General features: G+C 46.2%; 4 protein-coding genes across 4 annotated transcripts; 2 read left to right on the top strand and 2 right to left on the bottom strand.

The window, feature by feature from the left end:
- Positions 1-4,170: 4,170 nt before the first annotated feature.
- LOC142312991 (uncharacterized) lies at positions 4,171-222,082 on the top strand. The gene is given in 5 exon segments (XM_075351979.1): positions 4,171-4,177; positions 4,259-5,520; positions 24,194-24,206; positions 117,662-118,129; positions 221,088-222,082. Coding segments are annotated over 5 exon segments (2,745 nt in total).
- LOC142310568 (uncharacterized) lies at positions 60,326-110,332 on the bottom strand. Its single transcript, XM_075348088.1, has 8 exons — positions 110,141-110,332; positions 109,595-109,737; positions 109,427-109,504; positions 109,285-109,338; positions 102,290-102,819; positions 76,069-76,166; positions 75,781-75,871; positions 60,326-62,382 (listed from the first exon to the last, which is right to left on the bottom strand). The coding sequence occupies exons 1-8, from the start codon at positions 110,330-110,332 to the stop codon at positions 60,842-60,844; spliced, it is 2,727 nt and encodes a 908-aa protein (XP_075204203.1). The 3' UTR covers positions 60,326-60,841.
- On the bottom strand, positions 149,747-168,599 carry LOC142312301 (uncharacterized). The gene is made up of 2 exons (XM_075351234.1): positions 168,511-168,599; positions 149,747-151,474 (listed from the first exon to the last, which is right to left on the bottom strand). The coding sequence occupies exon 2, from the start codon at positions 151,404-151,406 to the stop codon at positions 150,606-150,608; it is 801 nt and encodes a 266-aa protein (XP_075207349.1). The 5' UTR covers positions 151,407-151,474; positions 168,511-168,599; the 3' UTR covers positions 149,747-150,605.
- Positions 197,784-202,713, top strand: LOC142312305 (oocyte zinc finger protein XlCOF29-like). The gene is made up of 3 exons (XM_075351237.1): positions 197,784-197,833; positions 202,180-202,329; positions 202,459-202,713. Exons 2-3 carry the CDS (start codon positions 202,252-202,254, stop codon positions 202,678-202,680), a joined length of 300 nt encoding a protein of 99 aa, XP_075207352.1. The 5' UTR covers positions 197,784-197,833; positions 202,180-202,251; the 3' UTR covers positions 202,681-202,713.
- Positions 222,083-227,463: the final 5,381 nt, after the last annotated feature.

Below are 227,463 nucleotides of genomic sequence, written 5' to 3'. Positions count from 1 at the left end.
GGTTGAACCAGAACCAAGGCAGACACGAGACGCTTTTTCAACTCAGAAAAGGCCTGCACAGCTGCTGGTGAACATTCTTTCAAATCCGCCCCCTTACATGTAAGATCAGTAAACTGTTTGACGATTTGTGTGAACCCTTTAATGTATTTTCTATAATAGCGAATCCCAAAAACATTGCAATGCTTTGAGATCCCTGGGTTGTATCCAGTCGACAATGGCCTGTACCTTACCGGGATCCATCTTGAACCCAACACTTGACAAAATGAACCACAGAAATGAGATTTCCTGCACAGAAAAAAATGCATTTTTCAAACTTAACAAACAACGAATTATCCCGTAGTCTACGAAGCAGAGAATGAACATGTTCAATATGAGATTCCTTATCAGTAGAAAAAAATCAGGATATCATCGAGAAGATGACCACAATTGTCCAATAAAATCAGAAACAACGTCATTTATGAAATTTAGAATAATGGCTGGCGCGTTCGTCACCCCAAAAGGCATAACCAAATTGTTAAGCCTTGGGACGTGAGAGAGGCCGTCTTCCACTCATCCCCTTCTCGGATACGGATTAGATTATATGCTCCCCCAAGATCAAGTTTAGTAAACCAACTAGCCCCAGAAAGTTGGTTAATCAGATCATGGATGAGTGGAAGCGGATAAAAATTCTTAATAGTAATCCTATTCAATTCTCAGAAATCAAGACAGGGCACAGACCAGCATCTTTCTTTTTAACAAAAAAAAGGCAAGGCCGCCCAGTCACAATGCAGTTAAGACCACCAATCAGCAGAGGGGGCACGGAAAAGGCAATGTAGATGCACGCCTATGTTACTAATCAAGATTTGAATTGTGCTATGTGACATAGTCCCAGCGACTGCCGATATCGTTGTACAGGTCGTTGCACAGCCGAGAATATCAGCCGCAGCTGCCCCGGGACTGTCGCATGCATTATGCGGCAGCACCGGCGTGTCCCCGGCTCTTCCTGCCGCCGTGTAGCAGTGGCGGTCAGGGTAATACAAGGGGTTAATGGTGGTGGATCACCGCCATTAACTCCAGACTTGATCATGGCAGCGTCTGAGACAGCTGACATGATTAACCCGTAAGTAAAGTGAATAAAACACAGACACCGAAAAATCCTTTATTTTAAAATAAAACAAACAAGCCTCGTTCACCATTTTATTAACCCCTCCCGCACCAAAGCTCCGACGTAATCCACAGCTCCGACATCCTGCGCTGCTTACATCCAGCCGCGACTGTCACAGACACAGCGCTGAATGAATGCAGCAGACAGCAGAGGTAATTACCGGTCATTTCCCACGGCCGGTAATGTGAACTCACTGCCGACCGTGGGAAATGTAGCGATCTGTCATCTATCTATCTATCTATCTATCTACTATCTCAGAATTAAATGACTTTTTTTTTTTTTTTTTCCAATGTGCTTTATTGCATTGAATGCAATAAAGCACATCCCAACCCGCACGCGGCAAAACCGCGGCAAACCGCATGCAGTTGCGGGTGCGGTAATCTTTAAGAGCATGCGGAATTTTCTCAAGAAAATTCCATTTCCCAGTGCGCACATAGCCTAATGGTTATAGAAATAAAGATTATTATTGTAATATAACGCCAACATATTTATATTTACAATTCAAAGGTTCATATACAAACAATCATAAGTAGTTAAGCCCCCCCCTCTAAAGGGTAAGCACAGGTCCCCCCTGTGGTCCAGTGTGTCCACTACTCCCATTTGCTGCCTCTATATTGGCCCCAAGCGTTACAGCAATGACTGGCACAGAGCAAAAGCATCTGAGTAGTGATTAGCTAGTAGTAACTATGACCCTGGCTGCAGCATTAAGGATTTATTGAAGAAGGGAAAGTCTAGTGAGGGGAGGCCAATTAATAGGGAATTAAAGTAAACATGGCGGGAGTGGGTCAGGGCCACCGTAAGGGTTTTTTAGTTTACATAGTGAGAAAGCGGCGGATTGTAGAGATTTTTTTCAGGTGCAAGCTGTCACAGGTTGATGGGGCCAGTATAGGCTTCCCTTTGTTCCCCTAACACCTGGAGGTACCCTTGTTAGTAGGGAGGTCCAGGCTCCCAACCTAGGCCATATCTCCTGTCCTTGTCCCTGATGTTAAGACTCCCCCCTCCACAACCCACCATCCGGGGGAAAGGGACAAGAACCAAAGTAAACACCCCACTAGCAAATATGATAAATAGGGGTAACAACTACTTGTACACATGGGAACCACACACAAAGGAGCCACTAAAAGTGCAGGAGGGGAAATAAACAGGAAGGGGGGTGACTGAAACACACTACTGGGGAACATCCATACCATTTAACCACCACACCTAGAACTGTTGCAGCAAGCACTAATGCTTCAGACCACAACACACGTTTCAGAGAGGGGAAAATACCAGCTCCTTCCACCTCCTGGCCAAGCTTCCAAATGATGAAAATAACCTGCACCCTCTGGTGGAAGTTGAGGGTATTTATAGGGCCTGGGCTTGGTCCCAACCGGAAACACCTGACCAGGAGTTAGGATCTGCTGGAGGGAAACTGACATTAACCCTCTCCTCCCCAAAGGAAAGGGAATCCATTTAATAAACTGAGTCCCACAAGAAAAAGTGAGAATCAGACTCAGAACCTGTCACCAAAAACCAAAATCTGCAACAGAGGAAAGTTCGTGACACAAGCGACAAGAGTGACCGAGAAATTGTGTATAGGAGGTGAAGGGAAAATCTGTGTCAAACATAACACCTAGACAGCGAGCCTGCGGTCTAGGCATTATCATGGTGCTGCACACAGAGAGGGAGATGTTCGGTTTAGGGAGGTTAGTAGATGAAGGGAGTTGAATATGTTCAGTTTTGGAGAGGTTAAGTTTCAGACAGAGAGCAGACATGATGTAGGAGACTGCGGACGAACAGTCACTGGTGTTCTGTAGTACAGCGGGGTTGAGGTCAGGGAATGAGGTGTATAGCTGTGTATATTCATTTATCGCATTCTTCCACTTTTTTAACAACATAAGACTCCTTTACAAATTTACTTTTCCAGTTTTATACTTTCTGCAAAGTCAGAGCTTCTTCATATATAATCGCACTGCTCCTCCATTCTGCAGTAAAATGCATGTGGCTGTCAGGGATTGTGACACAGACCCATCTAATAGTATAGACTGACAGGCTCATTTATGATTCTCCACTGAGAGTCAGTACAAAATACTGGTGACCAACACTCTTGAGACATGAACCTAGGAAGATGCTGAATTAAACACTGTATTGGGAAACTGCTAGAGCCAATCCTGGTGGCCTGATATCATTCTCTAGTGGTCCTTGCTCTGTGATCTTCGTTAGAAAGTGAACTATTTATCACCAATATTTTACATGTTAAGGCCCCGTCACACTAAGCAACATCGCTAGCAACATCGCTGGTAACGAACAACTTTTGTGACGTTGCTAGCGATGTTGCTGTGTGTGACATCCAGCAACAACCTGGCCCCTGCTGTGAGGTCGTTGGTTGTTGCTGAATGTCCTGGGCCATTTTTTAGTTGTTGCTGTCCTGCTGTGAAGCACAGATCGCTGTGTGTGACAGCGAGACAGCAACAACTAATGTGCAGTGAGCAGGAACCGGCTTCTGCTGAGGCTGGTAACTAATGTAAACATCGGGTAACCAAGAAGCCCTGTCCTTGGTTACCCGATATTTACCTTTGATACCAGACTCCTCCGCTCTCACTGCCTGTGCTGCCGGCTCCTGCTCTGTGCACAGATAGCTGCAGCACACATCAGGCAATTAACCCGATGTGTGCTGTAACTAGGAGAGCAAGGAGCCAGCACTAAGCAGTGTGCGCTGCTCCCTGCTCTGTGCACATTTAGCTGCAGCACACATCGGGTTAATTAACCTGATGTGTGCTGTAACTAGGAGACTGGGGGCTGGTCACTGGTTGCTGGTGAGCTCACCAGCAACTCGTGTAGCCACGCTCCAGCGATCCCTGCCAGGTCAGGTTGCTGGTGGGATCGCTGGAGCGTCGCAGTGTGACAGCTCACCAGCAACCTCCTAGCAACTTACCAGCGATCCCTATCGTTGTTGGGATCGCTGGTAAGTTGCTTAGTGTGACTGGACCTTAAGCATGTGAACTGTTTTGTCACCATTACCTTAGTGAATAATGACATTTTGCAACATGACTTGCAATTTTAATGGACTTTGGATATAGTTAAAAAATAAACTATACATAATACTTTTTCAATAAACGGTGTTATTCTTGACAGGTGACTGTATTAGGAGATCAGAGGGGCTTCTGACTTCTTCAGACATTCAATTATATGATCTTGGTGTGCCACAAGACACACATGAAGAACAGTGCGTTATCCCAGTTGTATCCTCAACGCTTCAGAGCAAAGATCTACCATCTGATCCTATTAAACAGGTCCTATCTTCTGATTCATCACAGGCTATTAAGGAAAATAAAAGTCACAGAAGAGATGTTAGAACTAATATAGGAACGAAGATATTTTCATGTTCAGAGTGTGAGAAGTGTTTTAATTGTGAATCAAACCTTGCTGTACACAAGAGAACTCACACAGGGGAGAAGCCATATCAATGTGCAGAATGTGGGAAATGTTTGCGGAAAAAATCAAATCTTGTTACACATCAGAGAACTCACACAGGGGAGAAGCCATATCCATGTGCAGAATGTGGGAAATGTTTTGGAAAAAAATCAAATCTTGTTACACATCAGATAACTCACACAGGGGTAAAGCCATTTTCATGTCCAGAATGTGGGAAATATTTTACAACTAAATCAACTCTTGTTACACATCAGAGAATTCACACAGGGGAAAAGCCATATTCATGTTCAGTGTGTGGGAAAGATTTTACTCGGCTATCAGGTCTTCGTTTCCACCAGAGCTTTCACACAGATCTGAAGCCATATTCATGTTCAGAATGTGGGAAATGTTTTGGAGAAAAATCAGCTCTTGTTACACATCAGAGAACTCACACAGGGGAGAAGCCATTTTCATGTCCAGAATGTGGGAAATGTTTTGGAGAAAAATCAGCTCTTGTTACTCATCAGAGAACTCACACAGGGGAGAAGCCATTTTCATGTCCAGAATGTGGGAAATGTTTTACAACTAAATCAATTCTTGTTACACATCAGAGAATTCACACAGGGGAAAAGCCATATTCATGTTCAGTGTGTGGGAAAGATTTTACTCGGCTATCAGGTCTTCGTTTCCACCAGAGACTTCACACAGATGTGAAGCCATATTCATGTTCAGAATGTGGGAAATGTTTTAGAAAAAAATCAGCTCTTGTTACACATCAGAGAACTCACACAGGGGAGAAGCCATTTTCATGTCCAGAATGTGGGAAATGTTTTGGAGAAAAATCAGCCCTTGTTACACATCAGAGAACTCACACAGGGGAGAAGCCATTTTCATGTCCAGAATGTGGGAAATGTTTTACAACTAAATCAACTCTTGTTACACATCAGAGAATTCACACAGGGGAAAAGCCATATTCATGTTCAGTGTGTGGGAAAGATTTTACTCTGCTATCAGGTCTTCGTTTCCACCAGAGACTTCACACAGATGTGAAGCCATATTCATGTTCAGAATGTGGGAAATGTTTTGCAGATAAATCAGCTCTTGTTACACATCAGAGAATTCACACAGGGGAGAAGCCTTTTTCATGTGCAAAATGTGGGAAATGTTTTGTGTGTAAATCACATTTGATTAAACATCAAAAAAATCACATCGGGAAGAAGCCATATCTTTGTTGAGAATGTGAGAAATTCTTTTCTTTCAAAACATCTCATGTTAAATATTAAAGAGCTCACATAGGCGAGAAGCCATTTTCATACCCAGAAAATGGGAAATGTTTAATTTTATTAAATGTTTATCCTTTTTATCAAAAATTAAGAATTTAAGAACTTTTTTTTTTCTCCACAAAAAAAGTAAAAGCCAATAAACTTACGAAATAGCATTTTTTTTGTGTATTACAGTAATTTTTATTACGATTTTCAGAAGTTTTTAACAGTGAAGAATAAAGTAAAAATCAAAATAATAGATTACATAGCATGGGGGAGGTAGGGAGGAAAAGAGTGAAAGAGGGATGCTAAAAAGTAATAAGTTTTAATAGAAAGAGGAAACGTAAAGTTCAGGAAATCCCTTCACCCCAGGTGATTTTCCGTTTTTTCATTTTTGTTTTTTCCTCCCCTTCTTCTGAGAGCCTTAACTTTATTTTTCCGGCAATTTTGCCATATGAGGGCTTATTTTTTTGTGGGACGACTTTACGTACCAGTACGTCCTTGGTCGTAAAGGGGTTAAGAAAAAAGGGAGGATATGACAAGCCCTATATATACTTGCATTGTCTTTTATTATTTATTTTTTAGTCCATGATAAACCCAATGCTTAGTCCAAGTTTAATCTCATTTTCCAGCAAGCCTTAGCATCTGTTCCTACTGCCAAAAGTACAAACACCTGGTTTTACACCGTCCCACAGGGCCATTTTCCATTTTGTTGTTGGAGAATGTTGTTTGGAGAATGCTAGGTACGGATTCCCCACTAGATGGTACTAGACTTAACAAACCAGCAGGGGCAGCCAAAGCACCAGGCGAGTGCTGACAGCAATCCTCCACTAGAGGGCACAAGTCTCCCCAGTGGAAGGTCGTACGGGTCCAAGTCAGAACCAGGAGGTCAACGAGGTACCAGGGGTCAAATATAAACAGTCTAGGAAGCCAAGAGAAAACGTCAAAGAGTGGGGGAGCGTGGAAACAGAGTCCATAGACAAGCCGAAGTCGGGAGCTGGGAGAGCAGGTAGTAGCAAGAAGGGCAGAACAACAGGGGAGGTAGGAAGGAGTCTGAGAGGAACACAGGCGGTCAGGATGGAAAGCATAGGGGACAAAGTCTGGACGGGATGCAGGGAGAACGTACACAGTCAGAACAAGAGGCGTAGGGAGCACACACAGGGTATGGGAAGCAGGGAGAACGAATGTAGTCAGGACGGGAGGCAGGATCAGAACTTACAGGGACCAGCGATACAATGAAGAGTAGAATTATAACTGGCACTGCATAAACGGAAGTGCCCTGAAGATAAAGGCACCTGGATTCCAGGAACGAGGCATGGAGGAGGGGCCCCTCCCCCCAGACACATTTCAAGAAACACTGACAGCCGGGGTCATGACAGTACCCTCTTCCCAAGGGGGGGGGCCACCGGACTCCCAGGAAACCCCCGATGAAAAGCCCTGATCAGTCGGTCGGCTCGCACAGAGCGCGTCGGCACCCAAGACCTATCTTCGGGTCCATAACCCCTCCAATGAATCAAATACTGGAAGGAAATACGAACCCTCTGGGACTCGAGAATGCGTTGAACTTCATACTCCGTCTCACCATCCACCAGAACAGGAGGAGGTGGAGACGGTAAGTCCAAAACCGAACGGACAAACAGTTTGAGCAACGACTTGTGAAAAACAATGGGAATGCGTAGAGACTGAGGAAGATGCAACCGAAAAGCAATTGGGTTAACCACCTCAATACTCTCATAAGGGCCAATAAACATAAAGTACCATGTGCCAAACTGGGTCCTAAGCTCGATGATCCTGGTGGACAACCACACCTTAACCCCTACCTGAAAGACTGGCCCCACCGAATGTCTCCTATCCACATATCGCTTCTGACTACCCTGAGCCCAATTTTCCACTGGACCTCCCTCCAAACTTCCCCAGATGCTGAATGACAGAATCAACCCCCAGACATCTAGAATCTAACCTGGAAAATTCCCTAAAATGAGGGTGAAAGCCATAATTACAAAAAGAAGGGGACTGGTTGATACGGCTATTAAAAGTGAATTTTGCAAGAGGCAAAGATTGGCACCAATCATCCTGGTGGGCGCTCACCAAACAACGCAGGATCTCTTCCAGGGTTTGATTTGGTCCTTTCCGTCTGCCTATTGGACTCCTGATGATAGGCCGAATAAAAAGCCAAATCAATCCCCAACCGTTTGCAGAAGGCCCTCAGAATCGGGAAATAAACTACTCTCTAGCGGACCCGATATTCTGAGGCACCCTGTGCAACCTAACCACTTGCTCGATGAAGAGTCTGGAAAGTGTCATAGCATTGGGCAAACCTGATAGGGGAACAAAATGTGCCTGCTTGCTAAAACGATCAACTACCACCCAAATGACAGTCATACCGTTAGAAACAGGGAGATCTGTAATGAACTCCATGGACAGATGGGTCCATGGTCTTTCAGGAACTGGCAATGAGACCAGTTCCCTGGCCGGCCAATTACGACAAACCTTGGTATGCGCACAAGTGACACAGGTAGACACGAAATCAGCCACATCCGAGTACATAGAAGGCCCCCAAAAGAGATGAGCAACGGCCTGAAGAGTGGCCGAGATACCGGGCTTTCCACTAAGTACCAACTCATGGAATCCCTGTAGCACCCGCAAGCGGAGGTGCCCCGAGACAAACAGTTTTGGGTTCGGTACTGCAGAGGGTGCTGACGACAGCCTCCCGGATCTCAGGCTCCAGCTCAGAGGACAAAACCGCGACCATTACCACCTGAGGAAGAATGGAGTAGGGAGGCTTAGGAAGAGACACAGTGTCCAAACTACGGGACAGAGCAACCGCCTTAATATTCTTGGACCCAGGTCGAAAGGTAAATTAAAAATCAAATCTGGAGAAAAACAATGATCACCTAGCTTGCCGCGGGGTCCACCGCTTGGCTGACTCAATATACGCCAGGTTTTTGTGATCGGTGACCACAGTAATACGATGAACTGCACCCTCCAAAAAGTGCCTCCATTCTTCAAAAGCCAACTTGACTGCCTCCAGTTACCCACATCATGGTTTCTCTCAGCCGGAAAAAACTTCCTGGAAAAAAAAGCACAGGGCCACAGATGAGTCAGGGTGCTAGGCTCCTGAGACAAAACTGCCCCCACCCCGACATCAGAAGCATCCACCTCAATGATAAATGGCCTCGAGAGATCAGGTTGAACCAGAACCAAGGCAGACACGAGACGCTTTTTCAACTCAGAAAAGGCCTGCACAGCTGCTGGTGAACATTCTTTCAAATCCGCCCCCTTACATGTAAGATCAGTAAACTGTTTGACGATTTGTGTGAACCCTTTAATGTATTTTCTATAATAGCGAATCCCAAAAACATTGCAATGCTTTGAGATCCCTGGGTTGTATCCAGTCGACAATGGCCTGTACCTTACCGGGATCCATCTTGAACCCAACACTTGACAAAATGAACCACAGAAATGAGATTTCCTGCACAGAAAAAAATGCATTTTTCAAACTTAACAAACAACGAATTATCCCGTAGTCTACGAAGCAGAGAATGAACATGTTCAATATGAGATTCCTTATCAGTAGAAAAAAATCAGGATATCATCGAGAAGATGACCACAATTGTCCAATAAAATCAGAAACAACGTCATTTATGAAATTTAGAATAATGGCTGGCGCGTTCGTCACCCCAAAAGGCATAACCAAATTGTTAAGCCTTGGGACGTGAGAGAGGCCGTCTTCCACTCATCCCCTTCTCGGATACGGATTAGATTATATGCTCCCCCAAGATCAAGTTTAGTAAACCAACTAGCCCCAGAAAGTTGGTTAATCAGATCATGGATGAGTGGAAGCGGATAAAAATTCTTAATAGTAATCCTATTCAATTCTCAGAAATCAAGACAGGGCACAGACCAGCATCTTTCTTTTTAACAAAAAAAAGGCAAGGCCGCCCAGTCACAATGCAGTTAAGACCACCAATCAGCAGAGGGGGCACGGAAAAGGCAATGTAGATGCACGCCTATGTTACTAATCAAGATTTGAATTGTGCTATGTGACATAGTCCCAGCGACTGCCGATATCGTTGTACAGGTCGTTTTGGGTCGCCGTATTGTTGCTACGGCGTTGGGAAGATCTGACTGTTTGACCAGATCCTGATCAGGTCGTATCGTGGTCGGAATCACTGGTACATCGTTTAGTGTGACAGTAGCCTAACGTACGGACCAATTCAGTCATTAACTTCATAGAGGATCCGCCAATCAATAAAGGCATATGAAAGCCAGACCATGTCCTTGACCTGCAGTTCAACATTCAGAAGGATCTTTTTAGAGGAGAGAAACAGTACCTGAGAGTCTGGGTGGCCTCCTCGATCATCACCCAGACTTGGTTGTTTACTAACGGCTTGTTAGCAGATGGACAAACCGGACAGTCCTTCTTCCAGTGTCCAGGATCGCCACAATAAAAACAAAGCTTGTAGTCCCGGCGCCATTTCCTCTCTTTTCACCCAAACTGGCTGCTCCTACTGCCATAGGTTCAGCAGCAGATGAAAAATCAGTCTTATGCGAAAAAAATGACATATCCCGCAGGGTCTCCGTCTTTCATGAAGTCTTTGGTCCATGCGGACGGCCTGTTTCATAACCTTATCCAAAGAACTGGGAGGAGGATGAAGGGCCAAAGCATCCTTGAGGGAATCTGACAGTCCATTCCAGAACTGACACCTAAGCGCAGAATCGTTCCACTGCACCTCAGCGGACCATTGCCTAAATTCTGAGCAATACAGCTCAGCAGTGCGGGTACCCTGAAGAAGACTCATGATCCTGTACACGGTTCGGTTCGTCATAAATTACCCCCAGGGAGTCAAAGAAACGGTCCACAGAAAACCTTTCAGGAGCAGTGGGTGGTAACGAGAATGCCCATGTCGGGGGGCCCCATCTAAGCAAGGACATGATGATCCCCACCCGCTGAGCCTCATTCCCAGAAGAATGGGGATGAAGTGTAAAAAGGAACCTACTTCACAACTTTTTCTAAGCGTCCGAAACTGGTTTTTTTATCCCCAGAAAAATTATCGGAAAGCATGACTGTGGGTTCCGGAGTACTAAATGAAACATCAATGGTGTTAGACTGTCCCATAGCCTGCTGTGCAGAGGCTCCCTGAAAGGACTTGACAATGAACGAGACTTCTCAATGTAACTGATTATGAGAGGCCGCCAGGGTACGGTGCTCAGCAGCCAAATCCTGAACCAACTGGGTAAGATTGGTTACTTGTTCACACAGGGTACTGATCATGTCCATAATGGGGAAAAAAAATGTTAACGGCCAGTTATACTGTAATGAACAAGCAGGGGGAGTTGGAACACCAGGAGAATGCTAGGTAGGGATTCCCCACCACTAGATGGCACTATACTTAACAAATCAGCAGGGGGAGCCGAAGCACCAGGAGAGTGCTGAGAGCAATCCTCCACTAGAGGGCACAAGTCTCCCCAGTGGAAGATGTGGAAGGTCGTACGGACCCGAGTCAAAACCAGGAGGTCTACGAGGTACCAGGGGTCAAACAGAGTCTAGGGAGAGCCGAGTCAGTAAGCCGAGAAAGGTCGTCAAAGACCGGGGCAACGCGGAAACACAGTTAATAGACAAGCCGAAGTCGGGAGCCGAGAGAGCAGGTAGTAGCAGGGAGTACAGGAGGACAGAGCAACAGGGGAAGTAGGAAGGAGTCAGAGAGGAACGGAGACTGTCAGGATAGAAAGCAGTGGAGATGAAAAGTCAGGATGGGAGGCAAGGAGAACGTATACAGTCAGGACAAAAGACGGAGGGGCAGACGCAGTTGACACGTGAGGCAGGGAGGACCAATGTAGTCAGGATGGTTGACAGGATCATAACCTACAGGGACCAGCGGTACACTGTAGAGCAGAATTATAACTAGCATCGCATAACCGGAAGTACCCTGAAGATAAAGGTGCCATGATCATGGGAACGAGGCACGAAAGGGGGCCCCTCCCCACGGCCACACTCCAGGAAACACTGACAGCCGGGGTCATGACATGTGTACTGGAAAATGGCAAAAAAATTCCAAGTAAGAAAATAATTGCAAAAAAAGTTTGACTGCCTGACTGTTTTGGGATATTTTGTTCAGTGTGTTCACTATATGGTAAAACTGATGGCTTTATTTTTTTTTCTTGAGCTGGCATTTTTAACAGTACCATTTTTGCGTAGATGCTACTTTTTGATTGCCTGTTATCGCATGTAGCGCAAAATATGCAGCGACCAAAAAAACTTAATTTTGGCGTTTGGATTTTTTTTTTTGCTACGCCCTTTACCGATCAGATTAATTGATTTTAGATTTTGATAGATCAGGCATTTCTGAACGCGGCAATACAAAACGTGTATATTTTTCTTTTTTAACCCTTTGATATTCAATGGGGCAAATGGTGGGGTGATTTGAACTTTTAGGGGTTTTTTTTATTTATTTTTTTTTTCACTTTTTTTGTTTATTTTACTAGTTCCCCTAGGGGACTATAAGAAACAGCTGTGTAATCGCTCATTCTTTTCTGTAGACTAGAGCAGCATTGCTCTGATTTGCAGAAAAGCTGCTCTTCTCTCACCCCTGGTGCTCTGCACTAATGGTAGCACAAGGTCATGTGATGACTCCTACCATGATAATCATCGAATCCACGTGATCATATCACGTGACTTCCGATGACGCCGGGTAAGTGAATATTTACCGCGGCCGGCATGTACAGCGCGCTCTGACATTTTCACAGCGCGCTGTAAGGGGTTAACAGGCATGAGTCGCTAGCGAATCCACTCGTGCCTGATAGCACATGTCAGCTGTTCAAATCAGCTGACATGTGCAGAGATCGAAGCTGGCAGGGATTAACCTGACACGATCCATGACGTACCAAGTACGTCATGTGTTGTGAAGAGGTTACGAACCACAGTATAACTGCTTGATTGGCCAGCAAACTCGCCTAACTTAAACCCCATAGAGAATCTATGGGGTAATGTCAAGAGGAAGATGAGAGACACCAGACCCAACAATACTGATGAGCTGAAGGCTGCTATCAAAGCAACCTGGACTTCCATAACACCTCAGCAGTGCTACAGGCTGATCGCCTCCATGCCACGCCGCGTTGATGCTGCATTTCATGCAAAAGGAGTCCCGACCAAGTATTGAGTGCATTTACTGCACAGCCTTTTCAGTAGGTGCCAACATGAGTTTAAAATCATTTTTTCAGTTTGTCTTATAAAATATTCTATTTTTCTGAGATAATGACTTTTAGGTTTTCATTGGCTGTAAGCCATAATCTTCAGCATTAAATGAAATAAACACTTGAAATAGATAAATCTGTTTATAACTACTCTATATAATATACTAGAATATAATATACTAGAAATAGGCCCGATGCTATTGCATCGGGAGTGCGGTGAAATGAACATCTGTCTATGCTTAGTGGTGCTGACAGGAGCAGTGGACATGTGTCTCACTGTTACAAAAGTAAACACTTGGGTGTGGGAGGGCACCAGATATAAATAACATGTGGGAATCAAAAAAAAAGGGATCAAAAAACCACTAGCACATTTTAAGAAACTGGGACAATAAAGAGGGGGAGAAAATGTGCAAAAAGTGGGATCACCAGTATAGCAAATAATATCATTTATTGGACACAAAACAAAACCATGGACAACATTTAAAAACAATTAAAAAAGCATAAGCTCATATAGTAACACATATTTGGTGTCAATGGTATGTGGCACAAACACACCCCACACCCTCAGCAGGCCAAACCACCCAATATATAATGTTAGAAAAGACGTAACCTTGCAAAATGGTACAATAAAAATAGAACAAAACAGGTGACTGGGACAGAATGTAGAGGGTGCCCAGACATAGAAACCAGCTAACAATACATGGCAATAAAACACATAAGTGAACTGGGCCACAGCAATCACCTGGAAAAGGAAAAAAGTTTGTTGAACCAAAAAAGCAAGGACAGACGCCAGTAAGGATGAGGGCTGGAGGCCAGAGAAATGTAGAAGAGGGGGTGGGGTGGTGACCCCACGCGTATCGCTACAGCAAAGTGTAGCTTCCTCAGGGGAAAGTGAGGAAAGCCATGATTAGCGTGTCTTAAATACAAACAATAATTAGATAATAGATTGCTTACCAGCATGTAGTTAGAGGACAAAGAAGATTTATCATGCAGGCCAAAGCACGCCGATGGACACCGCCATATTCGCCACCTGATCTAGTCAGGTGGACTCATGACGTGAGGGTACCCTCCACCGCGCATGCGCCGGAACCATGGCACCCATAAACAAAGAGCCTCACATGCGCATGCGCAACGCTACAAGCCGAAGGAGCGTACATCATAAGTCACATGACCGTAGGCTGTGTATGTGTCATTTCAACAGACGCGCTGCGCTAGCACGGTCGCATTATCCGCAGTGCAAATATCTATAGAGTGTCAGACGCCAATACACAGAAAGAGATACGCATGCGGACGCATGATATTCAGCGATTCCAGGTTAGGTTTACACTGTATGGGGGCTCTACACTCACTGCTATGTACTTCCATGTGACATTCTTGAACGCCTGTATTTTGGGGTCCATACCCCTTATATGGTTGTATTTTTCACTTATGTTATCTACCTGTGACCTGATGGGTTCTATCTTTGATATTGCTATCATGTTTGCATTTATTACTGTCCTTATGTGAATTATGCCGTATATAATGTTACATGTCGCTTCCAGAGTCTACATCTTCGGTCACTTTAATGACTGCTTATATTTATCTTTGATGTGATGGGTGCTATTGCCTCTGCGCATGCGTTGCATAAGGATTTATATGCATGATGTCTGTGACATCATGGCATAGATAGCGCTGAATATCATGCGTCCGCATGCGTATCTCTTTCTGTGTATTGGCGTCTGACACTCTATAGATATTTGCACTGCGGATAATGCGACCGTGCTAGCACAGCGCGTCTGTTGAAATGACACATACACAGCCTACGGTCATGTGACTTATGTCGTACGCTCCCTCGGCTTGTAGCGGTGCGCATGCACATGTGAGGCTCTTTGTTTATGGGTGCCATGGTTCCGGCGCATGCGCGGTGGAGGGTACCCTCACGTCATGAGTCCACCTGACTACATCAGGTGGCGAATATGGCGGTGTCCATCGGCGTGCTTTGGCCTGCATGATAAATCTTCTTTATCCTCTAACTACATGCTGGTAAGCAATCTATTATCTAATTATTGTTTGTATTTAAGACACGCTAATCATGGCTTTCCTCACTTTCCCCTGAGGAAGCTACACTTTGCTGTAACGATACGCGTGGGGTCACCACCCCACCCCCTCTTCTACATTTCTCTGGCCTCCAGCCCTCATCCTTACTGGCGTCCGTCCTTGCTTTTTTGGTTCAACAAACTTTTTTCCTTTTCCAGGTGATTGCTGTGGCCCAGTTCACTTATGTGTTTTATTGCCATGTATTGTTAGCTGGTTTCTATGTCTGGGCACCCTCTACATTGTGTCCCAGTCACCTGTTTTGTTCTATTTTTATTGTACCATTTTGCAAGGTTACGTCTTTTCCAACATTATATATTGGGTGGTTTGGCCTGCTGAGGGTGTGGGGTGTGTTTGGTGCCACATACCATTGACACCAAATATGTGTTACTATATGAGCTTATGCTTTTTTAATTGTTTTTAAATGTTGTCCATGGTTTTGTTTTGTGTCCAATAAATGATATTATTTGCTATACTGGTGATCCCACTTTTTGCACATTTTCTCCCCCTCTTTATTGTCCCATGTGTCTCACTGTTTGCGCTTTCCAACATACCGTGTTTCCCCGATAGTAAGACACCCCCGATAGTAAGACGTAGTGGGGGTTTTAGGGGGGTCGGCTAATGTAAGACGTACCCCGAAAGTAAGACGTAGTAAAAATTTATTTATTTATTTATTTTCTTCTTTACAGTACAGTTACAGCAGCCGAGCGCTCAGCTGAGCGCCCTGACATGCCGGCGGCCGAGCGCTCAGCTGAGAGCCCTGACATGCCGGCGGCCGAGCGCTCAGCTGAGAGCCCTGACATGCCGGCGGCCGAGCGCTCAGCTGAACGCCCTGACATGCCGGCGGCCGAGCGCTCAGCTGAGAGCCCTGACATGCCGGCGGCCGAGCGCTCAGCTGAACGCCCTGACATGCCGGCGGCCGAGCGCTCAGCTGAGCACCCTGACTTGCCGGCGGCAAAGCACTCAGCTGAGCGCCCTAACATGCCGGCGGCCGAGCGCTCAGCTGAGAGCTGTCACATGTCGGCGGTCGGGCGCTCAGCTGAGCGCCCTGACATGCCGGCGGCTTAGCACTCAGCTGAGAGCTGACACATGCCGGCGGTCTGGTGCTCAGCTGAACGCCCTGACATGCCGGCGGCTGAGCGCTCAGCTGAGAGCTGACACATGCCGGAGGTCTGGCGCTCAGCTGAACGCCCTGACATGCCGGCGGCTGAGCGCTCAGCTGAGAGCTGACACATGCCGGCGGTCGGGCGCTCAGCTGAACGCTCGGCTACCGAGAAATGTTGAAATGTTGCAGTAATGTTGTCCGTGGTCCATCAGGACCATGGACAACATTCAAAATCACGCAGCCTCAGTGCCCTCATGTGCAGCCGCTGGTGGTTAAGTTTCCTTAACTTGCAGTACACTTAGGGCGCAATCGCGGCAAGTTCCCATACGGTACATTGCATGGAGACTTGCTGCGATTGCTGTGGGATTTTTTCCAATATAAGACATACCCCGAAAGTAAGTCATAGTGGCACTATTGGGGGTAAAAAGAATGTAAGACACTGTCTTACTTTCGGGGAAACACGGTATCTGTTGTATATCCGCATTTTTGTATTGTATATGTGGCATCATTTTACCCTGTGCACTGTCTCTTTCTTATTGTGCTGTATATTGGTATCTGGTGTTGTGTTTCTTGAGCTGTGTTCACTGTGTGGTGTCCCCTCTGTGTGCTGTGTGTGTTTCCACTATATAATCTCTTGTAAGCTGATTATTCACGGATATTTTTTGGGGGCTAATTAGATGTATTTAAGGCTGTGTGTATTTTTATTGTTAATAGCCATAATGTATTTTTTTCCCGTCATCACGACAGCGCCACCAGAGAGATAGCTCCGCCCCTCATTCTGGACAGGAAACCCACTTACATAAAAGGGCGGCACCTCTCCCATGCATCAGTTCAGTTTCCTGTCCCAGGATGGGAGACCCAGAAGTGCTGTGGCGCTGCCACAGTGAAGGACGGCTTTCGGTTGGGGTCCTTGGTGTTCAAATCAGGGGCCTCAGCTTCCTTTTTTCCTTTAGCCATTATTTTTGTTTTTTTGAGGCCGGGTCTGTGTCCTGCTGGGGTGTATATCCCTGGCGGTTGTATACGCCGGTCACAAGCCAGGTCTGTGTCCTGCTTGGGCTCTGCCTCGGCGGTGGTATACACGGGCCTCTGGATCTGTGTCTTGCCGTGGTGGAGGTTCCAACAGTTGCATACGCTGGTACTTTATGCCGGGTCTGTGTCCTGTGGGGGTGAGCATACCTACAGTAGTATACGCCGGTCACATGCCAGGTCTGTGTCCTCGGGCGTATGCCCCTGCAGTTGTATACGCTGGCCTCCGAAAAGCTGGCTGCCAGGTGTGTGTCCTGCCTGGCTCTGGCAGCGGTTGTACACGCCGGATTGTTGACCGGGTCTGTGTCCTGCATGCAATCTGCGGTTCTACACGCTGGTGTCCCACAGCATACGAGGCTGCGGATGTACACGCCAGTCACTTACCATGTGGGATGATGGAGGACGTGCGGGCTCTGGCGAGGTATCTGAGGTCTCGGAGCATCCAGGATGTGACGTCGGACGGAAGTATTGTAACGCAACTTCCGGTAAGATAGCGCTGCCGTTCGCTGATGGATATGAGAACCCCAGGACGGTATCAGCCGTTTCTTCTGGCGGTTTCACTGTGGAGGTGCTGACCATGGATAAGGAGCCTTCGCAGCAGCAGCGGTAGCAACAGTTGTCGTTGCCGTCACCCTCGTCACCCAGACGGAGAGACAGTGGAGGGAGTCGCTTGGGCAGTACTCGGTGCTCAAAGGGATCCCGCAGGAGTTCTCCAGCTTCACGAACAAGGAAGAAGAAGAAAAACCCAGATAGACGTTAAAAAAACCCCAACGGATCTATATGGTATACGGTCACATACCAGGTCTGTGTCTTGCAGGGGTGAGCACCCCTACAGTATTATACGCCGGTCACATGCCAGGTCTGTGTCCTGCTTGGGCGTATGCCACTGCAGTTGTATACGTTGGCCTCCGAGTCTGTGTCCTGTCAGGGTAAAGATCCCGCCAGTTGCATATGCCGGTACTATGTGGTCTACACCGGTACTATATGGTATACAGTCACATGCCAGATCTGTGTCCGGCTTGGGCGTATGTCCCTGCAGTTGTATACGCTGACCTCCAGGTCTGTGTCCTGCCAGGGTGGAGATCCCGGCAGTTGTATAAAAAAAAAACGGTACTGTGTGGTATACACCGGTTCTATCTGGTATACGGTCACATGTTAGGCTGTGTCCTGCTAGGGCGTATGCCCCTGCAGTTGTATTCGCTGGCCTCTGGGTATGTGTACTGACTGGGATTTCAGAATTCCAGCAGTTGTACACATCGGTTTCACTTTTTTTGCCGGGTCTGTGTCCTATAGGCTGGGGCTGCTGCGATTGTTCACGCCGGTCGCTTACCGAGTCAAGGGTTTCCAGGTTAGGATGCAGGAGGATGCTGCTATCTCTGGCCACGATACAGATTTCTGGGTCCTGACAGGGAGTATCGTCGGACCGGAAGCCATCTCTGCACATGCGCAGGGACGGCCAATATGGCGCTGTCCACCGCTACTGCATGGGGGTAGCGTTTCCTTCCTTGTACTGACTCTGGCCTTACTTGTTGGATACTCAGGTCCGCGGATTCACGCAGGTGCTCTCAGCCATACCTCCCGCCTCAACCCGGTGCAACGATGGCTCCTCCAGCTTCGGTTTTAGATCTGGCGGCATCCCAGACTCAGGCTATTTGTCTGCCTGCTTCTGGGGTAGGGCATGTGTTTGGGATTTTTTCATTCTTTCAGAATGGAACCTGCCCTTCAGCGGAGCCTCCTCATGGGACTATTCTGGCTTTTTGAAGTGGATTCTTCTGAGCCCATGGTTGCATGGCTCTCACGGGCACTCTGAGGCTTTTTCACTCCTCCAGCCTCACGGCCCTCACAATAGGGCTCAGACTGCTCGCCTCCCGGCTCTGTCCACTAGGCTCGGCTTCCCTGCACCGCTTGCCTCTGGTGTTTCAGACAAGCCATACCATAAAGAATACAAAGAATACAGACTCCTCCCTTAGAGGTTTTGTTTTTTCCCCTTACCTCTGATGGGCCTGGGGGGCTTTCTTATTCGGGGTGGATTGGTCTGTTTGCTTCTCGGCTTGACCTCCCTGCTCACCCCGGCTTCGAAGCCTCCGGAGCGGGCTGGTTCCTCCAAGCTTGGGCCTAGTGCTGCAGTGTGGTGTCCTAGTGCCTATAATGTGCCTGGTGCCTATAATGTGCCTAGTGCCACTGCTGTGCCTAGAGCCTCTGCTGTGCCTAGTGCCTAGGCTGTGCCTAACGCACAAGAGGTGCCTAGTGTCTCTGATGGGCCTAGTGCCTATAATGGGCCTAGTGCTTCTGATGGGCCTAGTGCCTCTGCTGTGCCTAGGTGCCTATGCTGTGCCTAGTGCCTAGGGTCTGTGATGCACCTTGTGCCTATGATGTTCCTATCGCCTATCTTGTGCCTAGTACCTTTGATGTGCCTTGTGCCTCTGCCCTCGTGCCTGGGCTAGTACCTCTGTGACTGGCCTCGGTGTTGTGGCCTCCGTACCGGAGTCTAGTGCCTCTGTTGCTTGTGCCGCTGTGTTGTTTCTGGCACCCTTGTACCGGTGTCTAGCACCTCTGAGCCTGTGCCCCCTATCTCTACACCTGTGCCTGTCGCCTCTGGGCCTGTGCCTGGCACATCTGGGCCTGTACCAGACTCCTCTGAGCCCGTGCGTAGGGCCTCTGAGCCGGTGCCTAGGAACTCTGGGGCTCATGTCTAGCGCTCTGAGGTTGGTTTCTAGTGCCTCCTGAACTTGTTTCCGGGTGCCTACTGTGTGTGTTGCCTGGTGCCTCGTGGGCTTGTTGTTTGGTGCCTCCTGAGCTTTTTGCCTGGCGCCTCCTGGGTTTATTGCCGGGTGCCTCCTGGCCTTGTACCTGGCACCTTGTGCTTGTACTCAGTCCCTCTATTTTGGAGCCTAGTGTCGCAATACTTGCTTGACGACTCCCAGCCGGTGCCTTTGGTGAGCCTTGCGTCTTTGGTATCTTTATGCCTTACCCATTAGTGGTTTACGTGTCCAGGCAAAATTAAAATACATACTAGTTGGTTCTGGGTGACTCTTGGGGAGGCCTATGTGGTCCATGGTACATTGGTGCCTCGGGGTATTACGGGACGCTCTGATGGTTCTGTCGCCCTCCTGGGCTGCCCTTGCAGATATGCCTCGGCTCACTTACATGGAACTTGGTCTCTCTGACCGCCTTTATTTTACACACTGCCGGCTGGCTCTTCTGCCATGTCTTCTATGTTTCGGTGGCAGGGTTCTGCAGGCTCTGGCCTCTCCCTAAAGGTGTTTTCTTTCAAATCTCTCTGGTGGCGCTGTCATGGCGACAGAAAAAAATCTAGATTACTTACCGGTAATGGTTTTTTCCAGAGTCACAACAGTGCCACTACTTCCCACCCCTTTTTTTTGCCTTTTCACTTTCGGTTTTTGCCTTTCACAATAGTGGGTGTGACCGTGGAGGTTGGATTACCCTTGCCTTTTCTAGTATTCCTCTCTGTGCTCTGTAACCTAACTGATGCATGGGAGAGGTGCCGTCCTTTTAGTTTACTAGGTTTCCTGTCCAGAATGAGGGGGCGGACCTATCTCTCTGGTGGCGCTGTCGTGGCTCTGGAAAAAAACATTACCGGTAAGTAATCTAGATTTTTTTTATTTCTCTCTCTCTCTCTCTCCCCCTCCCTCTCTCTCTCTCTCTCTCTCGTCAGTGCCATGTCTCATCAGTGCCACCATGTCTCGTCGCTCACCGCAACATCGCTCAAGGCATGGCGATGTCAGACAAGGGCAGACATACCCGGCCACGTCTCCTTACTGCTCCGTGACATAGCAAACACCAATACCTCATTATACCTAGATGTGTATTGGGTAGCACAATGTTAGGCTGGGAACAGAATTGTGCTTACTTAGCCCACAATTTGGGTTCTGCCTGCACTGTTGTCCCTGGTTACCATGGCTATGATGTGGAATTTGGGTTCTGCCTGCACTGTTGTCCCTGGTTACCATGGCTATGATGTGGGCGCAAACTGCGGCTGCGCAACTGACAGTGCTGCAGTGCATTGTGGGATACGGTTACATCCGCAACTGGCAATTATGTATGTGGATAAGTTTCCCTTTTTGTATTGAATTACTGAAAAAAATGAACTTTTTGATGATATGCTAATTTATTGAGATGCACCTGTACCTCCTCTCTCTTTACTCCAGGCATATTTAAAAAGTCTTCAGCATGGTTTATGTGAAATATACAGTCACCTTATGATGCACTAGTTGCTGACTTTTGAAGATAGAGCAGAAGTCTCAGAGAGACACAGCTGCTCCGATCTGCAGCACGTCCCTTCATGCCAAAGTCTGTTTTCACCTTCCTGACCCGGCCAAACTTTTTATTCTTACCAGCGTCACTTTATGTGGTAATAACTCCTGGAGCTTCAATGGATCTAAGAATGTTTTTCCGGGACACGGATAAGTAGCCAAAGTAACATCTGGTGGGTGCAGGAAGGGATTTCCACATTGGGAGAATTCACATATAACACTTTCCACCTCAGGCCTGATGGGGGAGCTCTACTAACTGATGACAGGCGTATTGGCTGACGTCATTTGAGGTCTCCTATAAAATTAAAATGCAGAGGGCGGGGCAAAGGAGTTGAGTTAGTTGAGTTGAGTCAGTTGATTGCAGGACAGGACTGAGGAAGAAACCTGGTGAACGGTGCTGCGTTAGACCGATACCAGAGGAAAGCTTAGCCAGTGTGTGAGATCCAGAGTGAGCGTCGGAGGCGAGACAGAAAGGGGGCAGAGGGACCAGTTTGATTCACCCCAGAAGAAGCAACCCGGACACCGGAGTCCGAGTCTGTACGGGTTCAGTCAGCCCCAACAGAAAAGACTAGATGGCAAAGGGGACTTCAGTCTCCTGGCACAGGAGCATTTGTGGCACAGGAACACTTGTAGCACTGCCATCAATAGAGCCAGGGACCACAGCGGAGTTAGTGGTGCCCAGGAGAAAGGTTCTCATTGCCTGCTATACAAGTGAGAGATACAGGAGAGGTCAGGGCCAGGTTTTAGACAGCCCAGGACTTAGGGTATGTACACACATCAGGTTTTTGCTGTGCGGCACAATCCGGCGCTTTTCTGAAAAATTGGATGCGGCGACAGCTGTCGCCTCATCCGTTTTTCCCCCATAGACTTTCATTAGCGCTGGATTGTGCCACATGGCCGTGCGTTCTCTCCGTTTTTTGCCGGATCCGGCGTAATTGTCTGATCCGGCGGCCGGGAAAATCGCAGACCTAGACATTTTTTTTTCTCATGAGAAAATCGCGTCCTGCCGGATCCGGCGCCGTACAGCTTTTTTTTTATAATGGAAGCCTATGGGCGCCGGATTCGTCGTCATATGCCGGAAACCGGCGCCGGTTTCCGTTTTTTGTTTCTGGGCATGCCCAGATGGTGTGTAAATAGGCTCTCTCTCTCTGTCAGTCAGTCCGTCGGTCTCTCGCTCTGTCGGTCAGTCAGTCCCTCCTTTATACTCACCAATCACGGGCGTGGCGCTGCACAGCTGTCACACTCCTCTGTCGGCTTCTCTTTTGAAAATGCCGGCCGCTCATTATTCCATCTAGTATTCACTCCTTTCCCCACCCACCAGCGCCTATGATTGGTTGCAGTCAGACACGCCCCCACGCTGAGTGACAGCTGTCTCACTGCAACCAATCGCAGCCGCCGGTGGGCGGGTCTATATCATGCAGTACAATAAATAATTAAAAAACAATGTGTGGTCCCCCCCAATTTTGATACCAGCCAAGGTAAAGCCACACGGCTGAAGGCTGGTATTCTCAGGATGGGGAGCCCCACGTTATGGGGAGCCCCCCAGCCTAAAAATATCAGCCAGCAGCCGCCCGGAATTGCCGCATCCATTAGATGTGACAGTCCCGGGACTCTACCCGGCTCATCCCGAATTGCCCTGGTGCGGTGACAATCGAGGTAATAAGGAGTTAATGGCAGCAGCCCATACCTGCCACTAAGTCCTAGGTTAATCATGGCAGGCGTCTATGAGACACCCGCAATGATTAATCTATAGTGAAAGTAAATAAACACAAACAACGAAAAATCCTTTATTTGAAATAAAAGACCAAAAACACCCTCATTCACCACTTTATTAACCCCCAAATACCCCTCCAGGTCCAGAAGTAATCCACTCGAGGTCCCACGACGCTTTCAGCTCTGCTACATCGGAAGCTGACAGGAGCGGCCATAGTACATCGCCGCTCCAGTGAGTTCCACACAGCAACTGAAGTGAGTCACGCTATCAGCGGGGACGTCACTCAGGTACTGCCGGTGTGTGTGTGTGGTGATGATAAGGGTTGTAGTGCTTGCATGTGTGCGGTGATATGGGCGGTAGTGACTGGGTGTGTGCTGTGATGATGGGGGCGGTAGTGCCGGGATCTGTGCGGGGATGATGGGGGCAGAAGTGCCGCGGTGTGTGCAGTAATGATGGGTGCAGTAGTGCCGGGGTGTGTGCGGTGATGATGGGGGCAGTAGTACCGGTGTGTGCGGTGATGATGGTCTTTGTCTCGCGCTCTCTCTCGGCATGAAAAAGAAGAAAAAAAAAACGGATCAGTTTTTTGCTGGATCAGTCGCATCAGTTTTTACACAATCTGCGACGGATCCGTTGCATCAGGCACACGCCAGAATGTGCCTGATGCCAAAAAACTGATGTGTGCACTTAGCCTTAAAGGGAACCTGTCAGCAGAATTTTCGCATTTAAACTATAGATTCCCGTTCTGCAGCTCCTGGGCTGCATTCTAGTAAGGTTCCTCTTGCTACTGTGCCCCCTTTGAGCCCTAAATGAACACTTTTTAAATTCTTACCTTTTTGTATGCAAATGTGGTTTTATGGTCACGAGGGCGGGCTGTATTTCGTTTATTATTCGCACCCCTGCCGCTGTTCGCCGTCCCTTATTGCTCATTTACATACATGAGGACACCCTCATGTAACTGTGTGCTCTCGAGGTCTCGCGCATGCCCAGTGGCACTCTCGTGGGAATGAGCACTGTGCAAAGCGTGAACACTGGTGAGGTGATTGCGCAGGCGTGATCTCGTGCCCGCGCTTTTCCCTCTGCCTCCACCATTATGTGCAAGCGCTGGCCATATGAACCATGTTACCTATTACCTATCGGTGGTGTGCTGCTCCTCCCATCTATTTCCTGCTCCAGGGAAAGATGGGTAATAGGTAACGTGGTTCATATGGCCAGTGCTTGCGCATAACAGTGAAGGCAGAGGGAAAAGCGCGGGCACGAGATTATGGGCGGGTACTTGGATGACGCTGCTGATGACAATCACAGCGCTGCCCATAATCTCGTGCCTGCGCAATCACCTCACCAGCGTTCACACTTTGCACAGCGACGAAATACAGCCCGCCCCCATGACCATAAAACCACATTTACACACAAAAATTTATAAAGTGTTTTTTTAGGTCTCAAAGGGGGCACAGTAGCAAGAGGAACCTTACTAGAATGCAGCCCAGGAGCTGCAGAACGGGAATCTTTTAGTTTAAATGCGAAAATTCTGCTGACAGGTTCCCTTTAAGCAAACATACAACAATAAGGAGGCCTCATATCTCATGGATGTGGAAATCCTAACTGCCACCTGACCACCCGAATTGTACCCTGTACTTAACCCTGCTAACAACATCAGTAAAGGTACAGAAAGAAAGACCCGGTGTGTGTGTGTGTGTGTGTGTGACAGGCTACTTTCACACTGCATTTTGTCTTACGTTTAGTGGTCCCGTCGGGGCATCCGTCCGAACTGCCCCTCCCCCACCCCGCAAAGTGTGTTTCGGACGCATGCGCCGACAGGGCCATTGACTGTAATGGAGCAGACTACATTAGCGTGTGCTCTGTTTTGTACTATTTTCGGACACATACGTTTTCTGCAGGTGGACACCCGAACGTAGTCGACTACGTTTTGGTGAACACCTGCAGAAAACGTATATGCCCGAAAATGGTACAAAACAGAGCACACGCTAACGTAGTCTGCTCTATTACAGTCAATGGCCATGTTGGCGCATGTGTCTGAAACACGCTTTGCGGGATGGGGGAGGGGCGGATCGGACGGATGCCCTGACGGGACCACTAAGGCACAGCGCAGTGCAATGTAAGGCAAAGCGCAGTGTGAAAGGGGCCTTATTGTTATCAAACGTCCTGCTCTCACTATTGACTTTGTTTGCCTGAACATGGGGAGCCACATCTCAGTGGCTTTGAAGAGACCGGTATCAAGACTCGTGTGGTAAGCTGTCTTACTGTGTGTAAAATCTCGATCCTTCTCAACGGCCCCGGGGACATCGCAAATTAGCTGCTTCATCATCACCCCGGAGGTCTGCAAGCAGCGCCGGTAACATTACCGAGAACTGTAGGTGGTGTCACAAGAAACTTTTATTTATTTTACTATTTTTTTTACCAGACTTCTTTTAACTAACACCAGGGCCACGGGACCGTGCACAGCCACCTGTGACAATCCCCTGAGAACTAAAAGCCCGGGACCGGGTACCCTATGGCCCAGGGCCAGGCATTTCTTCGCGTCACGGACAGGATCTACTAGGCCCGGTAACCCTGGGTAAGGTGTGCCTTGTATTCACTTTATTAAACTTTGAATCGGGCCACCATTACTGTGCCACAGAAATTGATTGCATCACACGCAGTTTAAAAAAAAAAATCCAAAAACAAAACGCGAAGATAAGCCCCGTCCTGTGCTCTGCCGAGGACTGACGAAGCACAGCGGCGTGACTTAGAAATTCCCGAAGTGCTAAATTCCCGTCTGAGGGACCGACGATTGTTTTTCTTTTCTTTTTGAGAGACAGGCTAGAGTTAACTGGGGGGGGGGGCAAGGATGGATGCGCAAGGTGACGTTGATGCAGTAATTCTTAACCCAAATCTTCCCCGCCATGAAACATCAGCCAGGTCTTCAGCTGGCGGAGAAGTCGCAACACCCGGAGCCGTGGTACCGATCATGCCGATCACCCTGCCGTATGTTCCGGGAGGGGCAGGGAAGAGGATCTGATAATTTCGAGGTAGGAACAACGATCGCTACGCCTCATCTGGACAATCCATGTGCCGTCATTGCAACAGCTCAGGACACATCGCCAGGGCATGTACTTTAAACCAGCAACCCCTGGGGCCAAGGGCCAACCCCAGGAATAAAGCGACCATGCCCGTCTGGTCTGATAGATATGTGGGAGGATGGCCAATCCTGTCTATCACGCTGGACGGTATTCCCACATCTGCATTACTGTACACCGGTTCGCAGGTGACAACCATCCCGCATAACCTTTATAAGAGATTTTGGGCCGAAACTGAGCTCAATCGTCCGGATTCAGACCTCACTATATATGCTGTTAATGGGTTACCAGTTATTGAAATAGGGTTCAGAGAAGTAACAATAAAAGTGGGGAGGGTGGAGTTAAAGGCTCAAGGATTGATTGTGGTTGAAACTGATCCTAATGAAAAAAATCCATAGATGATTTTGGGTACTAATGTAATTGAACATTGCCTAGGAGAAGTGCTGTTTTTACGTCAACAGATTGCTGAAACTACCGGCATCAGGCAGCAGAGGGTCCTGCAGGAAGAGATCAGAGCCCTCCTGCGGAGGTAACAGGTAAACCTGTCCGGTGGGGAAATTGGCAGTGTACAGGTGACAGACCCGATCCCTATTGTGTTACCCCTAAGAAGTGAGATGATGATTTGGTGTCGGGCTGCAATCCTTCCTTAAAGGGCAGGATTACCAGGCAGTGGTTGAGCCAGTTTACTCAGAGTAGGCCTACAATCCTGACAGCCAGGGGGGTGGTTGATGTACACAAGGGAAGGGTACCCGTACGAGTGCTAAACTGTGGAGAGGAGGAATCCAAACTGCCCAGATATGCTACCGTTGCCAAGCTGTTCACTATAAACAACAACGCCATCTAGGCAGTGGAACCTTTGACCCCGCCAAACCTGGCGGAACATAACAGTTCCAAGGAACAGTTAGAGGACTGGTGTCATAAGCTGCATGTAGGCACTAATTCCACTCCTTCTCACCAAAAGCACAGAGTTTATCGGGTAGTACAGGAATATGAATAGGTCTTCAGTATGCATCCATTAGATTTTGGGAGGATAAAGGGGGTACATCAACATATACTCACAGGAAATCATCTACCCATTAAGTAGAGATATAGGCCTGTACCACCAGCTCACTATCAGTGTGCCAAGGAAATGTTGCGGGACATGAAAGAGGCTAGGGTTATTAGAGACATTTGTAGCTCCTGGGCAGCTCCACTGGTTCTGGTTTGAAAAAATAATGGCACAATGAGGTTGTGTGTGGATTCTAGGCAAATAAATCGCATAACACATAAGGATGCTTACCCGTTACCCCGCATAGAGGAGACACTTGCTGCACTGAAAGCTACTAATGACTTTTGCACTTTAGATCTTACTAGTGGGTATTGGCAGGTCTCCATAGCAGAAGAAGGCCGCATTTACAACACCAATGGGCCTGTGTGAGTTTAACAGCATGCCATTCGGACTCTGCAATGCACCCGAAACGTTCCAAAGACTGATGGAGTGTTGCCTGGGGCACCAAAACTTAGAGACCTTGCTACTATACCTGGATGATGTTATAGTGTATTCTAAGACATATGAAGAACATCTGACACATCTAGCTGAGGTATTTGAAGCATTGTTAAAGTTCGGAATGAAGCTAAAGCCATCGAAATGCCATTTGCTGAAGCCAAGGGTTCAGTATCTTGGGCATGTGGTCAGCGCAGACCCTGAAAAGATCACCGTCATTAATGACTGGCCGAGACAGACCACTGTCAAAGAGGTATGTCAGTTCTGGGGGCTGGTAGGATACTACAGAAGATTCATAAAGGGCTATACGAATATGGCGGCACCTTTGCAAGATCTCCTGATAGGCCAGGCAAAGAAGGGTAAGACCTCTGGTCCTCCATTTGAATGGGGTGAAAAGAGAACTCCTTCAAGCAGATGAGGTGGGCACTAACTGGTGAGTAAATCCTGGCCTATCCTGATTACAACTTACCGTTCGTGTTATGTACCATTGCCAGCAACGTGGGATTGGGAGCAGTATTATTGCAGGTGCAGAAGGGCAAAGAACGCGTGATTGCTTATTCAAGCAGGAAGCGCCATCCTACTGAGAGGAACCCAGAAAACTACAGCTCGTTCAAGCTAGAGTTCCTAGCCTTAGTCTGGGATATCACTGAATGATTCAAGCACTACCTGGCGCTGCAAAGTTCACTGTCTTTACGGATAATAATCCCCTCACCCAACCATGGATGCCTGGAGGGCCCTGGAGCATCATAGAGAGGCATGTAAATATAAAAGTATTTGAGAAAATGTATGTAGTTCACCTGTTTGAATGTGATAATTTGCAAGGATTTATAGGAATAGCATTTATTAAAAGAACTGCTCATTTATTTTTTCTTCGGTTTAACAAAAAGGACATCTCGGCCACTAGGATATACGTGGCCAAGGACTCCCTTTGTACATAACTAGGACTGCCTTTGTAAAATAATTAGCACCGGTTGACCACAGGTCCCAAAACCTGTCGCGCGTGCCCAAGCAATAAAGCGTGGTCAGGAATGCTCTGCCGCATGCCCAGAGCCTACATTGGGGGTGGCAGGTCCCTTAGTTCCTGTTGGAATTCTATTTTACACATAACGGGAGTGGTGCACCTGTCTTCGCACCATGGACTCTGTCGAGTAATGTATATAATGTCATATGAAACATTTTAATATGTGACTTTATATGCTTGATGTGAAAAATGTACAAAGTTTAATAGGAATGCTAAGAGTTATTATGTTTGAAACATTTCAAGTGATAATGCCTCCCATAAAGATTGTTTTACTTGTTTTATTTGCATAACAAAAATTGCGGTATACCATGTATATTTTGTTGCAGCCCGGGAGTGCTGCGATTCGCTGTGGGGGAATGTGGTGCCTCTGAGGCTCAGTTGTCACAGGGTATTGCATCTCACTTAAGGTGCTTTACTTATCCCGGGTAAGGAAGAGGTTAACCACTGGTGTATTCACATTTCAACTTACACAACACAGTCAGGAAGTGAGCCAGCAGGTACACAACACTGGAACTGGGCTAAAGGTGGTTACTATAACAACAGGTTTTCCCCAGCCACTAGTGAGTCATCGGGAAGGTGGGGGCAGCATGATTGGAGTGAGAGGACACAGAGATTTTACTTCGGAATAGTCTGTGTCATAGAAGAACACAGTTGCTGGGGAGCGTGCTTCAGAGCTTCCACAGATAGAAGCGGCCCGACTGGAAGAAGTAGGAGATGACCTGTAGAGTTGGTAAGACAAAGGAGCAATATGGTAGCAGGGGGTTGAGCTCAATAGTTTTCTCAGTACCAGTGCAGTTCAAGGTGCAGAGCCCTAGAGTCGTGTACAATTCAAGTTGCATCACCAGAATCTGCAGGACAGGGGGGTTTCATGTCCCTCTGGCCACCAAAGTTCCTGAGGCACAGCAGCATATAGAGTCAGGAGTCAGGCCCACGGTAATGCCCACATTTGATTGACGCTGCCTACGAACGGGACAGGAACTTAATTACCAAATGCAGCTGTCCCCAAATAGCTTCACGCCACGGGGATCCATACTAGAAGCGCAAGGAAGGTCTCACACTCGACAACACTGGTGGTGGCCTCTGAAACATCTGGAATCAACTGGGGCCCATCATGGCAAAAACCAGCACTCCGAGGGTGACGACAGTACTGTGAGTAAAATGAACTTTGACCGCAGCCCAATGTATTGGCCCGTTATTGCCTCCGTCCACTACCTCCACTATCATCCTCCCTGGGGCCCGCTCCACCTGTGGGGAGCCGAACCATCCAGGCTGCGACACCATCCACCCCAGAGGACAGCGACGGCTAATCCCTGGCTGCATACCGCAGGTGGCATCACGAGACAACTACTACTCCCAACATCCTACATCCCCAGCATCTTCTCTTCATTTCCCTTTCGTGGACACCTTGGCAACAAGTATTCCCCAAGACCCCGTGGGGGGGGTACAGAGACATAATGTACAGAAATATTAGGGCTACAGCAACATTCCATATTGGATACAAAAGAATAGAGCTATCTCCATAGTTCTTTATACAATGACTTATAGGTCAGACAAGCTCCTCATATTTAGACAGTTTCTATGTTACTCAGACGCTTTTTATATGAATAAGGTCAGTGAGTCTCATTATACTGAGTAGAGAAGCTCCAGGGACAAAGACCCCGTCTCGTACTAACACGCTGGAAGCCCGAAGTCTCCAGCCCCGGGGCCCAGATTCTCTCATTCTTGGCTCCATTAATTTCTTTTAGAATAAATCCCCTTCTCATACTATCCTGTAGTAATAACTTTGCTAAGCATTTCCCACCTTTGTACAGTGGAACTTTGGATTACGAGTAACCCAGTTTGTGAGCACTTCGCAAGACGAGCAAAGCTTTTTACAAATTTGTAACTTGCATCACGAGCAAGAATTCGCAATACGAGCAAATACCGCGTATACTTTTGGTTCTGTCTTTTCACCGCGCTCAGGCTGCTTCTTGTGGCCCGCAGGTACTTAGACCTGGTCACAATCGCATTTTGTGCTCTGGCCATCGCCATCAGCTTTTTATCTGAGATTCACATGAACGGTTTGTCGGTGATGCGCAGTCAAGTTCTCTCTGCACAACTATTCCCAATGGCAGCCACCGGCCAATCAGAAGCAAGCAGCGGACATGTATGACGGGTGCAACAGCACTTTTCAAACATCGCTCTTGCTGACAAACACTTGAAACAGGGCAAAAAGATCTCCACAGTTGCGATGCACTTTTTCCAGCATCATAAATGCAAAATTGGGGATACATCTGTAGTGGGTTTAGAGCGGATTTATTTGGGGATTTTAATAAAATCGTGAAAGAGGGTGTTATTTTTGTCTTTTATTCCAAATAAAGTATTTTTTTGGGTGTATGTGTTTATTTACTTTCACTTACAGGTTAATCATTGGGGGTATGAAAAATAAAGCAGAGTTGGGCACTGCAGAGTGAATCTGCCAATCAGTGGAGCCGTACTCACAGTTTTGTTAAGTCAGCTGTTCCTGGATTTCACATGCGCCTGTGTAGAAGGTGCCTTGCAGGGTGGAGCTCAGCAAGCAATATGAAGAAAAATCCAAAGATCCAGCATAAGGAAGAACGAGGCGGCAGCTCACTCCGTCAGTTGCACAAAACTTTATTCTGCAATTGCAGACATGCAGGAGCAGTGAGGAGAGAGAGGTTTGCGGGGGCGAGGAACGGACGACAGCCTGTTTCGCGCTGAGTAGCGCTTTGACGAGTCAGGACTCGTCAAAGCGCTACTCAGCGCGAAACAGGCTGTCGTCCGTTCCTCGCCCCCGCACCCCTCTCTCTCCTCACTGCTCCTGCATATGTCTGCAATTGCAATTAAAGTTTTGTGCAACTGACGGAGTGAGCTGCCACCTCGTTCTTCCTTATGCTTAATCATTGGGGGTGTCTCATAGACGCCTGCCATGATTAATCCCTTATTACCCCGATTGCCACCGCACCAGGGCAATTCGGGATGAGCCGGGTAGAGTTCCAGATCCCCATCCTGAGAATAGCAGCCTTCAGCCGTGTGGCATTATCTTGGCTGGTATCAAAATTGGGGGGGACTGCACGTCGATTTTTTTTAATTATTTATTTTACTGCACAATATAGACCCGCCCACCGGTGGCTGTGATTGGTTGCAGTGAGACAGCTGTCACTCAGCATGGGGGCGTGTCTGACTGCAACCAATCATAGGCGCCGGTGGGCGGGGAAAGCAGTGAATACGAGATTGAATAATGGGCGGCCGGCATTTTCAAATCAGGAGAAGCCGCCGGCAGTGTGACAGCTGTGCAGCGCCGCACCGGTGATCGGTGAGTGGGTGAGAGTGAGTGAATGAGTCAGTGAGTGAGAGAGTTTGAGAGAGAATGAGTGAGTGATTGATTGATTTTCTGTCAAGCAATGAATTTATATAACTTCTGGGCATGCTCAGAAGTAAAAACCGGATACGGTACATGCTTCCGGTGTTTGAAGCATGCCACCATATCCAGCTTGCATAGACTTTCATAATGCACCATGCCGCACAGTGCCGCAGCCGGCGCTATACAGTTTTTTGCTGCTGGCAAAAAACGTTCCTCTCTGTGTCCTGTTCGGCCGCCGGAGTGACTATTTTTGCAAAAACCGGATCAAACACAAGTACATGCGGCACAATCCGGCGCTAATAAAAGTCTATGAGGAAAACCGCACCCGGCGGCAAAAAAAACGGATGCGTTTTTCCTGCAAAGCGCTGGATTGTGCCGCACAGCAAAAACCTGATGTGTGAACATACCCTCAGCTATTTACTGCGCATCTATACACAGCCGCACTTCGGCTCTCTGGTATGCGGCATGCGTTCCAGGATGGCCCCTTATTGCATGGTCACCTGCGGGGCTTTAATCTCCATCATCAATGTATGCAGCTGACTACACTGAACCACCATTGTGATATGAAAATTCCACAGCTGTAGCTTATGATTTCTCCATCTGACCATTTATATACTCCCCTCCCTGGCACATGTATTATACCCCTGAGGAAGCCACATAGCGTGGCGTAACGCGTGCGGCCTTTGTAACCCACTCATTATGTCCCCCATCATTACCTCTCACACCAGATCTTTTTACTGGACCTTATGCCTTATCCTTTTTAATTAGGCGGCTTTATCAACGGTTGGCAGGTATTTTCTCATACTGTGCATGTAATAGTGTTGGCTTAATTACTTTACATTTATTGACTGCAGATGGGAATTTGTTATTTATGACTGTACCATGGGTCAATTTAGGAGTTGGGTCTTTTGGGGTCCAGTCTGTTACTGGTTTAAATGTTTTTAATATGTACACACAAGTGAGTGGACGTGTTATAATAAAATGTTTTTCTGCACCTTAATTCTTGATGCTGTTGCCATATATTTTTAGATATCTTAGATTACTCGGTGCCCTAGATATACTTGTTTTTTGTTTTAATTTGTCCCTTTGGTATATGGCATAGGCTAACTAAGTTACATTTGGGGTGTGCTGGGTGTTCTTTTTTAACTGAAGCATTAACCCCTTTCACGTCCGGCCGATTTTACGCGTTCCGGGGGGGAGGTTTTTGTACTGGAAAACGGCAAAAAATTTCCAGTGCAGAAAAATAGCAAAAAAAGTGCGATTGCACAATTGTTTTTGAGATATTTTATTCACTGTGTTTACTATATGGTAAAATTGATGTGTGGGTGTAATGCCTCCGGTCGGTGCGAGTTCGTAGATACCAAACATGAGTAGGTTTACTTTTATTTAAGGTAGAGGTGGGGTACCTATGGCCCGTAGACCTTTTATGTGGCCCCCGGGCAGATTCCTGGGGGCGGAAGTGCTGGGGCCGCCGTTTCGGTCTTGTAGGCTGCTGGCACTTTAAATCACCATATGCGCTGCTTGTACGTATCAATGCAATGTGCTCTCCCGCTGGCCAGTGCCAGCGTGCACAGGACTTACTTTGTGGGTGGGTTTAGCGCTCTGCGCTTCTGTCCTAGAGTAGCGTCACAGTTTCTAGCGGTGTGTGCCTGCCCCTCTGCACTCTGGAGCTGTGTGCCTACCCCACTGCCCTCCAGAGCTGTGTGCCCGCCCCTCTGACCTCCTGGCATGAAGCTGTGTGCCCACCCCTCTGCCCTCCGGTGCTGTGAATCCGTCTCCTGCCCTCCGGCACTTTGGGTCTGTTGCCTGCCCACCAGCGCTCTGTGCCCCTTCCAGTGCTTTGTGGCCCTCCAGTTCTGTGTACCACACCCGCCACAGTTGTGTACAACCCTCAGTGCTGTGTCCCCCCCATGCTGTGTATCACCCCAGGTTTGTGTCCCCCTAGTGATATCAGGGCTCTGCACGTGCTGTGTGCAACCCCCCCAGTGCTGTGTGCAGTCCCCCCAGTGATGTCCGTGCCAACCAGTGAGGTCTTTGCTCTGCAAGTGCTGTCTGTGCTCTCCCCCAGTGATGTCTGTCCCCTCCCCCAGTGATGTGTGTTCCCCCTCTCCAGTGATGTATTCCCCTCTCCCCAGTGATGTGTGTGCCACCAGCCCCCCTTGTGATGTGTGTGCCCCCAGCCCCTCTTGTGATGTGTGTGCGCCCAGCCCCCCTTGTGATGTGTGTGCCCCCAGCCCCTCTTGTGATGTGTGTGTGCCCCCAGCCCCCCTTGTGATGTGTGTGCCCCCAGCCCCTCTTGTGATGTGTATGCCCTTAGCCCCTCTAGTGATGTGTACGCTCCGCCAGCAAAAGTTTGGCCAAAAAAAGTCGCGTACATTTTGCGCCATTTTCCGCGACCCGTAGAGTTCTCATTTTTCGGGATCTATGGCTCAGTGACGGCTTATTTTTTGTGTCTCCATCTGACTTTTTAACTACCATTTTTGCACAGATGTTATGTTTTGTTGGCTGTATTACATATTGCGCAAAATTTGTGGCGACCAAAAACTGTAATTTTGGCATTTGGAATTATATTGCTGCTATGCCGGTTACTGATCAGAATAATTGACTTTATTTTTTGATCGGGCATTTCTGAACGCGGCGATACCAAATGTGTATATATTTTTTTGTTTTTTTTAACCCTTTAATTTTCAATGGGGAAAAGGGGGGTGATTTGAACATTTAGGTTTTTTTATTTTTTTTAATTTTTGAATTTTTTTAATTTAATTTTATTTTACTAGTTCCCCTAGGGGGCTATAAGAATTAGCAATCTGATAGCTCTTCCATATCTGTTGATCACAGCTACACAGCTGCAAATGTGCCGCCCCTGTAGCAGTCGGACTGCTCGGATTCGGGGGTTTTGCTGTGGCTGGAGGGTCCCCGGACCCAGGGCTCCACCTCCGCAGCCACTTCGATGTAAAGGGGGAATATTTACAAGGAGAGTTTGTGACGCCACCTGCGGGTTGCGGTAAAGGGGAGTACCGCCGCTGCTGGATGGAGGACCGGGGCAGATGGTGTGGAGCAGCTGGATGGCATGTCCCTCTGCAGGTAGGGAGGCCCCGGTGCTTGGGTGTAGTGGATGGAATGGCAGGCTGGGTACAGGGGCAGGTTTTTACTCACTGTTGGATCCACAGTACTGCAGAATAAAATAGGCACACATGCTGCTGAACCAAGTCTCTGTGAGTCACTGCTGCTCTTAGGGAACACGTCCAGGTCCCGTGTCCCAGGTGTCATTAGTGATCCAGTGCCTGCTTCCATGCAGTGTTTCTGTCTGGAGTCCCTATAGTCTGGAACTATCAGGAACAGCTCTTCTGTTATTTAGGCAAAGTCCTTGCCCTTGGGAGCTGGCACGCGGGACCTTAGCGGGCTGTCTGTATGGGAGACCTTGTCCCCCTCAGTGTGCTGTCGCCCCCAACCTCTGGGCTCATAGGGAAGGTCCCTGAAGGCCCCCTTCCACCGCAGGTCAATAATTGGCTCGCATAGAGCTTCTCCCCAATCTAGGGTCCGGGCACCCTGTCGTGATCGGTACCAGTCAGTCGTTGTCACTAGCTGAGGCTGGCTACCGTCTCCTCTGGCCCTGGGTCACTGCTTGCGACCCAACACAAGTCACTTCAGGGTGCTCCAACTCCCTCCAGCTCCTCACACTTCGGGAGCTCTCTCTACACTGTCTGCTGACTTGGTTCCTCCCACTAGTCTGCCTGACAGTCTTGGTGTGAGGTGCATGTTGGGATTTGTAGTGCAGATGGTATAATACCTGTGTGGCGCCCTGGACAAGCCAGGGGCCACAGAGAACAACACAACACACCCCACACTCCCGGCAGGCAGACCGAGGTCAGACATAAAACCCTTGTTGCCTTCCTCCAGGGTCTGATGTTCACACCAGGGGGTGGACCAGGCGGTTGGCCCCACCCACCGAGGAGTTCACAGTCCTGGAGGTGGGAAAACAGACAGTTTAGTTTAGTTTTGGAGGTGAAAGTGGAAGGAGGAGAAGTAGTAGTGGAGCAACTAACTGACAGCATCCGGGTGTGTGGCCCGGGCGAGACAGCAAGGTTGGCAGACGGTGATGACCGTCTGCAGGAGTGGCCTATCGGAGTCTACTGTAAGGACCGTGGACGGGCAGTGGCCCGGCGGTACCGGACCGGTACGCGAGGAGAAGCCAGCACCATCTGGCAGGGGCTTGCGGACCCCGGCAAGGCTAGGAGTCGCCGTGAATTTGCCAAATTCGTTAGTGAAGGGAACCTCCTGGGTTTCCAAACAGCCAAGTCCCGACAGAAAGCAACAGTCCAACCAAGTGAGAGAGACACCGCCACCGCCAAGGCAACCGTTTCTCAGGGCCAGCGCCTGCGGGCAAAAGGGGCTCCTCCGGCCCATATCCAAGCCGGGGAGCGGGTTACCGGTGGGAACCCATTGGAACTATCTACCGTACATAGGTGCAGGGAAAGGCAGTCATCACCAACCTGCCGGGAGAAACAACACCGCAGCCGCCTGTGGGACCCGTCCATCCAGCCGCTTGTTTTACCGAGAACTGTGTCCTCATCATTGGCTGAGTGAGTACCACCGTGCCGTGCGGCACAGCGCTGCCCCCGCGACCCTGCACCTCACCAGGCCCTGTAACCCGCCTGCAATCCATCCCTACCCCATCACCGGGCCCCGGGACAACCAACCCCCTACCCACGGAGGGGAGAACTAACAACAAAGCTGCTCCTGTCACCGCTCCCGGGATCCCCGTCTAGAGCAGCGGTGGTGTCACCAATATCACCACAACCGTGGGTGGCGTCACGGACAATAATCAAAACGCCCACAATCAAAATCCCCTTTTCACTCATGGGCGAGGAACGCCGATCGAGTCCCCGGGATCCGGCCCACCGCTCGAGCCACCACCGAGCAGCAGCAGCAGCGGCAGCCGGACCCGAGCAGTGGGAGAGCGCAGCGTCCCCTCCTCCGCCCGCGACACCTGTATCTGGGTTCCTGGAACCACAGAGGGGGTGGGCCCTGCACCATGAAAGGAGAGGATGTAGTTCCCTGTGACACCCTGATATAGTCAGGGGCGTCACATAAACACAAGATATGCTCATCTCCTATCTCTCACAGCTCTCGGCCATGTGAGAAAGGAAGTGAGTCATGTGAGCTACAGGACTCATCACATGACCCTGTGCTACCATGGCAACCATCGGATCCACATGATCACGTCACGTGACTTCTGGTGTTGGACGCTGAGTAAACGGAACACTGCGACGATTATTATAATGCCACTGTGACCGTTTCACAGCAGCATTTAAGGAGTTAACAGGTACGGGTGGATCTGCTCGAACTTGGTAGGCACACATGTCAGCTGTATAAATCAGCTGACATGTGCGCGGATCACCCCCGACTGCCTGCAGCAGCTCGGGGGAATTAACACTATGACCGCTAGGATGTAATTTTACGGCATATAGGGAATCCCCGGGAACGCCACAATTATATTGAGCAGTCTATGTATGATTTTACTACAGTATGGTGGAGGTAAAAAAAAATATTCTATACAGACCTAATCCCTACTAGTCCCTAGTTTACAAGACATACATACATACCATCCTGCTTAATCTGTGACGACCTTCAGACATTCAAATTGGATGCACGAGAGGTCCAATATACTAACCCCCTGAAGTATACCGAGTACTTGGAGTGGTAGCCTACCCGAAGTCACCTCCTATTCAAGAAGTGCAGTCTCTCACGTGTCAGATGTGTTTCCTGCCAACAAATCAGATCAGGTTTTTCCCCCTGGAAAAATTGAAACACTGCCTGTCTTTTAATACTAGAGGCTAAGGGTATGTGCGCACGTTGCTTTTTACCTGCTTTTTACCTGCTTTTTTGCTGCTTTTTCTTCTGCGCTGTTTAATGTCAAAATGGATGTGTTCTTCTATTCAAGCAAAGTCTATGGGAATTTGGGTTTCTTCTTCACACTATGTTGTTCAAAATGCTGCCTTTTTGAGGCAGAACTTTGGTCAAAAACTCAGCTTTTTCAAAGAAGCAACATGTCAATTGTTTTTGCCATTTGGGTTTTGCACTGCAAAGCTGAGTTTTTGACCAAAGTTCTGCCACAAAAAGGCAGCATTTTGAACAACATAGTGTGAACAAGAAACCCAAATTCCCATAGACTTTGCTTGAATAGAAGAACACATCCATTTTGGCATTAAACATTGCAGAAGAAAAAGCAGGTAAAAAGCAGGTAAAAAGCAACGTGCGCACATACCCTAAGCCCTGAACATTCCAACTGCTTGATTTTATGTGTTCTGCCATTTTGTAGGCCAGGAAATAAATGTACTATACCTTTTTAGATCACAGAAAGCCCCCATATATATTACATGAGACTGTCGACCAGTGAACCCCCGTTCCAGAATGAAAAAGCAGCCCAAAATTAGATATTAAAAGAAACAGTATAAGTCCCTTTTGCATCCAAGGTAAACGGCACGTCACTGCCTTAAGGCCGCTTTACAAGCTGCGATTTTGCTAGCGAGATCGCTAGCGTGTATACCCACCTCCGTCGGTTGTGCGTCACGGGCAAATCGCTGCCCGTGGTGCACAACATTGCTCGGACCCGTCACACTACTTATGTGCCTAGCGACGTCGCTGTGACCGGCGAACCGCCTCCTTTCTAAGGGGGCAGTTTGTTCGGTGTCACAGCGACGTCACTAAGCGGCCGCCCAATCGAAGCGGAGGGGCGGAGATGAGCGGGATGAACATCCCACCTACCTCCTTCCTTCCTCATTGCCGGCGGCTGCAGGTAAGGCGAGGTTCCTCGTTCCTGCGGTGTCACACATAGCAATATGCGCTGCAGCAGGAATAACAAACAACCTGCGTCCTGCAAAAGCAACGATATTTGGGAACTGGACAGTGTGTCACCGATTTAACAATAAGGTGAGTATTTTCGATCGTTAGCGGTCGCTCGTACGTGTCACACGCCACGTCGCTAACAAGGCCGGATGTGCGTCACGAATTCCGTGACCCCAACGACATCTCATTAGCGATGTCGTTGCGTGTAAAGCGGCCTTTAGACATTCCACCAGATACCATGGCACCAACCAGGTAGTATTTCCCCTCCAATAGGAACAGGACCCCCTTGGGCCAACAACATGAGGGAAAAAAAAGGGAAAGAGAAAATCCCCTCTTTGCACAGTATCCAGTCTTCCATTTATTCCGAACAGCAGTCCTGCTACACAGCCACAAAATGTGCCTAAAAGAAAAGGGGAAGAGAGAAAAAAAAGAGCTTCATGTCGTCCCCCATTTATTCGGCTAGTTCTGTCCAGATACTTTACATTATTTTGCTACATTGAACTGTAAAGACCCGCTTCAGAACCGTGGTTCCAACTTTCCCACAATCATTATCAACCACCACCCATTGCCAAAGTCCAGTCCTCCGGAAAGTATCTACAAACAAAAATGTAAACAAGTAAGGTGGGAGTAAACACAGCGCACCTTTTCAGAGTATATAGGGCCATGAACTGAACAGAATATAAACAACGAAAACAACAGTATAAGGCCTAAAATATATTTTATTAATAATGAATTAAAATATTATTTAAACATTATTTTAAACAGTATGAGAGGTACCACCAGATACACACAGTGCATAAGGAGACTACTGAAAAAGACTTTGCATAATTAATCAAAGTGCAAAGTGCATTATATTTCTGTCATATATGGGGTGTGATTCAAGTGCAGCAGCACTTAACATCCAGCAGGGGGAACTGAAGATTACAAAGTGCTCATCACAGTGCATAAAATGCAAATGCATAGCCAAAATTTGTCATTATAGTGTGAGTGCACTTACAAAAGGTTACAATTTAATCAGTTTCTCTTAATAAAAAACGTACGTTGGAGTGTTGGGGGTGGGCAGACCTTGATTCATGATCTCTGATCTTGTAAGTATTTTGATACCTTGAATGATATGGCTTCTCTTGATCACCTGGTGATTTGACTCTGTGTATAGTGCGCATTTCATATATTGTATGTGATCAAGTGAATTTCTCCACGAGTACTCGATTTTCCCTTTGTGGGCATTGATCCTTGATTGCTGGCAATGTGCATGGTGTGTCCTTTGTGCATTAACACCTGATATCCTGGGCCCTCTTTCTTTATATAATTGCAAGACTATTTCTGCAATTTAGGTGTTTTTTATTAAGAGAAGATGATTAAATTGTAACCTTTTGTAAGTGCACTCACACTATTTTGACAAATTTTGGCTATGCATTTGCACTATATGCACTGTGATGAGCACTTCTGTAATCTTCAGTTCCCCCTGCTGGATGTTAGGTGCTGCTGCACATGAATCACACCCCATATATGACAAATGTAATGCACTTTGCACTTTGATTAATTATGCAAAGTCTTTTTCAGTAGTCTCCTTATGCACTGTGCACTTTTACAACTATAAATCTACTTGTCAATAATCAAGCCAGTATCATTGTGATTATGTAGTGAATCATCTTCTGTCCTCTCCCTGTATCTGGTGGTACCTCTCATACTGTTTAAAATAATGTCTAAATAATATTTTAATTCATTATTAATAAAATATATTTTACGCCTTATACTGTTGTTTTTGTTGTTTATAAAGTAAGGTGGGAGGCAGAGTGCCCCAAAAATTCAATCTCCAGCATCTTCATCTCGATCCTCCCGCCGCAAGTGTTGCTTGTTTTTGACCAGCCTTCTTAATGTGTCCTTAGGGTCTGGAAAGAAGTGCACAGTGCCTCCCGTCAATACTCCAAGCTTTGCTGGATACATCATCGAATACACCACATCTAGCTTCCGCAGCCACGGTTTGATATCCATACATTTGGCTCTTTGATTTTGTATTTCTATGGAGTAGTCCGGGAAGATTGACATCATGGAGATGTTTATAGACAGGTCTGGATGCCCTCTGCCATGTTTCAAGATGTTGTCCCTGTTCCTATAGTGCAATATTTTGGCCAGGACAGACCACGCTGGGTGTCCAGGGAGTAAAGGGCAGGTAGAGACCCTATTAATATGCCTCGACCTATTATCGTGGTCGTCCGTCTTAGCCAGAAGTGCTGCTGTTTGTTGTGCCGAGTGCTCACTCTCTGCTTCACTTCACCTGTAATCTCCTTCACCTCATGTAACTTGTGGCACATAGACAGCATATCCTACTTGAGGCTTCCTAGCTGCTCCGTCACTTCTGTAATGAAGGTCTTGCACTGCATCACAGCCATTAAAATGTCTTTGAGCATTGGCTCCCCGGGGATAAGTGGCTTAGACATTTGTTCCCCCTGCCTAGCAACAGGCGATCAAGGAGCTGCTTTCACTGTGCAGGCCTGACCTCCAGCTGCCTTTTCACTCTTTCCCTCATCTCCTTCTCCAGTGCCTCCACCTTGCACCAGGACAGCAGACAGCTCACCCACACGATGATCCCCACAGCTCTCTGAGCAGGCAAAGTGCTCCAGCCTACCTCCGGATCTCCTCAGCGTCGGCCACACCAGCTCACCTCTGCAGCTCACTGTCCATGGCACCATCTTGGATCTGCTGCTTGGCTTCTCCCGACATTGCTGCGGAGATAAGTGGGTCAGTCGGGGCAGGATACTATCCAGTGTCTGCCAAGTTGGTTTGCAGGTCTTTTACCAGGGATTAGTTAGATTCTTGGCAGCAGCTGCGCAATCCACGTCCTCCTTACATCCCGTATTAGGCCAAGCCCCCAGTAAAAGCTTTTAATACACAAAATAGAATGAAATACTTGGACTGTGGTCAGACACGATGCTGAGCACAATATCTAATTCACAGACATCGTCTGGTGACATTTCTGGAGTTTATAAAGTGCCGCTATCCAAATAGATGGAAAATTATCCTCTTGTTATTATGTTTAAATGGCAAACGAACATTGGGCCATTACTGACAATCAATGGACAAGGATTCTTGAAAGGGTCAGATCTATATCCCTAGTGGACATTGTAGACCGTTAGAACTATAAATCATCCATAGGGGATATATGACCCTCTGTTTCTCCACAAGGTCGGCATATGTAGAGGACAAAGGTGGGAAGTGCTTAGCGGAAGCTGCTGATCTTATACACAGGCTGCGGATTATAAATACCTTTTGGAGTAAAGTTATTACTATTGTAACATCATAATCAGCAGGCTTGGTCGGAGACACCAAGGATTTATATAAGGGAACATAGAAGAACTGACACTGGACACACGTGGGAAAACTGCGGTAGGACAATTATTGTTTCTTACACACAGTGCTTTTATTGTAAAAAAATATTTGCTGGTACGCATCTCTGAGGCAAGGAGCAGGGGAGGGTGCTGTCAGGCGCCGCTGGCCGACATTGAGGAGCGGAAGGGGGAGTGCCGGGTGCCAGGAGAGAATGGACGATCATCTGAGCACAAGTATGAGGGTTGTATACTTGTGGCCACATTCTGATTTGATGTGCCCAGCCTCAGTAAATTAATTTTCATTGAGCTTCTCTGTTCAGCATGTGACCACATCTATGAAAATCGCATACTTGCAGCTTCATAACCTCCCACTCTCACCACCAGCACCAGAGAATCCTGACAGCGTGCAGTGTGTACACTGTGAGAATTCAGAAGGCTACAGTCACAGAGTGACACAAGGAGTGACTGCAGACTCATCACAAATTTGGACAACCCCTTTAATGCTCCTAACAACATAAATAAAAATATAGTAACTCTTACCTTGTCAGACGGCACAAGACTTTATTAAATAGATTGTCCACTACTTTAACATTAATGATCTTTCCTTAGGATAGGTCACCAATGTCTGACCGGTCGGGGTCCGGCACCTGGCAACCCCGCCAATTCCCTACTCTATGTGTCGGTGGTGTGAGGAAAGAGTTAACTAAAATTGAATAGATAGACACCCACCCCGCTTGCATAGAGCACAAACAGACTCATCTAGCACTGAGAAGAACCAAAGACAGATAAACTTATCTTTAACCAAGGACAAGTCAACTTGTGCTTAGCCAAGGACACGCTTTGCTGAGAAATAAAACTTATGTTATGCGTTGTCGAGAAACGAAACATATGTTTGCTGAGAAATGTAATTTTTTATGCTTATGCACACGACACAGCTACGCCCATATTAGCTTGATAAAAGCCTGTATGTGTAATAAACGTTCAGTTCAGAGAGCACACTCTTGCCTTATGTGCAGATACCTGTTTCTGTTTGTATTTCACTGAGGTCGAGAGAAGCTGAGGGGGTGACCGGGACCCTCCCCGCATTCGGTCATCACTGGCAACAGTTGTGACCCATTCATGGGTCAACCTAACAGTGGAAGTGCTCAGTTCTGGATCTGCTCCGTCTTCTGATAGTGACAGCAGTCTCCTATTAAAATCAATGAGGCGGATGTGCAGTACCCAGCCGCGGACACCATCAGAGGACTGATCAGATCCAGAAATAAGCATTTCCGGCCACCTGCACCATAATCAGATGATCAGTGGTGGTCCCATTGTGCTCACATCAGAAGCAATGCGCAAGTGGGACCAAGGCCTAATGATAAGACATTGTCAGTATCACAAATAAACATTACATTCAGGTACCTTATAGATGATGTCTCTAGTCATTTCTTTCTATTCTTCATCTTTTCCTGACGCAATGATGACTTTTCACATTCACCTCTCATCTCTGCAGATTTCCATCTTCTCCGGTCTTCTGCAGCACATCCCAACACGATGCCCCTAAAAGTAGCAGAATGATTATAATACTTCTACTTAAAAATATCTGCCCTACACTGTGCCCCAGAATATATAATGGCCCCTCACAGTATTCTCTGCACAAAATATGACCCACACTGTCCCTCTTATGGTACATGGCCTACATATTCCCTCTCTTTCCAAACTGAGCCTACTGTTTACAGTGTACTTTACACTGTGTCCCCTTATACTGCCCAGTCTTTATACTGTGCCCTCATCACACTCCCCCTCCTTGCTATAACCTCACACTGTCATCCCATTCTGCCCCCTCTCCATACCGCCCCCCTCCACTACCCAGTCTTTATTCTGTGCCCCTCACATTCTTTTCATCCCTTACTGTCTCCCCACTACCTCCTGTGTGTCCATATACTTTTCCACCTCACTCCCCATCCTGCCCACTTGCTCCTTATACCATGTCACTCTTTAGTCTGTGTCCTCAAAATTTCTTTCCAGTTCGCTCCACATCCTGTCCCATGCATCACCCCTCATCCTCTGTCCCCATGCATCACCCCTCATCCTCTCTGTCCCCATGCATCACCCCTCATCCTCTCTGTCCCCATGCATCACCCTCTTCCTCTCTGTCCCCATACATCACCCCCTCATCCTCTCTGTCCCCATGCATGAAACCTCATCCTCTCTCTCCCCATACTGTATCCAAAGATACTTCCCCCTCCCCATCCTCTCTTCCCACCATACTCTGTGCACAGACAGTTCCCTCCCCCCACCCATACTGTGTATGTACATATTACCCCCCCTGATCACATGAAACCCGTCGTGCTGACCCGGAAGTCATCGTCAGGGATCACCGCTTCAATTGTCCTCGTGTCTGACAGATGCAAGGGACAAATGAGCAGTGGGAGCTGCGCGCTGCAGATTCTATGAGTGCGGCTTTCAGCATGACAGCCACGCTCAGAGAATAGCAGGCTCCCACCCCGGCAGACTTCCACACCGCCGCATCAGGCAGCCCGACAGCGCCCCGTGTTGTGAATGTTAGTTATGTTTTGGCTGCTGGGAGGCTCCCTCTGGTGGCCAGGAATGGTTTGGACTTGGACCAGGTGTGTTGTGCAATGGGCGTTTCCTTTGCTAACTCTCTGCTTATTTAAATCCTGGTCTGATAGCAGGCTGTGTCGGATGTCAGTTGTTCTTTGTATCACCAGCCTGCTTCATTCTGCTCCACACCACATCTACCCCAGATAAGTGCTTGCTCTTTATTTATTGTCTGGTTCTTTTGCTCTTATCTGGGTTTGTCATTTGCTGTGGTTGTTTTCAGTTTATTTGCATGCAGGGATTTTCCCCCTCAGTTGCTTGGCTCGGGAACTCCCTGCAGTTCTGTTTGGAGAATAGCTCCTTTGGGTCCATGTGTTTGTGGCTTGTTTAATTTGTTATGATTCTTGTTTTCTGTTCATTGGTATGACAAAAGCACCTGGTATAGGACGGAGTTCAGATCGTGCGATCTGAGGGCCTTTTTGTACTATCAGGAATTTGGATTTTTGCAGGGTTTTTCTCTGGCCACCATCAGTCCCTTTCCTATCCTTTCCTATTTTAGTCAGTGGGGGCCTCACGTTTTGCTAATCCTGTCATCTATCTGTGTATTGTGTTTTTCCTATATCACCGCAGTCTTTGAATGTGGGGGGCTTGCTATTCTTGTCTATTTTCTGAGGCAGAGAGTTATTCATCTTTCCTTCCTTTAGGATAGTTAGTTCTCCGGCTGGGTTCGCGGTGCACAGGATGTTAGTTCACCCCTCGGCTACTTCTAGTTGTGATGGTTAGTAAGGGGATGGCGGCCAAATTAGTTGCCAATGCTTTTGTCACCTTTTACCAATGATTTGTGGTGGTCTTCCATGGTTCCGGATCATAACAGCCCTGCCAGCTCCCCCTAGAGACGCACCTAGCTTGTGCCTCCGCTCCACATGGCTAATTTGTATAGTTTATAAATTAGCCCTGTGGACAGAGCCAGAGACGCTCTTCAGATTTTCCGGTACGCTGTACCGGCGCGTACCATTGCAAAAAAAGCACTGCTTACACATAAATTGATAACATTTAGATGGATTCAGACGATCCTCCGACAATACGTGATTAACAAAGTCATTACTACAGGACGGTATGAGAAGGGGATTTATTCTAAAAGAAACATGGAGCAAAAAATTTGAGAATCTGGCCCCCGGGGCTGGAGACTTCGGGCTTTCAGCGTGTCAGTACGAGACAAGGTCTTTGTCCCTGGAACTTCTCTACGCGGTATAATGAGACTCACTGATCTTATTCATATAAAAAGTGTCTGAGTAACATAGAAACTGCCAAAATATGAGGAGCTTGTCTGATCTATAAATCATTGTATAAAGAACTATGGAGACAGCGTGACTCTTCTTTATAACATATGTGATGTTGCTGTAGCCTTAATATTTCTGTACATGATGTCTCTATATAGATAATAAGTGATGATTTTAGACACTCTATCATATCAGATGTTCCCACAAAGGAGGGATGGATCGTAGATGGAGATAGTAATTTGTAATAGGAACATGTTTATTATTGTAGTATAGAGAAGTTACAGACATTGTTCAGACATGGAGATTGTGCGCTGAAAGTAAAGGAGGCCTTAAACGCTGCAACATCGCTAGCGATTGCTAGCGATGTCGAGCGCGATAGCACACGCCCCCATCGTATGTACGACATTTCGTAATCTCTGCTGTAGTGAACATTTTCGCTACGGCAGCGTCACACGCGCATACCTTGTCAGCGATGTCGCTGTAACCGCCGAACAATCCCTCCCTCAAGGGAGAGGTGCGTTCGGCGTCATAGCGACGTCACGGCAGCGTCACTAAGCAGCTGGCCAATAGTAGCGGAGGGGCGGAGATGAGCGGGACGTAACATCCCGCCCACCTCCTTCCTTCCACATTGCCGGTGGACGCAGGTAAAGAAATGTCCGTCGCTCCTGCGGTGTCACACATAGCGATGTGTACTGCCGCAGGAATGACAAAAAACAATGTACCTGTGGCAGCAATGATATTAAGAAAAGGAGCGACGTGTCAATGATCACCGTTTTTGAACGATTTTTCGACCGTTGATCATCGCTCCTAGGTTTTACACGGTGCGATGTCGCTAACGACGCCGGATGTGCGTCACTAGCGACGTGACCCCGACCATATATCGGTATCGATGTCGTGTGTAAAGCCCCCTTAACTGTAATGAATGGCAGATCGCTGAGATTGGGAGTTAGGAAGAAGAGGGAGGAGGAATGCTGGGTATTATTGGGGGAGGGTTGCAATACTCTTGTCCATATAGTGAATATATAAATAAATAACAATCTGAAATGCTCAATGCACATGGAATATTGCTTTTTATTTGATTTTTAGAAACAAACGTCTATTAGTAACTGCATATATTATAATTCTAATGAAACTCCTAACGTACTTTCTATTTTTATTTTCAACATATTTTATTTAATTTTTTCACATAACAACAATCAATACATATCACAATCGGTGTAACATTAAGATAATATTAACAACCACAACAAAGCAAAATAAGGGAAAATAAAATAAAAAATTAATTAACTAAAAAATAGGAGAGTGGGGGATGGGGAAGAAAACCAATCCAGTCAATTCTATACATAGGAATCTATAATACAAATATATAAAGATATAGCACCTTAGGACAAATAGAATATGAAGAAAATGCCCCAATTTTTCTGAATTTGTTTTCTTCTATCTATATTATGGCCAAGTGCAAATTCATAATTAAAATGAGCATTAATTTTCCTGACAAGCTCCTCAACCGAGGGAACTGAAGGGAGTTTCCACTTTACTCGTCTGGCCGAGGTAAGTATATCAGCAATAACAGTTTTCACATTTTCAGGGAACTTATCAAGTCCTATATTCAGGATTGCCAGTGGATTATCCATTTTTACATGAAGACCAGTTACAGATGAAATTAGATCACACACCTGCTCCCAAAATACCCTAACTTTAGGACAGGACCACCATACATGCCCCAGCGTGCCTTTCTGAAGACAGCCTTTCTAACAGAAAGGGGACTGACTAATCAGGGATCATGTGAGCCAATTTCCCTGGAAACAGATACCACCTTGTATAAATTTATTTATTTTGTCCTATGTGATTTATACAAGCAGAGGTCCTATACAGTAAGTCCATTCCGAGTCACCCACCATTGTTAAGGGAAGAATGTATAAGATAGCTCTTGCTTCCATTTTATCAAGTATGACAACTTCAGATTTTCCAACGTGGAGTTTAAAAAAAACAAAAAAAAAACAAAACTACACTGTGTGCAGAATTATTAGGCAAATGAGTATTTTGATCACATGATAATTTCTTATATATGTTGTCCTACTCCAAGCTATATAGGCTTGAGAGCCAACTACCAATTAAGTAAATCAGGTGATGTTCTTCTCTGTAATGAGGAGGGGTGTGGTGTAATGACATCAACACCCTATATAAAGGTGTGCTTAATTATTAGGCAACTTTCTTTCCTTTGGCAAAATGGGTCAGAAGAGAGATTTGACGGGCTCTTAAAAGTCCAAAATTGTGAGATGTCTTGCGGAGGGATGCAGCAGTCTTGATATTGCCAAACTTTTGAAGCGTGATCACCGAACAATCAAGCGTTTTATTGCAAATAGCCAACAGGGTCGCAAGAAGCGTGTTGTGCAAAAAAGGCGCAAAATAACTGCCCATGAATTGAGGAAAATCAAGTGTGACGCTGCCAAGATGCCATTTACCACAAGTTTGGCCATATTTCAGAGCTGCAACGTTACTGGAGTATCAAAAAGCACAAGGTGTGCCATACTCAGGGACATGGCCAAGGTAAGGAAGGCTGAAAAACGACCACCTTTGAACCCTTGATTTACATACACTTTCTCAGTCCCTCCTCCCTCTTGCCGACATTGCTTCTTTACACGATGCAGATGCTGCTGCCAGTTGATACACCACCATCTCTGCAGCTCTCGAATCAGCTACCTCCCTCATACACAGCAATACCCGCACAATCAGTCAACCCTGGCACACGAGCCAAACTAAAGAATTGAGACAGGCTTCCAGAATCGCTGAATGCAGTTGGAAGAGGTCTCATTCCGCCGAGCACTTCGTCACATACAAACAGGTCCTCACCACTTTCAAGTCTGCACTCACTGCTGCAAAAAAACCCTACTTCTCATCTCTCATATCCTTTCTATTTCACAACCCTAAACAGCTATTCAACGCTTTCAACTCTCTCCTCCGTCCCCCAGCACCACCTCCTTCTCCTCTCCTCTCAGCTGAAGACTTTGCCTCCTTCTTCAAGCAGAAGATTGGCAACATCAGAGCAAGCTTTGGCCCACTATCACCACAGCCCTTTCTCACAACTACTCAGCCTTTTTCCTCCAAATCCAGCTTCTCCACCATGACAGAAGATCATCTTTCCACTATACTCTCAAGATCACATCTCACAACCTGCCCGCTTGATTCACTCCCATCCCACCTCATCCCCAATCTCACCACAGTCTTCATCCCAACCCTAACCCATCTCTTCAATCTATCACTAAAAACTGGTATATTCCCTTCATGCTTTAAACATGCCTCTATTAAACGCATCCTCAAAAAGCCCTCCCTTGACCCTTTCCTCTGTGTCAAACTATCGACCCATAACACTTCTCCGTTATGCCTCAAAACTACTGGAACAGCATGTCCATCTTGAACTAACCTCATACCTCTCACTCTGACTGTTTACAATCTGGTTTCCGACCCCATCATTCCACTGAAACTGTCCTAACTAAAGTCACTAATGACCTACTAAACAACAAAGCCAAGCGACACTACTCTGTCCTCCTCCTCCTGGGCCTGTCCTCTGCCTTTGACACAGTAGACCATTCCCTTCTACTACAAATTCTCTCATCTCTGGGCATCACAGACTTTGCCCTAACCTGGATTTCCTCATACTTAAATGACGGAACTTTCAACGTCTCCCACTCTCGCACCACCTCCTGATCTCGCCCCCTATCTGTTGGTGTCCCCAAGATTCAGTTCTAGGACCCCTTCTGTTCTCCATCTACCCCTTTTGCTTGGGACAGCTCATAGAGTCCCATGATTTTCAGTATCACCGCTACACTGATGATACGCAGATCTACCTCTCTTCCTCTCTTGACCAGACGTTTCCTCCATACTAACCAGAATCCCACAATGTCTGTCTGCTATTTCATCCTTTTTTGCTGCTCGATTTCTAAAACTGAACATGGACAAAACAGAATTCATTGTCTTTCCTCCTCCTCACTCACCCCCCCCACCTAACATTTCCATCAGTGTCAATGGCTGCTCACTTTCCCCAGTCCAACGTGCTTGCTGCCTTTGAGTAACTTTAGACTCTGATCTCTCTTTCAAGCCACACATCCAAGCCCTCTTCACTTCCTGCTGCCTCCAACTCAAAAATATTTCCTGGATCCGTACATTCCTTTCCCAAGTAGCTGCAAAAACCCTAGTACATGCCCTTATTATCTCCCGCCTGGATTATTGCAACCTTCTGCTCTGTGGCCTCCCTTCTAACAGTCTTGCACCCCTACAATCTATTATAAACTATGCTGCCCGACTAATCCACCTGTTCCCCCGCCACTCTCCGACCTCTTCTCTCTGTCAATCCCTTCACTGGCTTCCCATTGCCCAACGACTCCACTTCAAAACCCTAACCATGACTTACAAAGCCATCCACAACCTATCTCTTCCCTACATCTCTGACCTAGTCTCCCGATACTTACCTGCACGTCACCTTCGATCCTCACAAGATCTCCTTCTCTACTCCCCTCTCATCTCCTCTTCCCATCATCGCATCCAAGATTTCTCGCGTGCCTCCCTCATACTCTGGAACGCCCTGCCACAAAATATCAGACTCTTGCCTACTTTGACAAGCTTCAAAAGGAACCTGAAGACCCAACTCTTCCGACAAGCCTACAACCTGCCGTAACCCTCTCTCTGACACAGCGCCGCATGACCAGCCCTACCCTCACCTACTGTATCTTCACCCATCCCTTGTAGATTGTGAGCCCTCGAGGGCAGTGACTTCTCTCCTCCTGTACCAGTCTGTGTTTTGTATTGTTTGATTATTGTACTTATCCCTATTATGTATACCCCTTTCACATGTAAAGCGCCATGGAATAAATGGCGCTATAATAAAAAATAATAATAATAATAATAACAAGAAACATAAGAAAAAACGTCAAGACTGGGCCAAGAAATATCTTAAGACTGATTTTTCAAAGGTTTTATGGACTGATGAAATGAGAGTGACTCTTCATGGGCCAGATGGATGGGCCAGAGGCTGGATCAGTAAAGGGCAGAGAGCTCCACTCCGACTCAGACACCAGCAAGGTGGAGGTGGGGTACTGGTATGGGCTGGTATCATCAAAGATGAACTTGTTGGACCTTTTCGGGTTGAGGATGGAGTGAAGCTCAACTCCCAGACCTATTGCCAGTTTCTGGAACACAACTTCTACAAGCAGACAGCTTCTACAAGCAGTGGTACAGTTTATAGACAAAAAATACATGGCTTAATTATATGTACACTGAGGGAAAAGCTCCATTGAATCCCTCAGGAATGGTGCCAACTTCAAAAGGAAAACATTATAAACAAGGAGAACAAGGAAGAGAGAGGCACAAATTTGTATGCAAAAAATATATTTTTATTAAACAACTATTAGACAGTGTATCAAAAATAGTTGGTAACTATATCACGAGAATACTGCAGAAAGATAAAAGTTTGAGGTCACATTCGTATGGGTGGACGAGAAAAATGGATAAAGGACATAATGTAACATAACAAAACCATACCACTGTGGAGGTCACCTGAGCTGTAGTATGTTTGTTTAAACGTAATAAGAATATCTGTGTATATAACTAAATCAAAATCTAGATGTAGATGCAAAATTATCTGTCTGTCTATGTAGCAATTGCACAGATCTATAGTATAATTCAAAGTTGTATAATCATGAAGGAGTTAACTAAAGATGATGAAGCCAGGATGTGAAGCTACAAAGTCTTATCAGTAATGTTCACATAGAAAGAATGTTTTAATGAACATCTGTTGGGAGAAATAGGGGAGTGACACTCCCATAAACTCTGTGTATCATTTTCAAGGCCGAAGGTGCCTTCTGTAATAATTAAGTTTCTTTCAATATAATAATGAGCTCAGTGGGTATTGCTGACTCAAGGAGAGAGCATGTTGTCTGTGTGTTCTTTGTCTTATATACATTGATATATATCGGCACTGGTATACAGCATTAATGGGGCACCGTCTCTGGATCCTAAACGAAGACTCCATTAGCAGTCTTGACCCAAAATTCCTCCCTTGACAGTTTGGCGCACCCAACGTGGAGCTCCTTCAAGGATGCAATACCGACCTGCAAATACCGATCGTTTGGATGTCACGGACTGAGACCTCCCTCCGCTCCAACCAGGCTGATCACCTCCGACCCCACGGGTAAGTGTTACATACTGTGTATTCACTACCGTTGTGGTTGGTTTTGGAGAGGAGGGAGTGACGGGCTGTGTGTCCATATCGGTGTTAAAAGGTACCTGATTGTGACTCAGGGGTGTTGCCCGCTGGAGCTTAGAGCACGATCCCAGCCCTGAGGTGTGGATCGAGTGTCACAAGGGATCCAGAGGACGGTTGTTAGGGCAGGAAAGATGGTGGTGGCTGGATATAGCTAGTTAGACTGACCCGGTCTGTAATTAAAGACGCGGGGGGGTTCCCGAGACCGAAGATAGTGAGTTAGGACGTTTAAATATTGGTATAGCTGACCAAGTCCGGAGGCCGGGACTTGTTTGTATGTGCATATGCATTCTTGTACGACCTCCTCCGTGACACGGAAGATTTTCACGTGACCGAAGATAGTGAGTTAGGACAATAAAAAATATTGGTGCAGCTGATCAAGTCCGGAGGGAATACATTTTGTACCCCTCCTCCGTGACGCGGGATACCCTTATTACTATATAGCTGAGGAGTTGCCAGCTAGTATAGAGGTGTAGCCTTAGGTGCCGGCCGGACTCTAACGTACACCGCATAGTCATATTAGTGTAATCCAGACACCACCAACATAGCAAAAATGTTCAGACAGAGGAGACAGAAAGTTGAGAGGTCTGAAGGTTCACAGAATGTGTTAGAGCTAGTTGCAGAGAGAGAAGGGAAGAAAGCTGTACGCCATGCCTTGGAGATTTTTAAAATGTTAGAATTACCAAAAGGAGGTCGGTTACAACTGTCACTATGGGCAACAGCATTGAAAGCAAAAAAGGGCAAGTTAAAAGACAGGAGATTGTTGAATGATGCAGAATTGTTTGGCAGAATATCGCAGGCATTGCTATCAGAAAGATATATTGAAGTCAAAGAAGAGGATGAGCGAGGAGATGTGTTTTTCTATATGTTACCTGAGGACAGATCTGAGGGTCCTCCGATAGGTTGTTTTGTTGCTGCCCCACAACCTGATCCCCATTCTATTCCCCGTCCTGGAGATATTCACAGATGCTGCAGTCACTAGACAGCATCCCTTAACCTTTTCCACACCCATACCCATTTTCCCTCCCATACCTGCAATGCCGTCTCTCCCCTCACCGGCCAGTCTGCCGTCACACTCCCCAATTACCAATCCCCTCCCCTTGGATCCCCCTTTTTCCCTTAGGACACATAGTGAGCCTTACCCCGAACCTGACGAGGAACAGCCCTCATTTAAATATGTCCCTTTCAACCCCACCCAGTCAGCGGCATTAATCCCCTGCCTGCCAGATCCCAGCATTAACCCTATGCGATTTTATAGGAAGATGCTACAGGTCCATCAGTTATACTCAGCTGCCCGGAAGGACCTTGTTAATCTCACCAAAGTAAAAGCAGGAGACAGTTTTTGGCCCTTAATGGAGCCCCATCTCACATCTCCCCAGGCACTGATGACACCATTTTCCAAAGTGGACAACAGTATTGTGCCGCTTTAAAAAGATGGGCTCAAGATCAATTGGTATATAGAAATGTGCCGGTGCAGCCCCCGCCACAGCCCATGCCCCAACAAAGTCCAAACCCCGTATACGTAGCTCCCAATCAACAAAGCCAGCAACAGAATTGTTGGCGTTGTGGTCAGCCCGGTCACTATCAAAGAAAGTGTCACACCCCCAAATCTCAGTGTTTGGCCAGGTACCCTCAAAACCGTAACCAAAACTTGCAACACATAAATTTACAATAAAGGTGTTCCCTGTAGATTCAGTAATGATCTACCTGAAGCCAGGTGTTCCTTTTCCCAGAGTATCATAGTATCCCTTTAAATCAGTCCCAGGAGATTTTCCAAGATACTGCCCACAGTCCGGCTGCACCCAGGAGTCTGCCCCAACCTTCCCTAACGACACAGGGGGGAGCCCCGGACTGCTTGCTTTTGTTGCAGTGATTTCCAGTCCCAAGCTATCAATTTTAATGATGCTCTCGCACTCCTGCAGGGATATGTGGGAGGGTATACAGTACGCTGCTAGTTATTATAAGTTGTAAAAAAAAAAAAAAAAAGTAGTTTCAGCAGATTTACAAAGCTGTTTCTGTCTTATGTACTAACAAGTGCTTTTTCCGGCTGGTGGAGTGGATTTTGTTTAATCCTTAGAGTTCAAAATTTCATAGGAGATTATCAATAGCATTCTGCTGCTATTTAAATAATTAAATTAATTTTGCAGGGAAAAGTATATTTTTTAAAATATACAAATTAGGTTTTTTTTGTTTTTATGGTTATGTTTTTGTTTTCTATTATTTTTGCATACAAACTGCCAATATTGATTATTTTCCTTTTTCTTTTGTAGATACAGAATATCTATGAACCCTGTTGTAAGGTTCCAAAATTTCCCAGTAGAGTATAAGTTATATTTATTTGTTGGTTAATCATATTGTTTACTGTTATAGATCTATATATTTTGTCAAAGTAGTATATATAAAAAGGGAGGAAGTAGATATCTATTATATTTTTCTAGCAGCAGACATATTGGATAGGCTTTAAAGCAGGCTTTAAAGCTGGCCTTTCTTTTGCAACAGTTATGTCATGTTTATTTGATTATTATGAATGTAGGAATATATGTCTGTTATAGGAATGATCTAATCTATATTTCTTTTAGTTTTTGTTTTTATAGATGAAACCAGATGATGGTCGATTCTGCACTGGATATGCTACAATTTGCACAACATGAGGTAGTCTAAATTTAGGCCACTTCCTCCCCTTCTATCGGTACGAAAGGAAGTGACGTAAGTGCCTCTCTAGATGGGTGGAGCAGAGGTAGGTAAGATAGTCAAAATGTGTATGTAGGATGTAGATCTTTCCTGTTGTCAAATAAGCTAGGTACGCCAAAAAGAAAGTCTAGATCTGAGCTGATGGAATCGGATGGAGATGCCCGCACAGGTGCAGCGGACCAAGAAGCAGTGAACGGGCCTAGAGTTGAGGAGTCCTTTACCATGCATAAAGACCATGCCTCGGTGACACCGGTCACGTCAGTGACTTCTGTCACTCCTTGTGTTCTTAAATCCCTACAGGATCAAGTGAACCAATAAGGAGTGGAGTGCGAAACGCAGGGAGCCGGCTGACTGAGGAAGGTCTGTGGATGAAGGGCGGTAAGCTTTCTCTGCCATGAGATCTCTTCTTAATGATGGCCCAAGTAACATGGACTAACATCTGTGAAAGTTAGATATCAGTGTGCGCTTTGGTGACGCCAGGGTTCAGTACCCAGGTAGATTAACTCACCCGGTCTTGTGGAGCACGTTTTTAAAACAATGAGGAAGAACTGTAAAGAGTCCGTAGAAAAACCCTGCACCTGCTCTACCCATTCTTAGAGACTGCAAACTGATTATAGATGTTTATCATGAGCACGTTGTATGCAAGTCTGTGCGTGTTGTGTAGATTTCTTTCCAGGTCTGGTCAGAGGCTTTCCAGTGCAGAAAACGACATCATTGCTGAAAATCCACATAATGCAAGTGGTATGTAAACAAACAAACTGATAAGTTGTAAATCAATGCGTGTTGTATTTCTCTTTAGTGTGTGTTGTGTTTCTCTTTAGTAATAAACAGGTTCCAATGTAAAATGTTTTTTTTTAGTCTAGCGCAAACCATGTATAATTTTCATTTGATTGACTAATTAGAGAAATAAACAAGTCTATTTTCTAATTCCAGATCTTAAATCAGAGTTAGTAGTATATGGTTTTCGGTCAGGAGACTGATTAAGAAATTTCGATAAAGCTCAACGGCAGGACAACATAGATTCACGCCCCGCATTGCAGAAGGGTCGATCCACCGAAGCTGCACTGAGCGTCCTGCTTATATTTATCCTTTACAAAAAACCTGTACAGTCCCAAACCATCATTGCCGAAACAGTTAGAAGAGAGGACTTGGAGAACCTTGAGACATGGGAAAGTCCAACTACAAAGGGTGAGGACTCGCCTAGGGGTCCTTGGTCTCAAACCGGTGAAGAAATCCCATTTCCCTCTCCACCCATGCCTCAACGTTCAGTCAGGCAGGATTTACCAACAGATCTTTCTTCCTCTTTTCCTAAGGGAACACAGTACCCTTAGTATTTGGAAATGGCAGAAATAAGTCAAGGGGAGACTGTTGAAGGTACGAATTGAGTAACCTAAAATACTTAAGTCAGCCATTTCATAGACCCAAAAATGTGGTTTGGTTAATGTAATCTAACCATTACAAATGTTTTTGTTTCCTACTAATTTCAGTAATTTTCCTTAATACAAAATGCTAGATATGGAAAATCTCATTTCAGGAAAAGTTTTGGAAGAGCCTATCCCATCAGGCTGATGTCTCTCCGGCCTAGTCTGCTGAGCACTGGCAGTGACACGCGAGTTGACGTCACATCTCAAAAACCAATGGACCCGACACAACCGAAGCAGAAAGCGGCTGCTATTCAACCCATTATCCCAGAAGGTTTTTCCAAGTCTGGGCCACAAACTGTTCACATGAAGCCTCATCATGTTTTGTTGTTTTTTTATCAAGAGCAGATTATCCAGGTTCACAAAGTGGCCCTAAGTGGACTAGCACTGACTAAGCATCCTCCTTTTTGTTTAATATCCAGAAAGAAGAACCATGGACAATTTCCAAATGTCCTTTTGTTTTTTGTTTTTTTAATTATGTGTTAATTTTTAAATAAGGTTTAGATTCAATTTTTCCTAATCAGGATAATGTGCCCTAATAAGAGTAATAACGCAAATTCTAATAGCCCCTATAAATCATAGAGTTATATTTAATAAATAAAAATAAGTACTTAAGGGGGGGAGCTAATAAAAGCCTATAGTGTTAAATTAAACAACCGATTTCATGAAAAGACCGCATATATAGATATAGATATAATTAAAGTCCCAAGGGCAGTAGGTCACAAATAAGTCCCAAATAATAAAATATATCTAAATGGGGAACATTTTTAAATTTAAGGTTAATAATATTCACAGATATTTTATTAAAGGGGGGACTGTGGAGGTCACCTGAGCTGTAGTATGTTTGTTTAAACGTAATAAGAATATCTGTGTATATAACTAAATCAAAATCTAGATGTAGATGCAAAATTATCTGTCTGTCTATGTAGCAATTGCACAGATCTATAGTATAATTCAAAGTTGTATAATCATGAAGGAGTTAACTAAAGATGATGAAGCCAGGATGTGAAGCTACAAAGTCTTATCAGTAATGTTCACATAGAAAGAATGTTTTAATGAACATCTGTTGGGAGAAATAGGGGAGTGACACTCCCATAAACTCTGTGTATCATTTTCAAGGCCGAAGGTGCCTTCTGTAATAATTAAGTTTCTTTCAATATAATAATGAGCTCAGTGGGTATTGCTGACTCAAGGAGAGAGCATGTTCTCTGTGTGTTCTTTGTCTTATATACATTGATATATATCGGCACTGGTATACAGCATTAATGGGGCACCGTCTCTGGATCCTAAACGAAGACTCCATTAGCAGTCTTGACCCAAAATTCCTCCCTTGACACCACCACTATACATGACATGGAACTGTATATGACGAAGGTCATAAAAAGGAGTTTCTAAATTCAATATATTGTGTGTATGCTCATAACATCAAAAAACAATTCCATAAAGATAGAATATGAAAAGTTGCCACAATGATGAAAAAAGTGTGTAACCAGGATATTGGCCAAGATGAAGAGACCCTTCAAAAAGGCATGTAAGTGGCTAATTAATAATGATGGTAATGAGACCAGTCAAAATTGGAGGGCCTGCATAACAGGGGAAAACCCGGGGTGTCACTAAATCCATAAAACCACAATGGGTTAGAAAAGTAACTGGAGACACCTCTGGCAGGTAATGGTATACAGAACAGATCAAAAGGCACATGAGTAGCCAGTTACAAGAGCCTCTATGAGGTGGAAAAACAGGGATATCAATGAATCCTATACGGAAAGTTTAATACCTTGGAGGGTGAAAATTGTAACAGGGAAAGACCTCTGGTTGAGAATGGCTATAAAGTCAGTCAAATAACCCCTGTAACAGGGAAAACCTAATTGAAAAATCACAGGGCCACGTTCATATACATAAAACCCAGTTATATGTATAACAGGGGTAACCTAAGGGAAAAGGTGAGAGGACCACTGGCATAAAAGATGACCAAAACAAAGTATTAAAGCCCAGATACATAAACCTGTATGAAACAGGGAATGCCAAAGGGAAGACGTTAACAAAAAAAAAAATTAAATAACCAGTAGTACATCAATGACCATGCAACTGCACAGAGGGTGAAACGATGTCAGATGGTAAATAGGCTGTGACAGCGAAGGGTCAGCACGTGTGGAAGTGCAGGACCCACCGCCATCGGCTGGTATTCCAGATTAATCAAAAGGATGAGAGAGGGCTCTGCACTAAGTGTGGAAAGTAGTCAGGCAACGGAGAGACTGTGGCAGCAAGGATCGGCCTGTATGGGTGCAGGATCCGCCGCTATCACAGACAAATAGAAGGTTTTGTTATGTTACATTATGTCCTTTATTCATTTTTCTCGTCCACCCATACCAATGTGACCTGAAACTTTTATCTTTCTGCAATATTCTCGTGATATAGTTACCATCTATTTTTGATACACTAATAATTGTTTAATAAAAATATATTTTTTGCATGCAAATTTGTGCCTCTCTCTTCCTTGTTCTCCTTGTTTATAAAGTACAGGAAGAAGTCGGTATCGTTCAAGAAAAACATGATTTTCATGCAGGACAATGCTCCATCACATGCATCCAACTACCCCACAGTGTGGCTAGCCAGTAAAGGTCTAAAAGATGAAAAAATGACATGGCCCCCTTGTTCACCTGATCTGAACCCCATAGAGAACCTGTGATTTCTCATAAAATGTGAGATCTACAGGGAGGGAAAACAGTACACCTCTCGTAACAGTGTCTGGGAGGCTGTGGTGGCTGCTGCACGCAATGTTGATCGTAAACAGATCAAGCAACTGACAGAATCTATGGATGGTAGGCTGTTGAGTGTCATCATAAAGAAAGGTGGCTATATCGGTCACTAATTTTTTGGGGTTTTGTTTCTGCATGTCAGAAATGTTTATTTCTAAATTTTGTGCAGTTATATTGGTTTACCTGGTGAAAGTAAACAAGTGAGATCGGAATATAGTTGGTTTTTAATAAGTTGCCTAATAATTCTGCACAGTAATAGTTACCTGCACAAACAGATATTGTCCTAAGATAGCCAAATCTAAAAAAAAAAAACCACTCCAACTTCCAAAAATATTAAGCTTTGATATTTATGAGTCTTTTGGGTTGATTGAGAACATAGTTGTTGATCAATAATAAAAAAAAATCCCCTAAAATACAACTTGCCTAATAATTCTGTGCACGGTGTATATAAAATTGAGACCCCTTTAATATTATATTCCCCTTTTAAAAAAGTCCAAGGGCGGCTTTGCACGTTGCGACATCGCACGTGCGATGTCGGTGGGGTCAAATCGAAAGTGACGCACATCCGGCGTCACTTTCGACATCGTAGTGTGTAAATGCTAGATGATACGATGAACGAGCGCAAAAGCGTCGTTATCGTATCATCGGTGCATTCTCCGACATTTCCACAATGCCGGTGCCGCGACAGGTACGATGCAGTTCCTCGTTCCTGCGGCAGCACACATCGCTGTGTATGAAGCCGCAGGAGCGAGGAACATCACCTTACCTGCCGCCGGCGCCTATACGGAACGAAGGAGGTGGGCGGGATGTTTACATCCTGCTCATCTCCGCCCCTCCGCCGCTATTGGCCGCCTGCCGTGTGACGTCGCTATGACGCCGCACGACCCGCCCCCTTAGGATGGAGGTGGGTCGCCAGCCAGAGCGATGGTCGCAGGGCAGATGAGTGCATGTGAAGCTGGCGTAGTGATAATTTTTGCTACGCCAACTATCACAAGATATTGTACCTGCGACGGGGGCGGGGACTATCGCGTGCGACATCGCAGCATCGGCTTGTGATGTCGCAACGTGCAAAGCCCGCCTTAGTAGAGAGAGGAGGTGAATTGTACCCAATGTCAGATCCTGTACTAAGGAGATGTCTCACTTGGTGGTATTGATAAAGACAGTTTTGATGTAATCGAAAGTTATCAACCATGTTCAAAAACCACGCTAACTGAGAATCTCTTTAAATAGCCGCCAATTTAGAACTGCCACTCTTTTGCCAATTAGCAAGGCTAAAATAAGGGATATGGGTTTCTAAAGATCTAATAGAAATATCCAATAAAACAAAAAAGAGATTCCCTTCACCCCACCTCCTCCACCAATACAAAGGAGAGGAGATAGTAGGGAAGTCAAAAATTGCATTAGATTGTTTAATTAACTCTACTTACAAAAGGCTTCAAGTAGCCAATGTGATTTTTTCTTAGTGGTCAACGAATTATAATTTAAGTAAAACATTTCTAACTTTCTAGGTAAGATAATGGCTTCTACCCTTGTAAGATTTGTGATGATTAAAATTAATCCATTTGTGTGTAAAATATTTCCCTCATTTTAAACATATCAAGGGTTTCTCCCTTGTGTGATTTTTTTCGTGTCTTGCAAGATTTGATTTTTGGTTAAAACATCTCCCACATTCTGAACATGAAAAAGGCTTATCCCCTGTGTGAGTTCTCTGATGTGTAATAAGACTTGATTGATATGAAAAACATTTCCCACATTCTGAACATGAAAAAGGGTTCTCCCCTGTGTGTGTTGTCTGGTGCGCAACAAATTTTGATTTTTGGTTAAAACATCTCCCACATTCTGAACATGAAAAAGGCTTCTCCCCAGTGTGAGTTCTTTGATGACTAACAAGACTTGATTTACATACAAAACATCTCCCACATTCTGGACATGAAAAAGGCTTCTCCCCTGTATGAATTCTCTGGTGTGTATCAAGATGTGATTTTCGGTAAAAAAATCTCCCACATTCTGAACATGAAAAAGGCTTCTCCCCTGTGTGAGCTCTCTGATGTATAACAAGACTTGATTTACAAACAAAACATCTCCCACATTCTGGACATGAAAACGGCTTCTCCCCTGTGTGAGTTCTCTGATGACTAACTAGACATAATTGATCTGCAAAACATTTCCCACAGTCTGAACATGAAAAAGGCTTCTCCCCTGTATGAGTTCTCTGGTGTGTATCAAGATGTGATTTTCGGTTAAAACATCTCCCACATTCTGAACATGAAAAAGGCTTCTCCCCTGTGTGAGTTCTTTGATGTGTAACAAGTTGTGATTTTCGGTGAAAACATCTCCCACATTCTGAACATGAATATGGCTTCTCCCCTGTGTGACTTCTCTGATGTATAACAAGATATGATTTTTGGTTAAAACATTTCCCACATTCTGAACATGAAAAAGGCTTATCCCCTGTGTGAATTCTATGATGTTTAACAAAATTTGATTTTTGGTTAAAGCATTTCCCACATTCTGAACATGAATATGGCTTCTCCTCCGTGTGAGTTCTCTGATGTCTGACAAGACTTGATTGATCTGCAAAACATTTCCTGCATTCTGAACATGAAAAAGGCTTCTCCCCTGTGTGAGTTGTCTGGTGTGTAACAAGACGTGATTTTCGGTTAAAACATCTCCCACATTCTGAACATGAAAAAGGCTTCTCCCCTGTGTGAGTTCTCTGATGTGGAACAAGATTACATTTTTGATTAAAACATTTCCCACATTCTGAACATGAAAATGGCTTCTCCCCTGTGTGAGTTCCCTGGTCACTAACCGATTCTGCTGACATTTTTTTCTCCCCTTTGGGAATTTTTTGATATTCTGAAGTTGAAAATGGCTTCTTTGCTGTAAGAGCACTTTGATTTTTAATGCCGTTTTTGTGACATTTATTTGTCTTAATAGTCTGTGATAAATCAGAAGGTAGGACTTTTGTAATAAAATCAGATGATAGATCTTTGCTGTGAAGGGATGATGGTGTATCTGGAATAGTGGCATTCACGTCAGTTATATCTTGTGTGATATCAAGGTCATCTGATTTAAAACTTGAAGATGTCAGTTGTGCCTCTGATCTCCTGGTACAGGCATCTGGCAAGAGTAAAAATTATTTTCAATAATATATACAAATTTAAAGATATAATTTATAAAATAGCTTATAATGCCGTTACCGGCGTCCCTGACGTGTCCTGCACTCTTTACCCGGTGCAGGGCTCCCGGGAGTGCGCTTAGCTCATACTCATATATTCTTAAAGGGCCAGTGTGCACCAAACCCAAAAGTTCCTCACAACCTATGGCTAAGAGGCAATAGATATTTAAGGCATTCTCTCCCTATAAGAGGTGCCTGGGCAATGTGGTTTATCCTTAGAGACGCGTTGCTAGTAGTCAGTTACTGTGCCATTTGATGAGTCTTATGCTTTGTGTTTAAACACGTGTCTGTTTCCTACTATCCACTGTAGATGCTGCATCTACAGTATCTATACCAGCGGTGGCTGCCATATCTGCTGCACCTGTTTTATCAGCCATATACGCTGCACTTGCTTTACATCAGCCATCCCATCTGCACCCGACCACATCAGTGATTGTCAGTATCCAATCGCTGACCCCTGTGGTCAACCATCACAGTACAAAGACTCCCTAGCATAGCATCTGGTGGCTACCTCCCAGCACAAGCCTATCTTCATTATCAGAGGCTGAACATGTGAACATATAGTGTACAAGGTAAATTTTTTTGCAATTTCATTGCACTTGGGATTTTTGTTCAGTACACTATATGATAAAATGAATAGTGTAATTAAAAAATAAAAAAGGTGACAGGGTGCATTGGGAGTTTATGTTCCTGGCACTTAAAAGTATTGGACTAGGGGAGAACATGTTAAATAGAATCACGGCATTATATGCAACACCAACTGCGCAGGTTAAAATAAATGGTTCCTTGTCTCGGCCTTTTTTGTATTAGTAATGGGACGAGGCAGAGTTGTCCACTCTCACCACTGTTATATGTGTTGACCTCGCTGAGGCGATCAGATCTAACCAGTCTATCAGAGGTCTGTCTGTTGGGGGCGTGGAGCATAAGTTGGCTCTTTTTGCTGATGACCTGCTCCTTTACATCACAGTTTTCTGGCTTTGGTCGCCTCAGCAATTTTAAGGTGAATTCACATAAATCTGAAATCCTTAATGTAACTATGCCGCCTCAACTGGTGTCGCAACTCCGTAGCTCATTACCATGCAAATGGGCATCGGAATCTCTTACCTATCTGGGTATTAAAATATCTAAGGATCTGGATAGTCTTCCGCGTCTGAACTTCCACAAGGCGATCCATTCTATTGAACAGGATATATCAAAATGGAACAAGCTGAACCGTTCCTGGTTTGGCAAGATCAATGCAGTCAAGATTGACCTTTTGCCCCGTCTTTTATACTTTTTTCAGGCTCTTCCCATTTACCTTCCGGCCTCCTTCTTTTCCAGACTCTAAACTCTGATAAATGGATTCGTCTGGGCCAACAAAAGATCCCGCACCTCCTATCAGATTTTGCGTAGAACTAGACTTAAATGGAGGGTCAGGTTTACCTGACTTCCGGCTCTACAGTTTTGCGGCCTTGGGAACCTGTATTTTCGATCTCTTCCATAACAGAGGAGATAAGTGTTGGGTGAATATCGAGTACAACAAGACAGACATTGGCTGAGATTTGGTTGCCAGAAAGCATTCCTAATTCCGTGCGAGAGACATCGTTTCTGGTACAGAATTTGTCTAGGTGGGTCAGGAGAAATTTGGAGGCGATTAAGTTAACCACTATCCCTGGTCTGCTCAATCCACTTTGCAGAAACCCGGGGTTTCCAGCACGTGCGTCTGGCCAATCCATATTGCACAAGAAGAAACCAGATCATCCCATGGTCAAAGACTACATAGACAACTCAGAGGTTAGATCTCTATCATCTCTTTTCCCAGAAGCAATGGTTCCTCCGGGAGCTTGGATTTTATACGAGCAGGTGAAAAGCTATATTAGGTCTTTAACCCCAAGCGACAATATTTTTAGACCTCCTACTGCTTTTGAACAGCTTTGCTTGGATAGGTACCCTCCTGCCCATCCGGTCTCATTGCTGTACAACCTGTTTCTGGACACAGTGACTACTAGAGGTTCACAACTTCTATGCTTCACCAAATGGGAGGAGAATCTGGGGAGACGCCTTTCTGAGGGTGACCGTGCAAAGATTCTACTGTTCACTAAGCACTCTTCTATGTGTGCTCTCATGCAGGAGAGAAGCTACAAGATCTTTATACAGTGGTATAGATGCCCGACGACAATTAAAGCTATGTTCCCTGGTTCATCAGACACCTGTTGGAGATGTCTGAGAGAAAGAGGCTCATACATATATATTTGGTGGCAATGCCCCTCTATTGGGGCATTCTGGAGAGACTTATTCATTCTATTTAACAAAGTTTCTGGAATGGGGATTCGGCCTACCCCTGAGCTTGCCCTTTTGTCTCTAAGTGCGCTCTCCATTGCTAAATACAAGAAGAGCATCCTTAGGCATTTTCTGGCAGCCACCAGGAGGCTGATCCCCAGATGGTGGAAACAGGTAGTGACAACTTCTAAATCTGATCTGGTTTCAGACCTTAATGAGATTTTTAGGATGGAGGAACTTATAGGACAGGCAACAGACAATTGAGATCCATGTATGGTTTTACCTACTAGATATGTCACTCGGTTTCCTTTTCTTGGATCTCTTAAATAGTCTTATGTAATCACTTAAAAAATGTCTTTGAATGTTTTGTATTGACTACATTTTCTTCAATAAATCTTGATTTGAACAAAAAATAAAAAAAAGTTATGCTTCTTAGAAGAAAAGGAGAAAAACGAAAAATCGCCCGGGGTGAAGGTGTTAATGTACCGCCCCTAGCAGCAGTCGAACCGCTCGGATCCGGATGTCGCTACTCGTGGCTCGAGGGTGTCCGGACACGGGGGAAGGGGGGCGGGCTCGGTGTCACTCTTAAATGTAAAAGGCGGTTATGTAAAGGGGATGTATAGTTCGTGTAAGGTAACAGGGAGTACCGCCGCTGCCGATGGGAGTACCCGGGGTGATGGAGTGGGGCAGTCAGATGATGTTACCACCCCACGGGTAGGGAAGGCCCCGGGACTCTGGATGGTGGGATGGATTGCAGGGGGAGCGCAGGCTTGCTGGTAGCAGGGGCTGATTAGGTACTCACTCAGAAGGAAAGCAGACGCTGACAATGTAGTAAACCAAGACTCTGGGTGCTGCTGCCCTCCTGGGGGAGCTCTGGTAAACCAAGATGATGGTGATCGGTGCCCGCAGCCAGCTGCAGTCTGGTCCCCCACCCGGCTGGTGGTCTCTGCCTTTCTCCTGCACCTGTTTGTGATGTTGGATTACCTGCGCTTGCAACTTCAGGAGTCCGCTGCCCGGCTTGATGTGGCCAAAGGAGCCCTTTTGCCCACAGACGCTGGCCCGTGGGATCTCTGAGCCATGGCTACTTATCCCTCGTTGGGCTGTTGTCTTCTATGAGGGACTTTGGGTGGGAAAAGACCTCAAGTCCAGACCTCAATCAGTTAATTAACTCAGTCCAGTAGCTTCTGGACCTCGTTTCAGGGTCAGAGTACCCCCCTTTGTGCTCCGGTTTCCGAGTCAGTTCCCCGAGTCGGTACCGGCGGGCCACTACCCTGTCCCGGTCCACCACGGTTCCACCGAGCCGTCTTCCCGGCTCCTGCAGGCAGAGGCCTCCGTATGCCTCCTAGCCAAGGTACCAGGGCTCCTACCCTGGCACCTGTCAGACTGTCAGAGCAGGCTCCAGACACAGGCCTACTCCTCTCTCTCTAAACTCCACTACTCTTCTCCCCTCCTCTGACTCCACTCACTGCCCCAACTGAACTGCTTTCCAGCCCCAGGCCATCTGAACTCCTCGGTGGGCGTGCACCAACCGCCTGGTCATGCCCCCTGGTGTGTCCAACCAGCCCTGGGAGGGGGGTGACTAGGATTTAAATGTGTTTGGCTGATGTTGCCTAATGCGGGACTGGTGTTGTGCGGGGCCCTACCTGTGACTACCTGGCTGGCCAGGGCGTCACACTCCCCCTTAGTTAACCACAGACCGTCCGCGGGCTGTCCGACCACCACCGGTTTATTTTACTTTAACTGGAAAAGATAAGAAGAAGGCATATTACAAGTATAATAACATATATACATAAAATGAAAATTTGTTTTCTTCCCTAGCGGGAGGCAGGTTACTTTAACGTTGCAAACATGAAAAACATTTTTATTAACCGGGAACGGGACGGGACCGGGTCCTTTTCATTTTTACCACCCAAACAACCTGAACCTTGATGCTGCCCCTAAAAACAGGCAGCACCCCTTTTCCCCAGTCCAGGAAACGGGAACGGGAACGGGTCCGGGTGGTGCCCACACGGGCCGGGTACAAAGTTCCATACCCGGCAGTCTCTCTCAGAGGCCCCACGTCCAGGGGTCACCGGTCACCATGGTGACGGAACCTCGGCCTACTCCACCGCAGGCCCTTCCTCCAACAACCTAAACAACCTTTCCTATGACCGGAAAAGGTCCACAAGAACACAAAACCTAAAAAATGTAACCCCAATTTTTCAATGAATAAAGGTGGGGATACACCAAAAAGAGGACCACGAATAGTCAAAGTGAAATACAAAATTTAATAATTTGTACAAAAGGTGATACAGGACACACAGTGGAGGCAGGCTAGATGGAAACAGCCTGCCAGGAAACAACCCACAGCAATACCAGGACACCCCACCAGATGACAGCCTGCTGACAGGCAGCAATGTAATGAAGATGGTACAGGTAAAAAGAGGCCCAAGTAAAGTCACAAGGGACAGTGTGAAAGATGGGTTATGCAAAGGAGATATGTAAAACCCCCCTAAAGAGTCCCAAAGAGCACGAGGGCATAAATAACTAATCACTATTACCTTGCGTCTGTCCAACAAGCCTCTCCGGAGACTGCGGGACTATGAAAAGGTGGTCCAGGGGCTATTTTAAAACATGTTAACTCCGCTGCCGATGCAGCCTTCTCCAGCACTCTCCCACAGTCCACCACAGGGCAGCACGGGTCCCCAATGCCACCTTCACTCATGGGTGACACTGTCCAAAAAGACACAGTCTTCCACTGCCTGCGGTGCGGGTACGGTAGACCGGACTCTGTAACCGAACTGTCCTCGTCTGTTTAACTTTCCTTGCCGTCCTCTGATGGCGCATTCTGGGGCTCCGACCCCTGCGGCGTTCAACAAGTCAGGCAGGGCCTCCCTTCCTTCCACCTTTCTGCTGGATGGCGTCTCCCGGAGAACTTGGGGACGTTCAACAAAGGTCGGGAGTCTATTTCAACAGGAGCGGGTCCTTATCTTTAAAACTTTTCGAACATTAAAACATTGAACTATTAACTTCAGGGGGTAGACTTACGGGTTCCTCTTTAGGGTTCGGCACCGCTGGGGCACACATTGGCAAAGTGCCCGGGTAAGCCGCAACGCCTGCAGATTGGCACCACCACAGCAGGTGGGGACTCCTCCTCGGAGACGGACTCCGTATCCGCTTCATCCAGTGCTAACGCATAGTATGCCCTGGGCGACAAGGCCATCCGGTAGCCGTTTCCGCCTTCCCGAGGGATAAACGTAGCTACCGGGATGCTGCAGTTGGAGTCACTGCCTTCCGCCTCCGATCTTGCGGGTGCCAGGGCCTCTGCAGCGATCGCCAGCTCGGGTACGGCTGGACGGGCTACTTGTGTTACCATCGCGGGGTCATCACCACCGACTGGTTCTTCAAGGGTCGCCGCTGGAACTGCCGACATCTCTGGGCCCACCACTCCTGCGACCGCAGCGGGGGCTGCAGCTTCCTTGTTAGCCACTTCGCTTTGAGGCCCCGCCGACTTCATTTGGAGTCCACATCTCTCCGCATCCCCCTTGGTCTTTTCGCGGCCCTTCCCTCTCCAGACGGTAAGTTTAATTTTGCGACTTCCGGCCTTGCTTTTTGGCCATGTTCCCAGGAGGCGGGGCTTCAATTTTCGCGCTCTTTTCGCGGGGAAGAAGACTCTGGAGGGAATCTTCGTGCCAAACAATGGCGGCAAGATGGCGGATCTGGAAAATTTTGCAACGGGTCACCGCTTACTTCTCTACAAGGCGCACTTCCACAAGGTAAGTGGATGGGTAAGTATCCTGTTCGTGACGTGAGAAAGATCGGTGTGCCGCCCCGTGCTCGGTGGCAGCCGAGCCGCTCGGATCCGGGCCTTCAGTGGGTGGCTCGAGGGTCTCCGGACCCGGGGGTCCTGCAGTCACTCCAATCCCAAAAGGGGGTTTTGTGGTTTGGGGACGTAGTTGTACGGCCGGAGCCGTGTTAAGTTCGTGACGCCACCCACTGGATGTGGTGAAGGTGTACACCACCGCTGCTGTTACGGGGCACCCGGGGGAGATGGTATGCAGCAAGTTGTTAACCCCTCCGTGGGCAGGGATGGTGGCCCCGGGACCCGTTGGGGGTAGTTTGGGCGGTGCAGGGAGATGGGCTGCTGGAGGGCACCTGTGTACTCACTATTGGAATGAAACACTCGAGTCTCTGGTCTTTCGCAGTATAGTGTCCCTGTCCCTGTAGTTAAGGAGCTTAGCTAGCATAGTGCGAGGGCCCCTGCCCGCTGGCTGTGGCTGCATCGGGACTCTGTGTGCACGTTCCACGGCATAGAGCTTGGATAAGGCATCAGCACCAATTTTCCCCCTGAGCCAGCCTTCTACATATTCAGTGGGGTTTCTTCCTTCCGCTTTCTCAGGGATGCCAACAATCCTGATGTTATTCCTTCTAGAGCGATTCTCTAAGTCATCGTTTTTTTGCCTTGATTTCAGCTATCTGCTGTGCAAATGTTTTTTCAGACTTTTGTAGTTTTGTGATATGATCCTCTGTTATCCCAACGCTTTCCTCCACAGCTCCTATTCTCAGGTCAGCTTTTTTGAGGTCTTTCTTAATGCCAGCCACCTCTGCCTGTATTCCTGTAACTTGTTTTGTCAGGCTAGTCAGAGCTTCTTTACAAAAGAACACCACTGCAAAAACGTCCTTTAGAGTGGGATGGTTTTCTGTAGTCTCCTCTGTACTATGTGCTTTCTCCACCTCCAGTGTATTATCTTGCTGCTCTCCACCATCCCCCATCTCATCAGAACTGGCAGCGTCTATCCACTCCTCTTCCTCACCTCCATTATCTGTATGCAGCAGGGATCTCTCCGAATACCAGGCAAATTTCTGCAGCCTTGCAGCGACATGCATCCTCTGCTGACAGGCTTTATTAGCTTCCTCAGCTTCCTTCCTTATCATGGCACCATCTTGAGAGCTGGGGACTTTCCCGCCTCCAGTATCTTTCTGCCTGCGGCGGACCATGGCACCTCTCCGGATCCAACAGACTCACCCTAGACAAGTCCCCACCACCTTATCTTCCAGACAGCCGGCTGAGGCAGTAATACCAGCGGTGCTCAGGTATTTATTGTGGGTGTTTGCAGGAGAACTCCAGAGACACGTCTTCTCACATTGCCGTCCAGGCCACGCCCCCTCGAGTCTGTGGTAAACCAAGATGATGGTGGTCGGTGCCCGCAGCCGGCTGCAGTCTGGTCCCCCACCCGGCTGGTGGTCTCTGCCTTTCTATTGCACCTGTTTGTGATGTTGGACTACCTGCGCTTGCAACTTTAGGAGTCCACTCCCCGGCTTGATGTGGCCAAAGGAGCCCTTTTGCCCACAGACCCTGGCCCGTGGGATCTCTGAGCCGTGGCGGTGGCTACTTATCCCCCTCGTTGGGCTGTTGTCTTCTTTGAGGGACTTTGAAGTCTGGACTTGAGGTCCTTTACCATCCAATCAGTTAATTAACTCAGTCCAGTAGCTTCTGGACCTCGATTCAGGGTCCGAGTACCCCCCTTTGTGCTCCAGTTTTCGAGTCGGTTCCCCGGGTCGGTACCGGCGGGCCACTACCCTGTCCCGGTCCACCACGGTTCCACCGAGCCATCTTCTTGGCTCCTGCAGGCAGAGTCCTCCGTATGCCTCCTAGTTAAGGTACCAGAGCTCCTACCCTGGCACCTGTCAGACTGTCAGAGCAGGCTCCAAACACAGGCCTACTCCTCTCTCTCTGAACGCCACTACTCTTCTCCCCTCCTCTGACTCCACTCACTGCCCCGACTGAACTGCTTTCCAGCCCCAGGCCGTCTGAACTCCTCGGTGGGCGTGCATCAACTGCCTAGTCACGCCCCCTGGTGTGTCCAACCAGCCCTGGGGGTGGTGACTAGGGTTTAAATGTGTTTGGCTGACGTTGCCTAATGCGGGACTGGTGTTGTGCGGGGCCCTATCTGTGACTACCTGGCTGGCCAGGGCGTCACACTTGCAGCTGTCCGGACCCCACTTCCTGCTATGGGTAGCAAAGGAGCTTGCTCTCAGGGGCTCACGCTTGGGATTTCAGTGGGCTGCTTTGCTTGGAACGCTCTATCCCCCTCGTTGCGCTAGTGCCCCGATCTCTGAGCTTAGTCGGGACAGTCCATAAAGGCCCTTTCCTCCTCAGATTAATTGCCGGGTTACTTGAAGCCCAGGGGCATAACTACCGCGGTCGCAGAGGTCGCGACTGTGACCGGGTCCAGTAGCTTAGGGGCCCGCTCTGCAGATCAGCAAGCAGCTCCTTTCTGTGAGAGGAGCTGCGCTGATCTGGCGCAGACCACGCGGCCGCTATATGACCCGGTGCCGTCGCCGCTGACACCGGACCCCCTCCCCAGTCATCACGCACAGCAACAATGAAGAAGCGTGGAGCGGCTCCATCTCCCTCTGTGCCTGCGCGGTGACGTCACACCTGTGCGACCGCTGTGCTGAGAGCACAGAGCGCAGGGCGGGAGGACGCCGAACGCAGCTGCAGGGGAAAGGAGAAGAAGAGGTGAGGACGGAGCAGCGGGGGAACGAGGAGAGAGGTAAGAACTGGTTTGTTTTTTTTTGGTTTTTTTTTAAAATCAATGCATACATGGTGGCCGGAGGGGGCTGGGGGCCGAGGGGGGGCTGCCAACATTAAAAACAGAGCATGGGGGGGGGGCTGCTAGCATTATACATGAAGCATGGGGGGCTGCCAGCATTATACATGAAGCATGGTGGGGTGAGCTGCATTATACATGGAGCATGGGGGGCTGATAGCATTATACATGAAGCATGGGGGGGTCAGCTGCATTATACATGAAGCATGGGGGGCTGCCAGCATTATACATGGAGCATGGGGGGCTGCCAGCATTAAACATGGAGCATGGGGGGGCTTCCAGTATTATACATGAAGCATGGGGGGGCTTCCAGTATTATACATGGAGCATGGGGGGCTGCCAGCATTATACATGGAGCATGGGGGGGGCTGCCAGCATTATACATTGAGCATGGGGGGGCTTCCAGTATTATACATGGAGCATGGGGGGGCTGCCAGTATTATACATGGAGCATGGGGGGGCTGCCAGTATTATACATGAAGCATGGGGGGGCTGCCAGTATTATACATGGAGCATGGGGGGGCTGCCAGCATAATACATGGAGCATGGGGGACTGGCTGCATTATACATAACGGCATGGGGGGCTGCCAGCGGGGGCTGCCAGCATTATACATGGAGCATGGGTGGAAGGCTTGCATTATACATGGAGCATGGGGGGCTTGCATTATATATTGAGCGTGGGGGGGGCTTGCATTATACATTGAGCGTTGGGGGCTGCATTATACATGGACTATGGGGGGCTGGCTGCATTATACATGGAGCATGGGGGGCTGGCTGCATTATACATGGAGCATGGGGGGCTGGCTGCATTATACATAAAGGCATGGGGGGCTGCCAGCGGGGGCTGCCAGCATTATACATAGCGCATGGGAGGGCTGGCTGCAGTATACATGAAAGCCTGGGGGGCTGGCTGCAGTATACATGGAGCATGGGGGGCTGGCTGCAGTATACATGGAGCATGGGGGGCTGGCTGCATCATACATGGAGGCCTGGGGTGAATTATAATATATGGAGGACTATAGGGCGCAGTATAATATATGGATTACTATGGGGTGAATTATAATATATGGAGAACTATGGGAAATGCATTATAATACATGAAGGACTATGGAGCTGCATTGTAATATGAAGGGTTATGTGGGACCCTTTATACTATATGGAAGGCTATGTGGGGGCCATTATAGTATTTGGAGATCTATATACAAGTGGGGACAAAGATACAAGCAGGGGATGGGAATGATTTGTGCTGAGGGGAAAAGGCTCTTTCCCTCAGCACCCAGCTTTCCCATGGTCTGCTATACATCTTCTCTCAGCACCCAGCTTTCCCATGCTCTGATATGGGAAAGCTGGGTGCTGAGGGAAAGATGTATAGCAGAGCATGGGAAAGCTGGGTGCCGAGGACAAGATGGATATCAGAACATAGGAAAGCTGGGTGCTGAGGGACAGAGCCAAGTGTCAGCGTCATTATCCTGTACCCCGAGTGTTATTGTCCCGGCCGTACCCCAAGTGTCGGTGTACGTAGAGGGGGGCCCAGGTCCGAACTTTGCACCGGGGCCCATCAAACTCTAGTTACGCTACTGTTGAAGCCTCTCCCCGACCTAGGGTCCAGTACCCCGATGTGCATTCGGCCCCAGCCCGGCTATTGTATTGCACCTGCGACTGTCCTAGACTCAGCCAGGCACCCAGTCCCAATATCCTGCGACCAGGTCTTCGACTACTCCGGGTCCAGACCACCATCTGCAACCTAGTCCACTTCTCCCCTGGGAGCTCCAACTGCCAGCTTCCTCGAGCTCCTCACTGCTCAAGGGCTACCACAGACTGACTCCTCACCTCCCACCTCTCTGCCTGACCCCCTAGGTGGGCGGCCCTATTCCAGCTTAGCAGCCCACTGGTGTGCCTGACAGGGTGTGGTGCGAGGTGTAAGTAGGATTTGTGTATGCTGATGGAGGCAGTACTGCAAGGTGGGACCCAGAACCATGGGGGGGGGGGGGTTGAGTCCTGCACTGGGAGATAAAGAGCATGCAGTACGCTGTGACGACCTGACTACTCCAGGGGTGTCACATTAAATTTTAGAAATCATGTGGGTGGACTGCCTGCCCTCCATGTACCCACTGTGGGATAATTCTAACACCCCTCATATGTTACAGTTACCCTGTGCTGAACTTTGGATAAAAACGCCCCTATCAGCACATTCAGCAGAAGGGAGAGAAGGAAGATCCATCAATAAGATGCCGAGATTGTAGGAAGATGGATTCATTGCTCTCAGCGGGAGAAACAATAAGAATCTTGTAGTTATGATACTTATTAATGGTGAATAAAGATAAAATAAATGATGTTACAAAGCAAGCTTTCCAGACTACTGAGGTCTCTTCATTAACTACAAAATTATTTTGTTTTTCCCACTGAGAGCAATCAATCTTTATTCACCTGGTGAATACGGCACCAAACTAAGAATCTAGGACGTCACCAGCATCATTACCCTCCCTTACCATTACCATACAGATTAGATTTTTCTTCTCATGATTTTCTAAGTTGTCTGCACATTCTACGTACGCTGTCATGTGGCTTTGCAGATTAGAGATCTGGGCAACTAAGGGTCAATGTCTTCTAATTTCAGGGGATAGGGTATCCTACGTGTAACATCTGACTGATACAGAGCTCACTCTGAGGCGGGCTTTGCACGTTGCGACATCGCAAGCCGATGCTGCGATGTCGCACGCGGTAGTCTCCGCCCCCGTCGCAGCAGCGATATCTTGTGATTCCTGGCATAGCGAACATTATCGCTACGCCAGCTTCACATGCACTCACCTGTCCTGCGACGTCGCTCTGGCCGGCGTCCCGCCTCCTTCCTAAGGGGGCGGGTCGTACGTCACAGCGACGTCACACGGTAGGCAGCCAATCAAAGCGGAGGGGCGGAGATGAGCAGGATGTAAACATCCCACCCACCTTCTTCCTTCCGCCGCCGGCGGCAGGTAAGGTGATGTTCCTCGCTCCTGCGGCTTCACACACAGCGATGTATGCTGCCTGCTGGAACGAGGAACAACATCGTACCTGTCGCGGCAGCGTAATTATGAAAAAGTCGGAGCCTACACCGATGATACAATAACGACACTTTTGTGCTCGTTAATCGTATCATCTAGGATTTACACACGACGATGGCGAAAGTGACGCCGGATGTGCGTCACTTTCGATTTGACCCCACCGACATCGCACGTGCGATGTTGCAATGTGCAAAGCCGCCCTAAGAGAAGGGCGTCCAATGCCCAAAATAATGGGAGCAGTTTTGGGTGGAGGAGCATGTGGTGGTCTAGCAGCAGAATGGTGACTATTTAATACCGTGTTTCCCCGAAAATAAGACGTCCCCCGAAAATAAGACATAGCTAGAGTTTTCAGGGATGCTTTAATATAAGACATCCCCTGACAATAAGACATAGCTGCGGTCAATAATGAAGTGTCATGCAGTGGTGAAAGAGTTAAAGACACTGCAGGATACTTCATTATAGGCAGCGGGCACCCCCAGAAGAGAGAAGACAGAAGAAAGAAGACCCCCGATCATACTCACCAGACGCCGACCGGGAGCAGGTGAGCGCATCAAGGTCCTGCAGCGGCAGAACACACACACACACACACACACACACACACACACACACACATCAGATCCAACCACACACTCACAACATCCAGTGATATCGCTTGCTTCTCGGCGGCGATACAGTGCGGTGCAGTGACCTTCCAGGACCTGCCGGAGGATCACATGGCCGGAAGCATGTGGTATCTCCGGATGTTGTGAGCGCGTATGTGCGATATCGTCAGTGTGTGTGAGTGTATGCGATCGGATGTGTGCGTGTATGCTGTCTGATGTGTGAGTGTGTTCTGATGTGTGAGTGCATGCGATCGAATCTGTGAGTGTCGGCAGAGAAGCACGGCGTGCAGCACAGCTGCTGGGACCGCCCACCGGAGAGCACAGGGAAAAGTGGGGTGTGTGTGTATGCGATCAGATGTACGCGCGTATACTGTCTGATGTGTGACTGTGTGTGAACGTAAGCGATCGGATCTGTGAGCGTCGGCAGGAGGCAGAGGAGCACGGCGTGCAGCACAGCTGCTGGGATCGTGGGGTGTGTGTGTGTGTGTGTGATCTGATGTCGGCCAGACGCAGGGGAGGCGTGCAGCGTACCTGATGGGAGATCACAGAAGCATCTGGGAGCCATGCAGACGCCCTGGGCTGGTAAGTGTGACGATCCTGGGATTGGGGGGGGGGGGATCTGCTTTTTGTGGGGTGTAAACTTACCCCCAACCATGTCTCCTCGAGAATAAGACACCCCCTGAAAATAAGACATAGTGCTTTTTTCAGGGCAAAAAAAAATATAAAAGACAGTGTCTTATTTTCGGGGAAACAGGGTATGGCCGGACTACGACCCTGATAAAGCAGCCACAACCAGTGACTGGGAAGAATCTGTGACTGCTCTGCATTTAGTGGTCACTACTCACCTGGGCGGTTATCTGTAGGAATCTCCTCTTTACACCGCTCATCACCCCTCACATATGTCTCTGTAGTATTAATATGGGTCAGATCTTCACCCTGAAACAAATATTGTAAAAGTCACAGACAGATTGAGAAGTCCCATCTATGATCAGCTCTAATCCTGCCATCTCCACCGCTCTCATTACACAAGTATAACACATATAATACTGGAGGATAAAACAAGACTGAGCACAAGACCTTCACAGCCGTCTACACATCATAGGGAGATTTCATGGCACCTTCTCTCCATCTACCTGATGATCCTGAGGAACATCGGGGTCTTCTTGTTTACAGTCCTGTGGGAGAAGAGGACGGGGACATCTCTCTGGTGTTGTCCTCTTACTGGATAGACCTGGAGGAGACACATACAGGGACTGAATTCATTCCTTACATACAGATAATTATAGGCCGTGTGTATTTAGTCCTGTCTATTACCTGGTGATGTGAGGGGCTGGGGAACCTCCATCATGATGTCCTTGTACAGATCTTTGTGTCCTTCTAAATACTCCCACTCCTCCATGGAGAAATAGACGGTGACGTCCTGAAACCTTATAGGAACCTGACACATACAATGATACCGTCACCCCCGATCCCTTCATAGCGTTACTGTATAATGTCCCAGCATTCCCAGCAGTGTCACCTCTCCAGTCAGAAGCTCAATCATCTTGTAGGTGAGTTCTAGGATCTTCTGGTCATTGATGTCCTCATGTATCGGGGGGTGAGGTGGAGGCCCCGTGATTGGGCTCAGGGGTCTTCCCCATCCCTCAGACACAGGGGCCTGACAGCGCTCACTAGAGGTCTTCTTCACTACTGTGTAATCCTGGTTATGGAGAGACACAGTAAGAAATCTCACTCCAGACATTTCCAGAGTCCTCACCTCTCCAGTTCTGTCCATCTGTTATTCCCATAGATAAGAATGGTGTAATGTGACGTCATCAGAATCTCTCACCTCTCCAGTAAGCCGGAAGAGGATCTCTAGGGTGAGGTGTAATATCCTCTCCGCCATCTTGTCCCTGTCCATATCCATCCTTCACGGGGCAATCAGGAGAATTCTCTTCTATAGAAGATCTCCACTGAGAGGATCCGATATTGTAGGGACCTGAATGGGGAGAAGATGACGATGTAACATCATAAAGAATCCGCTGTAATAATACAATAACTGGAGAGAATAAGGGGAAACAGATAATGAGAACATTCTGGGGGAACATTATACTGCGTGAGGGCAGAAAGGGGCCGAGGACCGAGGGCAGAAAGGGTCCGAGGACCGAGGGCAGAAAGGGTCCGAGGACCGAGGGCAGAAAGGGTCCGAGGACCGAGGGCAGAAAGGGTCCGAGGACCGAGGGCAGAAAGGGTCCGAGGACCGAGGGCAGAAAGGGTCCGAGGACCGAGGGCAGAAAGGGGCCGAAGACTGAGGGCAGAAAGGGGCCGAGGACTGAGGGCAGAAAGGGGCCGAGGACTGAGGGCAGAAAGAGGCCGAGGACTGAGGGCAGAAAGGGGCCGAGGACTGAGGGCAGAAAGGGGCCGAGGACTGAGGGCAGAAAGGGGCCGAGGACCGAGGGCAGGAAAGGGGCCGAGGACCGAGGGCAGAAAGGGGCCGAGGACTGAGGGCAGAAAGGGGCCGAGGACTGAGGGCAGAAAGGGGCCGAGGACTGAGGGCAGAAAGGGGCCGAGGACTGAGGGCAGAAAGGGGCCGAGGACTGAGGGCAGAAAGGGGCCGAGGACTGAGGGCAGAAAGGGGCCGAGGACTGAGGGCAGACGGGTTTCCTCACTTCCGGCCTCTCATAGTTGGGGCATTTGTATTTATCAGAGGAAAAGGAACAAAAACCTCACGATTCATAGAAATCAGCGAGAGAAAAACTCCAAGAAAGTCTCAGAGCTGAAGGGGTTAATGCCCCCTGCCCCAGTAATGGGGAATCTCCACACACCTCCTCCTGCAGAGCCGCACACTAGATATATGGCTGCTCTGTGCTTCCAGGACCTGTGATGATGTCACATGGAGGGGAGGAGTCAGGGGTCACATGGTCAGATCCTCAGTGTATGCAGGGCTCTGGATGAGGTGAGGTTTATGTGCGGGGTCAGGAGTAGAGATGACCGGACCTGAACATTAACCCCTTCACCCCCGGCCACTAAACACCTTCCTGACCGGCCATTTCTTGCAGTTCTGACCGGTGTCACTGTATGAGGTTATAGCTCTGGAGCTTCAGTGGATCCCGTTGATTCTGACGTTGTTTTTCCTTGACATATTGTACTTTATGTCAGTGGTAAAATTAGGCCGATATTTTTCACGTTTATGTGTAAAAAAATAAAAGCGAAAAATTTCACAATTTTCTGCCCATAAATCCAAGAGGAGATAAGGTATGCACACCAGTGACTATGTAAGGGGAATATATGAAAAGCAGAAACTGCTGTGTGAATACTGACTTGAAAAATCCAATAGCTATATGTAAGAGTGAAAATGTGAAAAATGGAACCTGCATTACTGCCATGAATATATGAATAAAGAGAAATTTAGCTACTGAATTGATCAATGCAATAGAGCCCCAACACTACGCCAAAGTATTTCTCTACGTTGGGGCCCCTAGCTTGTGTGTGTCCTCTCATGCAGTTAAAAAACTTACTGTGTATGGGAAGCTGAGACCCAGGCTATTTATGCGTATGATATGGATTGGCAATAGGTGTTTTTAGGTTTTTGCACCCAGTTCGGACTTAGAATGGAGTTCCAAACGTTATTCGTTATTGTTAGTAGTTTTTCGTTTGTGAACCCTCCCCAAACACACCTATTGCCAATCCATATCATACGCATATATAGCCTGGGTCTCAGCTTCCCATACACAGTAAGTTTTTTAACTGCATGAGAGGACACACACTAGCTAGGGACCCCAACGTAGACAAATACTTTGGCGTAGTGTTGGGGCTCTATTGCATTGATCAATTCAGTAGCTAAATTTCTCTTTATTCATATGTTCATGGCAGTAATGCAGGTTCCATTTTTCACATTTTCACTCTTACATATAGCTATTGGATTTTTCAAGTCAGTATTCACACAGCAGTTTCTGCTATTTCATGTATTCCCCTTACATAGTCACTGGTGTGCATACCTTATCTCCCCATAGTGATGTTTTTTTAGGTTTTTGCACCCAGTTCAGACTTAGAATGGTGTTCCAAACGTTATTCCTTATTCATAAATCCAAGAGTTCTGTCACACTAGATAGTTAATAAATAACATTTCCCACATGTCTACTTTACATCAGCGCAATTTTCAAAACACAATTTTTTCGTTAGGAAGTTAGAAGGGGTCAAAGTTTATGAGCAATTTCTCATTTTTCCAACAAAATTTACAAAACCATTTTTTTAGGGATCACATCACATTTGGAGTGACTTTAACCCCTTCACGACCTTGGACGGATCTATCCGTCAAGGATCGTGTCCCGTTAAGCCCCGCCCCCTGCCGGTGGCAGGCGGCGGCGGTCAGCACACATATCAGCTGTTTTCAACAGCTGACGTGTGCCTGCATGTTGCGAGTGGAATCGCTTCCACTCGCAACATTTAACCCCTTAAATCTCGCTGCCAAAGTCTGGCAGCGAGATCTATATGCGCGCGGCCATGTTTTTTACTTACCGCCGCCCCCACCGGAAGTCACGTGAGTGATCACGTGACGTTCGGTGGTTGCCATCGTAGCACAGGGTCATGTGATGACGCCTGCAGCTATGAAGTTTCACTTTCGTTTTTCCTCGGCATGGAGGGAAACCGGAAGTGACTGAATCTGCTGTTTACAGCTGTATAGCTGTGATCAGCAGATAGATAAGAGCGATCGGATTGCTGTTCGCTATAGCCCCCTAGGGGGACTAGTAAAATTAAAAAAAAAAAGTAAAAAAAAGTTTAAAAAAATAAAAAAAAACAAAAAACCTAAAAGTTCAAATCACCCCCCTTTCACCCCATTGAAAATGAAAGGGTTAAAAAAAAAATAATATACACATATTTGGTATCGCCGCGTTCAGAAATGCCCGATCTATCAAAATATGAAATCAATTAATCTGATTGGTAAACGGCGTAGTGGCAAAAAAATTCCAAACGCCAAAATTACGTTTTTTGTTCGCCGCATGTTTTACGCAAAATGCAATAACAGGCGATCAAAACGTAGCATCTGCGCAAAAATGGTACCATTAAAAATGTTAGCTCAAGACGCAAAAAATAAGCCGTCACTGAGCCATAGATCCCGAAAAATGAGAACACTAGGTGTTTCGGAAAATGGCGCAAAATGTGCGCCACTTTTATTGAACAAACTTGTGAATTTTTTTTAACCCCTTAGATACAAGTAAACCTATACATGTTTGCTGTCTAGAAACTCGCACCGACCTGAGGCATCACATAGATACATCAGTTTTACCATATAGTGAACACGGTGAATAAAACATCCCAAAAACTATTGTGCGATCACACTTTTTTTGCAGTTTTTCCACACTTGGAATTTTTTTCCTGTTTTCCAGTACAATATATGGTAAAACCTATGGTTTCATTTAAAAGTACAACTCGTCCCGCAAAAAACAAGCCCTTATATGGCAAGATTGACGGAATACTAAAAAAGTTACGGCTCTCGGAAGAAAAGGAGCAAAATCAAAAACACAAAAACGGAAAGTGCGAAGCCGAGGTGACAGAAAATACCCAAAAGTTACACCAGTCTAGAATCTGCACCCCTTACACTACTCAAAACCACAGCCGAGAAGTTTATTAACCCTTTAGGTGCTTCACAGGAACCAAAGCCATGTGGAAGGAAAAAATGAAAACTTTACTTTGTCCAACAAAAATGTTACTTTAGCCATAAAATTTTGCATTTTCACAAGGCTAATAAGAGAAAATAAGAGAAATTGCACCATACAATTTATTGTGCAATTTCTCCTGAGCACACTGATACCTCATATGTTGTGGAAATCAATTGTTTGGGCGCACAGCAGGGCTCTGAAGGGAAGTAGCGCCATTTGAATTTTTGAAAGCAAAATTAGCTGGAATCATTAGCAGGCGCCATATTGCGTTTGGAGAACCCCCAGAGGTGCCTAAACAGTGGAGCTCCCCAACAACTGACCCCATTTTGGAAACTAGACCCCTCAAGCAATTTATCTAGATGCTTGGTGAGCACCTTGAACCACCTGGGGCTTCACAGAAGTTTATAAAGTTGAGGCGTGAAAAAGAAAAATACATTTTTACCACAACATCACAAAATTGTTACTTCAACCAGGTAGATTTCTTTTCACAAGGGTATCAGGACTAAATGCACCATAAAATTTATTGTGCAATTTCTCCTGAGTACACACATTCCTCATATCTGGTGGAAATCAAATGTTTGGGTGCATGGCAGGGCTCAGAAAGGAAGGAGCGCTATTTGACTGCAAAATTGGCTGGAATCATTAGCGGACACAATATTGCCTTTGGAGAGCCCCTGCACTGCCTAAACAGTGGAGCTCCCCCACAAGTGACCCCATGTCATTTTGGAAACTACAGCTCTCAAGGAATGTATATATATTAACATATATTCAACGGCACCTAATCGACTCAAAAAACAATCTCTTAAGCAATGGATGATCCGTCAGGAAATGCTCGACGTATTTAGGTGCCTTAACACATCCTCTAGGGAATATACTTTTTACTCAGACTCCCACAATTCTTTTTCATGCATACTGTAGATCTAATATTAACTAATTCCCTCTCTATCACCAAATTTAGGAAAGTAGAAATAAACCCTAGAACATTTTCGGACCATTCCCCTGTCCTGTGTGAAGCGACCCTGGGACCCTCCCCTCAAAATAATTTTTTATGGAAATGTAACCCCTGTTTGATGAACTCGCCAACTTATAAACCCCACATTGAAAAACTAATAAAACTATATTTTAAAGAGAATACAACTGAAGAAATTTGCCCAACAATAATCTGGAACGCTCACAAGGCAGTAATGAGGGGTAATTTCATCAAAATGGGGGCTATCCAAAAAAAGAAAACAAAGAGATAATGTGTATATATATATATATATATATATATATATATATATATATATTCTACAGACAGAAATAAGCAAAAAAGAAAGTAAGTTACAAGGATCCCATATTGATTCCCCTACCATTCACAAAGAAATTTTAGATTCAAACTACTACTCTTCTGGAAATAAACCATCCAAACTTATTTCCCAAAAACTAGTACAACTTAGAATAAAAAGAAGAATCCACCAGATAAAAAAAAAATCAGATGGTCTAATAATAACCCACCCCAAAGAAATTTCCGAAGAATTTGCCAAATTTTACGCTAAATTATATAATCTAAATAAAGACACACTCCCCAGCCAAGTGAACTTTTGATTAAAGATTTTCTTGATAAAATTAAAGTTCCCCGACTCTCCCAAACTCATCTTGATAAACTCAATGCCCCATTCACTGTAGAAGAAATTAACAAAATAATAAGCGGTCTGAAAAACAAAAAAATCCCAGGGCCTGATGAGTTCAGTAATGAATATTACAAATTATAGTCCCATATTCTATCACCTCACTTGGCTAAGGTTTTCAACAACGTAGCAAAAATGGGCAAATTTCCCGACAAAATGCTCGAAGCAATGATTTTCTTGCCAAAGCCCAAAGGAGATTTGGATTCTGTAAATAATTACAGACCAATCTCGGTTATAAATTTGGACATTAAAATATACGCGAAATTAATTGACGAAAGATTAAAAACTATTTTGCTGGGAATAGTAAGCAATGACCAGGTGGGATTTATAGAAGGAAGGCAAGCATCAGATGGTACAAGAAAAATCTTAAATTTGATTTCTCGTATAAATGAAAAAAGATACCAACCAACAAATTATTGATACCATCCTGGCCCTATACTCCAACCCACACAGCAAAACTTTACTCAAATAACCACCTTTCCAGTCCCATCAAAATATCAAATGGAACCCGTCAGGGATGTCCCTTATCCCCTTTACTATTTATACTAGCTATTGAACCCCTGGAAGAATATATTAGATCCAAATCAGCAATAAAAGGAATTCAAACCAGAGCTCGCCATCACAAATTAGGTTTATTCGCTGATGACATAATTCTCACTCTTTATGGCCCGATAAACTCCTTAATGGAACTACAAAACACATTGGAAATATTCACCAAAATTTCATATTATAAACTAAATGCTGAAAAATCTGAAACTCTTCCCTTTTTTCTAAACAATCGGGTCATTAGCAACATAAAAAATCAATCATCATTTAACCCTAGAACGCATACCTGGGGCCTTGCAGGCCTGCTAGGTCATTTGTTTTCTATGGTAGATTGTTATGCTTGCGCGTTCTAGGGTTAAATGGGCAGAGGGGTCCCTGAACTACTTTTGTATTAAAATTGCAAATAATTTCCAATCCCTGATAGACATAAACATGAAAGATTTAATTGATAAAGTCCAAAAAGAAGCAACTAATTTACAAAAACATGAAATCACTTGGTTGGGGAGAGTTAACGCATTCAAAATGATGATCTTACCAAAGATATTATGTTATTTCAGAACCATTCCCCTCTTAATCCCCCCATTACTTGAGCAAATTACAAACCATCTTGAAATGCTACATATGTCTGGAACTACAAGAGGCCGCGGATTACTAGACTTATTATAATGAAACACAAAAAAAAGAGGAGGTTACAGTTTACCAAATACCGTATTTTTCGAACTATAAGACGCACCTGACCATAAGACGCCCCCTGGTTTTAGAGGAGGAAAATAGGAAAATAAAATTTTACGCAAAAAATGTGGTCATGACCCACTGTTATGGGGTGAAGATCTGATGACACTGTTATGGGGGTAATTTCCCCAAATTCTCTACTAAGGTACCCCATCCTGGTAATGATCCTCCTGCCTTGTATATGATCACCATCCTTGTATATATGTCCCTCATCCTAGTATAGCCCCCATCCTGCTATATACCGCCATCCTGATAAATACTCCCATCCTGATAAATACCCCCATCCTGATAAATACCCCCATCCTGTTATATACCCCCATCCTGTTATATACCCCCATCCTGCTATATGCCGCCATCCTGCTATATGCCACCATCCTGCTATATAACTCCATCCTGCTATATAGCCCCATCCTGCTATATAGCCCCATCCTGCTCATAATATACCCCCATCCTGTTCATATACCCCATCCTGCTATATACCCCCATCATGCTCATATACCCCAATCCTGCTGTATACCCCCTCCTGCTCATAATATACCCCCATCCTGCTCATAATATACCCCTATCCTGGTCATAATATACCCCCATCTTGCTCATATACCCCATCCTGCTCATAATATACCCCCATCCTGCTCATAATATACCCCCATCCTGGTATGTGCCCCCATCCTGCTATATACCCCATCCTGCTATATGGCTTGTATCCTATGGCACAGAAAAAGTAAACATTTATACTCACCTTTCCTCACTCCCTGCAGCATCAATCATCTTCCTCTCTGTGTCAGTAGCAGCGCCGCTGACCTGTGTGGAGCTGTTCCCCTGCAGCATTGCGATGTCCTCCTGTCTGCCGGCCCGCTGATCTGTGTGGAGCCATGTGTGCACAGCGATGATGTCATCGCTGTGCTCACCGCTCTCTACACAGATCAGCTGGCCAGCAGACAGGAGGACATCGTGGTGCTGCAGGGATCAGTGGCCGGTGAGTATACCGTACTTATTCACTGCCCGCTGCGCTGATGATGATGCGCAGAAGGGCAGTGAATACAGCCGCACATGATCACTCCAAGCTGTAGTTGCCAGGGGTGATCACGCGGGCCAGCTGTTTATTATGCGCGCATCACCCGCCCATCATCCCGCCCACCTGTCAGCGCCGGCTTCCGCTCTGAGAGATGATGGGCGGGAGGATGCATGCATATAAAATGAGCGGGCCCACGTGGTCACGGCAGGCGCTGCACAACCTGGTCGTGCCACCGATGACCCGCTCCACCGCAGCACCCTCATTCCCCGCAGCCCTATAAGACGCACCCCCCCCCCACTTTCCCCCATCATTTGGGGGGAAAAAGTGCGTCTTATAGTCCAAAAAATATGGTATATTAAATTATTAAAAAACAAATATAATTAGACAAAACATATACTGGATTCAGAACAACCGATCTCTCACATGGATGGACCTGGATCTAGATTATAATAAGTATTCATCTTTGTGCCATCTTATTTTATGCCATTTGCAAAATACTAACCTTCCCCTCCCTGTACACCCCACCCTGGCCTCTACAATCGCGATCTGGAAAAGCTTTAAAGGGGAATAAAAATAATCTGGACACTTCTAAATTTGAACAGATAAAAGAGTTCCCTCTTACATTCTTGGTCTATATTGCCAGAGAAAATATCCCCCCAAATTGGAGACAACAATGTCCAAATAAGTTAAAAGATTTATATGATGGAATGGCTTTTATCCCTCTTTTTGGATATCAAGATAAAATATAATATCTCAGACAATAACTTTAGAATAATAATTGCTTTACGATCCACCATAAAAAACATACAAGCCTTCAAACATCCAATTCCAGAAATTGTTAGCATGTTATATAGTAACATGGATAACAAGCAAATATGGAGCACTAGGAGTATCTACAACTTCAGCGAAGATATTAGTTTTAAAAAAAATGGACTACGTGATAAAATGGGAACATAGTTTAAAGCAACAATTTTCTGAAAGGGAATGGGAAAAAGCACTAAAAGCGACTTATAACTCAAACATTTGTGCTACACTGCATGAATCATACTATAAACTCCTGAGCCATTGGTACTACTCTCCCTCAAGAATAAGCACATTTGGGGCGTGGCCTGCACGCTGATGGCTCTGGCTACCTGAGAGTGAAGCCCTGTGCTGAGGCTGTACAAACTGGCTCAAAACTGCTTCAAAACGCTGAGAACTCTCCCTTTCCTCTGAAACAGTGAGTAATCCCCCGTACACAGTATGCCAAAGGGAAGACCCCAGAAATATGGACAATTTTACTGACTTTTATCCTAGGGATAGGGGATCCCCCTCGCTTCAGAAGATGTCTGCTGCTGCAGTGTCTCCCTTACACCAGGAAGAGATAGGGGGGAAGCAGTGTCACAGGCACTCCTCTCACAGATGAAAGGCTGCAAGCCCTGCTCAGCTCTCTGAGGTCATCACTGCAGGAGGATTTCAGGTATCTTAAGAGCATGATTAAAAAAGTTAAAGAGGAAATCAAATCACTGGGGGACCGTACAGACCATGTGTAGTCTAAAATGGCTGAACTTGCTCAATCACACAATGATCTGATTGATGCTAACACAGCGTTAGAGGAGGGGGTGGGTGTGGAGACACGGGGCTCAGTGGGTGCTCTCGTCCACTAAAACCCGCCGCCTTTAGAAAGACAGCGTGGCTCAGGGCTCATCCAAACTGAACGCCGGCCTCCTTAACCGTGGGCGTGACACTACTCAGACAACACAGGGTGAGGGAACCACAATAATTAGACTTTATTGGATCCCCAAACAATTAACGGCACATAACACATAACCAGCAAAACACACAAATGTAACAGGCAACAGTGTCTCACCCTTCCGCTGGCTCACCAGGGATTTAGAATGTCCATGACTCACAGGTTCCAGGGCTACTTACTCCAATACAGCAGCACCCCGCTTTCGGCGGGCACCCACCGTGACTGGAATAACGCCAGATTTAGTAAGCTGGCTGAGGTCTGCAAAGTCTGTAACAGGTGACTGAACTGTCCCAACCTGAGTGTCCTCCTTAGGTAGTCCTGGTATGATGATACAATCCTGGCAGCCGGGGTCGAAATCCCTAGACTGTGGATATGGTCTCCAACCGGAACCGGAGTCCCTAGATTGAAGCCATAAGATATCCTGATCCTCTAGTCAGCTCCAAAGAGCTTAGACTGGATCCATCAGCATCCATCAACAACCTGGTGGCTTAAAGAAATCCCTTTTATAGCCACAGCCTTCCACTTGGATACACTGCGTCCTCATCGATTGGTTGGACAAGAGCGCCTCTCCCATTGGATGAATCTCAAGCTGCATGGATAATGTTCATTTAAATGGTCTGCATAGAAAGACTGAGGATATCTACATGAAGTCTGCAAGTCACAGACTCAACAATGGCTACTAAGGTAATCACATTAGCAATACACAACTACAATACAATGGTTACTGGAAAAGTCTGGAGAACAATACGTCTGGCTTTCAGTGGCCAGCACAATTACATTGAGACAACAAGAGTCTTGTAAAAACAATGAGGGACTTCTCCCCCGTCTATCATGCTGTCTGGCTGAATTTTAAGAAACTTTAACCCATGAGAGTCCATGTCGTCACAGTGGGAATACTGAAAAACAAGCTTGGGGATCTGGAAGATTGTTCCTTCTGGACCTATCTTAAAATTAGGGGCATTTCTGTGTCAGTTGCTGATAAAGAGTTGCAAGATTTCTTTCACAAGTTTCTCCAACTATTGCTCCCAGAACACACAGAAAGAGATCTCATAGTGGATAGAATACATAGAATCCCTAAACCTAAAGGTATCGACCCCACTCTGCCCAGGGACACGACTGCATTTTTATAAAACAAAGGAAGCAGTGCTCCAGATACTGAGGGATAACCCTACCCTCCCAGATGCACTTAATGGTTTAAAGGTGTTCCCGGACCTGTCTGCTGCAACTCTGGCAAAAAGAAGAGAATTTTCTCAGTTCTCCAGAATCCTAAGGGAGCATGACATACACTATAAATGGGAATTTCCGGTGAAATTGATTATCTTCAGGGATTCTAAAAACACGTCCCTGCCTCAACTGAGCAAACTACTCGAGTCCTGGGGATTACCCCTTACAATGCACTCAGACTCGCGCCGGGATCAGGGGGATGCTCAGAAGAAATAGATCAATCCTGAGTGGGAATCAGCTTGAGGGAGTCTCACCAGCCGCAGGCATGTGTAGCTCTCATGTGACCTGTGATGTCACTTAAGCCCTCTGTTGTTCTTGCCTATGGCAAGCAAGTACTTCCAGCTGTCCGGTAAGGATGAATCTGAAGTATGAAGTATTCAAGTTTTTTTTTGTTGTTTTTTCCCTCCACCCTTGCACCGTCAGTAACTTGTCCTCCTTGTCTGCCTCTGCCTGCCCTATGCCTCTCAGTCGGCCTGCCTGGAAACATCGTCCTTTCTGGGATCCGCCATGAGTATTAAGTTTCTGTCTCTCAATGTGAAGGGTCTCAATTCTCCCGCAAAAAGATCCATGTTGTGGAGAGAAGTTATAGCATCTAAATGTGATATAGCATGTATTCAAGAAACTCACCTTCTTACTGATGACAATAAAAGGCTACTACATCCAAGATTTCCACATATGTTCTTTGCAAATGACTCTAAAAATAAAAAGGAGGAGTGGCTAATCTGATTAAGAACTCTGTGGCTTTCAAAATGATTGACGTAACCTATAGTGCAGACAGGAGACAGGAGACATATTATTCTAAAGTGCCTTCAGAATGGGCTTTTGTATACCTTGGCGTCGATTTACGCTCCAAACTCATCTCAACTAACTTTCACCCGTTTTTTTTCCAGATGTTTAGGAGCACCGCACAGGGGTCAGAGATCATCTGCAGGGACTTTAACACTCCAGTTCTTCGATCTATGGACTGTTCGGCGAGGTCCGCTAAGTCAGGAAAGGAACTGAAACAGTTGGTCGCGGAGTTTCACCTACATGACGTATGGAAATACCTTCATGCATCGGAAAGGAACTATACTTTCTTTACCCCAAGGCATCGGTCATACAACAGGATCGACTTCCTGACAGATAGTAAAACTGTTCACAAGTGTACAGGTGCTGAAGTGGGTCTGATAGCATGGTCGGATCACACTCTGATAACTTTGGTTGTACAGGACTCTACTAGTGGTTTTATGGTGCCTCAGTGGAGACTTAATACTAGTTTACTGAACCACCAGAACATTCAAGAGGAGGTGGTGGCAGGCCTGTTGGAATACTTTGGGCATAATGACAATGGGGAGGTCTCTGACGAGACCTTATGGGCTGCACACAAATCAGTTGTTAGAGGGCAGTTTTTAAAAATTGCTTCATTCTTGAAAAAGCAAAGAGAAGCAGAAATTAAAGACGTTATAGCCCATATTCAACACTTAGAAACTTTTAACAAGGCCTCCCCGTCGTCTACACTGTCCAGAGAAATTCTTACTTGCAGGTTTCAACTGCAATCCCTCCTGTTGCATAGATATGAACATAATCTCAAAAAGAGTAAATTAACTTTTTATGCGATGGGGGATAGAGCCAGCGCCTTACGAGCTGGAAGAACAAAAAAATGGGAAATTTAATCTAAAATTGAATTTTTGAAGGGCCCAGACGGATCACTTATAAGGCACCCTAGTGGGATAGCATACGCCATTGCCAAGTTTTATGCTGTAAAATTTAAGGGATGACTCGCAAACCCCTCGGTCAACACCAGAAAAAAATCAGGAGTTTTTGGACGGTCTGGAATTGTCTCGGGTCTCAGACCGGCAATTAGAATCTTTAAATCTTCCCTTTACTATACAGGAAATTTTGGATACCATTAAAGCTTCTAAATGGAATTCAGCCCCAGGCCCGGAGGGGCTTCCCTATGAATATTATAAGCAATTTGCCTCTATTCTAGCTCCTTGTTTACTAAAGACCTTTAATTTGTGGCAAATGATTGGGACTATTTCCTCAGAAAATCTAGAAGCAGTTATCACTACACTACCCAAACCGGGGAATCCGGCAGACACCCCTGGGATTTTCAGACAAATTTCATTGCTCAACTGTGATTTAAAAATTTACTCAAAAATGGTAGCCACGAGACTCCATAAAACAACCCCCTTCTTGGTAGCCCCGCATTAGGTGGGTTATGTGGCGGGCAGGCAATCCAAAGATGACACCAGGCAGATGCTGGATTTAATTGGGGTAATGGAGCAGTCGGGTGTCCCTAGTGTATTCTTCTCACTCGATGCCAAAAAGGCCTTTGATAGGGTGAACTGGGGAGATCTGGAAAGAGTGCTCACGAAATTTGGGTTTGAACGAATAATTATAGGCTGCTTTACAAGCAGCAATTAGTCGTGCGATCGCACCCGCTCCCATCGTTTGTGCGACATGGGCAATTTCTTGCCCATATCGCACAATGCTGTAACCCCCCCCGTCACACGTACTTACAGTACCTTCCAAACGACCTCGCTGTGGGCGGCGAACATCCAGTTCCTGAAGGGGGAGGGACATTCGGCGTCACAGCGATGTCACACAGCGGCCGGCCAATAGAAGCAGAGGGGCGGAGATGAGTGGGACGTAAACATCCCACCCACCTCTTTCCTTCTGCATTGCCGGCGGCCGCAGGTAAGCTGTGTTCATCGTTCCCGGGGTGTCATACGGAGCGACGTGTGCTGCCACGGGAACAATGAACAACCTGACGTTCGATTTTTAGAAAATGAGCGACATGTCAACGTTGAACGAGAAGGTGAGAATTTCTGCTCGTTCATAGCTGTCACATGCTACGATATCACTAACGATGCCGGATGTGCGTCACTTACGACTTAACCCCGCTGACATCTCGTTAGGTATATCGTAGCATTTAAAGCCCGCTTAAGTCATCCGTTTTGGCCTTGTTTTCTGACCCAAACACTTCAGTTTTAGCCTCGGGCTTTCGCTCATCAAAATTTTCTATAACCAATGGCACCCGCCAGGGGTGCCCGCTGTCCCCTATTGTTTTTGCTCTGGTGGTGGTACCTCTGACGGAGGCGATTAGGGTGAACCCGAACATAACTGGTATAAGGGTAGGGGAGCATGAACATAAATTGGGTCTATACGCGGATGATGTAATAATATCCTGTACTAACCTTGAATTTTCTTTTCCAGCAGTGATATCCACCCTGTCAACCTTTTCTGAGGTGTCTTTATTACAAATTGAATGCCACTAAGTCCTTATTACTGCCATTTAATGTACCCGCAAGGTCCAGAAGGATTTTGGAGGCAGCCTATCCTTTCCAGTGGTGCGAAGACAGTATCCCTTATCTAGGTATCCGTTTGACACCAACCCATTCCCTCATTAGATCCAATCTCGATCACCTACTCAAAAGCTTGAGTCAGGATCTAGGCAGGTATGAGAAGTCGCTATCTTGGATGGCGAGAATTCAACCCTTTAAGATGATGTTCCTTCGTAAACTGCTGTATTTGTTTAGGTGTCTCCCTCTTAAAATTCCATATAGATATTTGATAAAACTGCAGTCAATGACCAATAAGTTTATTTGAGGTAACAACAGAGCTAGAGTTGCTAGTAAGATTATGCATCTGCCATATGGAATGGGAGGTCTGGGTACCCCTAATGTGATGGCTTATTATATAGCTTCTCTTATAGAATCACTCAAAGAATGGTGGAACATAGAGAGCTCCCATAGGTGGGTTTAACTTGAGAACTCTGACAGACCAAGGTTCGACGAGGAAACTGATGGAGGTAGAATAAATAAAACGTTCTAGGTCCACCCTGTGTCTCCCTACTATGACAGCATCGATAGCCATATGGCATAGTGAGATGATCCCTAAGATCCAGGTCCCGCTATCAGAAATTTCGCTTAGAGCATTAGAATCCCACATTCCATTAGGCCCTTCAACGATATACTTTGGGAACACCCCTCCCTAAAGGGGTGCTTTTATCAACACCTGCAGATTCGCCATTTTCTAAGCACGAAATTCCCCTGGGATCAAACCCGACCTTACCCACTGTTAAAGCGCTATTGTTCCCAGTTGCCTTATTGAGGCAACCGGGAATCTCTTTAACCTACAAATGGTTGAACAACCCTCTGACGAGCAAAAGCTCCCATACATGACTAAATGGGAATCAGATTTTGACATTAACACCTCCCCCTCGGCGTCATACTGCGACACAGTGGGTGCAAAGATCCTCCAAATGCATTAAACATTTGGAAGAGCTAGAAAAGGTGCATCTACGTTGGTACCTTACGCCGGAAAAATTGGTGTATTAAGTACCCAAGTACCGTATTTTTCGGACTATAAGACGCACCGGACCATAAGACGCACCCTGGTTTTAGAGAAGGAAAATAGGAAAATAAAATTTTAAGCAAAAAATGTGGTCATGACACACTGTTCTGGGGTGAGGATCTGCTGCTGACACTATTATGGGGGTATTGTCCCCAAATTCTCTACTAAGGTACCCCATCCTGGTAATGATCCTCCTGCCTTGTGTATATATATGTCCCTCATCCTGGTATAGCCCCATCTTGATATATACTGCCATCCTGGTATGTGCTCCCATCCTGCTATATACCTCATCCTGGTATGTGTTCCCATCCTGCTATATACCCCGTCCTGGCATATGGCCGCATCCTGCTATATACCCCCATCCTGGTATGTGCTCCCATCCTGCTATATACCCCCATCCTGGTATGTGCTCCCATCCTGCTATATACGCCATCATCCTGCTATATACGCCATCATCCTGCAATATGCGCCATCATCCTGCAATATGCGCCATCATCCTGCAATATACGCCATCATCCTGCTATATACGCCATCATCCTGCTAATATACCCCCATCATCCTGCTCATATACCCCCATCATCCTGCTAATATACCCCATCATCCTGCTCATATACCCCCATCTTCCTGCTCATATACCCTCATCTTCCTGCTCATATACCCCCATTTTCCTGCTCATATACTCCCATCATCCTGCTCATATACCCCCATCTTCCTGCTCATATACCCCCATCATCCTGCTTATATACCCCCATCTTCCTGCTCATATACCCCCATCATCCTGCTCATATACCCCCATCATCCTGCTATATGTCGTGCATCCTGTGGCACACAGAAAAAAATAAATAAACGTTTATACTCACCTTTCCTTGCTCCACACAGCATCGCTCCTACTCCTGTCTGTGCCGGCAGCGCTGTGGGAGCCGGCCACGATCCCTGCAGCACCGCAATGTCCTCCTGTCTGTGCCGGCGCGGCTGTGTATGGACACGTGTGCACAGCGATGATGTCATCGCTGTGAGCACCGCTAGTCTCCACACAGCGCGGCTGGAGGACATCGCGGTGCTGCAGGGATCATAGCCGGCTCCCACAATGCTGCCGGCACAGACAGGAGGACATCGCGGTGCTGCAGGGGAACGGTGAGTGTACTGATTCACTGCACCCCGTGCTGATAATGATGCGCGGGGAGCAGTGAATACAGCCGCACATGATCACTCCAGGCTGTAGTTGCCAGGGGTGATCACGGGCTGGCTGTTTACTATGCGCGCAGCCCCCACCCATCATTCCGCCCACCTGTCAGCGCCGGCTTCAGCGCTGAGAGATGGGCGGGAGGATGGACGTGCATAGGTAATGAGCGGGCCCACGTGGTTACGGCAGGCGCTGCTGCAGCCTGCTCTTGCCCCCGATGACCCGCTCCACCGCAGCACCCTCATTCCCCGCAGCCATGCCCTACATTCAGACCATAAGACGCACCCCCCACTTTCACCCAACATTTGGAGGGAAAAAAGTGCGTCTTATAGTCCGAAAAATATGGTACTCACCGCTCTGTTGGAAGGGCTGCCTCCAGAGGGGATCACTGGGACACTGTTGTGGCACTGTCCGAGGAGCCAACCTTTTTTCGATAGCAGTCTTCAGACTCATTAGGGAAATGAAAGGTGTGCACGCCAACCCCAACCCAGGGCTGGCAGTTGTGAACTTGGGCATAGACTCGTAACAGCAGAATTTTAGGGGACTGATTGTGCAAATTCTAATAGCTGCCAGACAGTGTCTGAGCCATTCATGGAAGGCCACTGAGGCGCCCTCTGGAGCTGAGTTATATAGTAGGATCGACCAACATTGCTAATATGAATACTGCCTTGCCCACTCCCTAAAACAAAAAACTAGAATCCTTAAAATATGGGAACCCTGGCTATTATCCAGCCGAGCAACACCTATTACACAACTATTCTCTGGGCAAAGAGCACCTAGTTGAGATACTGCTGATGGAATCATAGCCCTGGCTCGGCTTGCCAGGGGGCTAAAGCATTGAGACCCTGACTGAGGCAACAGGTTATGAGAGAGGTCTAGGAGGAGTTGATGGCCCCAGCTGGTGGGCTGGGGTTGGTAATGCAGGTAGGCATCTAACCCTCTACCCTTACTAACCCCCCTCCCACCCTTCAACCCTGCCTTCTTCCCCTCCCACTTTGTTCTTGTTTCCCCTTATTTGAATGAAGTCCCCATCTTTCCTACCTCCCCCCCTCTCTCTCTCCCCATGTTGTTGTGTGGTTAAAGTGTAAGGCAGAGGAATTGTAACCGGATTGTCTTGAGTATTCTAATGTATGGAGCCCTCATGTTGGGACGGTTGACAAATGTAATCTTCATTTACCATGTATGATTTTGTATCTGCCTTGTTTTCAATAAAAACTAATTGGATTAAGTATAAGCAAATTCAACAAAAACGTGTCTCCTCTCTGTTGGAGGGGGTGTAACCAAATAGGCGTAAAATCTTTATGGTCTGAAGTTTTTAAATTGCTGAACCGAATCACAAAATCGAATATCTCCATTTCTTCACATATGGCATTATTGTCTCCAGGAATTGAAAATATTGATCCATCCCATGTTCCCATCGCCATTCACCTCTTCTTAATTACTAAAAATCTAATAGCAGCAAAATGGAAAACGAAAGAACACCCAAATATTAACGAAATCATTAACATACTATCCACCCATCATAAGTACAAAGAAAGATATGCAATCATAAACAATACATTTTCCTCTGACCACAAACGCTGGAGTCCATGTCCCAGTGACACAATCAGCTTTTCCTGATTAAAGGCCCCGTTACACGCAACAACATCGCTAACGAGATGTCGTTGGGGTCACGGAATTCATGAAGCACATCCGGCCTCGTTAGCAATGTCGTTGCGTGTGACACGTACGAGCGACCGCTAGTGATGTAAAATACTCACCAAATCGTTGATTGTTGACACGTTGTCCATTTCCAAAATATCGTTGCTGCTTTTGGATGCAGGTTGTTCGTCGTTCCTGAGGCAGCACACATAGCTACGTGTGACACCCCAGGAACGACGAACAACACCGTACCTGCGTCCTCCGGCAACAAGATGGGCGTGACTTTCATGCGGCTGCTCTCCACCCCTCCGCTTCTATTGGACGCCTGCCGTGTGACGCCGCTGTGACGCCGCACAAACCGCCCCCTTAGAAAAGAGGCTGTTCGCCAGCAACAACTACGTCGCTAGGAAGGTAAGTACGTGTGACAAGTGTGGCGCCCCTGAGGCTTCCGTCGCCACAGAGGTACTGCACCTCAGCCAGAGGTGTGGTATCCCATCCTGAGTAAGTAGGGGGTCATCTTTCAGTTCACAGACAAAACCTGCACACACCAATTGTTAGGTCACACACCAGGTCAGGGTTTAAGGCAGGTACTCCATTAATGCTGAGAGTAGCGACCAGTATACCTGATTATGGGGCCTTAAGTCCCATTCTCTGGCCTGAAGAGGTGGAGCCTGGCAAGGGGGAGTGTGGGAGGAGTCGGTGGAGTGGTTAGGAAAACCAGGAAGTTCAAGCTTTCAGTCAGTCATTGAGTTTTTCAGTCAAAGAGAAGAGTGACAGCTGACAGTTGACAGGAGTCCAGTCCAGTCAGAAGTTGAAGACAGACGGCAGAGGAGCTTGAGTGAGAAACTGGAGTAGTGCGGACATGTGAGCTGGGGTCTGGGGCTAAGATAGCTGAGCCCAGAAAAGCAAGGTCTGCAGAGAGGCAGAGGAGGCAGATTCTGAGGAGAGCGGAGCTGAACCGGCTCACCTCAGAAGAAAACGCCACAAGCCGGACATCGGAGTCCATGGTTGCCAGGGGGTTTGAATCTCGGTAACCGAATCCGAAGGGCAGGAAGACTGCAGGTCTCCTGGCCCCAAAGCAGCCCGAAGGTAAAGCCGCTCATCCGGGGCCCGGTATTGACTCCAGCAGAGTGGCATCAGTGAAGGCCCGCGCAGCCTACCATACAGGAACGGGAAGTACCACAAGTCCCAGCAGAGAGGGCCTCCGTCTAACGAATGAAGCGGGGTTCTGTAGAAAAGAAGAAGAGTGTAGGGAGAAGGCCTCAATACTCACCTGGCCAGGGAGATACCCCCAACTGCTTCCAGGCCAACTAGATCGCCACTACCATCTGTAACAGGCTCCCAGGACTTCACCGGGTGTTGCAAGTAAAGGAGAAGTAAAAACAAATCATTGTCTGTGTTCGTTCCTTTCCACTGCCTTGTCAGCCCTGCACCTCATCAACATACACCATAGACTTTACAAACGATTGCCCCGGGGTCCCGCTCCACCTGTTCGGAGCAGAAACACCTCAGCTGCCACAACACCAGCCCTGGAGGTCCCGTCCAGCAGCTGCGGCTCCATAGCCACAAAATACCACAGGTCGCGTCACAAATTTTTATAAACTACAACTCCCATCATCATCTCCCCCATAAGCCACATTAATTGACTCCGACAGGGTCATGGAGTCGGGCCCCGCCACCGCTGACTACCCCGGACTAGTCTGACCCGACACCTCGTCACCTAAGGCCTTGGGGCGGGCGAGTCACGGGTACTAGTGATATTGTGCGCCACGGGCAGCGATTTGCCCGTGACGCACAAACGACGGGGGCGAGTGCTTTCACGAGTGACATCGCTAGTGATGTCGCTGCATGTAAAGCAGCCTTTAAAGGCAACCTTTCACCAAGGATATTTTATTCTAAGATTTTAATTTTAATTCCCCCCCTTCCCCTTGCTGATTTCCCTTTCTTTCCTTTTCTGTTTTCTCTTCTTTTCATTTATAGGCCTTATAGGGTTACGAGATATATTCTGTATTTTAAACAATTGTTTGTTAATATTAATAAGCGATCATAACTATATTTTACACAAACTAAATAAGCAGAAATGTTTCCCCAACCTCCTTCCCTATTACCCCCTTACCGCATTTTTCCCCTGGTTTCCCCCCTAATAAAATATTCTTACCCCTCTCTTCCCTCCCATCTTTTCCTTTTCCTCATATAAAATAAAATGATAAACATTTATAGGATATGTGCTATATGTATGGAAAGTTTGAAGCCAATTCATAATTCATGAATATTGTTAAATACACTTTCTTCATGTAATAAAACATTATTGAAAACAAAACAAAAAAAAAGTAAACAAGTTTGTTGGATTGATAAAATTAATTGACCGAATTGTGAGAATGATTTACGTGTGTCTGAGATCCACTGGATTTCTCATATGAAAAGTAGATTTCCCTCTGGTTTAAATGATAAATCTGATTTCTTCTATTATTATTATCAGCTGGTGAATTTTACATATACAGCTGTGTGATTAAAGGGAACCTGTCAGCAGAAATTTCGCCCAAAACCTAAAAGATTCCCCCTCTGCAGCTCCTGGGCTGCATTCTAGAAAGGTCCCTGTTATTATTGTGCCCCATGTGAGACCAAAATAAAGACTTTATAAAGTGGTACCTTTTTGTATTCAGATAGTGTAAATGTGACACGGGGGCGGGCTTTCTGGCGTCCGTTATTCTGCCCCCTGGTCCTGTATGCCGCCCCCCATCGCTCCTTTCCATAGCTGATGCACCGCCCACTGCTCCAGCCATCCCCGCGCATGCCCAGTGCCAATCTCACGGGACTGAGCAGTGTGACCGCTGGTGACGTGTGCGCAGGCAAGTGATTATGGGCGGGGCTGTGATTGTTATCAGCAAGTACCCGCCCATAATCTCGTGAGCGCGCAAAACTCACCAGCGGTCACACTGTGCTCAAGGTAGTGCTAGACTGTATGGGCTGCTTTCAGGGATGACGTCCCTTTTGTCACGTGATAGTATTTTGAACACGCCCCTATCACGTGACAAAAGGGACGTCATCCCTGGAAGCAGCCCATACAGTCTAGAACTACCCTGAGCACAGTGTGACCGCTGGTGAGGTTTGCGCGCTCACGAGATTATGGGCGGGTACTTGCTGATAACAATCACAGCCCCGCCCATAATCACTTGCCTGCACACACGTCACCAGCGGTCACACTGCTCAGTCCCGTGAGACAGGCACTGGGCATGCGCAGGGATGGCTGGAGCAGTGGGCGGTGCATCAGCTATGGAAAGGAGCGATGGGGGCAGCATACAGGACCAGGAGGCAGAGTAACAGACGCCAGAGAGCCCGCCCCCGTGTCACATTTACAGTATCTGAATACAAAAAGGTACCACTTTATAAAGTCTTTATTTTGGTCTCACATGGGGCACAATAATAACAGGGACCTTTCTAGAATGCAGCCCAGGAGCTGCAGAGGCGGAAACGTTTAGGTTTTGGGCGAAATTTCTGCTGACAGGTTCCCTTTAAGCTTTAATCCCTTCACCCCTGGCCACTAAAACACCCTAATGACCGGGCCATTTTTTGCAATTCTGACCAGTGTCACTTTGACAGGTTATAACTCTGGAACGCTTCAACGGATCCTGGCGATTCTGAGACTGTTTTTTCATGACATATTGTACTTCATGTCAGTGGTAAATTTAGGCCGATATTTTTTGCGTTTATTTGTAAAAATTTAGGAAATTTTGCGAAACTTTTGAAAATTTTGCAATTTTCAATCTTTGAAAATGTATGCTTATAAATCTGAGAGATATGTCACACAAAATTGTTACTAAATAAAATTTCCCACTTGTCTACTTTACATCAGCGCAATTTTCGAAAAAAAAAAAAATTTCGTTAGGAACTGAGAAGGGGTCAAAGTTCATCAGCAATTTCTAATTTTTCCAACAAAATTTACAAAATAATTTTTTTAGGGACCACATCATATTTGAAGTGACTTTGAGAGTCCGAGGTGAGAGGTGACAGAAAATACCCAAAAATGTCCCCATTCTAAAAACTGCACCCCTCACACTGCTCAAAACCAAATCCAAGAAGTTTATTAACCCTTTAGGTGCTTCACAGAAACCAAAGCAATGTGGAAGGAAAAAATGAAAATTTTACTTTTTAACACAAAAATGTTACTTTAGCCATAAAATTTTCATTTTCACAAGGGAGAAAAGAGAAAATGCATCATACAATTTATTGTGCATTTTCTCCTGAGTACGCTGATACCCCATATGTGGTAAAAATCAATTGTTTGGGCACACGGCAGAGGTCGGAAGGGAAGGAGCGCTATTTGAATTTGCACTCATTAGCAGACGCCATGTCGGGTTTGAAGACCCCCTGAGGTGCCTAAACAATGGAGCTCCCCCACAAGTGACCCCATTTTGAAAACTAGAGCCCTCAAATAATTTTTCTAGATGTTTGGTGAGCACTTTAAACCCCTGGGGGCTTCACAGAAGTTTAGAACGTTGAGCCGTGAAAAGAAAAAAAAAATGTTTTACCACAAAACTGTTGCTTCAACTAGGTAGCTTTTTTTTCACAAGGATATCAGGAAAAAATGCACCACATAATTTATCGTGCATTTTCTCCTGAGTACGCAGATACCTCATATGTAGTGGAAATCAAATGTTTGGGCATACGGCAGGGCTCGGAAGGCAAGGAGCGCCATTTGACAGCAAAATTGGTTGGAATAACTAGCTGACGTAATGTTGCATTTGGAGACCCCCTGAGGTGCCTAAACAATGGAGCTCCTCATAAGTGACCCCATTTTGGAAACTAGACCCCTCAAGGAATTTATCTAGATGTTTAGCGAGCCCCAAGGGGCTCCACAGAAGTTGATAATGTTGAGCCATGAATACAATTTTTTTTTCACCACAAAACTGTTGCTTGAACCAGGTAGCTTTTTTTCACAAGGGTATCAGAAAAAAATGCACCATAAAACGTATTGTGCAATTTCTCCTGAGTACGAAGCTACCTTATATGTGGTGTAAAATAATTGTGTGGGTGCATGGCGGGGCTCAGAAGAGAAAAAGCACCATTTGACAGCAAAATTGGTTGGAATCATTAGCGGACGCCATGTAACGTTTGGAGACCCCTATGGTGCCTAAACAATGGAGCTTCCACACACATGACCCCATTTTGGAATCTAGACCCCTCAAGGAATTTATCTAGATGTTTGGTGAGCCCCTTGTACCCCCAGGGGCTCCACAGAAGTTTATAACGTTGAACCGTGAAAATTATTTTTTTTTTTACCACAAAATTTTTGCATCAACCAGGCAGCTTTTTTTTTTTACAACGGTATCCGGAAAAACTGCACCATAAAACATTGTGCAATTTTTTCCTGAGTACGCAGATACCTCCTATGTGGTGAAAAGTAATTGTTTGAGCACATGGCGGGGCTCAGAAGAGAAGGAACGCCATTTGACTTTTCAAACGCACAGACGCGGTGCACTGATCGGCCTTTGCAGGACGCATGGACGGATGCGATACAAAAAGCGTCGGGGATACGGGGAAAAAAAAGTCCCGCCGAAAATTGACCACAGATGCAGATACGTTATCTGCATCACTGATCAGCGCTCTGCGGGACGCACAGATGGATGAGGTGTAAAAATGGACAGGGGATACAGAAAATAAAAATTATACTCACAGTACCCAGAGGATTAGCAGGAGGATCACTGACCAGAGGAACTGCAGGAGGAACAAAAGGCAGCGAGATGGACAGCTTTACAGGAGCAGTAGGCAGGAGGTTGGACACTTATCAGAAGACCCAGGAAGGACTCAGCGATGGAGGCAGATGTGATCGGACCAGTGAAGACCTCGGACGACCCGGTGAAGACAGGTAAGAGGACGTCGGAGGGAGAGCAGATGGAGAGGGGGAGGAGGAGACCAGAGAAGCAGAGGCAGAAGGAAGGAAGCAGAATAGAGATCACGGAGGAGGCAGGCAGATTGCGTCAAATTGTCTCTCCAGGACTGGAGACAAACTCTAGCGTAGCGCCACCTATTGGAAGTAGCGATCCTAAAAGTTAAATGTGGATTTCTAACAATCCTTTACATATAACTTAGGATATATATGCCAGATCAGAATCCCAATTTGCAGACATGGTGTTTCGGGGTGCTTGCCCTTCGTCAGTGCAAAGTATGGGGTGTCTGATCTGGCTCATGAGAAGCTTTGGTGGGGACCACGGGGGAACACTATTCTCCTTATGGAGACTTTGCAAGCCAGTCTGGCTGCTTTCAAGTAAGGGGACTTATAGCTGCCATGCCCCTCTGCAAAATATGTATGTTCTGGCACCCTCAATCTGTGCTTTAGAAGAACGAGTTGACAGCTTTCCCATCGATGCATTGACTTGGACGCAGGGGGTGCTTTACAACTTTTATTGATGAGATCAGTGTAAAACTACAAGAAACAAATTAAAGTACTCAGTACAACATTCAACATATCTGAGATACATAGCATTCTATTGGATACAGGACACGCGGTGTAAATGCACTACATGGCGAATACACAATGATGACCCTATAATGACAGAAGATTAACATACACAACAGAGCAGCTACATTACACAATTTGATGAGATCTAACAAGAGGATCATATCAACTCACCGACTGTGCTATGTAGAGGTAAACAAACCGAAGAGCTGAAGTCCAGGGAGAAGATCAGCATGCAGAATGTCTGTGTCCATGTAGCTAAAATGGCTGTTGAAGAAGATAGGAGCCCATGCAAGAGGCTGATGGGAAACTACACAAGCCTTAGTGGGACAATTTACATTGCACAGTAACCAATGAAACAAGTGATAAACAAGTTGCAGTAAGAGAACATTGTCAACAGATGGTGCTGTTGGATATGTAAAACTCAACTTTATCACAAGGCAAGTAAACTAATTATTTGCATTTCTTTGAAGGCATGACACTCCCCTTCTGACATCCGGGGAAATGCCACATGAATTTTAACTAGAGAAATAGAATAAAGGGGGTGTTAGAAGCAGCGATATCCGATATTGCTATATTCCGATATTCCGATATTGCTAGTGAAAGCACCCGCCCCCATCGTTTGTGCGTCACGTGCAAATCGCTGCCCGTGCCGCACAAAATCGTTAGGAGCCGTCACACGTACTTACCTGCCTAGCGACGTTGCTGTTGCCAGCGAACCGCCTCCTTTCTAAGGGGGCAGTTCTGCGGCGTCACTAAGTGGCCGCCCAATAGAAGCGGAGGGGCGGAGATGAGCGGATGTAACATCCCGCCCACCTCCTTCTTTCCTCATTGCCAGCGGCCGCAGGTAAGCTGTAGTTCGTCGTTCCCGAGGTGTTACACATAGCGATGTGTGCTGCCTCGGGAACGACGAACAACCTGCGTCCTCTACAATCAATGATTTTATGAAAATGAACGCCGTGTCAACGATGGACGATTTGGTAAGTATTTTCCATCGTTAATGGTCATTCGTGCGTGTCACATGCAACGACGTCGCTAACGATGCCGGATGTGCGACACGGAATCCATGACCCCAGCGATATATTGTTAGATACGTCGTTGCGTGTAACAGGGCCTTAAGTTCAGAAACAGGTCTAAGATTTCCACTTTGCTTGGGAATTCTGGCTTCCACCTTCCTGACCTGTCCATCTTGACTTGGGAAGACTTTGGTTACCAGTCCTAGAGGCTACTCGTTCCTTTTTGACTGAGTGTTTTTTTACTAAGACGACATTTCCAGGTTTCATGTTGGGTCTACTAACTTGCCATTTATCTCTTGTCTGTAACATAGAGAGATATTGTTTTTTCCACTTGGTCCAGAAAAGGTCTGATAGCATTTGAACTCTCTTCCATTGGGATTTGTACAAGCCTTTCGTAGTAAACTCTCCGGAAGTCGGCATGCTCACATTAAACGTCTGGGTGAGGAGAGTTGAAGGAGTGAGCAGAGATAGGTCATCAGGATCATTGGATATGGGAACCAGTTGTCTAGCGTTCATAATGGCTACTACCTCGGCCATGAAGCTTGTGAGAGTCTCTTGAGTGAGCTTCGAAGGACCAAGTTCTTGATGTCTAACCTGTGCGTGATAATACTTGATCAGTAGGGAAGCAACATGAGGAACAATGATTGCAGTACACTTGTTATTTTCAAGCTTTTTGAGAATGGACACTAGCGCTCTACAATGGGGATATGGGGGGAGGGGGAATCTGGTTATAAAAGTGTTGGATCTAATAGGAGCTGAAGGTAGTAGGCAGGGTCTGCGGGAGCCTGCCAGGGTTAATAAAAATAGAATACAAGGACTTCCGGGAGGCGGAGCTACGAGGTAGCTGCTTTTATCATGAGCTCCTGCAGCAGCCTAGGCCAAAAACGTTATCCAGGCCCATCCTAACATCTCAAGGCTGCAGGGATAAGGCCAGGACAAGGGGCGCACATCAGGCCCGGCTCTCCTGATACTCCGGAGGTGAAAGGTGTATGCTGCACCACAAAGAAAGGAGTGCTCTGACACAAAGCACCAGGCTGCAGGCTGTGCTGCACAGAGGAACGCTGCCCATCCTCCCTGCTCCCCCTGCAGCTGTGCCACTGCAAACGGAAAGCACCCGGGACCTGGTAAGAGAGGGGTTAAATATCGGGCACTAACATCCAGCAGGAGATAGGGAAGGGGACTGAAGTGCTTCCAGCGGCAGCCATAGTTTTCAGTGAACTCTCACACACTCCCCTCCCTGCCACAGAAGAAATAGTGAAACACTGAGCAGCAGCAAGCTCAGCAAACAGGACTGCACGCTGTGTTTACCTGTCACACAGAGCTCCGTGGACAGGCCCACCGTCTGAGATACTGTGAGTGAGGAGGGAGCTGAGAGCCCCTGGAGACATTCGGCTGTGAGAGCAGGTCAGGAGATAAACAGGGGGCTGTGAAGGGGGCAGATACATCCCTGCAGGTCTCATCTTAAATGGCTGCTGCACAAGGCCTGTAATCTGCAACAGTAAACAGAGGCAGATAAGCCTGAAGTGCATCACAGCTCAACTTGATTAACCCCTACTTCACCAGCACTGACAGTATAGAAGAGGGTGAAAAACAAAAAGAAGTGGGATCAGTCATCTGGCCTGCCTCCTGCCCTTCTGACTGGTCTTTTTCAAGTAACATCTATACACTCTCATACACAGCGTGGAAATAATTGTGAAACAGCCAAGTTTACCACACAGATGTAATTAAGCTTATGTTATTGTGACGTTACCACAGTCTCTAAAGAAGCTCCATATTTACAGTTCTTACTATGGATAAATTTGTGGGTAAGAGCAATGCCACACAACCAAGTAAAGGAATTAGACCGCAAAGACGAAACCAAAATGCATCCCCATCACCAGGGGCTTCCCCTGAGGCAACTACAGACCCACCCCAGGACACTGCTAAGGCCATCACGGATCTTTTGATGTCGGTGATTGATGGGCGGCTGGCAGCCTTCCAGTCTTCATTAGACGTTATAGTCACCCAAGTTAATGCCCAGGGTTCAAAACTAACAGATGTGGAGCAGAGGGTCTCTGACATGGAGGACTCTGTAAAGGAAATTTCAGAGATGCTGGAGAGCAGGAATAAGGAAATTGCTGTATTGCTGGACAAGGTAGATGATCTTGAGAACAGGTCCAGACGCAATAATTTAAGGTTGGTGGGCGTCCCTGAATCGGTTCGGCAAGCTGATCTACTGAAACTCACTTCAGAATGGCTACCAGGAGCTTTGAAATTGGATCTAAAATCGGGGCCAATTGCTATTGAAAGGGCCCACAGAGTGGGCCCACCTCGAAATGATGGAGAGGTCAGACCCAGACAAGTAATTTTTAAGGTCCTGGACTTCCAAGACAAGATCAGATTGCTGACAGCATTTAGAAAAAATCGCTCACTTACCTACAATAACTCTAAACTGCTTTTGTTCCAAGATTACTCAGCAGCCTTGACAACAAGACACAAAGCCTTCAATCCAGTATGCAAACTATTGGCGGAAAAAAATATTCGCTTCAGTCTACTGTATCCTGCTGTTCTACGCTTCACTACAGGGGGAAAGAATTGGACTTTTGAAGATCCTAAGTTGGCTTTAAATTACCTTCTTCAGGAAAATGGAGCTTCGCCAGCAGTCAACACAGACACTTAAATCGGAGACGTCACTGTGCTACAGTTTTGATGTTCATTCTGTTTTTCCTTTTTTTTTTCAGTGTCAGGACTGCCAGAGAGGCAGGTGACATTGCCATTAGATTAAGGTTTTTGTTTAGATGGGAAGGGGTTAGGGGGCTCTGCGTGCGTACCTTTAGTTTAGCTCTCATATGGTTTGTCGCGTTTACTCGCTGGGATGGACGAGGGAACCCAAATAGGTTGTTTATAATTTTACAATTAATTCCTCCTTCTGGAATAGGATAAATGACTAACACAGAGAGCACAAATGTGTCCACGATTAAATCGCTGTATTGGTGCTCCTGGAATGTTAACGGGTTAAACTCTCCTATTAAGAGGAAAAAAGTTTTAAATTATCTACATCGTTTAAATTGCCATATTGTCTTCTTACAGGAAACACACTGGATGAAGGGCAATCACCCATTTCTTCACAGCAGAAAATATGCCGTATGCGCAGAAGCATCATTTACGAGAAAACAAAGAGGGGTAGCTATATTGATCAATAAGCATATTAGTCAGGAAGTTTTGGAGGTTTCAGAGGACCCTATGGGGAGATTATTATTGGTGAAAGTGAAGATAGAGGGCACTATCTACAACTTAGCAAACATATATGCACCAAATATTCCTGATCCACAGTTCAGAGCCAGATTGATCGAAAGTATCACAGGTTGGGATATGACTAATTTAATTGTAGGCGGAGATTTCAATGAGGCTCATGATGGAATTTTAGACAGGTCAAGTCCCCAGCCATCTCCTCTATTGGCGCTCCATAGTGGTTTTAAATATCTCGTCAATCAATTGGGACTAATAGACACATGGCGCATGCAGCACCCAATAGATAAAGACTATACATTTTATTCACATGTCCATGACTTACATACACGGATTGACTATTGGCTACTAAGCCCAGCACTGATGCCACATTTACTTTCCTCCAACATCCTAGACATCTGTATTTCGGATCATGCACCGGTTACTTTTAATTTGTTATTATCTACCACAATACTATGGGAAAGAAGGTGGAGGTTTCCTTCATATTTATATCAATCTGAGGATTTCAAAGCTTCTTTACAAAACTACTGGAGCTTTTATGAGAAGGATAATCACGAGCATAGTGGGGACGCTGGTTTGTATTGGGCTGCCTCCAAGGCAGTAGTAAGAGGTCAGATAATATCATATGTCAGCCATAAGAGAAAAAAGCTCCTGGAACAAACTATATCAGCACAAAAACTTCTCACGCAGGCATATAAAGATTTTAAAAATAACAACACGGATGCGACAAAACAACATTTCTTAGAGGCCAAGGAGGCGGCGGACACCTTGGCCCATGAGATGGCACTTAGTAACCTGGACTACCAGAAACATAAATACTTTAAATGGGGCAACAAACCTGGGAAATTACTAGCTTCTTTAACCAAACCCTTTAGAACCACCACTAGAATCCACAAAATTAAAAAGAAAGATGGTACCATGGTAACAAAAGATGAGGAAATAGTGGAGGAGTTCAGGGCATTCTTTGGCTCGCTGTATGAGGCGGAACCGAGGGAGCTTGACAGGGAAGCTGATTTTATCCATGGTACCGTAGCGCCCATCTTGACAGAGGAACAAAGAGTAGTACTAAACGCCCCTATAAATATTTCAGAAGTAGTAAAAACTATTGGCACTCTTAAACTAGCCAAAAGCCCAGGGCCCGACGGATTTAGTAACGAATATTATAAGATCTTGGGAGCCTCTATCGGTTCTCATCTATGTGCAGTGTATAATAAGATAGTCACAGATAGAATAATTCCCGACAGGTTCAATGAGGCAAACATTATAGTATTACCTAAGCCAGGAAAAGACCCACTACAGGTGGAGGGATACAGACCCATCTCATTACTCAACTCTGATTTTAAAATCTTTACTAAAATACTAGCTGGTAGATTACAACAAGTGATTCCAGATCTTATTCTGCCCTTCCAAACGGGATTCGTGCACGGGAAATCCATCACCTATAACATCAGGACGGCTATTGGGGCCATCTCTTTTAGCAGGAAGCATAGATGTACCAAACATATAGTAGTTAGCCTTGATGCGGACAAGGCCTTTGACAGGGTCTCTTGGGCCTATTTACATAATCTTTTGGCATGTCGCCAGGTGGGATCCTGGTTTTGCGAAGCAGTCAAGATGATATACACAGAACCCAAATCCAGACTATCTATAAATAATACATTCTCTGAGCCATTTGAGGTACAGAGGGGAACGAGGCAGGGGTGTCCCTTGTCACCTTTATTGTTTAATTTGGCTCTGGACCCAATGTTGAGGACCCTACATAATTTAGCAATATTTCAGGGCATGAGAGTCGGTGGGACAACAATTAAACTTTTGGCTTTTGCCGATGATATTTTATTGTTTATTGCCAATCCCTCTCAAGCGATTCCAGAGATAATGAACAGATTGAATAATTTTGGAAAGGCCTCAGGCTTCAGGGTAAATTACAAAAAAACTGAGGCATTGGCAATGTACAAATCGGGTAAAATTGATAACAACTTATTTCCCTTCCAGTGGTGTACCAGGTCCATTAAATATTTGGGGATTCAGCTCCCAGCAAACCCCTTGTTACTATATCAAATTAATTATAAGCCTCTTATAAATTCATTAATACATCTACTCCAATCTTGGAAACATCTGAAAATATCCTTTTCGGGCCGATGTCACTTAATTAAAATGGTAGCATTCCCCAAAATAATGTTCTGATTTCAGACTCTCCCGTTGCTTCTACGCAAATCAGATATTAAGCTACTAAATTCATCCTTTGGAAAATTCATTTGGGAGCACAAGGGGCGTACTAGGATCAGCTTAATCAAGCTTCAATTACCAAAAGGGGCAGGGGGCATAAATCTTCCAGATCTGGGCAGATATAATCTAACAGCAAATTTGAGATATGTGGTGGACTGGGTGCGAGGAGTATCTCACTTTGCCAATGTACAATTGGAACAACAGCTATGTTCACAAGTCTCGTTACAGCATTGCTGCATTTAGGGAACGAGGAAATACCGAGTGAGGTTAGGGATCATCCAACACTATGGCATACTATACAAACGTGGAGGAAGGTGAGGAAACTTGGTAAAATTAACACTTCAAGTTCCCCATTTCAACCCTTTATTGGAAATCCGAGATTCCTCCAGGGTCGCCCTCCGAGGATTTATGAAACATTGTCAATGCAGGGTTGTGCTTATGCTGCAGATCTAATGGAGCCTGATTGGTCGTTGCTTTCTTACGAGAAGGCGGCACACCGATTTCCAGCTTTTGTGGGTCAGCCTTTTCTTTTTCTTCAGGCGCGTAGCTTGGCACAAAAATATCTTGTTGACAAGCCAAAGGGAGATCTTGGAGGAAGTGTGGATAACTTTCTTAGGAGGGCAAGAAGCCAGGCGTCCTCGACTAGTCAGGTTTATTCAATGTTGCGTACAGTTTGGACATGGGAGGGGAAAACAACAGGTCCAGCAAAATGGAAGGTAGACATGCCAGAGTTCGAGGTAAAGGATTTTTTACAAGCCACGCTGTTGCAACGTAAATTTCTGTCGTCCAGTAGCTACACAGATATGGCCTTGATGATTCTACATAGAGCATATATTACTCCAAAAATTCAATCAAAAATGGACACGAATGCCTTATACTCTTGTTCTAAATGTGGCATAAGAGACACTGACCTGTTTCACCACTTATGGGACTGTGTTCAGATACAGGGAGTATGGAGAAGCGTTCACTCAGTCTTACAAAACACATACAATATTCAGTTTGCTCTGACACCACAGTGGGCGATTTTTAACATGTTGGAGGAGGCTCAACAAAGTCTTCCGAGAGGTACCAGGGCAATGTTAACTATTTGGGCCTCGGCCACTAGGAAAATTATCCTACATCTCTGGGTAAATCCTGAAGCACCCTCTCTAGCGTTTATCCAAACAAAACTAATGTTCATATTCAAAATGGACTGGCTGGATGCACTGTCGAATAAGGAGAAGTTGACTAAGCGTTTCTTTGAAACATGGTCTTTATTTATACCTAACTTGGCTACAGTGCTTAAGGATAGACTTAAATCTCAGTTTGGACAGACCTCTTGGTACCTTCTTGAACTGCTCAATGGACACATACCAATTACATAAGTTACCATTTTAAGTTGCTTCTGGTCGCACGCAGAGCGGGGAGAGGGGTGGGCGGGACTGTTTTGATTATAATGTCATCAATGAAATGCTCTTTGTATAAGAGCAGATTGTAAAAGAAATTCGGTTAAAATTCAATAAAAAGATGTTTAAAAAAAAAAATAGAATACAAATACTACTGCGCTCACTAAAAAAGGGGAGGGAGGGGTTTTTTGTGGGGGTAAGGGCTAGAAAAAATGATTGATTATGGGTGAAAATATATGGTAAATAAAACACTATAAAACTGATAGTATTAAAATATATGTATTTTATTAAATAAATTTAAAAGTATTTCAGGATGATACACTAAGTTGGAAGCTCGGATTAATACTGTAAAACCAACAGGATACGTGTAAAACCTGTAAAAAAAAAATAAAAATGCACAGGGGTAAGTATATTTGTATTTGAAGGTGCAGGTGTTATGAAATCCAAAAGAGTAAAGTTTACCTGATAATAGCAGTTTTTGTTGACTGAGGTGTGACACTTAAAAAAGGGCAAAATGAAGGTGAAGTTATAGGTAAGTACCTAAAAATGAAGAGAAAGATATGTATAATAACCTACTGCAAGTGATATAGTATATGGATTCTTCTATAAAGACGGCCTGTTTATAAATACCTTTTTATAAGGCACGGGAAAGTTTTATATTTGTAGCTTGTGTGAATAAAATGTTGAAGTATCCTGTAATGTTGATGGTTGCAGGTTATATGTTTTTTGGTAACTAGGATCATTCCTGATCTTGGCCTGCTGGTGCACAAAATCTACAAAGACAGGGAATGGAGGAAACGGCACATTGTGGCGCTGTTTGTAATCTTAACCCCGGTTCAACCAGTTCTCTTGCAAACTTTAAGGTAGCTTTTTCACTATGGATTTAATGCCTCTGGCTGTATCTAGGGATGCGAGGCCTGGAAGGTCTCCTTCAATCTTGGCGACTTGGAGTTCTACCAAGAGGACGCTCAATTCTCTTAGCATGTGAAAGGTATTATTTGAGATTTTGGGAAAGTCCTCCAACCTTTTGAAGAGGGATTCTTGTATCCTTTCTGAAGATTCATAGCACTTGTCAAGTCTCTCCCATAACAGGCACAAACCTTTGCTCGAGTGGTTGATGCTGATATCTCTGATGCCTTTTGCATGTTCTATCAATTAGTTTACTAGCCACTTAACCAAAAAATCGATCTCCTCATTGTCAGAGATGTCTAGACCGGCCATGGTGTTTCTGAAGGAAGCTCTCCCCACTCTGTAACTTTTGGGACGGTCATTAAACTTTAAGAGACCTTTGATGAGTATCTCACGATGTGTGAAGAACTTGAGGAAAGCTGGTATCTCTTGATTTCTGAGAGGGTGGTCCAGATACATGTTGCTATGATGAGGTCTCAGTGAGTTATTGTTGCCATAAAATGCATCGTCGCCACTATAGTCACTCTCAGGGTCTTCCATTTTGTGGGGGTTCGCTGTATAGTAGCAATCTACAAACTTGGATTCAAGTGGCACTGATGGTGGTAGGTGAACAGAATTACCTTCATGATTAACGTGGGATGATTGATGAATGAAGGTTGATGGCTGAATGGCAGGATTCAGTCTCTCTCTTGGAGCTGAATGTAGATGGTCGTCTGATGCGGTATGCTGTAGCACGTACTCTGAAGTGCATTGTGAGATATCCCGACGACTAAGTTCGAGTCCGAGCCTTAAGCTGAAACTGTTACTGTCGCTCCGTGCTGCTTCTTCTAAAGCCTGTACTTCAGCTTCTGCTGCTGCTGCTTCCGTGTCCATGTCTATGGCGAGTTTTGCAAGGTCGGCTTCTAGACGCGCTTTTTCCTTCTTTAATTTCAACTCTTTTTCAGCGAAATGTATGCGTTATATCTGTTGCATGTATTAGATATGCTTAGAAGGATAATGAGTCTACTGATATGAGTGTCTGTTACGGCCGATATGTTGTACACGTGTTTCCTACTGTATGTGTCTTGGATAATTTCTGAAGCCATTCTCTTTCCTCCATTACCCTCTGTGATGTTGTGCGGCAGGTGGGTTGGAAATAATTAGGACTTGCCAAATTCTCATTGGTTACCACCTAGTCTTACATATGTTATAAGCATATGTGATTTATTACATGGATGCTCTGAATAAGAGAAACAATGGCTGGAAACGCGTTGGTCAGTGCGATCCTCTGCCTTTATTGTTACATGATGTCTTTACTCTAAAGAAAGACAAGAAAGAAAATGGTTTTGGTACCGTGTTAATCAGTTGAAAAATGATTGATTGCTCTCAGTGAGAGGAATAAAATTAAAATTTTGTAGTTGTGATACCTTTTAATGGCTAACTAAAATAAAAATAAAATATGATGTTATAAAGCAAGCTTTCGAGACATCTCAGGTCTCTTCCTCAGGCATGGTATGACAAAATATCTGAAGAAACACAAATATATACACAAAATAGGGCAGAGCGATGCATAGTAAAAGGACATTTAAATAAACAAACACTGAGCTTGGAAAAGCTTTTCCAAGCTTATTGTTTATTTAAATGTCCTTTTACTATGCATCGCTCTGCCCTATTTTGTGTATATATTTGTGTTTCTTCAGATATTTTGTCATACCATGCCTGAGGAAGAGACCTGAGATGTCTCGAAAGCTTGCTTTATAACATCATATTTTATTTTTATTTTAGTTAGCCATTAAAAGGTATCAGAACTACAAAATTTTAATTTTATTCCTCTCACTGAGAGCAATCATCCATACGATCTGTGCCGGAGCCAGATACCCTCCCCTTGTGTGACCTCTACCAGATACTGAGGAGTTGATCATGTGACCCCTGACTCCTCCCCTCCATGTGACATCATCCCAGGTCCTGTAAGCACAGAGCAGCCGTATATCTAGTGTGCGGCTCTGCAGGTGGAGGTGTGTGGAGATTCCCCATTACTGGGCGCAGGCCGCATTAACCCCTTGAGCTCTGAGACTATTTGGGGCGGGGGAGGTTCCTCTCTCTGCTCCTCAGATATAATGGCGGCGGCTCTATCGTCTCGGTCACATACGTTCTGCTGATATTCCGGCCTCTGTACTGGGAAATGTCTCCATCTTGTTCTATTCTCAGGGTTTTCCCTATGGTGAAGGGGATTTCTTGTATCTCCAGTAATTGTATTATTACAGCGGATTGTTTATGATGTTACATCGTCATCTTCTCCCCATTCAGGTCCCTACAATATCGGATCCTCTCAGTGGAGATCTATAGAAGAGAACTCTCCTGATTGCCCCGTGAAGGATGGATATGGACAGGGACAAGATGGCGGAGAGGATATTACACCTCACCCTAGAGATCCTCTTCCGGCTTACTGGAGAGGTGAGAGATTCTGATGACGTCACATTACACCATTCTTATCTATGGGAATAACAGATAGACAGAACTGGAGAGGTGAGGACTCTGGAAATGTCTGGAGTGAGATTTCTTACTGTGTCTCTCCATAACCAGGATTACACAGTAGTGAAGAAGACCTCTAGTGAGCGCTGTCAGGCCCCTGTGTCTGAGGGATGGGGAAGACCCCTGAGCCCAATCATGGGGCCTCCACCTCACCCCCCGATACATGAGGACATCAATGACCAGAAGATCCTAGAACTCACCTACAAGATGATTGAGCTGCTGACTGGAGAGGTGACACTGCAGGGAATGCTGGGACATTATACAGTAACGCTATGAAGGGATCGGGGGTGACGGTATCATTGTATGTGTCAGGTTCCTATAAGGTGTCAGGACGTCACCGTCTATTTCTCCATGGAGGAGTGGGAGTTTTTAGAAGGCCACAAAGATCTGTACAAGGACGTCATGATGGAGGGTCCCCAGCCTCTCACATCACCAGGTAATAGACAGGACTAAATACACACGGCCTATAATTATCTGTATGTAAGGAATGAATTCAGTCCCTGTATGTGTCTCCTCCAGATCTATCCAGTAAGAGGACAACACCAGAGAGATATCCCCGTCCTCTTCTCCCACAGGACTGTAAACAAGAAGATCCCGATGTTCCTCAGGATCATCAGGTAGATGGAGAGAAGGTGCCATGAAATCTCCCTATGATGTGTAGACGGCTGTGAAGGTCTTGTGCTAATGTGGCGCCCCTGCAGCTTCAGGCGCCACAGAGGTACTGTACCTCACCCAGAGGTGTGGTGACCCATCCCAAGGTACAGAGGAAGTCAACCACCGGGGCACACCAACACACACAACACTCCAGTGTGGGCTCCACTCAGGGACATGGGTGGGGTGGCTCATTAATGCTAAGATAGCGACCCACCAAGGTTATGAAACCCCAGTCCGGTTTACCTTGGTATGGAGCTTAGTTAGCAGACATGGGGAAAAGTGTGTGGGACTAGTAGGAGAAGAGAAGGAGCAGTCAAAGAGGACAGACCTGTGGGCTGGAGCTGGGGACAGCTCGGCACAGGTGGAGCAGAGAGGGGGTCCTAGAGACCACAAGTTGTGCGCTATACACCTGTAGGCGTGTTCCACCTATTTTAACCCAGTGGAGGCACTGGTCGCATGATCGGGAACTGGAATCCTAGGCTAGGGGAGCATAAAGACATACTCTTCTAGCAATCCAGAGGCCTGGGTGACTTCAAGCATCCAGACCAAACTCACGTATGAATCCGCTGGAAGTTGACTATAGAGGGTCAGGGGACCCACACGGGGTGCTCCGGAAGACGGCCAGCGGACACTGGCTCAGGGCACTGTATGTTAGGCGCAGGACAGGCGGGAGAGGTCAGCGCAGAGAGAAGACTAGGGAAGGACACATAGAAACGTGCAGCGGTTCAGGCCTCTGAACTACCCGGGATCGGCTGGAGCCCATCACAGTGGATTTCAGCACTCCAAAGGCAGTCACAGACGTTGTATTACCCTGGAACTGGCAGTGACTAAAAGAACTTTGATTGCATCCCTGTGTCGCTTCATTACCTGCCTTGCGCCCTGCATCAGAGACTATCACCCTCACCATCCCTGGGGCCCAGCTCTGCCTGTGGAAAGCTTCACCAGCTCTGCTGAGTCACCCCATCTGCCCCAGTGAGCAACCTCCCGCAGTGGCGGCTAATCCCTGGCCACACACCACAGGTGACATCACAAGACGACTACTCCCAACATTCCCAACCCTTTTATCTTTATTGATGATTTTGTAAATCCTGCTTTGAGCAGAGGGTTGGACTAGATGACCCAGGAGGTCCAGTCCAACACTACCATTCTATGATTCTATGACACCGACGGGGTCATGAAACCGGGCCAGGCCGCTGTGACAACCAAAACCGACACCAGCCCGGTGACGAGTAACCCCCCCCAGACCCCGTGGGCGCGTTACTCAGTCTTGTTTTATCCACCAGTATTATATGTTTTATACTTGTGTAATGAGAGCGGTTGAGATGGCAGGATTAGAGCTGATCATAGATGTGACTTCTCCATCTGTGTGTGACTTCTACAATATTTGTTTCAGAGTGAAGATCTGACCTATGTTAATACTACAGAGACATATGTGAGGGATGATGAGTGGAGTAAAGAGGAGATTCCTACAGATAACCGCCCAGGTGAGTAGTGACCACTGAATGCAGAGAAGTCACAGATTCTTCTCAGTTACCGTCTATGGCTGCTTTATCAGGGTTGTAGTCCGGCCATATCAAATGGTCACCATTCTGCTGCTTGACCACCACATGCTCCTCCACCCAAAACTGTCCCCATTATTTTGGACATTGGACGCCCTTCTGTTGGAGTCAGATCTGTATCAGTCAGATCTTACAGGTAGGATCCACCCTATCCCCTGAAATTAGAACGCGTTGACCCTTAGCTGCCCAAATCTCTTATCTGCAAAGCCAAATGACAGTGTATGTAGAATGTGCAGACAACTTAGAAAATCATGGGAAGAAAAATCTAATCTGTATGGTGGACCCCTAAGAGAAAGCGGAGGGTAATGATGCTGGTGATGTCCTAGATTTTTAGTTTGGTGCCGTGTTTTCCAGTTGGATAAAGATTGATTGCTCTCAGTGGGAGAAACTAAATAATAATCTTGTGGTTGATGAGGAGACCTAAGTAGTCTGGAAAGCTTGCTTTGTAACATCATTTATTTTTTTTTTGTTCACCATTACTATGTATCCTAACTACAAGATTCTTATTGTTTCTCCCACTGAGAGCAATGAATCCATTTCCCTAGAGTTTTGGCATCTTGTTGATGGATCTTCCTTGTCTCTCTTCTGCTTGTCTCCCTTCTGGAAGGTTCAACTGGATGGTCTTAGGTCTTTTTTCAACCTATGTATGTAACTATGTAATGTGCTGATAGGGGCATTTTTATCCAAAGTTTGGCACAGGGGAATTGTAACATATGTGGCGCCCTGTGCCTAGTCGCCGCAGATAATAACTACATGTATATTTCCATCTGTATAACATGTATTGTTAGCATTATTGAGAATTTGGTTCTCTCTGCTGCTCACAACAAAACACACATTTGCATACACTCCTTTACTGGGGCTAGTCTCTTGAGGTAAAAACCAACATTTGAGAGTGAGAGAGCCCTAGAAGGAGATAGGGGAGGAACTTAGTTCTGAGGTAAATCCAGTCAGAACCGCCTGGGTGAGGTGAAGTGAGGAGTGTACTATGGAGAGGTCCTGTCCTGAGGTGATTTCTAAAACCTCTGGAGGGCCAGCTACACTTGGCAGGTTATCAGTCCCTTGATCACCAGTGCTTTCAAGGTCAGTGACAAAACAGAGACAGCAGCCTTTTTATAAGGGACAGTGAAGTTCCTGGGAGCACAGTGGCACATGTGAGTCTGGAAACTTCTAGACAAAATCGTTTTCCTTCAGGATTCCAGTCACCTGCTCGCCAGAAGGGATAACCAATCCAGATTGTTCTTGTATTGGGAAGCCCCAGGATACCAAGATACCTGTTCCCGGGTAGGGAAATAGTAGCAGAGGAAGAGCACACCATCACCATATAGCAGAGAAACCAACTCTCATCAGGGCAGGGAGTACCCCCATCATTGGATGCTGTGTTAACAATCTGCAGAGCTCCAATAAAAAGGTAAGGAGCTCCCTGTCCTGTCTCTAGCTGAATTATTCCCTGCTGTGCCATCCCTACCTCAACACATCCCCAGGACCCAACCCTAGTTGAAGGGGCAAGAGAACAACCCCCTGGCACTGCGCATCAACACCTAACTCCTGGGGAGCTACAGCAGTGCCCGTCCGTATCACAGCCGAACATCCCAACTGGCATCACCAACTCTTTATTTGTTTTATTTATTTTATTTTTCCCATTTTTAAATATTATTTTTACCTCTCCATTACAAAAGCCTGTCACTCACGCCCGGTACGACCACGTCACCACTCGGAGCAACCACTGTGATATCAGAGGTGTACCGGGGGCGGCACACACATGAGGGAGGTTAGAATTAATTCACAGTGGGTACATGGAGACTGGACAGCACACCCACATCATTTCTAAAATGTAACCACTTCACCCCCTGTCAATTTTTTTTTTCCTTATTTTCTTTCAAGAAGCATAACTTTCTTCTTTTTCAGTCAACATAGACATACTGTATAAGGAATTATGTTTTGCAAGATGAGTTGTACTTTTGAATTAACAATTCATTTTATCATATAGTGTACTGAAAAATCGGAAAAAAAATTCCAAGTGCAGTGAAATTACAAAGAAAAGGGAATTACACGATTGTTTTTTATTTACCATGCTCACTATATGTTCACATGTTCAGCCTCTGATGGTGAGGATAGCCTTGTACTGGGAGGTAGCCACTAGATGCTGCGCCAGGGAGTCTTGGCACTGTGATGGATTACCACAGGGATGGGGGATTAATACTGACGGTCAATGATCTAGTCAGGTGTAGATGGGACAGCTGATGTAAGCAGGAACAGCGGATATGGCTGATACAACAGGTGCATACAGCTGGTATAGATAGAGGCAGTATCTACAGTGGGCACAGCGAATACTAGGAAACAGACACGTGTTATCATACACACCATAAGACTCAGCAAACAGAACGGGAACTGACAATTAGCAATGCGTCTCTAAGGATAGACCATGTTGCCCAGGCACCTGCTATAGGGGAGTATGTCTTAAATAACTAGCACCTCTCAACCGTAGGTTTTGAGGCACTTCTGGGATAGGGCACGCTGCCATTTAAGAATATGTGATCGTGCCCTAAGTGCATTCCGAGGAGACATGCACGAGGAAAAGTGTGCAGGACAGTGCAGAGACGTCATTAACAGCATTACAAGCTATTTATAAATTATATCCTTATGTATATTTTTTATTGAAAATAATTTTTATTCTTGGCAGATGACTGTACCAGGAGATTAGAGGCACAACTAACATCTTCAATTTTAAAATCAGAAGACCTTGATATCACACAAGATATAACTGAAGTGAATACCACTATTCCAGATATACCATCATCCTTTCACAGCAAAGATTTATCATCTGATTCTTTTAAACAAGTCCTACCTTCTGATTCATCACAGACTATTAAGAAAAATTTATGTCACAAAAGCAGAATTAAAAATCAAAGTGCTCTTACAGTAAAGAGGCCATTTTCAACTTCAGAACATAAAAAAATTGACAAAAAAATTCACACAGGGGAGAAAAGATTTTCTTCAGAATCTGTTCGTTACCAGAGCACTCACACTGGGGAAAAGCCATTTTCATGTTCAGTATGTGGGAAAGGTTTTAACCAGAAATCCCATCTTTTTGATCACCAGAAAACTCACACAGGGGAGAAGCCATATTCATGTTCAGAATGTGGGATATGTTTTAACCGAAAATCAAGTCTTGTTAGACATCAAAAAACTCACACAGGGGACAAGCCTTTTTCATGTTCAGAATGTTGGAAATGTTTTTACCGAAAATCACATCTTGTTACACATCAGAGAACTCACACAGGGGAGAAGCCTTTTTCATGTTCAGAATGTGGGATATGTTTTACCCAAAAATCAAGTCTTGTTATACATCAGAGAATTCACACAGGCGAGATGCCATATTCCTGTTCAGAATGTGGGAAATGTTTTTCATATAAATCACATTTTGATACACATCAGAAAATTCACACTCAGGAAAAGCCATATTCATGTTCAAAATGTGGGAAATGTTTTAATCAATTATCACAAGTTGTGACACATCAGAAAACTCACATGGGTGAGAAGCCTTTTTCAATATTCAGAATGTTTGATATGTTTTACCCAAAAATCACATCTTGTTAGACATTAGAGAACTCACACAGGGTAGAAACTCGTGACATGTTTAGAATGGGAGAAATATTTTACACACAAATGGATTATTTTTATACATCACAAAACTCACAAGGGTAGGATCCATTTTCATACCTAGAAGGTGAGAATTGTTTTACTTTAAAATTATAATTTGTTGACCACTAAGAAGAATTTACATGGGCTTCTCGAAGCCTTTGGGAATTAGAGTTAATTAAACCATCTAATGTAAATTTTTGACCTCCCTACTATCTCCTCCCTTTTTTGTAGGTGGAGGAGTTGGGGTGAAGTGGATCTCTATTTTTTTTATTGGATATTTATATTAGATTCTTGGAAACCCATATCCCTTAAGCCTTTCTAATTGGGAAGAGAGCGGCATTTCTAAATTTGTGGCTACTTATTGAGATTCTCAGGTAATGTCTTTTTTGGAGATGGTTGAGAAATTTTGATTACATCAAAACTGTCCAAGTGAGACATCTCCTTAGTATAGAATCTGATATTGGGTACAATTCACCTCCTCTCTCTCTACTTAGACTTTTTCAATAAGTGGAATATAATACTAAAGGGGTCTCAAACTTATATAGTTTTTTTAAACTCCTTTTTGGAAGATCTGAAGTTGTCATACATGATAAAATGGGAGCAAGAGCTATCTTTTAGATTCTTCCCTCAACAATGGTGGGCCACCTCTGAATAGACTTATAGGACCTCAGCTTGTATAACTCACCTAGGACAAATTAAAAACAATTCATACAAGGTGGTATCTGTTTCCAGACAAATTGGCTCAAATGATCACTGATTATTCCCCTTCCTATTGGAAAGGCTGTCTTCAGAAAGGCACGCTGGGGCATGTATGGTGGTCCTGTCCTAAAGTTATGGTATTTTCGAAGCAGATGATAGATCTAATTTCATCTGTTACTGGTCTTCGTTTTAAAAATGGATGATCCACTGGCAATCCTGAATATAGGACTTGATAACTTCCCTGAAAATGTGAAAACTGTTATTGCTGATATACTTACCTCAGCCAGACAATGTCTGTCTATAAAGTGGAAACTTCCTTCAGTTCCCTTGGTTGAGGAGCTTGTCAGGAAAATTAATACTCACTTATTATGAATTTGCACTTGTCCATAATATAGAGAGAAGAAAACAAATACAGAAAAAATTGGGGCATTTGGTTATTTTCGTCATATGCTATTTGTCCTATGAAGTTTTGATCTATATGTATTTGTATTATTGATTCCTACGTATAGAATTGACCGAATTGGTGTTTTTCCCTCCCCCCTCCTTTTTTTTCTTAATTTTTTTGTCTTTTCGCTTTTTTCTTATTTTGCTTTGTGGTGGTTGTTAATATTATTGTAGTGTTACTCCGATTGTGATATGTATTAATTGTTATGTGAAAAATTGAAATAAAATATATATTGTTAATTACAGCAAAGATGGAACTGCAGCTGTATATTGCCCAGGCCAAAAAGACTACTACTCCAGCAGGATACAGCTAAACCCCCACTAAGTGGGGGTACCTAATTTTTTTTGTACAGGATACAGCCAGACCCCTTTTTGTTAGGCCTTGCTATTAGAGTTCCTTTCCCTATGTAGTGCGCAGTTGGGGTACGGCTTGCCAGCCCGCCTGATCTAATAGTATGGGCGTCACCTAATAGACTGCGGGTTTGTAACTGTGCATCTGCTAGTGTGAACAGCGCTCTATGCAAGCCATCAGTGTGCAGTTTTATCATCCAGCAATCGGCCCCTCCATGTTTTGGAAGCATGTGTGTGATTTGCTCCTCCTGCACCTGTGATGCCTCCACTTAGTGGGGGTTTAGCTGTATCCTGCTGGAGTAGTAGTAGTCTTTTTGGCCTGGGCAATATACAGCTGCAGTTCCATCTTTGCTGTAAGTAATAAAATATATATTGGGAAAAAAAAGTTACATTAGAAGTTACATTAGAATTATAGTATATACAGTTACTAATAGACGTCTGTTTCTAAAAATGAAATAAAAAGCAATATTCCATGTGCACTGAACATTTCACATTGTTTTATATTTATATATTCACTATAAGGACAGGAGTATTGCAACCCTCCCCCCCAAAATACCCAACATTCCTCCTCCCTCTTCTTTCTAACTCCCAATCTCAGCGATCTGCCATAGCGGGGTTTACACGCTGCGACATATCTAGCATCGGCTAGCGATGTCGAGCGCTATAGCACCCACCCCCGTCGTACGTGCGATATTGTGTGATCGCTGCCGTAGCGAACATTATCGCTACAGCAGCGTCACACGCACATACCTTTGCAGCGACGTTGCTGTGACGGCCAAACAATCCCTTCCTCAAGGGGGAGGTGCATTCGGTGTCACAGTCACGTCACCGCGATGTCACTAAGCGGCCGGCCAATAGAAGCGGAGGGGCGGAGATGAGCGGGACGTAACATCCCGCCCACCACCTTCCTTCCGCATTGCCGGTGAAGGCAGGTAAGGAGATGTTCGTCGTTCCTGCGGTGTCACACACAGCGATGTGTGGTGCCGCAGAAGCGACGAACAACATCGTACCTGCTGCAGCAACGATATGAAGGAAATGAGCGACGTGTCAACGAGCAATGATTTTTCACGTTTTTGTGCTCGTTGATCGTCGCTCATTTGTGTTACACACTGCGATGTCGGTAACGGCGCCGGATGTGCTTCACTACCGACGTGACCCAGACGATATATCGTTACCGATATCGCAGCGTGTAAGCCCCCTTTACTTTCAGCGCACAATCTCCATGTCTGAACAATGTCTGTAACTTCTCTATACTACAATAATAAACATGTTCATATTTCAAATTACTGTTTCCATCTACGATCCATTCCTTCTTTGTGGGAACATCTGGTGTGATGGAGTTTATAAATTCATCACTGATTATCAATACAGAGACGTCATGTACAGAAATATTAGGGCTACCGCAACATCACATATGTTATACAGAAGAATCACGCTGTCTCCATAGTTCTTTATACAACAACTTATAGATCATCCTCATATTTAGGCAGTTTCTGTTTCCTCAGCCGCTTTTTATATGAATAAGATCAGTGAGTGTCATTATACCGAGTAGAGAAGCTCCAGGGACAAAGACCCCGTCTCGTACTGACACGCTGGAAGCCCGAAGCCTCCAGCCCCGGGGCCCAGATTCTCTCATTTTTGCCTCCGGCATTTCTTTCAGGATAAATCCCCTTCTCATACCGTCCTGTAGTAATGACTTTGTTAATCACGTTTTGTCGGAGGGTCGTCTGAATCCATCTAAATGTTATCAATTTATGTGTAAGAAACAAACGTCCTACCGTAGTTTTCCCACGTGTGTCCAGTGTCAGTTCTTCTATATTCCCTTATATAAAACCTTGATGTCGCCGACCAAACCTGCTGCTTATGATTTTGCAATTATAATTATATAGTTACATAGGTTTAGAAAAGACCTAGGTCCATCTAGTTCAACCTTCCTCCACCAATTATACATTTTGTCATTAAGTCATTTATAACCAACAATGTTGTGTGTACTGAGGAAATCATCCAGTCCCTTTTTAAAAGCTGTCATAGTATCTGCCATTACTACCTTTACGGGAGGGCATTCCACAGTCTCACTGCTCTAACTGTAAGGAACCATTTCCTATTTAGCTGCTTACTTTACATTTATCAACATTAAATCTCATTTGCCAATAGTCTGCCCATTCCAACATCTAAAGGCCCCGTTACACGCAACGACGTATTAACGATATATCGCCGGGGTCACGGATTCCGTGACGCACATCCGGGATCGTTAGCGACGTCGTTGTGGGTGACACCAATGAGCTGCCGTTAATGAGGGAAAATACTCACCAAATCTTTCATCGTTGACACGTTGTTCATTTTCAAAAACTCGTTGATTGTTGAGGACGCAGGTTGTTCGTCGTTCCCGAGGCAGCACACATCGCTACGTGTGATACCTCGGGAACGACGAACTACAGCTTACCTGTGACCGCCGGCAATGAGGAAGGAAGGAGTTGGGCGGGATGTTATGGCCGCTCATCTCCTTCTCTCCGATTCTATTGGGCAGCCGCTTAGTGACGCCGCTGTGACGCCGCACGAATCGCCCCCTTAGAAAGGAGGCGGTTCGCCGGCCATAGTGATGTTGCTAGGCAGGTAAGTCCGTGTGACGCCTCCTAACGATATTGTGTGCCATGGGCAGCGATTTACCGGTGACGCACAAACCACGGGGGCGGGTACGCTCGCTAGCGATATCGCGTGTAAAGCCCCCTTTATCCAGATCATTTTGTAATATTGTACTATCACGGTCAGTTTATAATATCCTACATAGTTTGGTGTTGTCAGCAAAGACTGACACTTTACTATCAATCCCATCCACAAGGTCATTAATAAAGAGATTAAAAAGAATCAGTCCTAGTACAGATCCCCGAGGTACCCCACTTTTGACTATAGCCCATTTAGAGAATATACCATTTATGACTACTCTTTGTTTCCTATCTTTTAGCCAATTCCTTACCCAGTTGCATATAGCTTCCCCTAGTCCTGTGATGGCGAACCTATGGCACATGTGCCAGACAGAGTACACAGAGCCCTCTCTGTCAGCAAGCGCGCTGCCGCCTCATACAGCTGTTTTGAACTGCTGGCGCGATCACGCTAGCAGTTCAAAGTTGTCTTGGAGCAGAGGAGACATTTCTCCTTGCTCTGACACTCCTCTCCAAGGCCACAGGCCTGTTGCCTAGGAGACATCAGGAACATCAGTAAGCGGCGCCGACGTAATGATGTCTTGTGGCAGCGCGGGAACTGAGGACCCAGCGGCGTACAGCGTTGGAGTGGGTGTTGGAAGGTGAGTATGTTTTTTTTTTAAACTGTGTACGGCTGTACCAGGATGGGGGAAACTGCCAGGATGAAGGAACAGACCAGGATGGGGGAAACTGCCAGGATGAAGGAACAGGCCATGATGGGGGAAACTGACAGGATGGGGGTATATGCCAGGATGAAGAAACATGCCAGGCTCGGGGTACATGCCAGGATGAAGCAACCTACAAGGATGGGGGTACATGCCAAGATAAAGGAAAATGCCAGGATGGGGGAAGCTGTCAGGATGAAGGAACAGGCCAGGATGGGGGTACCTGCCAGGATGAGGAAACATGCCAGGATGGGGGAACATATCAGGATGGGTGAACATGCCAGGATGGGGGAACATATCAGGATGGAGTAACATGCCAGGATGGAGAGACATGCCAGGATGAGAGTACATGCCAGGATGGGGGAACATGCTAGGATAGGGGAACATATTAGGATGTAGGAACATGCCAGAATGGGGAAACATGCCAGGATGGGGGAAACTGCCAGGATGAGAGAACATGCCAGGATGGGTGAACATGCTAGGATGGGGGAACATATCAGGATGGAGGAGCATGCCAGTTTGGGGAAACATGCCAAGATGGGGGAAAATGCCAGCATTCAAGGATGGGGAAACTGCCAGGATGAAGGAACATGCTAGAATGGGAGAACATGTCTGGATGGGGGTACATGCCTGGATGGGGGAACATATCAGGATGGGTGAACATACTAATATGGGGGAACATATCAGGATGAAGGAACATGCCAGGATGGGGAGACATGCCAGGATGGGGGAAACTGCCAGGATGAGAGAACATGCTAGGATGGGTGAACATGCTAGGATGGGGGAACATATCAGGATGGAGAAACATGCCAGGATGGGGGTACATGCCAAGATGGAGGAACATGCCAGGAAGGGTGTACATGCCAAGATGGGGAAAAATGCCAGGATGAAGGAACATGCCAGGATGGGGGTACATGCCTGGATGGGGGTACATGCCAGGATGAGGAAACTGCCAGGATGGGGGTACATGCCAGGATGGGAGAATATGACAGGATGGGAAAACTACCAGGATGGGGTACATTTACCAGGATGGGGGAACATATCAGGATGGGTGAACATGCCAGGATGGGGGAACATATCAGGATGGAGGAACATGCCAGGATGGAGAGACATGCCAGGATGGGGGAAACTGCCAGGATGAGAGAACATGCCAGGATGGGTGAACATGCTAGGATGGGGGAACATATCAGGATGGAGGAGCATGCCAGGATGGGGGTACATGCCAAGATGGGGGGAAATGCCAGCATGCAAGGATGAGGAAACTGCCAGGATGAAGGAACATGCCAGAATGGGAGAACATGCCTGGATAAGGGTACATGCCTGGATGGGGGAACATATCAGGATGGGTGAACATGCTAATATGGGGGAACATATCAGGATGAAGGAACATGCCAGGATGGGGAGACATGCCAGGATGGGGGAAACTGCCAGGATGAGAGAACATGCTAGGATGGGGGAACATATCAGGATGGAGAAACATGCCAGGATGGGGGTACATGCCAGGATGGAGGAACATGCCAGGAAGGGTGTACATGCCAAGATGGGGAAAAATGCCAGGATGAAGGAACATGCCAGAATGGGAGAACATGCCAGGATGGGGGTACATGCCTGGATGGGGGTACATGCCAGGATGAGGAAACTGCCAGGATGGGGGTACATGCTAGGATGGGAGAATATGATTGGATGGAAACACTACCAGGATGGGGTACATTTACCAGGATGGGGGAATATGCCAGGGTGGGGTACATTTACCAGGATGGGGCCATGCTGGGGACAAATATACCAGAATGTAGGAAATATATATCAGAATGGGGACATGTTTACCAGGACGTGGCCCAGGAAGGAGGACATAACTACATAATGAAAGGGGAGGGGAGCAACTCACATGTCTTTATGGGATTTCAAGATGTTCAGACCTTGAAATGTAGATTTCAGGGTGAAATCTGATTGCATTCCATGCAAAAATCTGTCTGTGTCTAATATTCTGCATTTTTCCATAAAGATCAACCCAACTGCTGTGTCTGGAAAGGGCAATGGGGGTGTCTCAGCTTCAATGTATGGTAAGCATGCATAAGCTTGGTGTCCCCCTGCTGAAAAGAAGAGAAGACTGCAAAGGTAGGTTTAAAATCAGTTACCATAATTATTTGCCATGATGGCACTGCAGACAAAAAATTGGGTTTAATTCTATAGTTTGGGCACTTGGCCTGTGAAAGGTTCGCCATGACTGCCCTAGTTCTTGCTTCTGTAGCGTCGGTATGAGGCTATTATGTGGTAAAGTATCAAATGCCTTTGCCAAGTCCAAATAAATCACATCAGCTGCATTACCAATATCCAGATTTGCACTTACCCCCTGTGAGGTTGCTCCCCGCAACCTGGGGGTTCCACTCGCTTGCAGCAGTGTGAGGTAGCTTCAGCAACACATGTACACAGTCTCTTTATAAAAAATCCGGCAGTTTATTTAAAACACTCCCAGCATAAACTTCTCTTAAACATAAATAATCCACGTACAGTGGGCTTCCAGTCCATTACAAGTCAATAGTGGAAGTTTAGCAACTTTTCCTACTCTTTGGCTCCTGCCAGCATACACCTCTAGCCGAGGTTCCTTCCCAGCACCCAGGCACCTCTGCAGGCCCCTGCCTGTCTCTCCTCCAGGAGAGGTGCAGCCCTGCAGCCACAGCCCTAGCCTGGCTGCACTCACTTCAGTCTCAACTCAGACTGAATTACAGACTCTGACAGTCTCCTAAATCAGACTGGACACACCCACAGGTGGAGATCTGTGATTCCCCAGACCTGCACAGCACACTGGCATTGTTAAAGGGAACCTGACCCTTATATGCATAACCAAGCCTTTGTGGAACTACAAGTCCCATAGCAACCTGTTCAGTTTAATATCGCAGGGACCTTCTCCACTGCGACCATTTACCACATTGGTGTTCGCTACCTCACACCCCTCATAGAACCCCAACATGAATTCATACTGTCAGTTATTATATTAATTTCTGCAAAATATTTTTGCACTTCATCTCTTATAATGCCCTCAAAAACTTTGCACACTACTGATGTCAGACTAACTGGACAGTAGCTGCCTGGATCCACCCTCTTACCTGTCTTAAATATCGGTACCATGTCAGCCATTCTCCAATCCTGAGGTACCAACCCTGTTACAAGCGAGTGTAAGAAGATGAGATACAGCGCTCTGTCAATTACTGAGCTCAGTTCCCTCAATATTCGTGGATGAATGCCATCTGGTCCAGGGGATTTGTCAATGTTTAATTTACTCAGATGCAGGCGTACTTCTTCTTGTGTTAAAATAATTATATCGGGTGGTGAACTTTGATTTTTGACTTGTTGATTGATCGCTGGAAGTCAGTTCCTTGGTGAACACTGATGAGAAGTGCCTGTTTAATATGTCAGTCTTTTCTTTGTCCTCTAGAATTAATTTATTATATTTTAAGGGGCCGATACCATACTTTGTTTTCCTTTTGGCACTAATGTAGTTATAAAAAAAATTTGGGATTTATTTTAACCCCTTCACCTCCAGCCACTAAAACATCCTAATGACCGTGCCATTTTTTGCAATTCTGACCACTGTCACTTTGACAGGTTATAACTCTGGAACGCTTTAATGGATCCCGGCGATTCTGAGAATGTTTTTTCATGATGTATTGTACTTCATGATAGTAGTAAACTTAGGCCAATATTTTTGCGTTTATTTGTGAAAATTTCGGAAATTTGGTGAAAATTTAGCAATTTTCAAACTTTGAAATTTTATGCCCATAAATCCGAGAGGTTTGTCACACAAAATAGTTACTAAATAAAATTTCCCAAATGTCTACTTTACATCAGCGCAATTGTCGTGCGGACGTTAGAAGGGTTAAAGCTTATCAGCAATTTCTCATTTTTCCAACTAAATTTACAAAACCAATTTTCATGGACCACATCACATTTGTAGTGACTTTAAGAGGCCTACGTGGCAGAAAACACCTCAAAGTGACACCATTCTAAAAACTGCACCTATCATACTGCTCAAAACCATATCAAAGAAGCTTGTTAACCCTTTAGGTGCTTCACAGGAAGCAAAGCAATGTGGAAGGAAAAAATGAAAATTTTACTTTTCTACCCAAAAATGTTACTTTATCCATACAATTTTGCATTTTCACAAGGGAGAAAAGAGAAAATGCACCATACAGTTTATTGTGCAATTTCCCTTGAGTACGCTGATACCTCATATGTGGTAAAAATTAATTGTTTTGGCGCATGACAGAGCTCAGAAGGTAAGGAGTGTCATTCGAATTTTTGAAAGCAAAATTAGCTGGACTCATTAGCGGACACCATGTTGGGTTTGGAGACCCCCTGAGGTGCCTAAACAATAGAGCTCCCCAACAAATGACCCCTCTTTGGAAACTAGACTCCTCAAAGAATTTTCTAGATGTTTGATAAGCACTTTGAACCCCTGGGGGCTTCATAGAAGTTTATAATGTTGAGCCGTGAAAATATATATTTTTTTTCACCACAAAACTGTTGCTTCAACAAGGCAGCTTTTTTTCACAAGGGTATCAGGAGAAAATTCACCATAAAATTTATTGTGCATTTTCTCCTGAGTACGTCGACTTCCAATATGTGGTAAAAATCTATTGTTTGGGCGCATGGCAGGGCTCCAAAGGGAAGGAGCGCCATTCGAATTTTTGAAAGCAAAATTAGCTGGGCTCATTAGCGGATGCCATGTCGGGTTTGGAGACCCCTTGAGGTGCCTAATCAATGGATCTCTGCCACAAGTGACCCCATTTTGGAAACTAGATTCCTCAAGGAATGCATCTAGATGCTTGGTGAGCCCCGTGAACTCCCGGGGGCGTCACAGAAGTCTATAACGTTGATCCGTGAAAATATATATTTTTTTTTTTTACCACAAAACTGTTATTTCAACTAGGTAGGGGTTTTTTTTCACAAGGGTATCAGGAAAAAATGAACCATAAAACGTAATGTGCAATTTCTCCTTAGTACGCAGATACCTCATCTGTGGTGGAATTCAATTGTTTGGGAGCACGGAAGAGTTCGAAAGAGAAAGATCGCCATTTGACTTTTCAAACGCACAGACATTGAGCAGTGATGTGCATCACTGCTGCAGGAGGCATGGACGGATGAGGTGCAAAAAGCAACCGGGGATACGAAAAAAAAAATGTGCCGCTGAAAATTAAGCACGGATGACGATCCATTATGTGCATCCCTGATCAGCGCTTGGCCGCTGCAGGACGCACACACGAATGAGGTGCAAAAAAACGACACGTGATGCGGACAAAAAAAATCACTCCGAAAATTGAGCATGGCTGCAGATCCGTTATGTGCATCATTGATCGGCCCTCGGCGGGATGCACGGACAGAGGCATGGACGAATGAGGTGTAAAAACGGACAGGGGATAAAAAAAAAATGATACTCACAGGGCCAGAAGAGATTAGCAGGAGGATCACTGACCAAAGGAACTGTAGGAGGAATAGAAGGCAGCAAGATGGACAGCTTATTACAGGAGCAGAAGGCAGGAAGTTGGACAGCTCATGTATGAAGACCCAGGAAGTACCCAGCGATGGAGGCAGATGCAATCGGACCAATAAAGAACTTGGACGACCCGGTGAGAGAAGGTAAGGGACGCTGGAGAGGTGGGAGGGGGAGACTGGAAAAGCAGAGGCAGAAGAATGGGGGCAGAATAGAGATCGCAGGGGGGGCACATCGGCAGGGGGGCACAACAGCAGGGGGCAGGGGCATCACGGAAGCACGCAGGGGCATCATGGGAGCAAGCAATACTTACAGGAGATGCAGGAGCAGCGATCGGATGAGGGCGGCGGCGTGGTACTACAAGTACCAGCGAGTGCACGGCGCAGACATGATGGGGGAGGGCTCCCCAGGTAAACACAAGCCTGGGCAGGGCAGTCACTGTCAGGTCAGACCGCCCCACTGCAAACTGATTTGAGTGATTGCGTGTCATAGCACAATCTCTCCAATCAATGCTGCAGGGGGTGGGGGCATTGTCTGCTGGTCTCCAGCTATGATATGGTGTTGCTGCAGCAAATCATAGCTGGATCTCACCGGATCACATTGGCGGTTCAGATTTGAACAGCCAATCACAACTATCATCGATGGGGGTGGCGATGCCACCCCACTTTCCCCCCGGGGTCAAGCAGGGGTTAATGTCCTTGGTGATTTTTGTTTCAGTAGCTAATTTTGCTAGCTTGATTTATTTTTTCCATTTCATATTGAGATCTTTATACTCCTGAAATGCTATTTCTGTATTCTCAGCCTTCAAGATTTTAAAAGCACCTTTTTTTTGTCTTATTATACTTTGTACTGTCTTATTTGTCCATAGCGGTTTCTTTTTATTCCTGAACATTTTCTTACCAGAGGGTATAAGTTTTTTTTATAAAACTCTAGTAGTATATCCTTAAACTTACCCCATTTATGTTCGGTATCCTCAGTTACCATGACATTGTCCCAATCTACACAATTAAGCTTTTCCCTTAATTTTATTGAAATCAGCTTTCCTAAAATTCCAGGTTTTAGCATTTCCCTTTTCAAATGTTCTGTTGAATATGATTTTGAAGCTTACCATATTATGATCGCTGGTGCCCAAGTGCTCCCGGACCTGTAGATCTGAAATTGTATCTGGTCTATTTGACAAGAGCAGATCTAGCAAATTATCTCCCCTGATCGGTTCATCTACCATCTGAGAGAGGAAATTGTCTTGAATTGTAGATAAGAACTGTTACGAATCGGCGCCGCCATAGCCGCAAGCAGCCTGCTGCCGTTTTTGGTTTCTTGGGTCGTCCAGCTGGCTGCTTCCTCCTCCATGTCTAAGTGTGGAGAGGCGGCTAGTGCGCGTGCGCGCGCCGATTTACCCCAGCCAGAGTCTAAGTCCAGTATTTCGCCTAGTGAGCATGCTCAGCCTGATAGTGTCATTTCTGAGGCTAAGTCCTCGGTTCAGGCTACTGAGCATGATCCTACACTTAGTGCGAAAAGCCTCTTTGCACAGGTACTTGGACATCGTGCCGTGTCTAAGTCCTGTGTTGTGCCTACTGAGTATGCTCAGGCAGATAGTCTGATTTCTGAGACTGTTGTTTAGGCTACTGATCATGATCAGGCACTTAGTGCATCAGAGGCTAGGTCCGGTAAGGACCTCACTGGGCATGTCCGTGAGGTGGCAGGCCCTGATAGGGCAGAGGGCATCAGGTGTTCTGATGACGTGGCCACTCTGGACTGGCTCGCGGAGGCCCGCCCCTATACCTGGCACCTCACCATTGGTCGTCAGATGATGACTGATGAGGTGTTTGGGGTGTGGCTGCCATGAGGTCATCAATGACGTGGCGGTTCCGGATAAGCCGCTTGTGATTTCCCTGATGACATGGCACTCTGCTATTGGACCCTAGAGGTGCCATTGTGGTCCACCCTAGGTTTGGGGCGGACCCAGGTTATAAAAGGGGCTGGAGACAACATGGAGGTGAGCAGTCTTCTCATATGCTTGTTCTGAGCACACCTCCATGTATAGAGCCCATTGCGGCATACGCCTTTGTTTGGAAGCGGTAGGTAGGGTTAGGCGAACGGTGCCTGTCAGGCGCTGTGCTTTCCTCCTGCCGTTCCAGTCTTGCTGTAGAAAAAGGAGCCAGCACGATCTGAAATTGGCATGCATCATATAAAAAGTGAAAATTCACAGATTTATTCCGACTGTACTATAATAAAAAAAAAAATGAGATTTTTAGCAAATAATTGATCAATTCTTTGAGCCACCCCTGCCAACGTCACGGCAAATCTCAATAGGGGGGTCCTAACCTATATTACGTATTTCATGTGCCATGCGGCCTCCTAGATAAAGTTAAAAGCAGAACCATAATGGAGCACACATACCTGTAACCTGTATATAGCCGCTTCCATGTTGCAAAAAAGGCAATTGTGGATAGAGACCAGCCCAGGTCCCAGCATGTGGAGCAAGCTCTGCACCATACCAGGACTATATCAGAACTGACCCTCCCAGTGCCAGACAGCAACCATTGATAAAGGCGGACTATTGAGATTTGCCGTGACGTTGGCAGGGGTTGCTCAAAGAATTGATCAATTATTTGCTAAAAATCTCATTTATATTACAGTACAGTTGGAATAAATCTGTGAATTTGCACTTTTTATATGATGCATGCCATTTTCAGATCGTGCTGGCTCCCCTCAGTTTGCTGTAGCAGCCCAGTGGCATTAACTGGGTGGTGGCTGCTGCGCCACCTGTCCGGTTGTGCCCCCTACGCGCACGGACAGCGTACTGCAGGACCTCTGTGGTGTTAACAGGGAGTTCCTGGGCTGGGTGTGTGTGTAACAGGGTGAATATGTACATAAGATAAACTTGCATGTTTGTTAATGTATTTTATATATTTATGCTTTTCAATTGATTTTTCTGGCTAACACGGTACCACAATATTACCCTGTATTGCACATTATATATTTATGCTATAATTTAAATGGCCACTAGGTGTCACTAGAGAGCAGGCACACTGCTAGACAGTAAGGGGTTACATTAGGTTTCCCTGGTAACGTAGAATGAGAGAGACGGTTAAAAAAAATTTCAGTCAAGATCTGAGGGACGGCGCAAGAGAAAGACGGCTGTTCTTTTCCCGAGTTTGGATTCATAGAATTGCCTGGTTTTTTTTTCTTTTTATGGACTGCTTACTTGTTTTTTTTCTTGGAGCTCCTACTGCCCCCGACGAGGGGAATTCATCTGAGTGAATTTTTCTCCAGAAACTGTTTGGACAAAATCATCTAAGAGTGAATCAGAAGCAGTCTGAGGGGACGGACGCCATCTTGAGTGAAAGACTTCAGTGAGTAACAATTGACCTGAGACCGATCGGTGTATAATAGTCAGTCAGGGACAGACAGATAGGATAAAGGAGAAGGAAGATTATTCTACAGATAATTTACTGAGAAGGAGCTGTGTTTTCTTGTTTATCCTGAGGCGTTTGCTCTGAACCGGACGTTATTGGAGGTTAAGCTGTGTTGTGCTGATAGTAAGACTATTCTGCCTTTGCTTCATCACACTGTCTGGGGGCAGTGAGGTACCGAATATTGAATAGAGGTACACAGTAGAGGTAGAGGTACAGGTATAAAGGTACATGTACATATATCTACTTGTTTCTGAATGTATATAGGACGGTGGCCGGGTACCCTAATTGAATTGTAAACATAAGGGGAGGTGGTTGTAAGATTATATCCTTGGAGGGATCACATGCCATTATCTGTAGTAGTGCACCCGGGTAAGCCCCATTAATAGATAAGGGAGGGAGCGGTATAGTGGGGGGAATATATTCCAGTTCATCCCTACAGACCGACACTTGAAGTTCCCCGAGTTGCATAAACTGTTACTGTTTATTCCAGGCTGTTGTGGCCTATAATTTGTAAGAGAACTGTTTGGTTTTTTGTGTAAAATAATTTTTTGAGACTTATAAAGAAAACTGTTATTCACCATCTTTGTATCCCTGAGATTTCCATAGTGCCATCGTATCTTAACCCCATAGCGACGGCCTAACGTCTCAAGACGTCGGAAAAACACGGTACTTATTCTGTTCCGACGTCAGGCCGGAAAAAGCTTGTAGCGCCCCCCCAGTGACGAAAAATCTCGGGGGTTTCAGCTACCGGAGGTAGCTGAGACCCCCAAGATTATGAATCGGGGTGTTTTTTTGGACCCCGATAATGTGATCGCCGGTATACACCGTATACCGACGTACACATAAAAAAAAAAAAAATGGCAAATAATGCTGATTTCTTTCTCATCTGACATGATCAAACATGTCAGATGATAAAGAAATATAATCCTCTAGTGCCCCCAAGGCCCCCCGGTACCGGAGAGTCCCCCCACCACCCCTACCCCCCCTCCGGAGCAGTCAAAATGGCGCCGACTCGCGCCGAAAACTGCAGCTGCCGCCGGCTCTGCATTCATTTCCCTCCGATCTGAAATGATCAAACATTTCAGATCGCAGGGAAATGTCCTCCCCCTGACCCCTCCTCTGGTCCACCGGAGCCCCCTCCGGTTCTCTAGAGCGCTCCCCCTCCCCCCCCTCCGGAGCATGCAAGATTGCGGCGCGCAGCGCACAGCACGCGGCCGCATTCATCCTGCTCTTTCTGCCGCATGTGACACGTCACATGCGGCAGAAAAGTCGTCCCCCGGTCAGCCCTCGGTCAACCCCCGGTCAGCCCCGGTCAGCCCCGTTACCTACCTGCTGCTCTGTCCCCGCGATCACTCCGCCTCCTAGAAATCTGGCGGCGCATGCACAGACAGCAGCTGTCAGCTGGATCCTTGTAAGCAGGGACGCTGACCTCGCTGCTGCGCTGTGGACCGGGGGAGAGTGACTGCAGTAATCTGCAGCCACACTCCTCACATGGAGAGCCTGCTGTTCTAGAAAATGGGGGGTACGTTCTGTGAGCGTGCCACTCATATTCTGGAATGAGGTTACTGCAGGTCACTCTGCCCTAGGTTGGACCGGGGCAGTGTGAGTGCAGTATTCTCAGATTACTGCACCCACACTGCTCATAGAGAGCTTGCTCTTCCAGAAAATGGGGGATACGTTCCCTGAACGTGCCCCCCATATTCTAGAAGGTCCAGAGTCGCCGAGGGACCTCCAAAATGGATTACAGTGACCGAAATTTATTTATTTTCAATAAATTGGTGAAAAAGGAATGTTTCGGGGAGGTTTTTTTCAAATAATTTTTTTTTGTGTGTTTATTTTTTTCTATTACTGACTGGGTTAGTGATGTCGGGTATCTGTTTAGATGCCGTGACATCACTAACCCCAGGGCTTGATGCCAGGTGACATTACAGCTGGTATCAACCCCGTATATTACCCCGTTTGCACCGCACCAGGGCGCGGGATGAGCTGGAGCGAAGCGCCAGGATTGGCGCATCTAATGGATGCGCCACTTCTGGGGCGGGTGCGGCCTGCTATTTTTAGGCTGGGAAGAGTCCAATAACCATGGCTCTTCCCACCCTGAGAATACCAGACCCCAGCTGTCCGCTTTACCTTGGCTGGTGATCTAATTTGGGGGGGACCCCACGTTTGTTTTTTTTAAAAAAAAACGCCTGGGGAGCCCTCCAAATTGATCACCAGCCAAGGTGAAGCTGTCAGCTGTGGTTTGCAGGCTATAGCTGTCTGCTTTACCCTAGCTGGCTATCAAAAATAGGGGGGACCCCACGTCGTTTATTTTAATTATTCATTTTTTGGGGGGCTAAATACAAGGCTAGGCACCCTTTAGTGCCGCATGAAAGGCACTAAAGGGCGCCAGCTTAGAATATGCAGGGGGGTGGGACGTTATATATGTTTGACATCTATCCATTCATCCATTGTAGCATTTTAGGCTATGTGCCCACAATCAGGATTTGCAGCGTTTTGGGCGCAGAGTGTTTTCCCTGCGTCCATAACGCTGCATTGTGCAGTAGAAGCACAGTGGAAGGATTTTTAGAAATCTCATGCCCAATGTGCTTCTTTTCTCCGCAGCATAAACTGACCTGTGGTGCAGCTTCCCGAGCCTCAGCATGTCAATTTATGCTGCGGAGACAAGAGTGTTCTCTGCAGGTAGCATAGAGCTCCACAGCAGCCTGAACCCAAATTGTGGGCATGGGCAGCTGCGTTCTCCCGTGGACAACACTCACATCTCTGCAGGAAGGCTGACACTAGACTACTAGACGCCGTGTCGCTGGATCATGGCCACATAGCCTAAAAGTGAGAAATTTGTTGCTACAGCAACATTTTTGTGAAGTACCTGTGGATTCAAAATGCTTACTATACTCCTGAATAAAATCCAGTTTCCAAAATGGGGTCACTTGTGGGGGGTTTCTGCTGTATAGGTACCCAAGGGACCCTGCTAATGTGACATGGTGCCCGCAATTTATTTCAACTTTTCCAGAATTCAAATGGTGCTCCTTCCATTCCAAGCCCTCCCATTTATCCAAACAGAGGTTTATGGCCACATGTGGGGTATCCCTGTGCTCATAAGACATTGGATAACAACCTGTGGGGTCCACGGTTTGTTTTTGCCTCTTGAAAAAGTAAGAAATATGATGCTAAAGCAACATTTTTGTGAAAAAAATGAAAATTTTCAATATGGCAACCTAAGCTTATCAAATTCTGTGAAGTACTCTTGGATTCAAACTGCTCAATATACACCTAGATAAAAGCCTTGAGGTGTCTTGTTTCCAGAATGGGGTCACTTGTGGGGGACCTCCACTGTTTAGGCACCTTAGGGGCTTTCCAAATGCAACATAGCGTCCGCTAATGATTCCAGCCAATTGTGCAGTCAAATGGCGCTCCTTCCCTTCCGAGCCCTGCTGTGCACCCAAACAGTTGATTTTCATCACACATAAAGTATCAGCATACTCAGGAGAAATTGCACAATAAATCTTATGCTGAATGTTTTCCTTTTACACTTGTAAAAAAAAAAGCTACCTGGTTGAAGTAACAATTTTGTGGTAAAAATTTATTTTTTTTATTTTCACAGCTCAACGTTATAAACTTCTGTGAAGCACCTGAGGGTTCAGGGTACTCACCAAACATCTAGATAAATTCCTTCAGGTGTCTATTTTCCAAAATGGGGCCACATGTTGGGGAGCTTCACTGTATAGACACCTCAGGGGCTCTCCTAATGCAACATAGCGTCCGCTATTGATTCCAGCCAATTTTGCAGTCAAATGGCGCTCCTTCCCTTCCGAGCCCTGTCATGCGCCCAAACAGTTGATTTCCACCACATATAAGGTATCGCCAAACTCAGGAGAAATTGCACAATAAATTTCATGGTGATTTTTTCCTGTTACCCTTGTGAAAAAAAAGCTACCTGGTTGAAATAACAATTTTGTGGTAAAATGTTATTTTTTTATTTTCATGGCTCAACGTTATAAAATTCTGTGAAGCACCTGGGGGTTCAGGGTACTCACCAAACATCTAGATAAATTCCTTGAGGGGCCTAGTTAACAAAACGGGGTCACTTGTGCGGGGTTTCTGCTGTTTAGGTACCTTAGGGGACCTCCAAATGCGACATGGTGCCCGCAATCTTTTTCAGCCAAATTTCCTTTCCAAAATTCAAATATTGTTCCTTCCGTTCCAAGCCCTCCTATTTGTCCAAACAAAGGTTTCAGACCACATGTGAGGTATCACCGCGCTCATAAAAAAGTGGGTAACAAACATTTAGGTCAAATTTTTGGAATTACCTCTTGAAAAAGTGAGAAAATTGATGCTAAAGCAACATTTTTGAGAAAATTATTAAAATTTTCAATATGACAACGTAACGTTAACAAAATCTGTGAAGTACCTGTGGATCCAAAATGCTCACTATACCCCTGGATAGAAGCCTTGAGGGGTCTAGTTTCTAAAATGGCATCACTTGTGAGGGGTTTCTTCTGTTTAGGTACCTTAGCGGACCTGTAAATGCAACATGGTGCCCGCAATCTATTTCAGCCAAATTTGCTTTCCAAAATTCAAATATTGCTCCTTCTGTTCCGAGCCCTCCCATTTGTCCAAACAGAGGTTTCTGACCATATGTGGGGTATCAGTGCGTTCATAACAAAGTGGGGAACAAGTTTTGTGGTCCATTTTGTTGTGTTATTTCTTCTAAAAGTGAATAAATTTGGGTTAGAGCAACATTTTTAGGTAAAATTTAATTTTTGCTTTTTTTCATTCCACATTGCTTTTGTTCATGTGAAGCACCTGAAGGGTTAATAAACTTCTTGAATGTGGTTTTGAGTACTTTGGGGGGTGCAGTTTTTAGAATGGTGTCACTTTTGGGTATTTTCTGTCACCTAGGCCTATCGAAGTCACTTCAAATATGATGTGGTCCCTAAAAAAATGGTTTTGTAAATTTTGATGTAAAAATGAGAAATCGCTGATAAACTTTGAACTCTTCTAACTTCCTAACAAAAAAAAATTTTGATTCCAAAATTGTGCTGATGTAAAGTAGACAAGTGGGAAATGTTATTCATTAACTATTTTGTGTCACAGAAATCTCTGGTTTAACGGTATAAAAATTCAAAAGTTGAAAATTGCTAAATTTTCAAAATTTTTGCCAAAATTCAATTTTTTTCATAAATAAACGCAAAAAATATTGTCCTAAATTTGGTACTAACATGAAGTCCAATATGTGACGAAAAAACAATCTCAAAATCACCAGGATCCGTTGAAGCGTTCTAGAGTTATAACATCATGAAGTGACACTGGTCAGAATTGCAAAATTTGGTCTGGTCATTAAGGTGAAAATTAGCTCCGTCACTAAGGGGTTAATAGTCATAACGACTGGCATTCAGTCATTACATATTTGGCGTAGTCTGCAGGATACGGTGCTCGCTATGGATAACCCCAATCAGGTGTGAGACGCTGTAACACCCTTTGAAGTACTTCACCCCCCTTCCCCCTTGGTGACCAGCAGTGAACGGCTAATAGGGTGCTCTGTAACGGGCACATTGCTAAATCACCTGGCTAAATTCGATGGGTATAACTTACTGTTCAGCCGGCCCACCCAGTCACTGAAGAACGCCATTGCCTTGCACAGCGTACACCCCAAACTGCAACCCGAGGTCGCTCTGAATGCTCTGGAAGGGGATGCCCGCAAGGTTGTTCTGCTGAAACCAGAAGGCCAGCGGAAGACAGTGGATGAAATAATTCAGGTCTTTGGATAAGGCTTTTGACCATGTGGCAGCAGTCAGACAACTGAAAGTACAGTTTTTCGCTCATACCCAGAGGAGCGGAGAAAGTCTGATACAGTATGGCATCGCAATGGAAGAATTGCATCAGGAAATTAAGAAGAAGTCGAATGTAACGGTGGGCGCTGAGGCCGAGGTTGATCACATTTTACAGGATCAGTTCATTGAGGGGCTCCAAAATGAGATGTTAAGGAGTGAACTACTACTGAAGGCAAGGAGTACCCCTGGTGTTACCTACGCTGAAATACAAGAAGAGGCAGTGGCGCGGACCCTGGAGGTGAAGCCTGACCATAAATGGAGTAACATGCAGGTGGTTGACACAAGGGAAGTGAGTCGAGACCCTGTCCAGGTACAGCTAGCAGCCTTGCAGAAGACTGTGGAGGGTCTGGCGGAACAGATGCAACAAATGAGGGATACCTCTGACCTACCCAGCACCAATGGGCCCCTGTACTCCCATGCCTGGACAAATGCCGCCTCCTATGTTGGAGATGCAGTTGCGGCGTTATACACAACAAGGAACAGCGGCTCGTCTCAGATCAGAGGCAGCAAGAAAATGGGATGAGAGGGCCTATCCAGTGTTGGCGATGCGGAGGGTTTGGACATCTGCAACGAGATTGCCGGAGGGGCAGAACAGAAGAAACTGACGGCGGTAAAAGGGAAGCCCTCGCTGTAGCCGGGCATACGGCGAGGCAGAACCTAGAACCAATGCCCGAACTCTGCTCAGAAGATCTGATTGCAGAGAGTGCTGTACTGGAGATACAGTTTGCTGGGAAGAAAGTGTGTCTGGTAGACACTGGATCAGAGGTAACAACTATGCCAGTAGAATATTTCCAGACGTACTTCAAGGAGGCTGCTAAACCAGAATCGGGGCATTTATTAAAACTGAAAGCGACTAACAATGAAGAGATTCCAGTAGCGGGTATCGCATGGATGAAGGTGCAGCTGTGCGGACAGTAGCTGGAAACCAAAGGAGTGATACTCGTGAAGACGCAGGCAAGGCCAAATCTCCCGGTGGTCCTAGGGATGAACATCCTGAGGGAACTGGATTCTCTTCTGTTTGAGCGCAATGGCCCAGGATACTGGAAAAGAGCAACAACTCATAAGGTCACGCAGAGAGTCCTACAGCAGGTGGTCCGTTCGTGTGGTATACAGAAGAGTTCAGCGGGAGCTGTGTATGTCCCACGTGGCCCCGCTGTAACTATCGCTCCGGGTCAAGAGAAGCTGGTGTTGATGCCAGTGGGGTCCAATAGGAAGCTGAACGATGTGGAAGTAATTCTGGAGCCAGTGAGACAGTCCGAAAGCATGGAAGACTTCATGATCGCCAGGACGCTGGTCACTGTACAAAATGGGAGGGTGCCGGTTAGGTGCCAGAATTTGCAGAGCCATGAGGCGACTTTGGTGGCGGGCTCAAAACTGGCCGATGTGTATGTGTGCGGTGGAGAAGTTCTCCACAAGAATCAGTTCACGTTGACAGCGAACCGCCAGACTGCATGGGCTCTGTCGATGCAGGCAGCAGAAGAAGAGTCACCCACGCCCATGTGGAATGGTAAGAAGATCATAGAGCTAATGGGGATGGATACAACTCAGCTAACGCTGGAACAGGTGCACCAGCTACAGACTACCCTATGGGAATACCAGTCTGCCTTTTCCAGGAGTGATGAAGACTTTGGCTGCACAAAGGCGGTAGAACACGAGATACCCACAGGGGACGTGGCCCCAATCTGAGAGAGATATCGCCAGATTCCCCCGAATTTTTATCAGCAGGTCAAGAGAATGTTAGCACAAATGTTGGATAATGGCGTGATCCGTCCGAGTCAGAGTCCCTGGGCTGCGCCGGTTGTACTGGTTCAGAAGAAGGACGGGTCCATACGGTTTTGTGTTGATTACCGCAAGCTGAACGCGCAGACCGTGCGTGACTCATACCCGTTGCCAAGGATTGAGGAGTCTCTGTCTGCTGTGGGAAAGGCAAAATACTTCTCCACATTGGACCTGGCTAGTGGCTATTGGCAGGTACCCATGCCAGCTAAGCATCGTCAAAAAACAGCTTTCATCCTACCAATGGGACTCTATGAGTTTAATCGAATGCCTTTCGGACTAACTAATGCTCCGGCCACATTTCAGCGACTGATGGAGTACTGTCTAGGTGATTATAATTTTGAATCTGTGTTGATATATCTGGACGATGTAATTATATTTGGAGATTCGTTTGAGGATCACCTGAGGAAGCTTTGGCAAGTGCTACACCGGCTAAAAGACAATGGCCTCAAGATCAAACCCAAGAAGTGTCGCTTGTTCCAGACCCAGATTGAATATCTGGGACATGTGGTGTCAGCGGACGGGGTGCGTCCGACCAAGAGCAAGATAGAGGCTATCCAGAAGTGGCCCACCCCCAGGACTGTGAGAGACGTGCGGGCCTTCCTCGATTTGGCCGGATACTATCGTTGGTTTGTGAAGGACTTCGCTAAGATGTTTGAACCATTGAATGAGTTATTGAGGGGGAGTTCTCAGGGCCCCAGGAATCAGCCTATTCGATGGACCGACCGACAACAACAGGCGTTCGATCAAATTCGGGCCGCTCTCGTACAGGCACCTCTGCTGGCATATGCTTGCTTTGACCGACCCTTTACTCTGTATACAGATGGAAGTCTGCATGGGCTGGGAGCAGTGTTGGCCCAAGAGCAAGAGGGACGGGAGAGGGTTGTCGCGTATGCCAGCCGGTCCTTACGGGACACTGAGCGCAACCCTGATAACTATAGATCGTTCAAATTGGAGATGTTAGCCCTGGTGTGGGCCATGACCGAAAAATTTGCTGAGTATCTAGCAGGGTCGGAGGTTCTTGTAATGACAGACAATAACCCACAAGCTCATCTGGAGAACGCCAAACTGGGAGTGTTAGAACAGCGATGGGTGGCGCGAATGTCCAAATTTAATTACCGGATTCAGTTCCGGTCCGGCAAAGAGAATTCCAACGCGGATGCCCTGTCACGGGTAACGCGAGATGCGCCAGGGCGTGAGGTAGACGAAGATCTCGAGGATACCGAGATTCCTGACCTGAGGCAATTACCTGAATTTGTAGATCTGGCGTGTTCAAGTGAGGTAGTGACACGAGTAGCCAGATTGCTGGGGAAGACTCGTCAAGAATGGGCTGATCTACAGAACGCAGACCCTGGGCTGTCACAAGTAAAGAGGTGGGTGAATCAGAAAACTTGGCCTGATGTGAAAGCTAGAGCTCAGCTGAGCTCAGAGGAGCAAAAGTTGTTACGGCAGGGCGATAGACTGACAATAACAGAGGGAGTGCTGTATCGCTGGATCTATTTGCCGGCTGAGTTAGGATACCGATGGCAGGTGGTAATCCCATCCTCGGCAGCCCCAGACATTGCTCGCGAGGCTCATACCCAGGGTGCTCACCTTGGGTCTGAGAAAACTTATCAATGGTTGCACCGATTTGTATACACTCCCGGCTTAGAAGAAGTTGTAAGGGAGGTGTGTGCTAGATGCTGGCCCTGCGAGTTGAATAAGTCCCCTAAACAAAGGGCCCCTGTTCAAACCATCGTGACATCGCCACGCTGGAGGTGTTAATGGTAGACTACCTGACAATTGGGTATTCTAGGAGTGGACATCATTCGTGCCTGGTGATGACTGATCACTTCACAAAATTTGCTGTGGTTGTCCCCACTAGGGACCAGACCGCTGAAACCGCAACGGAAGCAATCTGTAAACATTTTATCCCAACCTACGGGTGTCCACAACGGATACATTCAAATCAAGGGGCCTGCTTCCAGGGTAAACTCATGACTGAGTTTCTGCAGGTTTATGGCATCAAACAATCGCGAACGACACCCTACCATCCGCAAGGGAATGGGGCCTGTGAGTGGTTCAGTCGTACGCTGCTACAGATGTTGAGGACGCTTGAACAGCAACAGAAGGCGAGGTGGACTGAGTTCATCCCTAAACTTGTGTGGGCCTATAACAATAGAGTCCATAGCACTACCGGGTTTACCCCTTACATGATGATGTTTGGGCGGCCTGGGAGGGAGGTCGAGGAACTGAACTTGTCAGTACCTGGGAAACTCTATTATCGCACAGCCAGTGAATGGGTTCAGAGTCACCAATGGAAGCTGCAGGAAATCCACAGGATAGTGGGGGAACGAGTGTGGGACCATCCCCATCGAGATCGTGGACTGGTGCATGGAGATGAGTTCCTAGTGGGCGATAGGGTGCTTGTACGAGTTACTCGCCCAGGTGGAAAGTTGGACGATCAGTGGGAGGCTACACCTTACACTGTGGTGGACAGACCATTTACAGGGGGAAGTGTGTACACTGTGATCCCTGAAGGATGTGTCGGGCCCCGTCGTACGTTGCACCGGAACTGGTTGAAAAGGTGTATCTCCGACACACCCACATGCCCACCTGTCTCGCCTGATCCACCAATCACGGGTCGGCCAAATAACCTTGTGTGTGACTGCTGTGATGATTTCAGTAACGTGGCACCAGATGACCAAGATCCGGCATTGCAGATTCCAGTTGCTCCAGAGCTACCTCCAAGTGTCGTTGCCCCGCCAGACATGGAAATCGCCCCCACAAACATGACAGGTACTGAATTATGAAGATCTGAAAGGAGTATGGCTGGTGTTCCTCCGATACGGTACAACCCTGAAGAATATGTACTGCATGTAAGATGTAGAAATTGATTTGTCGGGACGCCAAATCTTAAGTGGAGTGGAGTGTAACAGGGTGAAAATGTACATAAGATAAACTTGCATGTTTGTTAATGTATTTTTATATATTTATGCTTTTCAATTGATTTTTCTGGCTAACACGGTACCACAATATCACCCTTTATTGCAGATTATATATTTATGCTTTAATTTAAATGGCCACTAGGTGTCACTAGAGGGCAGGCACACTGCTAGACAGTAAGGGGCTACATTAGGTTTCCCTGGTAACGTAGACTGAGAGAGACGGTTAAAAAAAATTTCAGTCAAGATCTGAGGGATGGCGCAAGAGAAAGACGGCTGTTCTTTTCCCGAGTTTGGATTCATAGAATTGCCTGGGTTTTTTTTTCTTTTTATGGACTGCTTACTCGTTTTTTTTCTTGGAGCTCCTACTGTCCCTGACGAGGGGAATTCATCTCAGTGAATTTTTCTCCAGAAACTGTTTGGACAAAATCATCTAAGAGTGAATCAGAAGCAGTCTGAGGGGACGGACGCCATCTTGAGTGAAAGACTTCAATAAGCAACAATTGATCTGAGACCGATCGATGTATAATAGCCAGTCAGGGACAGATAGAAAGGATAAAGAAGAAGGAGGATTATTCTACAGATTATTTCCTGAGAAGGAGCTGTGTTTTCTTGTTTATCCTGAGGCGTTTGCTCTGAACCGGAAGTTATTGGAGGTTAAGCTGTGTTGTGCTGATAATAACAGACTATTCCGCCTTTGCTTCATCACACTATCTGGGGGCAGTGAGGTACCGAATATTGAATAGAGGTACACAGTAGAGGTAGAGGTACAGGTATGAAGGTACATGTACATATATTTACTTGTTTGTGAAAATATATGGGAAGGTGGCCGGGTACCCTAATTGAATTGTAAACATAAGGGGAGGTGGTTGTAAGATTATATCCTTGGAGGGATCGCATGCCGTTATCTGTAGTAGTGCACCCGGGTAAGCCCCATTAATAGATAAGGGAGGGAGCGGTATAGTGGGGGGAATATAGTCCAGTTCATCCCTACAGACCGACACTTAAAGTCCTCCAAGTTGCAAAAACTGTTATTGTTTATTCCAGGCTGTTGTGGCCCATAATTTGTAAGAGGACTGGTTTTTTTTTGTATTATAATTTTTTGAGACTTATAAAGAAAACTGTTATTCACCATCTTTGTGTCCCTGAGTTTTCCATAGAGCCATCGTATCTTAATAGTCATAATGACTGGCATTAAAGTAGTTACATGTGAATGCTGTTATCCTCTGCGGCTTTCCAGTCAACGCTACTGGTGTGACCATCTGGTCTGACGTGTCCTTCACACATGTGGCCAGTCGAGAGGTGACCAGAAACGCTAACCGGAGGACCGCTCGGCCTAACCTGTCCTACACACGTGGCCAACAGGGCGCTTTCGCGGCGGTCTTCCGGTCAACGCTACCTGGTCACTACCCAACCTGACGTGTTCCCTGCACATGTGGTCGGTGTAGCGCCAGGTACACCAAAACGCTAACTGGGTTGTCGTCCAGTCTGACGTGTACCTACACACATGACCGGTTCCCAGGTTTCCTGGGTTATCTCAGAGCCATCCAGCTCTGTATTCTCCGCCTAACCTTTCGGTTGCAAGCATCTCCTTTGTTATTTGGAGCACTGTGGGCCCTGATTGGCGATTGGGATATTTACCACCTTGTCCTGATCTGCCAGTTCCCCCGTAACAAGAACTTTGAGATTTTAGCACAACCAGAAGATTCTATGTCACACTGAAAGTCTGAATAGTTGAAATCCCCCATAAGAAGGACCCGTTCATTATTATTATTATTAGTTGCCTTTTCAACTTCTTGCAGTATTTCACCCTCTACCTGTTCAGGTATGTTAGGCGGCTTATAGCAAACTCCAATTAGCATCTTTCCATTATTCCCCTCCCCATGTACATCTACGCATATTGACTCTACATTGTAACAACTCCCCTCTACGTGTTCACTGAGTACAGATCTTAAGTTAGATTTAACAAATATACACATTCTTCCACCTTTTTTGTCTTTCCTGAATGTAGTATAACCCTCTATCTTTGTCACCCAGTCATGGCTCTCATCCAGCCAGGTTTCCATAATGCCTAATACATCATAATCCATGGTTGACATAAGCGTCTCCAATTCATTTTGTTTGCAAGACTTTTTAAACTTGCCAGTAGACATTTAATACTATTAACACATTCCTTACTCCTAGCCTCTCTACTTTCTTTGCATGTCTCAGCCCCCCTAAACCTTCATTGACAGCTGCTCTATCTATCCCCTTATTTGTTCAATTACCCTCCCTCCCCCCAGATCCTAGTTTAAAAGCTCCTCCATCCGTCTGACCATTTTCTCCCCCAGCACAGCTGCACCCTCCCTATTGAGGTGCAGCCCGTCCCTACCATAGAGCATTTAGCCAACTGAGAAGTCGGCCCAGTTCTCCATGAACCCAAACCCTTTCTTCCTGCACCAATTTATAAGCCACGTATTTATCTTCTTAAGCTCCCGCTGTCTTTCTAGTAACGCTCGTGGCACTGGAGATATTTCTGACACCACTTTGGAGGTCCTGGACTTCAGCTTCCCTCCTAGTTCCTGTAATCATTTTTAAGGACCTTCCACCTGCTTTTAACTTTGTCATTAGTACCAATGTGCATCATGACTGCTGGTTTTTCCCAGCCCGACCGAACAATCTATCCAATCTGCAAAATGCCGAACCCGAGCACCCGGCAGACATCATACTGTTCAGCATTCAGGGTCTCGGCGACAGATGACCCTGTCTCTCTGCCTAATTATAGAGTCCCCTACCACCAACATCTGTCTGGTCTTTCCTGCTCTCCTATTTCCCTTCTTCCTACATCAGTCATTTTCCTGGTTGCTAGGAGCAACGTCTTGCTGTAGTGATCCTAGTCTTGGGCCTGCATCCTCAATATCAGTCAAACAGGCATATTAACTGGGTTGTGACATGTCAGGACTGGGCTCCTTGACACTTTTCCCCCTACCCCTTCTTCTGTTACCCAGCTACTTACCTCTGGGTCCTGACCTTCCCTACCTCCACCCTCCTCCATAGCACTGGACAAGCCAGAGCCACTCAGTAAGATCTAAACTCCTCTCCAGGTGTGCAATGCTCCTGAGTGTTGCAAGCTGCATCTTTAGATTATTACCTTGGCTTTCAAATCTGTTACACACTGACATTGAGAGCAGACATATTCACCCTCGAACGTCTGTTCAAGGCACACATCTCATGTGTGTCTTGTGAGATGTAGGCATATATACATCTCACAAGACACACATGTGATAGCATTGTCCATGAAGCACAACATACTAAATGGGGATAAACAGAACAGATGATAATGGAAAACTATAAAAGGTAAACTTAAACTATGCTCTTGTGTCAAACTATGACATGGTGTTCAACTATGCTATATACTTACTTTATATATACAGCCAAGCAATTGTAGTGTATGTAACCTTTATTGGTTAGTAATTAAAAATATCAAACCACACAACAATTACGGTTGTAGAAAACAACCCAATAAATTGGAGCAGATGTAGAGCTCCTAGTATCACCAAGGAAGGACAAACTTCACACGGGGGGGGGGGGGGCTGACTCCTCCCACCGCGGTGATAGAGTTAAAGACAACAATCAACAAGTTGTCAGACACATTAAACAGAATTATATACAACTGGAAGGTGGCCCGATTCTAACGCATCGGGTATTCTAGAATTTACATATTGTGTAGTTAATGTATGATTTTTGTTATATATATATATATGTTGTCTGTAGTTGCCAAGTGTTTGTGTAGGGCGCTGTAAATGTTCTGGGTGTTGTCTGGGTGGGGGTGTGTGAGAGCGGTGTTGTTTGTGTGTTGCGTTGTGTGTTGCATTGTTTGTGGAGCGCTGTGTGTCTGTAGCGTTGTGTGTGTGTGGTTCTGTGTGTGTTGCGCGGTTTGTGTGGGTGTGTGTGGGGTGCGTGTGTGTGTTTTGGGGGGAGGTATGTTTTGTGCAATGTGTGTGTTGCGCGGTATGTGCATATATTTGTGTGTGCCGTGGTGTGGGTGTGTTGTGTGTGTGCAGCATTGTCTGTGTGTGTGGGTGTCTGTGTAGGGCGGTGTTTGTGGTTCCCAGTGTGTGTGTGGTGTGTTGTGCGGTGCATGTGTGGCGGTGTGTGTGTGTTTTGGGGGAGGTGTGCACCCCCCATCGTGGTCCACCCCCCATGCTGCACCCCCCCATGCTGCACCCCCACCGTGCTCCTTCGCCCATGCTGCGAATCCCCCATCGTGCTCCTTCACCCATGCTGCGCATCCCCCATCGTGCTCCATCCCCCATGCTGCGCACCGCCCATCGTGCTCCATCCCCCATGCTGCGCACCCTCCATCGTGCTCCACCCCCCATGCTGCGCACCCCCATCGTGCTCCATCCCCCATGCTGCGCACCCCCCATCGTGTTTCATCCCCCCATTCTGGGCACCCCCCATCGTGGTGCACCCCCCATGCTGCACCCCCCATCGTGCTCCATCCCCCATGCTGCACCCCCCATCGTGTTCCATCCCCCATGCTGCGCACCCCCCATCGTGCTCCATCCCCCATGCTGCACTCCCCATCGTGCTCCATCCCCCATGCTGCGCACCCCCCATCGTGCTCCATCCCCCATGCTGCACACCCCCCATCGTGCTCCATCCCCCATTTTTGGGCACCCCCATCGTGCTCCATCCCCCATGCTGCACCCCCCATCGTGCTCCATCCCCCATGCTGCACTCCCCATCATGCTCCATCCCCCATGCTGCGCACCCCCCCATCGTGCTTCATCCCCCATGCTGCGCACCCCCCATCGTGCTCCATCCCCCATGCTGCGCACCCCCCATCGTGCTCCATCCCCCATTTTTGGGCACCCCCATCGTGCTCCATCCCCCATGCTGCACCCCCCATCGTGCTCCATCACCCAGGCTGCACTCCCCATCATGCTCCATCCCCCATGCTGCGCACCCCCCATCGTGCTCCATCCCCCATGCTGCGCACCCCCCATCGTGCTCCATCCCCCATTTTTGGGCACCCCCATCGTGCTCCACCCCCCATGCTGCACCCCCCATCGTGCTCCATCCCCCATGCTGCACCCCCCATCGTGTTCCATCCCCCATGCTGCACTCCCCATCGTGCTCCATCCCCCATGCTGCGCACCCTCCATCGTGCTCCACCCCCCATGCTGCGCACCCCCATCGTGCTCCATCCCCCATGCTGCGCACCCCCCATCGTGTTTCATCCCCCCATTCTGGGCACCCCCCATCGTGGTGCACCCCCCATGCTGCACCCCCCATCGTGCTCCATCCCCCATGCTTCCCCCCCCATCGTGTTCCATCCCCCATGCTGCACTCCCCATCGTGCTCCATCCCCCATGCTGCGCACCCCCCATCGTGCTCCATCCCCCATGCTGTGCACCCCCCATCGTGTTTCATCCCCCCATTCTGGGCACCCCCATCGTGCTCCATCCCCCATGCTGCACCCCCCATCGTGCTCCATCCCCCATCCTGCACTCCCCATCATGCTCCATCCCTCATGCTGCGCACCCCCCATCGTGTTTCATCCCCCAATTCTGGGCACCCCCCATCGTGCTCCATCCCCCATGCTGCGCACCCCCCATCGTGTTTCATCCCCCCATTCTGGGCACCCCCCATCGTGGTCCACCCCCCATGCTGCACCCTCCATCGTGCACCATCCCCCATGCTGCACTTCCCATCGTGCTCCATCCCCCATGCTGCGCACCCCTCAGAGAGGAGTATAATAGGAGGATTATAATAGACGTATAATGGGAGGAGTAGTCCTGGGGAAAGAGGAGTATAATGGGAGGAGTTGTCCTGGGGGGAGGTGTACAGGTGCCCAACGTGTGCGGGGGGCGTGGCCGAGCGGGCATAGTGTGAGGGGGCGTGGCCGAGCGGGCATAGTGTTAGAGGGCATGGCCTAGCGGGCATAGTGTGAGGGGGGCGTGGTCGAGCGGGCATAGTGTGAGGGGGCATGGCCTAGCGGGCATAGTGTGAGGGGGCGTGACCGAGCGGGCATAGTGTGAGGGGGCGTGGCTGAGCGGCCATAGTGTGAGGGGGCGTGGCCTAGCGGGCATAGTGTGAGGGGGTGTGGCCTAGGGGCATAGTGCAAGGGGGCATGGCCTAGGAGGGCATCGTGTGAGGGGCGTGGCCTAGGGGCATCGTGTGCGGGGGCGTGGCCTAGCGGACATCGTGTGGGGGCGTGGCCTAGCGGGCATCGCGTGCGGGGGCGTGGCCTAGCGAGCATCGTGTGGGGCGTGGCCTAGCGGGCATCGCATGCGGGGCGTGGCCTAGCGGGCATCGCGTGCTAGGGGCGGGGCCTGGCCAAACAGTTAATCCATGCGGGGGGCGGGGCCAGGCCGAGCGGCCAATCCATGTGGAGGGGCGGGGCCAGGCCCAGCCCAGCGGCCAATCCGACGGTTGTCACTGTAAGGACACTGTCACGGTGACACAATTTTGGAGCAAGACAGACAGACAGACAGACAGAATAAGGCAATTATATATATAGATAGACAATAGAGTCGTGTAGACAACACTCACTGTAGACTCTTCAAAAGATATTAAGAAAACACAGTTGTCCAATATATAGAGGGGGGGGCAAACCATTACAGCCTCACAATACCCCTCAATTGGCAACCATCTGACCTGATATGCTCTTAGACCTCCCAACGCGTTTCATAATATGCTTATTCCTCAGGGGACTATGGTCAAAAGAGAGCTTCAGTATAGTAGACCTCCAGCATGTTGTGTCTGGGCCTTGGCATACAGCTTGTGTTCAATTATGCTATGCACTTACTTTGCAGCCCTACCCACTCAGCAGGCCTCACTTGGTGCGACTGTACAATGAAACATTTTGATTAGGATTATATTTTTGGGCACAACCCTATACCACAGGTCCATTATAGGTATATAGAGCTGGAAGTACAGTGTCCGCCCTCTGTACTTGTAATTCATTAGCAGACAATTTCAGCTATGGATTTCTCTAAAACAAAAAAATAAATACATTTCTACTAGAAAGATTTTGTTATACCATGCCTGATGAAGAGACCTGAGTAGTCTCGAAAGCTTGCTTACCATCTTTTCAGTTAGCCATTAAAAGGTATCAACTACTGAGGACTCTCAGTTCTTTTAAACAAATTTTTTTTTATTTACTAGAAAGTAGTTATTCAGAATTAACGTCACTTTGTATACAGGTCATTACTCTGTGGTATAAAATCCTGATGACAGATTCTTTTTAAAGTGCAAATTTTGGGTGTCAACTTATTGGGATAATTTAGTAAGTATTTACAATCAGAGTCCCCTTAGAACCTATAATATGTGTATTGGGAAATAGAGAAGGGAGTCAGTTCCCAATGATGATGGAAAAATTACTAAACTTAGTGGAAAGTGATTATAAAACTCCATCACACCAGATGTTCCCACAAAGAAGGAATGGATCGTAGATGTAAATAGTAATTTGTAATATGAACATGTTTATTATTGTAGTATAGAGAAGTTACAGACATTGTTCAGACATGGAGATTGTGCGCTGAAAGTAACTGTAATGAATGGCAGATCACTGAGATTGGGAGTTAGGAAGAAGAGGGAGGAGGAATGTTGGGCATTTTTGGGGGGAGGGTTGTAATACTCTTCTCCATATAGTGAATATACAAATATATAACAATGAGAAATGTTCAATGCACATGGAATACTGCTTTTTATTTGATTTTTAGAAAACAGATGTCTATTAGTAACTATATATTATAATCCTAATGCAACTTCTAAGTTTATTTACTTGCCTTACTTTTATTGTCTCTTGTGTTTTCTTCTTCAGTTTGTCAAATAATGTTTTCTTCCCATGTGATTTTTTTTCTTAGTGGTGAACAAATTACAATTTTCAAGTAAAACATTTCTAAACTTGTAGGTATGATAATGGCTTCTACCAGTTTGAATTTTTTGATGTTCAAAAAGATTTGTGTGTAAAATATTTCTCGCATTCTAAATATGGAAATTGTTTTCCCCTGTGTCAGTTCTGTGATGTGTGAGAAGATTTGATTTATCTGTAAAATATTTCCCAGGTTTTGAACATTAAAAAGGCTTCTTCAATGTGTGAATTTCTTGGTGAATAACAAGATGGTATTTCTGTGTAAAACATTTCCCACATTCTGAACATGAGTATGGCTTCTCACCTGTGTGAAGTCTCTGGTGTCTAACAACTTGTGATCTAGTTGTAAAACATTTCCCACATTCTGAACATGAATATGGTTTCTCCCCTGTGTGAGTTCTGTGATGTGTGGTAAGATTTGATTTACCTGCAAAACATTTCCCACATTCTGAACAAGGAAAAGGCTTCTCCCCTGTGTGACATTTCTGGTGATCAACAAGACATGACTTATCTCTAAAACATTTACCACATTCTGCACATGAATATGGCTTTTCCCCTGTGTGAATTTTTTGATGATTAACAAGATTTGATTTCCAGGTAAAATGCTTCCCACATTTTGAACATGAAAATGGCTTTTCTCCTGTGTGAGTTCTCTGATGTCCAACAAAAACTGATTTCTGTGAAAAACATTTCCCACATTCTGAACATGAATATTTCTTCTCCTCTGTGTGAGTTATCTGGTAACTAACAGACTCTGAAGAAAATCTTTTCTCCCCTGTGTGAATTTTTTTATGGATTTTTTTAAATTCTGGAGTTGAAACTGGGTTCTTTGCTGTAAGAGCTCTTTGATTTTCAATGACTCTTTTGCCACATATATTTTTCTTAATAGTCTGTGATGAATCAGAAGGTAAGACTTGTTTAAACCAATCAGATGATAGATTTTTGCTTTGAAGGGAAGATGGTATATCTGGAATAATGGCATTCACTTCAGTTATATCTTGCATGATGTTAAGGTCATCTGATGTAAAAACTGAAGATGTCAGTTGTGTCTCTGATCTCCTGGTACAGACATCTGCCAAGAATAAAAATTGTTTTTAATATATAAAAATGTAAGTATATAATTTGTAAAACAGCAGAAAAAATTGTGAGTTATATAGCAAAGTATGATTATTTACTGAAACAAAAATAATTCGCAATCTAACAGTAGACCATGATATTCAACCATCTTTGTTCATTTTTCCTCCCAAATATTGAAATAATAATCCCCCCAAATAATATTTTCTAGGCCAAGTTTCTACAAAAAAAAAACGACTATTCCGTCAGTGGAAAAACAGTGTTTTCACATTGGTTGTAGCTGAAAGACTATTGAAAAGAGATTTGGCCTCATAATCCAATCCAGCAAAATCTGTCCTCTCAAAGCCAAATGTCTGATGTTTCTCAGCCTTGCACTGTTAGTATCCACGTTTGTCATTTCCACAGGGAAGAAACAAGATAGATATTTACAGTTTGCATGTCTCCTGGAGCACAAGCCGGGCACTATGTATTGGGCACTAAAATAACATATTTACCATTTTCACTATGCAACATCCACTCCATGCTAATTTCCAGAAACTGTCTGTAATACCATGTTTTTCCAAAAATCTGACACTGTCTTATATTTTTCTTTGCCCTGAAAAATGCACTAGGGCTCATTTTCGTGGTTGGGCATATTCTCGGTTGGGGAAAAGTTTACCCCCCCAAAAAAATGCAGACCCCCACCTTCCCAGGAGAATCATTGTCTGCGTGGCTCCCAGATCCTCTTGTGATCTTTAGCATGTGCTCCTAGCAGGTATGCTCCATGTGGTCCTTCCCTGCTCTGGCAGACACTCAAATACACAAATCACACACACACACACTCCCCTCATCCAGAGATACTGATTGCTTCCGGCCAGCAGAGAATCCTGGGATGCAGTGCAGTGGTTCGCGAGGACCTGTGGGTCCTCCATGCATTCCACCACAGGTCCTCACGCTTCACTGCACTGCATCTCAGCATTGTCTGCCGACCAGAAGCAATCAGTACCGCTGGATGTGGTGAGTGTGTGGGTGCGCGATCTGATGTGTCTGGGTGTGCGATCTGATGTGTGTGTGCGTTCCACTGCAGATCCTCCTGTTTGGCATTTATTGAGTTTGATTGTGGGGACTTCTTTCTTCTCTCTCATGTGGGGTGTCTGCTCTCTATAATGAAGTGTCCTGCAGTATTAGGGGTACTTTGCACGCTGCGACATCGCAGGCCGATGCTGCGATGCCGAGCGCGATAGTACCCGCCCCCGTCGCAGCAGCAATTTCCTTGTGATAGCTGTCGTAGCGAACATTATCGTTACGGCAGCTTTACATGGACTCACCTGTCCTGCGACCGTCGCTCTGGCCGGCGACCCGCCTCCTTGTTAAGGGGGCGGGTCGTGCGGCGTCATAGCGATGTAACACGCCAGGCGGCCAATCGGAGCGGAGGGGCGGAGATGAGTGGGATGTAAACATCCCGCCCATCTCCTTCCTTTCGCATATCCTACGGAAGCCGCAGTGACGCCGATAGGAGATGTTCCTCGCTCCTGCGGCTTCACACACAGCGATGTGTGCTGCCGCAGGAGCGAGGAACAACATCGGACTGTCGCATCAGCGTAATCATGGATTACGCCGACGCTGCACCGATGATACGATTACGACGCTTTTGCGCTCGTTAATCGTATCATCGAGCCTTTACACACTACGATGTCGCATGCGATGCCGGAAGTGCGTCATTTTCAATTTGACCCCACCGACATCGCACCTGCGATGTCGTAGTGTGCAAAGCCCGCCTTAGAGTATTTAGAGAACCAACATGTAATCTCAACCCTAGTTTAAAATGTACAATTTTTATTAATATTCATTAAAATACCATATATCCACAAACAGACACATAAACATGTTTCTTATATGGCCGCTCCTACTATGTTATGACTGGATTTTTATCTTACACTGACACTCCCCTGGACCTCTATGCGCCCTATCTCCTGTGGTCTACGGGGCATGCGCAGTGTGTGTTATTGACATTTAGCGTTTGTCTTTCCAGGCATGCGCAGTTGCAACTTGCAGACACTGTAGTCCTTTTGTCTGATTGGTTCACATGACCGCCCCTTTCCCTGGTGCCATGCTTTAAATTCCTCATTCATGCACATGAACGCTGCTTACAGCCATGGATTGTTATTGAACAGGACCCGCTGCCATCTCCCCTTAGCCTCCTGATGAACCTCTGAAGGGAAAGGAGAAATGCGTTGAGGCCTGGCAGGCCTGGATTCCTGCTTTTCAGGGAAGTAATTTATCCTTTCTCCCTGTTATATTATATTGTATGTGATTGGAGCAACCTTTTCTATTTTGCAGTAAATTGCAGGGGTGTTTGCATCCCAATTGTCTTTAGCTTCTGTAGTGTAATGGGGAAACTATTTGAGCCCCTTGTAATGTAGATGATTGTAACATGCTTTTAGGGTATACCACCCTGTAACAAGTTTGGTTGTAAATAATCTTATGGATCATTACCTTGTATAAAGATAACAATATAAGGAATGGAACCTATATACTTTTTGTACGGTGTTGTTATTATTATGCATAGGGTTTCCTGTTTATGGATCAGTAAAATGATACCCTCTTGATCCAAGAAAAATGACATAGGGAAGATTTTTACCCCTTGGGAACTCATATATATTGTATTGCGCAAGCGCCATTATAGGGCTTTCCATCTTATCCCTTTATCAGGGTCGGGGAGAGGGAAAGCCAACGTGGAACGGTAACCCTTATAGGGCTAATTCAGTATCCCTCCACTTCCCAAAGTGAGTGTGTATTCATACATAAATTCCTTGTTTGGTTACAAGGCTAATGTGATCCATTTATGTTTGTGCGTCTGTTTGTGGATATATGGTATTTTAATGAATATTAATAAAAATTGTACATTTTAAAATAGGGTTGAGATTACATGTTAGTCCCTTTGATTACTCCACCCATCCATTTAATTTTGTTAATATTTAAAGAACCAGCATGCTTTTTTAAAATGTTTTGATATTAATTTTTGTGCAATAAACTTTATTCTTTTTTCCGGGTGCCTATCCTATACACTTTTTTCATGTCATGTCCTGCAGTATTCTTTAACTTTTTTAGCTACATGGATACTTCATTATTGAACTACGACTAGGGCTTATTTTTGGGAAAACACAGTAGTCATTTCAACTAAAGTAGAATTTGGTAAATGCTATTTACTGACTATATGTTGTGGTATCGCAATTTGTTTTAAGAGCATCCAAATGCAATGTTTGATCACTTCTAATTCCTATTTTTTGGCAAATATTAGACTTTTTTTTAAATAAATGGAAAACAAATGAATTTAAAATTACAACGAAGATAAAATACAATGTGTTATGGAAAAGGAAAAAAAAATTCTCAGCAACACTGGGATCAGATTAAGCAATACAAAGGTGTTATCATGTAAAGTGACAGATGTCAGATTGGAGAAATGGAAATAAAAATAATTTAAGCCAGGCACTCCAATGTTAGAATTGAAAAGAAAAAAATTGTTTATTTTGTGGTTCACAGTAAATAGTTGGGTTCAGTAACATTTTGGTCATCAAGCTGACCTTCATCAGATGTCTAGTAAATACAAAGACACATACAAGAGTGATGAAAGACTCATCACTCTGTATATATGACATTTTATTTCATGACGGATAGTCAATTGTCTTCTGTTAATTCTCTATATACTTGTATGTGTCTTTGTATTTACTAGTTCATCTGATGAAGGTCAGCTTGATGACCGAAACGTTACTGAACCGAACTATTTACTGTGAACCACAAAATAAACAAATTTTTCTTTTCAATTCTAACATTGGAGTGCCTGGCTTAAATTATGTTTGTCTGCACGGGGTTGGACCCTTCCAGAGCACCCAATCTTCTTTTTTTGAGATTGGAGAAATGAGGCCTGGATAGGAGCAGAAAACTGGTTGCAGTGAAAAGCCATGAAATAAGAGCGGCTTCGGTACGAACTACTATAGAGATAGCTGTGACTATAGACCATAACATATCTACTAAAATTATCGTCCTCTACCCCGACAGCCTTCACCGTCAGTGATTTAGTAACTAGAGGTGAAACATCTGGAGTAATTAGAGTATGTGGCTCGGTGGCTCTCGGCAATCCAAACTATTGTAGGGGCCAATATTTTCTGTCAGATGAGTTTCTTGAAGAAATATTAGACATATAGAAAGAACTTTTTATTGATTTTCAGAGAAAACAAACACTCATTTACATGTAGCCTTCATGAATGTACAAAGTTGAGTGAATGAACATAGACATACACCTTTTACAGATAATTTGCAAGGAAAGAGAATTAGAAGAAAAAAGAGTGGGGAAAGATGAAATCTAGAAAAAAAGTAGTAGGGATAGAGGAACTCTGAGCACGTGAATCTAATGACATTAAGACAGGGAACCGCCAAGAGGGGGCATAGAAATCTGACACTCATTTCTCCGCTATCTCAGTACCGTCTGGTACATTGGAGAGGAGAGGAAGGCCTCCCAATGGAACCATTTGGTTGCAACAGAACAGTGCTCCTGATGAGACTGGGCTACTAATGTCTCCATGCAATGGGACAGGGAGATCTCTGAAAGCCATTCCTCGAGTGAGGGGGGGGGGGGGGGCAGTCGATCACGAATGATGGGGAATTATTGTTTTGGCTGCTTGTAGCATATGTCGTAATATAGATTTTTTTATATGCCACCTTCGACATTGGGAACATGAACAGGAGCACCGACTCTGATGAGACTGGTACTGAGACATCTGTTATGGCTTAAACCACCCTGAGCACTCCCTCCCAGAAGGCCCTCAGAATCGGACACGACCACCAGATGTGGGTCATCGTTCCCTCCTCCAGTTCACATCTCCAGCACAGACTAGAAACTCCTGGGAACTATCTATGCAAGGTCACCGGAACAAGGTACCACCTGGACACAATTTTGAAGCTAGTCTGTTAAGATCTCGTTGCCATCACGGATTTGTGAGACAAAAAGAAACACTTAACCCATTGCTCTTGTGTAAACGTGGTATTGAGCTGCAGCTACCAGGCCCTACAATAAGGTGGGGCAGGAGAGGGTGGGGGGTTCCCTGTCCCTCCAAAGTCAAAAGGGCATAGATGGTCAAGATAGTGTGGGACAGCTTTGAAGGGGCAATACACAGTTTCCCGAACACTGTGAGAGAGCTCACAAAGGCAGTTTTATCTGCAAGCCTGGAGAAAAAGTGTTGTAGCTGAAGGTATTCAAAGACATGTCTGGCCGATGCAGGGTGATATCCTAAGATAGACTGTAAAGAAAGAAGGGTACCTCTAGGAGTTACATGATACATGTGTCCTCCAGGGCGGATAGTAGTAGCAACTATGGATGGTATCACTACCCACAGGTGGAGCAGGCCCCGGGGAGGATGATGAGGGGAAGTTGTAATGGCGGTGCGGAGCGGCAGTACCGGTAATAAAGAGTCAGAGTCTATGGCTGCGGTTCCAGGTTGTTTACTCACTTTTGGTCTTGTGCCGCTGGCTCGGGCAATACCGGTCCCTTGCTGTGATGGGCTCCGTTGAACCCGAATCCCTTTATAGATCAGTCCGGTTTGGTGTTCGATGTGTTCCCTCCTTAAAGTGCCTGTCAGTGGATCCCCTGACTTTAAGCTACATGGGGCCAGGGTTTTCACGAGTATGGTACTCTTGTCCCTATATGCAGGTGCCGTGCTTCCGATGTGGGCTCCGGCTTGAAGCAAGGCCCTGGATCCTATATGGCAATGTGCTGTCGGGTGCTGTGTGGTCAGGGAAGCGTAAAATTTTCTCCGTCCAGGCAGATTCCGGAAAACCAACGTGAAGTATGATGTTACCTGGGGTCCTGCTGCCCTATGTGGTGTCGATTCCGTGGGGAGCAAATTCACTCTCCCCGTGGCAATCATGTGAACTTTCTCCTCCTTCCCACTGTAGCACCTTCCTCTCCTGCTGGAGAACTCCTCTAGACTGCCTGTCTCAGTGTGGCTGGCTCACTAGTTTTGTTAACTGCTGTGATTCCAAACTACCCCTGCTGGCTGCACCCCCCCCCCCCTCCCAGGTCCTAAGCTAGTGGAACTGGGGCCCCTATTTGAGGGCATCCTGTAAATGACACTCTGTCAGCGACCCTTTTATTACCCGACTCTAGCCCAATCCCCATTGGGAACAGGGCAACCTGTTGTGTATTTGAGTGTGTAGTGGTGTAACCGAGACGGACCTCCTCAGTATCCGGGTTTAGTATTACACCCAAATTTGGGTGCAATACTCTGTGGAGACTGAAGCCTCAGGGGCGCCACACATGCGTAGAGGAGATTATCTTGAGCTATTCAAGAATGAGCGCGTGGAGACTCCAGGCGGAAATTGTGGTGAGCCAAACAGAGGCCGTAGAGGTCTGTTAGTGTCTACTAAGACCCCCTTAATAGACGGGGTATGAATAATCTTCAGAGTTTAACGGAGGACATGGGAATGTTCCCCCGGGTGAGGGAAGGCCAGGTCCAGGGGGGTGTAGCCACCGGTAAGAGACACATATCTTGCAATATATGCACCCACAACTTAGAAGCATGGCAGTGAGTTAAATTGATTATTTGCGCATGGATCGTTGCAAAGTAGTAACGTTTACAATTGGGCAGCTGGGTTCCATGGGCCAGTTTGGGATGAGTAAGAACCTCATAACTGAGTCTCGCTCGGTCTTTTGGAGCCCCACACAAAGCCTCTGAAGGCATGCTGCACCTTAGGCCAGAAGGGAGAGGGAATATATATCGTGATAGTCTGGAGGAGATAGAGCAATCTGGGACGGACCGTCATCTTGAGAAATTTGATTCTACCAAACCAGGAGTAATCTCAGGCCGCCAGTCATTTTTCAAGTTTAGCCTGCCATGGATGGAAATTAAGTAAAAACAATCTGGAGAGGTCTGAGGGAATACAAATTCCTAAGCCTGTAGCCTTTCTAGGGGACCAATGGAAGGGAAAATTATGTTAATTACTCTTCCATCTGCTGGGGAAGAGCAACCCCAAAGCGCCTCCGATTTATCTAGATTAAGTTTAAAATGAGACCAATCTCCGAACCGCCGGATCACGGACATCAGAGGCAGCAGAGAAGCAAGCGGGCTAGTAATGTATTCCACTAAATCATCAGCGAAAGCCGAGCATTTGTATTCTACCCCCGCCACTCTCATGCTCCGGATATCCGTGTCCTCTCGTACTGCATGGTGGAGATGCTCCATCACCAGCACATAGAGCAGGGGGGACAAAGGGTAGCCCTGACGCGTGCCATTACCAATGGAGAACGATTCAGACAGTGCCCCATTAACTTTTATTTTGGCCGAAGGAGAATGATCAAGTGCCATCACCTTGGATAAGAACCCGGGACACAAGCCGATATTACATAGAGTCTGGGCGATAGAAGACCATGAAAACCTGTCAAAGGCCTTCTCTGCGTCCAGTGACAGTATCATGAGGTGAGTCTTGTTGGTGCTGGCATAGTGAATGATATCTATGGTTTTAATAGTATTATCACGAGACTCCCGCTCGGGCACAAACCCAGCCTGGTCTGGGTGGATTAGCTTGGGCAAGAGAGGGTTTAGCCTCTTTGCCAGTATCTTAGCGTACACTTTCAGGTCAATGTTTAGCAGCGAGATCGGCCAATATCTTGCACATAATTTAGGGTCTTTCCCAGATTTGGGGATAACGGAAATTAAGGTAGAGTGGCAGGAAAAGGGGGAGGAGTCAGTCACAGAGTTGAAGGCTGCCAACATCACTGGAGACAAATGCTCTGAGAAGAATTTGTAGAATTTGGAGGTAAGGCCATTTGGGCCAGGGCTTTTATTGCCAGGAAAATCGCCAATCATCTCGATCAACTTTGGTAGCGAAAAGGGGGCCTCCAACTCCACAATGGCCTCTGGATCTAGGGGGCGAAAAGGTGAGAGTAGACCAAGGGGTGGGGCCCTATGGGATGGTAAATTATACAGTTTGGCGTAATATGTTTTAAATGCATCAAGGATTTCTGGGTTGGTGTTTACCATAACCCCCCGAGAGTTCTTAATACAGGGGACATGGTTTTGAGAGATTCTAGCTGTCAATGCTCTCGACAACACTCTGCCGGGTCGATTCCCACACTCGTAGAACCTGCTCCGGCCCACCTGGAGGAGACGCTTAAAAGAAGCTTCTAATAATCTTTTCCAATCCAGTCGAGCCTTCAGAAGGCACCTAAGAGTTTCATTAGAAAGAGCTTGTTTATGTGCCATTTCTAGTTTACTTATTATCTGCAAGGCCAGCGAAAAAGTTCTTGGGCTCTTTCTTTCTTCGGCCTAGTGACATTCTTAATGAACACAGCCCCGGAGCACACACTTCAGAGCCTCCCATTTTATATGGTGGGCAGTGCTATCTACCTCATTATCCAGGATACAGTTAGAAATAGATTTTTAACCTCTGCCACGCATGTTGAGTCGAGAAATAACGACTCGTTCAATTGCCAAGGGTTAGATGGTTTGGAAAAGGAGGGCACTTTAAGGGAACAGTATACCGGGGCATGGTCGGACCATAGAATATTACCAGTGCTAGTAAAGGAGAGCCAGTGAAGGACACTGTGCTGTATTAGGATATAATCTATCCTGCTATAGGACCCATGGGACAGCGAATAGAAACTATAGTCTCTGCTGGATGATGAATTCTCCAGGCATCTGCCAGTGGCATCCGCAAAAGGGACTTTTTAATCCGTTTGATGGCTGCGTATGAGATGTGTGATTTCTTCTTAGAATTGTCTAGGACTGGGTCTAATGTGACATTGAGGTCTGAGCACAGAATAAGGCTATGTGAGCACGCTGCCTTTTTCCTGACCACAAAGATACAGCGTTTTTGTGCGTTTTTGGCCTAAAAAAAAAGCACAAAACCGCACCCGCGGTAAAAACGCATGTGTTTTTTATGTGTTTTGCTGTGTTTTTGGGTTGCGTTTTTCTCCTCTGCATTCCATGGATGAAAAACGCAGAAATAATTGACATGTTGCATCTTTGTGGTCACCACAAAAACGCACCTACAACAAAACTGCACTGTGCGGACAGCAAAAATGAAAACTCAGACTTTGCTGGGGAAGCAAAGTCATGCAGTTTTTAGACCAAAAACGCACCCGAAATACATGCAAAAAGGCAGCGAAAAATGCAGCGTACGCACATAGCCTAACTGTGCCAATGGCTAGTGGGGAAATCAAGTCAAAAAGACCAGGGATGTACTGTAGTTTGCCTGATCCTAATTAGGAGCGTATAAATTAATAATTGTAAATGCTTGGCCTTCAATTTGATAGTGTGAGGACCAGATACCTAGCATCAGAATCTATGGTGCAGTTTATGGTTTGGTGTATGAGGGATTTATGAATGGTGATCGTTACACCTTTGGACCACGCAGAGGGGGTTGTTGGCAAAATGCCAGGTTGTATTGTGCCTATGTTTAATGGCTGGTGGGTTACTAGATTTAAAGTGCGTTTCCCAGAAACATTTAATGTGTACCTTTCGACGATGAAACTGGTGAAGAATCTACAAGCACTTCTTTGGAGTATAGAGGCCCCTGGCATTAAATGATGCAACATTCAGGGCACCCATTTGGATTTTGCAAGTTGTACTTCAGAGGAATGCTGAAGCGGATTCCCGCTACCAGAGCTGGAGAGGGGAAGAGAAAGAAGGGTTACATGAAAGAAGAGAGAGAAAATAACATGGAAACAAAAAAGCAGAGGTAAAGCCTCCGCCGTCAGAACTACAATACTATTATCAGTAAAGAGGAGCTTGGATGGTCCCAAAGGGCCAAGCAGCGGCGCCCGATCTATTGGAGGGGAGAAAAGGTGAAAAATACTAGGAGCGTGTCTGGAGCATAGGGACAAGAAGATCTAAGCTATTCAGAATCCCAACAAACAGTTAACGATATATGACTGTGGGATTGTCCATATAAAATGAAACAATTAGATGACTTGAAACAGCAAGGTTACTCCCGCTAGAGTCCCAAGTAACGTCTGGAACCTTTAAGGCAGCACTATAGGGGGACCTCTCCTCCCAAATAACCTGAACCGCCATGGTGAGCGCCTCGATTGGCATCCTTTTGAGGCACAGCCTGACGTGGACCAGGGCAGCTGTTTGGTCCTCCCAGCATCTCCGTCCACTTTGGTAGGGATATGCTGGGTAAATCTAGGCCAGAGAGGAATTCTGGTAAATCATCTGGTGAGCGCAGGGTGAAGGAGTGTTGACCCCTTCTCACAGTAAGCGAGAAGGGAAACCCCCACCTGAAAGGGTGTCCCCTTCATGAAGGATGTCTAGCATAGGCTTGATTGCTGAACATTGGAGGCGAGTAAACCGAGAGAGGTCCGGCATAATTCTGACTGCGTGCCCATTGTGCAAGATCTTCTGCTTTTTGCGGAATGCTTGAAGGATGTCCTCTTTGATAGCGTAAAAATGGATTTGACATATTGTATCCCTCAGCCGAGGGTCTTTGGGGTCAGACGGGCGCAAGGCCCTGTGAGCTCTATCCATCTCTATGTGTGCCCCTGTGACGACCGAGGACGCTATTAAAGATCGAGGTTAGAACAAACGGGATGTCCGCCGGAGTGATAGACCCAGGCAGACCCCAAATCCTAAGGTTGTTTCTGCGATTACAGTTTTCAAGGTCATTAAGTTCTGTCGATGCTCGAGCATTTGAGAGGCTTGGCGAAACACTGTGTCTGTCAGGAGTTTGATTGAGAATTCAGCTGAATCTTGTGCCTGAGAGATGGTGTTTACTTTGGTGTTCTGGGTAGAGAGCTCACCCAGAAACTGAGCAAACACCCGCTTGCATTCGGCTATAACTTGTGTTGTTAAAGTGGATATATCCTGTTTGGTAAGGCTGGACTGCATAATGAGACGTAGATCTTCCAGTGAGGCTAGTCCTGGTCTACCTCCAGTGCACGAAATGGAACTGGGGCCCTCTCGTGTCGATCCTGACTTCCCCCCCTCCCCCCCCCCCGAGGCGGAGAGTGGGTCTCCCCAAAGTTCTGTGGGGAAACAGTGTTGTTCTCACTTGAAAGTATTCTTTGGGGAGATCTCAATTGATCTGTTGCCGCTTTAGGAACTGGTGATCCCAGTACCTCTCATCCGAGAGACCCAGCTGGGTGAGGAAGGGAAGCTGTCCAGGATGAGCCCAACGACCACCCCGGAAGAGAGTTGCAGTCTACATCATCCGGGGGGGGGTCACACCATGAAGCCTGTACTGAGGCTGACCTCTGATGGCCTTCAGGGATGTCCAAGTGTTCCGACTCCAGAAGGGGGCTAGCCTGAGGGTGAGGGCTCATGGAGCTGGTGTCAGGCAGGTGTTAGAGCTCCCAGGGTGTAATGGCTTAGGGTCCACGCGGGCCATCATAGAAATATTAGGCTTCTGCTCTTGTTGCTAAATAGGGTCTCCTAGGTCCAGGGTGCCAGTGAGAGTGCCAATCACTTGCTCAAGGTGGAAACAGAAAAGCCGGTCTAATGGAACACTAATAAGAAAAAAGGGGACCAAAGGTTTTTTTTTTCATTTTTTAAAAGTTGATATCACCTGAGGAAGACAACAAACTGATTGTCGAAACGTGTTGTGGCTTAAGGGACCATTAATAAAAGGTTTGATTAATTTCTAAAAAAAAAAAACCTTTGGTCCCCTTTTTGCTTATTAGTGCTCCATTAGATCGGCTTTTCTGTTTCCATATGTATATTCCCCTCTGTGGGAAGTCTGGCAGGAGCTGCTTTCTGGAAAGGAGATCGTTTAGCCTAATAAGATTAGAGCTGCTGGATACTGGGCATTGCTACACGGAGACCACAGAACCTGCGGTGACGGAGTGTTGTGTGTGATTACGTGATGACCTGACCCAGCACACTGTAGCTGCAGCTCTAGAGAAGGGACGGCTGGAATTTCTCCACGTTCACAATAGTGTTTCTCACAAAAATATTGTTTTAGCTACAAATTTTTTATTTTCACAAGGGTAATATGAGAAAACAGACCATACAAATTGTGCAATTTTTGCTGAGTACAGGGATACCCCATATGTGGTGGAAATCAACTGTTTGGCGCATGGCAGGGCTCGGAAGGGAATTCGCGCTATTTGAATTTTGGCACTCAAAATTGGCTGAAATAGATTGCAGATGCCATGTCGCGTTTGCAGAGCCCCTAATGTGCCTAGACAGTGGAAACCCCCCAGAATTGACCCCATTAGGGTAAGTACACCTCTTGGGGGAATTTACCTAGGGTTGCAGTGAACATTTTTCACTCTCAGGTGATTGACAGAATTGAATAACATTGGACTGAGTACATGAAAATTTCTCATTTTTTCCAGTACAATGTTGATTGGCTCCAAGTTTTCAAAAGTGGAAATAGGAGAAAGCGAGCATTACAATCTGCTGTGCAATTTCTCCTGAGTTTGCCAATACCCCATATGTGGTCAAAATCTACTTTTGAGGCACAGTGCAAAGCTCAGAAGTGAAGGAGCAACATATCGCAGTGCAGATTTTGCAGTTATGGTTTGTGGATGCCATGTCACATTGACACAGCCCCTGAGGTGCCAGAACAACAGAAACCCCCCCCATAAGTGACCCCATTTTACAAAATAAACTTCTCAATGAATTGATCTAGGGGTGAAGTAATCATCTTGACACCAAAGGTGTCACACAATTTCTGCTGAGCATGGCAATCCCTCATATGTGGCTGTACAGTACTGTTTAGTCAAACGCCGAGACTTGGCGAGGGAGGAAAGGAGCACTGTTTGACCCTTGAAGTACAGATTTTTTTAGAATGGTTTCTGGACTCCTTATACAGAGTCCCTAAGTGCTAGAAGCACAGAATCACCCCTCAACTGACCTCATTTTGGAAATGACAAATGTCTGTGAATTTATCCACAGGTGTTCGATTATTTTTACTCTGAGTGTTTTCCAGAAACAAGTGGCAAATCTGCCATTGTTGAGCGGGTACATTGTAGAGTCTGTACATTGTAGTGCCCTTACATTGTGCCCAGCTCATGCTTATGTATGGAGACACGCACCTGATAAATCAGGCGAGCTCTCCTCATTACATAAATGCAAAACATGTGGGTGCTAGATGTAGTTTAAGCACATTGTGTGGCTCATAAGAGAGCAGGGCATTTAGATTTGAGTGCAGGTATTCTTTTTTCTTTTATAGAAAAAAAAATATATATTTTTCATCACTATATTCTGACAACTATAGCTTTTTTATTTTTCCGCTGATGGAGTTGTATGGTGGCTTGTTTTTTGTGGGACGAGATGACCTTTTCAGCAATATCATATTTATTTCTTTGTGAATTTTCAATCATGTTTTATTTTACTTGTTTTTCAATGGTTTGATAAAAAAGCCTAATTTTTGCCACATTTTTTATGGTGTTTTTTTGAAGGGGTTAACTAGTATCACAGATTTATCGATCGGGTGATTCCAATAGCAAATATGTGTTCTTTTTGTGTTTTCTTTATATTTGTACATAAATATATGTGTTTATTGGTTAAATGTTGTTTTCATTTTGTTTGTTATTTGTTTGGGGATTTTTAAAGAATAATTTTACAAAACTTTTTAATTGTTATAAAAACTGAAAAGACAAGAAAAGGGGGATGCAAATGTTGTCTTATCCAGCGGTATCGGCAAGAAATTTTAGGAAATGGTGTATTATCCAGTGGTATCGGTGGTCCCCTGTCTGGATTTTTTGTCCTATTTGCAAGGTCCATGTCGGTCTGTGTGTTAGGGCTTGTGCGCACGTTGCGTACTGACATGCATTTACGCTGCGTATTGCACTGCAGCGTTAATTCATGTGTCTTGCATCCCCTGCACAATCTTTGAAGATTGTGCATGACACGTGCACACGTTGCTTTTATGAATGCAGCGATTTGGGTGCTAAAATTTTAACCCAAATCGTAAAATGAGCATGTCAATTAATTTGTGCGCTTTGGATCCAGCTCCCACTGTCTATGGTGGGGGCAGCAGCCATAGCGCATGAAATCGGCTTTTTTTGTACAAAAAACTGCATCCATTACGCACTGTTTCTGCAGCGATTTGACGCACACAAGTGCTGTCAAATCACTCCAGAGAATTCAGCAGTTATGTACGCATGAGCCCTTAGGCCTGTTTCAGACGTCAGTGATTCTGGTACGTATGTGCTAGTTTTTATACGTACCAGCATCACTGACATACGCAGACCCATTATAATCAATGGGTCTGTTCAAACATAAGTGATTTTTCACTAACCGTGTCTCCGTGCGGTGTACACATGTTTCCGTGATTGCCACACAGAGACATGTCCATTTTTTTCTGGCATCACTGATGTCCCACGGAACACCCTATGGTGTGGTCTGTGAAACACATACCAGAAAAAAACATATATTGAAAATAAAAAGCATTTTCAACTCACCTGGCTCCAGCGACGCTCTATGTAGCCTCTGCTCTCTGCAGCTTCCTAGGCGGCTCAGTATGGCATGCATATTCATGAATGCAGCCAGAGCCAACCCGGAAGTAGCTGCAGAGGTGAGAGACAGCGGTGGCTGAATGTAGTGTCGCAGGACTCTTCAGCACCACGGACAGCAGGAGCGGGGACAGGTGAGCACGGAGTACGGATCACGTCTCACGGATTGCACATGGACAACTCACGTGTGCCGTGAATCACGGTACACGAAGGGACAATTGCGTACTTAACACGTCAGTGAAAAACGTCTGTGCTTTTCACTGACGTGTGAACCAGGCCTTACGCTGTGAATTTTTAGTTCCTTTGATGTTTGTCAGCCTCTCGGTGTATTATAACCTTCTGGCATTAGATCTCACAGCTGGATACCCAAGCAGTATCTTTCTGCCTCTGCGCAGACCACTGCCCAGAAGGGGAAGATTTCTCCTTATCTGGAGTCACAGCAGTTTAATCACAGTCATGGGATAATTTCAGTTTCTACCTCTCACTAATGTAATAAGATCCAATTATAATTTATACTTTTAATAAATTGTAGATTCTATGAAAATCTAATATTAATTTTTATGAAAACTAAAATTAATCTTAAATGGATTTTAGATTTTAGTCTGAGTGAATAAATGAATTACATTTATAATTTTATGATAAACTTTTCTTCATCCCCACATTTTTTCCACTTTATCAAGCAAACACATTTTTCTATATTATGATTTTTACTATTTCAAAAATTTTTACATATTCAATTTTTGTACGAACTAATAATTTAGGTATTCCTTGTCCCTTGTATGGACCTGAGGGCTAATACCGTTTCTTTGGAGTCTCTGAATCAAAGTTTTCCGTTAATAATCTTTTAATCTCTGCATACGGGTTTGAACTAAAGTGTCTTCTCTATATATATTTTATTATTTCTTCTTATTAAAATTCAATGAATCTCTTCACCTATATTCAACTCTTTTATATAATAATAATTGACTGTTTCTCCTCTTTTGATAATGAAGATAAGTATCCTTATGTGACATGTCAGGTGACTATACGTCACCCTCACGCCTCTTTTTGAATGTCAGCGTTCTATTGAAGAGATCGACCCTATGGATTGTGTAATGTACATTATTGATTTTGTTCCTGAAGAAGGAGACACATGACTCTGAAACACGTAGAACAATAAAATCAGATACTTTTAATCTCCATCGATCTTTAGGGATCTTCTTCTGGCAGCGCGGATTAAACCCTTTGATTAAACCCAATTCTATTGCTGTTTAAACTTTTTTCCCTAGTCCCACTATAAGACATTAACTTTTATTAGTCTGATTGCTGGTATAATGCATTGCCATACACAATCATGACACTGCATTATACCTGTCAGTGTAACTGAAAAATAGCGATACACCATGCTGCAGGAATGGTCTAACAGGCCACCACCGTAGCCACGTAATCTGGAGGTTGTCATTTGACCTTGATATGTCATGGCCCTTATAGGGGTCCCAATCGGATCGGACAGGGAGCTCACTCCCTTTCCCAGTCTCCTAAATACTATGATTGCTATTGATGGTGACATTTAAGGGGTTAAAACAGCTAGGGTTTGCACGGAGATCAACCATGACTGTGACAGCCGGGGCTCAGCTGTCACTTAAGCTGAGCTTCTGGAGGCAATCCCGCACGATCGCCAGGACGTACTTGTCGGGAAGGAGTTAAAAGAAGGACTCCTTTTATACATAGGATTATACAATTTAAAGTACTGTCACCATTTGCAGTTCAGATTATTTGTCACCGACTCAAATCTGTAACGGTTGAATTAATTCCTTATAAAAATATTTGCTTAATCAACTTTCAGAAGGGATTAAATTCTGGGAATCAGATCTTAGAATTCACTCAAACAATGAGTAATAATTCTAAATTCTGTGAATCTGCCTCTCCAGGTCACATAAGAGAAGGTTTCAATTTCTGGTAATTCACAGGTTACACCGTCCCCAGCTTTTATGCCCGAGATCGGAAATATTAAATATTCTAAATGTCCCATGTGTAACTCAGAGGCTGAAGATCTATTTCACATGTCTTGCGACTGCCCGGAAAGTAGGAATTTCACTGCTCATGGAATGGTGTCTCGTCATAAAAGGGAAGTTTGACAAGAAAGATGTAACGATCCAACAGCACATTCAGCAGCACAGAAAGGAGACAAGGAAGATTCATCAATCAGATGCCGAGATTCTAGGACATCACCAGCATCATTACCCTCCGCTTTCTCTTAGGGGTCCACCATACAGATTAGATTCTTCTTCCCATGATTTTCTAAGTTGTCTGCACATTCTACGTACACTGTCATTCGGCTTTGCAGATTAGAGATCTGAGCAGCTAAGATTCAACAACTTCTAATTTCAGGGGATAGGGAGGATCCTACCTGTCAGATCTGTCTGATAAAGATGTCACTCCAACAGAAGGGCGTTCAGTGCCCAAAATAATGGGGACAGTTTTGCGTGGGGGAGCATGTGGTGGTCTAGCAGCAGAATGGTAACCATTTGATATGGCCGGACTACAACCCTGATAAAGCAGCCACAGCCGGTGACTGAGAAGAATCAGTGACTTCTCTGCATTTAGTGGTCACTACTCACCTGGGCGGTTATCTGTAGGAATCTCCTCTTTACTCCGCTCATCACCCCTCACATATGTCTCTGTAGTATTAATATGGGGCAGATCTTCACCCTGAAACAAATATTGTAAAAGTCACAGACAGATGGAGAAGTCCCATCTATGATCAGCTCTAATCCTGCCATCTCCACCACTCTCATTACACAAGTATAACACATATAATACTGGAGGATAAAACAGGACTGAGCACAAGACCTTCACAGCCGTCTACACATCATAGGGAGATTTCATGGCACCTTCTCTCCATCTACCTGATGATCCTGAGGAACATCGGGGTCTTCTTGTTTACAGTCCTGTGGGAGAAGAGGAAGGGGACATCTCTCTGGTGTTGTCCTCTTACTGGATAGATCTGGAGGAGACACATACAGGGACTGAATTCATTCCTTACATACAGATAATTATAGGCCGTGTGTATTTAGTCCTGTCTATTACCTGGTGATGTGAGGGGCTGGGGAACCTCCATCATGACGTCCTTGTACAGATCTTTGTGTCCTTCTAAATACTCCCACTCCTCCATGGAGAAATAGACGGCGACATCCTGACACTTTATAGGAACCTGACACATACAATGGTACCGTCACCCCCGATCCCTTCATAGCGTTACTGTATAATGTCCCAGCATTCCCAGCAGTGTCACCTCTCCAGTCAGCAGCTCAATCATCTTGTAGGTGAGTTCTAGGATCTTCTGGTCATTGATGTTCTCATGTATCGGGGGGTGAGGTGGAGGCCCCGTGATTGGGCTCAGGGGTCTTCCCCATCCCTCAGACACAGGGGCCTGACAGCGCTCACTAGAGGTCTTCACTAATATGTAATCCTGGTTATGGAGAGACACAGTAAGAAATCTCACTCCAGACATTTCCAGAGTCCTCACCTCTCCAGTTCTGTCCATCTGTTATTCCCATAGATAAGAATGGTGTAATGTGACGTCATCAGAATCTCTCACCTCTCCAGTAAGCCGGAAGAGGATCTCTAGGGTGAGGTGTAATATCCTCTCCGCCATCTTGTCCCTGTCCATATCCATCCTTCACGGGGCAATCAGGAGAATTCTCTTCTATAGAAGATCTCCACTGAGAGGATCCGATATTGTAGGGACCTGAATGGGGAGAAGATGACGATGTAACATCATAAAAAATCCGCTGTAATAATACAATTACTGGAGATAATAAGGGGAAACATATAATGAGAACATTCTGGGGGAACATTATACTGTGGGGGCGACAGAAAGGGGCCGAGGACTGATGGCAGACAGGGACCGAGGGCAGAAAGGGGCCGAGGACCGAGGGCAGAAAGGGGCCGAGGACTGAGGGCAGAAAGGGTCCGAGGACTGAGGGCAGGAAAGGGTCCGAGGACCGAGGGCAGAAAGGGACCGAGGACTGAGGGCAGAAAGGGGCCGAAGACTGAGGGCAGAAAGGGGCCGAGGACCGAGGGCAGAAAGGGACCGAGGACCGAGGGCAGAAAGGGACCGAGGGCAGAAAGGGGCCGAGGACCGAGGGCAGAAAGGGGCCGAGGACCGAGGGCAGAAAGGGGTCGAGGACTGAGGGCAGAAAGGGGCCGAGGACTGAGAACAGAAAGGGGCCGAGGACTGAGGGCAGAAAGGCGCTGAGGACTGAGGTGCAGAAAGGGGCCGAGGACTGAGAACAGAAAGGGGCCGAGGACTGAGGGCAGAAAGGGGCCGAGGACTGAGGGCAGAAAGGGGCCGGGGACTGAGGGCAGAAAGGGGATGAGGACTGAGAGCAGACCGGTTTCCTCACTTCCGGCCTCTCATAGTTGGGGCGTCTGTATCTATCAGAGGAAAAGGAACAAAAAAGAAATCAGTGAGAGAAAAACACCAAGAAAGTGTCAGAGCTGAAGGGGTTAATGCCCCTGCCCCAGTAATGGGGAATCTCCACACACCTCCTCCTGCAGAGCCGCACACTAGATATATGGCTGCTCTGTGCTTCCAGGACCTGTGATGATGTCACATGGAGGGGAGGAGTCAGGGGTCACATGGTCAGCTCCTCAGTGTATGCAGGGCTCATTATAGATGATTCTGCTATGCCAAGATCACACCATTAAAGGACCAAAGCACAGACCTAAATTCTCCTCTAAAAAAGAAGCCTCATTTCAGTAAAGCATTATATACTAATATTGCCGATGATTTTTTTCAAGGGGTTACACCATTGTCTCCCGTCATTGAAGATGACCCATATAACACTTTAGATTCTTCTATTCAAGACAGAGTGGTCAACCAGCTTTTTGTGATCCTAACTACAGTCCACATGAATCCAGTGTGGAAGAAAGCAAAAAATCTAAAATGGCCTCTCTTTCCATGAAGACCAAGACGTTCCTTGTAATGATGACCCTCCACCCACAGAAAGCGATATAGTTCTGGATCGAAAACTTAGTTTTGAATCATGTTTAGACAGACTAATAAGAAAGGTGATGTCAGGCAAATAAAGATCGCAAGAGTTTAGTTAAATCATTTCAAAAACATTTTGATGGATCTTCTTGTAGAATAACAGGAAGGTGTAATGAAGGACACACATTTACAATCCTTGAATCACAGCCCAAAGTTAAACATTGTTATGTGGGAAATGTATTAATAGCATCATCAATTCTTTTCAGTGGTCAATATTTTCAAAAACTAATGTATTTCTTGACATTCTTGGAATGGCGACTATTTCTGAGAAAACATCCTACCGCTACCAGTCTCGTTTTGTTTTTCCTGCAATTGATATTGCATGGCGCATGGAGAAAAACAACAAAAGGATGAATTAAAAGGCAGGCCATTATGCATATCTGGTGATGGTCAGTGTGACAGTCCGGGTCATTCTGCGAAGTACTGTGTCTACACCATTACGGACAATGTAAGTAAAAAGATCCTCGACTTTGAAGTTGTCCAAAAAACTCAATGTTCTTCTTCAGTAGCCATGGAAAAGCTTATTTTTGAGATTGTCATCGATAGAATTTTGCATTCCGGCTATAACATTCATGTTTTTGCTTCTGATCACCATGTGAGCGTACATAAGAAGATTTGTCAAGAGTACCCCACTATAAATCATCAATTTGATGTGTGGCGCTATGCAAAAAGCATAAAGAAAAAACTTCATTGTGCAAGTTAAAATGTTGCAAAGAAATCATTGCATGGGTTGTTAAGACATTTTTGGTGGAGTATTCAAAACTGTTACTACAACAGCGATATTTTGGAAGAAAAATGGCTTTCACCACTAAACCACATTACAAACCAACATGAGTGGAGAGGTGAACATTACCATAAATGTGGACATGATCCTATTACTAAGTCTGATGTTCAAATATTCTGGCTTAGAAAGTAAACACCATCTTATAATAACATAGCTAAGATTATTGCCAATCCTCCGTTGATAAATGGCCTTTCTCATCTTGTTCAAAGTTGCCACACAGGAAAACTGGAAATTTTTCATAGCCTGGGTTTGAAATACTGTACAAAGAGAATCCATATTGGAATTGACGCTATGGCAGCACGTACCAAAGTGGCTGCACTAACCCATAATAGAGACAAAAAGCTGAAGTAATATTTGAAAGAAAAAACACTTTGAAAAGGCTCCAAATGAACCACTTTGCTCCTCACAAAAGGGAAAGGTCGATGGGTGGTCAGGAACATTTTTTAAAAAGTTAAAGATGACTATCTGTGGATGTCTTAAAAATAGTGAAAGGAGATTTAAGGTACAACTGGACCTCAAGAGCACCATCACTACCACCAAACCTACTAAACAAGGAAGAAGTCCACTTACAACAAATTAACAAGTTTCGCTCTTTTGCAAGATAAATTAATGATTAGACCTTTCCCTTTAAGATGGTTGAGTTTTGATGTTTTTGTACTTCATTACAAATACTTTATCTGTTTTTTTTTGTATTTACATTGTATTAATTTGATATAAGAAAAAGGAACCAGGAGTAATGTAACTAAAAATCTGATGTTTGAGGAACGTGCGGCAAGACTTGTCCATCAATCGTGGGGTTTTTTTCTTCAAATTTTGATGCATTTTTTCCTTACACTGTTCTGGATTCTCTTGAAAGGATGTGTGGAATTACAATACAAGGTTAGTATCTAACAAAGGAAAATCTGTGGACATGAAAATGTTAAGGCCACGTCACACTAAGCAACATCGCTAGCAACATCGCTGCTAAGGAACGACTTTTGTGACGTAACAGCGATGTTGCTAGTGATGTCGCTGTGTGTGACATCCAGTAACAACCTGGCCCCTGCTGTGACGTCGCTGGTTGTTGCTGAATGTCCTAGACCATTTTTTAGTTGTTGCTCCCCGCTGTGAAGCACACATCGCTGTGTGTGACAGCGAGAGAGCAACAACTGAATGTGCAGGCAGCAGGAGCCGGCATCTGCGGACGCTGGTAACCACGATAAACATCAGGTAACCAAGAAGCCCTTACCTTGGTTACGCGATATTTACCTTCGTTACCAGCGTCCGCCACTCTCACGCTGTCAGTGCTGGATCCCTGCTCCCTGCACACATAGCCAGACTACACATCGGGTAATTAAAGCGATGTGTACTGTGGATAGGAGTGCAGGTAACAGGGAGCCAGCACTGGCAGTGTGAGAGCGGCGAACGCTGGTAACGAAGGTAAATATCGGGTAACCAAGGTAAGGGCTTCTTGGTTACCCGATGTTTACCGTGGTTACCAGCGTCCGCAGAGGCCAGCTCCATGCTGCCTGCACACGTAGCAGAGTACACATTGGGTAATTAACCCGATGTGTACTCTGGCTAGGTGTGCAGGGAGCCAGCGCTAAGCGGTGTGCGCTGGTAACCAAGGTAAATATCGGGTTGGTTACCCGATATTTACCTTAGTTACCAAGCGCAGCATCGCTTCCACGCGCCGCTGCTGGCTGGGGGCTGGTCACTGGTTGCTGGTGAGATCTGCCTGTGTGACAGCTCACCAGCAACCCGTGTAGCGACGCTCCAGCGATCCCTGCCCGGTCAGGTTCTGGTGGGATTGCTGGAGCGTCGCTTAGTGTGACATCTCACCAGCGACCTCCTAGCAACTTACCAGCGATCCCTGTTACGAGGGGGACCCGGGGAAGCGTGCCAAGATGGGAAATGGACAGCTTCCGCCGGTCAAGGTCCACTGTGCGGTGTAAGGGACCGCCGCTATGGTGGGTGAAGAGTGAGCGGGTTGCTGCTAGCGATCGTCTGGAATGTCACAGACGATCTATGTACACCGATCTGCCCTAACCCGTGAGGGTTGTATGGCACGGATCTCACGGCTCGGTGTACCTGTTGCACGGGGAAGCACAGAGGTGCCCACGCACGTGTGCCAGTGGAAGTCACGAGAATATGGCACGAGGGTAGCACAGAGGTGCCCACGCACGTGTGCTTTCAATAACCAGGTGAGTCCGGTGGAGACTCGAGGAGCTCACCTGGGACAGGAACACGGCCTGTTGAAGGGGATACTGCCGGAGCAGCAAGGCAGGAACACGGCCTGCAAACGAGGTACTGCCGGAGCAGCAAGGGCCAAGCCCACAAGAGACAGTAATGCCTGAGCAGTGGCATGGCAGCACGCTGCCAGACATCCAAACATAGAAGGACGGTCGCACGCCGCCATGATGGCAGGGGGAGCTTTTAAGGAGGTGCAGCTCCACCCGAGGGCGGGCGCGAGGCGGAGATGACGGACTTGACCCAATCAGGGTGCACGACGTCCCAGCCTGGCCAGTCAGGATTCACGACGTCACCAGCCTTGTCATCAAGCCGTGTGACGTCAGTGAGTGAATCAGGACCCACCACGCATTGCACATGCTCACCCTCCTGCCTCTGGGAAATAGAGGCGGGATCCTCGGTCTCACAATGTGCAGAGATAACGGGAATCTCACTGCTTCCTTGAGCAGTAAACCTCTGCACATTGCGCAGCCTCGCAGACCTTCGGGGCCGCTGAGCAGGAGAGTCTGCGGCAGGCCAGGAATGGGAGACCGCTTCACTCCTTGTAACAGGAGAACCACTAGGTGTCACCCTTCTGCTGCCTCTCTGAGAAGGTTTCTCCTGCACACTGCGCAGTCTGGCAGACCTTTGGCGCTGCTGAGCAGGAGTGCTCGTGGCAGGCAAGGAATGGGAGACTGCCTCAGTCCTTGCCTCAGGAGAGCCACGAGATGTAACATTACCCCCCCGTCTAGGCCCCCCCCCCTGTCCGTGCTCGAAGGCCGCTATCAAACCCGGGGCGCGGATATGATCCTCCAACTCCCAGGATCTATGCTCCGGACCACGGCCGGCCCACTCCACGAGGTAGTACCTCTTGCCCTGTATGACTTTTGTCTCCACAAGTTTTGCCACCTCAGGGTCGTCGGACGGGGAGTCGGTTTGAGCCGGCGGGGACCCCGAGAATTTATTAAATCGTACGGGTTTCAGGAGGGACACGTGAAAGGTGTTGGCTATAGCCCAGCGTGGAGGGAGCTGGAGTCGATATGCCACTGGGTTTACCTGCTGTAGTACTTTAAACGGACCCAGATACCTAGGGAATTTGGCTGCCTGTACCCGTAGGTTAACATTCTTAGAGGACAGCCATACTAGGTCACCAGGGGCGAAGGATGGTGCAGGGCGGCGGCGAACATCAGCCGTTGTCACCATCCGGTCTTTAGCCCTTTTAAGAGCCTCTTGGGTGTCATCCCAGATCTCCCGGGCCTTGGTCGCCCAATCCTCCACTCTAGTATCGGGTGACGTAATGGGCATCGGAACCGGGATTCTGGGATGTTGTCCGTTATTGAGTATGAACGGAATCTGGCCAGAGGATTCATGGACCGAATTGTTAATGGCAAATTCGGCCCAAGGAAGGAGGTTAGCCCAGTTGTCGTGGTGCGCGGATATAAAATGGCGGAGGTAAGTTACCAAGGTCTGATTAGTCCTCTCCACTAGTCCATTGGTCTCGGGATGGTATGCGGAGGAGATGTTCAGCTCTATCTGCAGGAGCTTACAGAGCTCTCTCCAGAAGCGAGACGCGAACTGGGGACCCCGGTCGCTCACCACCTTGTCAGGCATGCCATGCAACCTAAATACATGCCGAATGAACAAGGTGGCGAGAGCACGTGACGTCGGGAGTCGTGGGAGAGGCACCAAGTGGACCATTTTAGAGAAGTGGTCCGTGATGACCCATACGACCCTGTGCCCTGCTGACTTGGGCAGATCTCCCAGGAAGTCCATCCCTACCACTTCCCAGGGACGATCCGGCACTGGCAGTGGGTGAAGAAGACCTGCCGGTCTCTGCCGGGACGGCTTATTCCGAGCACACGACATACAGGCTCCCACATACTCCTGTATGTCCTGGGGTAGTCTCGGCCACCAATAATGCCTGGTCACCAGGTCTCTGGTCCTTTTGACCCCAAAGTGACCCCCGACCTTGGAGGCATGGGCCCACGATAGCACCTCGTTCCGTAGTTCAGGGGGAACGAGGGTCTTGCCAGGTGGCACCTGGTCCAAAGAAGTGGGAGTGACCATCCTCAAGCTGTCCGGGGGTAGTATAAGACGAGGCTCCTCCTCGTCCTCCTCCAACACAACCATACAACGTGACAAGGCATCGGCCCGTACGTTCTTCTCACCGGCCAGGTGGCGGATAATAAAGCGGAACCGGGAGAAGAATAAAGACCAACGGGCCTGCCTTGGGTTCAGGCGTTGTGCTGTCTGGAGGTATGTGAGGTTTTTGTGGTCATAAAATACCTCAAATGGATGCTTCGCACCCTCCAGGAGATGCCGCCATTCCTGGAATGCTAGTTTCATCGCCAGTAACTCCCTATCCCCTATGGAGTAGTTCCTCTCGGCCGGAGAAAAGGTCTTGGAGAAAAAGAAACAAGGATGCTTCCTTCCTCGTTCGTTTTTCTGGTACAGGACTGCACCTGCACCGACCGAAGAGGCGTCTACCTCCAGTAGGAAGGGTTTGGAGATGTCTGGACGATGAAGGATGGGAGCTCTGGAGAAGTGAGTTTTGAGAGTGTGAAATGCCTCTACCGTTTCTCGTGTCCATGCTTTGGGATTAGCGCCCTTGCGGGTAAGGGCAATGATGGGTGCTGCCACCGTCGAGAAGTTGGGAATGAACTGGCGATAATAATTGATAAACCCCAAGAATCGCTGGATCGCCTTCAGCGAGCGGGGCTCAGGCCAGTTCATCACTGTCTCCAACTTCCCCGGATCCATTGCTAACCCCTGACTGGACACGATGTACCCCAGGAACGGCAAGGATTCCCGTTCAAAAACGCACTTTTCCAGCTTAGCATATAGCGAATGGGTACGGAGCCTCTTAAGTACTCGGATGACATCCCTCCGATGGGTGGTAAGATCGGGGGAGAAGATAAGAATGTCATCCAGGTATGCAACCACGGAAAGATACAAATCCCGGAAAATGTCATTCACAAAGTCTTGAAATACGGCGGGGGCATTGCAGAGTCCGAAGGGCATTACTAGATACTCGTAGTGACCGTCCCTGGTGTTAAAGGCGGTCTTCCACTCATCGCCCTTTCGGACTCGCACTAGATTATACGCCCCGCGTAGATCCAGCTTTGTGAAGACCTTTGCCCCGCGGAATCGATCAAATAGCTCAGTAATGAGGGGCAAAGGGTATTTGTTCTTGATCGTGATTGCATTTAATCCCCTGTAATCGATACAGGGGCGCAGATCCCCTTCCTTCTTCTGCACAAAAAAGAACCCTGCACCAGCCGGTGAAATAGACTTGCGAATGAACCCCTTCGCCAGGCTGTCCTGAATATATTTGGACATTGTATCCACTCTCTGCGCCAGAGACGGAGGCTCTCTGCCCCTAGGGGGCTCGGAGCCTGGCTTCAGGTCTATTCGGCAATCATATGGCCGGTGGGGAGGAAGAGTATCTGCCGCCCTTTTTGAAAAGACATCCCTGTAGGCCTCATAAGGTGTCGGTAAACCCGGCCCCTCTGTATTCCCTGAGGACCCTACCGACCTAATGGTAGCGGGTGGTTCGGTAGTCACGAGGTGCTCTCTACAGGATCCTGCCCAGGATGAGATCTCCCCTGTTGCCCAGTTTAGTATAGGAGCATGCTGTCTCAACCAGGGAAGGCCCAGTAGGATCTCATCCGTCCCCCCTGGAAGCACCAGGAAGGACACCTGCTCATGGTGTCCCGGTGGTACATCCATCCTGAGAGGGATGGTGATCTGGGTGATAGGATCGAGTAGTATGGACCCGTCGACTACCCGAACCCTGAGTGGCTTGGGCAACAGAACCAGGGGAACTGAGTATCGGGTTGTCAGGGAGGTCGAGATGAAATTGCCTTCAGCGCCTGAGTCCAAGCAAGCCAGGGCAGAGAAGAGAGTAGTGCCGAACTGCAACTGGGCGCTGATAGTCAACCTAGAGGGAGAGGTAGCGTCTAGAGTCCCCCCTCTGATAGAAACTAGACGCTGTCTTTTCCCGACGGTTTTGGGACATCGGGTAGCTATGTGTCCCCTCTGCCCACAGGAAAAGCAGATGACACAAGACCGAGAACCTGGGGCAGAGGAGACCACCTTGGACACCTCCATTGATTCCACGGAGTCGCCTACAGGACTGGCTGGGAGACCTGTCTGATGGAAGACGGGAGGCAGACGCTTTTTAGGCCGAGAAGACGTGGGTGCTGAAGAGACCTCGAGCCTTCGCTCCGCCTGGCGGATGCCTATGCGAGAGGCAACCTGAATCAAGGACTCTAAAGTGGCAGGCACCTCACGCGTGGCCAGTGCGTCTTTGACAAACCCTGCCAGGCCCTCCCAAAACACAGGGACAAGGACATTATCCGGCCAGTCTAGCTCTGCGGCAAGTGTCCTAAAGTGTACCGCAAAGTCCCCGACTGAAGCGGACCCTTGCCGAAGTCGTAGGAGGCGCAGTGCGGAGTCGTGGGTGACTTGAGGCCCGAGGAACACCATTCCCAAGATAAGCTGTTAAGTTATTCACCACCCGATCTCCGCGCTCCCACAACGGCGTGGACCACTTCAGCGCTCTCCCTGTGAGCAGGGACTGGACGAAGGCTACCCTCGCCTTCTCGGTAGCGTAAAGAGTCGCGGACAGCTCTAAGTAGGTGGTAACCTGGTTTATAAAACCACGGCACTCAGAGCTGTTGCCGCTAAAGCGCTCTGGAAGCGCAAGGCGAGGAGACCTTCCGCCCAATAGCACAGCCTGGGTAGCTGCCTGGGTGGCGACTGTCGTCAGAGTAGTCTTATCGGAGGAAGACTGCTCCACTGCTGCCAATCGTGACTCCAACTGCTGCACATAACGCAGCAACTGCTGCTGCTCTTCAGCCATAGCCAGACCTTTGGCGCGACCGTAATGTTACGAGGGGGACCCGGGGAAGCGTGCCAAGATGGGAAATGGACAGCTTCCGCCGGTCAAGGTCCACTGTGCGGTGTAAGGGACCGCCGCTATGGTGGGTGAAGAGTGAGCGGGTTGCTGCTAGCGATCGTCTGGAATGTCACAGACGATCTATGTACACCGATCTGCCCTAACCCGTGAGGGTTGTATGGCACGGATCTCACGGCTCGGTGTACCTGTTGCACGGGGAAGCACAGAGGTGCCCACGCACGTGTGCCAGTGGAAGTCACGAGAATATGGCACGAGGGTAGCACAGAGGTGCCCACGCACGTGTGCTTTCAATAACCAGGTGAGTCCGGTGGAGACTCGAGGAGCTCACCTGGGACAGGAACACGGCCTGTTGAAGGGGATACTGCCGGAGCAGCAAGGCAGGAACACGGCCTGCAAACGAGGTACTGCCGGAGCAGCAAGGGCCAAGCCCACAAGAGACAGTAATGCCTGAGCAGTGGCGTGGCAGCACGCTGCCAGACATCCAAACATAGAAGGACGGTCGCGCGCCGCCATGATGGCAGGGGGAGCTTTTAAGGAGGTGCAGCTCCACCCGAGGGCGGGCGCGAGGCGGAGATGACGGACTTGACCCAATCAGGGTCCACGACGTCCCAGCCTGGCCAGTCAGGATTCACCACGTCACCAGCCTTGTCATCAAGCCGTGTGACGTCAGTGAGCGAATCAGGACCCACCACGCATTGCACATGCTCACCCTCCTGCCTCTGGGAAATAGAGGCGGGATCCTCGGTCTCACAATGTGCAGAGATAACGGGAATCTCACTGCTTCCCTGAGCAGTAAACCTCTGCACATTGCGCAGCCTCGCAGACCTTCGGGGCCGCTGAGCAGGAGAGTCTGCGGCAGGCCAGGAATGGGAGACCGCTTCACTCCTTGTAACAGGAGAACCACTAGGTAATAATAATAATAATAATTTTATTCATTTATATAGCGCTATTAATTCCACAGCGCTTTACATACATTGGCAACACTGTCCCCATTGGGGCTCACAATCTAGGTTCCCTATCTGTATGTCTTTGGAGTGTGGGAGGAAACCGGAGTACCCGGAGGAAACCCACGCAAACACGGGGAGAACATACAAACTCCTTGCAGATAGTGTCCTTGGTGGGATTTGAACCCAGGACCCCAGCGCTGCAAGACTGCAGTGCTAACCACTGAGCCACCGTGTCACCCTTCTGCTGCCTCTCTGAGAAGGTTTCTCCTGCACACTGCGCAGTCTGGCAGACCTTCGGCGCTGCAGAGCAGGAGTGCTCGTGGCAGGCAAGGAATGGGAGACTGCCTCAGTCCTTGCCTCAGGAGAGCCACGAGATGTAACAGATCCCTATCAGGTTGTATCGCTGTTGGGATCGCTGGTAAGTTGTTTAGTGTGACTGGGCCTTAAGGCACTATCCCAACACACAAAAACAATAGATTAGATGCACAGTGCATTTCTATTATTCTAACAACACTTGTAATTCAGTGTGATATGACCTGCTCTCACCTAAGGTCTGTGATGTTATATCAGAGAACCAGCTACTATCAGGAGACTGACTGATACTCACAGCCCAGGAGCTTTCCAATGATATAACATCACAGAGGGAGCGAGGCAGGAGTGAGAAGCGGCTCCTCTCAACTGAATAATAGAAGTGGGCATCTAATCTGAAGACTTTAAGTGCAGGACAGTACTGAAAGGGAACCTGTCAGGTGCAATATGCACCCATAACCTCGAGCAGTTCTGGATGCATATTGCTAATCCCTGACTAATCGTCTCTCTATATACTAGCATAGATAAAGAGATCTTTTGAAAAAGTATTTCTAAAGATTCTTTATAGTACTGTATGTTAATGAGGCCAGGGACTAGTCGTGAGGGCGTTACTTCCCCCAACTAGCCGCCCTCTTAGCATGTTAGTACGCCCACAGGGTCGTGCTAACATGCTATTCAATGCAGCATCATCAGCAGTGATGCACGTACCTGTGTCCGCAGTGAACGCTGAGCTGAATGCCGGACACTTCCGAACATACGCAGTATGAAGCTGGGTGTACGTGTCCCGGCTTCAGACAGGTCCACAGATTACATCTTCACATTAACTTAGGTTTTCAAGTTTTTTTCAGTGACCTATTTTCAAACCTACTAAATATTAGAATATGTGGGCTTTGTTGAAATTATATTCTTACAGGCTTCATGTGTAAAGTTGACATCGCTAACATTGAATTCTAAGGAGAAATATATGTAACTTTCACTAGTAAGTAATATTACAAATTTTTTTTTATAACTGAGTATTTATTGATTTTCCAAAAAAACATTATAGGAATAGATCACTCAAAAAAATAATGCATACATAAATTCAATACAAACCATGTAACAAATATAGTAAAGACAAATAGACTTGACAAGACAATGACATGAGGAAGGGAAGAGAGGAAAGAACCCAAGGGTTGATGATATTCTTTACTAAGTAATTACCCTTATTAAACATTCTGAGCCCAATATACATCCCACAGATTCCATGTTGCTTCAAAACGTTCAGATGTGGTATTTATTAGAGCTGTGAGATGCTCCATACCTCGAATGTCCCGCACCCAAACATGTAACTCACTGAGTGAAGGAGAGTGAGCCATCTTCCAGTTCCTTGCTATTAATCATCTTGCGGCTGTAGTCAAATGTAGAAGAATCTGTTGGGTCCTACTTCCAATCCGAAATGGGGAATATTAAGCAAGTAGAATTTAGGGTCTAATGGAATGTGGAGGCCTGCAACCTCAAAGATTAAATGTTTGACCTTATACCAAAACCTTTGTATGGCGATACACTCCCAACAAATATGGGTTAAGTCTTCATCAGTGGATCCACACCTCCGACATTGGTTAGGTATATTAGGATTATGTTTATGCACTAACGAAGGAGTGTGATACCAGAACATAAGTAATTAATATTGGTTTTCCTTATACGTATATCAAGTGGAGGTCTTAGCTGCGCTTCTCCAAATCCCCTGCCATATAACAGGAGAAAGAGACTCACCCAAGTAGCCCTCCCACCTGGCCATGTAGGAGTGCCTCGGAGGCTCTTCCGGGCACGGGACCAATAAAATCTTATATCAGAGATAAGACCATTGATCGATACTCCTGCCATTCAAAGGCCATCAAAACGATTTGGTATAGAGACAACCAAGGAGGAGTAAAGAGACTGCATATAATGCTGAATTTGTAAATGTTGGAAGAAAGAGTTTGAAGGCAGGTTGTAGCCTGATTGTATTTCATCAAAAGGTAACAAGGACCTAGAGTGACCATCATCTATATCAGCCAAACAGAAAAGTCGTTTATTGAACCATAGTTGGACTCCCTCTTAAGCTATCTGGTAGTTTAAGATTAAATAAGAAAGAAGTTAATGGGGAGTATTTCGATTTCAATGGGAATTTTTCCAGACATGTATCCCAAATTTGTTTTGTGAAAGTTATTGGTCCCAATGTATGAGAGCTGGGTTTATTTGAAGTAGTTGGCCACAAGTAAGAGTTTAGATAAACTGATGCTATCCACAACTTTTCTATCTCCATCCACCTAGAGTATGCTCTAGGTGCAGTCCAGATCGGGATATATCTTAAATGAGTTGCCCAATAAAATTTAATGATGTCCGGGACACCCAGTCCGCCTCTATCTCTACTAGCTAGCATAATCTGTTTTTTGATCCTGTGCCTCCTATGATACCAGATAAAGTGAATGATAGAGGACTGAATACCCTTTAAGTCTCCACAGTCCCTCAACTCCCAAGGTCTCAAATAGGTATAATAGCTTTGGAAGGATAGCCATTTTAACTGCTGATATTCTCCCAAAAAGAGATAATGGTAAGTTATTCCATTTGTTAATTAGTTGTTTCAATTCTACAAACAGTCGGGGGTAGTTCTTCTTGAACTATAAGTTGTAGCTACAGGTTAATTGAACTCCTAAATATTTCAGGGAGATGTCTTTCCACTGGTATTTATAATTGCTTTTTAAAGGAGCTCAATAACTAGACTGGAATATTAAGAGGATGGGCCTCCATTTTTTATTTATTAATTTTATAGCCAGATAGCTGACCAAACTGCTTTAAAAGTGCATGCAAGTTGGGAAGGGTGATATGCTGTAGCCGCAGCCAAAAGTTCAATACACATGACAAAGGTCAACGGGGAAAGTGGGCAACCTTGGCAGGTGCCATTAAAAATTGGAAAAGGTTGAGACAGTGCATGGGGCTATTTCACGGCTGCTGACGGTTGGGTGTACAGGCTTTTTAAGACATTGAGGAACAGTCCTGAAATTCCAAAATGAGCCAGCGTTTCGAACATAAACGGCCACCCAAGGCAATCAAATGCCTTTTCGGCATCTAGGCTGAGTCAAAGTGCTGCTTTCTCTGTTTTATTGACAACTTCAATAAGGTCAATTACCCTTCTTGTGTTATCCCCCGTCTGCATGTAACGAAACCTACTTGGTCTTTATGGATTAAATGAGGGAGCAGAATAGACAAACGTAAAGCCAGTAATTTTGTAAATGTTTTTAAATCTGCATTACGTAGGGCTATAGGCCTGTAGCTAGCACAATCTAAAGGGTCCTTTTCTGGTTTAGGAATAAGGGTGATGTAAGAATGAAGCATAGTGGACGGAATTGGCGATCGCGTCAAAAATGTGTTAAATAATTTAACTAAGTATGGGGTTAAAATAGTGCTATATGATTTATAGTAAAAGTACGTTAGTCCATCAAGACCAGGGGATTTATCATTAGGGAGAAGAGAAAGAACCAAAAATCCAACACCTCCTCGTGCGAGACCTCCTTGTTAAGGGAAGATAAAGTTTCTGTAGTAAGTGAAGGAAGATTGCGCTTTTGGAGAAAGGCCTGTGTGATCCCCCTCCTCTCAACTGGATCAGGGGGCGAATTACTTGGTAAATTATATAGTTTAGAAAGGTAACCTTGAAAAATATTTGCAATTTTAATGGGATCATATATTATTGTTCCCTTTTCGTCTCTGAGCGCATGTATTGAAGACTGACTTCTATCATCTTGGGGCTTCCTCGCTAATAAAGTATGAGATTTCGGGGCGTGGCCGGAGCTTCATGGAGCAGGACGTTTGAGGACTGAGCTCCTTCACCCGGGAGTAAAATAAGCCCACTTGCACTAGCTTGGAGTGCCCAGGATGGGGAAGAGAAAGCCCCTTAAGGTTGCCAAAGACCCGGGAACCCCAGCGCCGCTCACCCTGGACTCCTATCTACTTAAGGAGCTGCCAGGGGAGCAAGAACAGGAGGACGCCCGGACGGCGGGAGTGCCGCATCCCCTGCTTCCACAGACTGCTGCGGCTCCGGGAGGTATGGGAGACAGCGGACGGAGAGAGCTGGTGCAAGCCGCAGATGGAGGAAGAGATGAGGAGACTAGAGAGGTCGGCGGCGCAGACGGAGGAAGAGATGAGAATCCCGCGGACGCCGGCAGGAGGGGAGCTGACCTCGTGGTCAAGATGGCGGCGGCGGCGGAGGAGACGCGCGGTGACTCACCCGCTCGCGGACAGGATCAGGGCTGCGGTGAGCAGGCTGAGATCGTGCGCCCATGGACTGCAGGACCGGGTAGGAGGTATACGTTCTCCCTAGAGGCGAGCTCCGGCGGTCACACGGAGATGGGGGAAATGCCGCTCCTCCCCCCATTATAGATCCTGGAAAGTGGTGGCGGCTGGAGTCCGTCGGCTCCAACAGCAAATCCGCAGGGGAAGTCCAGTGACTTAGCCTGGGGCGATGGAGCTGAGGACTGGGAGAGCTCCGGTAGTGGGATAGTAGATGGCTTAGTGGGGGACGGGGGAGAGGCACAGGAGGAGGCTCATGAGGCCAGGAATGAGACCCGGCAGCCTGCAATAATTCCCCAGCCTGTGTGGGATGACCCAGAGCCTCATAAAGATGCCCCCCTGTCCTCCCCACTGGGACCACCAATATTACAGAGTGAGACTCTCACCCCAATGCCCCAAAAGCACCAGAAATCATCTGGGGAGGCAGGGCCAAGGAGCCCAGTCCCTGTAACACAATATAAAGAGACCTCTAAGATCCCACTGAGCCTGTCTAGCAGAGTAGCTGCCAAGAGGGGGCCACCGGGAAACCTGACTGCTGGACCCGTGCCTCCGCAACCTGCATGCCCTCCAGCAGATTGGTGGGAATTTGTACGTCAGCTCCCTACAAAAACGGATTTCCAAGCACTTATTTCTGAAGTAAAAGATACCTGCAGGTCTGAAATAGCGGCGGTCCGACAGGATGTAGTATCTATCTCTAAAAGAATAAACCAGCTGGAGACTGATCATAATGATGCTAGAACAACCATTCGCCACCTCCAGTCCCATACCTCCTCTCAAGTCGACGCCATAAGAGAATTACAGCGTCATATCGAAGATCTTGACAACAGAGGCAGACGTCACAATATAAGGGTCAGAGGTGTTCCTGAGGCCCAAATAAAGGAGGACGTTACAAAAATTCTGCAGACCATATTTAATTCCCTCCTTCAGCGCCCTCCTGATAGCCCAATTCCTATGGACAGAGCAAACATGGCTTTGCGCCCCAAAAATTTGACAGGGAACCCGAGAGACATTATTTGTCATATTGTGGACTTCCAACTTAAAGAGGAAATAATGTTCAGAGCACAACCACCAAAACAAGCGATGTACCAAGATGCTAAGATTCAACTGTTTCAGGATCTCTCATGGTTGACACTACAGCAGCGGAGGGCCCTCCGCCCATTACTGTCATCCCTAAAGGCCAATAATATCCTCTATAGATGGGGGTTCCCGTTCGGTCTATCTGCACGGCGAGGGGAGACGTCGGCCAGCCTTCGGACCCCTGTAGACCTGGAGTCATTTTGCCGGGCATTCGACCTTCCTGTCCCGGATCTGCCAGATTGGACTCTGCCCCAACAGATACAGCAGCTTCCTCAGACCTGGCAGCCGGCCACAGCAGCACGTAAACTGCGATCTAGAGGCCCAAGAGCAGAAGGACCTACCTGATTGCTTTTTCCCGTGACTTTATAGTCATTTTTTGATCTCGTATGGGAATTCCAGGGGGTCAATTGGTTTGCTTATATTGCTTCCCATTTTCCTGGGACATCCTCCTTTATACAAAACTCCGGGGGGGGGAGGTTTGGATCCCTAGTCCGGTTTGTGAGGTTCCGCCACTAACCCTTCTGCAGAGTCGTACCAATTGATTCGCACTTTGGTTTATAGTGCAGGTTATATTTAGTGAGGTATCCTTAACTTTGTATAAAAGAAAGTAGACTCTGCTGGTGGGGTAGTGGACGGTCGGGGTTGATTCCATACCCTTATTGCATAATTGAAGAGTTTCTATTTTTTGGTAGAACGTAGGTATGTTTTGGTTTATTCTTTCTTGTTCTGGTTGTACTCACAGGTATGCAACTCATTATAGTAGAGGCGCTCTGTTTCAGGAGGACCCAGGGAGTATATCTACCATACACATCAAGCGACAGTCTCAAACACTAGTCCTGACATTAGCTTACATTAAGACACCGGGATGGCTACGTTGATGAGCCTTAACGTGAAGGGGTTGAATTCCGATGTTAAAAGGAGGCTGGTTCTTCAGGAGATGCGAAAATCACTGGCGGATGTGGTGTTTCTGCAAGAGACACACTTCACGGAAAAAAGCTCTTTTAACTTTGCCCGCCATTGGTTTCCTCAATCCTTTTCAGCTACAAATACAAAAAAGAAAGCTGGGGTGGCTATACTAATTTCTCGCACTTGCCCACTCCAAGTGAGTAAGTGGGAATCAGATCCCTCAGGTCGCTACCTGATCATCCAGGGCACGCTGAATGGGATGAAATTAGTCCTATGTAACCTCTATGCTCCAAACTCTAATCAGAATAGATTTGTTTCTTCGGTCCTCTCACGCCTCCCGTCAGAACGGGGGGTCATTCACATTATAGGAGGGGACTTCAATATGGTGTTCTCACACAGAGCCGATAAAATGCCAGCACCCTCGCAATCCACAAACCTAAGTAAGTCATCTAATTTGTCTACGGGATTTCGCAAATTGATCCATAAATACCAACTATTTGATCTGTGGAGAATTGATAACCCGACAGCAAGACAATACACTTTCTTCTCACATCCTCATAATTCCCATAGCCGAATCGATTATTTCTTTGGTAATGTTCTCACTCTTAGAACACTCCGACAAGCACAATAGGCAGTATCACGTGGTCAGATCATGCCCCTTTACTACTACACCTTAATTTAACAAATGTTCCCTCAAAAAGAACCCACTGGAGACTAAATGAATCCCTACTCACTAACCCTACTTCTCGAGAATCTATCTGTAAGGCTATACAGAATTACTTTGCGGAGAATTCTCAGACCCCTCCATCTTTCCCAGTGATATGGGAAGCCCACAAGGCGGTTATTAGAGGGGAGTGCATAGCTGTTTCTTCCAAGCTCAAAAAGGACTCACAGCACCTTTATCATCAATGTGAAACAGACCTCCGAGCAGCAGAGGAACGCCTTCGCACCCACCCCTCTAAGACTCGCCTGAAAGCAGTAATAGATCTCAGAACTAAATTAAAAGAGATATCACACGGGAAAATAGAAAAGCTATTACGTTACTCACGCCAGAAGTATTATGAGTATGGCAATAAATCACATACGATGCTGGCCAGAAGGCTCCGGGACCAAACGATAACTTCCGCTCCTTGCGCCATAAAGGATACTTTGGGTACCCCTCATTATGATCCCACAAAAATTGCACAACTCTTTCACGCATACTACACATCCCTGTACTCCATCCCTCCGTCACTACCAATGTCCCACCCAGATAGAACAACAATATTGAATGATTATTTGGCTGACTGTCACCTTCCAAAACTGTCCCAGGAGGCTCTGGAGGATCTTAATCGAAAAATAGCCCCGGATGAGATCCATCAGACCGTTAAAGACCTCCCAAATCACAAGGCTCCGGGCCCAGATGGGTTTACTTACCTATATTATAAAACCTTCCTGGGAGAATTGTCGCCTCATTTGACTCATCTTTTCAATCTTTTTATGAAGGGTGAGGACATCCCAAATACTTTTTTACACTCTTACATAACTGTCATACCTAAAGCGGGTAGGGACCCCATGGAATGTGCGAGCTATCGCCCTATCAGCCTCTTAAACTCTGATCTCAAAATATTCACCAAACTGTTGGCGGACCATCTAAATAATTGGATTCCACAGCTGGTTCATAAAGACCAAGTAGGTTTCGTTCGCTATCGACAGGCGGGGGACAACACCCGAAGGATCTTAGATCTAGTGGAAGTGGTGAATAGGGAAGGAATGGAAGCACTTCTTCTGGGACTAGACGTGGAGAAGGCTTTTGATAGGCTGGACTGGTCCTTCATGTTTTCTGTGTTGGACCACTTTGGCCTGTCAGGACCATTTGTCTCAGCCCTGCGGGGCTTGTATTCTCTCCCTGCGGCGACAATTCGCCTCCCTCATGCACACTCCAATCCCCTGCCCATTCGAAATGGAACTAGGCAGGGCTGTCCTCTGTCCCCTTTGCTATATGTCCTAAGCATTGAACCACTGGCAGCACATATTCGACTTAATCCGGACATTATGGGGGTCAAGGTTCGGGATAAATCCTTTAAAGTGGCCCTATTTGCAGACGACGTCCTGTTGTCCCTGACTAATCCCGTCATTTCCCTACCAAACTTACATGCAGTACTAACTCAATACGCTAGACTCTAGGGTTATAAACTTAACTCCGACAAAACAGAGGCCTTGCCGCTTAACATCCCAGAAACTAAATTACAGATCCTTAAACAAAATTTCAAGTACTCTTGGCGTTCAGATTCCCTACGATATTTAGGAGTCAAAATAACCCCCAGTTATAAAACATTATACCAAGCCAATTTCCCGCCCCTGATACGCGAGGTGGAAAATAGCCTGAAAAAATGGTCATCACTTCAGATCTCTTTTTTGGGTAAAATCGCTACACTTAAAATGTCAGTTATCCCTAAATTTCTGTATCTGTTTGAAACACTCCCGGTGCGGGTTCCCCTGGGGGTATTGAAAAAAGTCCAATCAAAACTCTTGCAATTTATATGGCACTCAGGAAGGCACCGCATCCCAGATTCAGTACTATGCGCACCACGTTCAAAAGGGGGCTTGTCGTGTCCGAATCTTAAGCTTTATTACTATGCCGCACACCTGCGCAGCCTGGCGTCATGGACGACCTTACCGGCTTTTAACAGGTGGACGGAGATAGAGAAGCTTTGGATGGCACCTTTCCACCCCAGCTCTCTAATATGGGGACGCCCTAGTGAAACCCCATCCAGAGAACTCCTGGGTCCGATGGCATTTACAAGAGAGGTGTGGCGACAGTGTAGAATGAAGTTCCAGCTAGCCTCACAGTCTTCCCTGCTGACCCCTTTCTTGTTCACACCACATCTGACAAAGGGCATGAACCCGGGGGTGACGGGGCAGTGGACGAAGGCGGGCCTCTACTGTTTTCGGGACCTGGTCAACCCGGTTACGCTGAAATTGAAGCCATTTTCGGATTTACGATATCAATACAACCTACCCCTTCACCTACATTCCTCATATCAACAGATATCACATTTTTTCACAGACATAATGGGACGGGCGGGGGCGCGGCGTCCCACAGCATTCGAAATCCTTTGTTCAGGCAGGACTTCAACCAGGGGACTGATCTCGGCCATTTATAACATTCTGATAATCAGGGACCCGCCGGAAGCACGGAAGCATTCATACATGAAGAGATGGGAGGGATGGGTTGGACGCCCCCTTTCAGATGCACTCTGGTCAGTTATATGGGCTAGGACATTTAGGTCCTCGATTAGCACTCTTTATAAGGAAAACCAAGTAAAGATCCTCATGACATGCTACCACACACCAGAACTCCTACACAAATTTAACCGTACCTATCCAGATGTGTGTTGGAGATGTGGCCTTGGGGGAGCATCCCACTACCATATATTCTGGACATGCCCGATCATCGATGGCTTCTGGGAGGAGGTGGAATCCTTGATTGGCAGATTGGTGGGGGGTAGTGTGACCAGAGACCCGGTAGTGTATCTGCTGAATGCCCTCCCATCGTCTATTAGCAAACCTGAACTAAAGCTTTTACTCCATGTCCTTACTGCGGCCAAGTGTCTAATTTCACTGTTCTGGAGAAGGGTAGCCCCGCCCTCTGTCTCAGATCTATATGCCAGAATAAAAGATGTCAGGAATATGGAAAAGCTCACAGCACAGCTCCATAATACAATGGATAAGTTCACAGTGACATGGTCTCTTTGGGATGCCCTAGTGGACACATACCAGATGTAGGGTCGGATATAGGAATGAAGTGACGGATACTCGGGGTTTAGACTGGTATCAGGGGACACCTTCCACCTTCTATTTGACACTTGGAGTGTTGGTGATATAGTCCTTCAATGAGCATACTTGTGAAATGGTACATCTATTCGTGTAACTGCATATCTGTGTGTTATTCTTTTCTTTTCTGTTGTACAATATTTTTTAAAAACCTTTTTCAAAAATAAAAAGTTGAATAAAAAAAAAATAAAGTATGAGATTTATTTCCTTTTTCACAATATTTTTGTCTACTATAAAGCATCATTTTTTCAATTTTGTACTTAATAATGTCTTGTAATTGCAAGCACACAGAAACAAAATTCTTTTTGATGGGGCAACAGCCAGTTTAGCTTCGAGGACTCTTAATTGGGTGGTAAGTAGGTCGGTTTGGTGTGTTCTATACTTTGTAATACGGGAGTCCAGGGCTATACACTCACCTTTAAGAACAGCTTTATGCGCTTCCCTCACAGTGGAAATCCTGGGGACTGGCTCTTTATTGATATCAAAATCTTCAGCTATTTTTCCTCCCAACTCCTCTTTATGCGTGGTTTTCTTCTGCAGGGTCTCACTGAGTCTCCAATGGCATATTTTAGTCCGTGGTGAAGACTGAGTGAGGGTGAGCATTACAGGTGCATGATCTGACCATGATATGACCCCGATGTCTGTCCCTAATGTTAGTCTGAGTGTTTGTATATTGCCAAAAAATAAATCTATTCTAGAATGAGTACCATGTGGAGGGGAGAAGAAAGTGTAGGTTTTCTCCGTGGGATGGTTAATACACCTATGATCAAATAGGCCAAATTTGCGTATTAATTTCCTAAAATCTACTGATAATTTAAGTTGAGATCTGTTCTGCTGTGTTTTGTTAATGGAAAGCAAATCCATTGTATCGGAAAAAATGACATTAAAATCCCCTCCAACAACCCAAGTGGTAGTCCTCACAATGTCAGAAATACTCTGTTAAGAAACTAAATTTGTGAGGCATTAGGTGGATATATTGTTACATAGTATGATTTGTATTTCCTTGTAAGTACCTTGCAATATAATATATCTTCCCTATGGATCTAATATCTCTGATGTTATTCGTACAGGGCATGTTCCAGAGATTAGTATGGCCATCCCTGCTTTTTTCCTGATCTGTGATGCTAGGTACATTTTTGGATACAAATGTTTGTCGAAATTGCAGTTTTCACTAGAATTGAAATGGGTTTCTTGTAAAGAAAAACTATATCGGCATGTTGTTCTAGTATCTCTTTGAGTACCATACGTCTCTTAGTGTTTGAGTTGAGACCCTTTACATTTAGTGTTAATATTTTTGGCCATTGTCCTAGTAAGAAAAAAAAAGCAAACACATGACATTTTACCCAAGCGGACTCTCTACTCTTTGGAGCAACGAGATTGCCCTTGAACTGGCAGGAGGCCAATAACACCACAAGCCCTGTAGTCCTAATGGAGGAAAAACAAGAGGGAAGGGGAAGGGCAAAGACAAGACATCAATTTACAACAGACAAAATTAAAAAAAAAACACTGGTTTTACAAAAAAAGAGGAGGGAAAAAATGAGTCTGTCCCCCCATTTCTCCACCCTGTGGACAGGGTAGGCATACCCAATCTTTCCTGGTAAGATATCCAGGGGACAAACTGGGTAAGAAAAAAAAGAAAAAAAAGTACCCTTTGTGGAGAGGTTGTGTGAGGAGTCACCAACTATGGTGCCTACCCATTGGTGTGGGACACTAAATGATAAAACTTTCCATCCCATAATTTGCCCACCGTCCAAAGCAAACACAAGAAAAATAGCAAAAAATTTGCCAAAATATCAGAGAGAATGTGTAATTACAAACGTTAAACTATTACACAGAGAGGACCAGTCTATGCACAGCTTCTAAAAGAAAAAAGTTGTAGAAGCATATGTGTAAAGAATTGCCAGAGATAAAAAAAACATATGAATGACCCAGTCCCTCAGCCTGAGCCTGGTCATGTGATCTCCTGAGATGAGGGGTCTCTTTTCTTGGCTTCAAAATTCTGCAAGACCGGCAGTGGTGATGCAGGAGTCACAACCAAGTCCCAATCTGCCAGGTCCGGAAGTGGGATTTCTAGGTCAGCACAGAACGCCGGAAAGTCATTGAAGGAGCGTAAAGTAGTTGACTGTCCGTTTCTCATGACTATGAGAGCAAAAGGTACCCCCAGCGATATTGTAGATTATTATTCTTCAGTGCAGAGAGGAGTAGCTTCAGGTGTCTTTTCCTTTCGAGAGTGATCCATGACAGATCAGGATACAGTTGGATAAGAGCTCCATTATTTTCGAGCCTTAGACATGGACATTTTTTGTTTGAAAGTCATGGACGCAACAAATCACATCACGGGGTTGGGATTGAATCCCCTTTGTGCGGAGGGCTCAGTGTGCTCTATCCAGCTTAATTTTCTGGGAGGAAGCTTGACCCAGTATTGAATTGAAAAGGGATTCAAGAACAGCGTACAGGTCCTCTGAACCCTTCTTTTCAGGGATACCCCTCACTCTAATGTTGTTGATGCACCCTCTATTGTCCAACTTCACCAGATGTTAGTTGTCTCACCAAGCACCTTAGCATACAACACTACGTGATGTTGTAACTTGGAGATGTATTGTCTATTAGCATTATGCACAGTTTCCACAGCATCCACTCTGTCCACCAGACGTTTAACATCCTGACATATGAACTGAATTAATGCCCTGCAAGCATCTTTTACTTCGGACACCAGAGATTTGAAGTCTTCCTTACTTAGTAGGTGTCTGAGATATCTCTCTAGGGATTTGTTGCCTTAAGTTCCGCATCTCCTGATTCAGCATCTGACAGAGGGTCACGTGAAGCCTCCTTGGTATCACAGAGTGAAGCTAGTGCTGAGAATGATGGAGTAACTATCAAGTCTGCATCAATGGCTCAGGATATTTGTCTCTGTGATTTTGGTGGCATACAGTCTATTAGCTGAGTCTCCATCTGGGAGAGGAGTTTGTAATGTAGTGCTCAAGCTCAGGCAGGTTCAATGTGTCCAGGTAAGAGCAGGCAGTGTGTGGGGACAACTTTACCTTACGAAACTCTGATCCCACTTTATTACTACACATTAGCTGTGCTGCAAAGAGCTCAGCATCAGTTTGCAGGTCTTCTGTCTGGGCACTCAGCAGATGCAGCTGAAGTGTCAGGGCCCTGAGCAGTGTTTCTCTTCCTCCACACATAGTGTAATGTCACCTCTCCTGCCGGGTGTTCTTCTGAGCAGAGGTTTAGAACTGTTGAGGAGAGCCATAAGATGAAAAACTTGATTAACCTCTGGACATAGAGCACTGTGAGAAGTGTGTTCAATTAACTGAATTCTCTATACATAAGCCAGTCAGTTTTCAGAGGAACCCAATATTGCCCCCGATGACATCACAGACCCTACCATCAGCATGGATCCACCAGATGACGTCCCTCCCATCACCATGGATTCATCCATTGAAGTCAGACCCGCCCATCAATAGCAACACAGATCTCCCCATTGGCTAGCCCATGAACTGTCCCACTAAATGGGCATATCTGAACTTGTGTGCACCCCTAGACTATATCAGAGACCGCACGGGTTCTCCTGTTCTGTTTGGTGCCATCTTTACCGTGATCAAGAAGAGATTTCACACCCGACTGTGTCTGGTGTGATTTCTTTACGCATGCACTTGGTCCACACCAATTAGGCCAGGCAGTAGGCAACTAGTGATCTCTGATTAAGAGTTCACCTTAACACAATGTCAGCCTCTTGGATCTTCTCCTCGGACCCCCAGGACTCTAGGGACCAGAAAGCATGCAGTGCAGGCTGATTCTCTGACCTGGCAAGATGGCGCCGACGGCCTGTACAAAAACGCGGGAGTCGGGCCTTCTTTCCCAGGACAGTTGCTTGAGGAGGTTAGAGGAAGCAGAGCTCTCCTTGTCTTCAGGGTTACTTTGATTGATGTCTCCCTTCTCTTTTTGTCCTTTGATGTAGCTTACAATCCTCTCTATAAGGACGGCAGGTTCAGGAGCAGAGGCTCTATGCGTCCATCAGGTCCAGCGCCCAGACTCCCCCCAGCATGCCACTGTTTGTGGAGGGATCGCGGGTCACTCGGTTCTGCAGCAGCTACCAGGTGTGATCGGGGAAGGGGGGGTTGTGACCTGGGGACCGGAGTGTAGGGGGGGTGACCTGGGGATGACTTCTCTGTCTGACATGTCAGATGAGAAAGAAAGCACAGGAGGATGAATGTGGTGGGTGTACGCATTTAGATGATTGGGAGTGGGGCCGGGGGGTTCAAAATAAGTACTGCCGCCGTTTTAATCTGTAGGCCGTCGTAAAGGGGGTAAAGCAGTCAGTGCAGATCGTCCAGACGGCTCCGTATAACATCACCGTGTGCAGGACAGAGCGGAGCATTCCTCCAGCTTCAGGAGGTCAAGGCCCTAATATGATATTCACACACAGCTCTGCTCCGTACACGTCGTACACACACGGCTCCACTCCGTACACCTCGTACACACACGGCTCTTCTCAGTACACCTCGTACACACACGGCTCTTCTCCGTACACCTCGTACACACACGGCTCTTCTCAGTACACCTCGTACACACACGGCTCTTCTCCGTACACCTCGTACACACACGGCTCTTCTCAGTACACCTCGTACACACACGGCTCTGCTCCGTACACCTCGTACACACACGGCTCTGCTCCGTACACCTCGTACACACACGGCTCTGCTCCATACACCTCGTACATACACGGCTCCGCTCCGTACACCTCGTACACACACGGCTCTGCTCCATACACCTCGTACACACACGGCTCCGCTCCGTACACCTCGTACACACACGGCTCTGCTACATCCACACTGTAAACCCCTCCTGACCCCACACATAACCTTCCCCTCATCCAGCACCATGACAACCAGCACAGCAGAGCCCTGCATACACTGAGGAGCTGATCATGTGACCCCTGACTCCTCCCCTCCATGTGACATCATCACAGGTCCTGGAAGCACAGAGCAGCCATATATCTAGTGTGCGGCTCTGCAGGAGGAGGTGAGTGGAGATTCTCCATTACTGGGCTCAGGCTCCATACACATTAGATGCTGGGGGCAGGGCCGGCGTCAGCACCCGGTATACCCGGGCAAATGCCGGGGCCCTGGTGAGCTGGGGGGGCCCACTCGGCCTCGTCAGTTCTGCTGCCCCCAAGCCGGGCCCACTCGCCTTCAGTTCTGCTGCCCCCTGGCCGAGTTCCAAGGACCGCAGTCCTCGGCAGGAAACTGTGGCTGCGGTCCCTTTAAGGCACGCAGACCACAGCGTTTGCTCCGTCCTCGTGGATTGAGCTTCATCTGTGAGCGGAGCTACTGCCCGGCGTCCTGCTTAATCCCACAGATGAAGGAGGCGCAGTGCCAGCTCCCTTCCGGCGCTGTGTGGGCCTCATCTCCTCCGTGACCTGAGCGGTATGTGGGACACCCCTCTCCCCCCCCACTCGATCTGTATGTGCCCTTCCCGCCCCCTGATTTATGGGCCCCGGTGAACTGTATGGGCTTCTCCCCCACGCGATGTATGCCCTGCCCCCCCTCCCCTCCCCGAAGCCATATGTGCTGGCCCCGCAGAGCTGCGTGTCTGGGCCACGAAGAACCGCATGTGTGGGCCCTGCAGAGCAAGGTGTGTGTGTGTCTGTCTGTATGTATGTATGTTATGATCCGGAACCATGGAAGACCACCACAAATCATTGGCAAAAGGTGACAAGAGCATTGGCAACTAATCTGGCCGCCATTCCCTTACTAACCAACACAACTAGAAGTAGCCGAGGGGTGAACTAACATCCTGTGCACCGCGAACCCAGCCGGAGAACTAACTATCCTAAAGGTAGGAAAGATGAATAACTCTCTGCCCCAGAAAATAGACAAGAATAGCAAGCCCCCCACATTCAAAGACTGCGGTGATATAGGAAAAACACAATACACAGGTAGATGACAGGATTAGCAAAAGGTGAGGCCCCCGCTGACTAAAATAGGAAAGGACAGGAAAGGGACTGATGGTGGCCAGAGAAAAACCCTGCAAAATACCAACTTCCTGATAGTACAAAAAGGCCCTCAGATCGCACGATCTGAATTCCGTCCTATACCAGGTGCCCTTGTCATACCAATGAACAGAAAACAAGAATCATAAAGTCAACAAGCCACAAACACATGGACCAAAAGGAGCTATACTCCACACAGAACTGCAGGGAGTTCCTCAACAATCCACTGAGGGGGAAAATCCCTGCAAGCAAATAAACTGAAACCAACCACAGCAAATGACAAACCCAGATAAACAAAAGAACCAGACAATAAATAAAGAGCAAGCACTTATCTGGAGTAGATGTGGTGTAGAGCAGGATTAAGCAGGCTGGAGATACAAAGAACAACTGACATCCGGCAACAGCCTGCAATCAAACCAGGATTTAAATAAGCAGAGAGTTAGCAAAGGAAACACCCACTGCACAACACACCTGGTCCAAGTCCAAACCATTCCTGGCCACCAGAGGGAGCTTCCCAGCAGCCAAAACATAACTAACATTCACAACATATGTATATATGCAGCAGAGCAGTATGTGTGTGTCTGTATGTATGTATGCAACAGAGCAGTGTGTGTGTCTGTCTATATGTATATATATAGGGTTAGAACAACCAACATACACGGGATAGGAATCCGTGCCATAATAGGTACATGGAAAAAGCCATATACAGATATAGATGCAAATAAGGAGAAAGAGGCTGTACACAAGGCTTAGAAAAAGTATATAAATTTATTTAATCCAGAACGTACAAAAACAGTACAAGAAGAGGTTAAAATAGGATTTTAGTGAGAGGACCAGCAGGTGGCGTACTCAAACCACAACTCAGTGAACAGAGTCAATAGAAGTTAGAAATGGCTGCACAACAGCACCATACAGAGATGCCTACCAAACACTGCTCGTATGGTTAAATATAAATAGCTGCCATACGGCATACTCTGAGGACCAATGTCCATACAAGAACAAAATTAAGCAGTGCCAGAGGGCATAACAATAGGCGCACGTAAATGAGTTGAAACAACTCCTCAGCACAGTAAATAAAAGGATCATATACCTGAGTTGTGGGATGAGGATCCAAGAAACCCCGACCTATAGGTTTCGATCTTGATGCCTTCTTCCAGGGGTGGCCTCATGTTACTATACTGTATACTATACTTACTATAGTAGCAACCAAACAATAGTATCCAGCCACCAGCACTCCACCCTAAACTGCAGACAACGTAAGCAGAAGGGGGAGTGTATGTTACACTCCCCCTTCTGCTTACGTTGTCTGCAGTTTAGGGTGGAGTGCTGGTGGCTGGATACTATTGTTTGGTTGCTACTATAGTTACATTACACGTCATCTGGTATGCACGCCCCTTTGAACAGGCACGCCTCTCTGGATGCCAATCAGGAGATAGGGCTATCCGATATACTTACTAAAGTAAGGGCTGATTTGATTGGCCTTTCTCTTCCGTCTCCTCATTGGTGCATTTTGATATAAAAGGGCGCTCCTTTTGAACATGAGGCCACCCCCGGAAGAAGGCATCAAGATCGAAACCTATAGGTCGGGGTTTCTTGGATCCTCATCCCACAACTCAGGTATATGATCCTTTTATTTACTGTGCTGAGGAGTTGTTTCAATTCATTTACGTGCGCCTATTGTTATGCCCTCTGGCACTGCTTAATTCTGTTCTTGTATGGACATTGGTCCTCAGAGCATGCCGTATGGCAGCTATTTATATTTAACCATACGAGCAGTGTTTGGTAGGCATCTCTGTATGGTGCTGTTGTGCAGCCATTTCTAACTTCTATTGACTCTGTTCACTGAGTTGTGGTTTGAGTACGCCACCTGCTGGTCCTCTGACTAAAATCCTATTTTAACCTCTTCTTGTACTGTTTTTGTACGTTCTGGATTAAATAAATTTATATACTTTTTCTAAGCCATGTATATATGTAGCAGAGCAGTATGTGTGTGTCTATATGTATATATGTATGTATGCAACAGAGCAGTATGTGTATGTCTGTCTATATGTACTGTATGAGAAACCAAGGAAAAAATTGTGAAAAAAAACCCTGCTGTAACTAAATAAAAGCATAGTGCATATAAACATAGGGTACTTAGTAAACACTGTTTTTGATCAAAAAAAGCATAAAGCTATCCCACCAACGCCAAGGTGTACCCAGTTGGGATAGTACCTACACTCTCTAATATTAAAACCTTACCATGGATCTAAAATAGGCCTCAATGTGGCTAAGGGCTGAGAGCGACCGGGTCCCAACAGGACACACACAGTCAGGGGGATTCACAGAATGAAATGTCCAGCTCGCTGAGAAGGGGGCCACTCCCTGATGTACTGAATACAAAAAAACTACATAAAAACAAAAAAGTGAGCCGGAGTATGAGATGGTATACATGGTACTTGTGAGACCATGTTCACACTGGCCATGAGACAAAGAGAAACCAAGGAAAAAATTGTGAAAAAATACCCTGCTGTAACTAAATAAAAGCATAGTGCATATAAACATAGGGTACTTAGTAAACACTGTTTTTGATCAAAAAAAGCATAAAGCTATCCCACCAACGCCAAGGTGTACCCAGTTGGGATAGTACCTACACTCTCTAATATTAAAACCTTACCATGGGTCTAAAATAGGCCTCAATGTGGCTAAGGGCTGAGAGCGACTGGGTCCCAACAGGACACACACAGTCAGGGGGATTCACAGAATGAAATGTCCAGCTCGCTGAGAAGGGGGCCACTCCCTGTTTGTACTGAATACAAAAAAACTACATAAAAACAAAAAAGTGAGCCGGAGTATGAGATGGTATACATGGTACTTGTGAGACCATGTTCACACTGGCCATGAGACAAAGAGAAACCAAGGAAAAAATTGTGAAAAAATACCCTGCTGTAACTAAATAAAAGCATAGTGCATATAAAAATAGGGTACTTAGTAAACACTGTTTTTGATCAAAAAAAGCATAAAGCTATCCCACCAACGCCAAGGTGTACCCAGTTGGGATAGTACCTACACTCTCTAATATTAAAACCTTACCATGGGTCTAAAATAGGCCTCAATGTGGCTAAGGGCTGAGAGCGACCGGGTCCCAACAGGACACACACAGTCAGGGGGATTCACAGAATGAAATGTCCAGCTTGCTGAGAAGGGGGCCACTCCCTGTTTGTACTGAATACAAAAAAACTACATAAAAACAAAAAAGTGAGCCGGAGTATGAGATGGTATGCATGGTACTTGTGAGACCATGTTCACACTGGCCATGAGACAAAGAGAAACCAAGGAAAAAATTGTGAAAAAATACCCTGCTGTAACTAAATAAAAGTATAGTGCATATAAACATAGGGTACTTACCGTATTTTTCGCTTTATAAGACGCACCGGAATATAAGACGCACCCCAAACTTAGACATAAAAAAAGGTAAAAAAAAGAAAAATGGGGTCCGTCTTATACTCCGATGTTCTCTTACCGGAGGGGGGCAGCAGTGGTGGTGAAGCGGGGTCACAGGAGGCACAGGTTGTGCTGGCAGGCGCGGCAGGTCAGTGGCAGCGGGGTCCGTGGTTGCAGGTGCCGTGGCGTCCGTGGTTGCAGGCGCGGTGGTGTCCGCGGTGGCAGGATCCGTGGGGTCCGTGGTGGCGGCAGCAGCCGTGGCATGAGAGCCGTGCAGCAGGCCGGTGCAGTGAGTGTCCGCGGTCCCGGTTCAGTGGTGGCAGCGGCGGCGGCGGCGGCTCAGTGGTGGGAGCGGCGGCAACTGCTCAGTGGTGGCAGCGGCAGGGACTGCTCAGTGGTGGCGTGTGTCCGCGGTCCCGGTTCAGTGGTGGCAGCGGCGGCGGCGGCGGCTCAGTGGTGGGAGCGGCGGCGACGGCTCAGTGGTGGAGTGTGTCCGCGGTCCCGATTCAAGTAATGGCGCCCGGAGCGACGCATGCGCAGATGGAGCTCTCATCCAAGGGCTCCATCTGCGCACGCGCTGACTCCCGGAGCAGCGCGTGCGCAGATGGAGCTCTCATCCAAGAGCTCCACCGGCGCCATCATTTGAAAGTGGGACCGCGGACAACTGGTAAGCTGCACAGCCGCCCGCCCCGCATGCACAGAGTGGCAGCCAGCAGGCTGCCCGCCCACTCTGCGTACAAGCCGCCGGGTACCTGTGCTTGCGTGCGGTGGCAGCCGGGTACCCATGGCTGTGTGCGGGCGGCAGATGGGTGACTGTGTGAGGGCGGCAGCCGGGTACCTGCACGGTCACCCGACTGCCGCTCGCACACAGCACCCGGCTGCCGCCCGCACACAGCCATGGGTACCCGTCTGCCACCGCATGCAAGCACAGGTACCTGGCTGCCGACCCCACACAGCACCCGCTGCCGCCCGCACACAGCCACGGGTACCCGGCTGCCGCTGCATGCAAGTACAGGTACCCGGCCGCTTGCATGCAGCCACAGGCACCCGCCCGATCGCTTCAGACAGGACCCCCCCCCCCCCCCGCTACCGCTTTATAAGACGCACCCCCCATTTTCCTCCCAAAATTTGGGGAGGAAAAGTGCGTCTTATAAAGCGAAAAATACGGTAGTTTTGTTTTTATATGTACTGTATGTATGTTTGCAGCAGAGCAGTATGTGTGTATCTGTCTATATGTATGTATGCAGCAGAGCAGTATGTGTGTGTCTATATGTATATATGTATGTATGCAGCAGAGCACTATGTGGGTGTCTGTATGTATGTATGCAGCAGAGCAGTATGTGGGTGTCTGTATGTATGTATGCAGCAGAGCAGTATGTGTGTGTCTATATGTATATATGTATGTATGCAGCAGAGCAGTATGTTGGTGTCTGTCTGTAAGTATGTATGCAGCAGAGCAGTATGTGTGGGTCTGTCTGTATGCATGCAGCAGAGCTGTATGTGTGTCTGTATGTATGTATGCAGCAGAGCAGTATATGTGTGTGTGTCTGTATGTATGCAGCAGAGCAGTGTGTGTCTGTATGTATGCAGCAGAGCAGTGTGTGTGTCTATGTATGCAGCAGAGTTGTGTGTCTGTATGCAGCAAGTTGTGTGTCTGTATGTATGCAGCAGAGCAGTGTGTGTCTGTATGTATGCAGCAGAGCAGTGTGTGTCTGTATGTATGCAGCAGAGCAGTGTGTGTCTGTATGTATGTAGCAGCAGTGTGTGTGTGTCTGTCCGTATGTATGCAGCAGAGCTGTGTGTGTCTGTCTGTATGCATGTATGATGTGTATCTATGTATGTCAGTGTATATGACTGTATAAATTTGTCTGTTATATGTATTTTTGTGAGTTTGTCTTTATTAAATATGTATATGTACGTATCTGTGTATGTGTGTGTGTCGGCGTGTTTATAGGGCCCACTGAGACTCTTCCGCCCGGGGCCCACAAAAACCTAGAGCCGGGCCTGGTTGGGGGAGAACGGTCGCTCGCTCGGTGGTTTCTCCCGTATACAGGGACGCTCGGCTGTCGGCTCCTGTGTTCTCTATTTGCTGCTGTTTTTCTGCTGGAGGTAAAAGATCCGACTGTGGAGAATCCGACAGACCGGACCCTTCCCCCGACATCCTCTGATGTGGAGAGTGCACAGGGGGCGCAGCAGGCGGATTATAGAAGTGCGGTTGTGTTGTTCTCGGGCTGATGCTCCTGTGTTTCCTTCAGTATCTGATGACATCACTGCAGCTACGTCATTGGTCACAGCGGAGATGTCACTATGTATGACACGTGATCACTGTGGCCTTCGATTGGCTGTAAGTCATATGACGGTGACATCACTGTGACCTCAATCACCGAGGATCCGTCCTGACCGGATATTACCCTTATATTTCCCTCCACAAACAATCTACATGTTCTGTCTCCTGATATGTTTCCCCTTATTATCTCCAGTAATTGTATTATTACAGCGGATTCTTTATGATGTTACATCGTCATCTTCTCCCCATTCAGGTCCCTACAATATCGGATCCTCTCAGTGGAGATCTTCTATATAAGAGAATTCTCCTGATTGCCCCGTGAAGGATGGATATGGACAGGGACAAGATGGCGGAGAGGATATTACACCTCACCCTAGAGATCCTCTTCCGGCTTACTGGAGAGGTGAGAGATTCTGATGACGTCACATTACATCATTCTTATCTATGGGAATAACAGATGGACAGAACTGGAGAGGTGAGGACTCTGGAAATGTCTGTAGTGAGATTTCTTACTGTGTCTCTCCATATCTAGGATTACATATTAGTGAAAACGTCTAGTGAGCGCTGTCAGGCCCCTGTGTCTGAGGCATGGGGAAGACCCCTGAGCCCAATCACGGGGCCTCCACCTCACCCCCCGATACATGAGGACATCAATGACCAGAAGATCCTAGAACTCACCTACAAGATGATTGAGCTGCTGACTGGAGAGGTGACACTGCTGGGAATGCTGGGACATTATACAGTAACGCTATGAAGGGATCGGGGGTGACGGTATCATTGTATGTGTCAGGTTCCTATAAGGTGTCAGGACGTCACCGTCTATTTCTCCATGGAGGAGTGGGAGTATTTAGAAGGACACAAAGATCTGTACAAGGACGTCATGATAGAGGTTCCCCAGCCCCTCACATCACCAGGTAATAGACAGGACTAAATACACAAGGCCTATAATTATCTGTATGTAAGGAATTAATTCAGTCCCTGTATGTGTCTCCTCCAGGTCTATCCAGTAAGAGGACAACACTAGAGAGATGTCCCCGTCCTCTTCTCCCACAGGACTGTAAACAAGAAGATCCCGATGTTCCTCAGGATCATCAGGTAGATGGAGAGAAGGTGCCATGAAATCTTCCTATGATGTGTAGACCGCTGTGAAGGTCTTGTGCTCAGTCTTGTTTTATCCACCAGTATGATATGTTTTATACTTGTGTAATGGGAGCGGTGGAGATGGCAGGATTAGAGATGATCATAGATGTGACTTCTCCATCTGTCTGTGACTTTTACAATATTTGTTTCAGGGGGAAGATCTGACACATATTAACACTACAGAGACATATGTGAGGGGTGATGAGCGGAGTAAAGAGGAGATTCCTACAGATGACAGCCCAGGTGAGTAGTGACCACTAAATGCAGAGAAGTCACAGATTCTTCTCAATCAGCAGCTGCTACTGTCACAGGTATATGGAGGCAGGACAGGCTCCTAGGCTGGCCCTAAGACTTGTGGCCCAATGCTGTCACTTATCTCGAAGGTAGGTTTGATGGTAACCAGGTTCAAGTCCCCAGCTTAACCCTAACTCCTGTCCGGACCCTGAACTTACTCCCCTTCTCTCATGCCCTTGGGGCGAGTCGGAAAACACAAAGACAGAACCCCACAAAACGACACGGACAAGGGAGAGCGGAAACTCGTACACACAGCACTGAAAAAACACAGGAGAGATAAAGTGTACTGGGGGGCAATGCAAAAGGGAAGAAAGTAATGCACAACGGGGAAATGCTCACACCACTCAGCAGCAGAGATCACCATGTACAGTAGCAACACCAAGACCGGAATTGTAAAAGCCATCATCGGCACAAACAGAAAGAAAGGCGTGCTTAATATAGGGAGGAGACAGCTGCACAGGGCAATCAGCAACCTGAGCATTTAGGTCCTGTTCACCAGTCTGCAGGGATTAACTCCTGCAAAGCTGAAGACCAGTGAACCTGAACCAGCTGACATCTGGCTCTGGCTGAACACTCCAGAAGCCTCAGGTTGCTTGTGAGATTCTGTAGTGTGAACAAAGTCTGACTCCACAGTGCCAGCAGGTGTGAGCAGAGCTGAACATAGCATGACAGCTACAATGTAGGACTAAAAAGAATGAATAAAATGTATTATCCTAAAAATAAGGTGTAAGAGGTTCCCCGTACATCCTAGACATGGGGAATGTGCAGTTTATAGTGGAATTAGCACATTTTCCATATTATTTATACTGGTCAGTCATTGATACCTTGTATATTAGTGGATGAAATCACTAATGTCCAGGGATATTCTAAAATGGAACACGTGTATAAAACCTCCAGGTACGGAGTGGTGCCGGACCGCCCCTTTAAAATATAATAATTTATTAGAATCGGTGTTGAAAAATGTTGCTATACAGATGACAGATACAGGTGCGGACGTCCAACCCCCGCCAGTTATCCTGCATGTGTCTAATTATTTGGTTACATGAGATGGTCTCCTCAATGTCTTGCACGGAGTATAGCAGCATTTTTCTGCACCCGATTGTCAGATTGGGCTCTGGAGGTCACAATTTACAGATAAGTTTAGGAGATTCCTAAATAACCACAATTGTTCCCACTACATTTCGTTCCTCCGCATTGATCAGGAGGCCGGGATGTCACCTATTATTTTACCTTCCATCAACTTAGCAGAACTTACTTATGGATGTACTTAGTAGATTTACGTCTGACTTTTTTTTAGAGATGGACAGAGTATTTTACAGCGATCATTAATGTCTTACTATGTATCCAGCTTTGACTTAATGGACCATTATACTAGTTAGACTTCTTACAAAAGTTGGAGGCAGAATTTAGGTTCACCACCTCCTGAGACTGAGAGAGGGATGTGATTAAGAAAAAAAGATAAATTTGGGGAGCTCTATAGTTCTAAAGCAACCCCTAGGGGGGAGGACATACAGGTTTTTTTAGCTGCAGGGAAACATGCCCGCCCTTGCGCATGACAATGCTCAGGCATTAGACGCCCCGTTTAGTCTAGAGAAGTGGAGCATGCTTTGTCATCAATGTCTATCAATATGTCCCTGGGCACTGGTGGCTTGCCGGCTGAGGTCTTTAAGTCCTATAGTTCTGTACTACTGCCCCAGTTGCTGGAAGTATTTAATGAGGCACTGGAGAATGGGAGGCTCCCGCCTTCCATGAATGAAGCCATCATTGTGGTAATTCCCAAACAGAATAAAGACCCCGGCCTGACGGAATCCTATCGCCTGATATCCCTCCTCCCTGTGGATGTTAAAATTATGGCAACGCTCTTGGCTAACCGGTTAGCACGGGTAATATCTTTCCTTATACATCCTGACCAAACAGGCTTTATGCCAAATAAATCTACGGCCATTAACATCCGAAGGCTCTATCTGAATCTGCAACTAGCCGTGGAAGGAGATCAGTTTAAAGCGGTGGTTTCTTTAGATGCCGCTAAAGCATTTGATAGCGTCGAATGGAACTTTTGTGAATGGTGTTAACTCATATGAGCTTTGGCGAAAAATTCATCTCAAGGATGAAACTGCTATATGCAACTACCAGTGCCAGGGTAAAGGTTAAAGAATTGTTGTCAGAGGGGTTTTAATTGGCCAGGGGGACTAGCTAGGGGTGCCCATTATTCCCACTACTGTGTGCCGTTACCATTTGCCACTCGCTGAGGCCCTGAGAGCATCACGTGGTGTGAAAGGCTTCCGGTACAGTAACTTAACAGAGAAAGTTGCTCTTTATGCAGACATGATTGGCCGAACTCCCTCATGGAAGCTATACAGTCCCTGGCAGAAGCTCTGTCGCTTATCCATGTTATGTAAATAAAAGCTTATAACCTGACTTTAAATTCATTCATTGGGTTTAGAACTTACTCTTTTGAAAGCTGAAACCCTCCCAAATTTATTTTAGTTTATGAAAATAAAGTTGCTGCAAAGCTGAAATATTGATCATTTAATGAACACAGAAAGGTCAGATTTTGGCAAGACAAAAGTTTTGTCGCCCACAGAAAGTAATGTGAAATTCAAACAAATAATTAACTTCTAATATAAAGATATGTTGCATAACATTGGTGAATGAAGTTGTGGTGCTTTTAGAGCCATATTTAATAATTTGTGTGACTTCCATGAGGTTGAAGGACTGCATCCATGCGGTTCAACAATGATTCATACAATTTATTGATGAAGTCATCAGGAATAGCAAGGAATGCAGTCTTACATGCCTCCCAGAGTTCATCTAGATTCTTTGGTTTTGTCTTCCAAGTTTCCTCTTTCATCCTACCCCAAACATGCTCATTGATTTTCATGTCTGGTGACTGGGCTGGCCAGTCGTTGAGCACCTTGATCTTCTTTGCCAGGAGGAACTTTGTTGTAGAGATGGATGTATGAGATGGAGACCATCCTGCTGCAGAATTTGACCCCTTTTATGATTGAGAATGTAACAGGTAGATAATACTTCTTGATATTTTAGGCTATTGATATTGCCTTCCACCTTGCAAATGTTTTGCACACCCCCATACTGAATGTAACCCCAGACCATGATCTTTCCACCAGCAAATTTATCTGTTTCTGGATCCATACGGGCTCCAGTAGGTCTCCCGCAGTATTTACGGTGGCTGTGGTGTAATTCAACTGAAGATTCATCAGAGAAATCCACCTTCTGCCAGTTTTCCAGCTTCCATCTGTTTAGCAACCTGCACATGTTTTTTTAATTGCCTTTTGTTTAGTGCTGGCTTCTGGGCACTGATTTGACAATGGAGGCCATTTCGAGACAGAATCCTACAAACTGTTCTAGTTGAGACAGGGATTTGAGGTGACCAGGCCTGTTGGAGCTTTGCTGCAGTGGAAGAGGGACTGGCTTTGGAAATTCTAACCAACAAACGTTCCTCCTGAGCAGTTGTCTTGTGGGGTCTGCTGGACGTGGGCTTGTCAAGGGACTTGCCTGCGGAATTAGATTCAGGGGGCTTTCTGAAAATATCTATCTCAGAGTATCATACCTTAAGGGAGATGGGGAAGACTTGGGAAAAAGTAAAAGACGTTTTGAAAGTGGGAGTAGTCACCAAATACTTATATGGGGAAACCCGAACCTCACCGAACTTGACAAATTATATGGATTTGAACTATGGCAGCAGGAGGGGATCAAGAAGGTGCAGCAACTGTTTGAAGAGGGGCGGATAAAGACGTTTGAAGTGCTTAGGAGGGAATTTGATATGCCGGATAGCAGGTTCTTCCAATACCTTCAGCTTTGGCATGCATGCAAGGTGCAGTCAATATCTGTGGGTTAGTCACCAGTGAACCGGACGCCATTACTGGATATTTGGGTGGCGGCTGGGGACACCAAGGGTGCGATCTCCTGGTACTACATGTACTTCCAGGATGCCAAATTCAGGGTGTTAATCTGTGGTCTTAGAGATAGGTGGCAGAGAGACCTGGGAAATATTTCTGGGGAGGTGTGGGAGCAAGTACTGCAAAATATTCCGCTGTTGTCTGTAAGCGAGTCGCAGAAGCTGTCACAACTTTTTTTTAGTACATAGGGTATACAGGACGCCAGCATTTTTATTCAAAATAGGCACTAGCCCTGACTCGTGTTGCTGGAAATGTGGAGCTTCGGACACTGATATGATTCCTCTTATGTGGAACTGTCCACGTTTGAAAAGATAGTGCACAGGAATGCTTGACCTGATTGATTTTGTGTATGACTGTCGTACTGGCCGTGGAATTTTGACATGTGTTCTTGGATACACGGCGGAACTCCCTATTCCGGAGAGCCATAAGACTGCTATTGCGCGCATATTACATCAGGCACAGAAGGTCATTGCATTATACTGGAAAAATAGAAAGGTTTCCGACACTAAAGAGTTAGGTGATAAGGTAAATTATGCCTTCCGGTTGAAGAAGTATGTTTACCAGAAGCAAGGTCTAGGGGACACAATATGCAACTGGGTAAGGAATTGGCTAAAAGATAGGAAACAAAGAGTAGTCATAAATGGTACATTCTCTAAATGGGCTATAGTCAGCAGTGGGGTGCCGCAGGGATCTGTGCTTGGACCGATTCTTTTTAATCTCTTTATTAATGACCTTGTGGATGGGATTGATAGTACAGTGTCAGTCTTTGCCGATGACACCAAACTATGTAGGATATTAAAAACTGACCTGGATAGTACAATATTACAAAAAGATCTGGATAAGATGTCAGAATGGGCAGATACTTGGCAAATGAGATTTAATGTTGATAAATGTAAAGTAATGCACCTAGGACGGAGTAATCCTATAGCTGCGTATACATTAAATGGAAGTAAACTCGGGACTACAGAACAGGAGAAGGACTTGGATATTCTCATTACAAATAAGCTGAGCAGCAGCACTCAATGTCAAGCAGCAGCTGCTAAAGCAAACAAGATTTTAGGGTGTATAAAAAGAGAGATTAGATCCTGTGATCCCAACGTATTGTTACCCCTCTATAAATCACTTGTAAGGCCACATCTGGAATACGGGATCCAGTTTTGGGCTCCACATTTTAAAAAGGACATTCAGAAGTTAGAGTCAGTTCAAAGGCAGGCAACTAGACTATTACAAGGAATGGAAGGCCTCCCATATGATGACAGGTTGAAAAAGTTAGATATGTTTAGCTTAGAAAAAAGACGTCTCAAAGGAGATCTCATTTATATGTATAAATACATGTGTGGTCAATATAAAGGACTGGCACATGACTTATTTCTTCCAAAGACAGTACTAAGGACCAGGGGGCACTCTCTGCGAGTGGAAGAAAAGCGATTCCGGCAGCTAAATAGGAAAGGGTTCTTTACAGTTAGAGCAGTCAGACTGTGGAATGCCGACCACAAGAGGTAGTAATGGCTGATACTATAACAGATTTTAAAAAAGGGCTGGATGATTTCCTCAGTATACAAAACATTGTTGGTTATAAATGACTTAGTGACTAAATGTAGAACTGGTGGAGGAAGGTTGAACTAGATGGACCTAGGTCTTTTTTCAACCTAAGTAACTATGTAACTATGTAACTAAGAAGAGAAGGGCATACAAAAAATTTGAGGATCTGTGGACCTCGTGGCTTGATACTCCAAATTTGGCTCCAGCGACGTTGACCTAGGCTAGAGCCCTGAGGGCGAACTCTGTTTAGCTAAGATGCTTGGGAATGGGCCAAGGTGTCACGTCGAATTGTAGGTGTTTTAGTCAGGTACTCTATGAGTGGTAGATTGTTCACTGATCTATGCCTAAATGTACAGAAGAATATATTGTATATTGAGTCGAATAAGGGATTTTGTTTGGGGGTGAGGGGGTGGGAGGGGGATGGGTCTGCATACTTGCATGTTCTTCGCTGTTCTTCCTTTGTTAAACAAAAATGTTAATAAAAAATTATTTGATTTAAAAAAACTAAATAAAAAAATAAATATATATATATATATATATATAAATATATATATATATATATATATATATATAAATAAGAGAAGCATTACTCGCCAGTCAAAGCCCCTGCTGCTTTGGTGCTTATCTCTGGCCTTTCTGTACTTGACTGCAACCATAATAAGCCATATACAACATGTGAGCACTGCAGCCTATCACTGGCCTCACATTATACGTGATGTAATGCTCATGTGTGATATCTGGTTCATCATCACAGCACCCAAGACTAAAGGGTGCTTTACACACTGCGACATCGCTAGCAATTGCTAGCGATGTCGAGCGCGATAGCTTGTGTCGTTTGTGCGACATTTGGTGATCGCTGCCGTAGCGAACATTATTGCTACAGCAGCGTCACACGCACATACCTTGTCAGCGACGTTGCTGTGACCGCCGAACAATCCCTCCCTCAAGGGGGAAGTGCGTTCGGCGTCATAGCGACGTTACTGCGGCGTCACTGAGCCACCGGCCAATAGAAGCGGAGGGGCAAAGATGAGCGGGACGTAACATCCCGCCCACCTCCTTCCTTCCGCATTGCCGGTGGACGGCAGGTAAGGAAATGTTCGGCGCCCCTGCGATGACACACATAGCGATGTGTGATGCCGCAGGAACGAGGAACAACATCGCTACTCACCAAACAACGATATTTGGTGTTTGGACAACCTCTCCAACACTAATGATTTTTAACACTTTTGCGATCGTTGAAGGGCGCTTGTACGTGTTACACGCTGCGATGTCGCTAAAGACGTCGGATGTGCGTCACAAACACCGTGACCCCGACGATAAATCGTTAGCGATATCGCAGCGTGTAAAGCACCCTTAAGACCAGAGAAGAGAGTTGAAGCCTTGAAATGGCAATGGATTCAACAGGACAGTAATGCTTATATTATAATAATAATCTTTCTATTGTGCCAACATAAGCACAGACATGCTTTACATAGATAACAGCGCTTTACAATTTAGCGGTTCATATACAAACAATCATAAGTAGCCATTATAGAAGATGCAGAAATACAGACAACCCTGCTCATAAGAGCTCACAATCTACATTGAGGTGAGGTAGAGGTTACACAAGGTTCAAGTGCTTATTTACAACGACAGTCCAACCATCTTGAAGAAGTGGGGGATAAATAAAGGCAGCATGAGCCAGTCACCTTGAATCTTTGGAATGCTTTTGGGTGCAGTGGAGATTGAGGGAGAATTACAGGTGCATCTCAATAAATTAGAATATCATCAAAAACTTAATTTATTTCAGTAATTCAATAAAGAAAGGGAAATACAAAATGCTAAAGAAGCTGTTTGTTCAGAGTGCTGTATCCAAGCATATTAATGGAAAGTTGAGTGGAAGGAAAAAGTGTGGTAGAAAAAGATGCACAAGCAACCGGGATAACTGCAGCCTTGTTAGGATTTTTAAGAAAAGGCCATTCAAAAATTTGGTGGAGATTCACAAGGAGTGGACTGCTGCTGGAGTCAGTGCTTCAAGAGCCACCACACACAGACATATCGAATATGGGCCACAACTATCGCATTCCTTGTGTCAAACCACTCATGACTAATAGACAACGCCAGAAGTGTCTTACCTGGGCCAAGGAGAAAAAGAATTGGACTGTTACTCAGTGGTCCAAAGTGATGTGTTCAGATGAAAGTAAATTTTGCATATCATTTGGAAATCGCAGTCCCAGAGTCTGGAGGAAGAGTGGAGAGGCCACAATCCAAGCTGCTTGAGGTTTAATGTGAAGTTTCCACAATCAGTGATGGTTTGGGGAGCCATGTCATCTGCTGGTGTAGGTCCACTGTGTTTTATCAAGACCAAAGTCAGCGCAGCCGCCTACAAGAAAATTTTAGAACACTTCATGCTAGTACCAACACCTGGTTTAATACCCACAGTATCACAGTGCTTAACTGGTCAGCAAACTCGCCTCACCAAAACACCATAGAGAATCTATGGGGTATTATCAAGAGGAAGATGAGAGATTCCAGACCCAACAATGCTGACGAAGCTGAAGGCTGCTATCAAAGCAACCTGGGCTTCCACAACACCTTAGCAGTGCCACAGGCTGATCGCCTCCATGCCGCGCCGCATTGATTCAGTAATTCATGCAAAAGAAGCCCTGACCAAGTATTGAGGGATTTACTGTACAGACTTTTCAGTAGGCACCAACATTTCTGATTTAAAATCATTTTTTCATTTGGTCTTATATAATATTCCAATTTTCTGAGATAACTTTTGGGTTTTCATTGACTGTAAAGGCCCCGTCACACACAGAGATAAATCTTTGGCAGATCTGTGGTTGCAGTGAAATCATAGACCTATTGTTCCATTTGTACACTGCTACAAACCTGGCACTGATTCTCCACAATTTCACTGCAACCACAGATCTGCCGCAGATTTATCTCTGTGTGTGACAGGGCCTTAAGCCATAATCTTCAATTTTAACTAAAATAAACACTTGAAATAGATCACTTTGTTTGTAATGACTCTTGTATTGAACTACTGAAATAAATTAACTTTTTGATGATACTCTAATTTATTGAGATGCACCTGTAGATTCTGAGAAATAGTGGAGGGGTGTTATATATATATATATATATATATATATATATATATATATATATATATATACATATATATATACATATACATATACATACATAATGTTATGGAGGGGTTATATATATGTGGCTCGTCCTAGTTTTTTGGGGTAGAGCAATCCAGAGGATTAGGGCAGCTCAGGACATATCTTGTAGTCGGGAGTAGAGATGAGCGAGCCTCTAGAGGCTCGAGTTCGGTTCGTCGAACGGAGGCTGCGTTTGAGTTCGGTTCGGCGAGCCGTTCGACGAACCTCTCGAACCCCATTGAAAACAATGGGAGGCAATCACAAACACATAAAAACACATTATAAATGTACACATACAGTTAATTAACATTGCCATTCCACTTACCGGTCTCCGTGACGCATCCTGCACTCTGTCTCCTGCCGCTTTTCCTTCCGATAATCGCTGCGTCCTCCCGGTAACCAGCACTGATGATAGGACCTTCCGTGATGTCAAAATAGCCATGTGACCAGTCTCGTGTCTATTATCTCATTGGCTACAGACTGGTCACATGACTATGACATCATGCTAGGTCCTGTCAGTGCATTTCTCCGGTAAGCGATGCTCGTTTGAGCATGTCCTTTTACCGGCGAGATGCTCTGGCACATGATGGGCTTCCTCGTCCATGCATGTCGGCGCTCTTTACAGAGTCAGCCCACATGCAGGGACTAGCTGTCACAGCCGGTAAATAGCGGCACCGGGAATCACGTGATCGGAGCACTGTTGCTATGGTAACCCGTCTGTCAGCGGTGACGTCACCGCTTACAGCCAGCAGCCTCTGGTCACATACAGAGTGATTACTGCACGGAGCAGCAGCATCTTCTTCCCATGCAGTGCTGTCTGATGTAGCAGAGCTGCATGGGTTGAAGGGGAAAGAAGACAGAAGAGCAGGATCGTGGAGGGCTGACAGGGAGTAATAAACATGGAGTCTCTAAGTGTATCTGTGTATTTATTTCTATTAAAGTATTTTTTCTCTGTGTGGTGTCTTTTTTTTAACCCTTTATTGGAGATTCTTAATGGCTGGGTCAAACTTGCCTGGCATTAAGAATCTCTGGCTTAATACTAGCTAGTAAAACAGAGCTAGTATTAACTCATCATTACTCAGCAAGCCACCTTCAGGGCAGCTGGAAGAGTTGGATACAGCTCCAGATGATGGCGCTTCTATGAAAGTGCCATTTTCTGGGGCGGGTGCGGACTGCAATTCGCAGCAGAGGCGCCCAAAAAGCTCGGACTAACCTGTCCTGCGGATTCCAATCCCCAGCTGCCTAGTTGTACTCAGCTGGACACAAAATTGGGGCAAAGCCCATGTCGTTTCTTTTTTTTTTTATTATTTCATGAAATTCATGAAATAATTTAAAAAAGGGCTTCCCTATATTTTTAGTTCCCAGCCGGGTACAAATAGGCAGCTGGGGGTTGGGGACAGCCGTACCTGCCTGCTGTACCTGGCTAGCATACAAAAATATGGCGAAGCTCACGTCTTTTTTTTTTTTTTTTTTTAGTTTTTTGGCAAAAAAAATTAAAAAATGCTTCCTTGGATTTTCCATTGCCAGTGAAGGTAACACCAAGCAGTGGGGGTTAGCAGCCAGTAGTTGCTTGGATTACCCTTAGCTAGCAATACAAAAAATGCAGCAGGAGCCCATATATTTTTTTTTAATTATTTATTGAAATAACTAAAAAAAAAAAAAATGGGCTTCCCTGTATTTTGATTGCCTGACATCACAGTACTGTAAAAATAAATCTTTAAAAAAAATGCCCATTAATTTTTTTTATTTAAAAAAATAGTTTAAAAAAATGACGTGGGGTCCCCCCATTTTTGATAGCCAGCTAGGGTAAAGCAGACGGCTGTAGCCTGAAAACTACAGCTGGCAGCTTTACCGTGGTTGGTGATCCAATGTGGAGGTCACCCCAGGCTCTTTTTTATATATTATTTTATAAATAATAATTACAAAAAAAAGTAGGGTCCCCCCCAAATTGGATCACCAGCCAAGGTAAAGCAGACAGCTGTGGTCTGGTATTCTCAGGGTGGGAAGGTCCATAGTTATTGGCCCTTCACAGCCTAAAAATATCAGGCCGCAGGCGTCCCAGAAGTGGCGCATCCTCTAGATGCGCCAATCCTGGCGCTTCACCCTAGCTCATCCCGTGACCTGGTGCAGTGGCAAACGGGGTAATAAATGGGGTTGATACTAGCTGTAAGGTCACCAGACATCAAGCCCAGCAGTTTGTGATGTCATGGCGTCTATCAGATACCCGACATCACAAACTGTCAGTAGTAACAAAAAAAATAGACAAAAAAAATTTATTTGAAAAAATGAATCTGCACCCACTCTCCCCGGGTCCACAGCAGCAGAGTCCATGTCGTAACTGTTGCTATCAAAGCTGCAATGCCCTGCTCATGAGGTAAGGGTATGCCTAATCAGGAGAACTATTCTACATTTCCAAATATTGGTATTTGCTGATATTATTGCTATTCCACCTACTATATATTGGGGATAGGATCTTGGAGATGGAATACCCCTTTAAGTTCAGTTATCCAGCTGAATGAATACTAAACAACAGAGCTTGATATTTAGACATGTTTTCTTGTGGCGTATAATGGACTCTCATGTTTGGTAGTCGTTCAGCAGGGCAACTATAAAATCAAATACCTCCATTTGGAAATGTAGAATAGCTCTCCTGATCAACTATGTTCCCTACCTCATGAGCAGGGCATTGCAGTAGCTTACAGATGCATGGTTACCGCCACTCACTGTGTCTGAACACAGGAAGCTGAGCTGACAGCCGCCCTGTGCATGCGGCAGTGTCTATTGTGAAGGAGGGGGCCGCGGGGGATCAACGCTGCACAGGTACCGTGGGACACCGGGGAACACCAGTGGGGTTATAGGGGGTGACCTGTCAGGGCCTGTGGAGGAGTTTTCTGTCGCATGTGAAATCAGAGGAGTAGGGTGAATGTGGCCAGCACGCTGCTGTGCGCGTGGCCATCTTGGATTTCCGGGAGGAGGTCGGGGGGGCACTTTGGCGACACCGGGGGACCGGAGGGGACCAGGGAGGAGATTTATCTACCATCTGACATGTTTGTTCATGCCAGATGGCAGATAAATAATTTTTTACCGGCGCTGTCATTTACTGTAACGTGATCATCAGGATACGGTGTATATCGGTGATCACGTGAGTGGGGACCAGAAAAACCGGCCTGAATTATGATCTCCAGGATCTCAGCTACCCCCTCACACCCCGGAGATTTTCTGACGCCGGGGGGCGCTATTCACTTATTTCTGCCTGCTGTTTATAAACGGCAGATCAGAATAAGGCTACATTCACACGACCGATCCGTTTTTGCAGTCCGCAAAAAACGGTCCGTGTTTTTCACGGATGCATCCGTGTGGCATCCATTTCCGTTCCGTATACGGTCTGTATGTCATCCGTTTGTCATCCGTGTGCCTTCCATTTTGCGTACTGCAAAAAACTGAAGGATGGAAAATACATAAATTTACCCAGGATCCATAGCTTCAACCTACATGAGGTGGTCACATGTTCACTCCAGTGCCATTTTCTACTGCTTTTCACAGCGTAGAGCGCTCTGGTGATTTTCTTGTGCTTGTACACTTCATATCAGTCTTTTCTGTCATTATAATGGCAGAAAGACACATAATGTCCCACTCTCCTGCATTTTGTAATTTTGCACCCTTTGGTGCCTTTCATGTGGCATTAAGGGGTGCTTAGCCTTGTATTTAGCCAAAAAAAGAAATAAATTTAAAAAAAAAATGACGTGGGGTTCCCCCTATTTTTGATAGCCAGCTAGGGTAAAGCAGACGGCTGCAGCCTGCAGACCACAGCTGGCAGCTTCACCTTGGCTGGTAATCCAACACTGAGGGCACCCCACGCTGTTATTTTAAATTAAATAAATAATTAAAAAAAACACGTGAGGGCCCCCGAAAATTAGATCACCAGCCAAGGTAAAGCGGACAGCTGGGGTCTGATATTCTCAGACTAGGGAGGTCCATGGTTATTGGACTCTCCCCAGCCTAAAAATAGCAGGCTGCAGCCGCCCCAGAAGTGGCGCATCCATTAGATGCGCCAATCCTGGTGCTTCGCCCCAGCTCATCCCGTTGCCCTGGTGTGGTGGCAAATGGGGTAATATATGGGGTTAATACCAGATGTGTAATGTCACCTGGCATCAAGCCCTGGGGTTAAAAAAAAAATAGACGACAAACACATTTTTATTTGAAAGAACACTCTCCAAAACATTCCCTCTTTCACCAATTTATTAGATAGAAAAACAAATTCAGGTCTGGTGTAATCCAAGGAGTTCCCATGACGATCCATACCATAGTCACTGTCCCAGTCAATGAAGAACAGAATGTTCCATATTGGCTGGGAGAGCAATGCAGTGACCTGAGCTAACATCAATAGGTCAGCACAGGTCACTGCAGGGCATGACAAGTGCTGCTGTCAGGAGGTTAGCGAGGTACATTACCTGCGGTGATCGCTGCACTCCTGATAGCAGAGCTATCACTGAGTTCAATGACCGCCGCCTTCACAACCAAGTATCGCGGGTGCCTGTGACGTCACCGCTAGTGACAGTCTCGGGTCGGCAGTGAGAGGAGATGTGAGAAGCGGCGGCCATGGAGGACAATGACAATGCTGACGTCGGGAAGGCAGGACTTCATCACCACAGGTAAGGAACTTCACTAACCTCCTGTCAGCAGCGCTTGTCATCCCCGCGGCTGCTGTCACTGCAGTGTGTGCAGCTGCGGACACTGTACAGTGCGGGCAGCTGTGGACACTGCTGAGCGGGCAGCCGCGGGGCTGGAGCGGGACGCAGACTGCAGCAGCATCCGACGGAAGTCACACGGAAGTGCTTCTGTGTGGCTTTCGGGGATTTTTGCACACGTAGCCAGGGTAAACATCGCGTTAAGCAAAGCACTTTGCTTGGATACCCGATATTTACCCTCGTTACCAGCTTACCGCAGGCTGCCAACAATGGCTCCCTGCACACGTAGCTGTAAAAAGCCACGCTTTTTGTTGATCGAACCGTTCTCGAACGTAACTCGAACTGTCGAGCTTTTAGCAAAAAGCTCGAGCTCGAGTTCTAGTTCAATCTCGAGCACCCCCCAAAATCACTTGAACATGAAATTGGCGAACCTCGAACATCGCTCAACTCTAGTCGGGAGTGGGAGGTTCGGATTAGTGTGGATGTTAGTCGAAAGTTGTTTGTGGAGCGTAGAGAACGGGTAGGGTGATAGACAGAGATAAGGGTGGAGAGGTAGGAGGTGCTGCACTGTGAAGAGCTTTGTTGGTGAGAATAAGCAATTTAAATTGGATCCTATAATGTATGGGTATGCAGTGCAATAGTGACACCAGCGTCCCTGCAGAGATGCCGACTTACTCATCACTCCGGCTTGGTCACGTCCTTCTCCGGCCATTTATGTGTAATGCTGTCCCCTTCCCCTCCCGGGGCCTGTGCACGCAGCCCAGGTTTCCCAGGAGTGTACTTAGTGTGTGCACGTGTACACCAGCCCTCCTCTTAAAGGGTCAGCATGCCATTTCCCGGAAATGCCTCTCAACCTATGGCTGAGACGGACTATGTATTTAAGGCACCATCCCATTAGGGGAGGTGCCTGTACATCACTCCTAGTTAGTCAGTGTTTCAGTCTACTAGCTAGTTGTCAGGTCCCGTTTATCCCTGTGTCAGTTTCCTGTACCTGCATTCCCATACCTGTCTATCCCTGCCATGCCCACCACTCTTCTCCACACCCGACTGTCCAGCCTGCCTCAGTCAACCCGCCTGTACTTGTGTCTATGCCTGAGTCCGTCACCTGCCCTGGGAGTCAGCTGCCACGGTCCCGGTCACTACCTTGGGAGTGGTACCCGGCACCCATCTTGCGGTGAGTGCTTAGTTAACCCCTTCATGACCATGGACGGATATATCCGTCATGGAGCGTGTCATGTTAAGCTCCGCCCCCTGTCGCGGGCAGGCGGCGGCGGTCGGCACACATATCAGCTGTTTTCAACAGCTGACATGTGTGCCTGCTAGCCGCGGGTGGAATCGCTTCCACCCGCGGCTATTAACCCCTTAAATCTTGCTGCCAAAGTCTGGCAGGAAGATCTAAATGCGCGCTGCCATGTTTTTTACATACCGCCGCCCCCACCGGAAGTCACGTGCGTGATCACGTGACTATCGGTGGTTGCCATCGTAGCACAGGGTCATGTGATGACGCCTGCAGCTATGATGTTTCACTTTCGTTTTCCCTCGGCACGGAACAGAGCAAAAAAGAAAGTGACTGTATCTGCTGTTTACAGCTGTATAGCTGTGATCAGCCAATAGATAATAGCGATCGGATTGCTGATCGCTATAGCCCCCTAGAAGGACTAGTAAAATAAAAAAAAAAAGTAAAAAAAAAAGTTTAAAAAAAAAAAAAAAACCCTAAAAGTTCAAATCATCCCCCTTTCCCCCCATGGAAAACTAAAGGGTTAAAAAATAAATAAATATACACATATTTGGTATCGCCGCGTTCAGAAATGCCCGATCTATCAAAATATAAAATCAATTAATCTGATTGGTAAACGGCGTAGTGGCAAAAAAATTCCAAACGCCAAAATTAGGTTTTTTGGTCGCCGCAAGTTTTACGCAAAATGCAATAACAGGCGATCAAAACGTAGCATCTGCGCAAAAATGGTACCATTAGAAACGTCAGCTCAAGACGCAAAAAATAAGCTGTCACTGAGCCATAGATCCCAAAAAATAAGAACGCTACGTGTTTTGGAAAATGGCGCAAAACGTGCGCCACTTTTATTGGACAAACTTGTGAAATTTTTTTAACCCCTTAGATACAAGTAAACCTATACATGTTTGGTGTCTACAAACTCGCACCGACCTCAGGCATCATACCCACACATCAGTTTTACCATATAGTGAACACCGTGAATAAAACATCCCAAAAACTATTGTGCCATCACACTTTTTTTGCAATTTTTCCGCATTTGGAATTTTTTGCTGTTTTCCAGTACACCATATGGTAAAACTTATGGTTTCATTTAAAAGTACAACTTGTCCCGCAAAAAACAAGCCCTCATATGGCAAGATTGACGGAAAAATAAAAAAGTTACGGCTCTCGGAAGAAGGGGAGCAAAAAACAAAAACGCAAAAACGGAAAGTGCCCCGGGGCTGAAGAGGTTAAGCACCTCACTCTACTGGGTAAGCCTGGGTCCCCCCTGTGGTCCAGTGGGTCCACTACTCCCGTTTGCAGCATCTACATCGGCCGCATCTTCATAATGCTTAGCCAGATAGGTGACCCTGGCTGCAGCATTAAGGTTGGACTGAAGAAGGTAAAGTCTAGTGAGGGGGAGGCCAATTAATAGCAAATTACAGTAATCTAGGGGTGAGTGGGTCAGGGCCACAGTGAGGATGTTTGTTGTTTCCATGGTGAGAAAGATGATGTTCTTCAGGCAACAAGAGCGGGCAAGAGATTGTATATAGGAGGTGAAGCAAAGATCAGTGTGAAGCATATCACCCAGACAGCGTGCCTGCAGCCTAAGCATTATCATGGTGCCGCACACAGAGAGGGAGATGTCAGGTTTAGGAAGATTAGTAGAGGGAGGGAGTAGAAGAAGTGGAGTTTTGAAAAGGTTACGTTTCAGATAGAGAGCAGACATGATGTTGGAGACTGTGAACAGATAATCACTGGTGTTTTGTAGTACAGCGGGGGTGAGGTCAGGGAATGAGGTATATAGTTGTATTTATTCATTTATCACATTCTCCCACTTTTTTTTTAACAACATGAGAAAACCACTTTACAAATAAATTTACTTTTCCAGTTTTACACTTTCTACAAAGTCAGACGTATTGTTCCTCTGTTCTGCAGTAAAATGCATGTGGGTGTCAGGGATTGTGCCAGACAAACACCCCCTAAGGCCATGTGTCCATAGGGAAAGTGTCCTGCGGATATATCTGCAGGATATTCTGCAGGAGCTCCCAGAAATCCGCAGCACAACTTTGTCTGAGTTGTGCTGCGTATTTGGTGCGAATGTCCAGCAGAATTTCCTGCGGATATGCCGAGGGCATTCTGCATTGAGGATACAGTTCCATTTGCACTGCATCCTCAATGCAGAACAAGTGCTGGAGTGATCGGTGAGTTCATACTTACCTGTATCGCACAGCAACTTTGTTTCCGGCTGGCTCCTAGAGAAGATGGGTGGGACCCGGACAAGCTCCGGCTGTCTCATGACCGGAGCTCGGGCAGTCACGTGACCACAGCTTGTGCAGACCCCGTCCACCTCTTGCAGCCAGCTCTTGGCTCCGTCCCGCTCTTCTACATCGAAGGAAGAGTCTCCAGTGTCTTCAATCAAGGCAGGTAAGTATAGAGATCGCGCGAAACAATCCACAGGAATAATTGACATGTAGTTCTTTGATGCTGCAGGAAATCCGCAGCATTTCCTGCAGGTGCAAACTCTGCAGCATTGAAACAGCATTCCCCAAATCCCATAGAATAACATGGGGAGTGCCTGTACTTGCGAAAACCTGTGGATTTGTCTGGAAAATCCAGAAAATCTGCAGGTTTTCCGCAGCAAATTCCGCATGAATTTTGTCCCGTGGGCACAGGGCCTAATAGTACTGACTGACAGGCTCAGGCTCATTTATGATTCTCCACTGTGGTTTTACTACAAAATAGTGGTGACTGACACTCTGAGACATGAACCTAGGAAGATGTTGAATTCAACACTGAATTGGAAGACTGCTAGATCTATCCTGGAGGCCTGATATCATTATCTAGTGATCTTTGCTCTGTGCTCTTTGTTTAGAATACCACCAACATATTTGGGAATTATTAAAAATGTTATATAATTTAAGAAAACTATTTCCAAGTTTATATTATTAAAAAATTAATACAAGTATTTCTCTTAGCAGGCGACTATATTAGGAGATCAGAGGGACTTCTGGTATCTTCAGACTTTCAATCATATGATCTTGGTGTGCCACGAGACACATATGAAGAACATTACATTATCCCAGCTGTATCCTCAGTGCTTCACTGCAAAAATCTATCATCTGATCATATTAAACAGATCCTATCTTCTGAGTCATCACAGGGTATTAAGGAATATAAAAGTCACAGAGGGGATGTTATAACTATCAAAGGAATGAAGATATTTTCATGCTCAGAGTGTGAGAAATATTTCAATTGTCAAACAACCCTTGATATACATAAGAGAAGTCACACAGGGGAGAAGCCATATCCATGTCCAGAATGTGGGAAATGTTTTACAAATAAATCAATTCTTGTTAGACATCAGAGAACTCACACAGGGGAGAAACCATTTTCATGTTCAGAATGTGGGAAATGTTTTGGAAGGAAATCTTATCTTCTTATACATCAGAGAAGTCACACAGGAGAGATGCCATATTCATGTCCAGAATGTGGGAAATGTTTTACAAAGAAATCAAGTCTTGTTACACATCAGAGAACTCACACAGGGGAAAAGCCATATTCATGTTTAGAATGTGGGATATGTTTTTCAAAGAAATCAAATCTTGTTACACATCAGAGAATCCACACAGGGGAGTCACCATTTTCATGTTCAGAATGTGAGAAATGTTTTAAGCAGAAATCAAGTCTTGTTAAACATCAGAGAATTCACACAGGGGAGAAGCCATTTTTATGTGTAGAGTGTGGGAAATGTTTTAGAAAGAAATTAAGTCTTGTTACACATCAGAGAACTCATACAGGGGAGAAGGCATTTTCATGTTCAGAATGTGGGAAATGTTTTAATCAGATATCAAATCTAATTAAACATCAGAGAATTCACACAGGGGAGAAGCCATTTTCATGTTCAGACTGTGGGAAATATTTTAATCATAAATCAAGTCTTGTTACACATCAGAGAACTCATACAGGGGAGAAGCCATTTTCATGTTCAGACTGTGGGAAATGTTTTAACCAGAGATCAAGTCTAATTAAACATCGGAGAATTCACACAGGGGAGAAGCCATTTTCATGTACAGAATGTGGGAAACGTTTTGTGTCTAAATCACATTTGGTTAGTCATCAAAACAGTCACATAGGGAAGAAGCCATATCTATGCTGAGATTGTGGGAAATGGTTTTATTTAAAATCAACTCATGATAAACATTAAAGAGCTCACATAGTTGAGAAGACATTTTCATACCCATAATGTAAAAAATGTTTTATTTTAAAATAAAATTTCTTAATTTTTGATAAAGTTGTGTTCGATATAAAGGGGAGAGGCCATATTCATGTTCTGAATGTAAGGAATGGTTTTCCCCAAATTAATACAATAAAATAGAATCTAAATAGTTCAAATATATTTTACTCCTGTGGACTGTATTTTATATTAATATATACAGTGTATTGAATACATGTATACTATATGAACAAAAATATTAGAACATCTACATATTAGACCTACAGGATGTTTTTTGGTCTCCTATTCTAAACCCATAGACATGCAAGAATGGAAGTGTGTCTGTGGGAAATCTTCAAAAGAGCATTTGTGAGGTCAGACCGAACTTCTTTTTGTGCTGGAGCAAAGTCATGCTACAACAAAAAACGGCCTTACTCAAACTGCAAACGCAAAGTTGTAAGCATTCAATGCCCAATATGTATTGGTATGATGAATTAAGATTTCTCTTCCTTGGAACTATGGGGCTGATGTAAACCCCTGAAAAGCAGCCCCATGGCATTATCTATTTTGCATCAATCTTTACAGTTGGCACACGCCTGTCAGGAAGGTAACATTGTCCTACCTGACAACCCATACCATGACACTATGGGCACACTGTTTTTATATAGAAATGAGTCCCAAAGGTAGTTTGCACTTTTCAGTTGAGTCAGCAGAGCTGCTGTACATTTCTGGAGTGATTTACGCCACTCAAATGGTTGCAATGTTGATAGATTTGTTAGGTTAGCTACTGCACGCCCTCTGCCACCCCAGCCAACCCAGTATAGTCCACTTTGGACTGACAACATTTTTTTGCGACTAAGTCGGGAAAGAATTGCAACATTTCTAACTTGTTTTTGATGGAATTCTGGTGAAAACGTCTTGATGAATCTGGTCCTTTGTTGCCTTGGTCCAGATATATGACTTTACATTTACCCTATTAATCTTCACTTGCTCTTTCTCATTGCAAGCCTCCCTCTTCCCCAAATCGCTCTGTAAAGGTTACTTTAATAATGTGACATTATCTTCCGCTGTGGATTACCTTGCAGAGCTTAGTATCATTTGCAGAGGCTGGAATCTATTCTGTATGAGCTCTCAAAGGACTTAAATAAACATTTTAAAATGAAGAGGGTCAAATACTGACTTCTGTAATAAACTAATGTTAATTATGCCCAATCAGCGTGTGTTCATTTGATAACCACCCTCTGGTGCCTATCACTGAGCCAGTTGTTATCTGGTCTCAAAACTTATTACTAATCATTACTTAACTTTTCTTTTTTATGCTTCATGAAGAGTGAACAGAATGACTGACTATTTTCAGAATTATATCCAAAATGGGAAAGCAGGGCAGACACACAACCAGGCAAAATCTATTTAATGTAGTTTGACTCTTCCTCAGCCCAGGCAAGGAGGGCATTAATCAGAGATGCAGCAAAGAGACCAAAAGTAACCCTGAAGGAGCTGCTGTTACGGGGGGCTGTCTGATAATAAAACCTAAAGGAATATCAGACAGTCAGGGTCCACCGTGTAAAGACTCTGCTGCAGACTATGGCAGAGGATAAGGGGTATATAAGTGTGCCACTGTAAATAGTAATAGCACAAGTGCAGAGTGCAATACCTCTGTTAAACTCACAGAGGAATATAATTAGAAAATAAAGCAATTCCTCCCTTACTTGGAGGGTGTGTGGTATGGTCTCTGTTAATTGTCACAGAGACAAAAGCAGTGAGTGTGAAATGGCACCTACCTAGGTCCGTTCCTCTAGCGATGCCAGGAGACGGACAGCAGCGTAAGCCGCACAAAGCTCCTACCTGCGTTCGCTCCACTAGTGTGCGAGGACACGAACCACTAGATATGGCACCTGCCTAGGTCCGCTCCACTAGTGGTGCAAAAGAGACGGACAGCAGCATAAGCCGCACAAAGCTCCTACCTATGTTCGCTCCCCTAGTGTGCGAGGATACGAACAACTGCCAGACGCAGTATAAGGAACGTTACACTAGCGGCAACGGCCACCTACGAGTAGAATCACAAGGCCCAGCCAGACCATGTGCCTCAGGCACCTGTCTATGTCCGCTCCACTAAGAGGTAAGGATACGGACCGCAGCCGAAGCTGTAAGGTATAAGAACGCTACCCTGCCGGTAGCGCTCACCTAGCATAGACAGAGAGATGCCTAGAGGGACGTGCACAAAGCGTCTACTTTCATGCATGTACCAAGAGGACTGAGCGCCGGGCGGCGTGCGCCAAGGTCTTATATAGACTCTGTGCCTCATCCAAGATGGAGGAAACCAGAGCCAATCCGCTGCCAGAATGACAGCAATGACGTCACGCTGGCCTATCACCGAGCAAAGCGTCACAAGCACATGACCAGCGACCAATCGGCATAGAAGGTGTCAGAGACATGTGACCACGTGTCACAAGCACATGACCAGCGGCCAATCAGTTTAGAAGGTGTCAGAGACATGTGACCTCGTGTCAGCGATGATGTCACCCGCACATGTGCAATGGCTCCAAGATAGGACTTAGTCTCCAGCGCTTGCACATGTGCAGTAGCAAGAAATCCGAACATAGTCTCCAGTGCTCGCACATGTGCAGTAGCAAGAAATCCAAACATAGTCTCCAGTGCCACAGCAACCATAACAGTACCTCCCCCTCAAGGGCCCCCCTCCCGGCGACGCAGGTAATCGGCAACTAAGTCGGGAGCATGGACAGCCTCCTCAGGCTCCCAAGAGCGATGTTCCGGGCCGTAGCCCTCCCAATCTATCAAGAAGAACCTGCGCCCTTTAACCATCTTAGAACCAACTATGGCTCGTACTTCATAGCTAGAGCGAGAGGAATCAGAGGCAGGAGAGTGCACTTCACGAGCGTGAGGTAAAATAGCCGGCTTTAGCAGTGAAACATGGAATTTATCATGGATCCTAGGATGGACGGGTAACTTCAATTGGTAGACTACAGGATTTACCTGTCGAAGAACCTCATAAGGGCCCAGGAAGCGTGGAGCAAATTTGACAGAGCTCACTCTAAGTTTCACGTGTTTTGCAGAGAGCCACACAAAGTCCCCTGGAGAAAAGACAGGAGCCGGGCGACGAAACCGATCGGACACCATCTTCATACAGTCCATAGCTGCTTGGATCGACTCTTGAGTCCGATCCCAAACCTCTCTGGCATTAGTTGCCCAGTCGGCAACAAGAGGAGGAGGTGCAGCAGCGGGAAACGGTACCGGTACCCTAGGGTGTTGCCCATTATTGAGTACGAACGGTGTCTGCCCAGTGGCCTCAGCCAGCGAATTGTTAAGGGCAAATTCTGCCCAGTGTAGGAGGGAGGACCAGTTATCGTGGCTCTCAGCAACAAAGTGTCGAAGGTATATAATCATGGATTGATTGGTACGCTCAACCAAACCATTGGTCTCCGGATGGTATGCCGAAGAGAGATTCAACTCAATTTGCAGAAGGCTACAAAGATCTCGCCAGAAACGGGAAGCAAATTGCAGGCCTCTATCACAAATGATACGATCTGGCATCCCGTGAAGCCTAAAGACATGCTTGAGGAATAGTTTGGCTAGTACCCTGGAAGATGGGATTCTCGATAACGGTACGAGATGAACCATCCGGGAGAAATGGTCCATAATGACCCACACAAATCTATGTCCCTGTGAACACGGAAGATCACCCACAAAGTCCATGCCTACTACCTCCCATGGTCTATCTGGCACTGGTAAAGGATGCAAGAGCCCAGCCGGTCTCTGCCGTAATGGACGGTTGCGAGTACACGAGTAGCAGGAACCGACATATCTCTTGACGTGGTTGGCTAAGTGTGGTCACCAATACCACCTCTCGAGTAACTCTCGTGTGCGTCTAATACCAAAATGCCCACCCACCTTTGAGGTGTGGGCCCACAACAGTATATCATTCTGTCGATCCGGCGGAACAAAGGTCTTGCCCGGTGGGATTTGGTCTAACGTCACAGGGGAGAGCGTATGAAAAACCCTGGAGGGAAGGATAAGACGAGTTTCGTCAATCTCTTCCTGGGTAGAAACCATAGAGCGAGACAGGGCGTCTGCCTTGTTATTCTTACTCCCAGACAGATAGTTGATGGAGAAGTGAAAGCGGGAGAAAAACAAGGACCAGCGGGCTTGGCGAGGATTCAGACGCTGAGCGGTTTGTAAGTACGTCAGATTCTTATGGTCTGTATAGACCTGGAAAGGATGTTTCGCTCCTTCTGGCAAGTGACGCCACTCCTCCAAGGCTAATCTCAGGGCGAGCAGTTCCCTATCCCCAATGGTATAGTTTCTCTCTGCCGGTGAAAAGGTTTTAGCAAAGAAGAAACACGGCCTTTTTCTACCTACACCGTTCTTTTGATACAAGACCGCACCAGCACCCACTGAAGATGCATCAACCTCCAAGAGGAAGGGCTTATTCTCATCGGGTCTTTGAAGAACGGGAGCAGTTGAAAAGTGTCTTTTTACTGCCTCAAAAGCCTGGGATGTCTCAGTAGACCAGACTTTTGGATTAGCACCTTTCTTAGTCAAGGCCACCAAAGGGGCCACCAAAGTGGAGAAATGGGGTATGAACTGCCGGTAATAATTTATGAATCCTAAGAAGCGTTGCACTGCCTTCAAGGAATGAGGTTCGGACCATTCCAGGACAGCAGAGAGCTTCGCAGGATCCATAGCCAGACCCTCTTGTGAGATAATGTAACCCAAAAAAGGCAAGGATGACTCCTCGAATACACACTTTTCGAGTTTAGCAAACAATGAGTGCTCCCTTAAACGGGAAAGGACAGGAACGACATCCTGACGATGAGTCTCCAGATCAGGAGAAAAAATCAAGATGTCTTCAAGATACACCACGACGGAGGATAACAGTAAATCCCTGAACACATCGTTTACGAAGTCCTGAAATACTGCGGGTGCATTACATAAACCAAAAGGCATGACGAGGTATTCATAGTGACCGTCTCGGGTGTTAAAAGCGGTCTTCCATTCGTCACCCTCTCGAATTCGTACCAAGTTATACGCACCGCGCAGATCCAACTTTGTAAAAACTTGAGCTCCCCTCAGTCTGTCAAAGAGCTCCGAAATTAAAGGTAACGAGTATTTGTTCTTTATTGTGATTGCGTTGAGACCCCTGTAATCTATGCAGGGACGCAAATCACCCTCTTTCTTCCGAACAAAAAAACCCAGCTCCTGCGGGAGAGACAGACTTACGAATGAACCCCTTCTCTAAACTCTCTCTTATATAGGTCGACATAGCCTCCGACTCAGGTATTGACAGGGGGTAAACCCTGCCCTTAGGTGGAACCGAACCTGGGATAAGGTCTATGGCGCAGTCATACGGCCTA

This window comes from Anomaloglossus baeobatrachus, chromosome 5 (genome assembly GCF_048569485.1).
Source record: "Anomaloglossus baeobatrachus isolate aAnoBae1 chromosome 5, aAnoBae1.hap1, whole genome shotgun sequence".
Taxonomy (NCBI): domain Eukaryota; kingdom Metazoa; phylum Chordata; class Amphibia; order Anura; family Aromobatidae; genus Anomaloglossus; species Anomaloglossus baeobatrachus.
Note: the sequence above shows the minus strand (reverse complement) of the source record. Positions and strands in the feature narration are given on the sequence as shown.

Excerpts from the sequence above, each read along its gene's own strand:
- LOC142310568 (XM_075348088.1), bottom strand. The coding sequence starts at position 110,332 with ATGTATCTGGACCACCCTCTCAGAAATCAAGAGATACCAGCTTTCCTC. Across the intron at positions 109,505-109,594 it reads TTCCCGTGCCTTATAAAAAG|GTACTTACCTATAACTTCAC; the intron begins GTATTTATAAAC and ends CTTCATTTTTAG. Across the intron at positions 102,820-109,284 it reads ATCCGAGCTTCCAACTTAGT|AGCGCTAGTGTCCATTCTCA; the intron begins GTATCATCCTGA and ends TCCCCATTGTAG.
- LOC142312301 (XM_075351234.1), bottom strand. The coding sequence starts at position 151,406 with ATGCAAGATATAACTGAAGTGAATGCCATTATTCCAGATATACCATCT.
- LOC142312305 (XM_075351237.1), top strand. The coding sequence starts at position 202,252 with ATGGATATGGACAGGGACAAGATGGCGGAGAGGATATTACACCTCACC. Across the intron at positions 202,330-202,458 it reads TCTTCCGGCTTACTGGAGAG|GATTACATATTAGTGAAAAC; the intron begins GTGAGAGATTCT and ends CTCCATATCTAG.